This window comes from Chamaea fasciata, unplaced genomic scaffold (assembly GCF_029207755.1).
Source record: "Chamaea fasciata isolate MVZ Bird 193981 ecotype frontalis unplaced genomic scaffold, bChaFas1.0.hap1 SCAF_2, whole genome shotgun sequence".
Taxonomy (NCBI): Eukaryota; Metazoa; Chordata; class Aves; order Passeriformes; family Sylviidae; genus Chamaea; species Chamaea fasciata.
In genome coordinates, this window is record NW_027094087.1 from 82764457 (window position 1) to 83050480 (window position 286024).

Here is a 286024-nt window from a genome sequence, read left to right on the forward strand (position 1 = left end):
CAGCCCCATGGAAACCGTGTTTAACATTTCTGCACGGCTAACCACAGTTCCTCTGCTCCTCCCTGCATGGGTTATTGGGGGAGATGATCCTCATGAGGCATTGAGTACTTTCTCCCTACTTATAGTGTCTGAGGGCTTTGAATAGCAGGGGTGAAAAGGTCAAATACCTCAGAGGAAGACACTGAAACATCTGGTCTGGTAAATGATGCATATTATTGCCTTCTTTGCAACATTGCCAAGTGTCAGCATTAAAGATCTGAACATGTATTATATGCTGTGTATCTTTCCAGGCAGCAAAAAGACAGCCAACTCAATGCAAAAGGCTGGATTTCACTGTGGATCTGCCAGTCTCGAGCATTCTGAAATCCTGAAAGGATCACAGTGGTTCAGTGAGACTGGTGCTGGGTCGTTATTTAAACAGCCTCTAAAAATACACCCTGATGTTGAGCTTTCTGGAGGAGAAGGGAGGGAAGGATCTAAAGGGAAAAAGGAGGAAAATACTTGATATTAGAGTGGATGAGCACCAGAAGAAAGGGGAACAAGACAGTGAGGCCGTGCGCACATTAAGACGTGTAAAGCAAAGGGAAGTTCGTGTGTGGGGGTGTAAATATCACCCCTGAAAGGACAACTAGGACAACTCCATCAAGCATCCATGCTTGGTATCCCAGGCTGTCCTGGTTCACAGCCTGTGTGTGCACTGACTGTGTATGGTCAGTCAGTGTTTTCATGGTAACATCTGAATGCAGAGAAAAAACATCTATAAGCAGTTCTTTAAATATAGTTGCATAGTTTATTTTCAGCAGCCTAAGTGGTGTCCTAAAGACAGGACAGCCTGGAAAAAGGCTAATGAGGATGTAAAAATGGAACCTGGATACTACAAATAGGTCTGATCATCAAAAAAACAAAAAAAAACCCAAAAAACCAACCCCCAAAAAACAACCCAAAAACAAAAAAACAACAACAAAAAACCTCAGCAGAATCCTGCAGCAGAGGAACAGTCCAGTTCAAGACACCACTCTTAAAATGTTTATTAAAATCTGCCATATTGTTGCTGGTGCATCACTGTAACATGAGGAGTCAGATTCTGCTTTGGGAACTGCACACACTTGAAAATCCAGAGCTGGTCATCAGAAAGTTCAGCGAAACTACACTTGAGCATTTAGAGGTTTACTGAAGTCACAAAAGCTATCAAGGTGTGACACAGATTAACTTTACCTCTCTAACCTATTGCATCAAGCCACAGGCCCACAGAAGGAGAAATATCTTCAACTCCAAACAAGCACACTCACAAATGTGGGCTTAGAAATCTTCACACAAATAAATTGTGTAGCTCATTTGACTTCTTCCGGTCAGAGTTACCACAGTATGGAAGCATTTCTTCTTTGCTCTTTAGTGTCAAGGTTCAAGCAGCATAGAAGTTCTGTGGGATCCCTTTCACACCCAGACCTGTTATCTGTTTTGAAAAAATAAAAATTAAAAGATAAATGAAAGGAAACAGATAGATCTCCAACTGGGTATCATGAAAACATTCAAACATTGTAGAACGAATATCATAGCAACAGACTACTACGTGGAGGGTCCCCTGCTTCAAGAGGAGCCCAAAAAGAGTCATTACTTGGAGTTCTTTGACACTCTTTAGGATCACCAAGATTATCAAGCACTACTCAATAATTTTGCTAGTTTAAATGTTATCTGTGGCCTTTACATGTAGTCCTTATCTTCAAAACAATTCACTATCATTTTTAACATGCTTTGCTTGTGCAAGACAAATGTGAGTTTGGAAAACACCAATTCCCTTGTGGAACTGGAGAACGAAACCAAAAAAGACGCTTATTTAATCCTCCTGTGGGCTTCTAAACTGTGCTGCTTGAATATATCAGTTCTCAGCCGTGAGAAATCTGCTCTAAGCACTGCTTTCAACAGGAGTGTCCCAGATCCCAGAATAGATCTCCATTCCTCCTGTAACATGTCTTCATCCTGTGGCCAAACCAATAAAAGAGTTTGTTTTGTGTTGATGGCAATTGTTGAGTATAAACTGCATTTTATTCGCCTGATGTGCTTTTTGCTAATGGAGTAAAAAAAAATGAAGAGAGAAACAAGTTTCAGATTCAGGAGCCCTGGACAAAGATGGTTTTTTAAAAAGTAGCAATAATTTTTATTGGACAAAAAAAATCGTAAAAGTTTTCAGATTGAGATGCAAAATTTTGCCCGGGTAAATTTAAACATTTAATTTTTTAAAGAGAAATATGTTCTCTAAGCATTTCGATTTCCTGGCACAATTAAAAACTGAGAAGTAATAAAATTGAATTTTCCAAAAGTGATTAAAATATAGTAAGAGATAAAAGCATTCCTTGCAGTATATTATAGAATAATACACTTTTCATACAGCAGGTCCATACCCACTCACTGCCTTCAGATCCTGACCAGTCAGCTTTGGCCAACCCAGCTATCAACACTATTACTTGTAATTTCTACAAATGTTCCTTCCAAGTGCCTGAGCAGCTCTGCAAAAGCAGCTGGGCCTAGCTGGGGGACAAGCAATGTACCTGGAGCAGCTCCTAAGGTGAGTGGGATGAGCAAGGCCAGTGGGGGGCCACGCCACTCTCAGAACATGAGGCTTGGCAGGTCTGATGTACAGAAAGAAAGAAAGAAATTCTGCTCACCTTGAAAATCTCTCCTGCATGAGGTTCCTTGGCTAAGGTGGCCTCGTCCAGTCCATCGTATGCAGAAGTCACATACATTTCTGAGTAGTCTTTTCCACCGAAGCAGCAAGAGGTGATCCTTGGAGTAGGCAGCCTCACAGTTTGGATTCTTTTTCCTGGGAAAAATGTGCAATTGTTTTCTAATGTTCATTTTTTAGGAAGCATGTAATTATGAATGTACTAACAGTACACATGACACAGATGTGACATTTACTCAGAAGGCACCTCCCCTTCAGACAGAGACCATATCCTAAAGGACAGTTTGTGGGGAAATCAAATTATTTCATCTGCCTCTTCTCTAACTATTTTTCAGACTCTCCCCCACATCTGTGAGGCTTCATTTCCTTTTCTCAAAATGAAGCAGTATTGTGTGTGAAGTCAAGAAGGGCAGGAACACCTGGCCTGGGATGGATGTTGTTCCTTAAAACATTTTCCAGTACAACATTTCAACACTGAGGATTTTTATATGCAGCATTTTGTGGGATTTCTTTGATAGTGGTATTAAAAAGGGTGTGTAGTTCATCAGCCAACAAGGGGAGCAGGGGTACCTGACAATGGGAGGCAGCACAGGGAGCTGCACTCTGCACGATCAGAGTCTGAGCCAGCGATGTTCTTGGCAACCCATGGGGCAGAAATGGGCAACAAATTTCACCTTATCTCAGATTCAAACCATTCCTCCTGCTGCCATTCCCCTCACATTGACATGCACAAACTGGTGGAGGCCTTACCTGTCTCTGGGTCAATGCGAATGACTCTGCCACCATCAATACAGGCCACCCAGAGCTTCCCTTCTGCATCTATGCACATCCCGTCAGGCATTTGCTCCTCCTTTTCCAGATGGTACAAAAGCTTGGGGCAGGCTGCAGGAAGAGTTACAAAGCTGATATTATGTGGGCAGCTACCTATTCTGTATCAGATCCCAGTCCAACAACTTCCACGCTCTTGCAAACAGCTAAGTTCATTTTCTGTGAGAAAGGCATGCTGCAAAATGTACATCACACCTGCATTTTGCAGATGTGTTAAAAGCCTAATTCACCCTGGCAGAGACAAGTCCCCAGCGCAGCCATTTCAGTCTGGGATTGTGCTGATAGTGTTCCTGTAATTTTACCAAGAAAAGAGAACAAAATGCCCCATCTCTCTTGTTAACCCACCTGCTGCCTGCCATAACACAACAGCTGCAAGTGCAAGAACTTTTCCTGGACTTTCATTGGTCATGGCAGCTTGGATATGTTACATAAATAATTACCTGGGTTTAAACGTTGGTGATAAGCAATCTCTCCTAGCTAAAGATCAAAACCCTTACTTCTTAATGGCCAACAAAGCAACCAGTTTTGATTAAGCCTGGACACCATGGATGCAGTGCAGATACGTTGGTGAGCATGTCTGGTCCATGAAGCAGGGCCCATGGGCTGTGGACCACCTGCTCTGACCCACCCAGCACCTTCTGGTCGTTACACTGCCCATGATTAGACAGCTGTGGGTATAAAGCCAAGCCTAGGAAGCTCAAACATATTACAGTTTTATATTTGCAGGAGGGAAATTGCATTATATCTTCTTTTGAAATCTTATATCCTAAAATCTATAGAAGGAGATGGTCTCAACAAAATGAAATCTGAGTGAATGTAATTACTTTGTGTGATTTTTATCTGTGATCACCCAAAGTCTGCACTCTTTTAAGTACAAAGGCACTTCAGGCATTTAAATTCCTGTGGAGGATATCAGGCTGATACAGCATGAAAATATCTCAAAGAGTTTTAAAATGGGGTTAGATCCATTTTGCTTACACTTAAATTTTCTTCCTTGCAGATATAATAAAAAAATGTTTATCCATAAAATGAATTTAAGTTAAATTTGAAAACATCTTAATTTTAGAAATTTGGCTGGGAAACTTCCATCACAATGACAGCTTGATGCTCCGAATATCTTTCTGTGAAATATATACATGCACGTTCTCCACGTGTATTTATGGAGCCTAGTACAGTCAAAGTAATTCCAGTAGATGGCACTCAAGAATAAATACCGTCCTAAAAGCTCTTTCTCATTATGCAGTGTAAATAGCTTCTTCCTGCAACTCCCTGAACAAGTCCAAGTATGAGGCATCTCTCCAGATGCAAGTAAGCTGAAAGACTGTCAAAAGTTTGTTCACCAAATACACCTGGTGTTTATCAGCCAACTGACAAGTTGTAGCCAGAAGATATGAGACCTGTCAAATAAATCACTGCGTCTGTCAAATAAATCACTGCATGTCACAGGCCTAGGTCTTGCTGCAAGACAGAGCAGTAGCACTACTTGTTGCCAAATTTAAAAGCATGCGTACCAATCTTTCCAGTGTGGACATCATAGCTGAAGGCATGGACAGCGTATGACAGGCTGTCAATGTGAAAGAAGGTCCTGTGGTCCAGGGACCAATCCAGACCATTGGAGATGTCCAACTGGTCTAACTGTTTTATTACTGAATGGTCAGGAAAGAGGGTGTAGAGAGCTCCTTGCCGCCTCGCTCGGACCCCTGGTGCTGTCTCTTCAGCCATCGTACCTGAAATGGAAGTGGGAGCACTGGTTAGAAAGTAGAAGCTTGCTCCTCATGTTTGATCAAAAACCTCCTTTAAGTGTTAGCAAGATGTAGCAGGGAGAGTCACAGAATGGTGAAATTTTTTTCTTTTCTTCCTAAAAAGATTTTTAGGAAGAAATTCCTTGCTGTGAGGGTGGTGAGGCACAGGATCAGGTTGCCCAGAGAAGCCATGGATGCCCCATGCTTGGAAATGTTGAAGGCCAGGCTGGATGGAGCTTTGAGTGACCTGGTCTAGTGGAAGGTGCCTCTGCCCACAGCTGGGAGGTTGGAACCAGATGGTTTTAAGGGTCCCTTCCAACCCAAACCATTCTGTGATTCTACAATTCTACAATCCTGTGGTGAAAGGGAATAACAGGTCCTGTCAGATTGATGAGAAAGAGCAAAAGGAGCAGATCAGGAGCAGCTGCCTCCCACAGAGCTGATCCTGGCCAATGAAAGGATGTTTCTGCATTGCCATGAGGTTTAAGTCATGGACATCAAAGACCCAAAGGATCATCAGGACACGCCAGGGGGTTGAGGTTTTGCTCACTGTGAAAGTCGAGATGCAGGCAGGCACCATATGCTGTTTTTGTTGTTGCTCTTTGTGGGCTACTTTCATGATTTAAATGGGCTGTGACCTTAAAATACAGGTGCACACCATGTGCCTGAGAGCATTGTCCAAACAGTTCTTGAGCTCTGTCAGGCTTGGTGCCATCACCGCTTCCTTGAGGAGCCTGTTTCAGTGCCTGACCACCCTGTGAGTGAAGACCTTTCACATAATATACAACCTAAACCTCCTTTTTGACTTCAGGAGGCCAAGGATCTGCCCCCACATCTTTGTTTCTCATAGGCTAACCAAGAGATGCTGCATAGAAAGAGTGCAAGCTGCAGCTCATGTTCTGCTCTAGAAGCTGCTGCATCCTTCTCTACATCTCCAGAAAAAAAATCCACCTACATGAGCCTTTCACTGACTTTTCCATGAAGGCAGCTGTTGGAAAAACACCATCCACCATGTAGGAGAGCCTTCCTGTCAGATGGCCCTTGTCAACAGCATCTGACCTCATCTAGGTCAGATGTGGAGTCCCCTGTCCTCCACTGGGCAGTAACCAAGCAGAGCATTCACAGGACAGGGAATGAAATGCCTTATGTAAAATACACTGTAATTAGTCTCCCTTTGCTCCAGGGGAAATTTCTGCCAGGAACTTACCAGCAAAAAACCTCCCCTTTGGATCCACTTTCCCATCATTGAACCTGTTGTTGGGTTTATCCTGCTCGAGCTCGAGGATGGTGGTGACTGCCTGGGTGTCCCAGTCCAGGAAGGCAAACCTGGTCCCCAGGGCAATGACATAGCCCCCACATTGCCGCAGAGCCACTGAGCCAACACGGGCATCTGTGGGTGAGAGAGAGCAGAAGATGAAGGGTAGCTCTGGGGCCATCACCCAGCCCTCGCCGAGGCTGGGACATCCCTGGTCAGGAAAGGCTGAGCTGAATTGTTAGCACATCTCACTGGTTCTATGTTCCATGGATCTTTCCACCTTCTAGGATTGCACAGCCATTAGGACTGTACCTTTTCCTCTGCAGGTCCCAAACGAAACATGCATTCCCATTTAGGCTTATCAGGGGCGACATGTGCATGGTCCTCTCTGCTCAGCTGGCTTAGGCCACACTGTGCTCAGCAACACATTGCAGGAAGACAGGGGATGTGGTCCCATAGAAAGTAAGAGAGTCCCCCAACCTGCAGGACTCCTACTAGGAGGGGTGGATGGGACAGACAGAGAAGACTCCCGGGATGAAGCAGTGAGTACAGACTCTTACCCACAGACACGCTCTGCACCTCATTGGTGACTGGGCTCCAGCGGCAAACTTTCTGTGAGTTGATGTCTACGTAGACAAGTGCATTCTCCCTTTCTTCCCAGACTGGGCACTCTCCCATCCGGTTCTTCTCCTTCACAACAGACTCGATTTTGATGGAGGAAGACATGGTCTGAGGGGATGTTAATAATGAATGTAATTAAAAGCCCTCATGTGATTTTTTTTCATGCATGCAATGTTTAAAAGCAGAGATTGTAAATAGCAAGGCACTCCAAATCCCACATGACAAAGCAATTCAGGAGCTTCTTAGGACATTTCCATGGCCTAATGGCTGGAACTGAGCTTGAGGTGCCAAAGCTTCCCCCTACCAAAACTTTCCTAAACCACAGCTGCTGACGGAGCACAGGAGTGCTGGGGCTATGGCCCTGAGCTGGAGCCGAGCTGCTATCTGGGGATCCATGATCCTAAGGGTCCCCCAGACCACAGGGAGGGATCAGAAGGCACCAGCACCTATGAGTCAGAAATCTTGTTGTGGAAAAACAAGGCTCTGCCCTATTTACACAGATGCATTGACTTCCTCCATAGGAAGACATTTACACACCCACAGCACGGACTCCACTTCGCCACAGAAGCCACTGCACAACAAAAGCCTGTTCCCACACCAAGTCAGTGAGAATATGCAAATACTGAGGAAGCCTCCTGCCTTTGAAATTCTACTGCTTTGTTTTCCCTCTAAGCATTTTGCTCTTCATCAGCCCCCTCCCTGCCCCGGCTTCATCTGCAACCCCTGCTGCACACTTCAAATTTTGCCCAATACCAGGCTGTGGGGTGCAACTACCCCAGCTGCTGCTTGGGGGGCCAAAGCCACCAGTGAAGCTCCCATTCCATATGTCTGCTTCCAGCAGTTGTTCATGCCCTGGCTGCCCTGTCCCCATTGCAGCAGGGTGCATGAAGGGATATCAGTCTACCGGCCACAGCTGATTGACACCCACACAGGGTGCACAATCCATGAGGTTTGTGTCGAGTACCCACTGATGTCCTCCAAAACAGGGATGCTGAGCCTGCTCTGACCTTGCTGTGGGGTGGGATGTGAGCAATAACCTCCACCATTCAGCTCTTACAAAAGAAAGAGACCCACTCACTGCCTTGGTCACCCCTAATGGAGCCGCCCCCACTGCTGCACCCATTGGCCTCAGCACAATTTTCCACAGATTGGGAGATAATTCTTGGGAGGCAGCCAATCCCTGACACAACATCAGTCCTAGAGGGATTACCGTCTTCAAGTGGGTATTGTTTCCTAGTAGGTGAGCTGGTGATAAGGTTTACAGATCATTAATTAGCATTAATGCACTTCAAAATCCGTGGGAAGAGCCAGTCAATCACTGTGAGAGGAAATGCCGGGGCTGAGGGATGTGGGATCTTTCCTGCAATGAGTCACACCACCAAGGTAAGTTTCAAACAATCCATCTATCAAATACATCCTTCTCTCTTCCAAAAAACACTGGCCACAAGAGGCTGGGCAGCAAGATGTTCCACACAGGCCAATAGCGTCTAAAGCATAAGTGAGGATATACAGCAAGATGCCAAGTTTTAACGTCCAGAAACCTGTTAAACAGTGCTTGAGCTGGAGGAGTGAGTTTCTTGTGGGTTAAAGCTTTGTGTCATGTGGCTGCCATATGTGGGACCCGAGGCTTGGAGACACAATGATGACTTTATTGTATCATTGTCTGGAAAGCACAGAGCTGTTCTCACCCCTGTGGAAAAACAAGAGTTAGGCAGCGGCCCGGCAGCAGTGCGGTTCCTGCAGAGGCAGAAAGCCTCCAGACCTGCAGCAGCCAGCGTGTATTTGTCTTGTCAGGTCTTTCATTGACCCAACCAAGCCTTATTAAACCTTTCTTTTCCCACCAGCTGCTGCTGCATTTACATCCCCCTTGTCCAACTTCTGCAACACCAAAACAGCGGCCTGGCAGATAAACTGTGGTGAAATACTGGCTCACAGACCCACCCTACATGATGCATGAGGAGTACACAATCACGCTACTGCCAGCTGTTTCACAAGGCATAGGCAGGGGAGAAACCATCCTGCCTGCACCAGCTGCCTGCTTCCCCCTCTCCTGTTCCCCCAGCGATGCTGCAGAGACCTGCCCTGTCCCATGGCTCCTCAGTGCACATCCGCCTTCCCTGACTGCATATTCAGCCACAGCATCCATCCCCTCAGCCAAAGGAATAACACCTGTGTGTCACTCCAGCTGTGGAGGTTTCCATACTGGTGAATATTGTGGCTCAAATCATCATCACCCCTCCCTGTTTTAAGAAGAGGGCAATTAAGAAGGGAAGGTCTGTGTTTTGCGAGCTGAGGTTTCACTAATTTTTACAAGCAGCTGAAAATGGAGGCTTTTAACAGGAAGGACCATCCAACCCTAAGCGGCAGCATTGCCCTCCGAAAGAGTCTCCAGAAGCTGTGAGGGACTCAGCACTGGTCTTGTCCAGTCCATGCCCCCCCCTCTGCTCAGTGCTCTGCTCATTTCCTGCCATGCTCTCCCTGCTGACACCCCATGGAACTATGCAGCAGTAACATTTCACCAAATACAGCGTCTCAGAGAGAAAAATGAGGAAATGACCCCCAAAAAGCTGGTTCAAAATATCCCAGCATAATCAGTCCCCAGGCATCCTGCCACCTGGGCACCTTTTTCTGTGCCACCTCGCACCCTGCTTGGTGCACAGCACTGACCCATCAGAGATGAGCATGCAAGGAAAGATGAGAACTTTCAAGCAAAAATCACCAAATACTTCTGTATTCTCCCAAAGCAAAATCCTTGCAGAAAAAATCATCACATCCACCCTGCCTATATCCTCTTCCCAACATTTTGTCGGCTTTGTGGCCTCCTGGACTCATGGTCAAACCCCTTATGGAGACAAAGGGATGGGCAGGTGTCACTGAAACATTTTCCAAGTTAAACTGTTAAACTGTTTAACTGGGAAAAGTTACCAGAATTTGGAGACAATAAGAAAAATTTCCTGTTAGGAATAAAATAGTAAAGTAAAAACATGCAGTCTGCTCTAGAAACTAAACCCTCTCTCTGGTGACTATTTGAAAATAGCCTTTCTAGACCTCTGTCCACATTCCTTCTGAAAACATCTGGACAAAAGTTGGTCCTTTCAGAACCCCTAAAAAGATACAGGTAAAATACAAATGAATGACTGGCCTTAAAAGTTTTTTTGCTGTTTTGCTCTCTCTCTCTCTCTCCCCTTCCCCTGCAAACACACATAATTTCATTTTTAATATCAAACTGAACCTTCAAATAAGCAGGCAGAAAGCTAAAACTTTTAATGTACAGCCAAGCAACCATCTGCACAAACCAAAGAATTTTAAGAACCCTTTTCCCCTCAGTCAAACAGCGGAATATCTTTACCAAGCTGGAGGACACCTTTGCGAAACTCTGCAGTTCATCACATCAACGCACCTGCTGAGGAAAATATTGCAAGACCTGGGTTGGTGACTCTTTTCCAGCACTGGTCCAATGAAACTGGCTGCTGTTTTCAGCGACGGTTAAAAACGTGCACCCGTTGATGTTATCTGCATGGAGCAGGTAACCTTTTACATTTTGTATTCAGTCAGCAGTCACATGAATGATGAGGCAGGGACCAAAGCCTTTCTGAATGGTCTGGTTTGCAGTGCCAGCAGCGGGACATGTGATAGGGAAAAATCCTTGCTCAGTATTTTTCTCATGTCAGGAGAGCACGAGAGGGAGACTGAGGCGTTGCACCATTCAGTTGCCCCAAGGGTTAGCCCAGTCTTCCAAAATTTAGGGTGTTGAAAAGGGAAGGTTAATGAAAGATGCAAGGGAGGGTTTTGTAGTATTCTGATAAGGAAAAAAATATTGCTGTGATTAAGGCCTATTATCATCTTTAAGGCTTGGCTCCTACTCCCAGCTGTGACACAGCCTTCTTGTGTGTGAAGTCACAGGGCTCCTCACCCTGAGCATGGAAATCCTGATCCCACTTTGGCAAAGAGCTCCAAGCTGCTGCCTGCAGCACACACAGGGAAGGACTTTTACCAGGGAGTCTCAGCAATTACCATGGATGCTGCAGGATGGCAATGTCTTGCCTGGCTTTTATTTTCTTCCTTCTTTGTCTTTTGCCTTCTTTTTTGTCTGTGGGAGGCAAAGGTGGAAGACACCAAGTGCCTTCTCCCACCCAGCCCTGCTAAGCAGAGGTAGGTGACGGCAGGGCCGGCAAGGTGGGGACAAGGCAGTGTGCCATGGGGACAGAGTCCAAGCTGGGCAGTGAGCCAGAGTGACCACCAGAGTTTTGGTGACAGGGCCACAGTCAGGGAGGGCAGAAGCCACTTGGGAGAAATTGGCCCCAGTCCAGCATGCAGGAACAATGCATTTCTTTACTCATGAAAGACTTTAATGAGCTTTTTCATTTGGTGTTCAAATGATTCACAGGATGAACATGCTTCTCTGATAAGCAGGTAGACAAGATAGACGTATTATTCTATCATAGTCACCATCAATCCACATTCAGAGATTAAAAAATTACAGCCCTAAGACAGAGACAAATTCAAATATTTCTCGGCAGAAAGCCAGTGATATTTCCAAGTCAAACTCCTTCCAAAATCACTGTATTACAGACAAAGTGATTCTGGGTGCCTTGAGGACGCTTCTGAGGTTTCCTTGGCCTCTAATGGCTCATCCCATCAGCGCAAACCCTCAGTCTCTGCTTGCTCTCAGAAAAAATATCATGTTACTCTCTGCTTTCTTTTTTATAACCTAGATGATAACTTCGAAGGGAGGTTCAAGTAGAACAATATGCGGGTTTTTTTCACATCATTTTCAGCTGAAAGATATATTCAAAGGAAAATTTTGGCTTATTATAATTTTCACTGAAAATTAATTTTCAGCTAAGAAAAAAAAAGACTGCAAAATATGAGTTATCTTGTTTTCTGCAAAATATTTCCCAAAGCATTTTCTCTAAATGGATTTTGGAGGAGAAAACCACATTTTCCACATAGCTCTTCACTTCTGGTGACCTGACTAACTTTCCCATCACAGGCTGTAGCAAAGTAAAACCAAGTCAGGCAGAGGGACAGAGAATTCACCTTGCCACAACTGCAAACACCAAACGTGCAGCTTTCTGGGTGAGCAGCACAGATGCTGGATCATCAGTGGCACAGGAAAGACAGCAGCTGGGAAAATTATACCAGAACACATCTCTCGAATTTATTCATGTGGCTGCAAATGCTCTGGGGATGCCCCTACCACATTTTGCACCATCTCTTATTTCTACCCTGACCACTTCTAGGCTACCAACACAAACACCACACCTCCCACTCTGTCATTTCAACGTCCCCCATGCCTGCCTTTTCAGAAGTCAGTCACTTTAGGAAGGGACACATCTCAAAGGTTTTGTGGGTGTTGTTGATGAGTGGTGCAACTCTGCAGTAGCAGGTGCATGTATTTGCTAGCCAGCCAGCTATTCTTTTAATTGTTTCCACAACATAAAGAGCCTGGCTCTGCCATGCACTTTGCTTGTTTCTGATGTTGCCGGGTTTCAAAGCAGAAGTTTCTAGTGGAGTTGGCCAAAGGCAGCCATGCACCTGTGTACCTCTGGCTGACACCCAACCACTTGTCTCCTTCTGGTGTGGCTTCCTCTCTCCTTTCCCACTGCTTTGGTGTCCTCTGATGCATCTCTTATGGCTTCTTTTTATAGTTCCTAGTTTTTACCAACATAGAGTAGTCAGGAGAGTATCAAGGCATTATCGCACCACATAACGTGGTATTTAAATAATTGTCCTTGTCCTCTGCTCCCCACAGGCATGTGCTCAGACAATAACTTGGGATCTGTTCTTGTGGCTTTGCAAATATTTAGTAAATCCATTGCTTCCCTTTTTTGTCCCATAATTCCCCAAAACATATTTGTGTTACTTATTCCCCTTGAGGGTCCATCCCCTCATTCATTGCTCTAGAAACTCAACTTTGCTTGTTATTTGGTTGTCCTGATCTCTTAAAATTTTTTATGTACCTCTACAGCTGTCTTCCTCTTGGAGGGAGAGCCCTCCCTGGATATACAGGCATGGAAAGACATAACAAAGACACAGGTATTAAAACCCCCAGGCAGATACAGGTACAGTTACTCACCCCAGCGATATTCCACTTGACAGTGTCGTCCAAAAGTGAAGCCAAAGCTTATCTTTTCGTGGCTTCACCCTTTTGTAGGAAGAACCTGGTCCCTCCCTTGTGCTCGAGATGAGAAGAACTGGAGTTCCCCAGGCAGTCAGTGCCGCCTGCTTTTATTTCAGCAGAGCTACTTTGCCAGCAAAGGATTACAAGAGCTTTCTCCAGCTTGGTTAGGAAGCACTAGGCTTCACCTATGACTATAGATTTTGGTCATAAGGGTGAAGAAACCCTTCAGGGCACAGCAGCTGCTCCTCCTGATACAGCCTTTCCTGTCACTGAATTCTTGCTCAACCCTAATTGAAATCAGTGCTGGTCTTTGATCAAAGAGGTGAGCGCCATTAATAAGCGAGGGATTAAACAAAAGTCAGGAAGACTTCCTAACTGAGGGAACCAGCAACAGCTCAGCTCCAGTTTGCCAGATCCCACTCTCTGTCATGGGACTCCAGTCAAAATACGCCAGCAGCACCATTTAGGTCTCCTCGGGGCTGGGGCACGGGAAGCAGCTACAGCCTCTGCACCGGAGGCTGCCTGAGACGCGCTCCCAGGGCATTTCGGCAACATTAGAAATGCAACTCTCCTGGCAGAGTTGGCTATTCCTGCTCATGTGAGGCCCACGAAACCTGCGTAGCAAAGCCGAGAAGGTGCTTTTACATGAGGGGGAGGTGGCATTCATTTGTGAAATGTCTGCAGCAGCTTATTGTACCTGCCTCTGCTCTCACACAAGCAAGCACAAAGAAGTTATTAATAACAAGGTGTTATTTAGACATTTGCCCAGTGCCACCCATGCACAGCATGGAGGAAGAGGGGCTCCAACTGCCATGTCCTCCTCCCTGTGTCTCATGGCTGCCTCCTGGCCAGCTCTGATAAACAAATCTTTTACCCAATTTTTCATGCCTGTACAAGCATTGCTCTTACTTTTCCAATGCAGCAACAACATAAAAGAGATTGGCTTGGTTTTTTGCGTTGTGCTGGCAGTCACCCTACTGCCAGTGCGGTGGTGTGAGGGTTAGCACAGGTACAAATCCTCAACAGCAGAGGCAGAGGGAGCTTATTGGTGTTTATGCCCACTTTTCTGCTGCATCTCTGGGTCTTCCACTAGCGATCAACCACACCAGGCCAACAGCATGGCTCCTGAGCTGCAGGTATCACCAGCCTTATGACTTCAGTGAGATCAGAGCCCTAAACTTGCCACATTCACCATCTGCCTCAAATCAAGCTTTCTCAATATTGTGCCTTGAGTAGATTTTAGGTTGTGCCTTTAGATTGCCTTGTAGCACAAAAAAAATGAAGGATATGGACACTCCAAAGAACAAGGCGCAGAGTTTGCTTCACTGCCGCATGCTCAGCTACACTGAAGTGGGGCTGCTTAAATCTTTTTTTTTTTCCCCAGCTGCCAAGACAGAACCCTGCATGACTGAAAGAGGGGAAATAGTAATGTGCACAAAATAATCTTTCAACCCTAGGACCAAAGCAGTACTGAGGCCTTGGTGGGCAGCTGAGTCAGACACTGCACACTGGAGGGCACAGCCAACACAAGATGATACATCAGAAACTAACTGCAACAGGCCTGCAGAAATGGCAAACCATTACGTGCTGATTCTTGGAGCTACCTGGAGAGAAAACACCCTGCCACAGACTCGCTTGGCAGCCACTTGGGTACCCTCACACAGCAGGATGGGGACACACAGCTATACCACCTGCAGATGGAGGTGCACTGACATGTAACGTTCCAAGAGCAAAAATCTGCAGTGTAAAATCCAACTGAGATACATCAAAGTTGTCGCAGCACATACAGGCCTGAAGTTAAAAGCAAAAATGCAAGCCAGTGTGTAAGTTTTGATTTACAATAGGTGGTGTGAAGAAATTGCAACAGATCTTCCTTTTCCTTCACATTTGTAAAAGCAGTGGCTTTTGGGGCACGTGGGCCTGCCTTGCTCTCTGTACTCTGGGGGAGGTTGGTTTTGGAGGAGGTGTGTGCAGGTTGTGCTTTATGCACAAACGGCCAAGAATGCCCAACGTTTTCCTGCCATCGTGGATGTCCCCAGAACAGGCCAAGATCTTCAAAGGATATAGAGAGATACGGTTCTTGACTCTAACATTTTGAGCTTATGTTTAACAAAATGAGCAACATGGCAACAGGCACCGGGGAGAGAGGGTGATCAGTTCCAGCCAGAGTTAATTCAAGGACAGCCACAGCTGAGGCCTGTCAGAAGGAAGCTGCAGGTGCACAGTGAGAGGTACTAACGTTTCAGATGTTGAGAACATCAAAGGACAAACCAAGTTACAGTTCAAACAGTGGTAAGACCACCAAAGGGCGTTTTATGAGGAACTCTGAAAATACGTAAAAGAGACAGTACAAGTAGTTTAATCAGTAAAGCAATATAACCTAAGTTGCAAATGAGACAGAAGGATACTCAAAAAAAACATATTAAAATATTATTTAATCATACAATAGAGTTACAACAGTAGTTTATTAGGACGAGAATCTTTTTAGCACAACAGAAAAGGTACCATCATATATTTAAAGTAAGTTTAAAGGGAGAAAAAAAATCCATTTTAAAATATTCCATGTATTTCAGTAGTTTTTTATCCTTTCCTGATGAAATATTATAATGGTGTTATGGTTTCCAAGAAAAAGATGCTGAACACCAGAATAAGACCTTCAGACTTGTCTTGCTTATGTCAGCTCTCTCTAATCCATTCTGAAGAGTGTATTTAACCTGCAAATGCATATGGTGGAACTCCTTTCACCCCCAGTCCTGTTATCTGTTAAAACACAGAGAAAAAAAAAATAGAGTGATAATTCACCATTATCAGACACTGGGTTTCCTACACAACCAGACATGCTTTAATTTAGAAAAGGATTGTGTCCTACAACTTGACATCCTACTGTATTTCGCACACATCAGCTCATCACAGCATGGAATTTCAATGCATGCTCTTTCTCTAAAGCTCAGTAAGCACAGGCCAGAGTCCATTCCCCAAAAGCCTCTTCTCTTAGATACTAAGCCTTAATTCTGCAGTTCACAATGTAACCTTCAGCATGCACACACAAAGAGAAGGGCTTTAAAGCAAATCCCAGTGGAACCATTTTTTAAACAGATAACTTTGTGATGATTAACCAGAAAGTAAATAAAAGCAGATGCTTTTATCTGCCACTGATTAAGACATTTATCTGCCACTAATTGAGACATGTAACTATTTACCCATCTTTTCCATAAATAGAAAATGCAAATAGTGTTGGGAAAGGGAGAAGTATAAAGAGATGATTGCATAGAAAATTTCCACTATCAGCACTGGTACAAAGTTTAAACCCCAAAGTATCTTCAAATCTCTAAATGCATTTAACTTTCTGCAACAGGAACAAAAAATACAAACAACAGTTTAACATATATGACCAATGTTCTAACAACTGTCTTTTTCCAGCTTCTCATCATTGCCAACCGGAGTTTTGCTACCTGAAAAAAATCAGGAGTGAAAAAATGGCCTTCTAAAATGAAAGGAGAAAATATCATTCACCTTGAAAATCCCACCAGCCTGCGGTTGCCGTGAAAGCCACTCTTTATCCATCCCATCGCTGGCAGAAGTCACATACATCTCTGAATAATCCTTTCCTCCAAAACAGCAGGAAGTTGTTTTGTCTACGGGAAGTTTCACAGTCTGGATTCTTTTTCCTGGAGGAAAATATGCATGAAGTTTCCTGTTTGTCTACTTAGAACCAGAAATTTAAACAAATTACCACAAATAACTGTTGTGGAGCCAGGTGTTCTGTAAAAGTGGGAACCAGGGCTGGGGGAGGTCTCATCCTAAATGACGAGCACCATAACAGGGTGAAACCAGACTTCTGCGAACCTTGTTGTTGATGATGTATCCTTTGACAAGTTTCAGTTTCAGGTATCACCAACAAATCCCACTTCAATCCCAGTTTGTCCTCTAATTAAGTGCTAACATCAACAGGACAAACACATATCTGAGCTCATCATCTAGTCTGTCCATGGAGTCAATGGATATGGGATAGAATTCCTCTCTAAAACAGGTCACATGAATCACGCCCTAGATCTGCTGACTTTTCTCCTTTTAACTACAAAGGCAGCCTGGAGCGAGCAGACCTCAGGCAGCGTTGCAGAGGCGTACCTCCTGCTACACCTCTACTGCCTGCGGTTAAGGAAGATTAATTCCTACGAGTTTTTCAATTTCAATTGTCTTTCAAATCAAGCTTGAATATAATAGGGATCACGGGACATGTCTGATGAATATAAAAAACTAGCGCTACCATAAATAATACTAGGCATTTATTATGCCAACAAATAACTGCAGTCTTCATGATGGTAGTGAACAAACAGATCGCCTCTAGTCCTAACCACAAGGCTGTCGAGACATCTTGCAGCAGATTTTCCCAAAATGTCTGCTAATCCTGGGCAACAACAGCCTATTCCCATTATGCCTATTTTATGTACCTACAAGCGACTTTCTTTTTCTAGAAATATGCTAAAGCACATGAATTTCCTTAAAAAGTGTGTAACTTCTCTGTCCTCCCAACCGCATGCGTAAAGGGCTTGGTCCCCTTACAGCAACTAACTTCAGTGCTGTGTTGAAATAGCAGGAAAGTAACTTTGATGTTGGGAACCCTAGAAACCGACTGACACAAAGTCTGGGAGACAGTGAGTGGGAAGGCCATTCAAAAGGAAAAAACACGAACTGTAGGAAAAAAGGCATGAGCCCTGAAGAGAAGGGGATAGACCCTGGTTGCAGCTGTAGAGTGCTCTCAGTGGATAACAGTCTAGGAGACTGTTAATTTACAAAGCTCTGAGGTGTCTCCCTGGAGTTTCAAGAAAATCTGTGCTCAGTCTTTATAGAAGAGACAAATATAGCAAATCTTTTTGGCACTATAAAAGTCCAAGTATATTTAAAAAATCATTAGGAAGAACTATAAAATATTTAACTGCGGTTTATGTTGGGCATTAGGAAAAATTTCTTCACTGAAAGGGTTGTCAAGCATTGGAACAGGCTGTCCAAGGAAGTGGTGGAATCATCATCCCTGACAGTATTTAAAAACCACACAGATGTGGTACTTTAAAGACCTGGTTTACAGGTCAGCTTGGCAGTGCTGGTTGATGGTCTGACTCAATGATCCTGGAGGTCTTTTCCAGCCTTAATGGTTCTAGGACTCCAATTTCAAGAATAAAACTAGCAGGTCACTAAGTGACCAGAAGCTATGACAAGACTTGTTAACATGTAAGTTAGACATCCCTTGAGTCCTTTGCGAACCCCGTGGGATCAGCCATCAGCCTCTCCCTGTGGCACATCCTCAATCTAAAGGCAGCAGCCATCTCTGCTAAAAAAGCCTAGACCTGAAAAGCTGCTTCACCCTGAACCTCAAAACCTTCCCTCTAGGAAAGACGCCAAACAAACAAGTTTCCTCATCCCACTGCCCCAAAAACAAAGTCCAGGCTTTGTTATCATTGCAACCTGAAAATCCCTCACGTGCTTTAGATGAGCTCTTTATCAGTGGATGTATCTGCAACTGGCTGACAGCCATTCAAGCCACACTTAATGGCTATTGTGTATTAAAAGAGCCTTTCATAGAATTCTCTTCCAACCTGACTGGGTTATCTCCCTAAATAATTACAATTCATTCAGAATTCAGAAAATTGCAGATTTTAGATATTACTTTAAAATGATAGCCTGAGAGGGGAGGTAAGTATGAGATATTCACAAAAAAGATGGCTCTTTTTGACGTGGATGAGGGGGAGACAGAACAGGTTCATGGAAGATAAATACACTGAGAAATACACTACCAACACATCAGTACTTCTTCCATCTGTGAGCGTAGTTAAAGACTGGGAATGCATTAGGGATAAGTACTCTGCCATCAATATTCTAACTATCCCTATGTATCTGCTTACAGGCGCTATTCCTTCTAGCTCTCCCATATGAAAACACTCCCAAAAGGGAGAAGGAAAAGGAAAATGAGCGAAAAAAGGAAGAAAAAAAACAGGTCAGAGAGAAAAAAAAAAAAAAAGCCAGGCAGGAAAAAGGTAGAAACAGTGAACCAGAGAGGAAATATTATTGAATCTATTACCCCAGGAGGGTATTTAGAGGGCTGGTGGATGTCACCAAGGAGTGCTCTGCCCACCGGAGTGAGAGGATGTGGGTCCAGAAACAAGTCCCAGCACTGCTGGCATCTCCCAAGTGGAGCATCCTTCTCCTTGGGCTGGGGTGCAAACTCTGCAGAACAGGAGAAGTCCCACAAGTTGACAAGACTTTGGATGGGTACAGAACAAAAGGTGAGGGGGAAAGCACAGCCTGAGCCTCAAGCAAAGGTTTCCAGCAGAGTCAGAAGCAAGGCTGGCGCACGTGTGCCAGGGTCTGCTGTGTGATGCAGACAAGGCATTGTGGATTCAGGGATACTGGCATCCCTGAATCCACAGTCCCACAAAACCCCTTAGGCTCCAAATGTATCCCAGTGCAGTTGCTCTCCTGCTGCATGATGCAAACTTGTGCTGTCTGGGATGTGACAAAAATCATGCTCCCATTCTCACCCAACAGCCCCTTACAGCCAGTATGGTTCAGTTTCCCTTTAGTGCTTCACAAGTGTTTTCTACCCAGAGTAATCTGGCACATCACTAGAGTCCAAACGACAGCAGCAATGAACAACAGACTCTGACAACAGGCACATCCAAGACATTATTGTGGGAATGATAAAATGCTGTGGAATTCATAAAAACATTTTTAAATTATTTCATTGCAAAAGTGATCGTGCAAATAACTTCCAACAACAAAAAAGATGCTGCTGGTATCAGTGTCCTGTGGGACTTGTAATAAAATCCAGTAGGCTGCCCAAAATAATACACTAAGCTGAAAAAACAAGACTCAAAAATTGTTTAAATCATCTTTCCCATTTATCAATGAGATAAACACTGGTCTTAATTTTGGAGGATGCAAGAGGAAACTAACTCAAACAATTCACAAGTAGAATGATGGTCACCTTAGCAACTTTATCTTTTCCAACACAACAGATGCTGGGAACAAAGGAGACTTATTTACAAAGGTAGTTTTTGAGAGCAGGGACATAAAATTGTTTTAAATAATAAGGAAAAAGCAAAAAAAGCAGTTTTTGAAAAAGAGCAGATACACCATTTCTGTGAGGTGAAAAAAACCACACCTCTCACTCTTTGGTTTTGTTTCTTTTTTTTTTGTTTGGTTTTTGTTTGTTTGTGTTTTGTTTTGTGTAACACAAAATTCCAGTCCATCTTTTGCAAGGACTTACCTGTCTCGGGGTCAAGGCGAATCACTCTCCCACCATCGTAACAAGCCACCCAGAGCTTGCCTTCTGTGTCAATGCACATCCCATCAGGAATGCTCTCCTCTTTTTCCAGTTTGTATATACTCCTACGGTTGCCTGCAGGGTGAAAAAAGCACAGAACTGAGTGAGAAAATTGTTCAAATTTTTATCAGTCACAGCCCAGCACAGTTATTTGTACTATTATTTTCAAAAGCTGTGCTGAGGCCCTGACTTTTTTTCCCATGAAAGAAATAGATTGTGCCTGCTGCCCTGTTTGTTTCCTGAGACAGTTGTTTCTCAGCATGAAAGCCTGTGGATCAGTTCCTATCCACTGGAAGTACAATCCTTCTTTCTGGCATTCATTTCTAGCACACTACTCATGTTCCCTACTTACAATATTAAATGAATAACTGAATAAATTAATGTTAGATATATTCATATAATTAATAACTTGTTCTAAAAGCACTTTGCATCATTTCCAGTATGGGTTGCTCCAGCTGGAGAGTTTTCAAACAGTTTGCTGGAATGTGCCAATAATCACTGTTCCAACACACAGCTGACTTTCAGATCTATAAAACTGAGAGCTTACATAAAAACGGAGTTTGGAAAAGCATCGATTTCAAAGGCATACTGTTGACCTAAAAACAAACAACCCTATCTGAATTTCTATCCACTGTTATTAAAGAAAATTAAACCCAACTTTCCAACATTGTTTATTTTATGCTCTGACAACTTCAATGTTTCTCATATGCAGCAATATTTTTAATGAGTTTCCTTTTTGCTCCTGGGGATTGACAGACTGCCCACAGAAAGAGCGAGCGAGAACGAGTGAGAGAGAGAAGTACCTTATTTCCTAAGGAAAAATTCAGTTGTAAGCCACAGCAGAGAGACATTAGGACAAGGTGCTACATCCAAAATTACTTTAAATTCAGAGTTTTAAAACTAAACATTAGATTGGCTGAATTCTTTCAAAACAAAATACTGCAGCACATGTACTCAAAAGCAAATTACTAGTCCAAGTCACTGGAATTTTCCTTTTGCCCAAGCTTGTAGAAGCCCTTAAGGCATTGTTTTGTTTTAAATTAACGAAGGAAGCTTTGAGTTACTGCTACCATTGTTGCCTTGTTCTTTCTGCAGAATCTTCACTTAGTAGCTTGTATTAAAAAAAAAAAAAAAAACAGGGTGAAGAGTGAAAAAATATCTAGAGAAGCTGGCAGAGGTTTTGTGCAAGACTACAAGTTTGCTGTCACTTTGCCTGTGCTGCCAGTAGCAAGAAACAGGAGCCACAGGAACAGACAGATGAGATACACTTCGTCCTTTTTACTGTAAGATCAGATATGCCTTGTGTTTAGTAACAGTAGTACAGATTACTACTCAAACTGCCATGCAATTCAAACACTTTATAGTATTACCAAACAACCCTGACTGGTTTGAGCCAGGAGCCTGCGCAGGCGCAGAGAGATGTTAATGTGGCTTCTGTTGTTTGGCTCAAAAGAGGTTTCTGGATAAGTGCTCCCAAAGCTTTGATTGTGTCTGTGTAATAACCAGAGCAGAAGGAAACATCACAATCTTCAGGCACAAACAATTATTTTAGAATACAACCATTCATACCAATTTTTCCAGTTTGGAGGTCATAATCAAAGGCATCCACCGAGTAGGACAAGCTGTCAATGTAAAAGAAGATTCTGTGATCCAGTGACCAGTCCAGCCCGTTAGAAATGTCCACCTGGTCAAAGTGCTTCACCACTGAGAGATCAGGGAAGAGCGTGTACAGAGAGCCCTGGTGTCTCTCCAGCACAGCAGGACGAATCTCCTCTGCCATTGTACCTGTGCAGAGCCAAAGAGGAGAAAGAAGGTTCTGAGTAAATGGACCCTCCTCCAGGTTTGGGCCTGGAGGAGCCTCTCAAGAGGCATCATAGCATCCCCTCGCTATGATGGTGATCACACTGCCAACACAGAAGGGAGCAGTGCAAATTCCTCAAATTCTGAAATTTGAGGAACAAACTGAGTAAAAAGCAAAAGAAAAAGGTGAACTTCCAAAGTGCTTGCTTTTAGCAGAAGGCGGCAAAACACAGTCTTTGTTCTTTTGTTGAATGTTTCCGTGGCAGAAATGGTGTGCAGCATGATTCCTGCAAAATGTTTTATTCAGTCATTCACATATTAAGACAGGTGTGGCTGGTATTTAACTTACAATGTATCTTAATGTCTGTAGAGCTGAGAGAGAGGAAAAAAATTACCTCCTCCCTCAGAATGAGTCTTACATTAAAGCCTCTTTTAAAGCAAATCTCATCTTTGCAGGTTGAAGTTGGCAGCCGAGACCAGCCCTTGAGAGGCTGGGTAAATGCAGGTTAAGGTAGGCCTCGGGACTGAACAACACAGCAGAAGCACAGAATAGTGTTTTAAAAAACAGGAGGACAGGATCACAGCTGAGGCTGGAGGGCACCTCTGGACATCATCCAGGATCATGCCCTGCTCAGAGCAGGGTCAGACACCACAGGTTCCTCCCACCAGTGTTGGGTGTTGAAGATCTCCATGGATGAAGACTCCATACTCTCTCTGGACAACCTGTTCCTACTGTTTGATCATCCTCAGTAAAAGAGTTTTCTTACATTCATACAGACTTGGCTGAGTTTGAGTTTGTGCCCATTCCTTCTGGTCTTTCAGTGGGCATCACTGAGCAGAGCCTGGCCTCCACCTCTTTTACTCCCTCCCCAGTCAGGTACTTATACATACAAGTGGGATCCCCTGAGCCTTCTCATCTTCAGGATGAATAGTCCCTTAGTTTTTAGAAATAATATTCTGAGTTACAGAGTACAAACCAATAATATAATAAATTTCTCACTGGAAAAGTATTTTCTATTGGCACCCTTCCAGTATTCAAAACATGCAGCTGACAGGGAAGAGGCAAGGCCAGTATCTTAAACTAGATTAGACAGTGCCCAGGTGATATAAAGAGATGTGCAAATGGGTTTAAACTCTGTTTGAAGACAACAAAAAAACCCCCACTTAACTAGGAAGGAAAACTTGCTGCATCTACAACTAATCATTCATTGCATCTTATCACCAACACCCAGCAAGCACCAGAGGGAAGAAAGAGACTGCAGCATACCTGCGAAATACCTCCCTGCAGGATCTACCTTCCCATCATTGAATCGGGTATTTGCTTTATCCTTGTCCACTTGAGTAATGGTGGTTACCAGCTCCTCTTTCCACTTGAAAGCAGCAAACCTGGTTCCTAGGGTGATGACATAATCCCCAGACTTCCGGAGAGCCACGGAGCTCACAGGGGCATCTGGAAACGGGGTGAAATTGAAAAGTGAGATGTGCTATGAAGAGACATTTCTTTTCCTTAGAAATGCCCACTTTGGACACGCCAACTGAACTCAGTGAAACCACAGGCAAGAGAAACAACCTACTTTTCTACCAGCAATAAACAGATTATGTCACATGAATTTGAGTATTACCACTGCAACCAGGAGCTATAATCATTCCCAGCACCTAGTTGTGCTAGGTGCTTTATTAAAAAAAAGAAGTATAAAAAGGGGACAGGAACATATGCTTTTTACCATAGCTTACTGTGTGGGTTCCCCTCTCTTCAAGGGAAAAATCAACTGCCACAACAGCTCTAGAACAACCATGTTTATTTAGCACAGCTCCTCTGTTAAGTGAGCCCTGCAGCGACGGAGGCAGAGTATCTCTGCACTGGGACAGGTCACACCACACTCTGCTGAGCCACTCAAACAAACCTCCAGCAGCACCAAAAACACACCAAGGAGTGGCAGAGCTTCCCAAGAGCTAAAACAAAACAGAAAACTAGTAAATGATCCATGATTAGTTTACACTCGCTTGAGCTATTACACATAAAACCTCCGTTGCAGGTTATTATAAAGGAATTAGTAAAAAAAAACAGTGAGTGCAAAGACAACATTTCTGTAAAAGCCTACAATCAGATGCAATCTAAGGAATAATAACTTTAGGCAGGCCAGCCAAGTCTAGCATAATATTTTCTATAAATGAGACTAATTACTAATTTTCTAATTTAAACTGAAACATTTCTTGTATTTATACCTTTGCAGGGGTATCATTGGGTAATACTTTCACAAACACTTGTAACTACCACCAGCCACCACTGGGTGACAAGAGGAACAGCTCCTTTCCAGCAGTTTGCTCATGGCTCAGGATGCCCCTTGCCTTTGGAGCCCTGGCAGCAGTACCACCATGACAGAAATCGGAATGCTATTTGCCCCCAGCACTGGAGATGAACACCTGACTGCAAGCTCAGCTCTAGCAGCTGAGGCTGCTGGTGGCCTGGGCTCATTTACACTGGGGTGCCACTCCTTCCTCTGCCAGCACAGACGACAGCAGAGTCCCCTCAGCCATGTGTGGCACCTCCCACATGGAGTATTTTTGCTGCTCTTCGGATTGCCAGTAACCACACTAAGAAAAGTGGGTTTCTGCCTGTATCAGCAGCAGGAGCTTCCCTAGCAGAGCATGGGATTGCAAGTCTACTTCTACTCTCCCAGGAAAACGCCTGGGGCCATGGCTTAGGGAGTCCTTCCTCCAGCGTTCCTCCCACCCTGGGGGAAGCAGCCCCCAAGCACAGCTGTCCACTGGACGTGCTGGACATCCAGGTGCCTCTACGGCCACAAGAACAGCTCCATACCTTCCTGAAAAATCACTCCAGAGGAAAGGGGTGCATGAGGACACAGCCACCCTACTGTTCACTACACAAACCCAGAGCAAGGAGTGCCTCAGCCCATGCACCCAGCTCAGTCTGCTGCGGCATCGGAGGGCTTTGTTAAAGCAGCATCTGCAGGAACTGATTGATTTGCAGCACCATCTTATGCCCAAGAGAAAATTGACCATAAGGTCTCCCCTCCAGGCCCAGCTATGCAGCTATGGTGTTTCCCCCGTGGAGTTATAAAGGGCATTTGAAGTGGCTTCTAGGCATACGGTTGTTGTAATTCTCTTATTAAAAACTTTAATAATGTGTAATTTCTCTTAGTTTCCACTTTGGAAACCCTCTACTACAATCACATGGCCTTCTTTGGTTGTTTGGGGGTTGGGTTTTTTTCTTTTAATCATGGCGTTCCCAAAGGCACAGCCATTAATCATAACGATTTTATTACTAAAGAGAGGAAACAATAAAAATAAAAATAATTTTTTTAAAAAAAGGAGCTACTTCAGCTGCTCTCCCTTCTACATCTCCAGAGAGGCCACAAGTAAAAGACTACGCCTTTGAAAGTAGACCAATTTGAGGGGAAAGGCAGGGAGAAGCACACTCCCTCAGCTAAGCTACAACGAAGTAAGTTTGGGAAGCAACACTTCCAAAATTAGTACCAGGCCTTCTCTCATCTTGAAATTGGCAACTACAGTAATTTGAAAGGCAGATAAGCCCAGATCAGTTAATAGTGAATAATGCAAACAGCTTATAGGTAGGCAAAATTGATTTTCACCAAGGGTTATTGAACATGAGAAAACAGTAAGTTGGACTGAAACTACTGTCTCCCAACACAAATATTTACTCTATCTCATCCAGCAGTAAATCTGCAATCCTTTTTTAATGCAAGTTAGCATATCGTTTCCTTTCTGGAAAAAATACTTGAATATTGAGACTCTAGCTGGTGACACCGCTACCTTCAAAAAGGATCGGCTTCTTATATTGTTATTGGAAATCTTTCAATAGAGAAAATGTTGTGAGCATTGATCATTCACATCAGAACTACACCAACAGAAGAACTTTACCTCTGGGACAAAGTGCAAACAAAAGAGAGTGAGCTGTGGACGACTTACAGGGCAAAGAAACAGATCAAATGTTACCCAGCAGCAAAAAGTCCCAGGGGAAGTCCCCAGGACTAGGTCTGGTCTGTATCTAGTGTCTCGCAGTGTGCTAGCCGCCGAGGAAACCCAGGCTGTAGGGAAAGGTCTCCAGATCTGAGCACCGTGCAGCTGCCGAGGGACACAGCCCGAGTCCCAACACGCAGCTCCGGCACACAGAAGGGTTTTCCAGCGGCTCCTTACCCACAGGAACGGCCTGCGCCTGCCTGGTGACCGGGCTCCAGCGGCACACCTTCCTGCCCGTGATGTCCACGTACAGCAGCGCGCCCTCCTTCTCGTCCCACACGGGCGACTCCCCGATCCTGCAGCCCTCCGGGGCCACGCACTCGATCCTGACGGACGACATGGGCTGCGGAGGGAACCGTCACCGCCTCTTACACTCCGGCCCCGCCACGGCCTGCGGGGGAAGAAAGAAAAAAGAGGAGGAATACTGAAAGGGAGAGAAAAAATTCAATCGGAGGGTGCCGGCGGGCGCAGGGAGGCAAAGGCCGCTATGCCGGCGGGCCCGCCCCGGCATGCCCGGCTGCTGGGGCACACCGTGCGTGCCGCCGTGTCACACACACACACAGGCGTGTGGATGTACCTGCCTGTGAACACGGGAGAGAAGAGCAGCAACAATAAATATTAACAACGAGAACAACGAAGCGCTCCGCCGAGCACGCCCCGGCCGTACCTATCGGCAGCCTCGCAGGAGCGCTCCGCCGCCGCTCTTATAGCGGCTTGGAGACGGGAGGCGGCCGCGCCTTGGGTCCCCCCGCCCGGGGCGGGCCCCCTGTCCTGCCGGGCTGTCCTGCCGGGCTGTCCTGCCGGGCTGTCCTGCCGGGCCCTGCGGGATCCTCCTCTCCGTGCTAAGCCAGCCCCAGGAGCCAGCGGTGGCGGCTGTCCAAGCAGCCGAGGCTCGGCACCCCCCCCCCCTTTCAAGCGCTGCAGGGAGGGAAAAGAGGGAGAAGAGCTTTCCCACCGCGGTGGGCAGGTTTCTCAGCGCCCGGAGAGGCTGATTCCCGAAAGGCTTCGTTTCTCCCTACCTCCTTGCTCTGGTGTAGGTGGCCACAGAGACTTGGCCCTGACTTCCAGCACTAGGAATCCTTCACAGCTCCTGCAGCAGCACCTTGGTTATCCAGAAACCCGGGGCCTTCAGCATGCCCTTTTACTCCCCGTTCTCTGTAGTCTCAAAAACTTCCAAAAGCACAAGGCAAACAGCTGGCACCAGAATTTGCAGATACAGTTGCCTGCTGCACTTGCTTTTATCTCTGTGCTGTGGCCACTACAGCCCCCAGACCTCAAGTCTCAAAGCAGTGGGTACTTTTTGTATCCCAGGTCTCCTCTTGAGCATCCCATGACATACTGCCTTTTGACTTGGAGTTGGTGACCCCCAGAGGGATCAGTGACATCAAGTGGCTTCAGTCGCACTGCTCCATGCCTTGTGTGTCTCCTCCTGGAAACTCAGGAGCACAAGGCAGGCACAGGCTGGCTTGCTGCAGTGTCCCCACAAACCGGAATTAACTCGGCTGCTCCAAAACTCGCCTCTTCCCCATCCAGACTCTGGTTTCCAGCTGGCTGGTGTAGCAGCCCTATTATTCAAGGGGCACTGCACACCAGTGATCACACAGCACACAGCAGCGTCTTTTAGGAGGTAGTCCCCACTCAGCTTCTCTTAGGGATTTTATCTGTTCCTTATCATACACCCTCCTCTTGGCAATTATCTCCTGTTGAATATTTTTATTTGGTTGCCTTTATTCATAAAGCAGGTGGCCACAGCCCGAGCCTCACTTGGTCACATTTTTTTCTGTCAGTGATATATTTGGAAAGTTCAGGGGTTACATGACCTTACCAACGTGTGTTTCATGTAGGCTTCTTCTGATCGAGTACTGATGTGATATTCATTAACTTACTGTTGCCTTATCTGAGCAGTCAGGCTTCTATTTTATAGGCTTCCATGGTATTCCTTCAGTGCTTAGCTTTGAATTTCTCTTTCTGTCCTACTGCTGCATGTACAACAAATAGCAGGATTTCATCTCAGACCTAAGGCAAGCAAATTAGTAGCAGCAACCATCACAGAGAAACATCCAGAAAAAAAGCACCACATCTCTCTCATTTTTCCAAACATTTTACAACACAGAAAGAAGATACAAATATTAAAAAAAACCACAACAAACAAACAACAAAAAAACCCACCCACAACACATGCAAAGAATTCATTAAGTACAATGAAGGACAATTATTTCTTCTTACAAAGCTGTGCCACATTTACTGCTCTCCCATTGTCTTTGCACACTACAAGGCCATTTGGGATACAAAGCAAGAGCTTACCGAATCCAGCAGCAACTGGAGATACACCCTCAACCCACCTCACCAGTCTCTGTTTTCCTTGCTGACTTAAGCATTTGCCAGCATGGTTTAGAGGCACCAAAACAAGCTGTGTGCTGGCACACACCTTGGGAGAAAATTAACAGCTTCTGTAAGCACCAAGTTACAACACAAACTGTGCCATGTATTTGGAGCTTGGATCTCTAGTTACATGGGACAGCACCCCTGCTTTGTCTTCCCTGTAATGGCTAATCCAAGCTTGTTGTAAAGTAAGAGCAGGAAGGAATCGATGGTGGCGTGCCTTCACAGAGAGCATCAGGTGAGGTCTTCTGCCAATACAAGTTCACTGTAGGAGAGAAGAGCACAGAAGAGGTGGCTGCCAAAGCTTGTGCTGCCTTGTGCCTTCCCCACTGGGAAATTCCCACTGTTGCACCACAGCCAGAGAGTCTACTGTGTGGCCTCCAAATCTGACTGATAGTGAGCTTACACAGCACCTCTGTGGCTTCCAAAGGACACGCTGGTAGCTTAGCATTTATTCCACATGGTAGGAGGGAGCAGGGAAGTGGAATTCTTCTCTACAACCGTTAAGAACACAAAGAGGAGATCTGTGATGTGGGAGGCCTTGTAGGGTCAAGTCACAGCCCTCCCCCAGCCTGCAGGTTCCCTCAGCCTGCCAGAAGCCATTACCCTTCTTGCAAGTCAGAAAACACTCAGCAGTTCTGGAGAACAGCCCAGAGCACCACATAGCTGGAAAAATCCCCCCACACTCATCAACGGTAGGCAAGAAGAGGTGATAGACTATTTCAGGCGCTAGAGTCTGGGTTTTACTTCTGCTCATTCCTAGAAAGTTGCAGTTGTTGTTCTCTCCTTTTATGAGCCTGATGCTGCTATTTCTTCATCTTTAGAGCAATCCTTGTATTTTTTCATTCAGCTGTAGTCTTTACTACTGTTAATCCTCCTTCCTGCTTGAAGGTGGGAGGGTTCCAGGCCTTATCCATGGCTGGTACAAAGTGCAAATGCTGTGTATCAGCTGTCTGTAGCCCAAGAGCTGCTTCTGAGTGTGGAGTCTGTCAGGCCTCTGCGGCAGATGAGCAAGGTGCAGCTGAGAGTAGGGACTGTGCCAAGGGCAGTGGAGCCCAAGAAGCCACAACCTCAGTGCAAGCCTGTTAAATCTTTTAGGGCGAGCAGAGCGGGCACATGGGAATTCTCCACTACAGATAATACTGCATTTGGGAGTGCACAGACGGAGGGGGACAAGCAAAAAACACTGAGCAAGAGCAGAGGTAGAACCATGAAATCAGTCACTGCAACGAGTTGGCTGGAAAGCAAGAGTTGGCATTGCCATGCACTTGTTTGCAGCCAAGTATAGTTCTTGGAACTGGCTTGTGTATCCAGATCGAGTTTTATTTGTTAGTAAGCAACAAGTAACTCCAGGAGAGATCAAACTGCTGAGAAGTTTCAATTGTTTACTAGTGTGGATGATCACAGCTGTGTGTTTAAACATAATAAAGCGTTTGCCAAAGTACTCCATTTTCTTGTTTGCAAATGTCTGCTTGGGAGAAGGTGGCACCAACAGATTTGTGCCCATTGACTAACTTATGTGTCTAACACCACTGTCACACAAGTTAATGCAGAATGGATTAAGAATCTCAGACAGGGAATCTTTTCTACAAAGGATTGCATCAAATCACCATGAAGTCATATTGAAGTATTTAGCCTTTAAAGACCAGTTTTCACAAACATGACAATTGTACCCTGTACTTATTACAGTTTATTACGTAGGCTTCTTTCAGCACAATTCCTTCTGTACTGGCAACAGGCTCATGAAAAAGCATCTCTCACTTAATAATACAATGTTTAAGCAAATGGGTGACCCTTTCCACTGCAGCCAGTCTTCCCAGTGCTTTGTGAACACCCTCACACTGTCACACATACACCTCCAACTTCCTTGTCATGGGAGCACCAACAAGTGCAAGTTTCTACTGCCTTAAGCTGCCTCACAAATCTGGAGTTCCCAGCCTGTGCCTCTCCAGACCTCCGCTCTGTACTGGGAGCAGTTAGGCAACAGGGTGCTTCAGAAAGCATTCTTCAGTGGAGGACAGCCAAGACATTTTTCATTCATGCCTTACTCTTCTGGTCTTTGTACCCCATGTGACCTGGATTTGCATTTTGCTTGCCTCAGGATAAAAAAAAAAAAAAGAGCATTGATATGTGCTACAGGAGATGCAAAATTATAGTCACAGCAGAGGTCATGCAACAGAGCCAGGACTTCAAGGAAAGGCAGCATCTTTCTTTCAAGTAACTGATTTAGCAAGTGTTTGCAGCTTACAGGCATGCAAATCCTTCTGGCCAAATCAAAACTGAATTTCAAATTAACTGCAGATTTAGGGTGACTTCACAGAGCTTTAATTTAAGGTGTTCAACCAGACAATTTGAGGAGTCTGGTTTATGTACTAGCCATTTGTAACGAGTGTAATCTACAACTTGCTCATTAATATCTGCATCACTTGGCTCATCCAGCTTTTAGGCCTCTGTGCGTCCTTTAACCAGGAGAGATGTCTGGCTTGTTGTAAAATGAATAATGCGGAAAAGGACAAAACAATGCCCCTACTTCATTTTAGAGGAGACAACAGAACAATAGCTGAGCCAGTATTAAGGAGGGAAAGCGCTTTGGTCAGGTTCCATTCAACCAGATGCAAATGGAGCCTAAAATACCAGTGAGAGGGGTTCCCACACTACTCAGCACCACCCTTCTGAGATAAGGAACTACAAAGGAATGCAACCACACACATCGGTTTCAGGTGAAGTGGGTGGGCTAGTTCAGAGGTGTTTTTCCCCCTCAGCTGATTCATTCCCTCACTAGGGCCTGCACTTCCCGAGGTATAACCGGAGCCATTCTCCCAAACAACACATAACGCTTTTTCTTTTTATAGGTACTACTCTTGAAGTCTCAAGAGCTCTCAGATGACCCAGGAGATTTCTTGATGGCACCTTCCTTTTATGTTGCTGTTGTGCTTAGTTTTCAGTTCTTCCCCAGGACACTGGCCGACCGATTTCCTGAGCAGAACAACTCTGGAACTGTTACGGAATTGTCAAAATACAACTTGTGTCCTGCTCCCCAGTGCTCTTTCCTCAGGTTAGGGTGGGTGGGGCAGCATCTGAGGAAAAACAACAGACACCGGAAAAAATGTCTTCAGGACGTTTAAGCCAAAAGAAACCATAAAGGTGTCATTATGGAGCCTACCCAGAGATTTAAAACAATGTACATCAGATAAGGCAGCCAAGGCGAGGCAGATACCCAGCTGCAAGGCTGCTGAGAAAGCAATGGAAGGCGCAGGGAGCGTCTGCCCAGCCTGAAACAAAAGAAGAATCCCAGAGAAAGGGCAGGGCAAGGTGGATCCAGGAGGTTGTCCCAGACAAAAGAAGCCTACTGGAAAAAGAAAGATTATCTGGAAGCTGCATACAGAGGCAGGGAAACTAATGAGCAAATACCCGAGGCTGCTTCACCTTCTACAACCACATGGTCACACGAATTTATCCAAGCTCTCTGCAGAGGGGTGAACTTGAGGAACAGAAACAGGCATGCACATCCACTATTTTCAAACAACTCACCCAATTGCTATGCAATATGTTCTTTCCGAAGTCTGTGCTTGCAGTCACTTTAATCCACCTGTCACACCCCGCTAGATGTACTGACTTGGTTAGGAGCAGAGCCTGGCAGCAGTTATCCCAGAATTATCTCTGCAAGAGGGACATTATCGCGGAGTTTCACCTCAGGACTGGCAAAAGTGTTCAGCCGTGAAGCTGGTGTAAAAGGAAGGTTCAGAAGTAGCAGTAGCAGGGCATCTCTCATGAAACCAGAGCCCAGAAGTATGTGTGTCTTCACTTCTTCCTAAGGACGCCGCATTGAGGCATTCCATTGCTCTCTATCTCTGCCCTTCCCGGTATTTTTCCCTTGCATGCCAAGCTCCCCGGTTGTGCAAGCAGCTTTTGTTTCTTAATTCGCATCAAAAGCATATTTTCCTAATAGATGTGTCAATTCCCTGCAGTGCTAAACCTTTACAAGTACTGGGATCATCCAAATTCCCAACGATCAAAATGAGTGGTTTCGCTGGATTATCTTCCCAGCTCACAGAGGTAGGCTTTGAACACTGGGTCCCTCCCAGGTATCAGATCCACATCACGTGTCTGCAGTACAGCTTGTACATCCAGGCCAGGTCACCAGAGGTGCCACATCAAAATCAAGGTAATGATTCAGGCTTACATTTAATAGCCAAACATTTGTAATTTCTCCTTCAATCGTTTGGGATTCATGGTGCAAAGAAAACATTCCACAAGCAATATACACAAGAGAAACATTTCTTTTAGGGCAGCAATATAAATGCAGAAATGATGGTGCTCAGAGCCACTGTGTAGCCCCTTTAGTCCTCGGCCCATGTGACCACCAAGTAAGCACACTTAGTTATTTGAAAAGACTCTACACACCAATAATAGCTGTTTCCAAATTAATGGGGACACCAATCTCCTTCCTTGGCCCTGTCTTTCCCATATCCCAGCCACAAGCAGACTGTATGTGGAGAGGGAATTAGAAGCCACCAGTCAGAAAGTCACAAGGAAGTCTGTTGCTGACATCTGTTGCAAGATGCCTTTAGGGAAGAAGAAATCCTGGTCCTGAGAAACAACTAACAGTCCAATGCTTCCTGCTTCTTCCTAGTGCTGGTTTATCTTCCCTTCTGTCTGCATCTTTACTGCCTTTTCGCCGTTTTTTACCTCCTGTTGGCTTTTCAGCTGAGGGATTTGGGCTCCATTTCACCCAAGCTTTCTCCAGCTGCAGTTCCAGCCTGCCTGGGGCCACCTGCTCAGTCACTCCAATCCTTAAGCAAGTCGGCAAGTGTGTCACTGGCTGCTCAGTTCTGACTCATTCTGCTGCTGCCAGACCCACCACAGGCAGGAGGGTCACTGCTGCCTGCAACACCCACATTGCAAATCCCATCCATCCTTCTTGAAGGCTGCCAGCTGCAGAGCCAGTCAGAGCTGGAGGGATGCTATGGCATCAGTTGTGCAGCCAGCCCAGCACCTTTCCCTCCACCTTCTCATTTTGCCTTCCTCCCTGCTCTAGCCGAGGGAGCAGCTCCTCTGTGCCAGCAAGGCACCTCACAGCACCAGCCTGTGGGAGCAGGGCGAACTACAGCAAAAGGTCGGGTAAAACCGACGTGCAGACGACACGAGCCCAGGAACCTGCCTGCCCCACTCTGTCCTTTGCATGCAGACTGGTGAGTGTTCAGCTGGGCACGTCTGCGGGGGTACAAGAAGAGGGATCAGACAGAAGGCCTGGCTATGGTTCTTCCTCTGTAACTCACTTTGTCCGACCAGGGAAAACCAGCCATACTACAGCATAAGCAAATACATTGAAAAGGGAGGCCAGGGCAGCAAATGGTCTGTTAGATTTGCTCAGCTAGGCAGAAACAAAAGCCAGGCTTGCACTATTTGCTATACACAGCAAATTAGTGCTCAGCGACTCTTTTTTGGGTGGCTGAAGGGAAAGGGTTTTCCTGGATACTTAACTTGTTAAAGTATTGCCAAATTTGCAGAAATCATTTACTCCTGATGGACACAGTACTGATGAGTTTTACAACCTGCCAGACACAGAGGGTAAAGCCCTGAATAAATCACAACAAATGGAAATATGGTTAGCAGTTTCATAATTTAATGAAAAAGTACTTGTAAAAAGGGGACATCTGAAAAAGACTGAGTCCATCTTGGAAAATTGAATATATATATATTTATATATATAAAACAAAATGCAAAAACACAACAAAAAATTGACAAATAAGGTTAAGAGGTAATACTTCAAACAGTTAGCCACCGAATGCACAATAAAAACTAGCAAATGCACTTTGGGGACAATACTTGAGAACTACATAACCAAGGGCTCCTTCATATGTCTATTAAAATCAGGTAAAAATTAGCAAAACCATTGCCCAGACTGGAAACAACTGAATTGATAACCCCAGAAGAGCAGAAATGCTGAGTTTTGCTGAAGCACCATTTTTTCCCTCTCTTCTGTCCTATGCTTCCAGCCACAAAATAACATGAACACTTTGCTGACCTCCCAGATAAGTGTTCCAAATAAAAGCTTCATAAAATTTCATGGCCAGTGAGAGAGGATTACTAATAAATACTGAAGGAGAACTAAGAGAATCAGAACTGGAATACAAATGAACAGACATTTGTTTACTTATTCTGAATGACCCATGGCTTAGAACACAAAGCATTTCCCATAAAAATAAAATATGTGGAAACCTAAATTGCTACTGCATATTTACACCAAAAGAAATAATTTTGAAGATACAGCTCTAGAAAGATCAATTACACAAATATACATAAAATCAAGAAGTTAAAAAAAAAAAAAAAAGAAAGAAAATTTAAGATGCATGAAGCAAACAGAGCAGATTGGCCAAGTATATTTTTTTTATTATTTCACTACTGAAGAGTCCTCCAGCCCCTGACCTGCTAGTCCTATTGCAACTAGGGAGATTTCAAAGTTAAAAACAAATCAGAAAATATCGTTGCTATTTCCCAGCCTAAAAACAGTAAGTTAAAACTAAATTAAAATTCCATTTTGCTAAAGGAAGCAAAATGAGTTGCTGTTCAGATCCTGCATAGTCATCTTTACGCTGTGGGGGGAACACCTTTTTGTTTGGAGACAAAACTGAACCTTTAACAGAGGCGTACAACATGCCCTACACAACCTATGGGTCATTTCAGTCATTTCAGCCAAGTGATGTGGGGACAGAGGATGTTGCCTGTTTATGAAATGTACAGCATTTCAGACAAAAACAGTGCAGTTGCTTCATTGATCAGCACAACACCATCTGTAAACCAAGAAGTTAGTTCACATTCAAACAAAAATCCCCTGTCTTTGAAACAAACAGAAAGGGATTCATTCCCTTCTTGACTCCTTACTCTGTACTGGCTGAAATTTAATCACTATTTAACAACAGCTGATTTTAGAGGACATAAAAAAATGTGTTAGACTGGGAAACAGCAACTGATCCAGAGGTTGAAAAGCAGCGTAATAAAATAGTAGATTTTCAGCAATTAAAAAACCATTTTTAATTAAACCATCATCCTGTAAATGATTACTGGCTAAAATTTTACAGACCTAGATGCCAGAAGACTCCTATGCCTGTGTTCAGGCAACTAGGGTTGAAAATTTGCACCTGAAAAAAAATTCAGCTAAAATTATTTCTAATTTAGCTGACTTTAAAAATACCAGGTAAAAAACACCTCTGGATATGAAATCTCAGTTTCAAGAGGAACCTGGCATCACCGGTGATTGCCTAAATGTGTCAAATAGCATTTTTCTTTGAAGTAGTACATCTACTTTTGTAAACACTATCCACAAAATTAGCCATCTGTACTTGTTAGCTGGGTAAAATATTTACAAGTGCATCCCACAACAAGCATCTATGTACAGAGATTAAAAAAAACCCAAGTACTAGAAGTTGTATATTTACAAAATAAGCGAATTATTGTGAAGAGAAACACAACCTTCAGCAAAAGCAGGGAATGGGGGCACGTCTAGAGGTCAGCGAGTTTGGCAGCACCAGCGACGCCTGCTTCCGCCCTCCGCAGGGAGCCTGCAAACGCCACTGCAGTTCAAAGCCTCCTGAAGGGGATCATCACTTAGTAGTCACATTGGGCCTGATCCAGCAGAGCACACCGGCGTGTACTTGCATATCTGAGCACAAACGTTCCCGGGGGAAACCAGCAGGACTTTTCATGTGCCTAACGTCCTCACACATCCGCAAGTGCACTGCTGGATCAAAGCCATACTGCAGGTGCCGTAACAACGCAGTTTCAGTGTCTCCGTTTGCAGTCTCTTGCAACATGTCAGAGCAATGCAAGGACTTCTTTAAAACCTGTCCACCACCACGAGACTGCCTCCACATGAACACGGTGCCTCGCACTCAAGCTGGCAAGGTGGAAGCAGTTTCCTGAAGTTTTGCACAATTAACCGCTTTGTGCTCTCCCAGATGTTACCTTCTGATAAAACACACGATTTCCACATGGTTTTGTGGAAAACGGAGCTACCCTTGCAAAGACTGCAAACCAATTCACAGTTGAACAAAAAACTACTCTGATTTCTCTCCCCTCCCCCATCCCCTACTGCAGCTCTTCCTAAATAGGTCCTAGACTATTTTCTGGAACCTTTTGATGCTGAGCTTTGCACTGGTACACTGGAATACATAAAGGCTGAATTACCCCGTGGGGGCTTCTAATCACCTTTGTACGGAACTGTGAGATATCATATTCTTTTTGTTTCTATTGTGACAGTCTCTTCCAAAGTCTTTACTTGGGCTTTCTCTGTCTGAGCTACTTCGTCTTAACCTCACTTGCTCTTTATTTTCATCACTTTCTGCTTCAGAGTCACTCAGCTCTAAGTCGGGACAGTACCCATCATTGTCCTGGTATGGAGCACCTTCAAGTGTCTGCTTGCTCCACAAGCGATCTTTTGTTGCAAGTCTTCTTGTTGGCTTTTCACAGCACCGAAGATCCTCCGTGGTCCTCACCAGACTGTTGGTAGCCTCTTTAAAGGACCGGCTGAAATGTTCTATGGTGGATTTTCGGAATCCACTCTGGCTGGCCAAGTGAGCCGTGAGCACAGACTCTTGTTCGTAGGACGTCTGACTGGAGCTGTCTCTCTGGCTCACATCTCCAGCCCTGCCCATCAGACCATTAGATTTGGACACCAGCCTTGAGTTCTCCTGCTGCACCCGCCCGTTCCCAATGGAAGACTGTCCATGCAAAGCAGCCTGGAGTGCTAAAGGCTTCCCGGATGGCTGGCCCCGGTGAAACTCCATCAGCTGTGTGGAGCCAGAATCCTTTGCCTCGCTCCGAGGCTTGCCAATCCCTGCCAGCAACCCGTTACTTCTGCTGTCGTGCTGATACCTGGCGTAAGATTTTGCTTTAATTTCAAACGATTCCTTTGACATTGGCACACTCCGTTTGCTGTAAACAGTGCTGTTGTTGTCAGGAGAAAGCGGTCTGTTGCCAGGCTTCAGTGAGTTATTTTTGCAGTCTCCTAATGCTAATTTGGGCATTTTTAACTTCAGGGTGATCCTGGGAGGTGGGTAGAACAGTGTGTTCTCTAGTGCACTTGTCAGAGTATGGCCTACAGGAGAAAGAGGCGAGGAAGCAGAAGAAAAAGAGAAAAGGCTTTTTTAAAAAGGGTAATTTCTTTTGTCATCCATAACAAGTTTTATAGTCCATTATATGGTCACACAACAGTAAGGAATTTGCAAATAATTAGCGTGAAATTATTTTAGGACACTAAAGAGAAATTGGGATAACCAAACTGTTCCAAATTATCCACCGCTTTGGAATTCAGGTAAGCATTTAAATATTTCCATTAAAAACAACAGTGTGCCCTTTTTACGGGGCTTTAAGCCAGTGAATTGACCCAGTTTTGAGATATGACTGAAGTTGTTCCAACAAAGCTGTAAAAAAGGTTCATATTCAGTTTTGGATAAAGAAAAAACAATGCTTCAAACTGAGTTTCAATTTGGACTTAGTTCAACTCTCTGCTTTGTATTATAAAATTCTCTAAGCTTTAAAAGCTTTTTACCTCAACATATGAGTTGTTTATGGTAATACAGGCATACAGCACCCACTGCAAGCTATCAAAGCAAGTATTAAAAAAAGCACTTGTATTTGTAAAGACATGAAATAAGCTTAGTAGACAGTTCTAATAAAATGCATTTACACAAAAGCAAGGAGCTTCAGAGTGCCGCTGCTTCCACGAAGTACTAGTCTGATCTAAAACAGTTTTAAAAAAAGAACCTTATCAGCACTAATGAAACCTATCCGTGTTTCAGGGGCAGAGAATAAAACCACAAAGTCTTCAACCTAAACTGGTGAAGTATGTATCTTGAAAGACCAGAGAGATCTTAATTTCACGAATCCCATTAACTACACCGGTATGCATATGCTCGTCCTCTTTCCAAATACTGTGTTACTTATTTTAAAAAGTTGCTGTAAATGTGAAGGGTAGAGTGGGGTTTGGCACCTCAGCGTTCCTAAACAGTTACTTGTCCCTATTAATAACCAGGGTACTCAAACGCTTTTTGAAGGAAGGAGAGCAACTGCAGATGGCAAACTAAGAAATCTGTGCCGCTCATGACATGCACAAGGCACATGAGAACAGCAGCAATTCCCATCAGTCACTCTTTCTCTTGCCTGAAGGAACCAACTACTGACAGCAAGCAAAAAAGCCTTCTCAGCTGGAGAACCAACCAGCGGCGTAGAGCTTGCTGTGGAGAACCAGTGCCACAGACCAGCAACCCAACGCTGCAAAAACCTAGAGATGATTTCTTCTATCTGGATGCCACAGTGATAAGCAATAGGCATATACCAGAAACAGCCATAAAATAAAGAAATATTCAAGTAAATATTTTAAGTGATTATAGAGTTCTTTCTCTGTTGCTCCTTTGATTGACTATGTACTTGAAAATTCTTAAAGGCATTTTTACATGTTAAAAGCACTAACCAGGAACAAAAGGAGAATACACTGCTTTAGTTTAAATACAGGCAGGATTTATCGATATTTTACAGTTCTATGATTACCTGCAGCAATTTCCTGATTGATGAGTTGGACTTGTAAGTTGAAGACCTGTTCATGTACTTTACTGTGGGACAACTTCAGTTTCTCTCTCCTGCTTACCATGTAGCAGAGATTTCTTACCTGTGGAAGAGTAACAGGAGACTTAACAGGCAATAGGAAAATAAATCCAGACATAGTTTAAAAAGTGTATCAACAACAGAATCAAAACAACATTACATACAAAATCCCTTGGTAAAGTTCTTGCAAATATTACTGAACATACCTAACTATGCATTTAAAAAAATGTTCAGCCTTGAGAAGGCTTTGGAGAGACCTCTCTGCAGTTTTTCCTTATATGAAAAGGGATTATGAGAAAGACAGAGAGACCAGAGCCTGTAGTGACAGAAAAACAGGCAATGTTTTTGAACTGAAGGAGGGTAAGTTTACATTGGGCATAAGGAAGACATTGTTAACAGTGAGACACTGCAACAGGTTGCCCAGAGAAGTTGTGGAGGCCCCATCCCTGAAGTGTTGGAGGCCAGGTGGGATGGAGCTTTGAGCAACCTGGTCTCATGGAAGGTGTCCATGGCAGGAGCATTGGAACTAGATGGTCTTTAAGGTCCCTTCCAACCCAAACCATTCTGATTGAGTTCCACATAATTCTACTTTTACTACTTGTTTGAGTTAATAGCAACATTTCCACCTAAGGCAACAAAATAAGAAGAGACACAAAGTTCTTGATAAACACCTAAAAGTGATTTTAAAACAACACAGAAACAGCGTAGGGGCTGGCTGAAAGGCATCTGCCAAACATACTTTCTCCAGCACTCAGTTCCATCTGTTCAGAACTGGAATCTCTTTACCTAGAAACAAAATTCCAAGATTCTCGAATTTATATTTATCCCAAGATATAACAGAGTAGAAAATCCTGTGGCATAAGAAGTTCAGAATCTTTGGCATTTCAAATTATGAATCACCTCCACTCAGAATAAGTACATCAATTTCAACAAAACGTGGTGCAAACCAAATATTTATCATACAAAAGCCTTGACATGGTCCCTTGAAAAATAAAAAGCAACCCACCCCCAAATATCAACCCTGCATCTAAGGCATGTTATGGGTTTTAAATCTTTCTTAAAGTAAGCTTCCATATCAAAAGCAGCCCTGGAAAAGATCTGAGATTGATTATGATAGATTCAAGACAACAGTTACACTGAGAAGTGCAAATCTTGGCTGCAACAATCTTCCTGTGTTTTCATGTTGTTCTCTTCCCAATATTATTTCCCCTTTTCTTACAACACTATTACGTCTCTTCTGTTTTTACTTCCCCTCTCCTCATCACATCTATTTTATTTTATTACCTTTTTTACATTCACTACCTACTGCTAGGCACTTGAAAATTGCAGATCCAACCCCTACCCAAACAGGCCAACCTAATGGGCAGCCTCCAAATGGTAACAAGCCTTACTCCTATTTTTTGTTTAATAAAAGTAACATTCTTTTTCCTCATTTAATCTGTTTCACTAACTACAAACTACAGTGGGTCAAATAAATTTCCTCATTTTTTTTAACATTTACTCAACTGAAGCTGAAGTCATAGAATCAATTACCAAATTTGTCCATTGTGCATAAAAATATGCATCATAAACACATAAAGGAATAACCTTTAAGCAAGTCAGGAAGCACTGCTTTCACATCAGATCTTTCACTGGACTAAGAGAGGCAGCTCCTGAAAGTTTCTGCAGCAGGCAGTGCAGCATATCCAAAGACTGCAGTTGAAGGCCTTACCTTTTTGACTATTATTTTTGAAATCATCTCACTTTGCTTTCCCCATTCTCTCTTTTATCCACAAAAAAAGACCTTGCTCACCTGCAAATAGGTTTTCAAAACTTTACAAGGTAATTCTTACCCTCTCTAGGTCCTGCCTTAAATGCATGAACATCCTCATGCGAGTGTGAATGCTATCTTCTTTTGGCTGCACCAAGCCATTTTCTTCATCCTCCTTGGGAGGAAACAATGGTTTGTTAAAGTTACTTTTTCGCTTTAATTTCCAGTAATTGTAGATGAAGTCTACAGCAAGTTTAGGAAGGCCCAGCTCTGCTGCAACATCCTCCACTTTTACTAGTGAGTAAAACTCTTCTTCCAGCTCTCGGAGTTTTTGGGCTCGCAGGCTCGTTTTCTCACTCTCTGTTTGCTTCTGCTCTGACACGCTCTTGGGGTGCTCCTCAACATCAGGCAACGAATTCTGTTTGTTCTTGCTGTGCTTTAGACAATAAGACTTGAACTTGACCTCATCCCCATCGTCCAGGATAGTCTTCATCTCTAAGCTATGCTCAAAGGCACAGGTGACATGAAAGGCAGTGATGCAGCTTTTCACGGAGCACTGCACACAAAATAAAACAAAAAGCCCCAATTACTAACAGTAGCAACAAACCAGAAAAAAGGGACATAGCTACCTCAATTACATGAAAAGCCATCCCTACCAAAACCAGTTTCCTGCACATTCCTAAAAATATTGATCCATTTGAAGTTGGTATTACCCAATATAGTATTTTCTTGTTTGCAAAGAGAGTTCAGTGGAAGGCGTTTTCTGACCATCTTTGATACACATAGTAGTGGCTCTTAAACACCTCAGCCTTATTCAAAAGGCAGCAACCCAGACTAATTCTTAAACCTCTGTCCAGTCAACTCATTTGATAGCAAATGGCTACGAAGAAGCAGACATCTATCCAACAGTCATCTGCATTCATCTCTGAACACAGAAAGAACAAAATGCAAAACCAAAGTTGCCCTTCTGACAGATTCACCCCTGCAGAGTGACAGTGGGACAAGCACATACCTGAATGCAAGCACCAGTTTTCAGTTTGCATAAACTACACACTAGAGCCCATCGACTTGGTGGAATGTGAGACACCTTTGTGATTGGCTCCATCCTTTCTGGGCAAGCAATACTAACCTGTAAAAAAAAAAAAAAAAAGCAGTGTAGAAAACAGTTATCAAAGCAGAAAAAAAACCAAAAACCCAAGCTCTCCATTTCAACCAGAAGAAGAAAGCCATCCATTCATTTCTCTTCCTACAAGACCTCCATGTGCTCATACTTCTCAGAAAGGGACCACAAAAGATCCCACATGCAGACAATAGTGTGGAATACTATCAGTTTAACCTGGTGATTCAGAGTTGCAATTACTCAAAACATCTGACGCACCTACAACATGCCCTCGTAATAATCCAGTGGCCTGGTTCCAGCCAGGAGAGGGTTAATTTTTGCAGTAGCCAGGAGGGAGCATGGCTAGGACCCAGAGGTTATTCTATACCAGCTCACATCATTTTCTGAGAGTGGTAGGAAGGGCTCTCTTCTGGTCAGGTAAGCATGGTGTGAAGCCAGGGGTCAGGTGGCGCTGGCTCCTTCTGTTACTGATATTGTAGCTCTTACTGTTTTTCTTTGTTTTCCTTATTTCACTGCTGCTTCCAGTAAATTGTTCTTATCTTGATCCATGATCCTTACCATTTGTGCCTCCAGATCCCCTCTCCAGTCTGCTGCAAGGGAGGGGGGAGTGATGCATGCTTTGAAGTGCTTCAGTGAGAACATGAAATTGGGGAATATCATTCCTGAACCACTATCACTTGAGAGACTGCAGCAAGAGATACTGAAATTTATTTCCATTCCTTTGTGGTTTTGTTGGGTTTTTTTGGTTTTTGGTTTTTTTTTGGGTTTTGTTGGGTTTTTTTTTGGTTTTTTTTTTTGGGTTTTTTTTTTTTTTGGTTTTTTTTTGGTTTTTTTTGTTTTGTTTTTGTTTTTGTTTTTTTTTCCCTCTGTGCTGCTTTCACAGGTCTAACTTTAAAAGTGCCAAAATACAAGCCCCTCAGAACAAAACAGAAACACTTTCCTGAAAAGTTCCTTTTATAAAATCCCTAGATCTGCTCCAGTGTCTGCATCTGTCAACTCAAGATTTGGGACAGAACCAGGTCCATCAGTGAGCAGCCAGGAAAAGCCTTGCTTCCCAGCTCTGCCTCTCCACTGAGCACTCCCACTGCAAGAGACAATCGTAATGGACTATGGACTATATCAAATATAATTTGAGAAAAAATACAACAAATTTCTCTTATTGCAAAGCAGGATATATTGTCTTGTGCTAGTTTTCACAGACTTAGTCTAGATGATCAATTTGTCTCTGGGAGATCAGATTATTGATATTACTAAAAGAAAGGAGAAAAACCCAGATACAGACAGAATAGCTTTTCCTATTCTTTGTTGTATTAACTTCCACATATCCACTGTGATAGAAGTTTCTCAGTTGCCTGTTGTCTATACAGGGAAATGAGCACTTTCCTCTGATTTGGAAACCAAAACAGATATGTATCTGTAGGCATCCCTGAGCCACTCCTGACAGGATTTATCCAAGCACAGAAACAAACACTTGGCCAGCTCTGAATGACTAACATGCAGAACTGGGCCAGTATGAGAATGCCACATGGCAGAAGATTTCAGTAGGATAACTGGCCCAAAAACACCAGTCTCCAAAAGCTCGGATTTTGATACCTCTACAACACTCTTTGAATTCAGCACTTGTGTGCCTTAGAGGGCTACCTGGTTGGATCAAAACCACAATGCTGATACTAGTTAGGAAGCTCTCCACACTTTCTAAAAACAATTCATCTGAATAGAGCAGACTTGCATTTCCTGTGGTGGGAATATGAGCTTCTTCTCAAAGGGGTCAAACCTAAGAATTCAAAGAAAGGAGGTTCCTAGGTCATGCTCTGTGGCACTGCAAGGCCTCAAGAAAGCTGATGGCTTAAAAAAGCAGTTAAGAACAAGATTTGAACAACAATTATTCTGTTTTTCTAGAAAATTTAAAGAGCATTATGTTACAGTCATTTTAATAGATTACCTCCACAGTAAGAGACACCCAGGAAAACCTGGTTGTATGAATTAGTATAACATGTGATAATTAAACGGGCAACTTTACAAGAGCCCGAAGACAAAGCTGAATTTCCTAGCTTCCCTTTGGGGGTACATCAATATTCATTTTAAAACCTGTTTAATCCCTAAGGAGGAAAAGTTTTGTTTCAGCAGACCTCCTCAGTGGGGTAGACTCACCCAAAGATAGCAGTGCGAAGTAGTCACAGTTGCTATGCTCAGATATTTCTGCTACTCTCTCCTTATCATGCATTGCTTTAAGGATCACTTAAGTAGGTGGAAACAACAGCTTTGCAAGAGATTACAGGGTTCATTATTTCCACATTAGAAAAAAGAAAAATCATTGACCAACGATTCATTAATTAGTGACATAAATTGACTCAAATAAGATAATGTTTGTTATAGTACTTCCCTCTCTGATCTGCCAAGTACAAGGCCACATCTTCTGGAATATACTGAGGCCAACCAGCTGCATGGCATTTCCAAAAGTCCTCATTAGGAAGACACTGAGATGCTTCAGAAGGTTCAGGTTTTAAAGAAGAACAGTCAGGCAATACATGATGTGCTCATGAGAAAGACCAGACTAACAATTTAACCCTCTTGTGGCCTTCCTATAAACTGGTGGAAAAGTGACGAGACTGTCCCTGGAATGCCCGAGTAGTTCAACAAAATCATGGTCAGCACTCTTCGGTATCATCAAACGTAACTTTTTTGCTTGCAAAAGGGGAGAGCCTTTCATGAACCTAACTTGACCATGCTCAAGACAGCTGGTTACAAGTGGCACAGGTATTTCTGAAACAATATTGTACAAAGATTGACTGTTACCACTACACTGAGAGACAAGACTTCCCTTAGGAATTAAGGGATTGTATCAATGTGTCAGGTTGTCTATATTCTTTTCAAAAAGAAACCAGAATCTCCAATGACTTTTTTTCCGGAGACTGAGTAATATCAGCTTTCCACTGGGCTTCCCAGCAGGAGCTGGGAATTGACAGAGACTTTTCCCCCGTCCCTCTCTGCCCCCTTAAATATTCTCTCTGCCCGTCCCCAAGAGGAGACTCCTAAGGTCAGGAAACGTTTCTATAGGAAATAACGTTCATTCAACTTGTAATGCTACCTGTTGATATTACCCCACTTTGTAAAAGCACAAAGAGGCACTTACAGAGTCAGGTGCAATTTATTTATACTGGCCTTGTGCCACCTGCATGTTTCTGCAGAGAGGAGTCAAGGCAAAGTCCGTTTGAACTTTGCTGCTCACAAGGGATCCAGAGAGCAGAGGCCAACCTTTTCATCCCCCAAGAACTCCCATTCCAAGGCAGAAATGATCCCTCTGCCATAACATGTAGTCATTTTCTCCATTTCTTCACCTTGCATCAGGTTACATCTTGACTGCTATACTCTGAAGAAGTTCTAAGAGTGGGAGAGAGTGAAGACAGTGGGTTGTTGAAGCCTATTATCTGCAACTGTTACGCACATGATCAATCACCCTGCTGTCCTCTGCTTCCCTGCTAACTGTGCCACCTGCACCAGTACACAAGGATCTGCATCGGTGGTTGGGAAGGGCAGCCCAGTGGCTTGAGCACAGCCACTCACAACAGCTGCTCAGGACAGTCAATTTTACCTTTCCTCTACAGTTGGGGCAGGGTTATTGCTTTCTGCTTCAGCTAACACCACACTGACTTGCAGAGGACAAACCTGTAATAGGTTATCTAAGGCAGAGAAACACCTTGCATTTCAGAACACTCAATACAGTTGAGGTTTTCTGGTATCAGTGTTTCCTTTTTGATTTTTAAATTTAGAAGAACATCTTTTAAAAAAAACCATGAAATAGACCACATGTTTACACTAAAGCAAAGCAAAGGCAGAAGAAAATGAGGATATAAACCAACAAGTACACTTTGCAAAGTAAAAACCTTCAATTGTCCCAGTCAGTCGAGGGAGCAAAAAGAAAGCCTTTAAATAGCATTAACTCACAGGGAAGGCAGGGAAGAAAAAAGATTTCAAGACAGTGCTGAATGAATTAATGCAGGAGAATACCTGGTACAATTGACTGCAACAATGCTAGACTACACTTGGTGACTCATGAAGCCTCTTTGAACCTTTTGCCACAAGACACAGACATGTTTATAGCCCCTTCCTTCCTGCTTTCTGCCTTGCTCCACTTTGTTAGGGCCACAAGAGGATATACCAATGACTTTATAACTAATGTTTCTTTTAGGGAGTTCCAGCATCCTAGTACCTTGGAAGAAAAAAAAATAGATATATGAGAATACACATTCTCCCCTAAAGCATCCATCCTTGGGTCTTCAAACTCTGTCTTTCTTGCTCCCAGACAGCACATAAGGCCACTCCACACAGGAAATGACCTGCCATTTTAATAGATATTTACAAAGGGTTTTCCTGGCTTCTCTGGTAACAGAATTGTTTTACAAGTGACTACACACAAGCCCAAGAGAATGGATCCAAGAGGCATTTCCCATGCCTGCAGGCATGTGCCACCTCTTCACTGTGCCTGACACACTGGTGTGGAGAGGAGCAGGTGTCCAAAACCTGGAATCACTGAATGGGCTGTGAAAACAGCTGGATTCAAGCTCTCCCACTCTGGGTATCTCCCAGCAGCTTCTCTTCCTCAGCCAGAGGGAGATAGACAGGCAGGAAGCCAGGGTGTGCTTCCTGCCTGGTCATCAACTCCTTCCCAAACCTCACTGTTCCTTTTCTGCTGATGAGAACAGCAAGGCAACCACAGGCAGAAAGGACCTCTTAGAAAAACCAGTCAGCCCAGAGGCAGGAGAGCTTCCAGTCAAGATACTTCATAAGCACAAGAGGAAAAGTGATTTTTTTAAAATACATATTTTTGGGTTTTTTCTTAACTCCTCTCTCCTTGAAGGTGAAAAAGATGACAGTGACTACAAGTAGTCCTGAAAGGAAAAGTGCAACTGCAAAGATAATCTCCTTAAGAAGCAGATACATATGCCTGAGACAACAAAGAAGTCCATGTTATATCTGGTTGCTAAGTAAAAAAAAAAAAACAAAAAAAAAAACCAAAAAAAAAAAAACCAAAAAAAAAAAAAAAAAAAAAAAAAACCCACCAAAAAAACCCCCAAAAAACCCCCCAAAATCTTAACCAACATCTTCCTCAAAGCTGTGCACACATCAGGCCTGTCTGCACTTGGGAGCAGAAGAGCAGAAGATTCAGAAAATACCGTATCCTTGATTCCATGGTGCTGACAGATCTGGCTACTGTCTCACATTAAACCACCCACCATAAGATTTGTGAATCTTACCAGAAATAAAACATAAATATTCCAAGTGCAAAATTAAACACGAACTCCATCTATACCTAAGTGAACTTTCTGTTTTACAGAACTACACCGTGATGCTAAACTTGATTCAAAATGCAGGAGGAAGTGTAAAACTTCCTTATGAATCTCTCCATATATGTTATGCACAGATATATCAAAAAAGCCTTTATTTATAAAGTGTATATAACATGGAGATAAAAATTCTCATACCCCCCCCGATTCAGAAAAAAATAAATTCAAAGAAACTTTAACTGCAAATCTCGGCATACTCTCTTTTATCCTATAGAAATAACGTCGTGCAGGCGACCTTTAAACAAACAACCATAACTCTGAAAAAAGTGGAGGTATTAATGCAAATTACACATGTATTTGAGCAAACAAATTCATCAAAATCTGTGAGAGACAATGAAGCTGCAGATGTAAGATACAGTTTATATCAGTCACCCTTTCTAACAGGTCACAGATACCATAATGACACCAAGAAGTGACTGCTGAGTAAATGGAGGTGATGAAGTGACTCATTAATAGAATACAAGCTGGACATTCTCCCAGACTGAGCACGCCAATCAGAATAAAGCCCAGTATTATGTCATTAAATCATGAGAATGGAAAAAGGCAGAGGATGGAACAAGAAGGAACAGGACAGGAGAGAAATTAGGGTTTTACCTCTGGAATCCAAAGAGCACAGCTCACATGTGCCCACTTGGTCCCTGTCCTGGTAGCTTTCATGGCACCTCCTCTTTTGGGACAGAGAAGGCACTGAGGATGTATTCCCAGGACACAGGTACGACACAGCCAGCTCCCTTCAGGTACTTTTAAGATTCCATAGCAAGCCTTGGAGAAAAACAGATATTGGAATCATTGTGCTGAAATTATTTCACACACAAGCATTCATATTCATGCATAGCTAAGCTTTCAAAAAGTAAAGGCACAACCTGGTCTTCACTTAGTCTTTCTGTGATTTCTCTACCTTAAAATGAATCAAGTAATCCAAGAGAGAAACAGCCTTAAAAGCAATAGGTTTTACACCTGTTTATAGAACATATCAATTGTGACTGCACGACAGCACTGGTGTTACAAATCTTCACCTTTGCTTTTAGTGACTTTTAAATTTCTGACATAAACAACATGGATATTCCTTTAAATTAGCTTCTGTATCTAATACTTTCTAAAATCACAGTTTCCTACTGCTGAAAACATAACGCTCTAACATCATTCTATTTAGATGTGAAAGGATATGAGCTGTTTGACTGAAAATCATTTCCTGCAATGTTTGTAGTTACAGTTCCATGTACTTCTTTTTCTTTAAATATTTATATGATATTGCAACAAAAATTACAGCATATACTGGAATTATAAGATGCTGGCTTTTATGCCCATTTCCCAAGTATTGCACTTAACCACATGGAAAATGAAAGATTTCTTACCTTTTGCTAGGTTTGAGAATCAAAAGGAAAAAAGGAAATAAATAGTTTGATTTCAAATTCCTCGTGGTTCTTAATGGAACCAATGGTGGATCCTGCTGTACATACATGTCCCCCCTACCTCCATGAAGCTGAGTGTATCAGAAATCACTGGCTGCCACTGAAGTCTAATTTCACTCAACCACTCCAAATAAATGTCTTATCAAGAGGGTGGATATCACAGGAAAGCTCATAATTTCTAACACTATCTCTGGGAATGACAACATTAAAAGACTCAAAATAACAGGATCATTAGTTGTAACCATCCTTTCAGATTAAATCTATTATAAAATTCCCATACTTGCCTTCCCAGCCTTCTGGTTAGAAGATCTCAGTATTTAGTATTAAACAGTATCAGAAAACACTGCATATTTACGTCACGCTCATAGGAAGGGGGATTTCCTGAATTAAATGCAGCGAGACTGACTAACCCAAATGTTTTTTTGATGTGACAACTCCTGCAAAAGCCCAACAGGGGGAGCTGCAACCCAAATTTTACAAGCGTTCTTTTCCTCCTTGGTGGCATTTTCCCACCAGAATTCTTTCAGTTACTACAGCATTACATCTAGGATCACATCTAGGGTGTTGAAAATGGACTGACACTATTTTCTAATTTTAACTGATAAGCAAAGGATGCCTAGACTACTAAAACATTAATTTCACAACGTGTTTGAGCCAGCACAACAGAGTACTACGAAGGAGGAATTTTCTCACACTCCCCCCTCCCCCCTCCACCTCCAAACGGTGTGATGACAAACAGACCTGAAGCTACCTGTTGAATCAAAGCTGATCCAGATTAAAAATGAAACAAGTTGTTGTTATAGTTAGGATTAGCTCTAGCCCAGACACGTTCTCCAGTTTGTTTCAGGCAGATCCAGCATAGGGAAGAGTGAGGAGCAAGGAGGCAGCAGACAATCAACTCAAGCTCAGCTGTCAGCAGACAACCATGAGCCTTTGACTGCAAATCCATCATTACTCCTTAACAGGCACAAGCAAGGACTGAAGCAGGCAGTCCAGCTGCCAGCCATATTCCTGTCACTGGCCACCTTACTGCCAACTCAGGCTCACAGGCTGCTTCGCAGGGGGACTCAGGTCAGGAAAGCAGCCAGGCTGGAAGCCGGCCCACTGTGAGCAGGGAGGTGACAGGTTTTTTTTCAGCCAGATATGTTTTCCAAATATTACTTGCAGTCAGTACAAAAATACACTAAAAAATAAAAGAACTTTCTTGGTCTCTTTTCAATTTATAGCAAAACTCCCTTCCAGAATAGCATGCACAGAAACCACAGGATTCATACCCCTTTTTCTGATTATAAGGACACCTTTACCTGACTATGCTGAGCTCAGGCAGTGAAAAGTCTTGGCTACATCTGAAACACTATAAACATGAGCACCATTCAGACTGAGACCATGGTTTTTGCAGGTGTGGATGGCTTTTGAAGATCACTTTGTTAAAGTGCCTACATGTGGTTCCAGATGGCTAAATTTGGACAGTCTGTGTCTGACTAAACAACTAGTCAGTAAAGAAAAAGACAAAATCGTTCTGAAACAAATGATCTTTAGATTTCTCACAAACAGGCAAGTCAGTATTTCCTGTCCTGCTCATCTTCAAAAGCAGAATTAGTAATAAGGGAAAAAATTATTTACAGTCACAGAGGAAAATACCTGCATGTCCCAAAATCCCATTTTGCATTCCTGTTAGACTGTAGCTGTCCACTTACTAACTATGCTAGGCCACTTAACCTATTGTAATTGTTAGAGTCCAAAAATTCACCTCAGTATCGCACCACCCTTCATATGAAGAAAACCACAAAGTCCTCCAGTTGACATTTAATACCCATTCAAATTCCACACTTGCCTGGGTAAACTCAGACCACAGCGTAGTGTCAACATTTCTGCAGGCACTAACCTGATGGACACAAATATTACACTTATCACAGAACACCATGTCATTCCCATCTTCACTGTCTGGGGACCGGCACACATCACAGATGACGTCCTCATCATATTCAATACCCAACCCTTCTTCAGTCTCGATGGCGTGATTCATATTCTCATGACAGTGCCTCTCCAGCACTTCAATTGTCTTTTCCATTGTGTTCTCATCCAGGAGCCCACAGCCTACAACAGAGAAAGGAAAGGGCAATTAGAGGACAGTCAGAGGGGAGACTGAGTCAGAGAAGCAGCAAGAGAAAAAAGACAACTTCTAGCATCTAATGCAGTAGACACAGCCTCTATAAATAAAAATAAACTACATTTTTCACTCACAGACTAATTATTACATTGTTTTATAAATACAAGCAGAACTCCTACTTGATAAAAATTTTACACAAACCACAGGGTTGTGCCTGGAAAAAAGCACTGCACATAAAAGACAGCAATTGCTGTAACTGCTGGCTGCTCTCATACAACCCTTCCTGCACCTCTGTAATTTTACAAAACACTGGTGAAATCCAAAAATCATACACACTGTTCTTCTGAAGACTAATGCCCTAGGAAATAAAACTTACCAAGCATACTTCATATCAGAAGTTGTACCACCCAGTACCTCTAAGTCCATTGTGATGTAGTGCTCAAAGCATGAGGATTATGAAAAGTGCTTTTATTTTTCTGATTTTTTTAAATAAAATAGTAGATAATATACTGTTGCAATCCATACTGTCTGTTCCCTTGAACTCTACACACACTATATATACCCACCACTAATCCAACTTAGCATAAGCAGGACCACTTAAAAGTATTGCTACAAGACTGGCCCTCAGTTTGCAGCTTCAGGACACGCACCGCGTAAGAAATCCTCTGATGTTCACAGCTACAAGACATCTCCAAACTGCATCTCATCAAAATCCTCGCTCAAAAATGATCATGATGGTCACAGCTTACGATTTACTCTGGCCTTCAAATGCTGGGATATTCATGTAACATTAATTGCAGAGGCTAATATTTTAACTAAGGCTATTAATTGTGATTCCTTGTTACAAATAATAAACAGGGAGAGTTAAAGTGTTCTCTCCCATGCCCTAATACTTTCTCGTTGCCTGAATTAAAAGAATTACTGACTCATTGAGGTGTGAAGGGTCCTACAGAGTTCTTCACAGCCTCTGCCTGGGCTCCAAGCAGAGTCAACAGGAAATCCAAGAAAGGCTGTTGTTCAAGAGATACATGCAGTCATCTTGAAAATCATCTCCATGGATAGAGATCTGCCTTCTTGAAAAAGCTAACAGCTTTTGCTAACAGCATTCCTGTGTACCTGAGAAGTTATTGTCCTTGCTTCTACTTATGCGCATCCTTTGGCACTGGAGCTCAGTCATGAAGTCCATACTTCACCAAACCAGTCTCCCAACACATCTACTCATATTCCTGAATGTAACTGGAACTTTCCTGTGCTTGGAGGACAGAGTTCTTGAAGTCCTGCTAGCTCTCTTCAGTCATTCCACCCTCCAGAGGTGCCTCCCTCCTAAGTAGAAATGTGCTGTCCCGAAGTCCAGGACCACTGAAACCCCAGATCTCAGTCACCACTATTTCACTGCTGTTACAGACAAATGCTGCCATTGACTGGCACTTCTCTACAGGTCCTTCCTATTTTATTAACAGCAAATCCAGGAGATGCCAACCCGTCCTTCCTAAAGGACCTGCAATCACTCATGGAAGAATACTAGCCAGACAGGCTATTCCACCACAATTCAGTTATTCCAGTGATAATTCCAATATTATTTTCCATGGCTCACTCCCACTCAAAAACTTCTATACCCACAACTTGCATGGCAAAAGAAAGTTTACTTAGCTGATTTTGAATGGGCTAACATGTGTGAAACTTAATTACTCTCTTGAGAACCCAGCATGCAAACCCCTCAGAACTCTGAATTTGTAGATACGTTCCAAGTTCAAGAAACGGAAACATCTGCTTTCCCAACATAAACTCTTTAGGTTATAAAGTCCTAAAATTAATTCCACCTAATGTGGGTTTTTCTCTCCTGCCTCAGTCTGCAGAAGATGCAGATGATTTTGGATGTCAAGAAATTTTTTAGGCCTAACAGGTAAAACATAAAACATTAACAGATCAAGAAAGTAATTACTCTTTTAGCTCCTGTTTATCTTAGCATTTCCATTCAATTCTCATTCAGCAATCTTTAAGAGATCTTACACAGCAGACTGCAATTCAAACAGCAGAAATTAAGTGCAGCTTTTAAAATGGAACATGTTGTAGAATTACCCATTTCTGTAAGCTCTTCATTTAGTTCCTGGAGCCAAAAGATGTCCATGTCATCCAAGTCATAGCGACACACAGATTCTGCTAGTTCCAAAATGTTGATGTAACCTGGTTCTGTGGGTTCTTGGCTGGAACAGTGGATGTATTTCCTGGGTCGTGTATACAGTACTTCTTTTACTTTTTCTGCTACAACCCTGTGAGTGAAAAGAAAAAAAAAATAAATACTTACAGCTTTTTAAGACCTATCCTTGAAAGACATAAAATATTTGCTGTAAGTGCAAAGAAAGCTGGGGTTTCACATATTTTAAACTAGCCAGTAAGTATAGTCAGGGAGATAGGATTCTGTAAATGTCATTTTTTCACCCAAAACGTTCCAAGGCTTACTACATATACAGAACCCTTTTTAAAATGTAAGCCTGTCCATATGATTTCAATTTAACAAATGCTACTAGTACGACAAAGCAACTGTTTTCTGAAACCCACAGAAAGTATTATGCACAAAACCAATACAATCTTTGTCCTATATTCTTCCTAAATGATATAAGGAAATCTTGCCAACCAATCTCTTGAAAATACCAGTTTTTTCACGAAAGCTTAATTTATTCTACTGTGGTGTCTGTATGTGTGTGGGAAAAATCCTTGCTCTCTATTTGGGATATTCAGTCTTACCCTTATTTTGTAAATGACACCTTATCCACATTACAAATACATTATTTTTGTTATGCAAGAAACATTGTGATGCCAAGCAAAAATGTAAAGGGGAACAGTCATCCAAGAAGCAACGGAGAAAAAGACTTGTGTTCTCAACCTTTCAAGTGTTTTTTGGAGATAAAACTCAGTGTTTGATTGGTTTGATTTTGGAATGGAAACAAAAATCTTAACTAGATAAAGTTCAGTCTTTCTATGAATTCAATGCAAAAAGCCCTACATGTGGAAGGAAGCCAGAGATACAAAATGGAATAGTGCCATGCATGAGCAGCTCTACATGCTCTCTGGAGCTGACCCTCCACAGGACAAGGAAAAAATAAAAACTCTGGAAAATTAGGCAGCAAAGAAAGAGGAGGCAGCTGTCAAGCTCTATCCTATGTAATTCTGACTGGACAGTGTGGATTATCAATGTTAGGACAAACAATGTCCTTCTGCCATTCTACATCCCCCTTCACCCTACTCCTTTTTTCCTCTAATTCCCTTGTGAGCTTTTCTTTTCTCTGGTCCAGCCAAATCTATAGCAATTTTTTTCCCTCTAATATAATACTGCTGGTATGAACTGCAATATACTTATTTTTAATAAGTTGGTATGACAATAGCCTCAGTGGAAATTAAATCATGCTGGCTCAGCACTTTCACCAGACAATTCATTTATCTTTGTCTTGAAGACCATGCTGGCATTAACCTTTCTGTGTTGAAACATGCTTTGTTTCCACCAGGAAGGGTTGCAGGACTACAGCGCTATATTTCCCCAGTCTAAACACAGTGTGAGAGAACGTAAGAATCTGAGATCACCGAACTTCTATAATGTTAAGCCGTCAGCTGTGGTGAGGAGAAGTAGAACAGGTTAAAACATTGAGAATAACCAAAATTAGATTATATAAACAAACGAGTAATTTTACCAGGTATCAGTGATTACTGCATGTCTAGTGCTCTATATCATCATGCTGTGCAGGGAAACCTTTCAAGTAATATGCATAAGAAAAGGGTTTATTTTTAATATCTTCAACTCCCCATACTCAAATAAAAAACAGCTTTTAATCCATAGCACCATGTGACTGAGGAAAAAAGATTTTTTTACACTCACAATGTAGATACTGTAACAGCATGCAGACAGAATGAGATCTGAAGCGCCACAGAAATGTTTTCCAAATAGGCACTTGAGTGGTTTAAGAACATGTCTGAAGGCTGCTACACTGAAGATTTAAACATACCAATAGAGAAAAGCTGACTGCACTTAGACAACTTGGCTTTGAGAGACCATTTTCCCTGAGTTGTCATTTTGTGCACATGATCTGCGTCTGATCACCAATACCTGAGAGAAGGCTGTGGAATAGTTTCTGGACTGGCTGGAACCTGAACCCCTTTCTCCCATTCTTGTTTCCACGTGTCCGCAAAGACGTAATATTCATCAGGGTTGACATGGTGAGAATCTGGGAGTTTCATGGCACTAATGAGATCCTTGCGGAACACCTGCAGGAAACACAGAGTGTAAAGATGGATTTGAGAAAGAGCATTGCATTAAAGAATGTGATGGGTATTTTTTCTTATCTACAATGAAACAATGCATATACATCGATAACTTTTTAAAAAGAGTATCAACACAAAAAAATCACTTTGAAACTACTTAGATTATTAATTTTTAGTGTATTAGGTACAGCATGATAAGAAGTTTACACTAATTCAAAACCATGTTGCTGCCCAAAGGCTAACCAGAAGGAAGAAGGTTTTTGCAGGTAACCAGAGAGGAGGAAAGGAAGCCTGCATCTAATTCAAGAGTCCTCACCACATTTTCAGTCAGCTTACTGCCAGTCTGTAGGCTGTACCCTAACTTAGATGCAAGGTAGGATATCCTTTTCTTTCACTCAGTTAGCTACTTTAAACTGTCATATTCATCATGGGCTACAAACAGTTGCCATGGCAAAACTGATGGATAGGCACTTGCTTATTTATTAAAACCACTTCAAGTTTTATTGGTTGAGATCTCTGAGATCGAAGATGAACAGCTTCCTTTGCTGGAACACAAGACCTGTGTTGCTCTAAGCAGTGATGGACAAAATCCAGCCTCAGCATCTTTTAGCAAACCTATACAATGAAACACCACCCTCATACAATGCAAACCATAGCAGCAAATCTCCAGCCAGAACACTTGGCTCTAGAGAGTTAAGTTTTTACAAGCATGTAAACAAGATTATAAATCATCTCAAAGTTTACTTAATGTCAATATCTGTCAACTACAGGTGCTTACAATTTAAATAAGGGGCATCTGTGTCCTCTGTGGGTTTTTTCCTCCACTACATCAGCCTAATGTTCTGCAAAGCAAAACAGGGCTGTGACTTGGTTTAAGGAAGACATTGCAACTAATTAACTGTATTATTGGAATGAGAAATCAAATCCTCAAAGAGCAATAAAATGAAATGGAAAATATCCCTGCAATAAGTTGTGACAGGTTGAACTCTCTTCTTACTAATTCAGTTTTATAACCAGAAAAGTAATGAACTGTTGCAGAGCCCAGTATCTTCGTGTACCCTTTTCAATTTGACAGTACCAGACCGGTTATGCCTACTGCAAAAATTCTCAGCTGTTCTTGGAAATCATTAAGTAAACATTATTAAAAAAGTCTCTGTGCTAAAAAGGTATTGAAAATAGCTGCTGTTGACCCAGAACATTAGCTTTCCCTCATTATGTTCTACAACTGCATCTCATATGGGTGGCCAGGAGACCAAGCTGACCGAGCGTACTCAAACCCAAAGACTCAACGGTCTTGTATTTGCTATTAATGTGTTATCTGCCTTGGTTTGGAACAGACTGTTCACTGCTGCCTTCTGTATAAAACTCCTCAGGTACCTAACAGGCCTATATTAAAATCTGAATGTCAAGAGTGGAAGCATTGAGACTGCAAGCATCCATTTTTTTTTTCAAGCAGTATATGTACACACCAAAAAATAAAATGTAAAATGGTTTATGCCACTTAAAAGATATTTTAGTTTTCTGTGTTATAGACACAGAGCCAGGATTATGAGATACACTAAGAGGGCACAATTCCAAAGAACACCAGAAGGAAAAAGTATGATACAGGAGAAGTGCAATGACTGCTTTAATTACCAGAAAATACATTTCTCAAATCTCATCTGAGGTAAGTGCTTTACAAACTACCTTTTAAGCCACTGACAGAATATAAAAGTGAAGTACTTTATATCAAACCTACTATTTCTTAACCACTAGATGAAAAATGCTATTAAAGCCATCAGTATTCTAACTACATTGCTTAGCAGCAAATCTTCTGATCATCCATTATGTATGCAAACTCTATCTCTATTTTTAGAGCACAAAGCCCCTGGAGCATGAACTTCTGGGTTTCTTTTGACTGTTGTAAGTACTGGCCACACCATTGCCACACCACAACATTAAGTTCTCGGCTTCAGATTTCTACAATTTACAGAACAGGTACCACTGAAGGTCAAAGATTTAATCAATAAAAAGATAACTCTTGAAACCTTAAGGGACTCCAAAACTCAGCTAAGACTTCCTAAGAATTGCCTGTTCACATTTGTGATTAACAGTGCAACTGAGGATTTCCTGCAGACACTTGGAATCATTACAGTCTTAAGCTCTAGTCATTCTTCATTTCTTCATGTGTGGCAAAGCAGGGTCTTCCAACAGTAAAATACTCTCAGAGGGCAAGGTATGGGAATACTCAGTCTGTATTTCCTTTGTTGTGGAAGTAAACCAAAACACTCAGGGGACCCAAAAAGTTTTCTGACAAATCAAGTAAATTCTACTTCAGCAGTCAGCCTCAAGACTATGAACTAAGCCACCTACACAAACAGCAGCATACACACCTTCAGGATTTAGATAGCCAGCTTCTCCTCATGGCTGTTTCTTTTCCAATCTTTATTTAAAAAACAATGTTGCTCCTTTACTGTGTCCATAGAACAACAGCTAGTCTGCTCCACTCTCCCCTCCTGGCAAGAAGTTCCTGCACTTCCAGTTAGCCCATGAAGCACAGTGGTCATCTTTCAATCACCCCAAAGTAGTTCTACTCCTTACCTCATATAAAGCACAACCCCTCAACTTTATTTTAACATCACCTGTAATATCATACATATTGAATAGACCTGAAAAATGAGCATGCCAAGGCTAGGTTAACAAGGTATTCCCATCCAGAAATATCACTCCTCACAACCAGACTCAGCTGGTGCTGAGTGTCTTTAGCATACAACAAGGCCTTACAGAGCTGAGCTATAATCGAGTGCAGCTCCCAGAGCCAGCTGCATACACACACAAGTGGGAAAAGTCCCCACCACTCGGAGCATTCCACAGTAGTTACTGTGTGACTGCGGGACTTTTTAAAAATAATTTTTAGCAAAGAGAGCATGAAAGTACAAATGAGTTTTAGCCTTACCATGCAAGACCGCTCGGTCTGAACTTAAAATTTCATTTTGCTGCCAGGAATTTTTAGCTTCAACCACAAACAGCACAGCACTTTGAGTAAATTACATCAATGAAATGTGTCTGCATATGTCATCATTGTCTCATAATCTAATCATTACCACTTCATTGAGAACTTCTATACATATTTCATGCTTTAGAACTGGGGCTTTAATCTAGAACAAAAGACCTAGTTCTTTAGTCACGTTGTAGTTTAAAACCCAGCTGGAAATGAAACACTACTCAACTGCTCCCTCAACCCCTTCCCTGTCCTCCCCCCTCAAACCTGATGGAATGGGGAGGAGAATCAAAGTAAAACTTGTATGTTGAGATAAGAACAGTTTAATAACTAAAAATAAAGTAAAATACAATAATAATGGTAAATAATAGTAACAATCATGATAATAAAAAGGAAAAAAACCCAAATAAGCGATGCATAATACAGTTGCACACCACCCACTGACCAATGGCAGAGCCCACTTCCCAAACCCAAACCAGCTCCCCTTCTGGTAACTCCCTCAGTTCATATAACAATTCTGTGGTGTGAAATATCCCTTTGGTCAGTTTGGGTCACCTGCCCCAGTTATGCTCCCCCCCCCAGTCGTTTTGGTTTTGTGGTTTAATTTTTATGGCATACCTCCTCACTGAAAGATCATGAGACATGTAAACAAAGAAAAGTCCTTGACTTGGGAAAAACACAAATTACCAAATAACCAAAGCATCAGTGTGTTATCAATACCATATTGATTCCAAATCCAAAACATAGCACTGCAACAGCTATGGAGAAGGAATTAGCTCTACCCTAGCTGAAACCAGGAGAGGTCAATATTAGTGTTTTGCTCTGCATAGACATCTGCCTGCTTTTGCTGAGGAAATGAGAACCTCCTAGTCAGCTCTGCAGACACACTGCCATCTATAAAGCCTTTAAAACCTAAATTCTACAAAAAGTCTAGAGAAATATGGGTGCCCTGCTCTCCCAAAGCACTAATACACCAAGAAACAATTATATCAAAGATATGGTTCCTGTATTATATTTGCTTTTCAGACATCTGAGTACTATTTGGAAATTATGTGAGAAGAGTATGTCCAAGGAAAACTAACTTCTCAGAATTTATTTTAAAATGCTCCACTGAAAGTCATCTATGATTTGAACCCAAACTCCTTCTGGAAGCACTCTGTGGAAATGCAATATATAATCTTCCTCACTGGACACTACTGTGGTTATTCTGAATAAATCAGGCTCTGAAACAAAGAATATGATTTGCAGGAAGTATGCTTACCCATTAAAGATATCGGGGAGAACAGAAGTAATGTTACAGAGAGTTACAATACTAGCATTGAAAACAGAGAATGGTCTTGACAATAAAATGGCCTTCTACGAACCCCATGTTGGATGAACAATTCAAACATCAGATCTGAACAGACTGTCAGGCACCTTCTGTTCATGACCATTGCAAACTTAAAACCACATTAAGAAAAGAAAAAAATGAGCGCAATTCCCTTTCCAATATCCCTCTGCAAGCTGCTACCAAAGCTGACTGGTGTCGCTGCTCATTCACCATGTCTCGCCCAAATGCATGTGTGAGGAAAAATAAATGGATTGTGTCATCTCTTAAAAATTAAATGGAAACCCATACTTCTTCTTGTGACACTCTCGGTGCTTTCAGGTACTTTGATCAAATGCTTACAAACTCCCAACACGGGTTAGTCACTTGTTACAGGCATCTAGGCCATGACTGGGAACCACACCTCCAAGGCTTAAGTAAATCATGGGTTAACTGCTCTTGAAGCCCATTTTATGCTGGATTGCACAAAATTGCTTCAGTTGTGAGGCTTCCCCTGCACCCAGCAGAACTCAGCAACAGGCTTTTCAGTTCACACCCATCACTTAGGGAGTCAGAAGACCCACTGCTCAGAAACACAGAGCTATGATTTTTTAAAAACCAGGAGGGAACTACTGTGCCCTGTCTTCCCTGCAAAAGTACATTAAATCTTTTACAGCAAACAGCATGGAACGAGGGCCAGCATCCCCTCTAACCAGACAACAGCTAGCGTTTTCCTAGATTTTTGGTGTCCCTCCCAACCCATCTCAGAGGCCAAGTTTGAAATTCCATTGTCTAACACTTGAGTTTATGTGAATTGTAAATTATGCAAGAGTTTTTCCATCATGTTGAGGGTCAAATCATCTTTCTTTACTCTCTTTTGAAAGGATCTAGTAAATTCTATTCCCAGAAGCACCCCCAAGCATTAAGGCTTACTCTACCATTGTAGCTCTCATGGACAGGCCTTCAGCAAACACACTTACAAAGCAGCAGGTTTGCACCTAAAATCACCTCATAAATAATAAAAATTTAAATTCGAATGTGACCTATTACAAGTGTAATACAGCCACATAGTATCTGAGCATAGTTTATCTTTGTATGGATGTTTGACAGTATGTGCAAAAGACTGCCCATTTACAGGGGATGAAGCTCCAGGAACAGAATTTGGTGAGCTCATCCTGGAAAGACAGAATTTTTCTTGTTAATACATTGCAACCTGGGCATGAAGTTTCTGAACTAAGAAACTTACCTTATAGTCAAGTGTAGAAACTTAAGGCAGGTTTTCTTTGGGTTCTGGTTGGTTGAGGGATTTTTGGCAGCAAAGTAAATAAAAGGCAACATAAATTTCAAATGGAAATGAAACTACAGTTCCAGGCACATATACCAACTGGACTGAGAAACTTAAAATGTTAAAATGCTGTGATAGTCAGGAATATGTGTAGAACTAAATTTGTAGTTCTCAAACATCCACACAATTTGGACAAGCAATGCAGTAAATCCTAATGTTAAAATCCCCTACTCCCCTGAAATTATTTTAATGAATTATCCAGGACTCAAGCAAATTAAATGTACATTTCGTTTAGGTAGCCATGAATCTTCCTAGCCTCCTTTTACAAGCATGTATAAGAAAATCCAGGAAATTGGATACTAAATCAACGCTACCTAACATCATGCCTCTGACAGTATCTCATGAGCCAGAAGAATGTGCAAGAACATGTCAAGCTTCCTTCTGGTTGCTAATCAGACATAAGCTTTGGATTTTGGGGTTAATCCTAACAATCAATTTTTAAAGTGGCATTAATTTATACAGATATTTTTAAAAATCTGTACTTGCTATCATCTGTCCAATTCCTTTTTTAATCTTGTTTAATTCTCAGTCTCAACAACTTCCTGTAGCAGATGAGCTTCACAGCCTAATTGCATGAAAAGGATATCCTTTTAATTGCTACAGATTTTCTAACTTTTGGCCTCATTTATCAATGCCCATGGCTGCCTTTTCTCTCCAGTTCTTCCATCACAAGGACAGGCAGGACTGAAGCAGTCTAGCTCTGCTGTTTCCAACCCACTCATACTTTACTGTTATGCCTGCTCATTCACTTCAAAGGTGAAATAAGCTCAGTCTTTTCACAAGTAAGCTCTTCCACACCTTTCTGCATTTGGGTCACCTCTTCCTGAAGAGTTCAAATAGCCTGACACAGTATCTCAAAGGAAAAAAAAACAGCATAGAAGTAACTGATGAGTTTGCACCTCCCACCTTACGTATCTTTTTTAAATAAACTAACCCAAGCCGGCTAAAAAGTAGCTCATGGATAACCCCTTTGCCAGAGGTCTTGGGAAGCCTGTACACGTCCCAGATAATTCAGAATTTTCTAAGGTAAGCATGCACATAAAAGTGACATCTCTTATTACAGACGGTACGCGGAAAGCAGTATAATTTAACCACGTTGCCCATTCATTCACAGAACAAATTCAAGCACTTTCAACCTGCAAAAACAGTCCATTTGCCGCCAAGAGTCTAGTCTTACAGGGTGCTTCTCAGGATCAAGACCGACAATTTATGTGGCAGTTAAATGCCACTAAAAAGTTTCACGTACCCAAGCAATGAATGCAGACCATTTACTTCCAGAAGACAAGCTGCATTTCACATGATAATACAGCTGTCACAATCAGCAATGAAGAATTAAAAACTACTCTTGCTGTGAGATTCAAAACTCCATTTGCAAAGAGAAGTAAAATATTGCCATGTTATATGGAAAGGGTTGAAAAAAAAGCACAAAGCTAACTTAACTTCTTTGCAGTTTCAAGAGGGAGACAGGATTGAAAAAAAGATATACGTAAAATTGAGTGTCATAAAGATCTTAGGTTCTTTTGTGACCCCACAAGCATAAGGGAAAAGACGCAGTCAGTCATTCAGAACAGTCCAGCTAATGGGTTTTCCTTGCAAAAATGATTCCCACTACTCTGCCATCATTTTCTGCCACAGCTTTCTTGGAGACAGGAAGCTGCCAAGTACAGGCTTCATGCTGAGCCAGACATCCAAATGCCTCCTACCCTGCTGCTCCCACACAGCCTACTGCAGAGAGCTGTGAGTCCCTCCTGTCTAAGTTTAAATCCACTGAGAGGAACACCACAAATGGTATGTGGCCAACATCATCATAAGTCTCCAAAGCAGCTATGACTTTGTATTACAGGTGTGCCTCTAACTCCAGCACCGTTAATTTATTCATACTAAATGCTAAAGCTAATTGGATAACAAGATTTTTAAATCACCATTGCAGTAGTTTGTGATAGATTGTAATCCAGAAGCAGAGCAGCGAGAAAGAGACACAGCCTTGCTTTTGACATTACCTACAGAGGCACCATGGTCTGAAGAAGCCTCATTACAGGCTTCCCTTGTTGTCACCTTCTTCTCCAAGGAGGAGTCTGGAGTAAGTTTAAACCAGGTCCAAGCCAGTAACATCTCTTCTGGATTGATACAGGCTCTGGAAATGGGCTTGGACATTTGCACTGTAACATGACACCTCTTGGCCTGGCAGTAACACCAGAAGACCTCGCTCCACTGAGGCCATTCCCAAACCCACCTGGATTCTTGAAGCACCTGGAAGGCAATTCAAGGCAGAGCAGTCCTTAGGTGCAGACACTCATCACTTTTTACAGGCAACCTCAGAGGACACCAGCATATTTAGGTAAGTCCTGAACTGGCATATGCACTCACTACTTGCTTGCTGGAGTACCAAACCCAAGCTTTTATTTGGGGAGAACCCAGGTACTCAGGTTGGGCTGATGATGGTAGAGGAAGGAGAAGAAAGCCTATGTATTCACGTCCAATTTATTTGAAAAACCAAGGCTTATTAGCATGAAAGAAAAATAAATGCATGAAGACCATGAACAAAAATATTTCCAAATAGCTATTTATAGCTTTGACCTTCTAGATTTTCTGCATCACTAACTCAAGAAACAGGCCGCTGCCTGGCAAGCAGAGGTGAATGAAAGGAGAGCAATGCCAACTTGTTACAGAGGGGCCTTGCTAAAGAGATGCTGTCAACCTGAAAATTTAAATTTCTAATAGATATTAGACAACTACTACAAAAAGCTTGTGAGATTACAACAAGATTTTTGGAAGGGTGTGTAGTGGGGTCCCTTTTATGCATTTGCTTTGCACACTTGTCACCACTTGATGCATAAATAATCAATTTCAATGCTCTGCTGACAAAAGCATTTCATGTAATACACTTCCCAGCATATGCTTTTCAAGGGGTTGGAGGGAGTGCTTGCTCTTAGCAGAACAAAAGCAAAAATGTAAAGAAGAGCCAGAAGTCTTATGTACAAGAGGTACAGTACTACTGTCACCTTCCCTTCCATTCCCCTTCCAGAACTGAATTTGTTTCAGGGATCTTTTAAACATTGTACTCAGGAGACTCTTTCCAAAGAGGATATACACTAAAGTTCGGGATTTCTTTCCCTTTTTTTTTTTTTTCCTTCTTTTTTCCTCCCCAGGAGGAGAATTTTAAACCAAATACGACAAAGAGATTTCAGTATTACTAGAAGAATTACATTATTAACAGACTTTTTCAATTTCAAGTGTATATTCCAGATTTTGTTCTTCAAAGTTTCATATTTTCAAGCATTAAAGGAATCAAGATTTTGCCTTGGAACTGGTAAAGGGCAGCAAAGATGATCTCAAAATGAGGAACTGAAAACACTGCACACTTTAATTCCTAGAAGTTATGTAAACAGAACACTTGCATGCTACATAGCTGGACCACATCTTCATAATTATTTTAATGTATATATGCACCTAGAGAAAGAATGGAGCAAACTGAAAGAAAGCTAATAATAATAATAATAGGGCAATCCATAAGATGAAGAGTTGCAAGAAGAAACTGGATGGCTGGGCAGAAAGAAGGGATTGGTAAGGGACTAGCACTGTGGTGTATCTCAAACAGCAACAAGCCTGGCAATATATTTGCTTCAGCTCCCATTTGCACAGCTTGACTGGTAACAAGGCTACTGCCTGGGCACATATGAGCAACACTTACAAGACCTCAGTAGCCACAAGCTGTTTTAAGATTTAAATTCTTACAGAACCATAATCCCCATAACAACATCTTAAAAAAAAAAAAAAAAAAAAAAAAAAAAAAAAAAAAAAAAAAAGCAGCTTAGTGGATTTTTCTTAACCTTCTTGGTGGTGGCAAATAAAACACTATGTAGCTAGTTTTAGCCAACTTTACTTTTTAGAACTTTTTTTGCATTTTCTTTTAGAAATAAGTGAGGTTTCTTGAATTGCCTTGCAATAAGAACTAAGCTTCCAAAAAAATGACATGTTCTGTATCATTTACCTTGTTCTTACGACACCAAACCCACCTAGTTAGCAGCACTTATAAAAGAAGCATGAAGCATGCTTGCTGAATAGCTTAAGCTATAAGAGCACAATCTACATATTTCACACAACCTTGTACAGCAGTAACCACTCAGATAAAAAGCTGTTGGTATAGTAAACAACTTCTGGGACATAACTTTAAATTCTATAAAAATAAAGTGGGGTTTTCCAGTCTTTTTTCAGCAGTCATACTAAAATTCTGAAGGACTCATTCAGAGGCAATGAGATAACAAGTAAGGGGAATTAGCTACAAGAAATATTTCTCCAATTTGCAGTTAGTATCTGACTTCAGCCCTTAAGAAAGCAAGCATAAAATCTGAAGAAGGCAGACAACAAATCTCCCACTAAGAGGGGCTATCAATGGAATGGTCGACAGGATTGTGCATAAATGTCAATTTAGTAAATGGGTTGGTACAGGTCCAGTGACAGTGGTGTTAAGTGTTGAGGTTCTAACAGGTGGAGATGGCAGAGTAAACAAAAAAAGCTACATGGACAGTAAAAAGCCAAGAGTAACAAAGCAGCAGAATCAACACTGCAGATGCATATGCTACCCACTGAAGTGTGCCACTGTTTCATCCTGAAGCAGAAAGACAGTACCCTTCCCAAACACATACATATGAACCACTTTTCTGTGCTATGCTCTCAAGGGGTAAGACCATACCAGCTTTTGCCACTTTCAAAATGGTATTAAAATTCCAGGGAAAGAACAAACTACATGTTACTACCTGCAAATCCTGTAAGTCATTTTGGTCAATCAAACACCAGAGTTCCTGTAACACTCACACAAGTGAGGAAAGTGCAGGTTCAGAGAATTTGACAGGCGACAAAAGGACTCATCAGCACGAATTTCATAGCTCTCTTCTTCAAGGCTTAGAAACATGAAAACTCTGTGAAAGAAAACTAGCTGTGACCAACCCAGTTCTTACCTCAGCAGGCTTCTTTTGCTCATTTGCTGGTGTTTTTGACTTGCTCCTGTATTTAGAACAAGAAGAAAAGGAAGTGGAAGGACCTGTTAAAAAAATAAAAAAAGAAGAAATAAAAAAGGATCATTATAGCTCGGTTCAATTCATCTAATTTCTCCAGTAAAACACAAGGCACTCCAATCCCTTGAATTATAATTTTTTGACAAGATGTGGGCAAAAAAAAACCTGTTAGGCAGTCTGTAGGCTTAATTTCAGCTCCTCCTGCTCCACTCGTTCTTTATAAAACCACAGCACACCAAGTTTATGGGTACATTCTGCTCTGCCCAATACAAGCATGAGTAAACAGAAACAAGCAGACAGACTGCTTTCCTTCATTAAGTTCCCTTCTAACAAAGTGAAAGGAAGAGTAAAATAGAGTTTGAACATGCTCAAAAAAAATCCCGAAGAACAAAGCAATGATACTAAAATGTGCTAATGAGAGTTGCAAAAAGCCACAGTGTGGTATCTTACATGTTTGTGGCAAAATGTTACTTCAGCAGAGGATACATCAATGACTTGCAATGAGTATGACAATGAATCATTATCTATAGAGCTTTTAGACAGGCACAGGCTTATAAGAAACAAACAAGACCCTGCCACACAGGGTTGTTCTGTTTTGGGTTTCTTGCAGATAAAATGGGAAGATATTCAGGTAGATGTCTGCCAATAACACTTAAAATGTAACTTTAGTGAATTGTTGAATAAATTGAAGTGGAGTTGATCAAGAACCAGCAAGAGATAACAATCAATATACTGATTATAATTCTAACACATTAATGCTCGAGTAACTTGCCACCCAACTATTCTAACGTTGAAGTTCTGCATACCATGAGACAACAGGATTCTTTTTTAAAATATAATCACAGAATAGAATCCTGGGCAGTAAAATTTCCCTTGATTTACAAATTGCTTCTTGGCAACTATGAATGAGAAAGATACAAAAGTTTCTCTTGAAATTCAAAATATACTCAAAGCTCCCCTTAAAAGAGCCTTTGCCTTATTTTCCTCCTGTAACATGATTTAGAGCACCAAAGACCACAAATGCAAAAAGAAATCAATCAAGAAATATATTTTTTTGGAATTTTAAGAGGTGAAGCGGTTTGCCCTCAAACCACAGAAGGAAACCACAAGGGGGTGACAGACCAAAGAAAAACTGGCAGGTATTACTTACTCTCATTGTCTGAACTGTCACTGGTGCTTAGATGCCTGTGGCGTTTCATCCTGACGCATCCTAAAGACAGAAAAAAAAGTTGATGGCAACCATTCTACCAGAAAATCTCAGGGGCTGCTGGCTGATGCCAAGTTCTTCATACTAAAGGCAAAGCTCCTCTGAAGAGGTCTCAGGCACAGAAATAATCCCAGTTCAGTCACTATGTTCTATTTCTGCAAGCAACTATTAGACCACAGTACTATTTGTGAAACTGAGCACCCTCAAAACCAGCATGCCTCTGCTGGGCAGAGCTTGCTTTTCATTTTGCAGAAAGAAGCGCAACCCGCCAGCTGATTCCCGGCAGGGCATGAGCGGTGCACTGCTCGACTCAATGTCCCATCTGTTCAGCTGGAGGAAGAGTTGCCATGGTGGCAGTAGCTAGCTGAGAGACGGGTGGAGGCCAGGAAATAAGGTGGATGCACAGCAAGGCAAGGATTTAGAAATATGACACACCTTAAAAAACCTAAACAAACAAACAAAAAAGCACAAAGAAATCATAAGGCATCCATGCAAAGCAAAAGGCGGATTTTAAATAGCGACTATCATAGAAAGCAGTACTGATGCCATTTGTCTTCTGATCACCATTTATTTCACAAGCAATGTGGTTTTCAGAAGTTTGAGAAGTGATCAAGAGTATCACTGACAAATACTTTAGTGGCACCACACCAGTTGCATTAGAAAAAGGTACTGAACTTTTCAAAATTCATTTTTGAACATGTAATGCTACAGAGAGAGGGGAAGAACTTTCTGCATCTCTACTTAAAAAAAATCAAAACGGTTATCAGCTATATACTCTAAACAAGTGCCAAGAAAAATCCATATACATTCTTATTAGTCCTACCACTTTGTAATATTCAATGTTACGTTTGTTAACTAAGGTTCAATAACAGTTTACAATTATTAGCAGTAAATAAAAATCACCGCTTTGTTCATAATGGATTGAATGAGAAAATCAATAGAGAAAAAGAAGTTAAAAGTAATTCTGCAGGAATATACAAGAACTCTATTTTTTCTGCTTGTTTTTAAGCAGAAGATACGCTCAAGTAGGTTCAAGACAGCTGAATGAAATGTCTGTAGTACTCTTAAGCGCCAGCTTGGCTACACCTGAAATGCAAGCAGCTTCATTGCTTAAACATAACCACATGCCATTAAAAAAAGCAACACAGCTGAATATCCCATTTGATAAGCACTCACATTAGTTACTGTACAATGGGTCTTGAGATTATCCAAATACCATGGGATAAACAAGATCTCCAGATAAGAGAAGCCTGCCCAGAGGCTTTGAAGAGGTTGAAATTGAACTGTTTGCAGCACGAGTGTTTAATTTAGTGGAAAATTTCAGCGGTCTTTGTATTTAAGAGAGTGAGTTTACTGAATCTAAATGCAGTGATCACTCAAAGTTTAAATCAATCCTTTCAACCTGTTATAAAAAAAGACATTGTCCACACTCCTGAAAGCTGACAAAGGAAGTGATGCTTCCAGTTTTCAAGAAAGCAGATACAGAACTTTGAGTCAGGTATTTAACCTGGGGGGGAAGACAGAAAGACACAAGACAAAGGTCATTCGCATCATCACTTAAGCAAGGTATAAAATTCCATTACATAACAAATAATTTCACATGAATTCAACTTCTCACAGCTCAGGCAACATAAGGGAGATAAGGCAGCCATGCTACATGTGCAGACAAGTGTCCAAGAAAATGAGCGACATCAAAAATGAAATACCCAAAACACCACAGGGCTCTGCTTCCAGCAAGCCAACGTGAGGTAGCTTGTACAGATGAAGAAACTTCCAGGGAGCTCTTGGACAAAAGCTGTTTGACATGTAGAAGGCACTCGGGTCAGAAGGACGTGTTTTTGTACATGTTTTGGGGGTACCAGACTTGAAGTTGGCTGCAGGGTACTGAAGGCAGGTCTAGAAGACTACTTTCATGTTGCCAGCTTGTGAAATTTAAAGGCACGGATTTGAATCAAGAGCAAATAAGATAGATAAAATTGTACTGCCCATTTGAAAGCTTGCACTCCAGGCCAAACCCAGCCCCTCGGAGCATGTAAGTCGCCCTAAAAAATGCAGGTTCTGCCTATGACAACTTATCTGCTGGCAGGCTTCACTTCCAAACAACCTGGCTTAAAGACCATTAGGTACATTTTAAGACCTTGGGAGACAACAAAAAGAAGCATCTACATGAGCCAAGCAGTATTTCCACTTCCATTTCTTAGCAAATAGCAAGCACTTCCATTTCTTAGCAAGAAATGGAATTGCTTGCTACTTGCTTTTGTTTTATATTCAGGTGAATTTTTGAGCAATTGTTAAAAGGTGCTGAAAGCTTACGGCAGGTGATTCCCATCTCTGAGAGTCTATATAAACATGCAGCTATAAAACTTTTTCACTCTGTACTAAGGACAGCTATCTGCAGAGCATAACAGGAACATTCAATTACAGTAGGGTCAGACATGAGGTTGAGAAAAAGAGCTACAGGACAAAACACCCAGGAAGCCTGGACTTCTGCCTGGGCAATCGAGAAAGAAGAGCAAGAGATGCCTACACTTCAAAGACAGCTTACATAGGAATGGCAAGCGTAACAAACTTTAGAAGAGAAAACACACCTCTGCCAACAACTTCAAGAGAGTAGAAAAACAAACAAACACACACTAAACAAAAGTAACAAGCTGTTATTTGAGAACTGGGTTTGTAGCAGCTCAGGCAAGAGATTTACACCTCCACAATGGCAGACAAAACCAGAAAAAGTAGTCACTGAGGGCAAAAAGCCCTCAAGAGTAATAGTACTGAATTCCAGCCTGATTTTTGCAGCAATATTAACCACATCAACAGTGTATAAAAATCCACAGAGTTACAAAAAATTAGAGGTGTGCTGTGTTCAGTAAGTCAGGTTATTTAAGTGCCTAACAGGCTACAAGTTCACCCTATGTCCCCATACAATGCAGGAGGACCCAGAGCCTCAACACCATTCAGCAGAGACCACTTCTACAGGGGATTTCACTTTTCTTTTTAACAGAGAACCCCTTTGCTGTACCCTTGTGTACACCGGGACTGCCACACAACTTCCAGCTCATTTCCACCCCAAAGCAAAAGAGCTCATGAGAAAGGCTCCATGACAACGATGCTACCATTCCCTAGACACTAGAGAGGGATCCCAAAGTAACATCCATTCAGTGGGAAAGATCCTGCCTCACTTCACCTGAGTTTGAAGAATAGAAAAGAATCAGAAGCTGCTCAATTCAGAAAAACAGGGGACACCCCCTCCTCCCCTGAAAAATTAATGTCAACCTTTCCCAGCTTCAGTCCAAAATCCCCAAAGCAGACTGGCATCCTTCAGTTTGTCCAGGCATTTTGCAAATGGGCATGCTGAACTTCTTGATTGACTAGACTTAAGTTTTAACATTTATACTTTCTAGCAGTTCCAATGTACAAGCTAAGGGAGCGTACAGCAACTGAAGACTGAAACGTTGTAGAGCAAAAGATGTGCCCCGTGCTCCCTCCCCCCAAAATGCCTGCAGAAAATCCTTGTTTCTCAGTCACTGGATCATGATTCTCACTACCTTAGGAGGTAAGTAGGGGTGCTTTGGCTGTGGACTCCAAGAGTGCACAGGCATTACAGGCAAGCACAGATTACCTCAAAAATTATCATTAAAAATACAAACATAATATACTAAGTGGTTTTTGCCCCTCTTTTTTTTTTTTAATCCACAGAATCCACAGAGGGACTAACATCTTATTAATCTCTTGTATCACAACATATACAAATTCTAAAGACCATACCAGCTATCCACTTCAGGGATCTTCTAAGTAAAAACTGAAAAACAGAAGCAGCAGTAAGAAATTATCATGTCGCTAGGAAAAAGATGTTCAACTCTCCAGGAAACTGCTGCAATGAAACATTTGCTGGCATCATTTTTAATATGAATTACTGGAGTTATTCCTAAACTTGAACCATCTTCTGCACCTGTTGCACTTCTGACTTGTCAAGCCATGGCTGCACATTTATACCCAATCTGCTTGAAACAGCTTTAGACATGAACTGCAACTTTAAAAAAGAGAAATCAGCCTCATTCCCTGCTGTCAACTTAACAACTGAATGCAGGTCAAGATGCCCTGAACCTATCTGTGTGTTTAAGCAGAAAACAACCCCAGGAAAACCTCAGCCACAGACAGCAACATTGTGCTGCCAGCTTTCCTTGGCTTCCAGAAGGCTGCTGTACATATTGGGAATTTTGCCCTGGAGACAGAACTGATGCTTGTATCCAACACATCACTGCACTTTCAAGGAAAGCCAGGAAAAAGCCACCCTGCACTCCTCACCTGACTGAAATCAAAACATGGATCGCAAGCTAAGAAGAATCAACACCTCAGCCGGCACATGCAAGAATCTTAAGACAGTAACACTGACATTTCCAAAAATCTAAGGGATATGTTTTGTAATTAATGATTTTTAAGTTACATTTCCTCCTTTTTGCTTATTCTGCACTGATAAGCGAACAAGAAGCAGCCACTTGCCTCTACTACCATTCTCTCCTGCCCCTGAGGAAAAGCAGTGTTGTACAGAGTTAAGGCACTTCCCACTTTCAAAAAGCTAGTTACCATGGATTGCTCAAAAAAAAAAAAAAAAAAATCACTCAAGCAGCACATGTAAGTAGCAGACAGGTAACAAAATTTCAGAGCCTTATCCAAAAGAAAAACCCATTTCAAATACCAGCAGAAACAAGACGAACAAATATTTTTTTCATTTTCAATTTGCACCAGAGCAAACAACTAAATTTACAAAATAAGCTATTACATTTAGCCTCTTTTTCTAATGCATTCCTCTGGATAGTTCATCAGTAACAGCAGACACAAGGATGAGATATCACAGAGTCTGAATTTGTGCAGCATATTAGGCAAGACATCAGTGACAAGCGCACAAAATGAATCCTTAAATCCAGCCAAAATCTCTGAACAAATCAGTATCTCCAAGGAATAGCAGTGCTTCCTGGCTTCAGTTTGTTGCAGACAAAGGTTAAACACATCCATACGCTACTGAGTACCTGTTAGGACCTATAGAGATGGAAAAAATAGAACCAGAAAATTCAAGAAGCTGTTAAGTAAATATATCTTAGACCTATGAGATTTTATTTCTTCGTATCTTAAAATAGCCTGACAAAAATGGAATTGGCCACAACACTATGGAAATTTTCAAGTGGGACAAAAAATAACCTACTTTATTTTATTAAAAAGAAAAACAGCATCTATCTATGAAGACCAAATGACATGCAACATGCAAATTTCAGATTAAAATTCTGTACTTACATTTTTACAATATGGCTTGTCTACAAAAAAAAAAAAAAAAAAACAAAAAAAAAAAAAAAAAAAAAAAAAACAAAAAAAAAAAAAAAGGCAGAGGCAGTAGGTAGCAATTTCCAAGTCTCCAAAATGTGGTTTATGTAACTGTTAAATTTAGATTAGGAAGCAAATTATCTTGAAAGGTCTCCAGGAAATGTAGTACAGTAAAACCATTTAAATAGGTCAGATTTCATAGTCAACTGCCAGGGAAATTACGAAATATGAATAGAGTTAATACAACCTTTCAAATAACTAGAGGAAGAGAGATCACTTGTGTTTAGGGTTTTTATTATTATTTTTAATATCCTATCCAATCTCACAAAAAGGCTATACAAACTGGAAAAAATACTCACTTAGAACCTGGTGTAGCAATATTTGCTACACTGAAAAGGTTTGAAAGGTTAAACTATTCACAGAAGAGGATGTTCAGCAAACAAAGTAACAACCTTAACAATTCTGTGATTGCTTTTTTATTTCACTCTAACCAGAAAATTCTTAAAAATTTGTAGGATATTCCTATTCCACTCAAGAAGTCCATAATAGAGTGACCACATCTATCTTAGTCTCTCCTAACTCCCAAAATAAAATAATTCATTATTTTGTGAAGATTGTTCTGTGCCCACCAGAAAACAAAATTTTTCTTGCTACTTGATTAACATAATAATCTCTAATTCAACAAAGGAGGAATGCACCAGTTTCTAGAAGCAGCAGTACCAGCAACAGCCAATTCCTTTGTCATCAGGCAATAAATAAGTGTACCAAGCAAGGAAGTGCACATTACAGGAATCTGGCTAATAACATGGGTCTATATGAAATGCAGTAGCAATAAGACATAGTCTCAAACTCTGTCTTCCTTGTATGTTACCTCTTTATATAAAACAATTTGGCAGCTGCCTCAAAGGTGAGAAGAAAAAAATAGTAAGAAAAAAGAAGTCCAAAATATCACTTTCCAAGATGACTTATCCCCTGAAATTGTTAAATTCTGGACTGAAGTCATCTGATGGATCATAAAACCAGGATGAAGAAACCCCAAATATAATCACACATGCACATTCACTGTGGATTATGGGCCAAAAGGGAACCTTGACAACATTTCATGTGCCCTTCTATCATGATGATCCATCATTTAGTCTAGTGCAAAGTACTTTAAGACCATCACTTTGCCTTCCAAGTATAAAAAGAGGGTAAGTGATGCTACTTCATATTAATGACATGCTTAGACGCCAAGATAAAATACAGCGCATCCCAAGTACCTTTCCTACCTTGAAAACAGAAGTACAGATTTTAATTTCTGGTACCACATCCATGCATTGACCCACTGTGAGGGCAGGGGAGCAGATTTAGACCAGAGGCCTTCTAAACTGCCTCACGCCAAGCAGCTTGTTAGAAACCAGAAATCCTCAGAAGAACAAATTACCAGCAACATGTGCAGTGCCACCACTACCTCAGCAGAAACTTTCCAAGAGGCTACAAAGAAATTAAATGGCACTGTCTTCCCAGTGCTTTCCTGACACCCAGCAGTGACTGAGCAGCCTTATCTTCATCTTTGAGGCAAGCTACACGTTGGCCTGTACACAGAACAGCCAGCTGGGCCAGGCTGACATGGAAATACTTCTGTCCATTAAACACGAAATTTTAGCATTAGCATCCTGAAGACAATACTGATCTGGGCAGAGTCAAAACAAAAATAAACAACATCGGACTGTCATTAACTCAAGCAAATACACCACTGTGTACGTGGTTCTGAACTACACTCTGCTTCAGTCCTCATCATCAATTTTGTGCTCCTGAACAGAACAAGGTTTTATACCAGCTGTTTATTAACAGGAATATCATTTTCCTAAAACAGCAGCAGAGATTTGGACACACAAAATTATTTCCTTCAAAACACCATATTGTATTTGAATGCAAGTCTGGCTTAAAGATAAAATAAAAAAGAAACAAATCACTTCCTTCCCTAGAACCACAACCAGTCTGGTGCTGCCTGGCATCGCCATGCTTACACACCTGAAGTGTGTCTGCCTGGCTGCAGCCTGGTGAACACTCCTCAAACCCACCTCTCAGCTCCTCTCACTCTCCTCCTGGCATCACCCCCAGGCAGGGAAGGCTAAAATGAGGGTACATCCCTCAGGAAAGGGAGTCATGGCCCTCAGCAGGGTACTGTGCCTGCCCACCCCAGCCAGGTCCATCTCGCTGCTGTAGGCTCCTCCCTGGGGGAGCAAGGAAGTCCCCAGCATGATGAAATGAGGAACAGGCTCCCAGTGGGAAAGTCACAGTGATACTGAACACAAGCAACACCTGCTGAGGTGGCCAGCAGGACACTATCACCAGAGGGATGCCACTACAGCTCTCACTTCCTCTTCGCAGCATCACATAAACTGCCTCTTGTCAGGCTGTTGGAAACAACACAGCAGCTAATTGATCCCTGAAGGAAATGCCCAGGAGAGGCAGGGGCCAGCTCACATACAGCCCTCTAACTGCACCTGCACCAAGTGCCATGGAAAAGCACCTACCCCAGTTACTCACACTCGGGAAGCTCATCCGCTCGGAAGAGCTGGGGAGATGCAGTTATTGATTGTGATCTGTCTGCTTTACAGGGCTTCCTCGAAAGAAAACACATACCTGACTTAACACTAAGACATTCAAGAACCAAGGGACAAAAGAAGAAAAGAAAAGCCCACAAAGCCCATTTACTAAATGAAGCTAAGGACAACGTCTGCTTTGAAGAAAGACTGATGTGGACGCACAGCTACTAAAAATGGACCACAACAGTTCATCATACCTTATGCCAAGCCAGGCAAACACGGGGCTAGCTGCCCAGGAGGTTCAACACCCAAAGACAGCCACGTGCCCTGTATCTGCAAGGAGACTGCAGTCACGGGCTTGCCAAGCACTGGCGAGAAACAGGAGCAGCACACGCTTCACCAATATGACTGAGCAGAAAAACCTCTGAGCGCTTAGCTGGGCTTTCTATTTTAAGAACTGGGATGATTCACGTTACCTTGGCTCTAAGTGTTTTTCAGTCTTCACCATATCTACCCTCATGATAAGCTCATATTAAGCAAGCACTGAAAGCCCTGACATTTCAGAGCTGCAGCACAGAGCAGCCATAGATCACGCCGGAGCCTCGGGCATCAGCAGGCAGCTGCATCCAGGTCTCCCAAGTGCATATTCTGTGACCTTGCCACTCACTGCCCTTCCTGCTGATGCACATGTGGAAACAAACAAAAATCAGAAAAATCCCTGTGATGCACTAAGTATTGTTCTGCTGTTGCACAGGGATGAAACTTGCGGGGGGGGGGGGGGGGGGGCAGACAGAAAAACCCCCACGGAAGTGTCACTACTTAAATTGAAAATTAAGCAGTAACCAGTATTAGACTAGCTCAAGTGAAGCCTCACTTTGCCCCATCTGCCTGATGCTGCCAGCAGTTGCCCACTCGTATCTTTATCTGTTCTTCAGCTGTACTAATGCACACTTTCATGACAAAATACAGGTGGAACTAGAATTGCAGCTAGGATCACAGGCAGGAAATACTACCAAAGAAGGAAGGATCTAGAAATGTATGAGCTATTTGGGATTATGAAAAATAACTTTTCTGTTAATAGCATAGGCAGAAGTTCTTATATCCTAAAAACACTTGCTTAAAATAATAATTTAATTTTTTGTACTAGCTAATAAATATTTTAAAGTAGGTTTCACTGTTCTTGTTTTGTTCTTTTCAAATCTCAAATAAAATAATCAACAACAGCAGCCTGCATTAAATATTTTATGTGTTTTGACTCATTTTTTTCTGACTTATAATGCTTTGAAGAGGCTAACCACTTCATTGCAAAATTTTGCATCACCAATGAAATCTGAAGGATTGTAAAAGGCAGAAAACATTGATATGCATCTTTATACCCTACTCAAAGAATGTGAGAAGACAAATATTTTCCAGCAGGAAACATTAGGTTGATAATTTCTTGCCTTGTCTGACAAGAAATGGCTGTCATTTACAAGTCGAAATAAACAATCTGGATGCTAAAGTTTTCCTGAAGTAAGAAGAGGGCACTGAGAGGATCATTGGATAGGAAAAATTAAAGGGAAGTACTTTCACAGCCAGAACTCTACATAGCATTTGGTACATTTCAAATCTCTGGTTGAATACTAACATTCTACTACATTTTCTACCATTTCACACAACATGTATATGTGCAATTGCATTATTATTTTGGCTCTACATGTCAAAACATCACAGCATGAGAAAACATTTACTGTAAGGTTTCTTAAAATACATTTTAGTTTAAAAAACCCTTTTGAACAGACAAAAAAAATCTGTCTCAATAACTAGAGATTTAAAATTAATTTTAATGTCTGGTCAAATAAAATAATGTTATTTACTACAATCTGTAATATACAACACATCAAAGGACACAGAGGGTCTTTTAGTCAGAGAGATTTAAAATAGAGATATAAAAATAAATACCATTCCAGGTTTCTCTATATCACCAAACTGAGGTGGGGAAAAAACATTATGAAAGAGATACTGTGGTCAAGTGATATTTGTCTATTTTAATGTACAAAGTAGAGGCAAAAAAAGTATTTTTCTCTGTCATAACATGAGCTGCAGCGACAACTAAATAAATAACAGACTTGTCCACTGGGGCTGATGCTACCCTTAAAAGGGGAAAGGATGCGTCTATTTGCCCAAGGTTTCAAAAATGTCGCATCTTGTTTGAGAAAGCAGTCAAGAGATGCATCCTGAAAACCACATAAGGTTTAATTTCTCCTCAAATGGCCAAGTTGAAGCCAAAGTACTTTTATATTTTTTAATGAGGGGACACACTGATGAGGACTGACCATTAACAGTCCCCTAAATTCCTCCTTCCTCTTCTGTCCTGTGGAAATAAGGAAGATTTAAATGAGTAAGATTACACCACCACTATCCTACTGTTCCTAGAAGAAAATATCTCCTTCTCCAGCTGTGCTGAAGCTGAGCTGATGCAGGTGGCTTTTCTGGCACAGGAGAAAAGGTGCCAACCCATAGGGTGGACCACAAAGAAAATGGGGACTTGAAGGGGTGGACTCAAAGTAGAGGAGGACACCCTCCATCCCCTGAGGATAAGGAGAATGACCTTATCACAACTGACCCTCCAAAGCTGCCAAAGTGTGAGGTAATGCAGGTCTCTTGTCCACTCTTGTCTTGTACTCCTGTGCTGGCAAGAACGGAAATGCCTACAAGCCATGGCAGCAGGAAGGTGTTTCACCACATGTTTATTCAAATGGTAAGAGCTACAAGATGCTGCAGCTGCTGCAATTGAATCCCATGCTGTCAAGAGCAGTACTAAAATCTCTGCTGAGAAACAGCAAAAGAGGTTCCAACTGAAAGTACAACTATGAAACTGAACAAAACAAACAAAACCACCCTTACAGCAGCATCACTCTCAAGACTCCATGATGCAATGCAAAACCTGCAGCTGATGTTTTGTACATGCAACTCCACCTGGTCAGGGAGGTTTTCATAAACCTGTAAAGAAGCTGCCTTCTCTGCAGGCTCTTACCTCACCCAGCTGCAGGAAATGGGGCAGACTGCAGCTGTACCAGTTACCAGGGGCTCTGCAAAGGAGAGAAGGCACAATCAAGCCTGCACTTGGACTGGGGCAGAATAAAGCAACCCCAGACTTCAGCCATCCACCTCCCCAGCTCTGCAACACCTAACGTGACTTGGCTGTTCACACAGAAGCTGTGAGCCCAGAGCAGATCACAGATCATGTGATCTGTGCTGCATGTGCAGCTGCTCCCTCAGACATCCCTGTTGGTGAGGCAGAGGGCGGTTGGCCTATCCCAACATCGACTATGGTTTCCAGTTAATACACACACAGCCACACCACAGCACCTGTGAGACACTTCTAGGCCTGAAGAAGATGAAAACACACACATTAACTGAATGTCTTAAAAAATACGGTACTTAGACATTCCCAAAACACCTGTAGCAAACTACTGCAGGAGGAGTACAGCACATTGATGCAAGAGAGGCAGACACCCCTCTGGGAAGGCCCAAGAGCAGCAGCAACAAGCACCGACAGAGCCTGTCCGGTTTCATTTGCTACACCCACTCAGCGACACAGAAAGCTTTATGGATGAGCGTGAGTGGATCACTCATTCAGGCTCAGTGCAAGGCAGTATCTTCTAGCTCCCTTAACACCACTGGAGAAGTACTTGCAGAATGTGAACCCCCAACTATGGCTCTGAGGAAAGTTTGCCATAGCTTTAGGGTAAGAGATGAAACAGACAGACTATCTGTGAAAGGAGGACACAGAAGAGGGGATTTCTGTTTTAAGTGACAGAGAAGCAACAGAATGAAGAGACTACTCGCAGCTTCTCATGGCCCAGGAGGAGACAAGGAAAACAAAAAGTTACAGAAGAAACTTCAAGGGAAAGTAATTAAGTGAAGAAAAAATGAAGTCATTATCTACAAAATGACTTTGAGAAACTCCATGCTATGGCTTATTGCAGAGATTAAAAAGCAAACAGCTTGAAGAAAATTAGGCAAAATGGAGAACAACGGCTATTAAACACAATGTCATGCCAATCTGCTGGAAATCCCAAAATCAAAATTTTACAAGAAACAGTCAACAGAGTTTAAAATGCTTTTTTCCCCTAGGTGTCCACTGTCGACCATTATCTGAGACAGCAACTGGCCTAATTGAGTAAGGTAAGTCATCTGAAACCACACATGCTCATAACCCATTCATTCCTCTCTGTGCTATGGATTTCATGGTTTTTAATTCATTGCTTCCTAAGCTGACCTCTGTGGACTACAGATCAGATGGATATCTATAGGGCCGTGATAAATACTGAAATGAGTATGTTTATCAAATAAGATTTTGATTATGATGAGCACAACCAGCAGAGATTCTGACACTTGACATACTGTTGCCCTTAAAGTTTGTTGATTGCTGTTCATGGAACCATTCTGGCCAAAATTATTAAGTAGAAGATTAGATCATTCCCCGTGTACTTGAGTTGTTGGTTTTTAATCTTTGTTTTTTAAGGATAAATCAAATAAATAGTTGTACAAATACAGCCTACATCCACCTTAGGGCCCTATCCACTTGGGATTTTCTTTTGGGTTCTCTTCTGTTCTGCAGAGATTCAATCCCTTTAATAACTAGACTTCCAATTCTATGCTTTAAGAATCCACTTCACTTTCATTTTCTTACGGTTTTCCAAATCTGGATAACAAACAGTGTTCTCATGTGATTCTTACAGGTTTATTATCTCAAACCTTTCCAAGATACACATCTGAAGTTATTTTGTCTCTCTCCTCCCTCATAAGGAAATAACCCAGCATTATATTGCTGCACGCTTGAATTCTACAAGCTAAACGTTTAAAAACCTACTGAAACTATTTAGAAAAATGTCACCATGCTTTAACTTTTTCCTGTAAAGCCCAAACATGGTAGTGATCGATCCCATCTGAGCCATTCATTTCATTGGTGAAATCTGTCTGAGGTTGTCTTTTCCAACTGCAATGGCAAAGCACAATGCATCGTAGCCCTGCTAACAGTACAGAATCAGGTGGGAGGAGAGGCTAATGCTGGTTTTGTGTCGAAAAGAATTGCTAAGCCCTGACCCCTCGAAGACAAAGCCATGGTGCAAGAGTAGTCAAGGCCAAAGCTCTATTTGCAGAAAATCAATGGGTTATGCACAATAGCAGCTGCACTCAGATGTTCACAGCTCAGCTGGAGTCTGTAGATCTGGTCTCTAAATTCAGAGTATTTGATGTTAAAAACTAGAAAAAAAAACCCCAAAAAACAGTCCTCCCCTCCCCCCACTTTTTAAAAAAATTTAAACGGTCAAAACAGAAGAAGCTTTGAACTAAAATTCTTGAAATTGAGATGAGTGAATCCCTTCTCTTTGCCACTCCTTATGATCTTTGGTACCCAGCCAAATGGCTCAGCTTAGCTTCACTTTCCACATCAGTCCAAAAGTTGAATAAGTAATAAAACTTGCATGAGGAGAGGGCTTTATAATCACATTAGAGACATGCAAGGCAGACCGGTTACCTCGGTTCACCGGACAGCTTGAACAAGGCTTCATAATGAGGGACAGGTGTTGGCACCAATTAGGAACACTCAGCTCACCACTGACATTGGCCCCTCAAAGCACTGACTGCACTTTAATCCTCTAAGCCACATAAAAGAAAAGCGAGTGGGCAGACAAAAAAAAAATCTAAAAATGCCTCTGCAGAGGATTGAAATATTTTTGCTTACTTAAGGGAATAAAACAGAAGTGTCACAAAGCCGCAGAAAGTCCACTATGAAGAATCTCGAGTGTACCAATAATCTGAATCTTCTGCACAAGCACAGTATTTAATTTTAGGAAGGGTATCACCCTGTATAGTAGGCATTCATCACAATTATCAGAATTTATATCCAGAAAAGCACAAAATAAAAGGGAGTAGAAGCAGCACATGTAAATACTGAGGTAGGATAAAATTATTCCATTTACGTCAACCAGCATTTCAAACATTACGGGATATGCAAGATAGATTTTAACTGAGATTATTAAGGAGTCCTGCAGGCTGAAATGTTACTGTTAACAGCTTCTTTTATGACTTCCTCTCCTTTAAAAGACTTTATATTCCTTTAAAATTCAGAAAGCTTTCATTTAAAAGGTGATATCTGAAAGTTCAAGGTATATAGATTCAATTTACACATTGTAAACACCAACACACACATTTATTTATTTTTAAGTACCAGCTCCTCCTTCACTTACATGCCAGGTCATGAGGTAGATGTTTTCACTTCAGCTGATGACATCACAAGCTCCTAAAAAAATGAAAGGAGTGCTTTTAGGTAGTAGGAGTGACATCAGGCATTTTACGTTTGAGCTACAATTTAATTTTTGGCAAGTAAGTGAAGGTTGTATTATATTTTTATTGCAACTTCCCAAGCAAATGATATGCCCAGAATATAAAGCCTTAAATTCCACAATTCTCATTTGATATGTGGAAAAATGAAATGTATCAGCTATATGTGCACATACTGTGATAGAAATGCAGTAAGTACTACAGCTAAAAACAAATTTATAAGAACATTCTCGAAGTTGATTTTGCTATCCTCTTAACATGAATGGGAACCAACTTTACTAATACCAACAAAATGAAATCGTAATTAGTATCTTCTCTATCCTGTTTTGGGAATAAAAACACTTCAACAAACACGTTCAGATAGATGCACACTTATTCAGCTGGCTTAAGGTGTTGATTTCTCCTTATACACTGATGCTTTCCTCATTCAAGAGGGTCTTCTATGAACCACGCATGCTTAGAAATTCATAGGAGGGCAAACAAAATAAGCATAGAGGCAAAGCTCCATGTGGCTCCTGATTTAATTCCTCATGACATTCCTCCATCCTCTCCTTGACGATCCCGAATAGCTTTGCTATCCTGGCAGGGATTCTGCTTACTCGCCCTTTTTAATCTAGTCCTGGGCCTCGAGCAATATTAAATATGGGAATAGTGGAATTTCTCCCTCCACCAACTGCCCACATTCCCCTCCTGCAGGATCATGCACATGTATGTTTTGTGCCCTATTCTAATGCACATGGCGGAGGCATTAAAGCCGTCACACCCAACAGATGAGCTGCAGCACTCCTCAGAGATGTCAGCAGCCCAAGCAGGGCTGTCCTGGCAGGCAGTCCACCCCATGCCTCGGAGCAAAAAGTTAACAAAAACAGGACCAGCTATGAGCTGTGGAAGAAAGTATTAGAGAGCAAAAATGCAAGTAAAAACCGAGGAAGCGATAACTGCATGCCCCGCCAGAAGAAAAAGAATTAAAAAAGGGGATATGACAGTGTTTTTCTAACTGAAATAAGGCAGTTTATGGCCAAAGTGTCAGCACCATACTCTAACATCTGCGCTCCTCCACCCATCTGGAATACAAGAAAAAGATACAACCACCCATCCACTGAGGAGTGGCACAGATCCCATTACTTATTACAACTATTGTTGCTCAACTTAGGCTGTGGCATCAAAGGAAAACAGTTCCTTACAATCTGGGGGGTGGGGAAGAGAAGGGGAACACTGCAGCTCCTGTATGCTGACTATGCAAAATTTTCAAGTTTTGTCTCTACTAATTCTCTTTGATTTAAAGTTTCACTTTTGGGCCTTTTTTGTGTTTGTGTGTTTGGTGGATTTTTTGGGTTGGTTGGTTTTTTTTGGGGGGGGGCGGTGTAGCAGCAGAGGTGCTTGGTTGCTTTGGGGGTTTGTTTTGCCTTTTTGTTTTATTCTTCTTCTTCCCATCTTCCTGCCATTCTCTGGCTATACCCCACATTAAGCAATTAACTTTGAACAAAGCAAGAAGATCTGTAGATCAAAGCAGTACCAGAGCCAAGGTTGCTGAAACATGAATCACACTACGTGGGTCGGGTTTTTAACTTGAGATAAGCAGACACACTCTGCCGCCGCTGCCACCACCACCACCACCACCACCACACAGATGGCCCCAAGCAATCCACAGGGTCTGTGCAGGAGCCTCCAGACACCATCCAGAGGGACCCAGCTCAGGAGCAGCAGAAGCACCTGGCACGCAGGGAGTGGGGGCAACCAGAGGGGCTGGCTGCAGCCCACTGCTGCTCTGCCTGGTACTACTCCTCCTGGTACTCTGCCTCTACCCTCCAGCTAAGAAATGCCAAGAGCCTCATCCAAAAAACACACTGGAGGAGGGCAGGCAAGTGAAGAAAATAAATAATAAATAAATATATGGCTGGCTAAGTTTTCCAAACATGACTGAATGATTTTTTCCTATGACACATTTCATTATGGGATAATTCTTTAATGTCCCAATTGAACTCATTTAATGTAAGTTTTCCATAGAAACACAAGCAAAGCCCTGGTGGTGGCAGCTCAAATGGCATCATTAAAATGCAACACAGCCTACAACTTTTAAGTGTGAACAAAACCACAGCTTTTGCCTCCCAGCTGAACCACAAAACTAATATATTTTTGAACTCTTCATTAAAAACACATTTATTTGCTCAGTCAAATGCCAAGATGAACTCTGAAGTACTGGAAGATTCAACTAAAATTTTTTTCTTTCTCTAATCCTTACAGTATACAGTCATAATCTTCAGTCCCAACTTTACTTATTTCACAACCATGAACAAATATACAAAATGGAACGAAAATTACAGTTTCCCCCACAAAATACTATTTCCCCCTCCTTGTTTTAAAAGCTGTCTTAAAATATTGATTGAGAAATACTAAATTAAGTCACCTCAAAGTAATGATCAGGGGGTTCTTCCCCAATATATTTAAAAGAAATGGAAGAATGCCAACCTCCCGTGAGCAGCAAGTTCAAGAGCAGGGTAAAGAATGCACACAAGTTGTTCACCCTCCCCTCCAGACTGCCAACAGACTTAACCCCTACTTTCCAGGTGCATTTGAAAAAGTAATGGGGCAGAAACAAACTGTGGCATGAAGAAACAGGAAAAAAAATTATAGGAACTAAAGGACAGTGTAGACACAGAAAACAAACTTAGAAATGCACAGTAGTTTTTCATAAATACTGCCTGAAAACTAAGCGTCACCAAGGAAAAAAAGCATCAGCAAGATTTATTTCTTAAAATACAACTTAAAACAACAGAAGGCCACTTGGAACACGGATCTATTTTGGTAGTTATCACTACTGTTATACTATCTCTCTCTGTAATTTACCACAGTGCTTACCAACAGCCAAGCCACCAAAACAAGAATTGGACTGGTTGAAAATAGAGCTTCGTGCTTTTCTTGTCAACCATCCCACACGCTGCACTGCCATTTGCAAAAACAGAGATGGTCACAGAAAAAAGACCTGCCAGGGTGCTGAAAAAGGACAGCCAGGTAGGACCGAGAACTCACACTCTACATAACAGAGGCTCCTCAGCCTCTCCAGGGGAGTCCTTTCCATGCTGCGTGACCCTTGGTGCCAGCAAGTTTGTCCCAGCACACCTTTCCCCATGCTGCTCAAGCCTTTACCAGGTCTCTCCCAGCACTGGACCCTGATGATTTCATCTCTTTCTTCATTACACAGTTTGAACACCAACTTAACTCTCTTGTGAGTAGGTCCTTGTCTTTTCTCCAGACTAAATAAATTCTTTCACCCTCTGCTTATAGGACACCATCTACATTTCTGATTCTTCTAGTTGCTGCTGTCCACCACCTTTCCCAGGGTACAGGCACACAAAACCAGGATGAAGTTGTGATGTCCTGGACAATTCTCCTATCTGAATCCTTCCCTACAGAGAGAACACTATTCTTTTTTGACAGAAAAATATCCTTTACTGTCACGAGTTGCAGATAACAATCCTACATATAAACTCCAGTGCATTTGCTTTTGCAACAGCATGACTGTTGTCTCAAGTCCTGGCTGTGAGCAGTTATTGCTGCTGGGGCCCACTGCTCCCAGCCTGCAGGCATGCAGCCAAACCTTTATGCCACAGAGCTGCCCCTCCATGCCCTGCTCAGCCCCATCCAACCCCTCCTTCCAGACTCCTTTTCCAATCTGTCAAAGTAAGTCTGAGTACAAAGCACCTTCTCAAGTAGACATACAGCTCCACCCAGCTTGATTCAGGTATTGAAAGAACAGAGTACTCATTCCTTCACCCACATCATTAATTGCAAATATTAATTCACCTGTCTTATTTGAAACTAATTAGCAATTATCCTCTCAGTTTTCTCAGGAGCTACAAACATTCCTGTGAGCATTTCAGCTAATCCATGCTTCCTTAGCTAGCTTCTGGTAATATGGACTGCCTGATAACTTGCATCATCCACTGTACATTTCCTACCTCACAAGTTCAAACTTTCAAAACTAAATTAGAAAGCTGGTCTTGTGTTGCTTCACATATCCTCCATAAATAATCCCAGGGGTATAACACAGCTTAGGTGGGAAAGGTATTAGAAAATAATTTTATAATTTCCTGGGGTTTTTTTTCAGACTGTTTTAGATATCTAGCACATACAGACAGTTCTTCATGGACTACCAGTAAACGTCACACAGACCTCTTACAAAAGGCAGATCAAAAATTTAATACTACCAAGACAGCAAAAGAAATAAAGCTGATAGTTTTTGAGATTATAAATATAGTATGAAGCAGGAAGGTAATGGTACTGTTTCCCTTACAGTTCTGAAAAATCATAACAGAATAAGTATCCAAATACCAAAACAGTATCCATCATATTTAACTGAGGCGCTATTTCCAGGCAATACTTATCCTAGAGGGATTAGAGGTAGAAAATAGTCAGTAAGCTTTAAGGAAAGTCTTGTTAAATACCTACAAAATCTTCGTAGCAAACAGTGTTGGGTTTTTGCTTGTAATAAACTGACTTGTTGTTTATTCTTCTTCTTCACAAGGTTCTAAACAGTCCTGACTACAGTGAGTACTCCGCAGCTTCTCGATTTTTATTTCTCTTCCACATTGGCTTAGCCAACAAAGTAATTCAGTATAAATTCACAATTTCCTTGTAAAAATCTAAAGATAGCCCATCTCACCTTAAGGTAGATCAGAGACACTGAAAGCATTTAGTAAAGTCCACAACTCTCTAGCACCTTCATTTCTTTCCAGTGTCACAAAACTATTTCATGACACCTTTATGCAGCAACAAGCCCATTCTTATTAACAGCCAGTGATTTAGTAATTCCCAGCAACCAATTAAAATTTGCTGGAAAAACAATTTCCCACAGTAGCTTACCCCACTTTCAGACAAACAATGCAGCAGGATGTCTAGAAGGATAGGTTTCATAAAGCAAGTAACAAGTAACATCAAGACATTTTATGAAACGCTCTGAAGTCCTGGGCCCCAGGCACTCAGATGGTGACCCAACACAGCAGGTATTTAGCTTGTGTGTAGTGCCAATCATTCTGCAAAACACTCAAAACATCTCAGCCATTGCTTGAAAGTAATTGTTACATAACATAACATATACATGCAAAAAAACTGAGTCAGGCTGAAAAAACTGCCCTTACAGGGAAAAACTACTAAGACCAACATAAACACCTACTTTAAGATGCAAAGTTGTTCACATCCCTCATACACAGGTAGGAGATTAGAATTAGTCAAACAAAAGCCTGGATCTGTAAGAGATGAAATGTAATGAAATGAATTTTTAAGAAATTCATTTAAATGAAATTTAAGAAAAGAACCCAAAAAAGCTTAGGCTTAGCATTAAGGAAACATCCTGAGAGTCAGAACTGCTGACCCATGTCCCCAGGGGAGGACTGGAGGCTGCAGCTCTTGACGTTTAAACAAAGATTGGACAAGAGTCCTGGTTGCTGTGCTGCCAACACAACATGCTCCGCAGAGCTCAGCTCTTTTCAACCCAGCCGGAGGGCAAGGCAACAATAAACGGGACTTGAGTATAAAGAGCACTGCACAAAGTGGTTTGTTGGGACTGTCTGTGCTGAGGACTGCACCTCACCATGCGGACACGGTGCTGTGGAGCGGCAAGTACTGGGCTACTACTACGTCAGCTGCTCCACAGAACTCATCGCTGCACGCTAGTGAGAGCAAAGCAATCCCAGGTAGCTATTCCACCAATCCAACTCTCTTCCCTACACCAGAAACTGAGGAACATACATACAGATAGATGGATATCCCTGACAGATGCTATGGTGCACAGCTGCATGCAAGGACAAATAGTGCACAGCAGCTCAGATCCCTGCTCCTCTTTTGCAGGATGAAATATCATGGAGATGTGTTACTTCAGCCTGGTGCAGGATGCATCTCTCTCTGAAGAGAGGGTATTCCCTGCAGCAGGACACACCTCAAGACAGAGGAATGTAGCAGAAAGACAATACAAATGCATGAGGCAGAAGGCTGCAGTAAAAGATCTAAACTGAGCTAAAAACATCGAAAACTGGCAGGAGGCTTCCTGATCCACAAAGTCTGGAATGGGGTACAGGCAGAAACAACAAAAGTATTTTGGCACTACCTACTACCCGGAACTTGCAAACAGGTCTGTGAGCCACAGAGCAGCAAAAGCAAGCTATTTATGAGGATCTGGAGCAAAACAAAATAGATGCAGTTCTTGAGGAGGGAGAACATGACATGTCCTGCTGTTAGCCACAGCCACATGCTGGCCAGTTGGATTTTAAGCACCAATCCACCTCATTTGACTTGTACCTCCTGTACTAAACAGATGTGCTTGTGTGCATTTCCTGTAGCTGAGTGATGGCAGTACTGTTCCATGCTATTTTCTGAAGAGAGGTTCAAACAAACATTTCAGAAGCAAGAATCTAGATGACCTAGAAGCATCTTTTTCCTTAGCTACATTCTATTATTATTTAATGCAACTATATTTGTACAAAGTTAGGGACCTTTGGTGGAGATCTTAAAATAAAACGATTAAAGTGTGAGAACTTCTAAAGTATGGTAAAATAACAGATACTATGTTTCTGATGGCACAGCTATGCCACTTTCATATTCTACACAGTAAGTCCCCTGACCCCACCACACACACAAGAGTCACAAATGCTAAAAGTAGTGTGTGGATCCTCCACACAATGACAATGTAAAATACGAAGGGACATATTTAAACTTTAAATACCAAAGTAACACCAAACTATACACCTCAATGCATTCAAGCTAGAGCTCTGGAACAAGAAACAACAAACCTCCACAAGGTTTTAACTCCCCATGCAGCAAATGGAAAGGTCTTTACAGTGGGATTCAAAGCACCCAGCATGTTCAGAACAACCAGCTCACACACCAAGTAGGGACTGATGCCAGAAATCTCTCTTCTCACAGATTCAACTACTGATTTGCAGTCCTGTAAATGGATACCTTCAGGAATCAGATATATGCTTGGACTTTTCTTCCTCCTCTCCTCACACGCATTCTTCAGGCATCAAATTCGGCATCACGTAAGGCATCAGCAGTTGTCACATCTGCAAAGGCTGCCCTTAGTTTTTACCCCATCTTCCCAGCCCTCCCCTCCTGTCCACCAAGAGTCTGCCCCAGTGCTTTCCCCCTTTTCCTCAAACCCTTTCCATTGCACAACTGCTGCTGCCTACCTACAGCACTTAAGCATCTATTGTCATTCCCATCACTTCGAAGGAAGACCACTCTGTGAAAGCATGTCTTATCTATGTTGTCATATCTTGCTTCAACCATTTACTTTCAGAATGACCAATTACCGGTTGCTGGGGAGCGTCAGGAGGAGCTCCTGGCTCAAACCACCAACTACTTTTACACAACAAATGATCCTGGTGAGCCTCTGTTTCAATCCTAGTCAATGCCAATAGGAAAAAAAAGGAAACTACAAACGATTGAGAATAATTTATATCTGGATTACAGGAGGAAAGTTATCTCACAACTGGATGATAGCAAGAAAAGATTTTGTCTCCTTTTCTGGATACATTACGTCGTGATGCTCACCAGTGTACAACACAGGGATTCAGAAAGGCTACAGAGCACACTCTTTCGAGTTTCTTCAACTGCTCAGGCTATGTGGAATTTGAGTTAAGAATAGTGTAGATATACTGAATATTCCTGGCCCTTACAGGGGTCTCAGTGGCCACAGAAAAATAACCCTCATAAACAGCTCAGTACTAAGAATACTCACATAAAACCATTTAGTCAGTATTTAACTGAATTACAGCTCCCAGAGAAATTAAAAAAAAAGGGGGCAAGAAAAAGGTAAGATTGTTAACTTCACTTGCTTATCACAGTGATTTAAAGTACTTTTGACATCCTTTATGAAACCTGGGACATTGGTATTTGTGATTTTTCATAAGGAAAGCTTCTCTGTCCTTTCATGGTCAAACATCGCACCAGCACCCAAACTGTCACCTTCCCCTGCAAAGAAACTGCACAAATAAATAAAGCACCCAAGCTTTGCACTTAGACCACAAAAACACAAGGCCTGGAGCACAATCAAATGATGATTAATGACAGAGCAGACACTAAAACACAGTAAACAAGACTTCATCAACTTCAGCCTCTGTGGCTGCAAATCCCATAGCAGCAACCAAACATGCCTTCTTCCTTGAAGATGATCTTAAATGGTTTGAAAGGCTTGTGCTGGATTTTTTTTTACTGCTATGAAGGAGAAATTTGTGTCAATCCTTTTCCAAAGTCATTCCCACTCAGACAAAACACATGACAAGCTCTGAGAAACAAGCAGGGAAACTTTGGTCTTGGTGGAGTCAATGGGAATTAAAGCCAGCGCCAAAATAAAGCCAGAAATTAGCAAAAAATTTATCTGATGAATTCGTGAGCAGAATTCCTAAATGACAAAACTGAGTTTATTTCTTCTTAAAATTTCCGATGCAAATATATTGGGGAAGGGTGGGGGATTGCAAGACCAAATTGTAATGCAAGAAAACTATTTTTTTAAAGCACCCACTGTCAGAAAAAAATACTGCCAAAAGGAAAAACCTTTAATCGAAGTGTCTAAAATATTTAGACCTTTCTGATTCCTTGTAGTTTATTAAAATAAGACTTCCACTAGACAAAGCTGTTACCTTTATGGAGGCAAAACTTCTGATATTGTTCAACAAGGGATAAAACTAGACTTGGATAGTCTCCCACCCACATCATTATGGATGGGCTTCCACCAGTTCCAAGAAGGACAGCAGGTAACACTGCCCTTCACAATACACTGGCATTAAAAAAAAAAAAATAAAAGAGAAAGCTTGCCTTAATAGGCAAGCCTTAATTTGCTCCCTTAAGAGTTTTACATTACTTCTGCTTACCTGAAGCACAAAAACCTCTATAATCCTGCTAGACCTGGAAAGCTCAAAAGCAGAAGTAAACAAAGGAGCTGAGCTTCTTCTCCTTTGAGAGTTGCCATCATGCCGCTAAATCCACAGTTCTGACTGATTAAATCCCTGTGAACCTAGAAGAGACCACAAACAGGCAGAGGTGCCATAGAGTACCCTACTGTGACATTAAAACCTTTAAAAGATGGATCTAAAGACACTTTGTTATGGGCAAAGGAATCTGGTACAGGAGTGAAGCTGGCTCAGCTTGTACAGCCCTTGTGCAAAGGCTGACACTAATGGCACTTCAGAATTAGGTGCACACGACCAGTTGGATCATTGTAAGAGTTACACCAGAGCAACACCTTCAAAGCATTAGGAAAGCTGACTTATTTGATAGAATGATCTTAGGACAGATTCTCTAAAATTATTTAAAGGGAGAAAGAAAAAAAAGCATTTTGACAAAAAAAATGTCATAGGGCAGCAAATGGTTAAAAAGGGTTTGATACAAGTAACCAGGACATATTTAAATGTTTTGAAAGTTACTCCACTAAACCAACCCTTTTCCACTGTCGCTCTTTTTCTAGCAGTTTCTCCCTATATAAAAGCAAGTTTGTTTTGAAACACTTCTATTATCTGTACCAAAGTAAATACAATTGCTGATGTGTGTTTAAGTCAAACATACAGATTAACTTCCTTAACCAAGCAAAATTTACCTATGTACTGGCATAACACAGAAGGGGTTTTTGTTAAACACTAGCTAAATAGCCATCACACCAATACCAGCATTCACCAGGAAAAAGGTTTTATATCACAAACGCTTCTTTTAATGAATTTAAAATATAACTTGAATTTGCAGTACATGATGCTTTTGTATGTACACATATGAAAACCCCCATAAATGTACCAGCCATGAAAAATAAAACCTCACAAAAAAAACCACTGATGAAGGAAAAGGCCCCCTTTATCAGACTGAGCAAACTTACACCAAAAAAAACCAAACCAACAAGTCTTCCAAAATACTTTCAGGTTGACTGCAAATAATCTGGAAGTCCATACTGTCTGTAGTCTGGTACAGGAGACAAATTTAATTTTACCTAGATGATTTATAGGGTCCCAAGAAGACTGTGAGATATTCACTGGAAACACTGTTTTCTCCAATAAAAAAGGAAAAAGTTGGAAAGTTAAGCCAAAAAGAAGAGGGGACAGTCAAAGGGAGACTACAAAAGCTTCAAAGACATGGATGGCTGAGAGAGATAAGTAAGAACTACAAATCACGTTCAAGTTCTCATCTGCAATTGAGGCAATACTTCTTTCCTTTTCTAAGTCTCTTCAGACTTTTCTTCCAACTCTTAACCCATTCATACTTCTATATTTGAATCAAAAATGGATTGATTCAAATATAGAAGTCAAGCACACAGAAAGGAACACAGGAAAAAAAAGCAGTTCAATAATCTTAGAGAACGGCACCTGCAATTTAGATTTCAGTAACCTAAATTAATGCACATCACTGTTCGCTGCTACATGTAGAGGCTTCTGCAAATCTAGAACAAGTACATAGAAGATGCCAAACAAAGGATCTAAGAGAGCACTTAAGCCAGATTAATCCATGTAATGGGAATCACACGGCTCTGACTGATAATGAGCTGACTGGCAGGAGTGTAAGCTTTCTAATAACTTATGTTCCACCTTCTGAAGTTTTACGGCATTTACAGAGGAAGAAAAATGAAAACATCATGCATCAGATCCATATGCATTCAGTTTTAAGCAACAGAGGAAAGACTAAGAATACTAAGTACTGAAACAAAGTTCTTAGTATTAGTACTTAGCTCCTCTTTCATGGAGCTCAGTGCAGAGTCCCATTTTCTACAGTATTTTACCACAGATATTCTGTCTCTGTATAGGTGTGTACAACCAAATAAGGCAAGTCAGATCTCCATCAAAACTGCAGAAACACACAAGAATGTAACCTGCCAGTCACTGACAAAATCTCATTCAGTTGCCATTTTAAGTAAACTCTCTGTACACTAGCTGTATACCTAAGTATTTGGATGAAAAATGTTTACCACTAACTTCAGCAAACTTAGGCATCTGAAAAATACCTGCATAAAGAACAGCTTCCACAATTTTCATAAAATATCACTAGAAATTAAAGTATGATACATTAAAAAGTACAAAATTACAAGACTCAAAATGAAACCACCTGAATTTATGGATACCAGTTGCAAAGGGCATACAAAATTACATTGTATCATTTCTATTAATATAAAAATATGGAATTATTTCATCCCACAGGTTTTTTTCATCTTTTTTTTTTGGCCCAAAAAAGTGAACAAGCACTAACCAAAAAAAGAAAATCAGTATCTGTTATACTTCCTAGGTATGCCAACAGCCATTACAATATTGTTGCTCATAAACATGAGCCTTATATTAAGATCAACTTTTTGGTTCCTCCCTCACTCTTAGCACATTCTGTTGCAGAGCTGCAAGTTCAAATTTGTCAAGCAAAATGCTTCACTTACTTCCTAAGATTGTTAATTTCATGCTACAATGGAAATGATTACATTGTAAACGTAAGGAAGACTGCAACTTCATTATCAGGTTTAAGTATCTCCCTTTCAATTACTTAAATGACAGGCAATTTGATTTTTGTAAAAGAACACAACTGCTCTTGAATTAGGCCCAAGCCTAAGAGTTGCTAGAACTCCCCCAAACAAGGTTAACGATGTCAAAGCACTGACAACCCGTACCCCTTCTTTTTCAGAGCTCCAGTCAGCAGTTCAGGAAAAAAAAAAATACAAACAGAATGCTAACATAAAAAGCTGTTATCTGTGCTTGAAATGAGCAGGTTTTCCCTCCCTCCTATCAAACAACATCTAACAAGTTTACATTGCACTGCAGAGTAATCACTCGTTATCACTATTTCAGTCAGTACTCTCCTGCTGGGAAAAGAGTCAATTAGTATGAAAGCAGGAAGAGGAGCACCACTTTACTACTGCTCTTTCTATCCAAGTATTAATAAAAGTGGGAGAGGTATTAGTCCTACCTCTCTGCTGAGGCTCCTCCTGGCCAGATAACTGCTGAGCCTACCATTTTCCTGCATGTCTCTAACGCGCTCGCATACTGAGTATTTCAGCTCCACAAGGTCTTTGGTTGGCTTGTTTTTTCGTTAAAGCCAAAACCTGGGCAGGACACAGGCACTGCTTTCAATGATGAGTCCTCTACAGCCACTGTGATATCAAAGCCTGCAGATTAACACTGAGAGAATATTCAGTTAAGCAATTAAAAGCAAAACAAAAGTAGAGAATTAACACATGGAGTCCCACTAGGGACATTTGTATCCTCCCTTGACAGGGTACACATTTCTCCTATACACTTGTACATCCAGTGGTTCAAGATATCAGGTGTTCTGACATGTCAGCAGATAGAAAATACTACCATTTTATTTTGCTATACTTGATACGAATGGGAAGATTTAAATATTTGCACACTAAAAATAATAACTTTCTCAATACCACCACAGTCTATAGAGGAAGCATTATTCAGAAACTGTCTGATCTGTTAAACCAAGACTTACATTTTTAAGTGGTATGAATGAAAAGATCATAGTTTAGTTATGGCTTCCAAGGGCTTGTGAACAGCCATGTTACTGTAACCCTTGTCTAACACTTCTAGTAAATCCATCATTTATCCACAGATTTAAAGAATTTCAGTCATTCAATATTACACGATAAACTATACAGCGCAATTAAAGGCACAACTTCTCCTATGCAGTTCTCCTCTCACATTCTATCATCAACCCAACAGCATATTACAAAACAAGAACTACCTGAAAATATAAAACACAGCTTGGAAAGCTCTTCACAACACAGTCACACAAAATTAACTACTTCCAATAAATGTTCCTGGTCAGTTGTTTCACTTTGCAGCACCTTGTGTGTAGGGTATCACCTCTCCCTTTGGAGGACCTCAGGCACCCCAGCCTCTGCTCACCCACCACACTGTGTTAACCCTCGGAAGCTGCTGGACTTGCTGTGCACCAAACCACTTGTGCAAGCATGAAACTGCTCTCTAGGACATGAGCAAGAGCCCGGGCCTTTCACCAGCAAAGGCTATCAACAGTCAGGAGCTTTGTGCAGATAAGACAGACCCTCAGCAAATATTCAAGGAAGAACTTTTTAGAGCAAGGTGGGAAAAAAGGAAAAAGGAAAGAAAGAGGGCTGGGGGAAGCCTAGAACAGTAGATTAGCCAAACAATACATAAATCCCTCAAGACCGTGTGACAAGCATACTCAATTTAGCAACCAGTCAGGCATGTGTATAAACCTGTTTTTTAGCATCTCCTAGAGCTCTAATTAAAACACAAAGAGGCATTAACGACGTGATACGTTCACCATTCAATTCAATAATCAAGAAACACAGCTCTTTAATCTAATGCTGTAACAGGTGTACTTTAAAGAAGAAAAGCACTCCAAAGTTTTCAAAGTTTAACAGGCTAAGGCAAGCATCCCAGTATTTAATCCAGGAGAAAGTTATGACAAACAGCATCAGCAGTCATGAGTTTATCCTCCCACCTTCTCCTGCTTCTCTGAAGAGGGCGACTAAGCAAGTGCCAGTGGAGCCTCCGCAGTCATGCTCACAGCTCGGGGTCTCTTCCATTCTTTAAATCCGAGCAAAGCCTGCATTATAGCTCGACAAATGCAGGAGCTTTCCTTAGGTCCAAGATCACGCATCCCAGACTGCTCTAATCCCCAAATTCTTGATCTCCTACACACTGAAATAAGATATTAAATGTTGGAAAAGTTCAGGCGTCACCTGGAAAAGGCTAACTTGGAAGCAAACGAATACGAAAGAGTGAACAGCCCAGGGAAACAGGGAGGTGCTCGGTAATTACATCGGCATCTTTCTACAGAAGGCAACACCCGATTCGTCACATAACATTTCTGAAATTTATTTGCCAGACACCTTTTTGTAGTCAAAGTAAGTTGAAGTATCAATAAAAAACGTATCTATATACACAATTTTTAGGGGTTCTGAACATCAGACGTGCAGTTGCAGCTAGAAAATAGCATAAAGAAAAGTACTTTTAAAGTGACAGGCGTAATTGATCATTTAACATGAATAAATTTAAAAGAAATCAATTCTCAGATCAAATCTCTGCTCTTTTTATTAGCAGCATTAGATTAAAACAAGCTATGTGCTAAAATGCAAAATTTCATACAGTTATCTCACTTTTCAGAGCTGCCATAAAGTCCTCCAGATCTCCAGCATCTCTCACTCCCACCTGACCCAGCCTCCGCCAGCACAAAACCTGCCAGGGCCTTGACATAACATTTTGTACATCAGCTCTTCAAGATGCAAATAGCATCTGTTGGCTTCCATTACATAAATACCCCCGATAAGAGCTATTATTAACTTGTTAGTTTCCATTTTAAGTAAAGTATGTAAAAATTGTATTTATGTCTCCAATTACATGAAGCCCCGAGCATTACAGGCACTTGAAATCTTCAGAAAAGAGAAACACCACACAATTTCAGAGATTCCCTTCTCCGTAAAATTCAAAAACCCCGGAGTCCCCTTAGCTATAGCTCCCACAAAAATTGTGGGAGTGGCAAGATTAAGTAGCACATGCGAGTGGCAAGTTTTGGCTCAGTCCATTTCTGTCCATAATGAAAGAAGTCAGCAACCAAAACACAACACTGCTGCAATGCTGCACGACACTGATCAAGACAAAACAGTAAATTTTTGGTTACAAAATGCATTGAGAGAATGATACCTATACTTAATAGAATACTAACTTGTAAATTTCCGTTGAATACAACATTCTTTCCTATAAAACTGCCTGGTATTTTCTGAAGAGTGGGCATAACACTGCACCATCAAACTCATTCAAGTAACAGCCCCCCAAAGCACATACCAACTTCAGAATGAGACTTCTAGGGACTAAAGGAGAAAGACAAACCACAGAAACAGATGATTACATGACATTTCCATCCATAGATGATAAAAGATGCACTACAGAAATGGGTGCACATTCCTTCTCCAAATGCATCCCATGTCTTGCCAAGCTAACCAAAAATATGCAGGCACTATGCCCTGCTTCTCACCCACTGGGGCACGATGGTCAGAAATTAATTAAAAAGATTGAAACAAGCTACCTAAATAGACCACAGGGAACATTGTAGGAGTGTTTCAAACTACAGTCATCTTGTACAGGGTTTAGCTTCACTTCTCCCCATCAGGTCTAACAAATCCAGCCATTTTCACCATAGCCTTAGACATGCCAACACACTAGCCAGGAGCTGAGGTCACCAGTCAAGACATCTCCCAGACCAGCTGCAGCAAGCTGTTGGGGAAAATGCTCTACAGCATTCAGCAGGTGGTAGATACTACAGTGACCATGCACACGTGTCTCTGCCCATGTGTATATACATATAAAACTGTACAGGTAAAAATAATTCTCAATTGTAGATAAGAAGACATCATATAAATTCTTCTCCATAAGCGAACTATCCAGGTCTATGAAACGTATGTATATCCTAAAAATCAAAACAAAAAGCGCACAACAATCCCAGGTATCCCAATAAATCCCAAACACAAACTTCCTGATTTTCTGCCACTGAGAGGAAGTCCACAGAAAAGCAGAGAAGAAAACAGTGGGGTTTATTCTAACACTACACTGAAATCTCTCTATCTATCTGAGGCTCTTACATTTACAGTGGAATTTCATGGTTTTAATGAGATCCCAAATGAACATGCATCCTTGCCAATAAATGCCACTGCATATGTTCCTAGATCAGTTCTCTAGCAAACCTCTGCAGATATCTGCATGTACGTAACGCAAAATATAACAAAAAAAAGACCTACAGTCGGGCCCAACTCAGGAATTCTTCCCACTGGGGCAGGGAGGCTTGTTTTGTAAAAGGAACCTAGAAAGAGGAAACATCAAAGCAGGGACAGGTAACAGAAACAGTTCAGCTATTTTGATTACTTTTACTGCATCTAAAGTCCGAGTTTTGCAAATAAAGCTTTCTTCTCCTCTCTGCAATAAAAACAGGGCATGTCATGTCTAGTCTGAAAAGAGGTCAGAAGTTCAGTTGAAAAAGAAAAACAAAACAACAACTTTAGATCCTAAAAGTACTAATTTACTTTTACTTTGAAAAGGTACATCCTTAACTAAAGAGACTTCAAAATGCATTTTCTCCCATTGGTAAGCGCAGGTAAAGATTTTTCTGATGTCTCCTTCAGGAACTCTGTGGCAAGCTTGAAAGTTATGCAAACGTGCCGACCTTTCCGGCCTAAGGCTCTCACATTCTCAAGCCAGCTCTCTAACCATCACTAAGATGCGGTCTCACTGAGTAGGGATGAGCAGGCGTGCTCAAGATGCTCTACAGAACAGCCCACAACAAGCATCAACCTGATGTAAAAAATCGGCTGCTGATTAAGCATCTTGCAAGCATCAGGACAAAACACATTTCTCTAAATCTTTCCGTTTTAGTGCAAAGGCTCTTTTACATTAACAGAGAGGCACAACAGCTTTGAAGTATCTGGTGTGTAGTAATTGAAGGTTTTCTAATCACACGATAATGTTGTCTTCAGCATCCCTTTTCTCCTGAACATGAAAAAAAAAAAAACAACGTAGGGCTTTGAAGTAGAGTACAAATTTAGTGATACTTTAATAAAAATACATAGCTATTCATTGTAACAATTTGCAAACAATAGCTGAACTCCTCAAGTAACGAAAAATGCTTTTTATAAAATAACTCTAGTTAAAAGACAGAAAAAAGTGGCATTTATTTTCCTGTTAAGATGTATTTTGGGGTGCCCTGTACCAAATTCTCCCATTAATCATCTCATTATTATTTGCAAGTGATACTTTTTCTACATCTCCAGCCGCTAACCATACCGGTCGCGGAAGCCATGCCTTTACAGCAAAATGAACAGCATTAAGGAAAACACCATGCAAGGGAGGAAGGCTTCATCTGCAGAAGTGAAGTCGGGACCTTGCCGCTCCTCTGCCTACAGGCACAGGGGGCACTGAGGCGCCATCCGCCCCCGCCGCTCAGGAAAAAACTTACCTTGGCGGCGCGGCCGGGCAGGCGGGAGGGCTGCGCTAGCGCTTCATTGTCAAACTCAGTTCTAGCAAGTTCCTCGACATACCGGCGGAGCGGTGCTCGGCGGCGGACGAGCGCCCGGCTGTCTGTCTGTCTGTCTGTCTGCCCGCCCGCCAGCCACGCCCAGCCGCGCTCCGCAGGGCCCCGCCGGCTCGGGCACCGCCGGGTCGCCGCCTCTCCGGGCTGCGGCGAACAAAAGGGCGCTCGGCCGGGGGTCGCCCGGCTCCTGCCGGTCCCCGCGGGCGCAGCGCCCGCCCGGCTCCGGAGCCGCCGCAACTTTTCCCTCCGGACGCGGCCGGGGCCGCAGCGCCCACACCGGACGGGCTGCCCGACGGGCTGCCCGCCCGCCCGCCCGCCCGCCGCCCCCGGCGCGCTCTCCGCCGGTGCCCCACGTACCCGCGGCGCCCGCCGCCTCCCCGCGCTCGCCGCCGCTTCCTCCTCCTCCTCCCTCCTGCCCGGCCTTGGCGCCAAACGCCGCCGCCGCAGGCCCGGCGCCTCCCCCGCACAGGCCCGGCGCGGCGGCCCCGGCGCCCGCCCCCCGCCCCGCCTCCATGCGGGCAGCCCGGGCCGCGCTCACCTCCCGCCGCCGGCCCGGCCCGGCGCGCCGCCGCCTCCTCCTCCGGCCCCGCTCGCTGCCGTGGGCGGCCGCGGCCGTCAGGGCTGGCGCTCCCGCCGCGGCGGCGGCTCCTGCTGCGGGTGCTGCTGGTGCCGTCCCGCGCCGGCGCGCATCGCCCCCGCCCGCCCGCCCGGGCCCGTGGCCGGCGGCGGCTCCCGCCCTGCGTGCCGGCTGCTCGGCGCGCCCGCAGCCCGGCCCGCTCCTCCTCCGGCGGCGGCGGCCGCACAAGAGCCCTATTGTATTATTGACACTGCTGGGCTCCAGGCCCCGCCTCTTCCCCTTCCCTCCCTGCCCGCGCCGGGCCTTCCTGCCAGCTGCGCCGGCAGAGCCGCCCCCCGCCCGGAGCGCGAGCGGGAAGCGGACGGCGGGGAAGGAAGAAGGGCAGCGTATCTGGAGAAGGTGTGGAGCGCATGTCCTGTGAGGAGCGGCTGAGGGAGCTGGGGTTGTTCAGCCTGGAGAAGAGGAGGCTCAAGGGTGACCTTATCACTTTCTACAACCACCAAAGGAGGCTGTAGCCAGGTGGGGGGTCCACCTCTTCTCCCAGGCAACCAGCGACAGGACAAGACGGCATTATCTAAAACTATGACGGGAGGTTCAGGTCGGACATGAGGAAGAATTTTTCCACAGAAAGGGCGGTTAGATATTGGAATGGGCTGCCCAGGGAGGCGGTGCAGTCACGGTCCCTGGAGGTGCTTAAGACTGGACGTGGCATTCAGTGCCATGGTCTAGTTGACACAGCGGTGTTTGGTCATGGCTTGGACTCGATGCTCCCAAGGGTCTTTCCAGCCTGTGATTCTGTGAAGGGGCTGGAAGGGAAGGTCACAATCTCAGCCCTTCCAGTGGGTGTCAGGGCCTGAGCGGAGAGAACCATACCTGAACCCAGGTGAGAGACTGAGCTGGCTCCCGCTGCTCCCATGTGTTACTTTTCCCTTTGCCAGTTCAGAAGATGAGTCAAGGGGCAATGCCTGGTCTGCATCCCTGAATCCACTGGCTACCGAGATTCAACTTTGAACTGGGTAGCTGGTGGCAGGGACAGAGGTGGCCAGGCTCCCCACCACATCCCTCTTACCTTCCAGCAGCTTCTGAGGACACAGTGCACCCATCTCAGCCCAGTCCAGCATTAAACTGAGAACATACTGCCTAAGTGGCACAATTTGTAAAATAATGAGTATAAAGTTTACCTTATGGCAGCTTTTAGCCAGCTATCAGTGTTAATCATTCAGCCCATGACATTGAAACAACATTAGATAGAAAGCACAGTAGGAAGCATCAGAATAAAGGAAACAGTGGCAAAAATTCAGCAAACCTCCTCCGTTGTTAGGCCCCACACCCACACTCATTTCCCATACTGCTATTATCAAGTATTGTTTGCATCAAACCCTCTGGAAACCCCTTTTGCCTTCCTTACCAGAAGGACTGCTGCAAAGAGCCTTAGCTGGGGATCATCCTTCAGCTGCTGCAGCCCCGTTTCTCCATGCACACAGTAACAGGCATGGAAGGGCTATGGAAACTCGGCAGAGAAAGAATTGGAACCTGGGGACTCTGGGGTCCAAGCCTTCTCTCAATGCCAGGCACAGAGAAGAAACAGCAAGATTATAGTAAGTACAAAGGAGAAAAAGGAAGAGATAAGCAGCAAGCATGGAAAGGATAGTTTGGCATGCCTGAGCTGCATTTCTGCAGTGTTTCCTGACAGCAGCTGAAAGATGAAGAGAAACAGATCATAAGAAAGGAGGCACTGTTTCAGCCAAATGTTCCATCTAGCTCAGCCTAGCCTCCCACCTGCTCTACCAAGTCACGGGCACCTTGCACTGACTTCCTCTTGGCCCATGTGGGTATCCACAGTAAGATACTTCCCCTGAGTACCATCCAAGCCTCTAAGTACTTAATCACATTTCACAAGCAGTATGTGAAGCGTCTGTTTAGTAACCCTCAACAAATCGCTTCTCCAAGTACTTGTCCAAGTCAGCTCTCAGTGAATTCTTGTAGGCTTCTGACTGTAAATCACTGCTGGCAAGGACTTCCATGCATCTACTACCTGCTTCAAAACAAAAACAAATAGTCTTTTTTCTTTGGAATAATTGGTTCATATTCCTGAGTGTAATATGAGGCTTTCTACAAATGCAGTTAGACCACAACTAAACAGCAGTGCTGACACATATGACTTCCTTCACACACCAGCAATCACCTCATTTGCCTTCAGTTCATTTACCTGCCAGAAAAGCACTCTGAGCAGCTTCAGGAAACCACAATATGAAGTAAAACACCAAGAATGCTGCCCCTACCATTGCCTCTTGTGGAATCCTCTATATCAAACCAAGTGGACCAGGCAGCAGGGCAGGTAATACTGAATTTAAGACAAGAGATTTGAAGACCCAGATGAAGGAATTGGGAGAGATAAAACCAAGTTCATGTACTACAGACCTGTTTTCTAATTGTAAAAGAAATAAAGTATGATTGAGTTAAACTAAACAAAAACCATTTTCAAGTACCAATATCCTCATTAGGATTTCAGAACAATTTATAATTTCTGTGTGTCCATGAAACCTATTTAGTAGAGTGTGTATATATATATATATATATATATATATACACACACATATATATATGTATATATACACAGAGTGTTTAAAGTAGCCATCATTCTGAAGGACAATAAAGAATGTATTCCCATCAGTGAAGAAAACATCCCTACAAGAAGTTTCCTGCCAGATTACTTTATATATTAATGACCTCATCAGGAACAGATGCAGCCCAGCTCAGGAAAGGTGTTTAGCAGCTATCTTCAGTTCCCGTGTCTGGAATCCCATACACCTCCCTACACTGGCTGTCACATGTCATGAGAAAATGACATACAAGCTTCTAATTCTATAGTTAATCCACAACTGTACATGGTGGGCTCATAACCAAAAGATAAATGACATAGGAAAACCAGCATCAGAAAGTCTGTGGGGCTACTAATTTCAATAAATGCTTTACATTCACTGTGTATTTCTATAGGAACACCAAGCAAGATGAATAAATAGGAAGTAGATTGTTCACTTTTATTCTTTTTAAAGACATGCAACACAGTTTCTACATTTGCTCTCAAAAAGATGAACTACAGATGTTCTTATGCACCTAGAGAATATAAGGAATTTACAAGGCCAGATGTTAACATGTTGATAAAATGTAGCGCAAACAGGAAGTCTTCCCAAGGGCAGAATGACCTGGAAACTAGAAGAAGTATGATCAGGGTAAAATAATGTATGCACATACACCGTACATGGTGAACAAAGTCCTAACTCAGCTGTACAAAAGCTGACTGTGGTACATTAGGATATTAAGAAAGTTGCACTGAAGTAGTGGTTAACGTTTGAGAAGATGGTCATGCAGAGTTTAACATGGATTTGAGCCACAAAAGCAGCACCTCTAACTGAAATACCTAGAAGTACTCCAGTGAATTTCAACAACAACAAGTATTTTTTATACTGCATCTGCTTTTGTTGATCAGATGCCAGAGAAGAAAAAGACAAAAAATACATCACAGAGGAGTAGTTGGGGGAAATAAGCATTGGAAAGGCCTGGTAAGTTAATTCAAACCCCTGACATCCAAGTCTTTGTGGCATTCCCAGCCTGCACATAGAAGCCTCCATGGCCAGTGATTCTAGTTGACTCTGATAAAAGAAATACACAAAGGCTGGTGGTATACCACTTTTCTTTGAATTCTGTAGGTACTGCATAAAACTCCCTTCATCAGCAGAGCAGATACCGTTGATGAAACCTTGATAAAATGTCGTTGAAACCAGAGCAAGCATCGGCAGTCCTAAAGCTTTGGTCCTTTATTTTCCTTTCACAGTGAGCAGTCCTAAAGCTTAGGTCCTTTATTTTCCTTTCACAGTAAGCAAAATTATTGAATTGTTACCATAAAGTACAAACACGCACCTACAAACAAGAGCATTTATTATGACTGTGGAGAAATTTTCATTCTTCTGTGGAAAAAAAATGCAAAGCAGAATCTCAAATAAGGATGGCTAGCCATCTTTAAACCCTTGTGACTAAAAATGTTTCTGATACTCACTAGTAGAAATAGAAGCAAAGAACACTCAGAGCTTCAAAAGATAGTCTTTAAACACTGAATCCAACCCTTTAGCATTTGTTGTGGCAGCTATCAAAAGATGCCCTCAGGTCGTAGTACAGCCCTTCCATTTTATCTCCAGGACCCTATAAAAAAGGCCCCTGAAGTGTTTTGGGTTTTGGTTTTGGTTTGGGTTTTTTTGTTTTGGTTTGGTTTTTTTGGGTTTTTTTTGTTTTTTTGTGTAGGGACTTCAGAATTGGGGGGGAGGATCTCTCTTCATAAAAAGATCAGCACATTCAGACGAAAAAAAAAAAATACTGCTTTCACAATCATGAACCATTTACTCTCTCAAGAGCAAAATGAGCCAGCTTCGCTTCCCAGGATCTGACAAGTTCAAAGTTCTGTGCTTAGGGAGATCTTTGATTTATCTTTCTCCTTCTAAGACAGTAGCACAGAATGGAGAGGGCTACCAGTAGCTTTCAAAACTGGTTAGTATTACAGCTCTGTACCTTAAATGCACAGAAGTAAGTACCTAACAAAAAAAGAATCAAAGAATACATCTTATGCTTGTATTAGTGAGGAAAAAAAAATGCCTAAAAGACCTGGAAAGTTAGCTGCCTCTCTGGTGATGTACATCAGTTTGGGGGAAATCTCAGCACAGCAGACAGCATCCATGCAAGTAGGGGGGAGTAGGGCTGCTGCTCCCTTCAGTGCTCAGAAATCAGCGCTCTGCAGTCACCTCACCTTTCCATATCCCCCAAAGGGTTTAATTTTTTTTTATTTTTGAGACACATGAGTTTAATGGCTGAAACAGGGAAAAAAAAAAAAAAAAGACAATCCAAAATAAACAAACCCAAGCTTTCCAAGTTTTCTTCCCTATGTCAAAAGGTTCCTAAAAATAAAAGTGTAGACTCTCGCATGATTCTATGAACTGTGACTTCACAACAATAGTTGTGACTTTACCACAATACTTGTGCTAAAATGAAGTTGGAAAAGCAGAGATAGATACCACTGTCATCTAGACCCAGTCCTTTGAGCTCCCAATACTGCAGAGCTGCTTTCCCTTAAATTTAGCCTCATCATTTGGGTAGAACCTATAATAGCACATTGCTTTCAAACTTTGCAGTTTGGGAACATCAGACAAACACTCACTGAAACACTGTTCAAGAGCTATTTAACATCATTGTAATTTCCTATCTATCAACTTTACCTGTTTGAAGAACTTTCTACAGCTGTTTTAGCAAAAGGATACTAGCAAAATCCACACATATTTGAAAGATCTAGACCCTTGCAGCACAGGCAATTTTAAAGCCTTGAGCAATTGGAAAGAGGATAACTTGTACTTGACAGATGCTGGTCACATTGCTTAATATACATTCTGGGAAAGTACCCAGATACTTTGGCCATGAAATTGTACATAGCTGGGGATTATCACTAAATGCATTAAAAAAAAAAAAAAAAAAAAAAAAAAAAAAAAGAGCAGTTGCACATTTTTCTTTATGTACTCAGAAAACTTCAGAGCTCTTTCAAAAGCTTCTCTCACTTCCCCCTCTTTTTCTTCTCTCTTACTCAGAAGCAGTGATGACCACGTGTGCCTCAGGAAGACTCTGACCACAAACATTACCAGCAACAGTCTTACAGTAACTGGGCATCCTGAAGAGATCAGAGCAGTAAAAAGCATTTTTTTATCAACGTGGACACCAAGACATTAATGTCTGGACTGTTAACGCCCCACGACTCCCAGGCATTCAGTTAATCCTCCTGCACATCCTGTTTCAACCAGGTTTGATGTTTGCAAAGTTTTGCCATATGTAGATGGTTGTGTTGAGAGACAGAACTCAGAAGAGACTGCTTTATGAAAAACCTCCAGGATGGCAATACGGCAAATTATTACTTTCCAGAAATTGTTGTCCTCAGCAAATTACTACAGCTCTTACTGCAAGCTCTGCAGTCAATGCCCAGGGAATGGGGTGGACTCCCAGAGCTAGCTGTCTTCCAACATATACTGCAGCAAAAACCCAGTACTTCAGCACACAGCTCCAGGAAGTGCACCATCCCACTCAAATCCACGGATGCTAGAGACAATACTTGCAATCGGCTCTTATTCATAGCTTTTGAAACTGTTGGACTAGAATTTACACGTTTTAGATCAGATTTAAACATGCCTTGGGAAGAGCTGTTCCTGCAGACCTCCAAAGACCTGTGTCACCCTTGTGGATTCAGGAGGCTTACACATTAATTCAGAAAAGAAATGGCACAAAGGTCCCAATGAGTCAACAAGGAACTTGACAGCAAAAGACCTAGAGTTTAGGAACTAATCAGGCAGGCAACTGGGCTGCTCCTAGGTGTTAAAAAATTTATTTCACTATGCCCTGCATTAAATTTTTAGGAAAACAGTATCTTCTAAAAGATTTCACAGGCTATTATCAATGGTGAATTAAATTTGTGCAGAATGCTGAATTCTGTATTAATAAAACCTAAACACTTAAAAGCCAGCATTTAAACAAGAAAATATTCAGCTAGAGTTTTATTCATGCTTAAGTCAGTAAAACTTTTTTCCCCCTTATTAGTGAGAGTGACTTAAGCATATATTTTGTAATAAAAGGTTAAGGCTGCCTTATGGAATTGAAAAAAAAAATCTGTCCAAGTTATGTAAGTGCAGCCTGGTATGTGGATTAAAGTCATGTAAAAATTGCATGTATATTAGATAGGACAAAAGAAAGTGGGTGATCTTCTAGCAGCTCGGGCACAGATACTTCTTCATGTTCATATTTGAAGATGTGATTGGTAAAAATGGTGAAAATATTTAATGGCAGCTTTGCTGACTCAGACACTACATAAAAAAATTATTAGGCAACTTGGATCCAACTGGGGTAACAAGATAGTTTAAAAATTGTAAAATTGTACAATAATAGCTAAAGCTAAACCAAAAGCTTTGATACTTTAAAGCTTCACAATTTTACTCAATATCTTCAAAAGACAATTGTATTGATAGAGTACTTAATATTCCTTCCAAACATTTATGCTTACTGAGAGTTACCCTAGACCACCTCTGCTTCGAAGTCATATTTCTGACCAGTTTAAAGACATGTTTGGAAATCTATTAAATGTTTACCTATTTTCAGGAGGATTTTACTGGTTTTCAGATATTAAATGGACCTGCTTTCCAAATTAACAGTTTTACTACTATAAGCACCACCATCTCTGACTGAGGAAAAATCCCTGCTGTCAAAAAAAAATCACCTTTTCCAGAGGATGAATGCCCAGAGAGTTAATGCTTATTTTTGACTAGCTGTGAGTATCTATTTCAAAGTTATATCCCTGTTTAAACATGGAAATCAGTTTTTATACCTACTATAATGTAATTGTTTTTCAATATACTATAATTTTAAAAAGTCTTCAGAATCCAGAGTTCAAATGTTTCAAATGTTTATTATGAATCACATTCACAGTGTAATACAAATTACATTAAAAGTTACACAAGAAATGTACAAAGAATACATGAAACACATACCATTCTATAATGCAAAGAATTCCTGACCCTTAAGCTAGAAGTGTTCTTAACACCTGTTGGCAAGAAATGGAAAGCAAAAGATAGAAAAATAATTTGATTAGGAAACTCCTTCATTATTTAGGGATTGTTTATTAAAAATTCTTAATGTCAGTAAACAGACCATCCATGTTTAAAAAAAGCAACACTGCTCTTTCCCAGCATGTAGAAATGTTATTTCACTCTTTCAAGCCTAGATTATTTTTTAATTAATCATCCTGTCCTCCAGCAAAAGGAGCCACTAAAGTTCATTTAGCACTTTATTTCCAGAGCAGGTTGATGATAAAAAAATAAGCTATAAACATACACATAATCATGTGTCAGCATGTAACTTTGGAAATTTTATATGCAAAAGTTTAGAGACCAAGGTAGTCTGGTATATGTACTGCTGATATAAATCACACAATGACAGCCCTGAAGTACATTATACAATTTCAATGTACTGCCCATACCAAAATAATACATTTACTGTACATATCTAGATTAATTCCTATAAATGTTGACTGATGAGTTGTGCTAGTACTTTGGAGAGCAAGATAAAACTTTTAGATCCTTTTACAGCCTCTCCTCACACTTACCAAAAAAAAAAAAAAATCTTGGCTGGCTAAGTGCAAGTAAGTGGTAATTTCTGCTACCAGTTGGATTCTGATGGTGGCTTGATTTTCTTTCACTTTGTCAAATAAAAACATTTCAAAGAAGTGGCAGTTTTCTTACCTCCAGTACACCAATGGATTAGTTTATTCAGGAGATATTCTTCCTTATTTAATCTACGTACAACTATAAACAAGAGGTCCTAAGGACATATTCTCTAGTTTAAACTAACGGCAAGCATTTGCCCAGTAGCAACAAAATGACAGCTCAGAACCTCTCTTGGGCATTACAGAATTATGAATTTCAGGAGAAGCGATTCTTTCATGTGCTAATTCAAAAAATATTAGAGATGTGTTTTTAACCACCCACTTTGGAGCTCCAGAGCTGTGAAACTGATGAGTCAAAACTCATTTTCAGTTAAGATTTGCAAGATCTTCCCTTTTGATGGATGACCATAACAAGGAAATTTCTTTAGCACCTCAATACAGACCCAATCCATTCAGTGAATTGTAAAGGGTATGCAAACTGGCAAGCTATGTTTTAATGATGAAATTCAGTTTTGTGTGTCTGCATGTGCAACTGATTCAAGTATTACAGCAGGCTTGGAAACCTGGACTAAAGCTTTAAGTTCATGTAGAAAAATCAGTAAGGATGTGATATGCAAAAATAAATCAATCATGTATTTAATACCCATATAGATTTGCATTCTAATATGCATTATTTAGCAATAAGCATTACTATTGAACACTATTAAAGTGCATCTCACAAAATGCTGGTAGCACTTCTTCAGTCTGTCTTTAGAATTAGTACAAAATAAATCCTATGGCAGTGTGTAGCCCTTTCCAGCACTTTCTATATTACTTCTGCATGTAAAAGCCTTCCCCTGGGGTCTAGCAAGGAAGAAGGGGTTTTTAATGCCATCAAAGTCATTCTTGACTACTGGCTACGTCCATTCTAGCAAACAACAATATGCCAGAGGTTTATTGCTCCAAGTGCAAAGAAACCTTATGTATATCCCATGTGTGAGCTGGCAATGCCAGAGGCAGCTGTTTAGCCAAAGAACCTGAGCAGACCTTAAAGTAGCTTCAGCAGAGCACTCATGCTCAGGATTCACCTCAAAGCAGAAAAACCTGGCAAGTGCTCACTTACCAGAATGCTGTTGTGACAACTCTCACCATAAATGGTGCTGCAAACAACTTCATTCAAAAAGTGTGCTGAAGCAGAGTGAGCCAAAGTTACAAACTGCTTTTGAAAGCATGCTACAAGGACAATTCATTTCAGACTAAGTTTCAGAAAAAGTCAACGACTACAGCTTCCTTCCTGGACCCCAGTGAAGACAAATTTGCATGTGGGAAAATTTTGAAGGGCAAGTTTCACGTAAATACACTTTCTAAACAATGTGTCTGAGTGAAAGAATTACTACTGCATCGAACTTGGATCAGCATTGCACTTTTAAAATATGTATAACCATTAGATATCAAGAAACATTCAAGTGTCGATAGATGTTTAGAAATCACTGTAAAAAAGTTAGTAGAAAAGCTCAATTATTTTTGAAGTTAAACTTAACTTTCAAACACAATGCACATGGCTAGCTATGCAGTTTACTCCAGTTCAGATAATACGATATCAAAAACCACCAGTGGCTTTATAAAAGGGATGTATGAGAAATACAAAACCAAATGACAAAACTACCGAGATATTCAAGCCAAGTGACATCCAAGTGCTGAGATAAACCACATGTGCGCACCTTCATGCTAAACTTTACATTCCCATCTGCATGTCAGCAAAGTTGTAGAAATTGTCTACATCCTGAGATGCTGATGCTTTGCTTTCCGACACAAAAACCTGTTTTGTTAAACAAGAAAATAGTTATGCATCAGTAAAAGCAGTCATGCTCATTTGGAATCAGTAATGCTTATTTTTAGTCTTGCATTTCATGAGAGACACCACTGTGCCGGTTCCCACTACATGACAGAACAAGTCTAGTATTCTCTCAGCCCTGATGCATCCACCATTTGTTGTCATCACCCTTTCCTGGCACACATGCTGGCTGCATTAACCCTTGCCTCCAGGACCTGGAGTTCGGGGGTTCATTATTCAGGGGTCACAGCTTCAGGTAGTACCTATTTAGATGTATTTTGATTGGTAAAGTCAACTCTCTCCAGGAGAGCAGGGGAAAAATAAATACACAAAATCCTTAGACTACTACTTTTCTTTAACAGAGAGTTTGTAAGAAAGACTTCCTTTTGCAATATTAGCCTCAAAAACACTTTGCTGCTTCTCCAGCAGATGACTGTTTTTTAAAAAGTAACTTCAATTACTTTTGCATTTTTCAAGCTTTATCAATGTATGTGAAAGTCCAAGCTCCAGGACAGTCACATTTGAAAGCTTTCAGCAGATCAACAATAGTTGTCTTAGGCAATACCCAAACAGTTGAGTGTAACAGAGATCACTGTGGCTGTTCACCCATCTCAACATGCACTGAATAGCCTCAATCAAATAATTAAATGAGATTACTTATTACAAGATGACTGTTTTCCAGAAACTGGGCAGCCTATCTCCAAGTAAGTCTTTTGAAAGGAACTGAAAGACAGCAAGGAGCTTCATGGATGCTATGCCTCAAAGGCATTCTAGTCTCCTTTGAACAGCTGCCTGAAAGCAAAGGGGTTGTCACGCTCCTGTTATCACAAGTCTTCTAAATGTTTCCATAAACTTTCTCAAAACCATTGCCATTTAGAGAAAGAGAACAGCAAGGAAAGAGGAGGTGTGGTGTAAGGAAGCTAAAGTGAAAGAGGCTGACAGAAGGAATAAGAACACTGTCTTTGAAGGAAGGCCTTGTGTGGTTTCCTACACAGCAAAAGTGAACATGGAAAATGGTTGAAATCCCATCACGTTATCTCTGTCATGGTTTAATAGACAGGACACCACAAAGTTAAGTGACTAAGTCCAAGACTTGAAGTGGAACTTTTTTGTACTACAATTACAGAACTTGATTTTGCTATTATGTGAAATAACAGTTTTAAGAGGAAATCTTGTATTCTTCAGTGGATATGGGAATTCAGAACTCGCTTTCCTAGGGCAATTTCCTTGTCACCAACAAGTAACTTGTGTTTTGAAGACAAAAAACCAGAACTAACACAAAAGGTTATTCCAATTTTTACTACCCCTGAACCTAAAAAGATTGTATAGTATGTCAACACTATATCTTGACCACGAAATAGCTCAGACATTCTGTAATACATTCTGTGAATAAAGCAATACACCAGCTTACCTTGGTCCCACTAAAAACTTCATTTACAGTGCTTTGACACTGTTCCACGGCACCATCTCCATTGAATTCCAAAGCAACCACTGGACCTAGAAAATAGTTTCATCCAAAATCAATAGTACTTTCAAGCTTGGCATTGAAACAGTAGATTTCTCAACCCATAGGGAATTGTGAAGCTTGCAAGAAGCATTTTATTTTTTTGCTTGAGCAGCCCCATAAGAGCAGATAAAGAATTAAAAAGACTTAAACACATTACAAAAAAAAAAAAAAAAAAATCTACAGTGTTATATGCAATTCCATGCCTTTTTTTTTTAGAGATTTGGGCAGGATTCCAGTTTTACTTCTTGAAAGGCAGCAATAGCACAAAAATGCTAAGGAATGCAAGGCATCATGGAAGTGAGTCAGACTATGCTGCTCAAATGGTGAGCCATTTCACAGACATCTGGAGTGGGATTGAGTCATTCAAGCATTTTTGCCTAAGCCCCAAGATAGAGAATTGCCTGATTTTTAGACTTGTTCTCACCCACTATTTGCAGATCTGCTTTCTCTGGTTTCATTCTGAACATGGCATTTCTTCGCACATGACTGCAATATAGCCCATAAGCCAGACTATCATCTTGTAAGTGCAATGACTTTTGTCCTATTCTTGCAATGAGCATCACAGACCTCTCATGTCACCATGAAAAAACCTTCAAGTTGCTACCAGGTTTGGGAATGTGTAGTCAGCTTTAGCATATAACAGATAACAATATGTCAGTACTTCTGCAAGAAGAGACAAAACCCAACTGCAGCCATACCAATAGAAAGGCTTTTGAAATACTCTGACAGTACACCGGTTATAAACAAGAATTTTAAACACATGTACACCCATACTGATTTGCTTAAAGAATTTATACAGAAACACTGAACAGCCCAGTGGTTGAGCAGCACAGGTGACAAGTTAAAAACAGTCTAAAAGCATGAGCTTTTTTTGACCACTACAGGCAGAACTGCATGTGCCGCTGCTCCTGAACTATGTGGTTGGACCACTAGAGGGGGAGCAGAAACACAAAATACATGTGAAATAACTAATTTCTGATGCCTTCAGGAGTTTTGGCTGGTTTAGGGCCCCACTGAGGCTTCCAAAACTCATCTCAACAAGGTTTTACAGTATGTCCTTGAAATACAAGTTTGTCCTTCATTTCTCTTTTTTTCTCCAGAACTCTCTAGTGACAGATTTCTATATCAAGAGGAGAAAGACAACACAAACTGACCTTTTTCCAACAGTGGAATGAATTCTAATGCACTCTGCTGGAAAACTCTGTGAGCATCCTCTGCCTTCATTAAGACTTCTTTAGTCTGTACCAGTTGAAAGCCTTTACTAGTCATCTGTTAACAGAGAAAGAAATGTTAAAAATGCTTTTAAGGCAGAGTTCAACTAGAGTATCCAGATTACACTGTAATAGACTCATTTTCCCCATACACATTAAGTCTCAGAGCAAAGGGACCCTTTTTGCTCTTTTCAGAGACCATTTGCTTCTTCTACACTTCTGTTTATTTTCATTCCATTCATCCAGATTTTCTCCTCTGCCCTAGTGCACCTAGAGGAATAAATGTGAATATTTTTGTTTTATACATTAGGACCCAGGGTTATGTGTTTTTCTCCACAATCCCTCACAAGCAGAAACTAACGGGAGTTAAAGGCATTCAGCATTTGGAAACAAGCAGTAAGTACTCTTTGGTCTGCAATCATTCAGTTCAAGCATTAGCTCAAACTCTCATCTATCCACTGCTGATGTTTTCAGTTTTGGAACAATAGTTAACAATGTTTGAAAACACATATGCATATCCCACCCCCTCATTTTCACTCCAAATCTAATATGAAAGTAAAAGCATGTGGGAAAGGAGCAAATACATTTTTACTTCCACAACATCCATTAATCTACAGAGCAGTTAAGATTTCCACAGAAACTCACTAACTAGTCCTCCATCAACTTCTTAACTCTAACTTCTAAATAACTACTAACAGAGGAGAACACATCTATTACTCTCCTCCTGTAGCTATTCCTTCACCAGAAAAGACACCACTCTTAAGTATTATCTCCCTTCACCCAAGGAACTCAGTAGCTCAATCCCATAAAAGTCCAGCTGGGCAGTGGAGAGACAAGGAGACACCCTGCAGCTTTCTTTCCTTGTAGATAAAAACCCAAGGGAAAGAGCTCCACCAGATGTTTAGTTGATCACACAACACTGTGATCAGCAGCTTTTGCAGATATCACTCTCACATGCTGTAGCCCATGGTTAGTGGCTCTGCTCTGTGACACCCTTGGCACTTGAGGATGGTGAAAGCGGCCAGCCACTCCCAGATTTTAACCCCAGGAAAGTACAAACTCAGCCAAGCTTGGAAGCTGCTGTCTCACAGGAGGGGAAGAAAAAAAAAGAAAAAAAAAAAAAGAAAAAAAAAAAAAAAAAAGAAAGGAAAAAAAGACCAATAAAAAAGCTATTTAAGTCACTGAAGACAGTTGACCAGCCATGGCAAACACTCACTGCCCCTTTCAGAAAAAGAAGTTCCAACAATGGATAACATGGGGGATACATTTTAACAATTTTTTATTTTAGACTCTCTGGTAGTACTGGAAAAACTTTCAGGACAAACTTTTGTTAGCTGAGATTTTCAGTACAATAAGCTAACAAGATAATTGGTTACATCTCTTTCACAAGCATTGTCAATCACTTACCCTGTATTTGACCAAGTTCATCAAATCAACCACACATTTTTTTCAGAGCATCACTTTGCAGTCCCATGATGGAAAAGTACACCAGAACTGCTAGAGGACAGATGTGCTACTCACAGGATGTCAACTGTAAAGCAACTGACTGATCAAATGAGATTCAGTCTCTCATCTTGCTTAAAGGTTTTAAACACTGCAGTTGAATTGTTTAAATACATACAATCAGTATGGTCAGTAGACAAACAGCGCCTCTATATTTCCCCTTCAGGGAGAATCAGAGGCTGTCTAGAGGAAAGTTTAATTAGGAATTGAAAAACCTGAATGAAGACAAAGGTTGCTTACCTCATCAATTAACTTCCTGGCATTTGCAGTTGTGTAGTCACCAGCAAAAAACACGGTCAAACACGATTCATCACTGTTTTTCTGTCTCCGCCCTCGAGTTACGGGTATTATGCTCTTTGCAGCATCAGTAGAAACCCTGACGGCTTTCAACTCCTCAGAGCTGGGCAGAGGAACGTAATCTTGGACTACAGCAGTTTCAGGCAAAAGGCCCCAGTTATTTTCTCCAGACACAGGAGTAAAGTCATGGATGTTGCTCCAGGTATTATTGAAGATACTCAGACCAGCATCTTTAAATTGTAAAGCAAGCTCGGGATAATAGTACTGGAAACATCCAAATTTCATCCCTGTGGAGGACTCGATAATGGGCTGGGTGGCACAGCACAAGAACACCTCCAGCTTAGTGCAGTCCCGCGTGCGGAACTGCTGGCAGGCAACCACACATTTACAATCCTTGCAGTCACGGAAAAACACGCTCCCTTTTACTGGTCCTAAAAAGATTTGGCAATTTACACAGTCATCGATAGTGATTGTGGCAGAATGGTCAAATATGTAGATTTTAGAGTTCTCGCAGTCCTGTATGACAAATTGTTGTCCTGCTACTTTTCCAGGCAGTCGACCAACAGTTTCGTTTTTAAGTCCGGAAAAAATGTAATCTTTGGGATCAACCTGAAGGAGGAATAAAAAAAAAGAGGTTAAATTCTTCAAATGAAGAGAATATTATAATGCTAAATGCCCACTGACTTGCACTCATTGAAGTACCACTGAATTGCACGGATAAACTGCCACAAGGGTCTTCAATGAGTGATGAAAGATCAGAAGCAACTCTTCTAGCTAAACTACTGGAATACACAGTATTGAGATACAACTAAGAAATGAAACTACACTTCTGAGATGCTCCAGGGGAATTAAAAAAAAAAAAAACAGAACTCAGTTTGTCCTTTAATAAAGAAAGGGGCAAGGGGAGCTAGTTTTAACTGTGGACTCTAAACTGTTTCAACAAGGATGATGGTTCTGAGTAGAGTAGTAACTGTAATAAATAAATTGTCCGACATACTTACAGATTCATAAAGCTGGAGATACACAGTATTTCCTTTTTGAGTAGCTTTCTTGGTCATATTTTACCGGACCTCAATATATTGCACGGAAACCTTGTTGCTGTCAAGCAGTATCTTCTCTATTATGTTTGCAAACTACAGAGAGCTCTTTAATCTGCGCCACAGCTTTATCTTGTGCTAACAATGACAAGATTTTTGTGCAGACAAAACATACAAGATTGCTTTAGCTATATCCAAGAAGCAAAAACTGGCAGTGGTGGTACAGGGGGCATGTTTGCAGATCTCCTCCACACTCAAGCATCCCTCTCACAGGGGCAGAACACTTGAGAGAGGGTGTGGCCTTCCCTGGGACTCTCCTTTAGGGAGCAGCAACTCATGAGCCACACAGCACCAAGGATGGATGCAACACAGGCGGAAAGCATGAATTGTACAGCCCATGCTGTCCTAGAACCAAAGGAATCTGAACTGGCTTGTTTCTAGATATAAGTCTCAAACCAACTACAATTTCTGGAGCAAATTCTACTCTGACCTCTTGTGAAAGCTCATTAAAACAGCACTTGGAAGTGCACAAGTGAATGATTAACACAAGACCACTTCACCAGCCTGCTATTTGACTATCTGCCTTGAGGCTCCTAAAATTTGCTGTACCATAATCAGTTATCATGCATTACCCCAGCTTTGGTGTAGTGCAATTTCTAAAATATTTCTTCCTAGCATGTCAAACATTGACACAATATTTAGAGACCAGCAAAAGGCATAAACTAGAATGGGCTAGCACCAGACATTCATTAAACCATCCTAGGTAGCTTTTGACTGGAACAGCCAAAGGAAGCTAAAAATCTCTACCAGCTGACAAAATGTATTTCGTTCTGTGCAACAGGTATGACCTTCAGACAGGAAAGGAGGTTTGCAGCTGATGAATCTTCCAAATAAAATGCAAGCTGAGGCGATGAAGATGGCTTCCAGAATTCTCTCCTCTATCATATTTAATACCATTAGTATACATCCAGGAAAGTTAGCTGGAAGTGCTACAATAAAATTGGCAGACTCAAAAGATAAGGGACACCTCATGGAGACTCAGTCACACAGCATGCTTTGGATTCAAACTCTCTTTAAGTCTTTAGCTCAAGTAATGTTAACATATTTGATCCATATACAAGTTATTTACCCTCACATTCTCTCTTACTTGAGAATATAAATATTAAAATTGCTTTTGGACATATTCTTCCCAGGCATCTCCTAGAACATCTGCATATGTTTGTGTATATCTGTTTGTTGGGTGTTGGGTTTTTCCTAAATAACCACAGGAGACAGACTTACTGCTTTCAAAAGAGGCAGAGAGGAACATTTACTTCTCTTAGGAATGAGAAGTTCAGCATTTCCAGAACTTACAACTTTTTTGAAACTTGGAATCTAAGCATATCTTTCTGAATTGCTCTGCTCTACAAAGCCTCTGAAGCACCACTAGCTCATCCTGCCCAGTGCCCTTTGCAAGGACGTGTGAAACTTCACGCTGCAATTTTATTTAGGCCTAGGTGAAAAACCTTGGTTAGTCAGCAAACTCACAGCTTATAAACAGTTTAGTAGTCAAGTTAAGGATAAATTTTCAGCTTATTATCAGATTCAGGGGCTTCTCTTTATTTGCCTATTTTTCAGAACTACGAGTTCCACCCTGACACAGCTCTTACTTCTCAGTTTGTTGACCATGCCAGGGAATTTGCGCATTTCCTTTAATTTTGCTTTGCAGTTATCCTTTTAAAGACTAAGGGAATTTATTGATTAACACTGTAGTACAGACTGGAGGGACTGCATGAAATAGATTTGACACTCTCTCCCCCACACTGGGTTATTGTCCCTGAGAGGAGGGGATATAAGACTATGGCAAGTATAAAGATTTCACTTCTCCTGGGTAAAAGAAACATGCCAGAGAAACAGGCCTGAAGGCAGAACCATGATTTTCAGGATGCATCCAACAGCTCCTTACATGCTCATAGGATTATAGAATAGTTTAAACTGGAAAAGACCTCTAAGTCCATCAAGTGCAACCACTAACGTGACACTGCCAGGTCCACCACTAAACCATGTCCCCAGCTGCCACATTTGCACGTCTTTTAAATACCTCCAGGGATGGTAACTCGACCACTTCCCTGGGACACCTGTTCCAACTTTTTCCATTAAGCAATTTTTCCTAATGTCCAATCTAAGCCTCCCCTGGAACAACTTGAGGCCTTTTCATCTTGTCCTACCACTAGTTACTTGTGAGAAGAGACCAACTCTGACCTCCTGCAGCCACCTTTCAGGTGGTTGTAGGGAGCAATAAGGTCTCCCCTGAGCCTCCTTTTCTTCCAACTAAACAGTCCCAGCTCCCTCAGCTGCTTCTCATCAGACTTGTGCTCCAGGGCCTTCATCAGCTCTGTTGCCCTTCTCTGGACATGCTCCAGCACTTCAGTGTCTTTCCTGAAGTAAGGAATCCAGAATTCAACACAGGATTTGAGGTACAACCTCAACAGTGCCAAGTATAGGTCATGGCCCTAGTCCTGCTGGCCACACTACTTTTGATACAAGCCAGGATGCCATCTTGGTTCACATTCACCATCTCTGAAGTCTTCAGGTATCATCAAGAGATTAATGTTAAATCACTGCAACCACCTTCCTTCCCATGACAGTGGAAACCAACTGTTTCTTAAGCTCTGTCTTGGCAACATAGCAAAAAAAGCAGGCTAGGAAAGCGAAAAGAAACTGAAGTCTCATACAACCACAACCAGGGCTATGTACACTTCTCTGCCGATTCACTTGGTGCTCCATTGGCTATAAAATCTTAAGCACGTGGCAGGTGAGGAACACTCAACTATTTGATAACTCATCTACTTATCCTTTGTATTTGGATAAAGTTTCAAAATCCAAATGGATAAAGTGTCCAAAACCACCCACCTCACTCAGACAGACGGTTTACTCTACAGCCCTTAACAGGTTTTTTTAATGTCTTTTTTTCCCCAGGCTGCTATAAGTTCAAAAGGTGACAGTATTCATAGCAGTAAATTTTAATATTTTCAGCTGAATTTAAAGACTTCTTAGAGTAGATAAGAGTCATACATTAATAGATATTGGCACAGCTCGAGCTGAAACCTTCTAACTGAAGTGGCTATGCACAGCTTCAGGAATTACTCCATGGAATGACCTAAAACAATCAGATGTGATGATGAAAAAGTTAGCCCTTCTTACAGGGCTAATATTTTTCCTCCTCAAAACAGGCACAGAAGCCTAATCTTTGGTTATTAGGCATTAGAGTGGCGAGAAGTCTGTTACAAAGGGCTAGAGGACAAATTGTAAGGAGCAAGGATTTTAAAGAACAAACAAAAGGAGAGAAGTGAATGTAAACGAGTTTGTCATGGCTGCTTACAGCCCTAGGACATCCTGTTACAAGTGCAAGGTGCATTAAGCTGCTTTCCTTCCTGCAAACAGTTGTCCTGCAGGAAGGTCAGAGGCTATGTGAAAGCGGCACGTGACGTACATCTCTTCAGCCACCATTATCCGGTTTACTGGCACCAAAACTGGGTAGCTCCCATCTGGAAGAAGACTTGGAAGTACTAGACCTTCACAGTTGTTAGTGGTAACTGTAGCTAGAATCATAAAGGATCCCACCATCTTGAAGTGTTTCTGGTGTGAGTTCATGTCTTAGTAAGACTTTTCCACAGGGTCCACCAGGGAGGGAGTTTCAGTCAACGCTGATATGCCCCTACAAATACGAGCAGGTACTGCTGCTCTTAACACGTTACAGTTCTCCTCTAGTTACCCATGTATAGGCTGCTGAGCAAACAGTTTGTGAAGTATTTCTAAACCACTACACTAAAGTCTTCTCTGTTAAATATAATTCTCAAGAAATCATCCCCTCTCTCTCTAAGTCACTACAGACGGCAGTCCAGAAATGAACTTATATACACCTGATGACATACAAAAGTTGGCTGCTGATCCAGTGACATTAAAAGCTGCACCTGTAGGGTAAGTACACCAACTTAAGAAGCTTTAAGCACTATTTTTGTCAGCAGGGGAATTAACATAAGGGAAATAAGAAAGAAAAGTGCATTCCCAGGCCTAGACACTTCTGCATATTCATACTTGCATGGGTTTGGTGCCCTCAAGTAGTGAGTTGCAACATCCTCTGGAGATTGCTTGTTGAAGTTACTCACCCACCGGCAGATTTCAAGACTCTTGCACAACAAGAAAAGGTGGAAAGAGTAGTGCAGGTTCCTGTCACTAGCAAACAGCTTTTCATTTTGGAGCATCTCCTGCACACCCTGACTTTAAAAGTGGCCAATACAACAGTCTGAATGCTCATTTCATTCTGTTCTTGGGAATCTTCATGCTTTTCCATAATGCCCATAACAGCATAAAATGGTCATTGACATTCAGCAAACCACGGCCAAATACTGCATACAGAAAAAGTGAAAGAAGAAAGGAAGCTACCACAGGCCTGCATTTGATCTAACTGGAGATATTGCTTATTATGAACCTTCTGACTGTTTCTCAGTTGATCTGACCACATTTTGAGAAATACAGCAGTAGTTCTTCTGGTGCACCAGGAAGCATAAGGGAGATACGGTGGATTTAAGGACAAAATAACTCATTGTTTAGAGGGAAAAAAAAGTTATTTTATTAATATTCCAAAATAAAATACAAAGTGGCTGCCTAAACAAGATCTAGACAATCCAAGATACCCAAGTCAGCTCAGACCGTTCATGAAGAATCCTCAAACATAAGGTAACTAACAAAAGACTATCTATGATTTAGGCAAAAAAGTTTAACCTCTTGAGGTTTTTTAACTGTTTAAATACAGCTACACAGCACAATAATAATGATAGCTGCATGTTTCCTATCAACTAAACCAGATAAGTTGCAAGTCAGTTGACATAAAACAAAACTTTACTGGTTCCTCCTAAAACTAAAAAAAAAAAAAAAATTTAAAAAAAAAAAAAAAAATCTGGGAAGGAAAGTTCCTCTAAGCTCTAAATGCCACTGTGATCATAATTAATCTAATCCTACTTCTTTGAACATGAGACGACAGCAAAAAAGATGACGCAGCTACTGTGTTTCTCCTCCTGTGGAGGTCATGAGTGTATCTGCCATCACAAGACACAAAAACCCCAGTTCCTGTCTGTACATACCCCCATTCAGTTACTGCTGCTTGTCATACAGTGGAAAAGGAAAACAATCCAGGTGGAAAGCTAGCTGAAGAAGGCTGAGAAGGGCTGAGCATCACCACACTTGGTCAGAAATAGACTCTCATGACAGCCCAAAGACATCAAGAGACATAATAAGTCCTCAGGATGCAATGCAGTAATAACAGACTCTGGACTAAACTGTGCTCTACTTACACTCATGGACTGAGAATCCCAGAGCAGCAAGAAACTGAATGCTCATCCTTCTCCTTTCTATTTTCAAGATAATCTGATCCTTTGGTTCTTCTACTGTGCCATAAGTAATCTTCACACAGTTCTCTGAACCCAAGGCTCGGTAAGCATTACAGGGACTCCAGCAGATTTACAAAGCAATCTAAACTTGATTAAATTTTGCACACCTTAAAACTTCTGCCCCCACTTAATAAAGACACACAGAAATCTGAAAAGACTCCTCAACGTCATATACTTTCCTTAATTTCAATTCAACTATCAGCATCTTATAATATTTTCTATTTAGAATTTTCTACCACATGGTCCATTTCTGGGACGATTATACAGGAGTTACATGGTCACTGGGATATCATCACATTACTCTTTGTCTAGGGCGACACTAGCAGGCAGTATCAATACTAATCGTCTTTTGCCATCAGAACATGATTAAAATAGGCTCAACTAGCAATTATGTCCTTCAGAAGCAGAAGAAATAGTTTTGTTGGAGGACCCCCTCAGGTTCAGTCACCCCTCTACACATCGCTAATCACACAAATATGCACACAAGTGTGCCTAGATTTTTCTGCCATGTTAGCATGGCATTAGTTTACAGGAAGACAGCTGGAGCGTCTGAGAAGCAAGACATACTGACCTGCAAGAACATACAGAGTATAGTTTACAAAAACTACAGACAATTGCCAAACCTGATTGTAAAACTGCACTGTATAACCACAACTGCACCACTGAGTGGGATAAAATTAGAAACACATCCCCAATCCAAATGTTGGAAATAAACATCAAAAGACAGCTTAGTACATCTGCTGACAGAGTTGAGGTTTCCAGGGTTTAGAATACAATTCAATGCACTTGATGAACAAAAAAGAGTCTTGATTTCACAAGTTTTCCAATTGACTTCAATTTAACTTTGTGTACAAACACAAACTTGTGAAATAAATAAGTATATGTGAAGCATCAGAAATGAGGAAGCAATAGACAATAGGACAAGGCATCACAGACAACATTTAAAGCTACTACCTTAACACTGACAGGGTATCACTTAATACAAACTGGGATCAACATGTTTAGTGCACCAAGTGCTCAGTGCTCCTTCACCTAAGATAAGGGGACTCCAGGTGCTTTCCTGGTTTAATGTATTAATCTTACACACAAAAATCCCAATGAAAAACGAGGATGCAAAGAGCAAGAGAAATGAACTTAGACATTAAATAGCCAGTACAAAATTAGCCACCTAATTTGATGGTTTACACAGTTCACTAGCACAGCCCAAACTCACTGATTCTTCTGGTTTCTAAGAGTCTTCTATAAAAAATGGAGGAAGTTTTACATGCAATACATGACCACAGTTTTTTTTACTCCACAGAGATCATTGTTGGTGCTGTAACAATTTCATATGTCAGCTTGAGCCTACTTCCACAAAGTTAACAACAATCATCTCCTTAGCAACAAGGCCGGCTGTTCCCTGAATCAAGTCTTTCTATAGCCTGACTTTCCTTCTTTTAGTTTTCAAAGTTAGCTGTTTATAAGTAGATGGATTCTCATACCTGTTGAGCTTTAGCTGGTGAATTCGCTCTAAAATTAAAAAAATAATATCCCAAAGGCTGATTTAGTAATTTACTTTTAGACAGACTAAGTTTTGCTCCGTCACATTAATGTCACACTAATATGGCTTCACTACAGCCCCTCCCGCTGTGAGAATAGTCTCTGTACAAGTGACAGGCTGTTATCCTCCCCTGCTCTTGGCTGCTCCCTAAATATCCTCTATCCATTCAAAGCAACAAGCCCGACACAGATTGCTCATCTTTATCCTCGAGGAACCCATTCCTCCAGGCCACGCGCACACTCTCTAGCTCATCTCCATCTAAGCTTGTCTTAGTCTACTTGGAAGACTTAAGGGACACCCTAGAGCACCTGGCCGAGTTAAAAAAAACAAGCAAGCTAAACATTCAAATAAGTTCACACATTTTCTTTCCCATACTTGTAAAATATGGCCTAAAGGTTTGAGGATTTTGTTTGTTGAAACCACATCAATTAAGTTTATCACCTGCCCCAGTTTCCGCTTCCCCCACCCGAAGGCAGCTGGAGAGGCAAGGAAGGGAGGCCTAGTAGGGCTACAATGACATTATATATTTAGGAAGTGAAACTTGAAATAAGGCTAGGAAGAAACACATTTGATCCAGCATCTAAATGCTTTCCCGCTTGAGTCTTCATGGCTGCCTCCAGGAGCTCTGGAAACAGCACGGGAAAGGATCTATCTTCTTCATCTGTCATTTTAGGGGCGAATAAGCTAATTCTACTTCCTCTTAAAAAAAACCAAACCTTTAAAAAAATTTTTTTAAAAGAAACCAAGCAAACCAACAGCGCAAACACCCAAGCAGGAAGAATCAATACAGACAGTCAGGACATACGATGCGAGTTTTATGCCTCCGCTGCAATGCCAGGGGGGACTCTCCCGGGCACAAGCAGCTTCCCAGCCATTACCCCCGGTTTGCTCGAGTGAAGCACGCACCCAGGGGACCCCGCGCTGTATCAGGAATCCCGGCGGCAGGCAGACACCCATGGGGACTGTCACAGCCAAGCTGCCTGCCCACAGGGCGCTGTCCCACCGAGAGGCAGCGCCAGCCCCCTCCGGAGCAGCCCCGCACCGGGGACCGATGCTCGCACCGCCGGCAGTCGCGGCATCCAGCTTGCACAATTTGAGACTGCCTGGTAAAATCCTTAGGCTAAACACTTTTTAATTGTTCAGATAAACGCACTGAACTGCGCGGACCGAGCCGTAACAGCGGGGCCGGGGAAGGCGTGCTCCCTGCTGGAGCACACACGCCGCCGCAAACCCCGGGCGGCAGGAGAGGGCGAGACGCTGCCCACTGAGAGAGGTGATACCCCCAGACCCAGCCCAGCCCAGCCCAGCCCGCAGCCGGGGCGGTACCTTGGCTCGCAGTTCCCAGCTGTACTGCGGCGCCTTCTGCTCGCCGGTCGCCGCGGCCTGCCCGGATCCCTCTTGCTGCTGCTGTGGCAGCTGGCCGCCCTGGGCCGGCTTCCTGCGACGGGAGAAGAAACACCCCATGGCGCTGCTGCTGCTGTCGCCGCCGCCCGGCGGGGAGAGGCTGGGAGCAGGGAAAGGCTCGCCAGCGCCGCGCCGCCCCGCCCCGGCGGCTTCCGGTTTTCCCCCGTCTCCCGTAGCAACCGCAACGGTTCCCCCCGCCTTCCCCCGCCCCGCCCCGCCCCGTCCCGCTCCAACCGTCGGCTCCGGCCCGCGGAGACGCCTGGGCGGGGCGGGCCCTGACAGCGGGCGAGGCGCGGCCGGAGGAAGCGCGCCCGCGGGGCCGGGGACGGGAGGGACCGTGCGGCTTGTCGGTGGAGTTTGTCAGTGAGGTTTGTCAGCGATCGCCATCGCTCCCTCGCCCCGGGAAGGTGTAAGAGACGGTCTGAAGATCCCTCATCTGCCTCACGACCATCGTAAAGGACAGAGACTGAAACCCCTGAAAGGGACTTCAGAATCTAAACACAGGAGTTCTGGCCTGGCTGAGGTGGGATGTTGGCCAAGTGCTGCCTGCAGGTGTGTTTGATGGAAAACACCCAGCACGCATATCGGAACATCAGAACCTGAGCAGAAACAATGAGTAAGTCACGGCGAAGTGACTGCGCCTGCTGACTTGTACTGGTTGACGCTGTACCTGCTGACGACCGACTTGTTCTGAGTTCACTAAATGAACACACTGCAATGATTTCCCCCACCTATTTGGCCAACTGCCTGTCGCTTCGGAGAAGACTATAAGAACCCCTGAGTTAACCACAGACTTTGTGATCACCCCACTGGAGAAACTCGCGTCTATAGGCATCTTCAAAAGCCTCGAGGACTCGACCCTCCATGTTGGTAGCTATAATCCCCTTCCCCTCCTTTTCTGTCTTTCTTACTATTTTCTCTCCCCACTATCGCATTTGTTGGCACTAAATAAAGGTGCATTTGTGATTGAATAAACTGAGTTTGTCCCCCGCTGTGTCTTTTGCGCTCTGAGATGCCTAAAACGAACCATCACGAACCCCGCTTGTGTGAGCGGATCGTGACAGAAGGGTTCCCTCTCCCGTCCCGCGGGAGCGGCTCGGAGGAGGCGGCGGCCGCTCGTGTACCCAGCGCAGTACCGAGGTGAAACCTGTGTCCCGCCCGGAGCCGGGTGCGGGCTCAGCTGTGGAAGTGGGGGGCAAAACGCCCGGTGCGGTTCAAACCGACTGATCCTGCATCACGTCGTTTTCTCATGGATACGCCGGCGCGGTCCCCTCGGGACCATGCCACCGCCGTGCTCGCCTCCCTGAAAGGGCTGCCCCGGCAGACCCGGCTTCTTGCAAGTGTTTCAGAGCAGCAGAAGCAGCAAGTGGCGGCATGAGAACCCCCAGCGTTCGGCTGCTTTGTGCCTCCCTTTGCAAATAGTCGGGCTTCCTATGTTGGGTTGCGGTTTGTGAGTTTGTTGTTTGGCTTGGTTTTCTTTGGCTAGTTTTTTTTCCCCAGAGGAAAAACCCACCTTTTTTTGTTGTTGTTTTTGTTGTTGTTGTTTTGGGGTTTTTTTGTTTGTGTGTTTGCTTTTTTTGTGGGGTTTTTTTTAATCAGACTGTCCAACCAATCAAAAGCATTTTGCCCCAGTTTTTACAGATTTGATTTCTGTGGTTGAGGCAAAGTACTTCAAAATTGTCACTGATGCTTTGTTCAGTTCCTTCAGAAAGTATCCACCTGTTCTGTTGTGGGGTTCCTCATGGGCTGCACTGCAGATATTTCCAACCACTTTACATGGTCCTTTACATGAACTACAGGGAAATCCTTGCTCCAGCACCTGCAGCACCTCCATCCCCTCCTTCTTTTTTGACCCTGCTGTTCGCAGTGGTATTCCCCACTTTTTTTCTCCTCATTCCTCTCTCTGTGACTGGTACTTAGTGGTTTTGCCTTTCCTTAAATGTTTTCCCAGAGGTGCCACTGGTGTTACCGGTGGGGCTCAGCCACTCCCCATCTGTTGGAGCTGTCTGGAAGTGGCTGTGTCCAGCATGGGACAGCCCTGTTTCCTTTACAGAGACCACCCGTGCTGCCAGCACCTGACCTACACCCGGTCCATACCCACCAACAAAACTTCAGAGACATTTTGTGTTAAACAAACAATGACGTCCCTGCTGTAGGAACAGAAGAGAAGAGAAGCCAGGAAATGTGGTAGAGCAGTGCTCTGCCAGCTGAGCACGCTGAAAGGCTTGTCCAGCTCAGGGCCAAGAACAGCAGAAAGGAGGAAGTGAAACCAATTGCTCATAAATGGCTGCTAAGGAGGAGGGGTGGCTGACACCCTTTTTGGCACCATCTGTACTGCAAAACCGTATGCCTGGGCAGTAGTGAAGCCTGCTCTGAGCTTTTGAAGCTACAGCTCAAGTCGATAGATAACCTCAACACCACCAAGCACAGGTTTTCGTCTCATTTGAAAAGTGGAATTGCTCTGTGAGCTATTTTCCTGGATTTCTTGGGCACTGGATTGCTGATCTTCGTCTAATCCCCCGTGCACCAGCTCTTTCCTCCCAAATTTTGTCTCAAACCAGGACACACGGTGTGTCCAGCTGGGAGAGTTTGAGACTGTTTGTGAATGCAGGAGTCTGATACACCCTCACCTCTTCTAGCTCACTCTCAGGAAGCCTAACAGTCCTCCCTGACCCCTGTATTTCATACAGATCAGCAAAGTTCTGGAGCCTTTGGGCAACCAGGCCCCTCTTTCTGTGCAAACATTAAAAAAAAAAAATAAATGGAAAGAATAAAAAGCAACATTTGATACATTTTTGTTAAAAACTAAAATCCCGTTTAATTAATCTAAAACTAACACAACCTAAAACTATGTTACCAGAACACTGTTATCTACATCAATTTTTGGAATACCTGTTGTAACAGAAAACTTTATAGTCTGTGTGTGTGAAGAGACTTCTTTTCCTGCTGAGATGCACTCAGCTCCATAATGGAAATATCTCACCATTGCTATAGTAATGTTTCAGAAAGGTATTCAAATGCAACAAAAATAAAGTTACTTTTACATTACTAATGAGAAGATGCAAGGCAAATGCAAGTTTCTGAGTTGGGATTTTCCCATGTTGCCATGACCAATATATTTGTGTAGCAAAATGATCAGTCCCATAAGAACACAGGGGTTTTGTATGACTACAGCTGGCCAGGGGAGGCCATAAGTTTTATTTCTCTGACATAACACAACCTCTCAAGCTCTAGGGTGTTTCCTGACACCAAAGCCTCAGAGTACTTATTCCTGAGCAAATTCATATGACTTGTGATTTATGAGCACATAACTTCTTAAGAAATTGCAAATGCGTAGTTCAGTTCTTCATTCTCTATTCAACTGCCCGCCAGACCCAACCCTCTTGGCTTCTGAGATCTGATACAATCATAGCCTGAAGTGCAGTAATACAAGATTGCAATAGTATCATAGTCACTACCAACAGTGACTACACTCGCCTTAACTTCAACAAACTGCTGTAATTAGTGATTTCTCTCATAGGGATGTTGTGAAATATATCCAACTACAGTCTAACACAAGGTTTTGTGATCTCCAGAAGTGGTATCTAGGTAACTGAAAAGTAAAACATTTTCTTTGTAAAGGTTATGTTCTAAGGTATTTGGTGAAAGAGACTTGCAGTATTGATAACTTCTGGGCACACACAGCTCTCAAGGAGCCTTTCAGATCCCTGCTGTCCTTCCCAGGGGGGCAGTGATGCCATTCTCAGGCAGATGGGCAAAACACGTGCATGGGCTGTGTCTCTGTATGGACTGGCTCTATCCCCACATCACTTGGTAGTGCTTGCATGCACACAGATAAGATTCTAACTCCTTTTGTTTGACACTCTTCTGCATTGCCCCAAAAGCACAGAGAGGAAGTTCTCAGTAAACATCAGGACCTGGAAACCTGCCCAGGTCTTGAGCAGGTATCTTAAGGAAGCAAGAGCTCCTCACTGTGTGCACATCTGCATTTCTCCTATCATGGGTTAAAATCTGTTTGCCTTGGGGGTGTTGGAAGCTTGACTAAGTCCACAAAGCCAAACTCTCACAGCCTTCTTCTTAATGAGATTCAGTGTGTTCTGTGTGTGTCTTAAAGCTCTTGTAATCATACCTTTGTGACAAAATTGAAGTGTGTCTTGTTTCAAGCTGGTTTTTAATCCTGTTGGTTACAGAGAACGCCTTGAAAATATCATTTCTAAGACATGAAAATAAAGAAAACAAAAGAGCTTAAATACCATTACTTTCCAAAAGCTCCTTTCATGTTTTCTATCAGGAAAGATTATGAATCCTGTGTTAGCAACTTATATAAAATTGGTATAAAGCTTTGGAAAGAGTTCCTAGTTAAGATTAGATTAATTTCTACAAAATTGTGAGTTACAGATGAATACTTCCACAATATTCAATTCTTTGTATAGAATTCAACAGAAAGGAAGGGAAGGATACTTTACTGCTGGGTTCACTCTCTGAGACTATGTTTTCATGCATACTTTAGAACTGCCACAGAAAGCATCCCTTTCCTCCAGCAGCTTATTTAAACCCCCAACCACCTATGCAGTGGGACAGCACAAATGTTTTCACAGGCTTGGTAAACTGTGTCGGGAAACAGATGAATGTGTAAAACAACCATTTCAACCAGACATCTGTGCATTTCAGTCTCATGTACTTTTTCCCCCCTTTTTTTTCCTTTTATTTCTTTTTCAGAAGCAGATGATGAATATACAGTCTATGATTTTCACACAGAGTCATAACATACTGTGATATCATATTGGCCTTTTTTGGTCTCTTTAGCAGATTCTCTACTGGTGGAGATTCTTGCCAGACTGAACACCGAGAGAAGCTAGTCTGCAACTTGAGACTGGGTAGAAGAAATATTATGGCTGATTTTGTGGCAAGATGTACTAGAATCTGTTTTGCATTGTTAATGGTAATTCTGGACTAATGTCCTCCCTATTTTCAAGCAATATATGGCTTTTCAGCATCTCCTTGCATACAGAAATCAGCCCTGGTCACCAGTAACTTTGCTGAATCACATTACTGCTGGTCAACAAGGAAATGCACTCTTTTATTGTAGTTTTTTTTTTGGGGGGGTGGCTGTCCCTAGCATAGAATCCATGATAAGCAGCTTTAATGCTGGGGTTCTCTAAGTGGGAACAATGAATAAGTGTGCTTCTGTCCCGGGTTACTGTGAACTTACCTGATAGGACAAGGAAAAGCACAAACAGCCAAACTAAATAGTTCATGCTTGCTAAGTTGTTTGTTCAAAAATTACTTTCCACATACTTCCAACAAAAATTACCCTCCCTGTAAGAAATTACATCTTGTCTACTGATCTTTGCCTGTCACTGGTGCTTAGAACCAAAGTGAACAGTGTTCTATTTAAATACTGTGTTCAGCACAGTATTTAAAATCATTCTTAAAAGGCACCACAGAGAACTACAAGTCATTTTAGAAGTGTTTTTTACAGAGGATCCAAATAGTCAATGATTTTTAAAAGGCATAAATTAAATATTGTTGTCTGAAGGAATGAAAGATAATTTCCTAATATTAGCATAAAGGACAGCATAATGCACAATACAAACCCCACACTAATTCTGAACTTGGCCTCAAGCTGTCTCTGAGACAGAAATTCTGCAGCTGGAAAGGTCACAATTGGCTTAAGGGCTGCTAATGTAGTGGGTGCAGTTACTCAAACAGAGCGCAATTAAGTTTTCAGCTATAAAGCATATTCTTACGCAACACTTACAGGTTGATAGATCTCACTCAAAAGTCTATATTTGAGATCCAGTTTTGTAATATGAAGAGAGCTGCACTAATGGGGGTATTACCCAACATTCAGGTTGCCAGAAAGCCTTGTGTTCCATCTGAGCCTCTAGCTGAAGCAGACAGACCCTTCAGCTTAATGTTAAATGAAAATGCAATGTAGTTACATTAAAGTTCATGAAGTGTATCTCTAGTTCATGTTTAATAGGGCAACAATTCAGATAAAAAGTTGGAGTGCTGATTCAGCAAGGCATGTGTGCACATGCTAAAACCTACAGATTTCAGTGGGATTTGAGGGAGTGTGAAGAGTTTGGCACATAGTTAAAATTAAGATGTGTTTTAACAGCTTGCTGCATCATAGCCCAGCAGACCTTAAATGTTTCCCAAGCTCAGAGTTATTTCTTTTTGTGGTAAAAGTGAGAAGGGCTTTGATTCCCCATGTATCTGAGTTAAAATTGACAAAATCATCGGCCAGATCTGTCTCCAGTTATGTCTTTTTATACTTTATCCAGGTCTCTAACATCTGTCAGTGGAGCATTGTTGCAAAGGTAAGGTCATAGAAAGTTTCTCTCTGTCACAGTCTTAATGCAGAACAGTCCAGAAAACACTTGGTAAAGGTGGCTTGCTCTTATCATAAGCACTTTTGGATGGTAGCTAACCAGACCTATCTCAACTTCCAATTTTTCTTTCTTAGTAAAGCAAACAAAGAGTGATGAACACAGACAGAGACACCAAAACTTTAGGCAGGGCTGTTTTAGGTTAATCACACTTCTTATGTTCATTGTTTGTCATTGATTATTTCCAGGACTTCTCTCTAAGTTATGTAAGTTATATAAGTTATATATAAGAAATTAATTCACACACACATTAAAGAAGTGCCTGCTGTAACAACTCAGCTTCAAACAACTTGTTAAATTATACTCACTTGTTATTTATGAAGGTGACATATCTAGTGAGATAAATATAGTGAGTAAATAACCCTGGATCATATCCTGAAGCAAATCCATTTAAGATCTTATTCAGGCATACAAAAAGATGTTAGAATTTAAATGAGTTATGAGTTAAACACAATATTAATTTTCTGGATTAAACTGGCTTGAGGCCAATTTTTTGCATTGCCTATTTAAAATTATTTCTTTTTAAAATAATTTGCTTTGAAGTCCCTCTCTCTATTTACACACCAAAGGACTAAAGACTAAATAATAGAAAGCAATAAGAATATAATTAGAAAACATCAAAATAGCCGTGTGCCATAAATGTAAAAGAAGTGCACTAGAGAAAACCCCACACACCAGAATGTGAGTGAAACCAAACTTCAGAGCAAATGAAACAAAATATATCTTTCATAATGAGCAATTGCACTTTATCAAAATGTGAGTGCATCTCTCAGTTGTGGCTGAGCACTAAAATACTTTCCATGGATGGGCTGTTGGGGGGTGACTTATTGTACACTCTGCATATCTCAGGGGCCACAGAATATGATGTTTGAGAAGGGAAACCATGGGAACAGGCTCCATAGCTTTAAAGAACCTATCTTGTCAGTCTCAAGGTGTCCAGTAACTTCCTGTTTGTTGCACCCAGAGGCTGCATCAGCAATTCATAAGAGAAGGCTTCTCCAACCTGTCCTATGGGAAAGCTTGGCTTCCTAATCACATGGTTGATTAGGTGTTCAGTGTCTTCTGTTGCCACATTCGTTGCCAGTTCCACCTCATCTTCATGTCAGTGGTTTCTTCCTGGCAGACCTGGTCCTGCTTTTCCCTGCTGCCAAGGTTGATATCCCAGGCAGCAGATCATTTCTGGCTTCTTTTTCAAGCTGTGGGCATTCCAGACCCTCTGAGAGGATGTCTGCAATGATGGCTGCGCCTCTTCAATGAAATAGGACCCACAAAAACAGGGAATCAGAACATTATTCTTCTGCTGATGGTAACAAGAATCCTTATTCCTCTTTGTCTTTCAGAGTTACTGAAGAGAAAGCACTGCCAATTTTACCTCCTGGCTCTCATTGTCGTTCCTTCTTGCACCGGTGTTTCCATGTTCCTTATTTCTCTGCATGAGGATAATAGCAGGTGGGCTGGTTTTGGCCAGGATAGAGTTAATTTTTTTCACAGTATCTCGTGTGGGGCTGTTTTTTGCATTTGTGCTGAAAACAGTGTTGATAGCACAGGGATATTCTCCTTATTGCTCAGCAGTGCTTGCACAGAGTCAAGGCCTTTTCTGCCCCTCACCCCACCAGGGAGGAGGTGGGGGTGCACAAGGAGTTGGGAGGGGTCACAGCTGGGACAGCTGGCCCCAGCTGGCCACAGGGATATGCCACACCATATGGTTTCATGCTCAGGATGTAAAGCTGGGCAGAACTTAAAAAAGAGGGGAGACATTCAGAGCGGTAGCATTTTTCTTCCCAAGTCATTGTTGTGGATGTGATGGAGCCCAACTTCCCTGGAGATGACTGAACACCTGTCTCTCCATGGGAAGCAGTGAATTAACTCTTTGTTTCATTTTGCATGGCCTTTGCTTTCCCTATTAAACTATCTTTGTCTCAACCCCAGAGTTTTTTCACTTTTACCCTTCTGGTTCTCTTCTCTGTCCCACTGTGGAAGAGGGAGCAAGTGGCTGGGTCAGGCTGAGCTTCTGGCTGGGGTTAAACCATGACACCAGGAAAGATTAATGATGATGTGTTATTAGCTGACAATGAAAACATTGCTGCAAAACATTCAGTCTGCTGAGTGTTTGGAATTTTTGCTGAATTAAAAACTTTTCTCAGTCTTACCCTGGCAATGGGACAAAATTGAGGCTGGCATAAATCTGGCAGTAAGGTGGGGTACAGCAGCACAGAACCATCACATATGTGATAATTCCTCTGTGACCTTGGCTTTTCCCCAGCAGCATGAAACTGCTGTGAGCGTCTGGGGCTTAATACCACTAGAGGTCATGAGATGTACTTATTATCTAAGCTGCTTTTGAAAAATGCTCTAATACCCACATCTAGTAGATATATTTGTACTGACAGTATCTGCAGACACTGCTCTAGCCTCTAGATGTCCCAGCTTTGTATGCAAGAACTAACTACACCCCAATAGATCCCCCCACCTATTCTACTGCCCAAACCTGCAATTTATCTCGACTAGCACACAACAGGGGAAGCATAAGGAACTGGGAATATGCAAATAATATTAACATGAAAAACCTTCCTTATAGAATGAAGTACCCTATTTACTAAAATCAGGAATAAACAGGTGAAGACAGTGCAGTGTAACATCAAATCCTTCCTTACAATACTGTAGGTGTCGTCTGTTCCCACAGTACCCGTTGTGTCTGACCTGACTATTGTGGTGCTGATTCCACTAACACATCTAGCACATCTGGATGTTTCCTATCTTGTGGTTACAGCTTGCAATTATATTGATTGCACCTCGAAGCAGCTGGCAACTACTCTGTCTGTTGATTCAGTCCTTTGTATCTTTCTCCTCTTTGCCTTTGGCCAGCAGCCTAGCAATCAACCAAATAAAAACCACCCCTATCTGCATGATCCACATGAAAGCTCCATGTCCAATGAGCATGTTTTAGGGAGCTGTTAGACTTCTCATTCTGTCACAACTAGGCCCAGACCTATTATCCTAATTTTTCCAAGAGATGAAAGATCTGAGATGAGAGCCAGCATGTTTCCCTTTAGAGCTGTCCATTGGTATTAGCCAGGGTCCACCAGAAGCTAAAACTTGCCCAACAGCACTGCCTGCACCAGCCCAAATTTGCTTATTCTTGGAAAAGAACAAGCAGCTCCCAGTACTGGCATCACCTGGTCTTGTTTTGGACTTGTGTCTAATCCTCATCTTTCAGCTAGGAAGCCACTTCTGCCTCCCTGACTCAGGGTTCTCCCAAATTGTGTGGAACTCAAAATGGACTGGTATTAGTCAATCAGCATTTTAGTCCCTATAGTAGTGGAAGTTTACAATTAAATTTGGTTTTGAAACACTTGCAGACTTTTGCCAGTATGGAAAGCTCTGGAGATAAATATTGTTCCTAAATTAGATAATATATTCACAATCTCATAATTGATAATCTAATCTCATTTTATCATCTACTGACAATTTCATCAATGTCTATAAACATCTGAAGGGAAATTGCAAGGAAAATGGAGCCAGGCTGTGCTCAGTAGCAGGACTAGAGGATATGGACACAAACTGAAACACAGAACGTTCCCTCTGACCATCAGAACAGTTTTTACTCTGAAGGTGACTGAGCACTGGCACAAGCTGCCCAGAGAGGTGGTGGAATCTCCATCTCTGGAATTGTTTAAAGGCTTTGTGGCCCACCAGCTCTAAGTGTTTCTATTTAAGCAGGGGGGTTAGGCAAGATGGACTACAGGGATCCCTTCCAACCTCAGCCATCCTACGCTTTCTGGTCAGTTAGCTGACATTCTGTCTCTCCCTTAGTAAGTAATTTCTAATTTGTGCAAAAACTTGCTTCGATTATATGAATTGACTGTATTAGTATACTGTTAATAATTCAGCTCTTTCAGCAGAAATAGAGCCTATGCCAGCCAAGCTATACCTTCTAACCTCTAGTTATATCTCAAACCTCTAGACTTCTTTCAAAACTGCAGAGCAGTTGTTGTCCAGCATGATGGGAGTCATTTATCTATGGTTGTTTTAGGATCCCATATTTTAGGACAACTTGTTTTCCTGTAGGAGAAACTAGAAGTTTCCTGCTTGATCACTTCTTTCCAGAACAAGAGCAAAAATAAACACCTTCAGACATAACTTCTCAAGACAGATCTAACCTTTTTCTGGCCAATGTCTCACCATGCCTCTGGGCTGCCTAATTCAGATGAAACCAAGATACTTAGCATAACTTTACTGACTAAGATTCATTTTCTAGCCTGTGCAGTGCCTACAGGCATACATGTTGAGCATAGTCAAGATTTAGTGAAACATGATTTTGACTTTTTCTTTATCAAGAAGAGAACAGAGGATGGTTGTTTTGGTTTTTTTTTCTTTATAATTGTTTCATATAATTGTGTAAATATGGAATAGAAATATTTTACAAGAAATTTGAATGCCACAACACTGTACCCACATTTTTTCCCAATCTTTCCTCCTTTACAATTCAGAACTGCATTCAGGGAAACTTCTCACAGACACTGTTTCTGGTAGCAGTCAACTGACAGCTGTCACTAACAGAGCATCTATGTGCATGCTTGCAGTTTCAAATGATGTTCACATAGCCCCTTCTTTTGTCCACAAGGTCAAATCATACTGCACATGCCTCAACTGGGGCTCACTTACTCTTTTCCAGAATGTTTTTTCAGACTCTTCTGGCACAGGTTGAGTTGTGGCACTTGTTGAGCTGTGATAGTCACTTGTTTTAATATTTATGGGGAACATGGTGGGAAGTGATGAGTGATGAGACGAATGATTGCTTAGCTTCTTCTTTGAGTGATTACAGCTTTGAAAGTCATAACCACGATGTGCACCTGCAAAGGGTAATGAACTGCCTTCTTCTGATGAATAAGAGATATCTTGCTTTGCCCCTAGTAAAATGACACTTGCTGATATCACATACAGCTAGAAGGGGAAGTAAATCTCTTTGAGTATAAGGGAGATGACAGAGGACTCTTACATAGATAAAATTTCTAGTCATATCCCTCTCAGACACTTTGAAAGTTTACCATGACTCAAAAGCTGTGAAATGTGGCTGCACAATGAGTGACTCTTGCAAGTAACACAAAGCAGCTTTTACTCTAGCTAGACCTTTGTCAACTGGAAAAGCTAATTGTGATTTCTGCACTTGCATTGATAGAAAATGGCAGTTCTGACATTTTATCAGCTATATGACACTTCTGCAGAACTGGTACAAGCAGAGAAATGTGTCACAATTGTTAGCGCTTCCAACAAGCTGGAGATTTAAAAAGAAACTGTTTTCATTTCATCATAAAAAAACATGATAGAATTGAATTCTTTAGAATTCAATTGCAGAACACTTAGCTGTCTTTAACCTCACATCTCAATAGAATGTGTTTTATGGGATGCTGGGGTATGTGGATATCTTACATGGACAAAGGACAGCTGCCCACAAGATGATGCCACTGGTGCCAGAAGTTAGCTATAGGTTCAAAATAGGTTGCCATTTTAAAGCACAGTGATGCAAAGGTTTGGCTTACAAAGGAAGAAAGGAGGAAAAAAAGGGGGAGAAGAAAGAGTGTGGCTGACATGGCAGCTGCTCTACAAGGCTGACCTGACAGCTAATCAACTTGCTACTGCATTCTGGATTAATGTGCTAGAAAACGTGAGTGTGCAAAGGCAGTTTCACAAACATGCCATATATTAAGATAAGGATTTGTTTGATTTTCCATTCTTTATAAGCCCAAGCAACAGTGAGACTTTACCAGCATCAGTCCTACAACAGCATGTTAGATCAGTGAAAATCTCAAAACTGCTGCTTTCAGCAGCACAAAGGGCCAGTCTCAACAGACGTGCATAATACAGCAAAGGTCTCAACAGAGTGCCAGTTCTCCAGTGTGATTGACAAGGAGTGGATGATGTTACCACCAACAGTTGGAGAGAGAGATAGAAAATAGGACCTTGCATTTCCCTTACATTCAACTCTGGGAATAAGAATAAACCCAAAGTGTGTATCAGTTCATGTGATAACAATGACTTTCTTGACAAACAAAGCTATAAAAAATGCTGAATGAACTCTTTGATGGTGCTTCTGGCAGAATGAATATTTTAATTAGACAAGACTGTATGCAAAGGGCAAGCTGAACCATATCGGTCTCTGTGGTGTTTTGGCTCATGTGACTCAATCCTGCGAGTCAATTGCTGGCTATGTGCAAGTGTAAATATTTATTAGCATTTAATACAAAAATCCTCCTTCATCCCTCCAAGTATGGCTGAATGCTGTTGAATGGCTATATTTTGTCCTCTGACCTATTTCATTGCCATCTTACAGCTTTGTTCAAAGCTTTTTATACCTCTGTTTTTATTCATTTGGCCTTCCATCTCCCAAAGCACACCTCATTGTTTCTGCCTCAAGAAGGGCCTGTCAAACAGCAGGCAGATCAAAGACCTCTGCCTGGGTCCAGATCAAAATTAACAAATGGAAAGAAAGCAGGAATAGAATCAAATGACAGTTTTGCTAAGCAGGCAGGCTGACTTCTGCAACATATGTGGTGGCTGTCAGGCGGAGGCCCCACCTGTAGAGTACATGAAGTTTCAGTGAAGAACAGCTTGGGAAGGCAGATGGAGGCCTGCCAAAAAAAGTCGGGAAAAAAACCTGTAACTGCAGGGCTTTTACAATGGTGGAGCTACCCCTTGAGGTGAGACTACCGATGTTCCTAATGGACTGAAAACAGCATGGAGACCTGGGAGTTACACCACTGCCAGGACCTGAACTGTGTCAACATGGCTCTCTCACACGGGTGCAGCCTGGTTTACGGAGATGTATAAAGAAGCTCAACTTGATACCTTTCTTCCTTAGTTGACAGCATACACTCTAGATGATATCCTTTGAATCAGTTTAAGTATTTATGCACCGTGATACCAAACCATGAGTGTAAGGAGACAGCAAGTTTTGGCCTGTACGAACCGAATAAGCACTGCATATCGAGTTTCCTGGCAACAACTTGTTAGATGGAACACTGAGTTGAAGAGAAGTCAATTACATCAGTATTAAACTTTGATGCTCTACACAGACAGAAACAATCATGCTCCCATCACCATTTCACATACAGGGTTTCGTTACATCCACACAGTCCAGTGAAAGAATAAGCTGTACTCACTTTCACACACGTCAGTAGTGAACATTATAATTTTAATTTGATAAAAATAATTGGGGAAGGATTCCTAGGAGAAGGTGATACCTCTACAAGGCTACAGGGGCAGGACAGCAGTGAAAAAGCCAGGTAAATGTGAATGTGGGAGTTCAAGATTTGAGCTGGTGGTAGCACTGACACATCAAACCATGGATGAATGCTTTCCTCCATAAACAACAAAGTTCAGCTGGGAAAAAAAAATTGTCTATTATCTTTAAGTATTTTTTTAAAAAGCCAGGATATTTCTCATTGTTGCATGGAGAGGCAGAGTATGTAGTGAACTGTAGAAAAATAAAACACAGCTTACTGGTGGAAGACTTGGAAGGAAGTAACTTAACACCCTGACTGCAGCTTAGCTGAGAGCTGGATAAAATTACAATATACATGGAAATTGTCTCCTTAAAAAGAGCATCACATAGTGACAAACTTTACCCAGCACTATGCAGCACATAGAAACTAAACCCACAGAGGAGAGCCTGTTATTGCTATCCAGTTTTTTATTTTACAACTTTATTAGCATTACACATACTTAGCACTGTGGTGCATAACGCCATTCTGTTTGGAGACCTGTGGGTTGTTATATCCTAAAGATATATGTTACATTGTATGTAAATTGTACATCCTAAAGATACACAGTAAAGATTTAGTGGTTATAATGCTCTCATTATAGCAAAAACGTTAAATTTGAATGTGAGATTTAACAGAAATCAGTCTTGAGGCAGCAATTTTTAATGATTCACATAGGTTTAAGAGCTAGGTCTTCAAGGCAAATTACTTCTTTTCATCTCTAAGAGGTTTACAAATGATGGCACTATCAAAGTAAGCTTTCAGCCCTTCACAATCAAATATTTAAATATAATTGCACCTAATTACTCTGGATTTTTAAGGTTGTTAAGGAGAGTTTGCATAAATACTGTCTTTAAAAGGACTACATATAAATAGAAGTGTAGATTTACATAGCTGTCATCTTGAAATATTTATAAAAGGGAATTTCTGAAAAATAGCATATGACACAAAGACAATTCCAGATTCATGAGCAGGAGAAAAAAAGTTTCTTAAAATTAGAGCATCCCGATAAATATCCTCAGAAACATGGCAACAATGTTAAGAAGGAGCACAACACTAAAGGAGATAAGAACTGGCGTGAAACGAATTAAAGATGTGGCCAAAGTTATTGTGCTTTCTTTTTATGCAAAATAACGCCTAAAAATACGTGTTAGATGTTGTGATTGAAAGTAACTGTGGGAGAAAGGCTCCAGGGGCAGAAATGCCAGCACTGCTCACACCACCACTGGAAGCTGGGGGTATTCCTTTGGTAGCCAAAGGCAAAATAGTCTCCTGCTGTAGCTGATAAAACAAAAAACCAAAACCAACCAAACAAGAAAACCCCAAAAGAAAACACAAACTAAGTTTTACAGCTGTTAGTATTTCTTTAAACCTAAACTATTTCACTGCTCAGTATTTAATCTTTTAAAGGGATTGTGATTCATTTAAGCAAAAGAAAAAAAAAGCTAAAGGAAAAGTGCTGATTTTGGGTTGCTTGCAAAAAGTGACTTTTCTTTCCTTCCTCTAACTCGAGGTGATTTTCAAACAGTAAACATATGGTCTTTTTCTTTTCAGAAAAAAAATTCAAATGAAAATTGCTGACTAGCTCTCTCTTCATTTCCTACAATTGTCTTGCTTCCTAGAAACAAATGTCCAGGAGGATGGACCTGGTTGAAAACCTCCAAGTTAGCAATTTGCATTTAGTAAGTTCTCCTATGTCTTTATTTAAAAAAAAAAAAAAAAAAAAAGAAAAAGGCTTATGCCCTGGGCCGTCTGCTCTTGGCCCAGCTCGGGCCCGGCCATGGGCAGGGCGGGCTCTGGGCTGATGATTCCCAATACCGCCCCGGTGTAAGAGCCGCTCTCAGGTTGGCTCCGCACCGCGGGGAAGGGGAGGGAGAGCGGCAGCGGCACCGCACCTCTGCCCGCGCCACCTGGAGCTCCCGGAGCACAGCCAGCCCCGCGGGGGCAGCCAGAAATCTCAGCCACCCCTACACCTCCACCGAGCGGGGCACGGGGAAAGCAGCGACACCGCGTCCTCCCGGCGGACCGGCACTCGCTGCCCGGCCGAGGCAGCGCCGGCGGGGCTGCGCCTTTAAGGGGCCGGGGGAGGCGGCGGCGGGCGGGCTCCTGTGCGCCGGGGCCGCTCCCTCCCGCCGTCCTTCTTTCCCTCCCCCGCTCCCTCCCCCGCCGGCCGGGCGGGCGGGCTATGGGCAGTGCCCGTGGGCCGCCGCCGCGGGTGTGGGACGGGGCGCCGCGGCATCCCGGCTCCCGCAGCCATGGCCGAGCCCCTGCGCCGCCGGCTCCCGCTGCTCCCGCTGCTCCTGCTGGCAGCCGGGGGGCTGCGAGCGGCGGAGCGGAGCGGCGGCAGCAGCAGCGCCATGGAGGAGCTCGCCACCGAGAAGGAGGCGGAGGAGAGCCACCGGCAGGACAGCGTGAGCCTGCTCACCTTCATCCTGCTCCTCACCCTCACCATCCTCACCATCTGGCTCTTCAAGCACCGGCGCGTCCGATTCCTCCACGAGACCGGCCTGGCCATGATCTACGGTGAGTCCCGCCGGGGCCGCGGCACCGCCCGCGCCTCAGCCCCCGGTGTCAGCCCCGGCAGGTGCCGGGAGGGGCGGGGGGCGACGGCGGGCCCGGTACCGGCCGCGCCCCTCCGTGCCGCCGGGGGAGCGCCGAGCCGCTGCGGCTGGCGGGCGGCAGCGCCCGGGTAGGCCAAGCCCCGGGCAGGGGGAGCCCCTCGCCGCAGAGCCCGACCGTCTTTGCAGGTGCTCCTGGATCGCCTCCCCTCGCCGGCGTCTTTTCTGGGGTTGGGGACAGAAGGACACTGAGAGGGGACGCGCGGTCCGTAGCCTCCTGTGCGGCAGCGGAGCGGTGTCCTGCGGGAAGGTGCGCTCCGCTGCTGTGGCCGTGCTGCCGGTGACAGCGCTCCGGTGACCCTCGCCGCCGCAGAAAGGCAGCTGGCCGGCCGTCCTTCCTGCAGCATGGAGCGCCGAGCCGTGCAGGTCATCGCAGTGATGACTTTGGAAAGCGCCATCGCGCTGCCCTCGCCGTGCCGTGGCCGCAGCACGCGGAAAGGAGCGTGTTTAGCCTCCGTCCGGGTTTGCTCCCTGGCTGTCGGCGCGCTGCTGTCACCGGCGGCCCGCGTTTGCGGATCCCGACTGACCGCAGTGACGCTGACCAGACACTCTGGCACTGTCCGCGGCTCGTCCCGAGCCCTCCTGGTGGAAGGAGGGCTCTACTGATTGAACTTCGCCCACTCCAGGCCCCTCTTCTCGGTGGATGTGAGTAAAGGGAAAGTAAATCCCTCAGGAGAAACTGTGTGTCTCCCCTGCGTTTGTGGGGCTAATGGTCCAGAGGAGCTGGGCTTTGCTGGACAGTGTTAATGGTGCTGGTCTGCTCTTCCTGGTGCTGTCAGTGCCTGGCGCAGAGGGCAGAAGGTGAGCCTGAACTGGGGACGCAGAGCCCTCACTCCACGGGGAACTCCAGGGTTGTATTCAGCGTGCAGTTTGCTACACGGAGCATAGTGGGTTGTGGTGAAGAGCAGCCATCCATTTGAAAAATTATTTGTCTGCTGGTGATTGGCTACTGCCGTAAGTGCCAGGGGCACTTCTTCTCCGCCAGCAGAATCTGTTCCTGCTGAACCGTGTGAAACACCTGCCCGATGTTGGTCGGGATAAACATATTGAGGGTAACCACACATGAGAAATTCAGCACTCGAGGGGAGGGGGAAAGTGAAGCATTTCCTCCCCAATGAGTACTACTGCTCTTGAGAGCTATGTGATTGCTTGCAAAGCAGTGGAATTTTCCTCTGCTGATGCTTCTCTTAAACCATCCCAATTTGCTCTTAGTCACTGATCTCTTTGCTGCATTGCTGTGTACTTCATGTTTGCTCATTGCTGAAAACCAGCATGAAAAACAACTGGGCATATAAGTAAGTTATGCACTGGCATGATAATGCTTAGCAGCTGAAGAGTGCCCAGGAGACAGTAGATTAACTGTCTGTATTGATTGGAAAAGAAACAGGGTAAGATGGTATTGAAGATGTTTAGATATTACACTACCGTTGTCACCTTTGGAAAGTTCATTTATGATGTTTTATGATCATTTCAGTGGTTTAGTTTATGCTGAAAATCTTGTGCATGTGGGTGTGCTAATGCATGCAGTACAAGTGTCAGGGCATCAAGGGCATTTGGGTATGTGTTTTGATGAGCTGCGTGGGAAATGAGAAATTGTTCAGCTGAAGAGATTCTGCCTCTCATTAAACTCAAATTAGTTTGCTCTAACACTCAGTTCCTGATCTGCGAAAGGGGTGTTAGGTTCTCAATTTGATGTGCAAATGCTGAAATTTTGTCTTAGGAAAGGCAGTATGCTGTATCTCTTTCAGCCTCACTGGCAGCATCCAAAAGAAAGAGTAATTGGCTCAAACTATTACATGTTCTAGATGTGCCCTCACTTTAATAATTTTGCTTTCATAGATTGTTCCTCAGTATAGTTGCCTTCTAAATGAGTCCCGTTATTATATCAAAATACATGCTGTTCTCCCTCCCAAGCAAATGGACTCTTGCCTTTTCACGGCAAACACCCTAGGAAACGTGTTTAGTGAGTTTAGTTCCTACCTAATGTAGTTAACCTCCATGCTGGTAAAGCTCTGCTGAGACCTGGCTTCACTTTAACATTCCACAGGCTTTCTACAGAGCAAAAAGAACAAAACAGCAAGTGCTGTAGGAACTTTCTGTTATACTTCTGATAACTGGGCTTAAGTCTCCTCTTCCTTCCTTGTTGTTTAAAAGACAGCTGATAGATGGGTTTCTATTTTGCTGATAACTGGCTATCTGAGAAATGCACTTTTAAAAAAGCTGCATATATATTTAAAGTGCATATGTTTGATCACTCTGCCTTAAACACAAAATCATAGGCCAATATGTCAAAGAAAGAGTTTGTAGTTCTAAAAGCACAAGTATCTTTTAGTGCTAAACAGAATTTAATTGTAGTGTTGAAACTGTGACAAGAGTGTTACTCTGTGGAAGTTAAGCACTACCCAATGTCAGCTGCTCCAGCGACAGTATTGCTAATATTGCTAATGCAAGGCATTATGGAGCAATTATGGAGCAAAAAAAATCCAACACAACCTGAGCAAACAGCAATCCACAACAGAGAAATAAGGGAATTGAAACTTTGCTGACACATGTGTTTCAGCTTGTGATAATGATCATGTTGCTTGCTCGTAGTGTTGGTCTGAGTTGGAGGATAAAGTGTTCTGAGACACATTTTTCCTGAAGAGGTTTGGCGGTGACTTTGTTTTGCAGGTCTCTTGGTTCTCTGCCGAGAGGCATCACCATGTGGTAGGAGCAACAGGACAAAGACCATGCACCTGGACAGCTCAGGGTGGATTTAAGGGTGGGAAGTGATGCTGGACCCCTAGTACTCTGCTCCTTAGGAGGCAGCCACCTGGATAAGTAGATGTTTCTCAGCAGATCCAGCGGTATCACTGCCACTTTGTCCCTTTTCATAAGTGGTAATTCAGGCAACTGGCCACCATGAATCAGCACAGGTGTCAGTCCTACCAGGTACCTTCTTGTGTGTGGGGTTGTTCTGGAATGTCTGGAGGCCACGCATGCTACTGCTGCAGATAAAAGGAAAAGCAAACTGGATGTGGGTACAGTGAAAGAAAAATAGTATATGAGGAGGAATATAATGCTTCCGTTGCCCCTTGTGGAACACAAATGAGAGAGAAGCTGTAAATCTTCAGGACAAAAACATTATATCTGTTCTGGAATGCTCTGTATCAGACTTAGTTTCTGTATCTACAGAGTAGATACAGAAAAGGTCTATTTTTAGCTCATCTGGCTGCAGTGCTCTCTGTTAGAATTGTACTATCTATCTACACATGCTAGAGATGACCTAACTCATCTCTACTGCCAGAAAAATAATGTCAGTCTTGGTTTTTAATAAGCCACTTTGACATAAGCCTCCTATTACTAGATTTAGGATCATAAATGAGCACCCAGTTTTGAGAACATTATCCTTTCTCTGACAACCTGCTTGTTCTTCCTGAATATTATTTTAAATCGCTTCATTACAGGCTTTTAAAGAAAGTCTTGCTCAATTTTTTTGGCTGCTCAGTATATTTTAATTGTAATACAAATCTTTTCTGTAGGCTTGCTTTATGACCTGTGGCTGAGTGGAAAAATTATAAATTTTTCTTGTGAGAGAAATTTATAAGAAATGCTGTATAGCTTTTATTAACCTGCATGTATTTCAGATCTGCTCTTCAGGCAGGGGTAGTTGGATAGCTTATAATTGCTTGTGTTTCTGAACTATCTTTGGAGTACATTTCATCTTTAGTCCTCAGGGCAGTGATTTTGGGTTCCTTGCTTTGTTTCTGTGGGTTAGGGTTTTGTTGTTTCTGTGGTTTTGGGGAGTTTGTTCATTTGTTTCCATGAGGTTAGTGTGTTTAATTAAGATAAATTAGTCTATTAACTTCATCTTCGTGAGAAGTTCTGTCAAATCAGCACCAGAATCCTCTGATCATGGCATAAGCCAAAGAAGAGAGAAATGGCATCTTGGATTTCTTTTGCATGAGGAAGCCTTTGGTGACACACCTGGCTGTTCAAGTTGGTACTGCTCTGCAGCGCTGTGTGATTGTAGGAGCCACACAGAGGCTGAAGGGGGAAGGTGTTCCTCTGCATGTACTGCAATTCTCATCTGAATTAGAAAGTTGTCACAAACAGATGCCAGATCTGTAATACTGCAGAGCTCACACGCCTGCCTGCCTTCTGCTCCTATGTGAGTGCTCTGGTGTTGGCTGGAGTGTGCTGAGCTGAGGGGAGGTAACCTGATGTCTGGTGCACAGGCTCGTTGTCAGAGTGAGGTGATTCCATGAGAGATTAATGTTGCCCATGCCTGGGCCCTGTCGGAGCTTGAGGTTTTCCTTCGTCCACTTCAGAAAATTTCTTTTGAAACAACTTTCAGTTTTTCTTTACTACTTTGCAATAGAAATACGTCTCTAAACAGGTCTGCCTATGATTCTCCCTGAAAGAACACAACGACTGAACTGCTCTGTAGATGCAAAGCATCTGCAGCCACTCTAGTAACTTCTGCTCTTGGTGCAGATGAGAAAACAGAAAAGGAGATGGTGAGGGAGCATATGAAAGCTATCAAGTCCAACAGGATGCCCAGAATTATCTGTCAGGTGCTGATGGTGTCCCCATCTCAGTGCTTCTTTACTTAGTCTTTGGGGGTCTATGTTTTTGGCAAGAGGCTGATGGGAGAGAGGCCTGGGTTCTCACCTGTCTCCTTTGTGTTTGGTAAAGTATGCCTTTGTTTTAAAGACGGTCATAGAAAGGTGATAGTGCAAGTTTCCTTGGCTGTGTTGACAAAAATCTGTGTGGCAACTAGTGTGTAATCTTATCTCTGGATTTCACAATACTGCATTGTAAATTTTCTGTAATGAACTGTAAATGGTGATTCAAGCAGAATGAACAATTCAGATACTGTTCCTTCAGAAATTTAATTTATAAATGTGCTGAACAGAAGTGGTTATAGCCGTGTATTCCTTTGCAGTGTATCTTTAACAAACCTTTCTCCATTCCTGTGAGAATAAACCTTCCTCAATTCCAAACACTAAAATTGCCTTCACCTGAAGCAATTATCCACAGAGCAGGAAGTGCTTCTGGGTCACCTGTACAGGCAGTCCTGGGCGCCATTTAGGAGTATCTGTGCAACCTGTGAAAACAGTTTCATGAAGTATGGTGTACCCTGGGCTCACTAACAGAGTGACTGGAGAGAACTCTGGACTTCTGCTCTGTGTGCTCCCAGCACAACTGGAAGCAGATGTAAGCCTTGCCTCTGACTTACCCAAACTCTCCCTTCTGCAGGGATTGGCCTTGACTCCAAGCTGGGGTGGTTTCCTGCAGCACACTCTGGAAGATAGCTCTGGAAGCAGTGATGGGAAGACTTGATTCCCTGTGACAGAAAATTATCATGGTTCAGCTAGCTATGATCCTCTTATATCTTCAGTCCCCCAACCTTGCTTTGTGGGTGCATAGCAGCCCTTTCCCCCACTCCTTCCTTCTGAAAGTTGGGCTCCCCTTGGCAGTTGGCTCTGCAGAGTAGTTCAAAACATCTTAGAGAGTTGGGTGAAACTCTCTTCTGGTAGGGAGCTTTTTCCACCCCCATCTGCTGCTATCTGACCAGCCCTTATCTCCATTAGGCAGAGGCGGCAGCTTTACCCTCAACTGATTTAGAAACCAGATATCTCAAGCAGGAACCTCAGCTCCACCATTATTAAAGGAAAAAAAAAAAAGTTAGAGGATGCAGTTTGCACTCCAGAACTATGTATCTTGGCCTGTTAGGGGCCAGAAGTAAAAATATTTTGTAGTTCCTCTCTAGGCCTTAAACAGGTTTTGTGTGCCATGGATGCTCTCTCCTTGCTTACATGCTGAATGCTGTGAGTCCAGCCGCACTGGGCTGCTGAACTATCCCCGTGTGTTCAAGAGAAAGCCTCAGTATCTAACTCAAGTCTGTTGTTTCCATGCTGACAGCCAGAAATACCAGCTTGTAGACTTTTTTTTTTTCCCCCAACACAGAGTACTTATCTGTGACTCAGGATTAAAGCTTTATCCCCGTTAAATACTGAATGTAGCCTTTCTCGCCCTGCTTTAGACTAAGTGGTGTCTACAATGAAAGAATGTGATACAAGCAATTTTTTTAGAAGAGTATTTATGTTGAAGGGTTTTTTACTAGTGTTGTAGAGAATACACAGTCATTCTCAGCAGTTCAGATCTTTTCCGTCTACCAGAGATAGATAATTTAACTAAAATGCACTGCTTTTTTCTCCCCTATTAAAAACCACTTCAGCCTGCAATTAACTGAGTGTGAAGGGAGAAAAGCAAAATTGTGGGAAACTGTTGGTTTCGGGTTTTTTCCATGTCCTGAAATCAGACGAATCACTTTTCTTTATAAGTACCTAAACAGCCTTGAGAGCTATGGTGGAAGAAACTGTTGGGTTTTTATTTTTCCTTTCGCTGGGGGGTAAGAGCTGAAGGTTCCCTCTAAATTAAAGTTGAGGAGATGAACTCTGCTCTTAGCCCGAGGAGATGTGTGCTTTCCCTTGCTTTCTTTGTGGCTTTGGTATTCCATGTTGCTTTTCAAAGGCTGGGTGGAAGCTCCTCATTTCTCTTGATTGCAGATGTAGGTATGAGTGATACATGGAGAAAGATCACAGCCTCTCCTGGCAGAGCTCCTGTGGGTGCAGCCCTGCTGCCAGGGGTGTCTGTGAGCTTGGCTACATTGCTACCCTTGATGGCTCACAGTGGGGTAGGTCTGCTGCCACAGGAGGGTCCTGTCCCTAATGCCTCCCTGGTGGGACATGCAGGTTTGCTGTAGCCTGGGTCACTTCTCCACAGCTGCCACTTTCTCTGTTTGTAGCTTTTTTCAGAATGCCTCTTCCTGATTGAAATAGATCTGAAGTAGATGGTTTTAAAGGCAGCTGAAGCCACCAGAATACCTGATGCATATTTTAAGTGTATTTGAGTGTATTACTGGTTCCTCCTCTGTTACCGTGTAAGCTCCTTGGAGGAGGGGAGTTTGAACAGCAAAGCTGTGGGTCTTGGTGTACTGGATTTGTGGAAATGTTTGAATAAAGTGGTCTGCTTATTTAGAATGCCATACCTCTTCATAGCTCTCTTCACTTCTCACTTAGACCTAAAAAAATAAGTTAGGATTGAGGAGATTTTTTTTAAGTTTGGCATGTTCACTTTCTCTTTTATTATGAAATTGGGCGACTATTCTTTACCAAAAAAAAAAGGGATGGAAACAACGGAACACGCTACACATGTATTCCTAAATGCAATTAACTTGTCTGTGCATAAGATGACAGTCTTTATTGTGCTGACTGTTTATGGAAGTGGGTTGTGTGCTCCTGCATCTCTTGCCATCAGCAGGTAGGTGAAGAGAAAGCTGCCTGTGTGGCTTGGTGTCACCTACGTGTGAGACTTCCCTCTGTCAGCTCTGCAGCAGGGCACGCCATGTCCATGAGTGGTGCCAACACACTGAGAATGAAGTTATTGCTTCTGAAGCTCAGAGGCTGTTCCATTAATTCAGGAACTGGATTAAATATGAAAACTGCTGTTAACCTTTGCCATTGCTTTGAATAAGAGATACTAACAGAAAGATGTTGTAACTGATGATAGTTTAAAAATAGGAAGTGTCCCACATGGATATGACTATCTTTTGGTTTTTACTCAGAATCCATTAGAATGAGTGCTATCTGCTTCCACACTAAGAAATTATTTCCCCCAGACATACACTTCTTACCTATCAAGTCCTTCAGTAGTGAAAGGGGACCTGCGTTTTAAGTTCCATATGCCTCTCTGCTGTTGTTTTACTGCTGCTTCCTATTTTTCATTCCTTTGTGACAGTCTTCCTTGTACTTACTGATTGTGCAATGGCCTTTCTCCTGAAAAGATTTTCCTTATCCACGAGAAAACTTGACTGTTCTTCTTAAAATGCCTTTTTAGTGAGTGAATACCAACTTATTTTAATTGGCTTTTAGCCTTGCTGTGTAATTGATGCTTTCAAAGTAGCCATTAGAAGTTAGGCTCCCTAGAAGAGTTCCAAGTGGCAAACACAGAGGGCTCCCTGGCTAGCTGGGAGGAAAGAGTGCTCGCAGGAGAATTGGAGCAGCGAGTGGAGTTGACATCACTGGCTACACTGCAGTTTTTCACTGTCTGGAAAGCACGGGAATAATATGGAAGAAGAAAACTGGTGTAAAGGCTTATTTCTGTTGGTGAAGTGCCACTTGATTGTTTCCTCTGGGTTATCTTTGATATTCTAGTTGATTATTATGTAATGCTAATATATTAAGAGAAGAGGAGGCTGACTGTAAGTGACCTTCCACAGACATGCCTGGCACGGTTAGCTGTAGCATCCTCTCCTGGCTCACAGAATTCAAATGGGCACTTCTTGTTTGGTTTGTCCTGAAGATTTATACTTTGAGAGTCATCTTTTTACTCTGTACAGCATAAAGTGTGTGGCTTTGTCATACCTATCTGCAATACTAGGATCTTACAGGGAACATATTCCCACCAGACATGGGTTATGGTGAATCTTTCTTGGAAGAAGATGAGTATTTTGAAGATGTGTTGGTGTGTGTGAAATAACCTTAATGCTGGAACAGACTTTTATGTAGGCAACTGAGTGTCAGGGCATTGTTTCAGGCTAACCTTTATTGCTTTTGATCTCTGCACAGCAGTATGTCTGACTTGGCAAAAATTTGTTTATGAAGCTGATTTTTATATCTAGAGACTTTTAACCTCCTTTCAACCACGTTCATTTGTGTTAAAGCAATGTGTATACACACACACAATCTCTTTCTGATTATCTTTTACAGAGATACATAGATATAAAATTAATCTTTTCCTCAGCACTACATGACTGAATAGTTAGTGAGTGATTTCCTAATGATGATCTGCTTGTTAAGCTGCAGTAACAAAATATGATTGCAGCATAGTCTGATTATACATGTGCCTGCATGAAACAGAGAAATGTCAACATAGATATCTTGGTGATACTTAGTTCTTGATTATGTCCCCTATTTCCTCAGGGAGCCATAAAAACGGTTTATTGCTTTTGCTGGCAAATGCTTGAGTCTACTTATTTCAGCATTTTCATTTTTTGATCCTAATGGTTTTGGGATCTCTTCCAAAGTATAAAAGATGGGACAGTTACATTTATTTTTTGTTCTCTGTACTTCAAACACAAATATCTAATCTCATTGTGCCAGGTTCTTATGATGTTAGTGTTTTGTCGACCCTAATTACAGGATAGGGGAAAATTTACGTTTTTCTTTTTTTCGTACATATGATATAGCCCCTCTTCTAAAGACTGAAAGGTTGAGGCAGGAGGTGTAAGCACAATCTGCCCTGCATTTATGATCACTTTGTCATTAGCCTGTGAAAGCTAAGGCTAAGGATCAGGATCTCAGTCTTCTAGGTACTGCTTAAACTTATAGTTATATCCTTGAAACAAAAACCAGACCAACAACCCTAAAATCTACCTCTGAAGCATTTGGTTTGCTAAGCTTACTAGCCAAAGCCAGAGGTTGTCTTTACTTCTCTGTTTCCAGGCCAGAAGTTGTTTTTCTGCATTAGGTGCTACCTTTACCACAGCTCTAAGAGAAATTTGAGACTCCCACAATTTTTGGAGCATGATGTCTATAAAATTTTTAGCCTCCTTTTGCTCTTCTTTCTTCATTCACATGATGACGACGACACATAAGCCTTGCTCTCCAACGGTTCCTGTGGGTACTATTGTTGTCATCTATTTTAGCTCTCCTAGAAATTGTATTATGCTGACTGCTTGCTTTTTTTTGTGGGAATCTTCTAACACTCTTTTCTTGTTATTTCATTTCTCTCCACGGTGCATCCAATAGCTTATTTAAAGCTGACAGCCTGGATTCCTCTCCATACATCAGACCTACTTTTTTTCCCTAGTCTAAACTGAAAACCTTTGCTCTCTCCCCTGCCTCATGGGAATATGAGGATTGGCTCAAAATCAAAATGGCTGAAATAGCTTGTCATTTTTTATCTTCCTCCTGCTACCACAGTCTTCATCACTGGGACTGATTCCCCTGAATGAAACTATGTGTGCCTTGTCTTCACCTGTAAGCTGTTTAAGCTGTGGGAGTTATTTCTAGGTAACATATGAGTAAGGCATGAATTCCTATGTCTCTCTACACATCTACAGTCCAGGCTTTCATTTCAACATTGGCTCCTTTGCTGTTCTGGTTCTCAAGGAGAATTTTGTTCAGATTAAACTTTTGCTGTCTGTGTTACAATAAATGTTTTTCCCTGACCCTCTCTTGCTTTGTTTCTGTGTTCTCAGCTGTCCTCAGTAAAGTGAAAGATAAAGATACGACTGTCTTTAGAACCGTTTAATCATAACAAGAATCAAACTAACATTCTTTAACTTGCTAATAGACTGTGTCAAGAGCAAGACTTAGTTTTTAGCTCTTATACTTTGAAAAAAAGGCTTAAAGTTTGACTCATGAGCAATGTATGAATTTCACAGCTTTGAGAAGAAGACTTGGATCATTGAGACTATTTATCACCAGGGTTTTGTTATAGAATTTTCCTTGAACAGTCAGCAAGGAAATTTGAGTTAATTTTTTGTAACATTTATATTAAGTAATAAATTTATAACAAGTTTGTAAAGAAACCAATCTTTCAGTAAGTTAAAGCTTCCAAGGTCTTCAGAACACTTAAATGCAGAAAAGGGCAATGCATAAGAACAATAATTGGAACTTTTGTAATTATGTCAAGGTGCCAGAATCTAAATGATGCAATACGTGCATGGCATTTTTGATCCTTGAACAGATCACATTTGACCCATGTGTGCACCCACACACAGCATGCACACCTCAAAGCTGAATTGCTCACTTTCCAGAATAGCCTGTTCTTGTGTAATACTCTGTCTGAGCACAGAGACAGATTTCTGATGCTTCACTTGATTAGAAACAGTATTTCTTTGCATTTGACTTAGCATAGAAAATATATACCATTTTACATGTGGATATGGTATTTTTTTATTGACTCCAGAAAAACTTGTCAACTAAAACATAGGTTCTTCTTTCTATTGTCCTGATACATAAGCCGAGTGTATGTTGTGTGGAGATTATGAAAGGTTTGTGAATCATACTCTGAGATAAATATATGACTGGTGGAAAGCTGATACACCTCAAGTTAATAGTTAGGTATACTCCTAAATTTAACTGCTCTTACTGTAGGTGGTTTTCCTGTTACATTGTATTTGCCTTACTGGTTGAGAGGCTTGAAACAGCTGCTTGTTGACAGCCAGAGATTTATGGGAAGTTCCTGCTCAAACAGGGGCTTTCCGAGGTTTGGAGGCAGTGGGCTGGTGCAACCAGGAAGGTGTTGTAGAGCTGTTAAAAAGGTTTGGGAAGACATTACTTATTTTTGTTAGCAGTGGTTTGCCAGAGGTCCATTCCATAATGCCGGGCTTCAAAGTTAAGCAAAGTTAATTTTAAAACAGCATCATATTTTTAAAATGTCTGTAATGTCTGGAACAGAGCTCTTTTTCATACTGTAACTTGAACTGACCAAGTTCCTTGGACTAGGAGTTGCTACTGGGATGTCACATTTGCAGATTTCCTGGTTGTATAGGCCAGGAAAATTTATCTATGACTTAGGATTTGATGGGCTTGAGAACCAAGCAGTCTTGCTGTAAGCTTCAGTGAGCAGGAGGTCAGCCAGTACTGAAGAAGTCACCTAATCTGGCCAGAAGAAGTTGCAGAGCAGATTCCTGCAGCAATTGGTACCCCAAGGAGAAATGCTTGGCTAGACTGTGTCTGCAGAGAGATAAAGGCAGAGGACTCAGTCAGGCTTATTGAGATTTTCCTCCCAAATATTTCCGTTCTCATAACAGAATTTGCACTTGAAACATTTTCAATTGAAATGGATTGAGATGTAGACTATGGAAGAATGGAAATATCTGGGTGGGGATATGAATTTTTTTGGGGGGGTGGCAAATCAATGGCTGAAAAACTAGAAGTTTTCTTTCTGCAAAGAAGAAAAATATTCTGATTTACTAGTCTAGTTTTCCTTGCTGTATTCCTTTGCTATTTGTTTGACCTTTCTACTTGGTCTGTGGGTCACAGTCCAGTAACCTCAAATCTTTGAGATAATAAATAGGAAATCCTGAAAAAGAACATTTTCTCTTAGGAACATAACAAAGGGGGGGGGGGGGGTGGTCCTGGCTGTGACTAGGGTTGTTGATGTATATAATAAGAAAGGTTTTCAGAAGTCAATTTCAGTTACACCATCTCTGAACCAACACAAGTAAATTGCTCAGCCCTTAAAAATGTTTTCAGTCACCTGTTTATACTGCTGCTTTTTTTTTTCTCCCTTTTATTCCTCTTTGCTTGGTACACCTACAGGAATTGTATGATAGCAGGGAGTAGGGGAATAGTTGGGTTAATGCTGCTCATCAACCTGAAGCTAGAACCCAGTTTTTATCACTGCCTGTTTATATGGGATGGAAATAAAAATGTGTGTGTGTGTATTTACAGCTCCATGAAATACCAAGTATCCAAGAACTGTAAAACTGTTCAATTTCCATTTTTGCCTCTTCAAGATGGAAAATAATACTAGGTCTGAAGTGCAACAGGGAAGGTTTGCTCAAGATTGCTTGGGAAACTCACTGCTGAATCAGATCACGAGCTGTGATTGTGTCCTTACTCAGTGATTTCCATCAGCGTTGTCTTTGCAGTTCCAGGAAAAGCGGAACCTTTACTTTGAAGCAGTTGATGCTGTGTAGGCTCTTTGTGTGATCTTGTAATGATCATACAGGGCCCCAGCTAAACACAATCTGACTTTGCATATCTACCTGTGCCTATAACAGATCTGTACTTGTTTCTTTATAACAGCCATGCAAAGCAGGCAGCTGCCACGACTCTTACAGGAGAAGTGCAAGTTAGAGAGTGTGGGCTGCTGCAGTGCCCTTTCCCGTGGCTGACTCTTAACCTGGCACAGAGGAGTGGAGTCACTTCTTGTGGCCCTTTTTTTCTAGTCAACAATTATAAAAAGAGGTGACTAATTTTTTTTAAGGGTGTCTGAGTATTGGTAAAACAATTAACGGGGGATTTCCTGCCTTGTGGGGTTTTGGTGTTTGCCACAAGTGTCTTAATATTGGGTATTGTGTGCATGATTCATGTGACAAGATCCTCTCAGTCCTTTATTTCCATTTGATTTGGTGCAAATTTTTAGTTATTGTTGTGGCAGAAGGTTTGTGGCATACCTTGTTAACTTTCAGTAGAATTTAATGGTAAGTTTTCCAGTTAGACTGCTGGAAAATAAAATCTGTTACTCAGAGAGTAATCAAAACTAAATCCAGTCCTCAAAGCAAATACTTTAGTATTGACCAGTCATTATGCAGGAAAATGGATATGTGAATTTATATATGTAATTATATTGTCTGCCAAGTTTTTTTTTTTTAATTGTTGTTAAAAAAAAACAATTGGCAGCCTGACACTGAGTGTTTTCCCAATGATCTGGCAGTTCAGTCTGTCAGCATTTAGCATGAGCAATTGAGCACACCTTTTGTCAGTGCTTTGCTATTATAACAAATATGACACTTTCCCTGCACCCATCTGGATCTCATAGTCTGAAACACTGTGGTAGCAATGATAATGCTGTGCTCATCCCCAGAGTCCTGTTGTTCCTTTTGAAATATTACAGCTATTTATTACAGAAGAATATGGTAGGCTGAAGAGTCTATTTGCTTTCTCAGCAAATAGAATGCCATAATTAGTTCCAATCCCCAAATTGGTTCTCTCTACCTGAGTCTAACAGCTAGGCAACACTTCACTGTAAGGAGCTGTTATCCAATTTGATCTCCTATTTATTGTTGCTTAACCTGCTCATATTTCGTAACAATTCCTCGTGCTTAAATTGATACAGCTTGTTAAAAGCAAAAACAAACAAACAAAAAAAATCATTTTCTGGGTTGCATTTGCAATTGTGTGATTTATTTTTAGAATTTGGGAGGATTTTTTTTTTTGTGTTGGGCTCTAGCAAAAGCACTGTTGAGCTGGTTTGCCTCCTACTGAGGAAAGGCTCACCGAAGCAGTAATTCTCTTGAGGTCCTTGGCATGAATAGGCATTGCAGCAATAATTTTTCTTTTCTCAAGAACTGTTGTAATTGCTGCAGCTTCAGAACACATCATTGTCAGGACCTGACATGAACATATTTTTGTACAGAAGCAGCAGAAATCTCCACAATACCTGCAACAATGTTTCAGCGTATCTGTAACCTCTCTTTAATTTTGTCATTCCTTCTTTCTGTGAGTTACTGATCCCTAAATAAAAAGGAATGGGGAAAGGTAGCCCTTCTGTGTATTTGGGAGGGAAGGTACCGTGAAAAAACTTTATTTGTACAGAAGTGCATGTGGTTTTTGAAATACAACATTTAAATGATACAGTGCTTCATAAGCTGTTTTTACTCTATATCAACCATTTTCCTGTTTTGTTTGTAATGTGTATGTTTTCTAGCTGACCGTTGTACAGATCAGCAAATCTTCAGTGCATGCTCTGAAAGCTTGGATTTTCTTTGGATTGATTTTCATTATGGCCCTATTGCCTTTCTTTACGATCTGAAGAAAGCCTGCATTCATAAGGATTACTGCATCTGCAAAGGATGAAGAATAAGTAGGAATGATGAACTCCAGTGGTCATGAATGGGCAGATTGTCCCGGGCATTTATTCAGTTGTCAGTATATTGTGGAGTATTTGGGCTGAAAAAAAAATGTTAGCATTGGGTAACATACTCTTTTTATTAAAGCACAGTAGAGTACTCAGAGAGGGTGTATAGTCCAAGACACACTAGTACAGCTCATGCTGTCTCTCTTCCTAAGTGTGATTGATTTGTTTATTTCCCGTTGAAAGCTTGTATTTTTAGATTTTAATTCTACTTTCCATTGCTAGCTGTGCTTATCTTATCAGACAAGACTTATCAAAAAGGTGCTTGCAATTCTGAGTGGGATGCTGTACTGTGTTATGCCAGGAGCACTGAACAAGGAACACTCTGCTGTGCTGGCTGAAGATCAGAGTTGATTATGGAGTCTGAAATGTTGCCTGTGTCTGTCAAATAAAATTAGTACTGTGACCAAGAGTTGTGTGCCTTCAGGTTCCAATTTGCCTTTGATGGGGTAGGTGTTGGTAAATGCAGATTTTTTTCGATAATGTTTGGATAAAGCACTTTAGCAGTTCTATCCTCAGTGGTAACAGTCTTTTCTGCATAAGATGTTAATCAGCAGTAAATGACCACTGGGAAGTTGCTGTACTTCCAGGTGGCATGCAGCACTTCCTTGTGCTCTATTACTGGAGCAATTTAGGAATATCTCGTGTTAACCATCTGGTTCAACTACAACCAACATTTCAAACAGATAAAATATAGGAAGCTAGTACAATATCATTTAAAGTAGAGAATTAGAGTGAAATTGTTTGGTGAGTGTTTTGGAGGGTATGTGTGAGAAGTGTGTCTGGTGCAGACTTGTCTTGACTGCCTGGGGGTTCTGATTCTATTGGCAGTAGCTGGTTTAGCAACTGCACAAACCAAATATATGCAGTAAAATTACAGCATTTAAGTGAGTGCCATTTATTGCACACAGTAATAATATTCTGGCCTGAAGAAGGTTTTCTTGCCTTTGAGATTTCACTATGGAATCTCTTCGGGTTGAGTCAATGAGCAAATATAGCCAGACTTTGATGCAGCTACTGAAGTGGTGAATGTTAGTGATGCTTTTTGAAAACAGTCTTCTCTGAACAGTATTTTGCTATGGGTAGTTTGTTACTGACAACTCTTGCATGAAGGCCTTTGAAGAGCAAACTAAGAGCTTGAAAATAGCAGCTGTTTCAGAGAGAATGAGAGGGAAGGAAGGAAGCAAGCAATGGGGAAAAGATTTTCTCTTGATGAAGACACAGTGCTATATAAGCCACTTAGGTGCATATTTTGAACACTGTTTTCTTCAGCTTTTCAGAGAAATTATTTTGTATGTACTTGCCATCTTTAGGATCTTTGCTAGTGCTAGACTTGAGCACACAGTGGTGTGTTTTTTTGCAGTGCTCTGCTGATGTACCTGTGTTCCCTAGTTTGACAGGAGTTGGTGTGACTGCATTTCCTGATATCAGGGTATCTGTGATTATTGCTCAGAGATGTTGTTAATTGAATATTTGCACTTCTGTAGACATCAGTTGCCCAGCTGTTATCTGTCAGGCTGGATTTGTATTACTAACAGCCATGTCACAGATAATTTTTTTTTTTTTTCATGTTCCTACTTGATGATTTTGAAAGGTCACACTGTAAGAACTGGACTGTGTAGCGTGCTTGCATGAACCAGCTTCCGTGCGACTTCTGGCACAGAAAATTGAATAACAATGTCCAATATTACTATACCCCATGTTCATGTGGACTCTTAGGATATTTCACCAGGTCTCTGGATACTGCAAAAATAATGACTGTCATACTCATACTCTGAAAGTATACCAGATCAGCCTGTGCACTGCTTCTGTCCATTCTAAGAAAATGCATCATTGTGTTTGTGCCACTGTGCCTCACCTGTGCTTCAGCTGCACTAGTCCAACTTGTCCTTTATCTTAGAGTCAAAGATACTGTGTTTCCAGCAGCAGTGAGGAACAGCTCCTAGTTAGTGTTGGAGATAGTGTATCCAAAATAGGAAATCACCTGGAACACTTGACTTGAAAGGCCTACTTTACTCATGGTGGTGTCTGTTAGCTTCTAGCAGAGAGCTTGCATATGGTATATCAAGCTGTTACCATGTAACATGTTTCTGTAAAGTTTTCTTCCTTCCTTCTATTCTTTGGGAATGTGATGGCTGCTCCCGATGTCCACATGATCATTGAACCCTGAGATGGGTTTGCAGAGCTTCATCTTGCAGGTGAGGAGTTGTGGCAAGGAGCAAGATCTAAACCATTCACTGCAGCTTTCAGCTGTTCCTTTCTGATGCCTGCAACTGTGGTTTGATTTTCTTATGCTCCCACATATACTCTCATGTATCACTGAAACTTGGAAGGCCCACTAGTCTTCTCAACCAAACCCCTAAATACTTACTTGTTCAAGAATGCCGGGTCATGTCCCCTGGTGAAAAGGGACTTGTGGTTGTTGGCATCACCTGGTAGCTCTTACAGGCTCAAACCTGGAATCTAACTCTGCAGCCATGCTGTCTGCTTGAAGGCTTTGTCACTAATGAAAGAGAGACCCACCTTGCTGATATCCTTAACGAATTTCAACAAACTGGACATGGTTCTAGTTCATAGCCACTTTCTGTGAGGTGTAGCAAGGCTAATCTCAGAGTAAATCCAAGGCATGTGTTGGAATGAGGCTGGGCTTTGTGTTTGAGCTGTCTAACCCAGCACAGTGTTCTCATGTTCTGCCTGCTGATTTCTGGGAGTGGAGAGCAATTTTCTAAAGCAAAGTGAAATTAAGTTTATTGTGCTGCTTGTGCAGAGTGGAACACTTCAGTCTGCTTTAGAAAATTGCATTCTGCACAGAAACATGCTATTGGAGTTAAGGTGAAGCAATGATACCAGTGACAGAGGGAACAGAAAAGCCAGGAGATGCAGCTCTGTGCAGTTTTGGTTACAGCTTCTTTGCACTTTGCTTCTTGGGAAGTGTTTTTGTCCTTTCTCTGTTGTCAGTCAGTTTGCCATCACCCAGCCCTTTTCTGTGCGATGTCACAGTGCCTTCCCTGCCCCAGCATCCATGGGTTTTCTGGTGGCTCCTGAGTCAGTAGTTTTGATCAAGGTAAATGTGGAAGCCTAGCTAAATACACAGAACTGTTTCTAATCTTTCAGAATTAATGGCAGAATTGTGATGGAAGCCTCTTTGGAAATATTCATAACTTTATTTGAATTTTTTCTTCCTAGTGTAGTAAGTGATTCTTTTGACAGCTATAATAATACACAGATTAAAAGTATTTGTCATTACATTGGTGCATACCAAGGCAGTCCATGCTATAGGTAATAACAGTTTGAATTACTTTTGTGTAAGAAGCTGCATAGCAGAAATTGAAAAGCTCTATTATGTGGTTTGGGAGTTTTATAAAACTCTTCCAAAACATTTCAGTCTTTAAACCCATGGAAGTGGCTTTTTTTAGGTCTCAGAAGTGGTTTTAGCAAGTAACATTCAGCTGACCGCCAAGGTTAAAAAAAGTAATTTTTTTTTTTTTCCCTGGAGGCTTGAGTAAATTTTTGGTCATTTCTTTTTCTCTGTAGTTTTGACAGTTGCAAGTTGCAAATGCTTTGTCCTAATAGGTCTTTAAATTTTGAATCTGAGCTTGAACTTTTAAATTTGTTTGTCAGACTTAAGTCAGTTCTTACTCTTCAACACTTAGTTTTGCTTGCAGCTGTACTTTTCATTTTTCCCCATCCATTGTGATGAACAGCCTGAAAGATGAATGTGTGGGAAGCTGCTGCAAACTGCCAATGGCTTTTAAAAGGCAAATCGTTATATCAGAGCTCTCTTCAAGTGCACTGGGGACTTTGTGTCTGAAAAAAATGAACTTCATTTAAAGCACATCTGTGGCTTTTTTAACATGAATTGCACAAAAGACATTCAGTGTCTGCCTATGAGGTGTATATGAAGTCAACCATAGTATTTCAAGACATATTAAAACATGTTTTCTGAGGTGTAAAAAGTATCATGTTATGCTGAAATTGCTCTGTTGAATTGGAAGCCTCAAGCAGTGGGTTGAAAGGAAAAGTTATTTATCTTCTGACCTGGTGCTTTGAGCAACAAGGGGAGAAATGGGAAATTCTAGGCTGATTTCTCTTTGTTTTAGAGCTTGGAAGAGGAAGAGATGTCAGCTGTGTTTCCTGCTGGCTCTGGGCGAGTGCCATCCACCACTTCCCTAAATGTCAAGGTATACAGGGTGCTGGTACCAAGCCAAAGCTTGGTGGAGGCAAAATAGGAGTTGCAGTGAGCTGCCCTGTATACTTTACCTCCATTGAAGTGAATCTGAGCTCTTTATGTGTTAGCTACTGGTCAAGTTTTTGTGTTGTGAGGTTATTAATAAGTGCACATACACTGCCATTTAACCTGCAAATTCACATAGTAGAAAATCTTGGAATAAGTACTTTTCAAAGTTTCAAGAGGAGTTTCTCCAAGTGTCTAATTAGTCATCTGTCTCTTAACCATGTTGTCTGAAGGCAGCAGTACTAGCACGTAATTTTTAAAAACAAAAATCCCATTGAGTGCTCTCCGAGGCAGCTCTCTCCATGAGCAGTGTTTGTTGGTGGATATAGATTGTCTCAGCACTTAGGGCAGGGTAGAGTAACCTTTTATTTACACATACCATTGTTTGCTGGGGTTTTTTGTTCTTCTGTTAGTTTCAACTACTTATCTGATACCAGGGCCCTAACAGGCACATTGCTATTAAATGAGGTGCTTTTTCTGTGGTTTGGGATGGCCGTTGCAAACTGGACAAAATGCATTTTAATATATTGCGTATTCCTGTCACTGGCACTTTTATTATTCTGTCATGCAATTTTCTTAGTCTTTGGAGAAGTGAAATTGAATAGAAGCCAGAATTAGCTGATACTGTATTTTACTTGAAAAGTCCAAATTGGAAAGGGGAAAGAAAAGGCTGTGAAGGTTACATCTGAGCAGTGATGTGGCAGGTTACTTAAACTCATGTAGGCAAAAAGGGTGAAGGATGTGCATGGTGAGCAGCAGTACTTGTTTTCATAGCCTGCTACTCTGTACTTTGTCGTGAACATGGGTGTGGGTCCATCCCATGCTCTGGCTTTATGTCAAGGGGGAGTTGTACATATTTCTGGTGGCAAATGTATAAATTTGTGGGTTTTTATAGGTATCATGTGCAGTTAATTATCTAAAGAGCAAGTTGACTTAAGCAATTTTTCAACTGAACTGGTTAGACATAGTTTTATTGATGAAAATGGATATTTTTGAATTCCTATAAATTGTGTCAAAGAAAATAATTTTGGAGGGTATTCTGGTGATGCTTATCTGAAACAACCCTGAAAGTGCCGTGGTATGGGAAAAGTGAAATGGAGCTCCTTCTTCTGGCTTGGTATGTTCCTGGCAGGGTATTCATTACCTTGGCATGCAAGAATTGCTATATAGTGATTGTTTTGCACATGTCCAAACCCAAAATTTTAGTGTAGGGCTGAGAGCTGTTGTGTTGAAACTGTGTGGGAAAACCTGCTGTCTAAACCTGTGAATTTCTTATGTTTGTTCTTGAGGTTGCATTTGTTCAAGAGAATATGCAGGGGAGAGGAATGAATGGCCTAAAAGACAGCATAAATAAAAAATATGGTTTACACACTTAAAATGGGTTGTTTAAGAGGAAGCTCATGGGGTGCACAATGGTTCTGCTGGTGTAGGTGGGATCAACCTTTGGTAGGGAGTTTTACTCATTACCTTTTTCTGTCCAGCTGGGGAGTCTTGCACCAAACCCCTATGGTGTCAGTAGCTGTCCTGGATGTCAGTGAGTCAGATTATTCCATATAGCAGCAATTGGCTGCTCTTCATCTCCAGGAAATCTGATTTTATTAGCCCTTGTAGGAGGAAACATGAAATCAGAAGTTCCCATCTACTTCTGTGCCTCTAATGAGACATGCTGAGGTTAGAGTTGAGATGGCATGCAGAGGAGAGATGAAATGGATGTGATTGCTGGGGCACCTTGTTGACACCACTGATGCTAAAAAGGACAAGGGGTGGCAGAAAGGTTAGGCTGCAGCAGCATCTGAGATCTGTTGGGGGCAGGCAAGGAGACATCAGTGTGTAGCGGGAGAAGAGCAAGAAGTTAGTGGCTAGGAGCTGTAGGGTGAGCTTGGCTGGAAAAAGGTAAAGCTTGTGCCAATTTAGGAGGAAAGAAGGAGGGTGGTAACAGGCTGAGTAGGGGGTCAGAAACTGCAGCTGTGGGACCTCTGGATAATGTGCTGTTTGTAAGCAGGCTGAGCTTTTGGATGGCTTTTTTTGTGACTACTCAAAGTGCATTCTTTCCTCTTCTCCAGCTCATGGGAATCAGTCAGGAAGGCAGAAGTGTCGTGAAACTGTTCATGCACTGCAGGCTGTGGCAGAAGTCATTTGCTGGCTTCTGCAGCTAGTACTAAAAGAACTGCCTAAATTTTGAGATACATATGAAAACACGTCCATAAAGTCCTAGAAGAGCATTTGCTGTCTTTTTTTTTTGGTTCAGAGCACATATAGTGGGATGGATGTTAGAACAGCTGTACAGTGGGATTGACAGTGGTACAGTGTACAGTGGTTGTGAGCAGGCCATGGTCAACGAAGTGCCTGTGCTCAGAGCAGTCACCCAGAAAGGAGAGAAGGGAAAGGTGTGGCTTCTGCTTTGGGACATGTCTGTAAGGGGCAGGTTGCTTCTTATGGGATAGATCTTCTGTTGGACGGTGTGTGTTTGGATGCTGTAGTAACAAGGCCTCTATGGTCAGACATAATGGTCATGAAAAGCCAGAGTAGTCATCTTGCTGCTATTTCTGTCTTTTGGGTCAGTGCATTTCTCTGTAAGCCACAAGCCATTTTATCTACAAGTGCTGGTTGGTTTTCTGCCCACAGCTACAGAACATGGGGCTTGCCTCAGCAAAAAAATTATTTTCTTGAAAATTCATTCAACTTGAACCCTTTGTCTCTTCTACATGTAGAAGATTATGTTGTTAGTAACTGGAAAGGGCTTGGTGCAAAAAATCTTTGGGAAGAGAGAAGTACTGGAATGTTTTCAGTTGTCTTCAGAAGAACATCTCTGGTACAGGTTTTACTTCATTCGCCTTGCTCAAATTTCTTCATGTCCTTTCCTCCTAAGAATTTGTTTTGGCCCCCATCCTAAGCAGAAGTTCCCAGAAATGTTTTTTAGGATGAAGGCCTCCACATATATCTATTACTTTCTACAAATGAGCGAAGGCCTGAGGCTGGGATGTCAAAATGTTCCTACTAAGAAAACAGACCTAGCTACACTCCTTGTAGCTATTGTGGGATCTCTGAACCCAAAACGGTACCAAGATGGATGTATTTCTTGCCCCTTCCCCCTTCCTCCTCTCCTTAAGTCAAACCTTCAAAATTAAATGACAGTGTCAGCAAAGAGATTGTTGCTGCTTAATGAATTTCAATTGGGTTACAGATTGAAGCCCAACTCCTTGCCATGACAGATTAATAACTCCTTCTGCTGAAGCTTTAGTGGGGGGGATAATTATTTTCTGTGCCTTTTTTTTTTTTTTTTTTTAACTGGAAAGCTCATTTCTTGCTAGTGCTTGAGCCAGGTGCCATTACTGTAAATCTTTTTGTAACAAAAGACGTGCCTGAGCCAGGTGCCATTACTGTAAATCTTTTTGTAACAAAAGACTTGACATTATTATTTTTCAGACTCTGAGGCACTTGTGGCCTCCCATTTGAGCTATGCTGAATGTTCTAACATGCAAATGGGAGAAAAAGCAATAACAGAACAGAAGGATTCAATAGGAAGCTTTCTTATACACCATATACACCATAAACACTGCTGCTAGTCCTGTTGTTCTTCTTGGTGCCTGCCAGCATGGTCACTGACGTGCTTGGGGGAAAGGATCTCGGTGTTTGGGGTTTTACTCATCTGGCTTAGAAGTCTGCATTGAAAGAAATGCTTCAGCTCTGCTGCTGCTGCAGGGGAGCTGTTGCAGCTGACACTCTGTTAGGGAGTCACTCCTGTGTGAGGGAAGGAAGGGGAGCCACAGTGGGGCAGAGGTTGGTGTCTTTGTGATGGCCCATTGCTGCTCGCACCTCTAGGAACATATCTGGTATTAGTACGTGTATGGCTTTCACTGCTTGGGTTTTATAAATAAGGAGGAAAACTGATATTTTGAGAAGTGTAAAGGAGCTTTTAAAACGTTATTTTTAAAGTATTTAACAACCAATGCTTTGTTAAATACGTTGCATAAAACAATGATTAGGCAGTAACTAAACTTGAAAACACTTGAGATTAGTTGCGGACTCTAATTTCTGAGAAATACCTGTGCTCTTTGTAACTGTGGTATTTTATTTTGAAGTTGAGCTTGTCTCCTTAAATTGTCTTCTGTGGTTTGTCCAAGGTCTTTCATTGAGGTCATTACCAAGGCTGGGGTTGGCTCAGGAGCCTTGACTCATAGTCTTGTGCTTGGACCAGAGGCCACATGTGATTACCACAGAACAGCAGCTTCTTCCAGGGCTGCCTGTCAGTTCAGGCTGGTTGACAGATGCTGTCAGTTTGTTAGGGTTTATTTTAATGCTTCTAAACTTTTTTTTCTTTTATGGATTTTAGATTCTAAGCGAGAATAAGAAGAGATATTTTTTCTTACTGGCTATCATTTTATTTATTGTCACATGTTTATTGTCATCTTTCTGTGGTAGCTCTCTTACTAATAGGGGCTACTCATCCCTCCAAATTATTTGGAACAAACTAGTTTTTCTGGTGTTATAGCTCTCCTGTGCAAATGTAAAGCTGTATGTGAAACTTAATCATTCTTCAGAAACTAGCTTTTGAAATTCCAAAGCTTTCTTCTGTTTCAATCTCTTGATAGCTGTATTTTTAAGTCACTCTTCTACCTTGAATCTGTTCTTTACCCCACCGTCATTAACAATGTGCATTACAGACTTAAGCATACCTGCCTGCCCCTGTAGTTAATTTTTTTTTTTTTTTTTACCATTTTGCTATACTTGTAAGCATGTATATCACACAACATGACAGAACATGAAAAATACCTAGATCCCTACACTCCTGTGAGTTTTTTGGAACCAAAGGCTGGTGAGAAGGCATGAGTGCACAGTGCACACGTCTGCCAGCACAAAGCCAGCAAGTTAATTTGACATTTGGTTCTGCACAGTGTGCCAATAACTTTTTTTGTGTAATCTGTTTATTTAAATTCAAAACTATGGTTAGTTTGGCTTATTTTAAAATGAATCAAACGCTTATTACAAAGATGCCCTTGTTAGCATACTGCTATGTCTGCCCACAAGGAGGAAGAACTGCTCGCTTGTTTACTGTCTTTTAACTTCCTTATCTAAAATAGTCCTAAGGCAAAGACAGAGCATGACCTGGAATCTGTTATTCAGAATTTTAGGGTTTAGATATCCTCAAAATTTCTTCCAAACTTCAAGAATTGGCATCCTCTGCCTTCCTTTCCTGTTGAAACAGGCTGGTTTTAATAATTTTATTTATTCATTTTTTTACTGAAATGTAGTGAGGATCTATCATGTGCTTACACTGCTGAATGTAAAATGCTTCCCATTTTTCAAGGTTTGCGTCTTCTGCAGTCACGTGGCGAGCTGGTGAATGCCACACAGGCAACATTGCACCATTGAGAAAGCAGTTAATAGATTAGCCATGCTTGAGTGCAAGACAGAATCACAGAATCACAATTAGGTTGGAAAAGACCTCTGAGATCGAATCCAGTTTGGGACCAAACGCCATCACGTCAATAGACCATGGCACTGGCTGGCACATGCAGTTGTTTCTTAAACACCTCCAGGGATGGTGACTCCACCACCTCCCTGGGCATTCTGTTCCAATGTCTAATCAGCCTTTCTGTGAAGAAATTCCTCCTAATGTCCAGCTTCAACCTTCCCTGGCACAGCTTGAGGCCATTTCCTCTTGTCCTGTCTCTGGCTACCTGGGAATAGAGGCTGACCCCCACCTGGCTACAGCCTCCTTTCAGGTGGCTCTAGAGACTGACAAGGTCACCCCTGAGCCTCCTTTTTTCCAGGCCAAACAACCCCAGCTCCCTCAGCTACACCTCACAGGACGTGTTGCAGACCCTTCACCAGCTTCTTTTCCCTTATCTGGATCCACTCCAACCCCCCAATGTCCTTCCTGGATAGAGGGGCACAGGACTGGACACAGGACTCGAAGTGTGACCTCACCAGTGCTGAGGAAACAGGGGAAATACAGATTCTCTCAGAGGCCTGGGGTTCTGCAGACATTCGCTTAACCCTTCTTTAGTGGCTTTTATAGTGGTGTTCCTCTGCCCTCCTGTGCAGGGTAGTACAGTGAAAGGCAAACAAATTGTATAGGGAATGGTAGAGTGCTTCTGGAGATGGTATGGCACATGTGATCTGATATTTTTTTTTTAATATGCAGTGTTATTGGCTCAGTTCTGGATCGGAAAAAATGCTTGAATTATTTTGTACAAGTGTTGAAACTTCCTCAAAAATCACTGTGAAATGTGAAGGTGTGGGCTGTGAGGTTCAAAGGCTGACACTGCAATAGGAAAAATACTTTATCTGTTGCTATTTAGGCTATTTAAAGTAAAACTTTCCAAGTGCAGCAATATCTTGATGCACACAAACATCCAGAATAGAAATGATCTATGTGATAAACACTGTGTATTATTACTAGTCTTTCACCTTGAAAGTACAAACAGGGCTTTCTTTTATGCTACTTGCCAAGCTTTTTCAGCTTTGTTTCTTTGCCCTCAAGGTGGTAGAAAGTTCAGTTTGGAAGTAGGGAAGAAAAATCTTGACTTTTAAACATAAGAAATGCCTTTTTCCCCCCCTGTATCTTCTGTGAGTATTTTCAAAAGGAAAGAGTATTTTACTCTCTACCACCAAAGAAACTGGTGGCCAGGTACATAAAGGGTGCTATTCTGCCTCTCTGTGGGCTGCACTAAGGGATGACAAACTGCCAAGCCAAGGCTGGCTCTCACCACTGACAGTGTTGCCCAGTTTCACAAGCTTATCAGTGGCTTGCTGTAGTGTCACTTCCAAAATAAACTACTGTTGCATCAAAAAAAAAAAAAAAAGAAAAAAAAGTACTAGTAACAAGTGCTTTGTGTGATGTGTCACGTTACCTGCTTTCCTCTGCTTATGTGGAATTAGCTGGATATCTCCTGGTCACCCCTTTTGCCTGCTTTTGGAAGGGTCAGTTGAGGCCCAAGGCAAGTGGCAAGTCAGGGTGGACTGAGGCGGTAAAAGCAGCCCCTTCCTTGTCTGCTGGATCTTTTTGACTTTTATGATGAGACCCATTGCTATTTCTTTTGCTCTGATTTACTGAGTTAGGTGTGCAGTCTGTCATTTAAACAAAATTAAAACCCAGCTCCAAAGCAACAGAAAGCCCCAAGACCTGATCCAGAAAGCAATTAAAAAGATTTTAAAGAAATTTTTGCAGTATGAAGACCCCTCTGTCTGAGGGGTCCAAATGTTCATGGGAAAGACCTTGGGAGGTAGTCTTATCCAGCCCTTTGCTCACAGCAGGCCCTCACAGCTTGGGTTGCCCAATGCCGTACTCAAGTGAGTTTTGGCTATACACAAGGAAGGAGATTATGCAGCCTTTGTGACAGCCTGTTCTGGTGCTTAGCCACTTTATCGTTTTAAAAAACAAACCTTGCTTGACTTTTTTTGACTGCATTGCAACAAGTCTGTTGCCTTTAGTCTTAATCATCGTGCGCTTTCCAAAAGATTCTGTCCCTCTCTTCTCTGTCTCCCCAGAGAATAGCTGCAAGCAGTAAAATCTCTACCAAATCTTCCTCAGTTTGAAGGTTGGGAGGGAAGGACCCTCAGTTTTCAGTACCTGACTCTTTACCAGGAATGTATGGAAGAAACTGTGTCTAAACAGGTTTGAGCCCACAGATTGATCCACTCCACTGATTCACGGATCAGGCTTGAATTCCCTGATCAAACTGAGTGATGTGGAGTGTGAATGCCTCTGGTTCCTGCAGTCAGCTGCCAGCTGGCGCTCCCTGAACCCTCGGGGCTGCTTCAGCTGAGAACTGGGCTGGAAATCACACAGACCACAGCTCTTACCAGATGAAGGTACTCGTGGTTATGTGTGTCTTTCTGAATCTGTGTTCTCACTTCAGTGATTTCTGTAGTCAAAGAAAACAAAAAGTAGAGATGACATTTTAAGTGGTGTATTGTTAGATTGGTGTTGACCAATCCAGTTGCGTCAAAGGAGGTTTAGATTGGATATTAGGATTTTTTTATTCACTGAAATGGTGGCCAAGGATTGGAATTGCCCTGGAAGGTGGATGAGTAACCATCCCTGGAGATGTTTAAAAGATGTGTGGGCGTGGCATTTAGGAACATGGTTTAGTGGTGGACTTGGCAGTGCCAGTTTAAGAGTTGGACTTGGTGATCTTAGGTATTTTCCAGCCTAAATGATTCTATGACTATGTCTGAAATCTAATATTTTTCATTATCAAATTTTCAAATCAAATTATAGTGATTTATTTCAGAAGGGACAAAATATTCCCGGGTTTTAATGCTTCGTTTCTAATAAGATGTTCTTTGTGTACAACCTGCATGATCAGCATTTTACAGGCAAGCTGCCACCATCAATGCTCTCTCTGTTGAAAGTGAGGATACAAGTCATGCATGCAGGTTATTAAGTGTTAGTTTTTGAGATAATCCTTCATAAGAGTCCTTGAGCAATGATGTAAACTTACCCTTGCAGTAGCTACCACAACCCAAAACTTTGAAAGTAAGGCCTTTTTCAAATTTTGAAGTATTTGTACCCATTTTTAGCCTTTTCTCTCTTGTGGCAGTCTTGCAATAAAAGGCAGTGCTGTATTTATTTGGCCTAGAGGTTCTCTTTTTGAAGAGGTAGAGTGTTCTTAAGCAGTCAGAAAAAAACATTTGCTTTTGTTCCATGTTCTCCATAAACTCTCCAGCAGTAACACCTTGGGTAAGAATAACACAGAGTTTATGGACTGATTTTTCTGTATCTGTTCCTAGATTCCAGCAACCATTCCTTGCTTCCAAATAAACAACAGAGCTATACTGAATTTATGCTTATGTTAACAGCCCATAAGTAAGTCTTAGTCTAGGCTTGTCCATTGAAAAATTCCAGCTATCTCTATCTCTATTCTACTTTTCTTCTCTAGCTGCAGCTCTGAGGTTTCAGAATGGTTGAAGTCAAGTAAGCAGAGAGAATTACAGTGGATGACCTGGTCTTCTGTGTAACACCTAATGGCAGACAGCTTAGAAGGGCATCCTTCCTGAGGCTATAAATTAGGCCATTTCTTCTGCCTGTAAAGCATTTGGGGTTTTAGGTTTTTTGTGATCTTGGGGGCCGACTGAGCTGTCTGAGCTTTGTTAATGTTGTTTTATCAAGTGAGATGGGATGTAGAAATCACATAACAAGTCCAGCGACTTTTTAGTGTGTAAAAAGATGTAATGTTCACGGGGGAATGGCAAATTCTTCCATATAGTTTTCTGTCAAGACTTCAAATGTTTTTAGGAAAAGCACTAATGACTTCTGTCAAATGTGTGCTTTAATGTTTCACTTGAATGTTCAAAACTTGTTGGTTTGGGACTATATGATATATATGGCAGTACGCCTGTACCTTTGTAAAGCCAAGGAGCTTTCTAGTCTTCTAATTAATCTTTTGAACTAACAAACGTCTGGTGTTTTGCTAACGAAACTAGCTGTGGAATTTGTGTGTCTTCCTAGGGCCCCTTTTGTTTCCATACATGTTTCCTTTAATGACTGAGCTGTGGGTAGTTTACCCACTTGTCCGCTTCAGACAGTTTTTTGCCTCAGCAAAGGCACCTGGTCCAGGTGCATCCTGCTGCAAGACAGCACTCTGACAGCAGAGAACATGTGTTCCTAAACTGCACGGTGCTCAGTGTAAAAAAACTCATCCACTTTGCTGTTTTATCAATAGGAGTTGTATGAAAATTCCCTGTAGCTGTGCTACTGGGCCATAGGAGAGGGAGGATATGGGACAGAATGTTTCACTTCAAATAAGTACTAGTCATGAATATAATTTTCAGATAACTGGTATATTTTATTATGGAGGAAAATGTACAAGGGGATTATATCCAGTTTTATGGTGCAATCACCTCCTGCTCTCAGGTTCCTGTTCCTAATGCAATAGTAATGGGGTTTCCCATCTGCTTTTGCAATGCATTGGGTAAGGACAGTCTCTGACCCTTAGAAGCTACCCATGTCCTCCTCTCTATTCTCAGCTGAGTAGCAATATAGAATTTGCTTTATGCCACAGCTATGAATAAGTTCATCTGTACATTTTTCATTTTTGCATTCTGATTTACTGCAGGATTTCTGCCTGCTGTTGGTTAGATCAATTTTTACCACTCAGTCTTCCTGATGTATTCTGTGACCATAGCTCTCCCTGGCTGTGAGTAGGGCGAGAGCAGCAGAAAGCTTAGGCTGCTGGCCTGGCTGGTTTGGTGAAGGTGTCTGTAGCCATGACTGGTAGTGCAAGTGGCTTGGAGGTGACTGATTGTAACCTGTCACTTTGTGCAGAGCTGTGTTTCTGCCTCATCCATCATATATAGGTTTAAAATGCTCTGGTGGTGTTAGGAGATGCTTGCATAAGTTTGTGTATTTAAATTGTTAGCATTTGAAATTTCAGCAAGTAGATTTATCTTGCTTAGGGGATCTCTTCCCATGTTCTCTCTGAGTATGTACTTCCCTTTTCTAAATAAAATGTATCTTAATATTCTGGTTATTTTGGAATGATCATGTTGCTGCTCTGTTCTTAGAAAAGGAAGTCTAGAGATGAGCCTCCCACTAGTGTCACTGCTGCTACCTGCTGTATCTTCTTGCCTTAAAACAGTTTTGTCACAATGGACTTTAGGAGAATGAGGTGTGTTCCTTTGATTGGCTTTTTGGGGACACAGTTTGGTTACTCTTTGCGCTATGTCATAGCTGTAAGTCTATTTGGGTTTTTGTTGTGTGGTAGATTTTTTTGTTTGTTTTACCTCTTTTTTTTTTTTTTTTGATTATTACCTGTCAGCTTCATTTACTATCTGGGGAAACTATGGATGCAGAGGAAGGGTCACAGGGAGCAAACCCAACATTGACTACTGACTTGTCAACAAAAGCATCAAACATCCATCTTCATCTTGCAGTTGTCTGGAACAAGGATTAAATTGCAGATCATCCTAAGGCATCGGGGAGCCTTTAGTGAGTGGGTATCAATTTGTTTACTGATCAGACCAAAACCACTTTGACTGTTCTTAAATATTCTCTCTGCAGATGTTCTTTTCTTAGTACGTTGTAACAGGAGTGGTACTCAGTTAGAACTTTGTGCTTCTCCAGCCCCCTGGCGTTAAGTTACAAATTATTTTTGTCACTGCGTTGGATGCATTTGTTATTGATAGTGTTTTCTGGTTGGATTTTCTCTACTGCTTAAGCAATTTGTCCTATATTCCCAAATCCTGGATTTCTTATGATTTACACCTTATTTTATTTTTGTTTATATGAAATCTGGAAAATGCTTGCAAATTACATGTAGAGGCTTCTTTGTGCATGTCATCTGTCTTCTAGTCTTAAAGTTCGTGGAGTACACAGAAGATTGTGCAATGGGCATTCTTTACTTGCCCAGAATTGTAAGACTAAAAACTGCATCCTTGCTATAGCCATAAAATAATACGGCAAACATAACCATTCCCGATCAGTTATGGTCATGTGTTTCCAGCAGTTGTTGTTTTCTGACAATAGTGTGTTTGCTCAGTTCTGTCCTAAGGCAGGTGAAATGTACCTGATGTGTCCTAATGTTTGGTCTCTCATGTGACTGGGGGTTTACACTTTCGAGGTGTGAGTGAGGGTGAGGAAGACAAAAACTGAAATGGAGCCTTTTGTTTGTCACTTCAGTCAGGTACCAGATTCTTCAGATTCATTGGTAGTTTTGATGCGTTCAGGGCCTCTCTTCCTCTGCCAAAAACTGATAGTAACAATTCACTTCAACATGTTTATGATGCTCATGCGCTTGCAAAGTTCATGCACGATCCCTTGGATGATGTCTGAAACTCATAAAAGTGCAGGGGTAGCAAATCAGCTTCATGGGTTTTTACCTCTCTTCCAGGACTCATAGTTGGGGTGATCCTGAGGTATGGGACTCCCTCCACGAGTGGCCATGACAAACCATTCAGCTGCTCGCAGGAGGACCGGCCCTTCACCACCCTGCTGGTCAACGTCAGCGGCAAGTTCTTCGAGTACACGCTCAAAGGGGAGATCAGCCCTGGGAAGATCCACAACGTGGAGCAAAATGACATGTTGAGAAAGGTGAGGCCACACCATTTTGCATGCTTGCCTAAGTGTTTCTCCTTCATCTATGCTTCCCTCCCTTCCCCCCCCCCCCCCATCCCATTTGAACCTTAGGCAGTGTCAAGTGTCAGTATTCCTGATAGTAACAGCACTTTACTGCTAAATTTAAAAGCACCTTCTGTATTATATCACTGCTGGAGAAACTGTGCTCTGTTACATGTATGTGGTGCTTTCCTAAAGGCCTGGGTTTGAAGACTTAATGTATGTTTTTAACATCTGTAGAATTCACAGAGACCAGCTGAACCGAAAAAAAGCGCCTTTTGCTGCCTTGTATAAATGCAGTATGAGGAAAATTATTTCTTAGTGAAAAGTGATTGTTTCTTCTTGTGGTTTTGGTGGGGTTTTTCTTATTTTTGTGGGGGTTTTTTTGTTTGTTTGTTTGCTTTGGGGTTTTTTAAAATTTTATTTATATACTTATTTATTTTTTCCTAGGGTTTTAAAGTCTGTTTATTGTCAGGAAATAGTTACTGCTTCCACCCTGTAAACCACTAAATGAGGCAGCCTGGTGTTGGAAGTGGAATTCACCTATCAACAGTTATTCATGTGTGTTATTTGTCTTTTTATTCAGTGTCAGGAATTAATCACCTTTTGTGTGTATCCAAGCTAGACTTTGAAGCACAGGATTGTGATCTAGAAATACTTCTTTCTGCAGATCATGAGAGAGCTTAGCTGTCTATGTGTGTCTGTCTGCTGTAGGTATCTCAAGTTAGCTGAAATGAGTCCTACTCTGGGAGGGCACAGTTGTGGAGTTTGTCTTCTAACCTGTGCTTAGGCAGTGGGTGAAGAGAACCTAGTTAGCCTCATATGTGTGAAGGCCTTCTGTTTGCATTTTAACTGTTGTTTTTTGTTCTTTAGTGTAGTGTAGTCCTTCATGGATATCTGCAACTCCTACTGAAATACATGGAAGACGTGTATGATCGAAATTTCTGAAAAACAGTCTTGGATCAGACTTGATTGGCTTACCATAATTATTTAGTGGCTAAACTTGCACCAAAAAGTAAGCTAAAATAGCATTTCACATGCAGCTATACCAGTATCAGGTATCACAACAGGAGAGATCTTCTCCAGTGTAATTTCTACTAGCAATTTTTAATTTAAAATAGGGGACTGTGTTTGGGACTGCTTTCAGATCACAAGTAACCAGTGTAATGCCTGTTCTTTCTAGATGCTATTTACCAACAAGAGCTGCAGCTTTTTGCTGCTATGTACAAATAGAGCTGGGCAATATTTTAGAGGCTCGACTTATCTATTTCAGCAAGCAAAAATAGTGGTTATCAGAAAATGAATGAGGAAAACGTCCTAAGGGTTTGTATATGTCTGTTTGTAATTGAAATTTCATATTTTATTTTTTAGGTAACATTTGACCCAGAAGTTTTTTTCAACATTCTATTGCCTCCTATTATTTTTCATGCTGGTTATAGCTTGAAGAAGGTAAGCGCAATAACTTCTGAGCAGGATAGATCCTCTTTTTTTAATGTGAGATTGCTGATTTGTTCAAGACTGTAGTCTCCTTTCAGGCATTTACTTACAGTAAGAAAAATCTCATTTCCTCCAGACATGGTTAGGTCATACTGTTTTAAGAGAAAATACATGTATTTTTGAGTATAAATGTATTAAACCCTACTTAATTTTGCTGATTTGTTTTCCTTTGAACTTAGCCAGACATTAATGTCAGTTTAAGTCATTTAAAGTAAAAGATGTTCTGTTATGAATTGTTTTGGTCCTTCTCAAATGTCCAAAATGCAGTAAATTATGCTGAGAGGCAGACTAACCCTGAATCCCAGTGGAGATGTGCCAGACCCTTAATGGCAGAAGGGCCCAGATTCTGATCTTGCTTGAAGACACCATGGAGTGGTGCTGGTTTCTGTCAATAGGCTTTCTGTCAGTAAGCTACATGTAGACTCTAATGCGTGGCACAGATCTGATTTATTCAATTTATTGAAGTTGGATTGAATTTACAAAGCGGTAATTGAAATGTTTCTCTGAAATAGAGGTGTGTTTCCATGTATTGATGGAAGTGAAGTAGTGTGCTACATGGCTGTGAATGGGCAATATGATTTTTCCAAAGTACTTACATAAACCTCTTTATCCTATGCAGAGACACTTCTTCAGGAATTTAGGGTCCATTTTGGCTTATGCCTTTTTAGGAACAGCAGTGTCTTGCTTTATTATTGGGTAAGTGAACTCCAATATCAGTTCCCCTCTACACTAGAGTTTAAGCTGATAAAGCACACTCTCTCTCTTTGCCTGCTTATATATATTTAATGTATGCATATACACACGCATTTAGTTTAAGATAGCTGGTCATGTTGGTTTGCCTGCCTACAATCTCTTATGCTACTCATATTACTCTGTCCTGTATATGGATATTCTGAATAACAAAAATCCTGAATTGTATTGGTGACCATGGCTTGTCTCTCAAAGGATTTCACTAGAGAAATAATCTATATTATTATAGGCTATTCTTACCTCAGAGTTTTTGGCCAATATGTTGTGTTGGGAGAAATAATACCGAGGGGAATTTTGAGCGGGGAGAATTTGGTGAAAAACGGAAGAAACATGTAGACTCTGTGCTAATTGTGCAAAGATTTCAGAGTTTGCTAACTGGTTTAGATGATGTCTTCTGGGTCTTCTGGATCATGTATTGCTTGGTTTGCTTCACAAGCAAAAGAGGAAAGTTTACTCTGAGAGCTTTGTGCTACTCTGTGGCAGTGTCCCACTGGGCTTAAATAAGCCTGTCTGAAATACTGTTGCTTGTGCTTTCCCCTGGCCTGTTTGAAATGCACCAGCTTGTTTGACTTGGAATGTTTTATCTTCTTTCTCTTCAGGAATCTCATGTACGGGGTTGTGAAACTAATGAAGTTGGTGGGTCAGCTGTCTGATAAATTCTATTATACAGACTGCCTCCTCTTTGGAGCGATAATATCTGCCACTGATCCAGGTAGCTTGATGAACATTTTTTAATAACCTTCCAAAATAACCCCACTGTTAGGATTTTCAGCTGCATATGAACAGGACTCTATTTTCAGTTTTATCATATTAGTATCTCTGAACCTCTTTTCTGAAATACATGCGAATTCTGAGCATTTTGAAAGCTGCTCTCTGCTGATTTGTGACTGAACTGGTATGACATCATGATATGCTTGGAGAAAAGTCTAACTCTACTGTTCAAATACTTAAATATGTTTTTTGTTAAGTGCTTTCTTGCTAAGTGTGCGTCAAGTTTAAGGCTGCAAATAGATGAAATTATTGCATTTTCTGGATAGCAGGACTTCCTTACTCAGCTGCATTGCTTGGGGCTGGGTAATTTAAGAGCAATATTTGAAGCTTTTAGGTTCAGGGTTTTCTTTTCTTCTTTCAAATAAACTTCATGTTTTACAAGTTAAGGCAGAAGAATGCTTTTCTGGCCAAGTACTTTCAGCTTTTGCTCAAATAACATGGACATCCTTCAGAGTCAAGCAGGCTCACGTTGAAATCTCTGCTTGACAGACCAGTTTGTAGGGCTGGCAAAGGTCATGGACAAGGGTGGGGAGTGCTGAAGTATGAAGCTTGACATTTAAAGCAGTTTATTTGAGGTGCTTAGTGGTGATTAGTGTGAAAATGGGAAGTAGCTCCTGTGATTGAGCTGAGCTCTGAACAGCTGGTGGTTGCATACAATTTTTGCAAAAAATCACCATGTGATTTTTGAAGCGCGTATATGGGAACATCTAGATCGTGGTCTTTCATCTCAGAATTTTCTTGAAAGAATGATTATAAATATTTAGCACTCTTGTCCTTTTTAAACTATGTGAAAATTCACACCTGTGGCATAGCATATACTTAGGGGAACACTTAGGATTATTTGTACTATTTTACGATGGCTGAAATCACAAAGCTGTGTCAACAACCCATACAGATTTTAAAAGCAGGAAGAGCTGCACAACATTTTGCTTACTGTTTTATATGGAACACGTTCTAAAATAATATCAGGCCTTTGGTAGAAGAAGTTTGTCTGCCCCATGCCCCTTGATCATGGAGGCCTTGCTCTGAACACTGTGCAGATGGGAGGACAAAAGAGCCACCTCCTAATGGAGCTGCCCTAAAACTGATGGAGGAATTGCTTACTTGTAGGTAAACATGACTATGGTTTCCCATTTTAGTTTTGATTCTGTACTTCAGTTCCTGGGTTTTGTTGCTTTAGCCAAAATGAAAAGTCTGCTCCACAGCTCATGCGTTCGTTCCAGTGTTGTTTTCCTCTTTTCTTTCTGCAGTTACCGTGCTAGCAATATTTAATGAGCTGCATGCTGATGTCGATCTCTATGCCCTTCTGTTTGGAGAGAGCGTGTTGAATGATGCTGTTGCCATTGTATTATCCTCGTAAGTAACTGTGCGAATTTCTACTCTGAAATTACTAAATTGCTTTTGGCATTTGTTTAAAATAAATGCCTTTTCTGAGAAACATTATTTCAAGTTCAGATGCATTGCCTTTAACCGGATTGATAACCATTGCAACATTTGCCAAGGCCCCTAATGCACACATAGGCCAGAATGACAAATGCCTTCAGCGTGGGACTGTCTCCCTATAGCTTGGGTAGTGTTGTTACAGAAAAAATTTTTACTGATACCACTTCTAACTTGTCACTGTGTTCTCTCTTTCTAGATCTATAGTTGCCTACCAGCCAACAGGTGAAAATACCCATGCTTTTGATGCTGCAGCGTTTTTCAAGTCTGTTGGTGTTTTCCTGGGAATATTCAGTGGTTCTTTCATGATGGGAGCAGTGACAGGGGTTGTGACAGCTCTGATATCCTTCTTCATGTTTGGTTATTCCAGCTGAGATGGCACATGTGGATATTATCAGGGCTTTCCTGTTTCCCATTATAGCAGAATTGACTCTAGCTTGTTTAATTCTGAGTGTGAAGATGTGATCAGTATTCATGTGACTTCTTTTCTATAGAAAGACATAACAGGTACCCACAGAAATCAACACTTTCCAATAAAATTGAGGCCACAGTAGAAGTTTTGGTGATGTTGCTGCAACAAATCAAGGGAGGGCCTTAGACAGGCATGTCCTAAGAATGTTTAGTTTCTTTTTATGGAGTTAGAAAACCTAGCTTTTATTATTAGTCTTGAAAGACATCTCCTATGATGATTATTTGATTTGGTATTTGGTATATGATTTGATTTGATTTGGTATTTGATTCTGTCTTCAGCAAAATCTCAGTTATTTCTGACCCCCACAGCATTCTTTGAGTCCTGCATTTAAACTTTTTTGCCAGAAATCTGATGTCATGCATCTTGGATAAGATTGTATCTCTATGAGAGTTTAACTTAATAACATGATGTGCCTTGCATCATCCATTCTGTTCCCTTAATGCTGGTTGCTGCTATTTGGTTAGATCTCTGAGGTGCTTAGCAAGCAATTTGTGTGGGTTTTAATTTAGGTTCAGGCAGTAGACCTTCAGCCTGACCTGCTCCAGGAGTCATGATGCTTCTTCAGGAACAAAATTAAGTCTTTGCTTTCTGACTGGCTAGTATAACCATATCTGTACGTATCCCAGGCTGCTCTGATGTACCTAGACTTCTGAACACTGACCTGAAAGGGGTAAAATGTGATGTTTTGTACAATGATCGTGAACCTGTGACTCTGAAGCAGTAATGTCTGAGCTGTATCTTATATACACACTGTGCAGATTTTCTTGCCATGTCTGCAAAATGGAAACCCTTTAAGTATAATGGGGAAGATGTGCTGTTGATGCTTTAATGTTCAGTCTCAGTTCCACTGATCTGCAATCAGAGTGTCTCAGAACCACGATTCCTCCTCTGGCTTTTAGGCAACCAACCATCCATAGCTCTCGCTGCTCAAATGCAGTTGTTGTGGGTTTTGGCTTGCTCGTTGGCTACTAATTAAGGCTGAAATGCAATCAGATCCACTTCGTAAAATTATGTTTCTGAAGCAGCAACCAATCCTTGCTTTTTCTAATGGTTGTGCTCAGGAAGGTGATGTGAGGGTGCTCAGAAAAAAGCCTCTGTGGCAATGTTTTGTGTGTGTGGTGGGGATATTTTTCTTTTTGTTCTGTTTGGGTTTTGTTTTTTTCTTTTTCTTTGGTTGTTTAATTATATGACTATTTTCTTTTGGAAACATCCTTAATGTCATGCAATGCTGTAGAAGTAAAAAAATTTGCATTTTACTATTCATAGCTGATTAGAACCCACAAATTATGGATTAAGTTAATATTCCTATAGCATGAAGTACCTATACCTGTGCCTCTCTGGTTAAGGTGTTTTATGCAATCATGCACTGTCCTTTGAGAGTAGATAAAATACTTGGTTTCCAAATGATGCAGATAATATACAAGGATTTGTTCTGGCTTTCAGCAAGCTGTGTTTTGTTTGTTTGTTTTTAATAGTTAAGTTATAATACCACATTGTATATATTTACTAAATTGCAGCATCTGACAGATTGAAAAGATGTGAAATACAAGGCCATGTCTAACAAATAAAGAAAAGAGATAAGAAAAAAAAATCATTTCAGTTAATATTTCAATTTGATCAGTTATATGAAATAATAAAATGTTATTCTTTTCTTGCCTTTCTCCCACCTTGATCTTCCTCCAAAATGATGAGTATAGGTTTTAATTTCAGATTTAATAAAATATTTTGGTATGGTTACTTACAGTAACAGCAAGGGGAATAAACAGTTTGATTCACAAAACTGCCATAAAGACTGGAAATAAGGAAATGGTTCTGACAGGCCCCTTGCCTAAGTTCAGGGGAACAAGGTTCAACCTCTTCCTCTCCCATGGAGTGACTGTGGCTAGCCAATTTCCTTAGGCATCCATGAATGTCCCCTGAGCCAGGCACTGGGATTATCTGAGTACTCTGTGAGGAAATGGGTTCCAATTTTTGTTCTGGTGGATGTTGCTGCTTCAGAAGCATGATTTTAGAAAATAGATCTGTTTGGGGGAAGTGGTGGGGGGGAATTCAGCGAAGCTCAAAAGTTTCAGAGGTGGTTTCTGTGCAGAATCAACAGCTGTTTAAAAAGTATGCTGTGTTTTATATTTGGTGGACTGCCAACACGGAGAATTTTTTTTTTTTTTTAAATGGTGCTCTGGGCTTTGTTTTGAGTGCAACCTTCTGACAGAGTAAGGTCATGGCTGAAGGTGTGTCTGAAGTATATGTTTGCCCTAGACCAAGTCAGCAGAGCATGTCAGCAAGAAATAGGTGTGAGTGGAGAGTTGGTACTGATTGCCTTCATATGAACTGTGCATAGCTGTTTGCACCTCAGATACAGTGTGCTGTTCAGTGTTTACCTGCTGCCAGAGTAGTGCTTAGGAAAAAAAAAAAAACCAACACGAAAAGGATTCTATAAATAGGAGAACAACTATTTTTTGTCGTGTGTGAAGAGCTAAATTTAACACTACTGAAACCTATTCTGCTTCTCCAGTAGCTGTATGAATTGTTAACTCAGTGTGTGCTTTGATGTTACTCAGGTTTTGCTCTCCTCTGCAAGACGAACTTGTTTTTTCTTTCCTTTGAAAGACTGAGCTGCTCCCAGTTGGCTTTTTCTCTAAAACGCATCAGCACAAGGAAAGGAGATACATTTTGTAGGCAGCAATTGTTTTGCCTTAAAAGTACTGAAGTAGCCATGCTTGCTGGAGAAGACTTATTAGCAAATCTGGGAAGGACAATTCTTGTAAATCTTACTGATCTTAGGGTTGCTGTAGTCAAGAACAGCTCTGTAAATTAAATGCTCTTGAATGCACTTTATGCTTTATTTGAAGGTGGGAGTGGGACTCAGTTGAGGTTGGCAGGGGGAAAAAAAATATCATTTCCCCACCAATCCCCTGAAAAGCCAAGGCACACACAGTCTAAAAGGAGCTTGCTAGCACTTCAAAGGGAACCATAGAATAAGACAGTATTACCTCTAAGAGGTGGACCCACACTTTATGCCATGGATAGACAACAAAAATATCCAAAACTGATTGTTGCAAGTTGAGTCTGAAGTTTGCCTTGATGTGTTGGAATTTGCATTTCTCAGCATCAGAAGTGTTTTGTTTTCCAACAAGCATGGGCTGTCAGTACATAAAAGTGTTTTTCATAAATACTGGGAGCTAAAGGGAAGTCAAAGGATTTATTTTTGATCCCTTAACAAGTGACTTAACGTGACGAAGTTTACCAAGTTGCACTGCTTCCCCCTGCTGGAAACGGCTCTCTTCTTCTTGATGTCCTGGAGCACTTTCTTGCTTGCAGAAGCTTGTGGATTTACTGGTGAGTGGCTTGGATTCAAGCACATGCAGACAGAAGTCCGTCTCAGCAGCAGCTCACTAAAGCTTTTCAATGAGAAATATGTTTGTGCTTAAAGCTGGGTTGTTGTTTTCTTTGCATTCTGTTCAGTGTTGAAGCTGCAGCTCACCGTGTAACAAAGGCAATGGTTTGGTTCAGGCACCATCTCCCAAACCTCACTCTTTTGAATGGAAGAGTCATAAAATCTCAAGGTTAAGAATGTGTATGAATTAAAAGGAGCACATGAAGGGGAAGTGTGGTGAGCTGACAGTAAACAGGCTGATTTTTACGTGTGGTTCTGTTCACAGGTGTGGTGGCTGTCCTCTTCTGTGGAATTACCCAGGCACATTATACATACAATAACTTGTCAGTTGAGTCAAGGAGTCGCACTAAGCAGGCAAGGATGTCTTTTACCTTTTTTTACAGTGCATTGCTGTAGTAATCCATGAATTTTTGTTTTTACAGGATCTTTTTTACTTGGCCCTTAACATGTGATGATTTTCTCTCTAGCTCTTTGAGGTGTTGCACTTCCTGGCTGAGAACTTCATCTTTTCTTATATGGGCTTGGCACTGTTTACTTTCCAGAAGCACATATTCAGCCCAGTTTTCATTATTGGAGCTTTTGTATCCTTTTCCACATTGTGTGATGTTTCTCTATTGTCTTATATGCCCAAAAACTTGTGATGTCTGTTGGCTTTACCAAACAGAGGATGGTGGCCTGCCTAAGTTTCCCTAATGTCTTGTAGGCACAATAATTTTGAGAAAAATCTTTGGTTACACCTTACATCAAAGCCCTAAAGCCTCTGTGCCACACAGTTGTTGGCTCTGTACCTGGAGGTTAGAAGCCATCTAATTTCACTAGATAAATAAATGAATATGCTTTACTGCATGCTTTGGCCGTTGACAGCCAACACTGCTTGTGTTGTTCTTGTATTTGAACTTTGGAGACCTAGAAAAGGATTAATTTTCTCTCCACTTCCAGTGGCCCCTTGAGAAAGTAAGGGGCAAACTTCAAATACATAAAAAGGAATGTGGGTGAATAGATCATCTTTGACAAATGAGCAGAGGTCAGCATCTCAGGCAATGGGAGGGGAAAGGAACTGAGTTGGGGTGCAGACCATGACATGACGGGTGCACAATTAAAACTGAACGTTCCGCCATTGTCTCTATTTGACTTGGTACCTGACTCTCAAATTCCCCAGAACTGAACACTTTGTAGTAGTCACACTCATGTAAGCTCTGCATCCTGCCCCTGTTGAAATAGATTATGTAACTCTTTCCTCACTATATTCCTGGGTGCTTGAAAATTCAGCAGAATTATAAGTATCCATGAAGAAATGGGAGCTAATCTTCCAGTCTTCATTTCCCTCTGCCTGCTGTAGGAGTAGGGCTATTGGCAATGGAGGTGAAAACCTTTAAAAGGACATAAAAGATGGCCATGCATGAGATGTACTTATTTTCTCTTCTTTCTGTTTTCTGTACTACTTCTCAAGATTTATCACATTTGTCTTTATTTTCCTTCGACCATTTACATTTTTCTGGAACAGTAATAAATTTTCTCCTGTGTCACCTCACATCCACTTTTCTGATCTAAGAAATGCTCCAGAACCCTGCAGGCATTGGATAAAGATATGAACAGAATAGTTGCATCTGGTATACTAAGCAATACAATTTTTCGTGCTTAGTGTGGCCTTCCATCTTCTCTCAAGTCATGCTGTCTGCTCTGGGTTTGTTTTCAGTAGTTGTTCTCTACCTACTCACCTTTTAATACATTTTCCACATCTTTTTCTACCACTACACTTAACCTCTGTTGCCTCTTGAATGCTTTTCTACCTTTGTGAGGAGGGCAACTAGTACTAGCACCTATTGTGGTCACCATTGGGTTAACAACCTGCAGGGGGGAAATGTAAAGACATTACCAGCTGTTGAAAGTGAAAGGCTGGACTGTAAAGGCAGAGCTAGAGCCTCAGCATCCTTGGCAAAATCTTAGCTATTATTCTTACATACATTAGTCTTGATGGCTTCTGATGTCTGATTTCTGCAGTCCTCCAAAGGACTGGTGTAAAAGTTGCTTGGAATAGTTATGTGAGGGTTATTATACAAAGCAATAATCAAAGTCTGATTTTCCTAGAGATATTCCCTGCTGACAGTATTGCTTTACTTTAGCTATGGCAACAACCCAGTGGTGTCTAGAGCTCTTTATTCTCTTTATTTCTTTTCCATGGGAGAGGTATTATTCTTCTAATGTTCCCATCCCAGCAGCAAATGAACAGTGTTTGTTTGGCTTCTGCCCATGTTGGCATTTTATAGGATTTCAGCCCACAAGTCTAGTTTTTTCCCAAAGTGCTCCTTATATAGTGGAGAATGTTTTCAGCTTTCTGCTTCTTCACTGGAGCCACTGGATGTTTTGCACCACAGTGGGGGTACTTGCCACCTACTGTCATGAATTGATGCAATACTCTTTCACTATTCTTTTTCAACTTCATTCTAGTGCTGACAAATGGCTTTTGGTTTTATATTCGTAGTAACTCTGTACCGGTAAGTGTTTGCTGGCCAACAGGAGATTTTGCCTCTGCAGGAGTCATAATGGAGTGGCCACTTGCTGGTCTTAAGTTGGTCTCCCCACTGTATACAGGGCTGCATTTCTGTTGATCCAAAACTCCAAATTGAATGGTGGTGGTGATAATTGTTTAAAGTGTGAATTTTCAAAGGAAAGACTTCATTTGTACAACTGGTCATTTTAATACCAGGTATAATTTCACTGTGCATCTAAGAACTTAGTTATATTAGTAAAAATTTGCACTTTGTGCAATCACTTTTGAATGCACAAGTTACATAAAATAGGGGAAAGTCTGCTTTAGATACACAGCTATAGGAAGAACACTTGATATCGTGATGTAAATCTCTCACTAAAGCAAAAGCTTCATGTTAAAGCCAGGTACCAAAAACTGCATACCGTAGGAAAAAAGAAATCCTTAACCCTCAGCTGCAAACAGGTTGCAATCTTTTTGGGCAGAGCTGCACATATCTACCCCCTCTCCTTCTTGTTGAATTTGGGCAGAAGGCATAAGATCAGCTGGAGCTTTCAGCACATGATGATGTTTTCAGGTAAGAGCGAAAATTCTGGGCAATGCAAGAGGTCTTAGTTTTAACTCATAAGCAATCGACTTTGCTACCTTCTGTTTTTATGATCCATATTGATGCATCCTAAAGGGAAGGCTTACTGATTATTGCAGCATGCCATCATGTATTTTTCAGAAAGTGTGCCATGTCTGGGGTGGGTGACATCTTGAAATGCTACCTGCTCACAGCAGGCACCAGCTCATGTTGGGAATAGAGCATTTTCATTTGAAGTGCTTGTGAAGAATATGGGAGAATTGAGATGTATCTCTTCCAAAAGGTTATTTCTAGCTGAGATGATGTTCATGTTGTGCAGAAACAGGTAACTGCTGAGAAAATTGAGGTGTATTTATGGGTCTCCTTTCCCGCTTAGTTGGACGAAGGTATTTGACTTAAATTGCCTTATAATTTCTGTCACACAGATGACTATTTAAGTTTGTAATTTAAGGCAAATTATGTACTGTGTGTCTAAACATGTGCATTCTCAAGAAGTTCCAGGAAATCCTCTGTACACAAGAGGATATAAAGAGGATAGAGCCAGGCTATTTTCAGTCATGCTCTGTGCCAGGCCCAGAGGTAATGGGCACAAACTGGAGCACATGAGGTTTTCTGTTTGAATATCAGGAAACCTTTTCTACTATGTCCAAGCATTGTACAAATTGCCCAGAGAGGTTGTGGCATCGCCATCCATGGAGATATTCAAAAGCCATCTGGATGTGGTCCTGTGCAACCTACTGCAGGTTGAGCAGGGGTTGTTCAAACAGGGGAATTGGACTAAATGAACTCCAGGGGCTCCTTAAAACCTTAACCATCCTGTGACTCCTCTACATAAGAAGTCTGCACAAGGCCCAGTGCCATGGCTTGCTCTTGCTAGTGAAGTTTCATAACTGGGAGCAGAAGAGAGGAGGAAAGGTTTAGTCTGCCTGTGACCATGTAATTAACTGGAATATTTTTCTAGCTGATAAAAATGTCATGTCAAGAACTCATATTTCAATTATGGATTCAATTGGAAAAATCTGAATTTTCATCTGGATTCAGAGAGCTGCTTGACTTACACAATTATTTGCTGTTATGCACAACTTGTTTGTTTCTGTCTTCCTTTCCTGTTAATTTCTGGAAGTATTTACACCTTTTCACAGCACTTGTGGATTCTATAAGTCATAGAAAACCAGGACAGTTACAACATTCTGTTGTAAATTATCCCAGGGCATAATTTAGCAGGGAATCTAAGGAAATGAAAACCTGCTGGAGCCCAGTGCTTTCTGCCTGGCACTTTGTGGGAGAGAGCAAGGAAAGGTGCTGTGGTCTCCACAGTCACAGCTGCACTTCTGAAGCTGTGTTATTTCATTCTTTCTGGTAGGTCTCAGGGGAGCCATGGCATTTGCTCTGGCTATACGAGATACTGCTACCTACTCCCACCAAATGATGTTCTCAACAACTCTGCTCATCGTGTTCTTCACTGTGTGGATTGTTGGTGGAGGTACAACCCCCATGCTGTCATGGCTGAACATCAGGTCAGTATGCAGCTGTGTGCTGGGGAAACTTCACTTTTCAACAGGCAGCTGTGCTAATTTGGCACAGTTCCACAGAACTTGCTTGATGCTTGCTAGGAACATGTAGAACACATTATTTTTATATATATATATATATATATATATATATGTAAGTATTTTAGAATACAGTATTTATATATATATGTAGGTATTTAGAACATGATATTTTATAGAGGAAGGTGCTAGTGCAATCTGGTGAAGAAAGTGTACTGGTGCTGCTGGGATTCAGCCTAAAGGTGCTCTGGAAGTAGGTATCTAGGTCTTTGTCAGTCCAGCAGGATATGCAATAGTGTTGCCTGATAAAGCAGCTCTAAACTGAAAAGAAAGAGTTCATCTAGTCCTATATAAATTTCATATTATATTAAGACTGTTCCCTTTCTTTTGGCTCTTTGTAATGGGCCTGTTAAGGTTTTGAAGTTCAGTGGATTCTTTACTTTATTGGGCAGTGCTAAGCTGAGTGCACTTTAAACAAAACCTGATGTTATCTAAGCAACTGGGATAAATGGGATCCTGCTGGTCTTCAGGGTGTGTTTCCTCCTGCTTTGAGGAAATCTGTGAAAATGGTCAATTGCGCGATTATAGATGTCTGACTGTAAATCCTGGCTAATACTTAGTGCTTTTGACTGCATGTACTTTCATGTTTGAGAATATTTATCAAGAGATGTAGCTAGAGAATGTATTTAGCTAGAGAATCACAAATCAATTATTGTTAAAGAGGTATATATTATAATTTTTGAAGTTTTAGGAGTTTGGGAGACAAAGATAAATAGAGGGGAATTGAAACAATACAAGCTGTACAAGCCCTGAGTGCAATCAGCCATTACCTTTACCACAGGGCTCCTTCAGTCATCAGCAGTAGGACAGGACTGAATTCTTCCATGTGGCCAAGCCCTTGCTCAGCTGCAAAATCATTCTGAGGTAGCAGCTTTTTTCCTCCCATCCTCCTCCATCGAAACCAGGAAGCATCCAAGGTTATGTGCTTCCTCCTTTAGCTAATCTAGTTCAGTTGTGAGACTCCATGAGCCTGGCTGATGAGCTGGTCCTGCAGGCAGAGAGGACTAACCCCGGATCCATTCCAGGCTCATCCCTCAAGGTGGCTAGACTTGCAGAAGTCATTAATGTGACCAACAAGACAGAACAGCTGTAAAGGCTATGGTACCACTCCTAGAGAAGTAACTACCAAAAGGTAGCTGACTGAAGCATAGTTTTGAGTGTTTAGCTGTAGTTTTAGGGGGAGATTTACCTATCCTTGCGAGTAAGCAGTAATTTTAACTGTCACTTTTATGGCATGGTTGACAGAAAATAAAGGGTTAACTTTCCTGTCAAAGGAAGGATAACACATATAACAAAGCAGCAGCATTTTGGAGAACTGCATGGGTCTGTCCACTGACCTGCCAGAGATGGAGTGTGCACCCTCTGGGAGCAAAGGAAATCAGATTTGTGCCAGGAGGTGGCAGCTGTGTGCAGCTGATAGAGTTAGACTCTCAGTGCCGATGAGGTACCCTCAGTGTCAGAACACTTTCTGCTGGGGGGGGGGGGGGGGGGAAAAAGGACGAATTATTTTCCAGCTGAATTTTAAAATTATACCAGTTATCTCTTTTCCATCCCCTTCTACTCAGTGGAAGAGGTAAACAGGAGGAGATGAAGCTGAGGTGCTGTCCCAGTGCCTCGCTCAGCAGCAGTGTGTAGTGCTGATGCAGTTCTGAGGCTGTACAGTAAGTAACTTGTCCCTAGGATACTTTCTGAGCCTTGGTACTTGCCCCTTAAATTCGATTGCCAGAGGCTGGAAATAAGTAGTGGTTGCATACAGGATTGTTTAGCAGAAAAGCGGTTATAAAATAAAAGGTGGTTTTCTTCCTAGATGAAGTGAAAGTATGTAGGAAATTAATGCCATATGTAAGTTGGACTTAAATGTCAGTATCTCTGGGGACAACTAGGAGTCCAGTTCTGATGTGAAGGTCACACCAGTTGCATCAGGAAGGAAGGAAGGCAGGCTAGTCAGCCCTTACCAAGTCCTCGTGAAGTAGTTGGCCTTTCTTCAGTGTGGATGTAAATCGAAGACCCGTGTCTGGGCAAGTCAGAGGAGCCAAGACAGGCACCAGAACCAAAGAGTGTGTTATTTATTATTCTTATTTAAGGTGGTGCCTGCATGATTTAGGTAGATCTGTACCAGGGAGCTGACTCCAGCCAGGAGTGTCAGCCTGGCCCGATACCACAGAGTTCCTGGGGAAGCAGCTGTGTGCATGCAAGGGGCAACGCCTACACAGGGATCCAGAATTGCTTTGCTGTGGCTTAGAGGAAGAGGCACATGCCTTCCATGCCTTCTGGCCACACAGTTAGTTGTGTAGCATTTGGAATGCTTGCTTGGTTCTTCACTTACTGTTGGTCCCTTCCCTCCCATGATATGAAATATTAAAAGTAGGTAAAGGGTAGAGAAGCTAACATGAAAATGAGGTTTTGGTAAAGTAAAAAGCAGTATATAGAGGAAAATAGGCAAAAATACTCTGTCTCCTCTTGCTGTTCTGAAAATTTCAAATATTTGGGTGAGCAGGTGTCTTTTCAGATAGGGTAGGTTACCAGGGACCACTGACCAGGCTTTTGTATGCAGCTAAGCAAAGGACCTCCAGTTTGTAGCAGAGGCATAATTTCTGTTTACTGCTTAACTGATTGGAAAAGTGAGGTCACAGCTTCAAAATCTGAGTAAAAAGAAATAACAGGATTTTTAGATGCTTTTGATTTCTGCTACTTGACGCCGAGGAAATGAAAAACTAACACCAGAAACTGGAGTTCAAGCCATGATATCATGTGTTAGAGTTCCTTGGCTCTCAGTGAGACACATCCAAGCATTTGAGTGGTAAAGTTATATTTTCTTAGTACTAGTTTTTTTTTCTTAGAAACTAAACCATGACCTGGATATTAAAAGTATAGCCTCATTCTTTAAGACCTAAACAAAGAAACAATTTCCTGGCTGAAGCTTCAACAGTTTCAGCAAACTTGAGAGCTATGTAAATCAAAACCGCTGGCAACATTCCTCTTTTCAAAAAAATAGCTGACTTCTTGTTTCATTTATCTGTCACAGGAAAAAAAAAAAAGGGAACTCCTAGCGTTTGTATTGCAGAACAATGTGTTTTCCATTTTTGATGAGAGGTTAGTGACCTGGTTCTTTTCATGTTGAGTGAAGGAACACATGGATCAGTGCCTTCCTCTCCTTCATAACCTGCCGCAAATGTGGCAGTTGTTTCTTATTTTAATGAAGTAATTTCAGTTATACTTAGAAACCTTTTTATAAATCTCAAAGCATTATACCTTACACTTTAAAATAATTTAGGTTTCTTTTTACCATAAAAGCTAAAGGTTGCACAGACAATGTCAGCTTAGATATTCAGTGCCTTACGTCTGACTTTGCGTATACAGTCTTTAAAGAGCTTTCTATTTAGTGATCTTTCTTTTTCCGTAAAAGAGCAAACTGAAAAAGAAATGTGGCAACGTTAACTCTCATCCAGCTGCTATGCGAACTATCTGGGATGGTGGTAAAAGTGCTGGCTTGATGGTTTTACTCCATTCTCTTAGCCAGGGTGGTGCAATGATAAAATGTGCATTACAGACCACACCTTGCTGTGCTGGGATGGCAGGAGGCAAGTGCTGATGCTGGGATCCAGCCTCATGCTCTGTTCCATGGGTTGGGGGATGTCTGATAGGAGGTTACTGTTTGTAACAAATCCTCCTGTTTTGCAGTCTGTTTCCATTCTTGTATTATTTAGATCCTTCACAGTCACACTCTCCTGCCCTTGAAGGCAGATGCACAGACACAGGGGTTGTCCCTTGCCCTCTGTTGTGGCCTTTTTCCTTGCTCATCTCTTTCTTTACTGTTTCTTCTAGTTGTCTTTCCCTCTTTTTTTTTGTTCTTCCTCCTTCTTTCCCAATCCCTAGTTTTTTGTCATTGGTCTTGAATCTCCCTTAACAGTGAGGCAGTGCAGCTTCCAGCCTCACCCCTCTGGGCTTTTCCTTTAGTAGGAAAGAGATTAACCTCTTCCTCTGGAAGTAAGCATGGGAGATGTTTTCTCTCTTCTTGTTCTCTGAAACACAGCAATTCACACCACAGAGGAAAAAGTGTGGGGAAGACACTGTAGGAGTTGGGTAGAGACACATCTAGAGCGCACAGATGAGATGAACTGCCAAGCTCTGGCAAGCCTTGGCCAGCAGTTTCAGGAATCAGTGTCTTGGTTAGGTGAAGTAAACAAATACCCAAAGGCATCCTAAAAACAATCTGAGACAACTTCTCCTAATTCCAGAGATTTTTAGGGATTGGTTTTTAATTTTTTTAAAAATATGGTGGTGGGAGTTCTCTTCTTTCTCAGCCATCTTCTGAGAAACTCTGTAGAACTCTTCCAAAATAGCTAAAATTTTCCAAAAATGCTGCACTCATTACAGACATCTGGGAAAACTTTAGTATACTAACTTGGCAAAGATACAGGAAAGAGAAGGATGTCATAGAAGGGAAGTTATTGGGCAGTTTTTAATTTTAGTTTTTGCTGTACATGCAGAACCAACTCAGTGATGGCCTTAGGGAGCAGAGTACTCTGACCTGGAGTGTATGTTGGCATGGGAAAAGAGCTATTGAACGTGGAATCCAAAACAAAGCTATCCAAAGTCTGGTATTTGCCTTGATATTCAAGGATTAGATGAGTACATGCTCTTCGTATCACAAGCTATGGCCTTAAATATTTGGTTAGTCCAGATGTCAGGCTGCAACCAGGGTGTGTACACCTGCTTTTTCTAAAGTGAGGTCATTGTGGATTTCTGATCATCTGGGTTTTTGTTTCACATAAGCAATGTACAGTTCTTGACACATGCCTTTGTGGAAAAATATGGGGGAAAAAACCCCACAGGCTGCTAAGGAATGTATGTAAAAAACACTGGAAGCCAAAAATGCTTTCATTTGCACCCAAAAAAATCCCCCACAAGCACAAGTGAAAAAGGGAAAGCAGAGAGTAAAACCAGACTCTGCTATGACTGGAGATTAAATCAAAAACTGATAGTCAAGTTTTAGTGAAGCAATGGTGTGATTTAGTGCTTGTTACTAGTTGGTGTGGAGTGCTCTGAAACCAGGCAGTATTGGTGATGCCTCTCACACATGTACAGCTTCCCATGAGTACTTCCTGTGATCTCTCTCTCTCTTTCAGGCCATGTGCAGGTCTGAAGTGGTAGGAATTGTCTTAGATTGGCTCTGTCTGCAGCACCAAAGAGAGCTACTGAAGCTGGTTCTCTGGGGGATGTATTCTGTCATTAATACAGATGTGTTGCCAGCTGGGATCTGAATGAATGAAGAATATTACTGGATATGTCAATCATAAATTGCTGCTGTTGCTAATTTTGGATTTTTGGTCACTTTGTTCTTGCTCTGCCATTGTTGTTCGTGTATGTTTTGTCTTTTTTTGATTGAGTACGAATTTTTTTTTTTTTTTTTTTTTTTGCTGTTGGTTTGCTTTATGTTGCTGAAGAGCTCTGTAGAGCCCCCATCTCATGAGCATTTTGTTACTCACATTGCATTCTTGTACTGTACCAGAGTTGGTGACCATGTTCCATCGGTGGAAGAGATGAGTGAAAGCCACTGGCTGTATTTCAGGTGACCCTGTGCTTTCCTTGATGCCACATTAACCTGGTGCTTGGCTTTTTTCATCTTTGTAACACTGAGTGTGTGCTCTTTTTCTATACTGTGGCATGCTGCTGCTGCTTCTTTTCTGAGAGTGCTGTAGATGTTCCTCAACTCTGAGTCCATTCACTTATTCTGAGCTGTGAGAGTGTGGATCACACATCATGTCTAAAAAAAATAAAACTATAAAACACATTCTTTCACTCTGTGTATAGATATTTAATAAAGCAAAACTTGAATCTCTGGCCTTGGAAGACTTGAGAGCTGAAAACCATGGATTTGATCTTATGATCTTTAATCACAAAGATGTTCTTAAGCATTGCTTGAGGTTATTTTGTGTAACTCTTCAGGTTGGAAGAAGCCTCATAGATAATTTAACCTAGACTCTTTGGGGATTTATTTTTAAAAACTGATATCAACCAGAGAAGAGTAGGGATTCTGGTGTGGTGCTTTTGGAACAGATAAATGATTAGAGAGAGAATTTAAAACAAGATAAATCTCCAACTGACATCTGTAGGGGATGTGTATGTTTGTGTGTGTGTATGTATATAAAAACATACAGAATATTTATGTAAAGAAAGCTCTTTGGGATGGGGCAATGAAAAGTTTTCATGTACCTTGTCACACTTGAAGGTTTCCAGCAAACTACTAGATTTGCCATAGATGCAATATGTTAGTTTGTAAAGACAATCTGAGAACTATTATCTATTACAGTCATTTGTGGCTGTTGCCATAGTAATTACACATGCTAAATCTAATAATGCCTGGTATTTTGGTAACTTATCATCCATGTGTTGTAGGGCCCTGGAAAAGTTTCTGAAGTATCAGAAGAAATCATTCCACCCATTTTAAAATGATGTAGTAGAGAACCTGATGTAGTTCTATATGCCTTTTTACCATTCATTTCCATCCACTTAGTTCAGTTATGTGTGTGAGCTACTTTCTCCCACACTGTTTAAATTACTGAATTATACATAAGCTTAATGTTTTGAGAGATCAAATCTGAGTAGCTCCTCTCCTACATGTGATGCTGGAGTTGTAGATGTAGAATAAAGACCAAGAAGTCCAGGTGTCAGTTAAGGCCAGAAATGGTGTGTTTTAGTGTTGGGCATTAGGAGCTCAAGACTAGTCCCTCTGCTATTACAGAGATCTTAAAGCATGAAAAGCCTTTTTTGCCTTGAAAAACAAGTTTTCATTAGGGAGGAGTGAAGAAATACACTTAAATTGGATTAATTTTTATACTATACAACATACTCTTGTCTACAGATTCCAATGACCTTCCCAAGGCTGAAATAAAGGTGTCTGGATTTTATGTACTAGTAATTGTCTGTACTGAAGGAATAAGGTGTCTATCAGATACCAACGTGATTCCAGTGGGGGAAATCAATTGATTTTTCACCAATTTTGAAACAGATATACATTGTTACAGCTAAAAGACTGCTCATATTTTTCATCTGAAATCTTTTTAAGAGTTACTTACATGCACAGCCTTGGGAAATCCCCACACAACTGCTGCATAGGACTCTCAGAAAGAGTGGAGGGGAAAAGAAAGATGCTTGCTGGCATCTGCACTACCTTGGCCTTGGTTGTGCCCCTCAGTCCCCATCACAGAGGTGTCTCTTCAATAAAACACTGCTTTCACCTTGCCTTTCTGCTGTGGGATTTGGGCAAAACAGCCCAAGCCTGTAGCAAGGCTGCCCTCTCTGTGCCACTGGGAGGGGATCTGTGTAAATTCATCCAGTAACAGTTTAATTTATAAAACAGGCTAAATAAATGAGAGCTGATATTGACCTTTACAGCATATTTAAATTACAGGAAGCTTTAAAAATATATTAAGTATATGAAAGGGATTTTTTTGTCTTCAGCATAAGAAGAAAATCAATGTTGAAAACATACATGCATCAGCTTGCCTCATACTTTTAATTATTGAAGTAGTTAAGCAAAGATGAAGGAACTAAGTGTTTTCAGTGCTTCTTTTCACTGTAAAGGAGGTTGAGACAGACTTCACTTGTTTTTGGTTTTGTTTTTTTTCAGGTGATAATGGTGACACTTCCTTATAATTCTAGGGGCTGGGCCTGCCAAAAAAAAAAAGTGATGCTTGTCATGAGATCAGGGTATTTAAGCTTGAAACTTAGACAGGCTTGCCACCAAAAAGTAAAGCTTCCTACATATAAAACTGGAAAAACTTCAAAACACACCACTACATCTTCCTATACAATTGATGCTAGAGTAGAAGATGAGAGCATATTGTTTGAAAGATATAAAATGTAGTTGTGAGAATTTGAAATGAAAATGTGTTTGGTGTTAATCTCTGAACTGTGGAAGAGACTTTGAGAGTGATTTTATTTTAATGTGTTTTATGGAAAGAATTAATTATAAATATTCAAAATATAAATTCATTTGATGAATAACTTTGAAAAAAATTAGATGGACAACTCTGTGTGGATGTACTATTTAAATATTGAAAGGAACATCTGTAGTATGATTTTTTTTTTCCTAAATGTTGAACCATTCTAATATAGAAAAATTTTCTTTGCCTCTTCAGCACAACAGTGAACCCAAATTCCTGGTCTGTGATATACTATGACTTTACACTGAGCAATGTGGTTATCCTGCTTTGGTCTTCCATTCCCCTGCCCGCAGGCAGTTAAAATCCTCAAAACAAATGCACAACCTTGTAAGTCAAGTAAAAGCTGAGACAGTGAATTGTTTGGTTTTCTTATGTGCTGTGAAGTGAATAGGTAGCCCAGGGAGTAAAAACTATTTGGGGAATGCAAGCTATGTTCATCTGTTGGAAAGAGCTTCTTGAACTCCCCATTCACACTGTCAGCTACACAGCCAACATGACCCTGGTTGCTGTGCATAGCACATTGAACCTTCCCCCATGTGCAGTTTGGAAAGCCACAAATATTTTTCTTTTATTTTCATGTGTACTTATAAAGGAATGCATACTCTTATGTATATACCTACATTACTGTACTGAGTCTGTTTCCTGATGTTGCTTGTCAGCTTTCTGCTGCAGGTAATGGGTTTCCCTGCCAAAACCTGTTCTTATGTAGTGATAGCCAAAGCAGTAACATCTCAGCCCTTGTAAGGTCTCAGAGCTCTTGTGTGTGCTGTTTTATTTCAGCATGTGTCACAATCCAGTACTCAATATGTCTATCCAGTGTTCCCTTAAATTGGTGAAGATTTTCAGTTCTGAGGCTGGTCAGTGCCAAGGAGTTTCCAGGCTAGATGTGCCTAAAGTTTGAGATGACTCTATATGTCAAAAAGGAAGTGATGACGAAAGAACAAGAGACTCAGAAAAAGAGAAAATAACCATGCAAAGGGCTGGGTCAGCACTAGTTGTATAGTTGCAGGGCAGCCTTCTGGATTTTCCCTGAACTACATTAACTCATGTGAGGCCTTGAGCTGGTTGTGAGTCCACAAGGATGACTTAAAACTTTTCTTCTTCTATTGTTCTATCAAAAAAATGCTGCCCTGGAAGCTACTTGGAAGTGTTCTTTTTTTATTCGATCCAAGCATGGTGTCCCTGGGACAAACCAAGGATATGGTCCGACCAGCAAGGTTCTTTTCTAGTGATTTTTAGGGCTGTTGCATAAACACCATGGCTATAAATAACTGACAAAAAATTTTAAGTAACCAGGAAATTGCACCAAACCAGCTCAGTCCCTTCTAAGAGAGTAGAAGTGACGACGTTAACAAAATCTTATTGTCTGAAATGGCTGTTGCATGTGTTTTCTCACACTTATTATGCAACATGGTGGAACTGAAACACAACACATTTGAGACTGAGAATCTTATTTAACTTTGGTTGAAGGTTTAGGTTCTACAAGAGATGACAGAGATCAGGACATGGATAGGATATAAAATAGACAAATCCAGTCTACCCCCAAACCCGACCAGAAAAACCTGAATATAATTACAAGGATTAAATGCCAATCTTGGATGGAAGCCCTGTGTGCATGGATGGCTCAGTAATAAGATGCTTTCTAACTATACAAAAGTCAGAAGACAGTTTCTTCTTAACATGTTATTCTGTCAACACCCACCATCTCTTTACGCAAACCCTGCCTCACTCAGATGGGAGGCTGGACTACAGGCCACTTGTTAATCCACTGTGGCTGTGTTGTGTTAGGTGAATGAAACTTGCAGCAAATTAATGTTGTGACACTTTATAAAATATTTTTTGTGCTTCCCATAGTGCATTAAAACATGGAGTGTGTGTGTCTTTTTAAAATCGTGTATTTCAGACATTCTCAGGTTTATCTGACAGTTATTTGCTGTGGGAAATATTTAGGCTGGGCTTTATCCTTAGTTTCTGGTTTTTTTCGTGCTGGATATGAGGGATACTTTCCACTGAAGAGGATGCCATCCACTTTTTAAGGCAAAAATAGTATTTCCCAGTGTTCTAAAAAAATTGGCAACAAAGGTAAGCAGTTAAAGTTGATGACAACACAGAGTTAAAGCACTTACTTGAGTGAAAAAGTATCTTGTTTATAGCTGTGTAACTGCAGGGGAGTAATGGACAACTCTTCCTCAATCTATTCTTATAACCTCTCTGATGCAGCTTTGCTGGGTGCCTAAAGTGCTTTTTTAAATGCATTCTGCCAAACTTACAGCATTTGCAACCCTTAGTAATAACACCACTTGCTTTGTTTTCCTAATGTTTCTGTAGGGTTGGGGTTGACCCAGATCAGGATCCTCCACCTACTAATGACAGCTTCCAAGTCTTACAAGGAGTAAGTAATCACATAACTTCTCTATTAGGCTGCTCTTATTTTATAACTCAGACAATAGAAAACTGCAGAAGTTGTATGCATGGATAAAACCTTTCTCTCCTAGCTGGCAAGTCGGTAGGGGATTTTGCTTTGTAATATTCAAGTAATGCCCACTGAAAAACATTCAGTGATTTTGGGCGTAGCGCTGTTGTGGTCACGTTTTTGGGTATATGTAAGGCATCACAAGCCTTCCCAAATCTACTAGTACACTCTATATAACAATCCTCTTCCCCCACTTACCCAACATCCTTGCTGTTAGCATGCTGCTGCATTAATAGTTCTCCTCAGTTCAGAGGTAATACTTTTGGCTCCTCTTTCTTAACCGATACCAAATTTTGGCACTTGGACTTGTTTAGAATCCAAGATTAAGTTTGCTAATCTGATCTTGACTCTTGTATACCAAACCACATGCCAGTTGGATCCTGCCAGGACTACCTATCACCTGGTTGAAGCAGAAGGAGCACAAGAAAATTGCCATTTGTATTCAGCAAACTGTGAATCTTTAGTGGAGCTTTCCATTCATCAGTAACAACCCGAGAGTTGACTTTTTTCCCCCTGAGATATGCTATTGGCAAACAAGATCGTTGGAAGAAAGTTGTTCATAGCAGAATTTTCAGTTTTGCTCATCTATAAACTTGAGTTGATTCACAGGAGGAGTGAAAGGTCTAGAAAAAACCAAAACAACTCAAAAATTCCTCAGGCTTAAATGGGAGTTTCCTCTGTCCAGACCTTGGTTTGCACTCTTCCAGAGTTCTGCTTGACACTGATTGTTCAGCAGCACAGCTGGCTGCTTATGTAGGAACCTACCTGAGGAAGTTGAATGACAGGTAACTTTGGATTTACAGGATACTTAGGGGAGTGTTGTATGATGATGCTGGTGTTCAGGCTGGTCAGAGATAGATGAGTGTATTTGGGATTAGCTTTTTTCAGAGTGGTTTCTTCTGCCTTGATCTTTTTTTTTGTTTCATTTTGGTTTGGATTTTTTTTTTTTTTTTTGGTTGGTTGGTTGTTGTTTTTTTTTTGGTTTTTTTTTTTTTTTTTTTTTTTTTTTTTTTTTTTGTTGGTTGTGGGGTTTTTGGGTTTTTTCTCAATCCTTTATTTTTCTTTTCCTGTTACATGTTGTACAGGTAAGAGATACTTGCTCAGGAAGCATCTCTTTTATTTCAGAAACTGCACTTGGCATCTCTGTGTTCTTTGTAAAAGCCTGTGTCCAGCACACAAAATAAATACTGAAATGGTGGAGCTGGCTACCAGTAAGGGTGAACTTTGTTTTGTAACTATCTGGAAGCAACCAGAAGTCCAGGCCTCAAAACACCTTTTATGGTGGAGGCCACAATTATAGCATATAACCATATAGGAAGTGGTATCGTGGAAAGATGGCTTGGCCAGTTCAGATTGAACTTGTCAGTAACTGAGGAATTGCTTTAACAGGAAACAGAGCATGGGTATTCTGTTCTCATTCAGTGTCTGCTGTGGAAATATCATGTTTGCTTTTTCCCATGTAAACATAAAGAACTTACCCATTTGTTTCCCTCTTTAGCTGTGCATTGCATTGCTAATGCAGTCCATTAGTCAGTTCCCTTTGGATTAATTTTTCTTTCATGAAGCCAAGATTAACAGTATGTCACACTTAAAGAAAATATATCATTTGGGATGGGGAGGGAGTGAAAATGTATTACGTTTAACTCTTGGTGGATCATGGATTTTTTGCAGGTCAGAAGTACACAGTGTAATCCTGTCTTGTTCTTTCCCAGTAGTTTGGAAGATGATTCATACAAGGCATTCATTTGTTTTCCTGTGTTTAAGTCTGGCCTCTGGCCATAAACAAACCCCCCCCCCCCCATCTGAACAACAAACAACAAAACAAAAACACAAAGGAAAACACTCAAACCATGAACAGTAACAAAAGTAAAAATAAATGCAGCTGCAGACCAGCTGGTGTGATGATTTGCAGCACAGCTAGTTAAGAGATTATATTTAATGCAGTTAGCCCTTTCAAGGTTGATCCAGCATTTCGGAGATTTGCATGACCTCCCTCAATTGTGATCTTTATATGGATTCTCTGTTCAGCACATTTCTTTTAAATGTGATATATTTCATCAGGTTTCTGAGAATTTATCAGATGTGGTAATTTCCCCTTGTTCTTCCAAGGAAGCAACATGCTTAGGAAAAAAACATCAAAAAAAACCCCATCTAGAGTTAGACCTAGAGTTAAGGAAGCCAACCAAGCAATGAATAGGATTCAGTCTTGGAATATCAATTAGGCTTATTTTTCAGTTTGGAAATTACTTCTATATCTGTTACTATACTAACAGTGAGATAAGGTTTTAGGCTTCAGGGAACTTGGTGGTAGAGGATTTGATAAGGTATCTTGAGAGCAATGAAGACAGCCTGGCTCTCTGCAGTCATTTCTGGTCTTTCTAGGGAAAGTAAACGCAGTATAAGCAAGTCTCTAAACAGCTTTCTTCTGCATTTCAAGTACAGTATTGAAGTAATTTGGCTCTTTTTTTTTTTTTTTTGACAAGACATTATATTATGACTTATTGGAATGTATAGTTCTGCGTTTTTCTGCCTGAAGTAATTGAATATGTTTTTATCTTACTTTTAGGATGGCCAAGATTCTGCACGAAGGAACAGGACGAAGCAGGAAAGTGCTTGGCTCTTCAGGCTGTGGTACAGCTTTGATCATAAGTATCCTTTTGAAAACACAGCTTAGTTTCAAGGCATGAAATGTTCACTTACTTCCTTTCCAAGTACCCATATGTAGCCCTAAGCACCTGATCTTTTTCCTGTTTGATTCTCTCAAGTATTTGACAGGCTCAAGGCACAGAATTGAAGCTTGAACTCGCTGGCTCAGCAGTCAGACCCTTCCTTTCCCTAGTGCAGGGTGTGTGACACTTGCTGGAGGACAGAACCCAGTCATAGATGAAGTACCTCCCTAAACAGTAAGACAGGCAATTAACTATTTCAGGTCCTCTGATTTGTTCTGTTAATCTGTTCTTATTTTCAGTGATCCTCATAGCACAAACTAGGTTTCCAGTTCATTGTACATGTCTAAGCCTCGACTCATTGCTCTGCAGAGCCATCTGCTTTTGTGAAGTCCCAAAATCTGTGGTTGATTTCTAAAGTGGGAGTTTTGGAACTAACAATCTACATGAGATCCAGCTTATTCCCTTACGTATATCCAGGAGGTACTATGGGTGTTAAAGCAGAGTGTCTCTGAGTGTATGTAGTACTTTACAACCTTTCTGAAGCTATTATTATACTATTTAGATAACCTTAAGATTGTGAGCAACTTTTGCGTATTGTTGTGCTGTCCTGTATTTCATTCGTATGGGTTTGGGTTTTTTCTAATCTCCTTAACTTAATCAGTATGTCATTAATTATGACACATTAAGTATGTCACAGCTGCTCCTCCTCAACAGCTTACAGTCACTTAGCAGAAAATGGCAAAGATAATCTTTGTGGCCATGGCAAGTCACTTACACTTAGAAACCAAAAGAAATTTCAATACTGAACTCCTAGTAATTTCTGGGGCAGCTAAATATACACAGTGACTAGTGATAGGGCCCTAATGTTCTTGCAGCTTGCATATGAGTCTTTTCACTGGGGTCTTGGCCTTTGATTGATGAGAGATTGCTGGGCTGGTTGGAGCACAGTAGTTTCCTTCCATACCTTATGCATGAGACTTTCACACCCAGGCAAACCCAGCTAACACGTTGAAAATGTTTGGATCCTAAGAGCATCTTTGGGATAAAATCTGTGACCAATGCTTTCAGATGCAGTAGCACTGACCCAAAGCACAGAAGGGAGTTTATGTGCTCTTTTAAATATTCATAAATGTTCATAATTCCAAGTTAACTCTTCGAATTCTAGTGACTAGCCTCGAAGTGCCTCAAGGTCAAATTTAATTATTCAAAAAAAAAGAAGAGAGATTTTGGTGTTAAATTGTGAAAGGATCTGGCTGTGGCTGACTGCTTCTTTTTTGTCATTTTAAGAAGGAAGCAGAGCTGTCCTCTTCCCCTGCCTTTCCAAAAGGGATGTGCCCGATGAAAGGAGCAGTTGGTAATGCTGATTTCCCTCAGCTGATGCTTGCAGTGAACAGTCCCTCCCTAGCAGCTGCAGCAAGGGTGGGGGGAGTCCCTAGAGAAAATTACAGCCTAACTACCTATTTCACAGAAACTTAAAGGATCCTGAGAGTGCATTCCTTTTTTTTTTTTTTTTTTTGTTTTCTCCAGTGGTGACTAGCAGTGTTTAGGAAAAGTTTCTGTAAGTTTGTGCCAAGGAAACTGACATTGAGGGGCTGAAATGTCTTACTTATGTAGAGGTAAAAATCTGTTCCTTCTGTTGGAAGAGGGCATGCAGATAAGCAGTGGCTGGGTGAGCTTAAATTGTACAGATGGGAAGATCTTTAGAATTGCCACCTCTATATCTATGGCTAAATGTTTTGTGGGTTTGTTTGTTTTGGTTTGGTTTGTTTTTTTTTGCTGAGAGTTAAGAGAACTTAACTTGAAAAAGATGCAAGTAAGTGATGGAAAAGTGTGCTCCAAAACTCACTATGGCCTGCAGAGCTCACTATGGCATGGATAAGTGGGAACTTCATTCCTGCGGAATGCAGAGTTCACTTAATGCTGTGGGCTGTTCCCTGGGTTCACCCACAACTGTTAAACGTGGGGAAAACTGCAACTTTGATGAAGCAGCAGATGTCTTTAACTGGGTTTGTTTTTTCAGGGCTGAGTTCCTGCCTGTCTGGCACAGGGCAGCGTGGGGCCTGGGTTGGTGCAAGGGTGAAGAGCTCGTTTCTTTCCAGGAATGGGTGTAACCACACTTTCAGTGAAGGAGGAGAGGAGGAAACATAACTCTGCTGGAGTAAACAGCTATGCTAGGCTCTGCTAAAGGGAAGGGATAGCTCTCTGCTAAAGCAGCCCCCTTTTAACCCCTTCTTTGCCCTAAGATTCTTAATGGGTTTAAGATGAATTAATGAATTGTTATATTTACAATGGACTGATTCTCTCCGTGCTTAGAGGTCTAAGAAAGTAAGTAGAATGCCTGCAACTTAAATATTTGTATTTAAAATAAAATTGATTGATTCATGTTCTAGTCAAGATCAACATGCTGCTCTTTAACAGAGACAGGTATTTTGACTCTTGGGTATTTTTTCAGGCATATCATCAGTGTGGAGTACTCATGTGAAAAGTGTGGATTTACCTGGGCACCGATTTGTAAAACAGGGGTAAAGACACTTTCCCACACCCACATCCCCTCAGTGTCATCTAGGTAGCACTGCTTTCCTCCAACACTGTGGTACATGATTCTTGCATGCAGTTTTCCCTTTGCCTTTCTGAGGCTCCATGTGGTAAACATAGGTGCAGTAATGTCTGTGAGCATTACCAGACTAATATCTCTGGTTGCACCTCTGTGGCTCAGTAACCAGAAGATCAAATGGCTGTATAGCTTTGAGGATGTTCAATGAACAGAATTTTTGTATTTCCCTATACTGAGCCACACAGAATGTCACCTTGCTACCTATGGCTCACAACCTTGACACCATACTCCCGTCTTCAGAGCAGAAACACTCTTGGTCCTTTCAACACTAAAGCATCTTTGCTTTCTCCTTTTAACTTGAAAGCACAGAAGCTGGAGACATTGCAACTCTTTGAGACTTGTCAGAAGAAAGTTAGCTAGTGGTCCTTGCAGAAGATTAGTGAGTGAAGAAACAAGGGGAAAATGTTGGGAGAGTATTTTGTGTACAATTATTGCATATCACAGTTCAAAGGCAGAACTACATTTATGTACAATTGTCTCTTTATTTTCAGTAGTGTTTTTTGAGCACTGGTGTGTTTTCCTTAACTACTTTAGTTATTTAAAGCCAATTCTCACTCACAGTGGCCCTCCGCTGACCACAACGCTGCCCAGCTGGTGTGGCCTGATAGCTCGCTGTCTGACAAGTCCCCAGGTTTATGATGTAAGTAAAACAATTCTATACCTCTTGGTTTCGTTTTTTATTTATTAAACTTCAGCAAATTGCTGTTTTTTCCTTTTAGGTAATGTCCTGGTTTCAGCTGGTCTGATAGACATACTGCAAGAAAGTGCTGGTTTTCCTAGGCAAGAAAAGATTTAAAATACTCTCCCCTTAGGCAAAAGCTTCTGTTGTTTGAGATCAGGAATTATTGTACTGTTCAAATACTACATTAGAAAAATAACATTTAAGGATATGGGGAAATTACATGCCTAGTCAATAACTCAGTTCAGTGAATCATTTTAAAATATTCAGTCCCTTCTCAAGACTTTTGGACAAGATTCTTTGCCTGTTACTGCTAAACTTCGAGGTCTCCTTAGAGATGTCATTGACACACTTACCCAGCTGGAAAAAAACCTGGTAGCACTTCCCTTCATTGTTTCCACTGTGAAATTTGAGATCAGATTTCAGAAACTGTTAATCAGCTACTTATCTCAGTCTAGGAGGTCACTACACTGTCTAAACAGCCTTGTCTTGCAATAATTAATGCTCTATTTTATTATCCTTGCAGGATCCCGATACTTGTCATTCTTATCTGTACAGTGCTTCTGAAATCTACAACTCTTTCATGAGCTGCTTGTAAATAAAACCATAGCACTATGTGGGACTTCTCAAATTTGCAGGTTCTCTGGGATATTAATATCTCTGTGCTCAAGTAGTCTTGGACAAGTTGTCTATTAATCCTTCCCTAGAGAATTATGAACTCTAATTGCAGCTTTGAAATCTTTCCCTACATTTCTTTCTGGGTACCATTAGCATCTTACTTGTACCTGATAGAAAAATTTCATACCTGTTGCCCTTTTGGAACTATAGTAATGCAAGAAATTGGCCTAGTTCCCATCTTTACAATGGCACTGGAGGTCTTAAAACATGTCTAGATTGGAAGGCATCCATCAGACCAGTTAGCCCACCTGTGCATTACCCATATGTCTGTCTATGTATGATCCTGTGACAGTAAATGCCCAGTGACTGAGGATCTAACCAAAATGAACATGCAAGCTTTGACTCTCATTTTCTCTTATAGTTGGCTTGTCTTCTTTTTTTTTTTTTTTTTCCTCCCTCCTTACTCATCGTTGTTGACTACTACCAGATGTGGAAACTTACTATTTAATGGATTGGCTCAGTGATACACACAAGACAATAACTTCATTAAAAATGCTGGGTTGTATACTTCGTTAAGGTGTATAATGTGGAACTTTCCTATTGTATTCTCTTTCCGGTTCCTATTTCTTTGCAGTGCTGCGTTTGTCTTAGGAAAGGATGTAATTTTGAAGTTTCATTTCTAGCTTCTTTTCAAGATTTCTGAACCCTGCAGTTGCCTTGTGTCTTCTTTGTTTCTTTACACGGCTGACTTTGCTACAGCACACGGCTATGACATTTCATTACTGGTTAATAAGCTGTGGAATCTTTTTGCCTTTCTATTAAGTGCAGGTGAAAAACAGAGACAGCCGTGTCTTTGTGGGGAAAGAAATTGCTTGTAATAGTGCTTTTGTGAGGTATTTCCAGGAAAATTAAATGGTACACATGTGAGAATTAAATACTGAAGATTTTTCAGTTAAACAAGGGAAAAAATAGTCTGTAAATACTTAATAAAGTGTAACATGGCTGTAAAATATGTTTCCCAAACAAGTATGAAATCCTGGATCTCAGTCCAGGTGCGTGTCTGAGTTATGATATCTTTACAGAGAAGAAAGCAGTAAGTATGTGGCTATGCTGACTGTATATTTGTAGATGGGTTTTATCTTTTGTTGTTTCAGGGGGTTTTTTTCTTCTCTGACTTTATCACAACCTTACTTAGAATTCACTCTCACTTCCACAAGTGGGAGTAGGTCTTTTTAATTAAATGCCAAAGGGGAGTTTGAAAGTGTGAAAGTCAAATAATCCTACAATGCAGCCCACCCACAACTTATTCCTCAGCATGAGATCGTGTCCTCTAAGCCTCAATTTGCATGAAGTATGTGTAGGGCTCTGAGTCAGCCCAAAGGGTGAGGTACAGTGGATTTTTTCCAGAGATGATGTTACTGTTCCTTGTTGACATTCACCCACTGCTTTAAGGCTGTGCCACTAGGCTGTTTCCAACCCAGACAGACAAGTTGGAATTTAAAGCATGAAAAGTTGCTGCAGTTAGCAGTCAAATTTTGAAAATTATAGTTTTAATCACTATTTTCCTCTTCTGGTGTTATCTTCTGTGCATGACCAGTTGGCAGAGCTTTCCAGCTTATCCCAAACTAATGTTGGTCAGTTATTTTGCTTTTCCTTTTCAAATGTCCTTTGAAACTTCTAGTAATTTTCTGTTCTATCAGTCATTTATTCCAACTGAAAGAAGCACTCCTAGGGATACTTTTTTGTTGTTTGTTTGCTTGTGGGCTGTTCCACACTTTAAAAAAAGTATATTTCTTGCACATACACAGTATGACAACTTGGTATGAAACTAGAAGGAATTGAAATAATTTATAAATATGCAAGCCCAGTGAAGAAACTTGATTTGCAAGCTTTGGAGGAGTTAACTCTCAAAATGGATAAGAAAACTGTTCAGCCAGGCTTCCTCCTTCCCACTCCTTACTGGCTCTAGCTTCATAGCAAAAATTACTTCGTTTCCTTGGTGAATTTAAATTCAGCTGAGAAAGAGAAACTAAATGGAGCATCAGGTTAAGCTGGAATATATTTTGCATGCATGGTACTTACGCTTTCATTTTGGAGCCACAAGATAAGTAACTTCCGATGCAAGTTTTGTTATCTGTGGTACCTGTGCTGCGTTCAGCACCAGCATTTGTGACGACTGCCAGCACTTTGCACGTGCATCGTACTTTGCTTGTGCTTTTTTTTCACCGTCTTAGGAGGCAATAAGGATTGGCTTTCTAAGCAGTAACTCATTTTTATAACAAAAAACATCTCCAGCATGCATTCTAAGGAACTGTTCAGCTTTTACCACTAAGAGGAGGGAGGTCCCTCTAGGTTATGATCAGCACATGAAAGCAGAATTCAGGCTTTTGCAGAGTTTTGGATTCAGGTCTTTAGCCATTCTAGTGTGTCTCTTTATGTAGTGTTGTTCAGACCTGTGTTTTCTGAGTGAATTGAAGCTTTTCCTACAGAACCGTAGGGGATTGCAGAGGCCTGTTTAGGGTTATTCTTGGGAGTATTTCAAGTCTCTGTGGATCTATTTGGATACATTTCCTGTCTTTCTTGAAAGAATTGTTCATGCTGCATGAAGCACGATAGGTTTATTCACCCATCCTCTTTGTTTGCAAACATAGTGAATCTGTATAGTATATGAGATTTTTCGTGGGTGTTCTCTGGGGAAATGTATGAAATAAAATCCATGCTGCTTGCAGTACTATTCAGATTGGAAACAAATAAGTGAACCTTGGCTTGTAGGAGGCAATGTTTGTTCACTACTTTGAGAGAAAGCTCAGTGTTTTCATTGGAACTGATCATGTTTAGGTTACATGTAAGTGTAGCCTGGGACAAACCAAGACAATCCGGACTTGCCCTATGGTATAAAGGCTGTGACCCTCTTTTTCAGTATCATGCTTCCAAGAGCTCCTCAGCCCTTTGGGGAGCTCAGGTGTAGGGTGTTCTTACCAGTTTCTTATCTGAGAGGTGGCTGCAAGGGTTCACTGTTCAATAGCATTGTGGAGACAGGAGGTGCTTTGGGAGCTTGTTGCAGCCACTTCACACATGGCCCTGGTACAGCAATACCTTCTCGTGCTCTGTTGGCTCTGCCTTCCCCTCCTTGGTGCGTCTCCAAGGGCAAACACCGTGAAGGGGAGCGTGTGATAGACCTTCACAGCTTCTTCAATTTTTTAAAGCATAATCAGTCAAGAGTCACAAGCTGCCTGCTTCTTGAATCGTTTTTCTGATTTTTATCCTTATTTGAATGCCTTTTCTTTAAAACAGAAGAAGAATATAATCTGCTATAATCCAGATAGCAGATTTTCTTAAACTGATTATTTTGTGACCCTTTTAATAATTTTCATCTCAGACTTTTTTTTTTTTTTGCAACAGAAAGATTGCAAAGGCTGTTTCTGCTGATTGTAGCTGAATCCTTTAATTTCTGCCATTTCTTTTTTATTTAAGATGGTGCCAGTAATTCAGTGGTTCCTTTGCAAACAAAAAAAGCAGGTGTCCTAACCTGTATTTGCTCTTTGAGAACAGTGCTCTCTATCAGACTAACCCTATCACAAAAAAAGCAATGATAAATTTGGATGCCATGAAGGTTCTAATAATTAGCATTCCTTCAAAGTAGAGCTTGTCTTGCACCCAACCCTGAACTGCACCATTTCTTTTGTGGATTTTGGCAAACTCCTGCCACCTGTTCTAGTCCTCATTAGTTATAAATTCTGTATCATCTAGAGGCTTCTGCTGCTTTATTTTGTCTGACTTTCTGACATAATGACAGGAAGCTTTCCCAGGAAGTTTTATTTAGCCAGGAGCTGCATTTTTCATCATGGACAGGTTAATCAGCTTTTTCAATCTCCAGTGCCCTGAACCTCTGTTCTGCAGTAGAGGCAGAGCTTTCTGTTCACGTTGATCACAGACATCCCATCTCACATGGCCTTTGCCGCAGTGGAAGAAAATAATGTATTTTGCGAATGCAGCCTGATCTGTGTCCAGCCTACTGAGGGAACAGCAATACACATTTCAGCTCCTGCTAAGCAGTACAGAGCCATTCATGTGGGGAAATAATTGCTTTCAGTTGCAAGAAAGCAAGTTTATAGTACAGATTAGAATTTTCTTCAAATATGAAGGAAGCCCACTTTCTGACCAGGTCAGCTATTTTGCCTTTTACCATGTTGAACAGGAGTGGAACACGACACAGTTGCTTGTTGTTGTATTATGCTGAGATACAGAAATTAAGTGCTTTATTGCACTTTAGCAATTTCTATTCTCTTAACTATATATTTCATTCTATCTCTGCCAAAATAAATTCATAGAGTTTTGTGATCTACTTTCTGATGATTGAAATTGATGATTTTGAGAAGAAAACACATCAGAAACAGTTACAAAACTATGAAGCAAGGACTTTGTAGTATCCATCCTTTATGGCTCAGGAGCATTCTGAAGAACTAGGTCAAGTAATCCTTTATTTAGTAACAGGTAAAAGTAAGGAGATAGTTTGAAAGAATATTGTTAGTTCTTGATGTATAACAAAAAAAGTGTTGAGGAATCCTTGTATATAGAGAATATAGAGATCTTGGGCTTTTTTCATGCAAGTTCTTATTGACTTGCATGAAAAATTTACTAATGAATTTGAATAATTAGGAACATATGCAACTTTGTATCTGGAGTGGCTCAACTGTGCTTGATCTCTGCTGCCTTTTAAATTGTCATGCAAAACCCAGTGTGTACCACTCATCTCTTGTACTTCTGGTGTACTTCCAGTGCTACTAAATCCCTGGTTACCCGTTCCATAACCTAGTTCTTGGCTTCAGCTCCCTCTCATCTCTCCTCAGTAGCAGTAGTTATACAGGGAACAGTAAGCTGATTTGCAAACACTGGGTTGAAGGTTATTTTTAACAATTCTTAAGGTGCAGCCTTATGTCTTCTGCATTGACATGTAGGTAAATTCTTCAGTTATGTTCTGGGCAAAGAAAGGTGCTGTGCACTGTATGAAGATTTTTCTTTTTTTTTTCTTTTCTTTTTTTTTTCTTTTTTTCAGAATCAGGAACAGCTTCGAGAAGAGGATTCTGATTTTATTCTGAATGATGGTGACCTTACTGTGACATATGGTGATACAACAATAACTGCAAATGGTTCTTCTGGCCCCCACACAGCTACCACTAACCTTGACAGCAGGAGAACAAAAAGTAGTTCAGAGGAAGCACTGGAACGTGATTTGGGAGCAGCAGATCATGAAGTTACAAGCAGGGGTACCCGGCTAGTATTTCCTCTGGAATACAATGCATGATTACTGACTCAGTAAAAATAACTCTTGCTCTGTGAATGGATCAAGGAAGACTGCAGGCCACTGTGTCACTTGAGGTGGGGGTGTTTATTTAAACAAGTTAACACGCATAAGTGGTTTTACTAGGGTCTGAAGATGTCACCTATTTTTTACTCAAGATGCTGACAGTGGGGTTTTCTGTATGTCTGAAAATAGACAAATGAGAAAACTGGTTATTCTCCTCTTTCCAACTGCTTATCAAATCCAAGTATAACTAGCATGCTGCAATTGTCTTGTTCAGCTGCAGCAGCTCTCTCTCTGAAGAGAGGTACATGAAAATGTTGTCATAGAACTGAGCTTGTCTTGGCTTAGCTTGAGAATGTGAAAGGACAACTATAAACTTGATAATTATAAAGAGACAAAAAAGATTGTGTTTGTATCTGAATGTGGAGAGATCCCTTGTTAACTTCATTCACGAGGTTGAGGAAACTCAAGTGAAATGGGACAGTAAACATTAGGGTTACAGATGTATGAATGAAAGACTGGGGAATCTGTTACTGGAAAATGTACTTAATCTATTTCAGGGAAAAAAAAGGGAAAATCACTGGCCAGCTGTTTAAATGGGAAGGCAATGAGAGCTACTTGTCCCTTTGGCTTTGGGCAACTTGACTATTACTCTTAGCCTAACTTCTAGTGCCTCAAAAGAAAAACATCCAGCTTCCTGTGGTCTAAGGTGCACCTGAAGCCAACATGAGCCTGGAGCCAGGCTCTCTCGGGTAGCAGTCACAAAGTAAAACTTTCTTTCATATGAAGGTAGTTGGAAACTTGGGCTGGGGAAAACAGCAGATAGGAGGAGGAGGAGGAGAGAAAAGAGAGAGAGAGAGAGGCAGTATTGAATTTGCATGGAACCAGGAGGTTTCATATTGCTCAGAAGAATCCATGGACTCTGCTTACAGTTCTTGTGTGTGATAAACAGCAAACATCTAATTAAACAGACAAATGAATACTACTGTTTTTACCATTTGTGACTATCCTAAAAGAAAGCTGTTTACCCTTGTTCTCTTTTGCAGAGTAGATGTGAAACTTCAGTGGGGCATTGCACAACAGCATATAAGCTACAGAAGTGATGAACTGTAGTATTATCTTAAATGTGAAAAGGGAAAAATCTCTGACTAGTGTTTAGCCCACTTACATGTAGGCTAGCTTTAACTTATTGCTAAATGCTTTTTAATTTCCAGATGAGGAGATGATCATTGTCTTTATCAATAGCTGAAAATGTATGCTTTGAAGAGCCTTTCAGCTATTTAAAGCATGCTAAAATGTGATTTCATTCTCATGTCTCAAAAGATTTATTTTTTTAAAGAGTTTGTGGCCCACTAATGTGATGTAATATCAGTTTGTCCAAAAAAAGTGTGTTTTTCTTGCTGCCATTTCAGTTGTTCTTCTCATAAAATTGTGTGTGAGTAAATATCCACTCTGTTTTTCCTTAACTATTAAACTTATTGGGCTAACCTCAGTATGTGAACTTCCTGCTGCAGAGAAACTTTGCAGTTGTGTTGTCTAGTCTGCTTTCTTTTAAATGTGTTCTCTAATGAGTGATCTACCTCCCTGGCTGCCCCTCCAAGGTACACTTATAAAGGGTATTGACCTATAATGATTGTCTCACATGATTAAGAAAAGAGACTAGGAAATCAGGAGTCTTTTTGTGGAAAAATTATAAGACTAATAGAGAATCACAGAATATTCCCAGTTGGAGGGGACACACAAGGATCATCGAAGTCCAACTCCTGGTCCTGCATAGCACCATCCCCGAAGGTCACCCTGTGTTCCTGAGAGTGTTGTCCAAATGCTTCTTGATCTCTGTCAGGTTTGGTGCTGTGACCACTTCCCTAATAAGCCTATTCCAGTGCCCAACCACCCTTTGGATGAACAGCCTTTTTCTAATATCCAATCTAAACCTCCCCTGTCACAGCTTAAGGCCATTCCCTGGGTCCTGTCACTGGTCACCTGAGAGATCAGTGCCTGCCCCTCCTCTTCCGCTCATGAGGAAGTTGTAGACTGCAATGAGGGAGCTTTGTTCTTAAATGGTGCAGAGTAACAAACCCTGATGAAGATCGCTGAGCAGAACAACTCCTTTTCAGGCCTGCATGTGTTTTGCAAAAAAAAAAAAAAAAAAAAAAAAAAAAAAAAAGAGCTAATTCCCTTCCCTGGGAGCACAGGCAGTTTATCAGTTAAAGCTGAGGAGCCAGGAGCAGATCCTGTGACTGCCAAGAGCACTGGACAAGGGGCGCAACACTGGAATTTTCAGGGTGCTTTCCATGAGAGGTGTTCCAAGCACTGCTGACACTGGCTCCAGGAGCAGCTCTGATCCTCTATCTGCAGTTATCAGAAAGGAGGAACACTATGACAAGTGTGTTTACACTGTGTTACATGTCTACTATGCAATGTAAGCTGGCTTCTCTGATAAGCCTCAACAAGGGTGAAGTATCACATACTTGGTACTTGACTAAGTTTAGCCCTTTTCCAAGGATGCATGTTTTCTGGCCTATGAAAAGACAAAAAAAAAATTTATTTACTTTTACAATGAAGGAATTGCCTTTGGGGAAAGGACTGCAGGAATTTTAACTGGAGGAGAGAAAAAAAAATTCATTTTTGGCTGAACTTCCAAAGAGCTGATCTGAAGCAAGTAAATAGCAAAGGTTAAAATGATGTCTCTTATTAATGAAATGATGGCTACTATGTTTTACTCCTGGGGGGAGGGAAAGTTCTCACAGTAAGATTTCTAGCAACCTTAACAGATATTATGAGCTGCTCATGCCACTTAGGAGGCCAGATTCTGTGATTTTCATCTTTATAATAAGATTGGCATGGTCCTTCTTGTATAATATCAATTTAACTCCAGTTGCAGTCTCTCTTTAGACAGTATTGGTCAGAAGAATGTCTTTTAGTCTTATTCTGGACAGTAAAACCCTAAGAACTAATATGCTTCACATGCCTTGCAAAGAAAGGTTCAATGTTTCTTTTAACTCTGATGGAGCTCCCTGGAATAACATGCTTGACCTCAGCCTTGGCAGACATGGTGTCTGCTTCTGCACAAGTGTGGGAATGGAATTTGGATACTCTCAAGCCTAAACTTCATATGCTTTTCTTTAACATTTGGGGGAGGACCTTTTTGGGGGAGAAACCAGAGAAGTTACTGATGCATCAGCAGGGAGTATTCCTCTCCAAAATTACTGAACTCATGACCCACTGAAACTTTAGAAGAAAGGGAAGACAACCCATGACTAGGAGACACAGACCATCCAGGAGAAAAGCAGCCAGGAAATACCCTGGACTGGCTGTGAACAATCCTGGTCATAATCAGACAAGAAAATAAAAAGATCAGAAAGCAGTACAAATGAATAGGTTGGAATCATGTAGATTAACAAGTTCAAATATCCCTATAGTGGAAAACAGTGTTTGTAAGAAGCAGCCCATGCAAACCTTATTTTCAGTGCAGAAGCAACGTCTTGCTTCCCAAGGTTTAGGGGAGAGTTTAATAGGGTGCAGTGAAAAACCACAGATACTTCTTGGTCTGGAATTTTTGGGAGTGCCATTCTGAAAAATAACTTCCAGTAGAAATAAGCCTGCAAAGTGAAAGAGGAGAAAAGTGTGGAGGAAACAGTGAATTACAAAGCCAGGAAATGGTTTAAACAGGCAGCTCTACTGTGGGAACAGCACCGTAAACAATTGCTATTCTTAATCTTGCAGTCCTAAATGCTGAGAAGTTATGTTGGCTTCTGCACACCTTATCTAAAACAAGGGCAGTGGGATAATGCAAGAGTAATAAAACCACCGCATCCTAACTGTTCACAAAATCAAAGGCTTTTACAGGGCAGCACTGACTTGCTTCTACTCCAGAGCAAGGAAATTAACTTTGAACAAAATTTTTAAAGTAACCTCACATCATTACTGTTTTCTTGATTCTAAAATGCTTACAGTAATCTTGAGAGCAGTTCTGTGGTAACATTAGTGTGATAAATATGGAGGTGCCTTATGAAACATGCACACATACAAACAGGATGCAAATGCTTATGTAATATTTGAATCTGTGTTGCCGACTCAAATGACATTGCATATCTTCATTTGATACTTGCAATTTATAGGAGTTCTTGTTATGGAAATCAAACAGTTACAACAAAGCAATTCAATATTAGTTCAGATTTTCAGGTAATAAAATGATCTATCTGGTTTCGCCGCTTTATTCACTCTTCCTCTGGTACTTTCTTGATAATAATTTATTTTGCACTGCCCCACGTGGACTTGCTGACATCCAAAATGCCAGTGGGTTTGAAGATTTATCTAGGGACTGAATGTTAACTGGGCAACAGCTCATTATAATTGATGCTGGAATAAAAGACTTTATTAATTGCCTGCACTGTCTCTGTCAGGCAAGTTGCTGGTGGAGAAAGATATCTGCAGGGATGGAGAGAAGCCCTGGCGTATTGAACACCTGCTAAGCTGTCATGGCTAAAGCCAGTGCTTCCCTCAGGTTCTTGTGCAGTAGTACAGAGCCAGAAAGGATTTCTCTTGGTGCATGCAAGGGAGCAGCAATCTTTGTCCCAGGAAAATGAAAAAGATTTGGGTTAGAAAATGAAAAAGATTTGGGTTAGTTCTAGCTTTTATTAACACAATAATTTAAATTTAATTTTCTGAAGCCCCATTTCCTGCAGTTTTTTAACCTTTTGGAGCTTGAAAATGTCATCTAAACACATTAGATATGGATTTTAAAAAAGGAGAGAGGGAGGCAGAATAGTTCACTTTGGTGCCTGAGTACAATTTCAAAGCTATGCTACACTGCTAACTTAGGCAAATTTGATTAATTAAATGGCAATAATTTGAAATGCTGCAATGAAAGGTTACTTTCCTGCTTCTAATTGAAAAAAACCCTCCAGATTTGCATTCCCTCAGAGAAAGTGAATGCCCAACTTAAAAGGTTTTCGCTGCAATGTTAAAATACTTAACTTCAGGCTATGAGAAATGAATTGGATTTATTTTTTAACTACTAAAATCTCGGAAGTTGTTATTATTGAGGCAGGGAGAAGTAGGTCATGCGGTTCCGTGTTGTAATATATTTATGACTTTTGTTTCCAGACTTTAGTTTAATCAGGGAGGTTATCCTCCACTGCCTGATTTTGAATTTCAGTCCTAAATTGCTTGGCTTGAATGTCTTGATGTTGACACAGATTAATACCAGAAAGCAGAACACCAGAAGGCATTCTTCTGGATCACATCAGCCGATTAGTAATAGCTGTTGTGAAATAACAACTTCCAGCACACGGGGTCACTTGAGGTAAGTTTGTCTGATTTGAATTTGGGATATCAGAAGTAAAGAAAGAGAAGTAAAATCACATGACCCATAGCTGGTTCTGGTGGAGCAAGGAGAATGTAAGCCATCTAAGGACGTCCCAAATTTGTGTCCTTCCTTTAAGGGAGACAGGCTGCTATGCCTTGCCTTTGCAGTTACAGGCTGGCTGCTACAGGTTGCCTGTTAATTAGTTTTGATCTGTTCATAATGCTCAACATCAGAAGCAGCATTTAACCTGAATTTTCAGTTTACCATTCTTGTAGCTCTTACCCTCTTGTCACTTAAGATTTAAACGTATCAGTAAAGTTTCAGGAGGTGTCTTAGGGTTACTTCAAACATAAAAATGCACTAGGTATCTAAAGCAGATCATGTTGTCCTGACTAAGGCTGCTGTGGTAGATTGTCCAAAATGTTTGGTGCTTCAGTTCCCTTGAGGCACCTAAAGCCTGCATGGTAGGATAGGTTCAAGCTGGGAGTGGTCCAACTGCTGTCAGGGAGGGCTGTAAAATATCTCAAGTCCTATCCTTCCAAGAGATAAACACAGTTTCTTTGTGTGCAAGAAACTGGGTGCTGCTGCACCAAATGTCTTTAACATCGCTGAAGTAATTGCTGTAAGCAGAGGTTAATAGAACTGGAGTATAGTACTGTATCCCCTGACATATCCTCTTTGTTTTGTTGACAGCTACAGGACAACTGTCCTTTCAATACTTCCACTTGAAGCAGTGAGGATGTGAAGGAGAACAGCAAGTCTCTGCAGTACCAGAGCTTGGTTTCTTGGTCTTCAGCACACCAATGGTGTGCAGGTCTCTGGGTCCTAGTTTGGGAGCTCAGTATCCTAAAGAGGTTAAATGGCAAGGAATTATCATTTGAATACAACAGTGGGTGGGGAGGAGAGAGAAAGCAAAATATTGTGAAAGCTCTCCATGTTATGGGAATAGTTAGCAGTGGAGGATGGGGAATAAACACCTGCTAGGCTTTCTGCCATTGCTTGGCTTGTGTACAAGCTTGGCTAAACTTTCATTCATGTGGACAAGATACTGCACTTCACTTTGAGTCTCCTGATTGAGGTTTCATCCAAGCATTCTTTTCTCAAGAGAGGAAATGTTAGTGCTTCTTGGAACTCCTCCTCTGCCAACAAGTTTCAGGTTAGGTATGAAAATGGTGTTACTGTTCTAGGTTAGCGTCATCTTTCCATTTCTTATTACTTCCTTACTTCAAATAGACCTTGGAGTCACTGGAAAGTAGCAGGTACGAGCTGGTGGTGGTTTTTGTAGAGTTCATTGTTTCACACTGAGTTACATCGTTGGCTGCACTAGAACAAATAATCATAGTTGTCATTTGTAGTTAAGTCAGAAATATGTCTTCCCTTCTTATTTGGCTGATAGTAATGCAGAATTTACTGTGTGATACACATGAACTTTGTATTTCATCTCGGAAGTGAAAAAGGCTGATACTGTCAGGTCTTTCCTCAAGGCAAAGCCAGCAACTCAGCTCTCTTCTCACAGTACAGAACTGATTTAGAGATCCCTTCCTTAAAACCTAATTAATGGTTTTCACCTTGGTGCACCCACCAGTTGCTTTGATACCCTTTCCTTTTAGGAAGGGTTGCAAGGTACAACAAAAACATTATTATGTCGAGAAATAAAATACAGATTTACATCAACATGGCTGGGATAGAGAGGTGTTGTAACTTCTAAATCTGTTGTTAGAAAGAGTGAATGATCATACAGACAAAGGAGGTCTGGATGATATACTTCACTTTATAAGATATTTGGAAAGTCGTTTCTCAAGAAACCTTGGCTCATGCCGTCTTAGTCACCGAATGAAGATGAATCTATGAGGATTAATAACTGACTATTTATTCTCTGTTCTGTTTCTTATCTTTTCACCAGTTTTCACAATGGAAAGAAGTTACTAGCACTGTCATCAGAGTTGTAGGGCTGGATCTGGAGAAGGGAATCACAGGAAAGTGAAAAACGTGGGGGATGTTCAGGTAATTTTGGAAGCCAAGGTTGATCGTAAAATGGGGTGTTGCACTTAGTGAAAAGCATCTCCAGTGCGTGTGCACCTACATGTGCAACGACCTATAAAATAGCTGCTTGTCTGTCAGAAAGAGCTTGGAATCATCCTGGTTAGTGCTCAGAAGACAGCAGGAGTGATTAAAAAGACAATGCTGAGAGCTGGAGCCAAACTCACAAACCATCTGTTGCACTGTAAATCCCAGTGCAGGCACTGCTTGCCAGTGCTGTCCAGAGCAGCGATGTGTGGGTGGCTTTGCCAGTCCTCTGAGAGGATGTGAGGTGGAGCCTTGGCAGAGATATCAGAGTCTGCTTTGTCCTGCATTATCCTATCATATATAGTCAGTAATTTTTCAGTATGCTAACATCAGCTGAATATTTGAACTGGATCAAACAAAGGCGCAGTGGAAATAATGAAAAGAGATGGTGTTCAGAATTTCACTCTATGTGAAGAGCTATAGATGTTCTGCACACTGAATTTCTTTCCCCAGCCATTCTGTCTGTATTTTCTTAAACATACTTAATAAAGGCCATTTGTCAATCTAACATTGCTTCTGTTCTGAGACTAGGGCACCTCTGCCACGATTGAGTTCAATATTCTCAAAGCAACTTAATTTTGTTAATCCAGGTATCTATTATTTTTCCTAACCAAGAGTGAGTTCACCAAATAAAAACTATTCCTGCTAAATTAATCCACAGTCCAAGACAAAGTGATTTTTTTAGAAGCACTTAAAGTAAAACAAGCCATGTGCGTTTTGAAGATAGGAGCTGTTTTCTTTTTCTTTTAAGAAGAATTGTAAGAAGAATAAAAAGTGACAGCTTACATTCGGTTTTTCTGTAGGGTAACACTTGAAAATGTGATTATTTCTATATATACTATGTGTCCTGAGACCTTTATCAATGAAATAAAATTATCAAATCCATCCCTATTAAAAATCGTAAACAAAACCACGTCTGCTCTCTTGTTATGGGACAAGAAATCCAATTTAAATACTAAATGATTACATACAATCTGAAAAAGGGAATTATAACCTGAGGTAAATGTACAGCTATCTTGAAAGCACCCTTTGTTCGAGAAAGGATGAGTAATTAAACACATGCTGCAGCTATAGAGAGAAACTTGGTTTATGGCATGAAATTTTCTCTAACAATTGCACTACTGAAATGCACCTGTCTTGCTGGAACTGCCAGCCTTGTCTGCTCAGCAGGGCTTTTACTTTTTACACTACAATGAGGAGAAAGTGCCTCTCAATGGTTTGCTATGCCCCACTTCTCTTTGTACATTGGTCATCCTGTGCAGAAAATTGTTTCTGTGCTATTACAGCAGTGGTAGGTTTTAAAACAGCAAACAGAAGTTGCACTCAGTAGGAAGCAGAGCTTTCCCGGTGCCCTGCACTGTGTGGGAGGCAGCCAGCTCCCAGACATTGGACCAGATGCTGTGGGGTTGGATGCTGCTCTGGAGCTCCCGCCACCTGCTCCCACCCAGGTCTCTTGGTACTGAGACCTTGATAGAATAAGTGCCAGCTGGGTGAAGTGAAGAGTGGGATTTGAACTGTGTGTATCCATGGTCAGTGGTGTGGTTTAACCCCAGCCAGCAACTAAGGCCACGCAGCCACCTGCTCACTCACCACCAGTGGGGATGGGAGATGGAATCACAAGGGCAAAAGGGAGGAAACTCATGGGTTGAGATAAAGATAGTTTAATAGAGAAAGCAAAAGCTGAACAAGGAATTCGTTCGCTATTTCCCACAGACAGGCAGGTGTTCAGCCACTTCCAGGAGAGCAGGGCCCCATCTCACACAACAGTGACTTGGGAAGTCAAACACCATCACTCCAAACATCTGTTTCCTTCTTCTGCCCCCAGCTTTACATGCTGAGCATAAGGCCACATCTTCTGGGATACCTCTGTGGCCAGCTGAGGTCAGCTGTCCTGGCTGTGTCACCTGCCAACTCCTTGTTCAACCCCAGTCTCCTCACTGTTGGGTGAGGAGCAGAAAAGGTCTTGATTCTGTGCAAGCACTGCTCAGCAATAAGGAAAATATACCTGTGTTATCGACACTGTCCGCAGCACAAATCCAAAACACAGCACCACACTAGCTGTTCTGAAAAAACTTAACTTCCCCAGCCAAAACCAGCTCAGTTGGGCTTTTCAGCCAACAGCAGGAATTTGGGGTTAGACCTCAGAGAGGCAGTGGTGTTGAGCAGCTTCAGGCAGTGAAAGAGAGGGGACCCCAAGGTGCATAGTGCACTTTCATCGAACAGATCATGGGAGAAAGTCTCTTCAAGCACAAGAAACACCCACGTTGGTAAAGCCCTACTGGAAAAACAAACAGGGCAAGATGTGGTGTAGCCTGGACATTGGTATTTAGAAGGGAAGGAGAAGGGAATTGCAGCAAATTTCCACAGATTTCCCTTCACTAGGAAGGAATTAACTGTTACAACACTATGGTCAAATGTAAACGGAACTACCCTCAGGTTACTATAAGCTATCCATAGCTGCATGCTTCAGTACAGATGCTGTATCTGCATGGGGCAGGGCAGCAGTAAGTTTAAAAAAAAATTTAAAAAAAAAATCCAAAAAGCTTCAAAAAAGGAAGGTGGTCCATACTGGGCCTTTAGCCGACAAAATCTGCAAAGATGGATGTGCAACTTTTCCGGTAGAATTTCACACTTCATTTGGAGAATAATACTGCGCTTGTATGAAAGCACTTGGTTACAAAAATCAACCTGATTTTACCTTTTAGCAGTTATTCCAAAGCTTGACTGTCAAGTCAGGATGTAAAGGATTTCAAAGGATGCAAATGTCACTCTGTATTAATTGTACTTATGATATTACAGTATTCAAATTACTGCTTACAGTTAGATATGTCTAATACTACAGTTGGTTTAGAATAAGGAGTAACTATCACCTTCCCTGCATGTTTTTTACCTTCAATAGTTTAAAACCTCTCAATATTGGAATGAATTTCTCATGGGTAGAGCAGTGATGAAGCCCTGCAGGCATTCAGAAGTAAGTCCCAGGAAGTATTCTGTAGGGCCCTAGACTACTTGTGCATTCCCCAGATCAAAGCATCATTAGAAGATGAAAAAGTTTCATTAATTAAATGTCTAGCTCAAAATTATTCTAGTTATTCTGTAACAGATCACAAGAGACTTCTATCCCACTTATCTTTGGACCTCTTCTTTCATGCAATAGTAAAGATTTTAAAAATAATGTTTATTAAAGGCACAGCCTAATTCTTCTGAAGGACAGGATTTTTGCTCTGAGGACTGGGGCATCACTCACCTGCTCAGCAGCCAGTAAAGGAGTTTTACTCTCTGCATACTGAGGAGTGTTCCAAGGCCAGCCCTCAGGAGCTCAGCGTCTCAGAACTGGAATCCCTCCCGGCAGGAATCTGTGAAGCTGTAAGTACAGGCATGATGAGACACACTTCGACAGCTCCAAGCAACCTGAAACTCAGTTTAGAAATAAGCTAAGTTTATGCAGTCTTAAAATTGCTGACTAGCTGCTTTCTTGAGGGGTAGCATTACCAATTTACAAGCAACATGTTAACTTACAGTAGAGAGCTAAAAGCAGCAGGAGGGCCACTTTCCAGGGCAGAACTATCAAGGCATATCAACACATATCCTATACTGCTTGTCAAGATTTAACTCCTTTCCTATTGAGGAACAAAGTTTTAGAAACATCAGCTAGTTAATATTATTATTATTATTATTATTATTATTATTATTATTATTATTATTATTAATAATAATAATAATAATATTATTATTATTATTATCATCCAATCTGAATGCAACTGCTTTGATTGTAAGTTCTTAGAAGAGTCAACTAGCAAATATTTTAGTAAGAATTTACAGAGTCAATAAGAAGATATGGTTTCCAATTTACAATTTAAGGATGTAAAATTAAATTCATGCTAAAGCAACTCCTCATTTGCTGCAGCAGCTTGAGGCTGGGTCCTGCTTTCTATCAGTTTCTACATTTTAGACATTAAAAACCTTGTGAACAGACAAAACCACTTTTCAGGTGAGCAAAAGCACCTCTTTTCACACAAGAAACTGATGTTATATAAATGACTGAAACATTTATCTGGTTATCTACTTTGGGGGCATGAAGGCAGAACTGGGACTTGAGTATGGAAGCTGATCAATAGGCAAGGATGAACAAATCAAGGTTCTGTATTGAAACAAAAACTGTAAAATGGAGACCTGAAGTGGAAATGAATAAGCTTGAAAGCTGAGTATTTGGGGGAGGGTTGTTGTTGTGTAAAAAAATAATTCTATAGCTACATGCTTATGACAAGAACAAGTTAGTACAGAGCAATGGCAGCAAGCTGTTTTCTGCATCCAGTAAGAGAATTAACAGGCTTAAAGTGAATCAAGAATGAATCAAACAGATGACTGAGAGCAGTTTTTAACAGTGGGCATACAGACATAACGGAGTAAATGACTGCCAGATGAAGTCTTTGTCCTTAATGCTTTTAAAACCAGCTTGGAACAGGTAACAAGTGTCCCACCCTCTCATCTCTAAATCTATTTGAGACAGAGTGAAGTATCACTAAATGTTCTTAAACTGGTTATATTAAAAAAGGGAAAAAATAACAAAGGGGGGTGTATACTCACAACAATTCAGTCGAGTCACCCCTGTTCAAGCAGCAGCTGAAACGACTGTGAAAAGCCAAGGAAAGGTTTTCAAATCTTCCATCAGAGGCCTCTGCTGTACTTGGATTGATCTCCCACAGCCTTTTCCGATTATTTTAACAAGTGTCGCACTTCAGATCCTGTCCAGAGCCCACCTGAAACTAGTTTCATGCCTGTGCATAAATATACAAGGGACTAATCATTTCACAGCTGTATGGCAAAGCATTAAAGACAGCTCAGCTACAGTGAGGGCAGTGCTAGGGCTGGGTGGTCCCACATCCTGCACTTGCTGGCATAGCTGGGATTTCTACCCATGGAAAGTGAACAACCATGCAGCCTTTGCTTACACAAACACACTCCACCTTTCCTTCCCTTCAGCCCCTCTCATCTCAAGAAAAAAAGGGCAAAAACTACTGGGTTAATGGTGAGGGCTTTGTGCTTCACTTGATTGACAAGTCCAATATATTGGAGAATATATTGGCAGATACTGGCAGAGGCACCATTACCAGATTTCCTCATAGGAAATGTTATGAGACGTTAACCTACTGCAGAGTACTCCAGAACAAACTGGAGTCTGGAGTTAACAACATTTCCATGAAAGTTGGCATTCCCTCCTTTTCACAGAGCCCAAACAAAATGTACAAAGCATCTTTAAACTAAGGCTCTGGTCTTTTTGTGCATTAAAGCTGATTTTTCAGAAGACTTCAGCACTCTATACAGCACTTCCTATGGATCACAGGACTTCTGGATCACCAGCCTCATATCCAGTCATAACATGGTACTCTACCATATCAGTTCCTTTCTATTTCTAAGTTATAGGAGTTGTCTTTTAGAATGAGTTGTCTCTTCCATTCCTTCCTGCTATGCTGTTCTCATGGTTAAAAAAACCTTCCACCACCTTCTCCAACTTCCAGGTTGAAATGATTCATTGCTGATGTGTAAAAATCTGTTCTTATGCCAGTATTGTTCATAGCTTGATTTACCTCTCTTCCACACTGCTGTTCATGCTGCTGTGCACTGCTGTCCTCTTTCAACCTTGACTTTGAGACCAAATAAACCACACAGCTTGGTCCTCTACAAGAAGTTATTTCACCTGACATTTCTCTGTATCTATTAAAAATATTAATTCACGCCCTTGGGGCTTGGGTGCCTAGACAACATGTTAATACCACCATACATTTGCCCTTTTCATGACTAGCTCACTCAGGGGTTCAGAGTCACCCCCTGAGCCACCAGTGCCCCCTGCTCAGGCACATCTGAACACTGACTGCTGCTACAGGAGTTCTGCAAAGTCAGCTCCAGCATACCAAAGGCATCACAGCTTCTGCTTGATTTGGACTTGGCCACTTCAGAAAATCTAACTCACTTGTCTAACATCTCACAGACACTGTGGCACCAGGGACTGAGTCCAGATCCTCTGAGAGCTTTTAAATACCTCAGCCATGAGATACTGCCTCCTTCAGTCTCCTACCAGATTCCTGCACACCCTCTAACCTCTGGGACAGACCAGGCTCATGGTGCTAGGCATGCTGCACAATCCATTCCTGCCCCAGGTGTGTCCAACCTTGCGTGTTGATCAAGTGCTGCACTGGAGAAAGAACAACCACTTGTGATACATGACTGATAGGGAGCATGAAAGGAGAGGCAGCAGACACTGAACCTGGCTCCTTCAGTGCTTGACTTTGCAGCACAGACATCGAACGCCTCTGTAACAGTGTGCATAGTCAAGAGGTTTCCTGGCATTTTTTAAAAAGCTTATACTGAAAACAATAGATATCAGTGATATGCACGTGAGTCACTGCTAGAACTGGGACTTTTAAATCCAGTGCACAAACATCTGTCACTTGAACCATGCACACGGACAAGGACCTTCCTCAGACTCCTCTGTTTTGGTGGCTGGTGGTAAAGCCCACAGCAGAAGTGACTGCGAAGGCACTCCCAAATGGAGCTCAGACAAAGGCAGCTGGGTGAGACAGCTCTCACAACACCTCTTGTAGGCACAGACTGAGCCCAACAGTAGCAGAAGGTGGGCAAAGACTTTTACAAATTTGAGCTTCAAAACTTCAGTTTTGCAGGAGAGCACTTCTTCCTATGCATTTCACCCCAATGCTGCTGGGGGGGGGGGGGGCAGTTAATAAATTCCTTATACAGATGGAAAGAGGGGACTCTGGTTTGCAGGAGAAATGTGTTTATGTGGGCTGGGAAAGGTCTTGGGGAAGGCAAGTCACCACTGCCCTGTGGACCAGCTCTCCACCCACAGGCTGGTCCACTGCCAGTTGTCTGCGCAGCCATTTAAACTGAGACATGGCAAGAGTTGCTGTTGAAAAGTTACCAGTTTCCCCCCGCAATCTGGACTCAGACTCACCCTGCTCTCCATCTTCCCCCAACCCTGCTCTCCATCTTCCCCCACTTCCTGCCCTGAGCTTTCCTCCTCTATCTCCTCCAAACAATACACTCAGGGCAATTCCCAGTTCTTGGTCTCTACTCCTAGCTGGCTCTCTCCATGTTCCTTCTTTCCCTCACACACTCCTAGCCAACTTTTCCAATTAAAGCAGTCACAACTTCCTGCCTCTCCTCATCAAATCCCAGTCCCTCTTTCTTCTCACACCCAAGTCCTTTGCCCAATAAATCCCACTATCCTCAACTAAAAGGGAATTCCTTTCCCCATTCCCTCATGTTTACCACATCTGTCATCAATGTCTTCTCCCTCTCACCTATAGTCCTTTCCATTACTAACCACTGGAAAGCTGAACACTAGATTTGGGGGTCTTCCTTAGGAACAACTGCAATAGGGAAAGAAGGAATAGGGAAGAAGGCATCAGTGGGAACCAGAAATGGCAGACTCCTCCCTGCTCAGCCCAGTGATGCAGCCCCTGCTATAGTCACATGGTTTTGATTCCCACTGTACCACACTGCATTTTCCACGGGAAAGAAAGAGCTTTGCACATGCTCACTGAAGATAAGACCAATGCAGATTTTATTTGGTATAAAATAAAGATACACACACATACCAAAACCACTTTTACTGAGCACGTGCTATCCATTTTATACAAACATTAATATATTTGGCCAAATCAGAATAGAAAGCAGAGGTAAGAATAAAAACACAGGGGACATCCTCTACAAAGAGGTAATTTCCCCCACGCAAACTGGAGTTCCTGTCCCAAAACACTGAAGTGACAAATGATTTCAAAGAAATATCTTTGAGAATATTTGAACACAGGCAAAAGACCACCACATCCTAAGTTAAAAAGATGCAATTGTTTTGACTGAAATTCCAAGAGCCTTAAACCTTATGCCCATGACAAAAAGCTTCAGTCTATAGTCTATACACAGTTGAAGTTTGGCAAAGCTGGACCTTTAGAAACAGGGCAACAAGTTTGGAAGCTCCAGGGAAGGACTGGATTCCCACATAACAGCAACAACAAATGGCACTGCAGGTCCCCCAGGTTAGCAGCAGAGCTTAACATCTAAGTTCTGGAAGCAAGAATTTCACAGTACTCAATATGCAGACTGCAAGTCCTAAAACTTTAATCAGCTTCCAGCCTGTTGTTCAGAGCCGAGATACACGTCTCACCAACAAACAACAGGCCCCTTCACCATTGAAACCCACTGCCTCAATGTGTTTGCATCCAGCATTCATCTCTTTGAAACACAGGGAAGAGAAGGACAGTCTGGACCTGGCCCCTCGTTCACACACACTCGCACACACACTGTCAGCAGGGTGTTGAAAACTGCTACTGCAAGGTTTGACCAATTGTGTTTCTCCCAAGTCATTCTGCATAGTGGTAGGTGTCACGGCAAGTTAAAGAGGAAAGGCAAAACAACATCTCAGGTAGTCCCAGTGCATCACGGGTTGCATGGTGACTCTGAGAAATTACATGCACCATCAGAGAGTCCCAGTGACAGCTCTCTGGGTTCAAGAAAGGAACAGAACATGCTGTCAGGCTTGTTGGCTCTCAGGGTTTCAGTTGTTTAATTGTGTTACCATAACAAACCCAGAAACTCTGCAGAATTTTTATTGTTGAGCTTTACAGAAAGTGGTGAGCCTGAGAACTTAATGCAGAAATTCAGGACTTTTCTTGATGCCCAGACTGATGGGGGAGGAGGGAGTTAAAATGACTCGTGCAATACTGAAGTTGTTAGATAAGTAACTCCACAACCATTCTAACACTTCTGTTAGATACTGCAACTGATACCAAACTATTTCTATCGTCCCTGCAGTATGCAAGTACATACTGTGGATATCTTCAAGGACTCCATCAGTAATATCCTAAGGAGTAGAAATAAGGTGGGGCCCAAGTATTTCTTGGCCCTGGATTTTCATCATTTCCCACAAGTATGCCATTAATTTGCCTCCTGGAAAGAAACAATTTAAATACAGATATGATGTTGTAAAAGAGCAGTTAACAATTATGACATGGAAATATCCCAGCCTTTTATGAATAATTACAGTACTCAAGTTTCCACCTCCCTTAACTCGGACGTGTGACAATCAGAAGTAAAGTAAAAACAGACAAGAGAAATGTCTGTGAGCTTTTGTAAGTTTTGTACCCATTTCCCACTACGACTTTTCAATAAATTAAAATTGTAAATTCATTGTATGTAATGTAGCACAAGTAGGTAATTTTCACCAGTCTCAGCCTGAAATATTAAAACTTTATGGCTGAGTCCTGCACTCTGATCCTAAGCCTTCCAAGTTCAGGTTGGCTATAAAAATGTGTTTACTGTTCTCTTGCTTCTCATGCCATGCTCTGCTCTAAATGAGCAGTTACGGTTCAATTTTCTACACCATCCAGTAGAACTGTGACTTCACCTCAAACTGCCCAAGCCATAAATGTCCAGCTGCCCTTAAAATGCAGTCTAACTATGGGTGTCCTGCTTTCAGCAAGTTCTGGTTGCTTCCGAAGATCTCTGCCACTGAAACTCCATGCTGGTTGTCCTAATCAGGCCTGTTTCTGTCTTTTCAGGTAAACGCCAACACTGACATTTGACAGTACATTTGCTTTTCCTACAAGGCCTGAGTTTCAAGACCAAGCACATGCTGCAAACACCCTGAATGATGCTATCCAGTGCCATCAAAACACCCTGAAGAGAAAAATGAGGTGCATTTGTTGGTGAGCCTTAGTTGTCCTCCTTTGGCAGGAGAATTTTACAAAACCTTCTAGTGACTGAAGCGCACATGTCACACCACCAGCCATTAAGCAATTGTCATCCATATACTGTTCTAAGATGTCACTCTGGCCTACTTGCTCCTTTCTCAGCTTTGGATATTACCTATGGATTTTTAGATGAGTTTTCTAATGAATTCAGGTGCACTGAATACAAACCAAAAATTGCACTTGCTAGATTTTGTACACATTGCCCAATGGAGCCCTTTTCACATTATACAAGAATTAAAAAAATAATCAGTCACGGAGAGCAACCAGGCTAGTGAACAACTTTTGCTGACAAAAATCATTATTGACACAGAAAAAATACATCTATCATAGAATATCCTGACTTGGAAGAGACCCACTAGGATGAGCAAAGTCCAACTCCTGACCTTACATAGGACAGCCCCAACAGTCACATCATGTGCCTGGAGCGTTGTCCAAATGCTTCTTGAGCTCTGTCAGGCTTGGTGCCGTGATCACTTCCGCAGGGAGGCTGTTCTAGTACCCAACCACTCTCTGGGTGAGGAACATTTTCCTAATATCCAACTTAAACCTCCCCTGACACAGCTTCAGGCCATTCCCTGGGTCCTATCACTGGTCACCAAAGAGATCACTGCCTGCCCCTCCACTCCCCCTCATGAGGAAGCTGTGGACTACAATGAGGTCTCAGTCTCCTCCAGGCTGAACAGACCAAGTGACCTCTGATGCTCCTCACATGGCTTCCCCTCAAGGCCCTTCACCACCTCTGCAGCTCAAACATGGAAAGAGTTTCAGAAAACACCAAATGATTTCCAATAAGTGAATTTCCTCCCAGCAATAAGAATCAAGTTAAGCTAGATAATAACACTTTTTTGCTCATCACGATGAACCATTTTTAGTGAAATTAAGTGTGAATTTTGAAAGACGAAAGATATTTACCACCTGAAGCAGCATGATGAGATTCCCTGTCAAGGTGAGAAGAATGCTTAACTGTTGCATCACACAATTCTGCGACTGCAACTTGCTAAGAACCAATCAACAGGATGTACTGGAATTTAATCTCCCATCCAATTTAAGAAAACAAGTACCGTATCATCTTTTGGTATGCACAAAAATATTAGTTTCTTTCCAAACCTGTCAGTACAAGCCAGGCTGGGTGTAGCCCCAGAAAAGCCTTCCAAAATAAGTTACCTGACACAGGTTATCATGGCATTGTACAGGTATTGTCTGTCTACATAAATGCCATTATTAAAAGCCACTGGAACAACCAGAGACAAATGTTGGTGTCACAGGCACAGTGAGAGAATGCAGAAACATCCCTTAGACAATACACAAGGTTTTCCAGCACAAAATGAGACCCTGTAATTCTTATTTCAAGCAGAAGCCCAGGGTTGCAAAACTGTATGAAGTATGCTACAGGGAAATGGATACATTTGTTCAAAAACATTTTTATGACTACATTTTCCTGTCAGATAATGAAAGAAACCTGCTTCTTGTGCCAACGTACTCTCAGATGGGAAGATCAAGGGAAAAAAGAGCTAAAGTAAATGAAGGTTCATCCTAACTTAGTGACATGCCATACAGCTTAACACTCAGAGCATAAAAATGTACAGTGCAATTCAAACACCTCCTCCATGATAACATAACATCTTTGAACTGCCTTAATTTTCAGCCCTTTATATAAATACTGCTTTCTTCCTGATCCCGGATTATCCTCAATTTGAAACTCATATTCTGGGTTTGTATTTGAGAACCGCATGTAAACATCCCTATAATCCTGTACGCTCTTGTGGGGCCATTTAAAGACTGCCAGACTGTAATAGATTCAAAAGCAGTCTCCATGAGGTCTTTATGGAATTTATCCCTAAATTACAACTGAACCTTCTATCCCCACATCAAGAAATTAAGAAACAAAGGTATACACCTTTTATTGCAGATACATTTAAATTGCAGATACACACACCCTCTTCTCGCACAAGATATCTGCAGAAACATGTAATTTTAAAATCCAAAATAAAACTTCAGGATTTTTTTGTTAGTCTGTTCCATTTGTTTGTTTGTTTGTATTTTTAATGTAAGATTTTATTTGGGAACTTCATGATTAATTTGTCTTAGCCTCTTAGGAAACATTTGCTTTTGTCCAGGAGTTGCCAGCTGAGAGGATGTTATTGTTTGGAAGGGATGTGATCAGGAGGACCCTGAGCAGGGCACAATGTGTCAGCCCGGAAGCAAGGGAAGAAAAGTGATTCTCTCATCTGACAGAGAAAAAAAAACGGAAATGTCGAGCATTTGCCTTCCAGTCTCATTCACCCTTACACGCGTTCCAAAGAAACATGTTAGTCACCTGTATCCCACATGAGTATCACCAAACTATATCAATATATGTATATTAAAAAAAAAAATCCTACTTCCAAAACAATTACAGATTTCTTTAGAAAAGCAAAGACTTCTGCCACAAACATCTTCAAAACACATAAGCAGGCGAATGCCTACCCTCTCTGCACGACCGCTTACCCTGCTGCTCAGAATGATGAACAGAGTTGGACACGGCTCCCCTTGCCTCAGCCCCCTCCCTACAGCACCAGCAATGTACAAAGGCAGAGACCATCCCTGCAGAGCAGGTTTGGAGCAGGAGAGCTGAGTCCTATGCTGCAGCAGGCTCTCTCCTGGCTGCCCAGGCCCCTGCTGACCTCTGCAGCGACTTCACAGAAGCCTCTTGTGTTTCAGCAGCAGTAGGGCCGAGGTCAGTATGATTCAAAGCTCCAGAAGGTCAGTGCTCTCACAGAAGCACCTTCCAGGCCCTCTAGTTCCCTGCTGAGTCTTCACCTGGGGGATTTTTAAATTTTCATGCAGTTTGTTTGCAGCATACCTGTGCTTTGTACACGATCACGGTTTCACGCTAAAAGGCTCCAAGAGCGATGCTGTACTCGGAGGACGCCTCTTACCAAACCCTTCCCGTAAACAAAACACCCCCCTGCCCTCTCCACGCAGCCCACAAGTAACACAGCCACAGTGAAGCCACAGTGCTACGGGGGCCCTGGACACCGCAGCGCCGCCCGTACCCGAGGCGAGGCAGGCGTCCCTCAGCCGGGGCTGCCCCCGAGGGAGCGCCCGGCCCGCCAAGTGGGCGCCTACCATGTCAGCGGTGACCCCCGCGCACAGCTCTGCCCGACGGCGCCTGTCCGTCCGCCCGTCCGCCCGCCCTCGGGCCCGTCCGGGACGTGGGGCTCGGGCGCTACCGGGCGTCGCCGGCGCTGAGGGGGTAGGCGAGGATGCTCATGGCCTCTCCGCACGCCGCCTCCACCTGCCGCACCTGCTGGCGGCTGAGGCGCTCCCGCCAGGCGTGCACGGCCTCCCGCGCGTCGCGGGCGGAGATGAGGAAGGGCCGGTCGGAGGAGTAGGCGGCGCCGCGGGTCATGTTGAGCACGAAGTCCTCCAGGGCCGGCGGCACCGTCAGCCCGGCGAAGCGCAGCAGGCGGCGCAGCTCGGCGCGGGGCTCCCGCACCAGGTCCTCGTAGCGGAGCTGCGTGTAGCGGCGGCGGAGCCAGTCCGGGGCGCGCCGGGCCAGGAGGAGATCGCGGAGCCAAGACTGGCAGATCACCTCCAGCGCGCCGCCGAGGAAGAACTCGGCGCGGTGCTGCGGCTGCGGCGGCCGCCCGCCGCCCAGCAGCCCGGGCGGCAGCAGGAGATGCTGCTGCTGGTGGCGGGCCGGGCCCCGCGGCTCGGCGCGGTGGCGGCTGCGCAGCACCTGGACGCTCTCCCGCAGCAGCGCCTGCCGCGCCTTCAGGCGGGAGTTGTGGACGGCGCGGGGGTCGCGGAAGAGCTGCACCACCCGCAGGTTGAGGCCGGGCTCCCGCAGCAGCGGCAGCAGCGCACCCAGCTCCAGCAGCCGCACGTCCTTGATGACCACCACCGGGTACTTGCGGCACTCGGCCTCCAGCTCCCGCAGCGCCCGGGGCGGACACGTCTCCTCGCAGGTGGCGCCGTCGACGAGGCCGATCTCCTCGCGGGGCCGCGGGGCGGCGGGGCAGAGCGGCGGCGAGCAGATCACCTTGTTGGTCCGCCAGCCGAAGATGCTGGCCGTGGTGAGGTTGTCGGCGGCGGGCGGGGCGGGGGCCAGCGGGTCGCGGGGGCCAGACGGGGCGGTGTAGAGGCGCAGGACGGAGAAGTCGCAGCGGAAGAGGGCGCGCAGCATGTCGCGGAGGGCTCCCTGCAGGCTCAGCGCGTCCCCCGGGTAGAGCGCCTGCCAAAGGTGCCACATGGGCTCGTACAGGTAGAAGACGTCGGGGTGCTGGTTGAAGAGCTCCCCGAGGAAAGAGGATCCCGTTCGCCAGGTAGCGTGCAGGTAGATGTGCCGCTTCCCCGCGCTGCCGTTACCCGCCGCCCCGGCCGTGCCCGCCTCATCCTCCTCCTCTTCTTCGTCCAGCGGCGGCCGCTGCTCCCAGCCCCACTCACTCAGCGCCTCCTCCAGGCTTGGGCAGCGCCGCAGCAGCGGCTCCTCGTCCGCTCGCCCGCGCCTGGCCCCGTAGTCCAGCGCGTAGGGCACCAGCAGGAGCAGCAGCAGCGTGTACAGCACCAGCACCGCGGCGAAGCGGCGATGTTCGCCTCGCCACCGTCGCCGGCCCTTCATCGCTGGGGCCGGCTCGGACCCCGGCTCCGCCGACCCTCTGTTTGCCGGAGGGCGGCTCTTTGCGGAGAAGCAAAGTTAGCGGCGGCGGCGGCGGGGATGTGGGCGGCGGGCGGTCCTCCCCGCCGGGGAGCACGCCCACGGGCACGCCGGCCCGGCTCCGGGCCGCTGGCCGCGCCGCCCGCCGCTCTCGCCGCCGTCTCCTCCTTCTCGTCCTGCTCCTCCTCGCAGCGCGACGCGGAAGCGCCCGCACCTGCCCCCGCTGCCGCCTGAGAAACCGCCGCCGGCGGCGGGGCGCGGGCTGCTGCTGCTCCCGGTGCCGCTGCTACTCCCGGTGCCGCTGCGCCGGGCTCCGGGCCGCCCCTCGCCCGGCCTCCCTCCCTCTCTCCCTCCCTCCCCCCGGGCAGGGCCGGAGGGGCGGGCTCGGCACGGCGGGACTCACCCCCGCCCGGGAAGGGGCGCACCGAATAGGAGGTGTGTTTGCCAGGACAGGTACCGAGCAGCCGAGGGTGTCCCGAGGAGGAGTGGTTGGTCCTGCTATTCACCAGAGCTCCGGAGAAAGAACACGCAAGACGCTACGGGAAGGAGAAGAGGTGCAAATGTATTTTTAGGGTAGACGACAGCTATTAAAATCTGCAGTGAGTTTCAGAAATGCTGCAGTTCGGCGCTGTAGAGAGCTGCGCGGTTTCTCAGCCACACTTTTGTCTACGTGTGTGTGCTGACGGGATGCGGACATCTCGATCATGAGTCACTGCTCCAGTTTTTGCACCTTTAAGTTCCACTGCTGTCTGAGCGGGTCACCCTTTGCAGCTGGAAGGGAGAAATGAGCACCCACAGAGGGACATTCAACCTATTGTGGATGTCTTCCTAAAAGCCCTCTTTATTAACTACAGTAGGAGCATAAAGTTACCAGTTCAAATGTAGACGTCTAGTTTTTTAGGCATCTAAGATTAGTTGAAATCTCCTGGGTGATGGGAAGTCAACAAGATGTTGACTTGAGGTGTTTAAATTAAGATGTATATTCTCAGAATCTCCAGCCCCTGCCTGACCTTGGAGGATGCTCATGTAAGGAGATGGACCATGATCCCATGTTCCTGGTTAAGGCATCCAGCTGTCAGGAAAGTGAGGTCCCTGTCCTGCTGATGGTATAATGGGAGCTGCTGACGGTTCTGACCTCTAGGCAATAGGTGGCATCCTCTGTAAAACACTACTAATATTTAAGTATGGTGTGCAGGGTGAAATTCAGAGAGGATAACACAGTTCTTCCCCTCGGTGTAGATGCTTTGACTCCCAGAAGAGTCTTTGTGGTGTATAAGCACCTGTGGTTAGACACATGACATGGCCCTTGTCAATGACACCACATGCAACAGAGATCAGAAACAACCCCTCAGTTTCATGGGTTCTAAAAATGCTCCATTTGTAGTACAGATATATAGATATACAGTCTGAAGATGCTGGATATAGTATGAATGTCTAGTTATTAAGTAATAATCTACTTTTGAATTTATCAGGCAAAGCACAAGGACCAGAAATCAATGCAAGGGAGAAAAAGTGTGCTTCTCTTCTGTCCAGGTGGTGAGCCAGAGTAGTCTGCCTGCTAATGCTTTACTTGCCCCATGTTAATAAGTGTTAAAGACTGGGCTTCCTGCCCTTTATAGCGTGCTGAGTGAGTAGATGGTGCCAAACAAGATTTGTGAGCTCCTTAGCAGAAGAATGTCAAAATTATAGCATTGGAAAGGAAATTCTGCCTCAACATACATTTCACTGTTTATATCTTTAACACCAAGATACACCAGTATCTTACACTTTACAGTGTGGGTTTCACCTCTGACTCAATTACTAGGATTTCATCCAGACTCTCAAACAACTAAAGGAGGACGAAAGAATAAAAACACGTTTGCCAAAATTAGGTTACGGTCTTGCCAAATAAAACCCTTCCCCATCCAAAACCCATGCATACTTAGTATTTTGAGAGTCTCCAGAGTAGCTGACTTGTGTGGCATCATGCAAAATAGTAATTTGGATAGATTTACCAAGATGGGATCCTGAGAAGTGCCAATGAGGATGGGTAACTCTGAGATGCCAGGATTTCCCCTTTGTGAGACAACATACTGGGTTGGCAGTAGCATCAGCACCACTGATGGCCAATGAGCCATGCTGCCAGACATGTTACTTTAAACTAATTCTGTATGGGTTTCTATGACAAATACTTAGGCCTAAGAACTAAAATCAAGGTCTTAAACCTGCCTAACTGAAGTAAAACTGTCTTGCAAAGAATCAAACGTCTCACAGAGTAGGACAACCCATCAGAAAAATGTGAAACCATAGAAATAAAACTATGTATGTCTTATGCTGATTTTTTTTTTTTTTGAGACAGTGGAGTTACAAACTTCTGTGGCAACTGATCTAGAAAAAACAAAATATACAAATAACTTTACCACAAGCTACATCTATTAGTAAAGATAAAACCATAGTTGTTAAAAAATTACCAGGTCAAAAAAGAATGAGAGTAAGTGTTTTGTTCTGCACCTTCACAACAGTTCCTCTGCTGCAAGAGGATTAGGCTGTAAGTGTTTACTTCAGTTGTTTTGGGTTAGAGCTTTTTTCAGCATAGGGAAGTTCCAGCAAAGCCAGTATTTCTTTTGCCACCCAGCAGGTGCCTGAGCTAGGCTTGTAATCCTTGAGCTCCAGCCTTCCTGAAGAAAGTGCCTACTTCACAAGAAGTACCTAATTTGAGCACTGCGGTGTGGACTGCTGGTCTGAATAGAGTGGGAAGAGATCAGCTTTCTCTTTTCTCCATTTTCAGTTCCGTACTGTGTTCTCTCTTCAGCACAGATAAGAGAGATGATTTTCCCTATTTAGGCTTTTTCTGTAAACCACAAAGACACCATTTACATATACAAATGATCTGCATCTCCTTCTAAGATCAGAACAGTTCTGTACCCAAGGGAGACACCCGGCTTCTTCTTCACTGATCTGTGAAGTAGTCTGCCCATTTGGCATCTAGCTCCTGCCATTTTTTGGTGATAATTCTGTGCTTAATAGTATTTTGTAAAGAGGGGGAGAAAGAATATAGGCATAACATGTTCTGCATACTTTAGTATTGCAGTATTTCCTTTCTAGTTTCCAAGCTTGTCACTGTAAGTACTGGCTGTTTTTAATATAACATAACATTGGCTTCCTGTGTATTATCTCTCTAACTTAATTTTTGTTCTTCTGTCTCCCACAGTGCTTCTACTGTCAAGAGAGACAGTAAATGCCGGAATGCAGCATTTCAGCCTCAATAATTTTTATCTTCTCAGCAGAGGCTTCAAAATAGGAATAGTTGCCTCTATATCTCACAATCTTTCAGCTCTCCCATGCTCTTGTCATTTTCACAGAGTACTTTGTGAGTAAAAATAGCTTGATTTGCTGATAAAATTAAACATGCTTTGCACACGGAGCACCGCCCTCAAACATCCTGACTGTTAATGAGCTCTTTGCTTGCACATGTTGTCACTCACAGGCTTCAGCCAAGAGGAAGTCCGTGGTTAGTAGCAGCTTAAAAACCTTCAAAAAGCCAACAAGCTAGGACAAATGTCCTTGTTTTTGAAGTTACTTTGTCATCAGATGTTCCAACATGTGCAATACCACATGTTTCGCATACGGAACCAGACTTAGTACCTCACATTTTAGAAAGGACATGTTGAGAATAGTGGGAAGGAGAAGCTGGTCCAGGCAAGATGGTTGGTGCAGAAGGGACTTTTTGCAGTGTGGTTTTCCACAAAAGTGGAACAGAGATTGAGGACCTGCAAAAGGTCAAAAATGTCACAGAAATTCTGAGAGACTCAATGGAAATTTAGAGGATCTGAAGAAAGTGGAAAGTAAGACAAAAGCAGAGTAGACTTCTAATTTGGGGCTGATAAGCAGTTGGGTGGAAGCGGCTTCAGATGCAAAGCCACATTCAGAAGGTAGAAATTCAGCTTTTTGCAGGTACACCTGATGTCACTCTTGAGCATCTGGAAGGAAGACAAGGGAATGATGCAGGAAAACTGTAGCATTCTTAACTACCTCGGTCTTGTGTTCTCCTGATCATTACACTGGCACAAGTCCAGACCTCTGAGTTTCTCTGTGGGCTGATTTGAGAGAAGCCAGGTGTACAGTTACTGGTCACAGCCAGCATGCCTTCATGAGAGGAAAGTCCTGCTTATCAAACCTGATTTCCTTTTATGACAAAGTAACCCACCCAGGTGATCAAGGGCTTGGATTTCAGTAAAGCTTTTGATACTGTTTTTCACAGTATCCTTCTAGACAAAATGTCCAGCACACAGCTGGATAATCACATGTGTAAGCAACTGGCTCACAGGTCAGGCATAAAGGATTACAGTGAATACAGACATCAGACTGGTGACCTGTCACTAGTGGGGCTCCATAGGGCTCTATAATAGGTCTTGTGCTCTTACACATCTTCATAAAGGGCTTGGATGCAGGACTGGAAGGGATACTAAGCAGGTCTGCCAACAATTCAAAACTGGAAGGAGCTGTTGCCTCCCTCAAAGGCAAGGAGGCCCTGCAGAGAGACTTCAACAAATCAGAGGGCTGGGCAATCACCAACAGTATGAAGTTCAACAAAGGAAAGAGCCGGATTCTGCACTTGGGCAGAATGCATGGACAGACTGGGAAATGAGATCGGGAAAGCAGCACCATGGAAAGGAACATAGGGATTCTGATCAAGTTGAACATGAGTCACCAGTGTGCCCTGGCAGCCAGGATGGCCAACTCTGTCCTGGGGGGCATCAGGCACAGCATCACCAACCGGGAAAGGGAGGGGATTGTCCCGCTGTGCTCTGCACTGGGGCAACCTCACCTTGAATATTGTGTGCAGTTTTGGGTGCTGCAATATAACGAAGGAAACCCCCAAACTATTAGAGAGTGTCCAAAGGAGAGCAACAAAGATGGTGAAGGGCCTTGAGGAGGTGCTCTTTGAGGAGTGTCTGAGGGCATTTATTCTGTTCAGACCCCCTCATGAGGAAGTTGTAGACTGCAATGATGAGAAGAGGAGGGGCAGGGACAGATCTCTTCTCTGTGGTGAACAGTCACAGGACCTGAAGGAATGGCCTGAAGCTGTGCCAGGGGAGGTTTAATTTAGATATTAGAAAAAAGGTTCTTCACCCAGAGGGTGGCTGGGCACTGGAACAGGCTCCCCAGGGAAGCGGTCACAGCACCAAATCTAACAGTTTAGGAAGCATTTGGACTACACTCAGGCACATGATGGGACTCTTGGGGATGGTTTTGTGCAGGGCCAAGAGTTGGACTTCAATGATCCTTGAGGGTTCCTTCCAACACAGCATATTCTGTGACTGTACAGCTTCAGGTTTTGGTTAATACAACCACATAGCCACCATGCAACTCATACCACCCAGTGGCTCTGCAAAAGAGCAGGGGCAGCAGAAAGGCACCAGACTCCTCTGTACCCCTCAGGCTGAGGGAAGCTGTCAGTTGAGTTTTGGGGCCAACAGCATGTGTGGTGTTGGAAAGGAGGGGATGCATTGCTCCCTTCTCTCCCAGATTTCTCCAGTTATTCCTAAAAACGGTTAAAAGTTGTAAAGTTAGGCCTGCTGCTGCTCTCTGCTTCCTGACATAAGGGCTGGCTACAGAGGGTGAGATGAGGTGTTCAGATTAAGCCAAATTCAGCACTGCAGCCTGTGTTTGGGCTAAGAGATGCTTGATAGCCCAGTACAGCATCGCTGGACCAGCTGCAGCAGCCTGCTGGGTACCTAGCTAGGGGAGCTCTTCTATGCCCAAGAGAAACAGAGACTTTTATTTCTGCTTTTGACTTATTTAAAAATAAGGATATAACTAATACACTACACTGTAATTGTCAGAGTAGAGATTGTCTGTGTCTCACATTCCAAGAATGTGAGATCTGAATATTGAAATGGCAAAAAACAAAATTAAAGGAAGCAGGAAAGTTTGAGGTTTTTAAACTTAAAACATGGTTATGCTGCCAGTGGTCTTGTGAGCTCCTCTAACTTCCTCTAAGAAAGGAAGCTAATGCCATCACTGAAGATGATAGAAAATGCAACTAGGAAATATAATAAGAAAATGCAGGAGGTAGAAGGCAGAGCAAAGCAAGCTTATATATTTGTTGAGGTTCAAAAGGAAACTCAGAAGGAAGTCTGTTAGTATTTATAACAGTGTAAATTCAGATAAATCAGCAGCAATGAAAGAAAAAAGCATCTATTCTGTAATGCAACTCAATGCTAATGTAATTTGAGTTCTCCTAAATTCTGCCAAGGATGACTCTAATCTGAAAGCTTTAAACCTCTTTCCTGTAGAGTGGGCTCTGTTGTCCCATTAGCAAAAGGGCAGTTCTCTCACAGCCCAGAAACACCAATAGCCAGCACCTCCATCACAATGCCTGGCAATTAAAATTAGCCGCCACAGTAAAATTATTCCCATGGTAATGTGTTTGGGGTCTCACAGCTTTGAGTACAAGAACTGCCTCTAAACTAAAGTGTGTGGGAAATAATAGTTTTTAATGGCAGAAACTATGAATCTTTTTCTGCTTTCTCTCATTGTCACAGGCTTACTATTACTGAATTAGAGATGCTGATTACCAGCAAGCTTTCGCAACTCAACAAGTTAAGCCATTGTGTTGGCATAATTAGGGAACTAATTCTTTCACAGTTCACTCAAGCGAAGAAATGAACTAGAAAATTTAAGACCTATTTTTAATGGGGGATTTTTTTTTCCCTCCCAAAGTAGCCCCTCTGACAGCTATTGTTACAAAATACTTGCAATTCTCCTGTACTTTCCTAAGGCAACACTTTCATGCACAGAATATAGTTTTTGGACTAAGCATCTATGTGCCTTTTTATTCACTTCAGTCATATGTGCAAATCTGTACTGGCAAATGCAAATGAAAATGCTGAGTGCTCAATCACTGCACCTACTTTATAAATATGTCCCATCAAATTTTCTAAAGATAATTTTGCAAATTCAGAATTTTTGAATAATTTCTGCAAATTATTCCAATGAGATATGCCTGCATGGAAGAAAGACAAATTCCAGAATGTATAATTCACTTGAAAATTAATCTTGTATATGCTTGTGCCAGATCATTTAACTTTCATGAGGAAAATGTTAGCAGGCAAAAAGATACTGATTCTGGGAAATTCCTGGGTTCCTGGAACCTCTGGGAACCAGTTTAACTCCCTGCCTGTCATTTCTAGTTATTAATGAGGAAATCTTCTCTGGGCTTGTTCTGCTGTTAATTGGGGGTTTCCGACTGGAATGGTAGTCAGCAGTCCACAATTCCTTTTTTCAGCTGTCTACCGAGTGCAGCAGGTTTGAAAATTGGTGTTAGTCTCTTGCTTTGGGCCTTCACTACAAGCTTTGCAAAATTTGTCCAAAGCAATCATAGCACAACTACGCACCTGCAGCACACCATTTATTTTGTGAGGCAACCCTATGTCTGTATTCTTTAAACATGGGATGGAAACCATTTTGGTTTTACTGTAAACAAAGACCTTTCTTTCTTTCTGTAAAGAGACTGCTAAAGTTTTCTCTGGGCAGTTTTTGGTATGCAAATGTTAATTGTCAGGCTTTGTTACTTTAGCTACATAGACAATTTAACGCAGTTTCATGTTTTATATGAGTGTGAAAATTACCTCACAAAATTTACTAAAGCTTTAGCACAGAAATCATCTTGTCTTCAGTAGCTTCACTCTCATTATACCCATTAGAAAAATGAAGAGAAAGCACACAAGCCTAGCTCATGAAACAAGCTGGTGAACAGGAAAAAAAACACTGAGTAAAAGGTCATTACAGGATATAGAGCCTGATTTTCTAAGGAGAGATAACTGTTGTTCTAGCTGAACAACAGTTAAAAAAGTTACATGCAATTGCTGAGATGCTGCAAAAATATATTTCAACCATGCAGCTCAAAGAGAAAATACATCCTGAAAACTTCAGGCTGATCTCAGCACAGTTTCTGCAATACTCCTCAGCTTCTCTTTGAAGAATTGGGCTGACTATGGAAATGTTCTGGGAAAACCTGATCCTCTGTCCAGGCAGATTTCACACATTATTTATTAGCTGCTGGACTTTGTTGTATGCAGAAGAGCATGTAGGCATTGCTGGTGTTCAAATCAGGCTGCTCCAGCTTGCTGGCCATGAGGAGTGGCTGAGGCTGGAGCATGTATTTGAACTCCCTCTACCTCTGCTCTGTTTATGGGAGAATTTATTCTTGTTTCTTTTTGCTGTATTTCTTGTCAGTCGTAGTTGATTTTTCCTTTGTCCTTCCTTCACTGTCTTCAGTCCTCTTACCTATGGGCTTTTTTTATGGTTATACTCTGCTGGATGGTCCTGTCACTCAGCCTCCAAGGAAAAGCATTGATCCATTTGAAGCTGAAGCAGCTGCCCAGGCAGGAGCTACAGAGGATTGTTCACGTTTGTTTTGCTGTCATGGTGAAATGCCCCTACTTTACATCTTGTTTCGAGGAATAGTCATACTTTGTGGTTTTACTGGGTGGAGATTTTTATTTATGATTTCTCCTCCAACCTACCACTGGGAAATACCCCCTGAAAACATTGCAAGACTACTGGCAAAGCAGGAAGGAAGTTTTACTAAATTTTCTAATATTTTAAGTATTTCAAATTGTCGTCACAGCTGCCTCCATTTGAGTTCTGAGGAAGGTAAGTTACCTCAACCAAGGTAACTCTTACGGGGACCTTACCTGACTGATGGGTCCAGGCTGGGCTGAAATGGGATCCTTGACCATGGGAGGGTGGGGGACCCCTATGGGATTTGGCAGGGACAGTGGGTGCCCTCAGGGGCTCAGCATTTTGTAACTGACAATTCTGTGCACCTTTGGCTTTCATTTCTGCTGAGAGTCACTTTGCTGACACCCACCTATATCTGAGCTGAGCTGCTGCTGAAAGGGACCAGGCTTGCCCACTTGTACTCACTCAGAGTTGCTAAAAAACTACTAGTGTGTTATTGTTTGTATATCCCCTTGAAAACACAAACATGGCAAGGGTCTGTCTTCTCTGAGCCTCCTTAATGCACACACAGCTATTTTGCAAAGGGGGTGGGATGTCCTCTTGAGTACGGGGATTGAGTCAAATAATTTCACCATGAAGAGTCATGCCTTCTTCCAAACTTAGCCAAAGTAGGGAGCTAAACAGTTGCTTTACACTTTAGTTATTTGGGGGTTTTATCTACTTGGTCTTGGTGATGAGCTTCCAAACAGGTTTCACCCAATTTCATGGTCTATAGAATGACTTGAAATAGAGACATTTCTTAGTAGTGGTATGACCTTGTCTCTTGAGTAACTCAGCCATAGCAGACTTTCATCTGCAGAACACTGAGGACCTTCCTTGAGGCTCTGGTTTAAGTCATATCCTGAGGGACACCTCCTAAAAACACAGACTTGGTCAGGAGTACATGGCTGTCATCCAGCTCTCCTGGACCCTGACATTGTGACTTACTGATAGTTACTGAGGATATGAGTCAATTTAGCCATGCCTGGTACTTTGAAAAACTCTTTAAAGTCAGTTCCTTTATTCTTGATCCATTTTGTTTCTTGCTCTTATAGACCTGGGGTTTGTTTTTTCTTTTCAGTATGAACTGCCTTTATTCAAGAGTATCTTAGGCTTTGATGTATTGCTCCTTACAGTACCAACAAAAGGGTTTTGCAGGGAAATCTAAATCACCACTTTTCACAGTAGGTTGACTTTACTGACCTGAAGGGTTCAGATGAAGCTTAGGGATTTCTCAGTGCCATCCCTCTTCCTCTGGGGAATGCTGACAGTTGTTCTGCAAGGAAGTCAAATAGATCAGTTTGCTTAAATGTTTTGTCTAGGATCTACGATGTTCTGTGTCTATTTACTTCGTTAACTTACCTTTATCCTGTGGGAGTCCTAAAAAATTGAGTTTCTCTTTAAAAGGCTCCTGCAAAAACAATTAAAGTAATTTAAATTATCTCTGTTTGTGTTAAGAGACCTGTTTTTCCTTCCCTACATGGCCCAAATAAGAGCTTCCTGTGATCTGAGTTCCAGCCAGGCATGTTGTAGGATGGAGTTTTACTGCCTCAGCCACAATTCCTTCTGTCCAACAACATGTAAAAAGCATTTAATGTCTTTTCTGATTTAATTAGTGATGCCTCCAAATGTCTCCTGATGAAAGTAAAACTGATGTCAACACCAAAGTTGTGGCCTTGCTGAATGCTGTCTCAATTTCTGCTGCCATTGAATGGGAAGACTGTCAAGAAATTTAAAATAACTTAATGTGTTTAGTAATTATAGTGACAAATTCTCAAATGATGGATATGTGTCAGTCATCAGTACCCTCAGCAGTCAGTAGGTATCTTCTCAGCTGCAAAAATACATAGGTTTTCACTGTAATCCAAAACACCTTGAACAGTATTTATAGGAAATGAAAAGAAGAAAAGGATTGTAAAATTACAAATATGTTTATCTATTTCCATTTGGAAAAGAAAAAAAAACCAGTCCAAATGAAAGTGCACATGGCTAATATTGCAATCCTAGTTAATTTCCAAACAAACTGAACTGGTGTCTTTCTATTATCATTTTAAGATGCATATTTTTTAAGTTCAGGAATCAAAAAGAATTCATTTTCTCTGTGTCTCTTTGAACAATATAAGTTTTATAACAAACTGAACCACATTACTTAGAACCAGAAAGTGTATTCCCTGTCTGCACCTTGCAGTTCTCCTGCTTGTATTAACTCTGTCTGCTCTTTTCCCTTTCTGTGTCAGCCTGCATCAGTCCAGAAGGAACATCTTTGGAAGGATGTGCTTCTGGATCCAAAGTCTGGATGTAGCTGCAAGAGTCATAAGCTTAATAACAGGAAATGGCAGAAGTTTCATTTTGATAGAGTGGTATACTCATCTGTGTTACCTATTGACAGAAATGCAATTTTTTATGTATTTCTGATGTAAAAAGATGTATTTCATGGTTGAAATGCAATAAAATTAAATCAGTTACAGATCTCCCTTTAGCTTTTGTTATGCAGATGGGATTCTTCCTGTTGGTCTCACATTATTCTCACAGAGCCTTTATAATATGAACATGAGAAAAATAGTTTCTGTAGGTCTTGTAACAAACCTTAATTAAACAAGAGCAGGCAACAGTCTCAATTCTCTATGGTATTTTAGAGGCAAAGAGTTGTTCACAGATTCTCTTGATGAAAATATTTAGGATCTTGTTAAATCTGGGGAAAATTTTCACACCTACACTCTCCTGCCTTACTGACAGCTTCTTTTCCCTCCCCCAGTCATACAGCATTCAACTCTAAAAATCACTCAGTGCAGCTGGGGACCTCCCTGCACCTCTGGCTGGAGTGCTGCTGATACACTCTAAGCTTCTGCAGTCTTGGAACTTCTGGTGGCCAACACTGTTGCCATTCCAGCCATCCTGGACAAATGTAACATGGTTAGTTGGACATACTCAGACCAATTGCAGGAGCCCAGCTGATCAGCATATTCACAGCAAATTTGACATGTTTGAAAGAAGCTGAGACTTTGGGACTGATCTTTTTGGCTATGTCTTTTTGGCTGTTGATGTTGGCTGGCCTGTGTAATAGACATGGGCCTCTTAGACCTGGCATGTGCAAAGCTGTCAGTGCCCTTGTTGCAACGAAAAAAAGAACATGGCTATGGATGTCCCTTTGGCAATGATAATAAATGACTGAAAATGAAATGTGGGAAAAGCTGGGCTCACTGACTCTTTCCCCAGTGCCTGAGATTCTGGAAGGGCAGAGTCTGGCACTGCAGGCAATGAGCTCATCACATAAAATGATGTTTTCTCGCTGCTTCAAGGTGAACTACAGAGCATCTGGGAGGCTTAGATGTTGACATTGGGATGTTTTCCCACGATTTTCCATTTTGAGGAGTCTGGAAAGTCAGTCTCTCCTCAAATATCAGATGTCTCAGACTCACTCTATTATTTTTTAGGGGTTTTGCACAATCCAAACTGCCAGATTTACAGATCGATCAGGTAACAGAATTGTGGCAACTTGAATTTGAAGCAGAGCACTAAAAATGCAGTCATTTTTATGCAAGCAACTGAAAAAGCACTCAGAATTTTCAACATTTTGACTGCTGTTCTGATTTATTTCTTCAAAAAAGCAGCATGACACACAAACAAGTTCTTAATTTTTCAGCACAGCCTTATCACACTGAATGGTTTTAAAACCACATTGCCTTTGCTTTAGAAGTCACTACAGAAATTACTGTTAGGAAAAAAAAACTTCTAACACCACAAAGCTTGCTGCTCAAACATCAATTCATTGAAAACTTACAACAAAGAGCTAATGATTTATTTAATCAACTCTTCCTTTCTTTAGATGTCCTTAAAATCAGAGGACTACACATGCTCAGAGTAGCATAGCACACTGGGGTAACCTTCCTGTTCAAAATTGGGTCATTTATCACCTGACTCATTTCTGAAATCTGGATAGAGGAAAACTACACGAAACCTTACCAAAAGGAAACAAAATCACAGGTAAACCTATTCCTAGGATAGCTTTTCTCTTGACATGAGCCTGTGCCTCAGCAGCTGCAGGTGACATACCACCATCCTGCAGTGGTATTCACTAGCCCACAGCTTTTTACAGCTGGTGCAGGCTGATTGTCATTGGGATTTTGTACCTGAGGGAAGTCTGACTTGGCCATGTAGCTTATAAGTCCACATAGGGGTTTAAGGGTGTTATGTTTAAGAGAATTATGAAATTAAAATCCCACTGCTCAATTTGAAAAATCCCCTGTGCCAGCAGGTTTCTAATTTGTCCAGGCACTTCGGTAGAAAACATCTGCTGGAAGTAGCTGGCATGGTTGAAGGAGGGTATCAGAGAAGACTGCAAAATGCCACCCGCTACAGCACGGTAGTCTTTTTCATATTTAAAAATACATGAATATGCCAGTGCCTCTCATTGCTATTCTGATATGTCCCTATATTTAAGTGAGTTTCAGCTATGAAATGCAAATGATGACAACGATTTTCTGGTTATTTAAGTGCCAGAGGCTTTGCAGTGGTATTTCTGGCCCTGGTGCCTGTAGTATTTCTAATATTCTATCATTCTGTTATTTCTAATTGAGACCTGAGCGTGGTCACAATGTGTGCCTGATTCTCTTGTCCTCAGTGCTATGCACAGCATTTGTAATATTGCAGATGGTCTCATCCTGCACAAGGCTGAGCCCTCCCACCTCTCTGTTTCTGCTGAAAGTGAAACATGGTCCTGCCATGCCATAAGAATTTAAATTATATTCTGTTGTATTGAGCTTTATATCAATCTACTTTAGTTACTTTTATTTTAAGTGCAGTGGTGTAGTCATACAGCTATGCAACCTTATGAAAAAAATAAAAGTAGGCCCCATTTAAGAGAATAAAAGCTTGGAATGCTGGCTTTGTTAATTAATTGAAGCTCATTGTGAGGAATACTTAGGATTTAAATGTCCTAATATAAAGTGCTAATTTAAAGGATGGTAAGTGACATCCACATAGCAGATAGTGTGTTGTTACAGATAAGGCATGAAGGTAGGTTTTGGGCTATATGGATGCCATTGCCTTTTCTTTTATACTGAATTACTGCATGGCTCGGGATCAATTTGAGCCTCTCAGCATTCTTGACTGGGAATATTACTGCAATGAGTGAAATACAGACAAATACATAGCTCTTCGCAAGAATTGAAAACACTATTATCATTAAAAGGACACAACACAAATATCCAGGTTTCAGGGTAAATTGGAAATTCAGTGCTCCTTTAGCCACACCATCTGCTCAGGCCTACAGGCAGAGCAGACTGGTGTAGTATCTAGAGATAAAACAATTTGTATCACAGGGGAATAAAAGTATCTCTGCAGTGAACGTATTAAGCTGCTTTTTTTTTGCATTCTAATCTGTTAATCATGCACAGGGCTTAAGTATAGCTCGAGGCTGGCCAGACCTTGAATGATTTAACTTTGTGCTATTTATTGAACTGGATTTAATTTGAAGATATGTTGTTACCCACTGCTCAGCAGTTCTTAAAAAAAATGAATGTCCATAATGAGATTTCTGCCATGAATCAGGGATTGTGTGTTTAAAATGGGTCACAGGGGCTGGTCTTTCCAGGCTCCTGCCACAGCAGCTGCCCTTATAACAGTCATGCAGGTTAACCTTTGCAGGATTCACTTGAGGGGCAGATTTGAGGGCACTCCTTTTAAAGCAGCACCTACCACCCTTGTGGTTTTTTTTTTTCATTTTTCATCTGCTTAAAGCAACTGCAGCCAGCAGAGAAAGCAGAGAATAAAAATTAAAAGAGAGAGTCGTGTTTGGAGGTGAGGGCATGGAGTAGTAAATTTAAACTAGGCCACTGAAGATGGAAGCTGGTAGCTCTGCCAGACCAGGACTGAGTCCACAGAAATTTCTGATAAGAAGGGGTAGGTCCCAATTTCAGAAGCTGAAAAGAGTTAAATGTGGTCTAGCATTTGTAATGTTTTTTTGGCTGAGCATTTGTAACTGCTGATGGCATCACAGCAAATCTGAGAGGAAAAGAAACAATCAAATGTTTACATATGCTTTGGGATGAGATGAAAAACCAGCAAAATAATGGAGACTATTAAAGTGTGCTGAAAAGAAGTATCTATTAATTTAAAATTTTTTGCTTTTCTAGTTTCTGGAGGGCTGTGAGCTCCTCCAGCAATGCTTTTACCAGAAAAGCATTACTTGATGATTTTCTCCCCACTGTGTATTTGTGTGAATGACTTTACAGTTGAATGCATCAAATGCCAGAAAATTCACTGGCCAGGCCTGGAGATGCTGTGCTAGTTCAAGGTAGAGTCAGATAGACTGGAGGCATTGCAATATCTGGGACAAAGTGATTTCAAAGTGTTTGGTGTCCACACCACATCCTTGCTGATGTAGTGCACAGGAGTTATGTTTATAAGATTTACTCCTAGTTTGCATCAATTGTTCTGTGACATCTGCTGCTGTTCCTTAACTCATCTCATACATGGGACTTGGAGGTGCTGACCAGCAGCAAAGCCTGTCTGCTCCTTCAGGACAGCAAGTGTTGACAGTTGTGAGCATGGCACGTTCCTTTGGCTAGGAAGATGAGGAAATACTTCTGTAAGGAACTAAAAAACTAAGCAGCACTATACTAAAATATTAAATACACCTGTTAGATCATCTCCTTCCTTGCCACATAAGCCAGTTTGCTTCATTTAGCACAGTAAAAGACACAGGTATTACCTTTCAGGATTACCTGATTTCAAACTGGATAGCAAAGTGAGGAATTAGATCCCTCATGAACTAACTGTATCAGGAAAGTAATAAAGAGGTTGAATATAAAATTGCCAATGACAACCTAATGCATTTTTTTTTCTCTATCTGTTTCGGAGTTACACAAGGAATAGTTTCAGCAGCCACCAAGAATTCTGACATTTAGTTTTTCTTTCTTCTCCTCTCTTCTCCTTAATTTTCTCCTTGTCATGATCCTGGCTTGCTTAACAAAATGTATTTGTCTAGTAAGTGTACATTTTTGATATTGTCACTGTACACCCAAGTATTTTCCTTGGATTTATTAATAAAATCCTCAAGGCTGAAAATGCTGAAAAGAGAAAGGTGACATAAAGTAAAATAAACATTTTCTTCTGAGCAGCAACTGGTCCAACACAGGTGCCATGGAAGTCTACCTGTCCAAGCTACCTGCTATTACTCAGTAATGTTTTGGGCAAGTGAGAAAGGTTACTTCTGTTTCTTGTTTCGGTTTTTGGTTGGATTTGGTGGGGTTTTTTGGGGTTTTTTTGGGGGGTTTTTTTGTTTGTTTTGTTTTGGTTTGGTTTTTTTAATGTTTGTTTGTGGTTTGGGGGGGGTGTTTTGTTTTGTTTTTGTTTTGGGGTGGGTTTTTTTGGGGGGTTATTTGGGTTTTCTTTCCCAAATTCATTAAAAGTATGGAGGAATTTTTAAGGGGTTTTTTGCAGGGGCGAATTATGGCCATTACAGGTCAAGATGCTCCTGGAGGGCATAGACAATTGCATTAAAACACAAATCTAAAGAATACTGAAAAACAAATCCTGTGATGATTACAAAATGTATTATGTTTTGTCAGTAATGCAATCAGCCTATGGGCAGTTGGATGCTGTATCTGACAACAGTTGCAGAGGATCATTTTCTTTTCCTCACACCTCCATATTTCTTCACACCCCACCAGCCCACTTTAATCTCAGACTCATAAATGGCTTGGAGATGATTATACTTACTCCTCTGAGTTTATCTATTTCCGGAAACTAGTGGCAGAATGAGGCTTTCAGGCACATAAGGTGATCTTTTCCTAGTTAGTTACTTCTTTGGACATCACAGTCTCCTCAAAAAATTCCATTTTTGTTGCCTTTTTCCTATGGCAGCTGCACATTTATTCCCTCCAGTCTGAGGCACTTTATATTCCTCAGTGGCTTGGACATCAGTTCAGCACATGTTTCTCTGTCCACAAGGGATAAAAACCATTATTTCGTAGTTGGTTAAGTCTCAGAATATAAAAAGTTGTATATTTGGTTCCCAAGAGTCACAGTTTCAGTGGATCTCTTCTTAAAAATAGCAAATGGTACACAGCTCAATATCTTAACAAAATTAAGGCTGGCAGTAACAAGACAGACAATTCAATAAGTTTTCTTTTGCTCTTTTGACAATCACTTAATGATCCTCTGCACATACTTGTCTTGGTTTAGGAAGACAGGTATCTGCTAGGTAAAATTACAATCAGAGGCTCTTTGGCAAAGATTTGGGAAATAGGAATAGCAGTTCTTTACTAGTATGTAATACAAAGCAAACAAACACAAAAAAACTCCCCCCCCCACCAAACAACTACAGCATTAATGACAAACGACAACAGTACCAAGAACCTTGAGGGCTTTGTTTCACAAAACCCAGGGCAGTTTGGTTTCGGTGTCCCTGCAGGATCCTCAGAGCACCAAGCTGGAACAGTGGAAAAGTCCCGGGCTGGTAGCTGGGATGGCAGGGTGTCCCGGCAGGCAGGGGCAGGATGTCCCAGCAGCGCAGGGGGTGCAGGGTCACGCTGCAGCAAGAGGAGCAGCGCTGAAGAAACCGAAGGCGAGGCAGAAAAAAGCGGCCCAGCTTCCGCGAGTGGCAGAGAAAAACTCAGGATTCAGGTCGAACCGGTGATAGTAGATTTCCCAGGACTGGATCCCTTTGGCCACAGTGAAACTCCTCCAGCCAGCAACAGCCGTTCTCCGCTCGGCGTGCCTTGCGGCGGCTGAGCTCCTCGAGGAGCGGCAGACACGCGTCTCCCCGAACGCCGGAAGCAGAAAAGCACGCAGCTGCCTCAAGCTTTGTCTTTTACCTGCGTTATCTCCCCCTTCCACCTTTTGTCCACCTCTTTGTTTCGGTTAAGTACTCTCCAGTATCCAACACTTGGTCTCCTTGGTAACTTGTGGGGAAAAAATTCTTTAGAGAAAAAAAAGGAACAAACCTAACCCCCAACAATACTCTATTGTCAAAATTTGCATTTTTTCACCCAGATTACTAAATTAAGGGATAATATCACTGACCCCTCATGCCCATCCTGCTTTTATTTAAAATGCTGTGAAAAACTGGACTCATAGCTAGTTTGGGTGACTGAGGGGCAGCTGCCTTGGCTGCTCCAATTTTACTTGTTGGCACTTGGCCTGAACTTCACAGAATGGTTGAGGCTGGAATGGACCTCTGTAAGTCTTTTGGCCCAACACTCACTTGACCTTCTGACTTGTTTTTGTGCATCTATGTAGGAAACATTTGCAGCTCAGCTCATCACCCTGTCTACCCTCCTCAGTCACTGGAGAGAGAGTGGCAATCTCAAGGTGCACTTTGTTTGCACAAGTACCGGGTTTCAAATGGGAGGAGTCATGCCCAGAAACATCTGTTGCTCTCAGTTGACCTCAGAGAGAGCCCAATGCCAAAACCGATATCTGCACTGGGAATGTCAGAGCAGATTTATTCTCTCTCGTCTTTGTTTTTACCTTTTAAATTCTCCTGACACAGCTTTTTGAACCCTTTGTGTTCAGCTTACTGCTGAACTAGAACTTTCACCCATGAAGATGAGGTTGAATCTGCATTGCCCTATCTGAACTAGTTCACATTTTATAAATGTTTCGAAATTCCAGCTAAGTGGTGATGGCAGACTTTGGCAATGCATCTTCAGATCTGGTGCTTTCTTACTAGGAGTCCTTAATGAAATCAAAAAGGCTTCTGTGTATTGTCCATATTTGTCAGAGAGGACAATTACAGCCCAAGAAATCTCTTGGTGGGTAAAGTGGAAATGGCATACTATCACACTTTAGGTATGTCCACTCCTGCTTACACTCAGGCATACCTTCAGTAATTTACTTGCCTCTTTCAGCCAAGTTATTTTTTTCTGACTTATGAGAGACAGAGTCCAGTGCTTCTTCCTTTTTCACCACCCTTTAAATAAAAGCAATGTGTTTCTATTTGTATTACCTTGAAATAACTTAATTTGCTAAATACACTGAGCAATATCCCCATCCCAGACATAGCTTGTGCACTTAACCTGAGTAATTGCTTTCTGGCAGCCTTCTCTAAGAATCTGGTCTCTCTTTGCCAAAGAGAGAGCGTATTTCCTGTTCATGTAAGGAAGTTACCAGTATTTTTAACTAAAAGTGTCCTACAGGGTTCATACCCTTAGGCTGAAGGAGGCAAGATCCTCTTCCTGCCTCCAGGCAGGCTCTCTCTGATTCCTGCCCACAAGCAGATCAGATTCAAAATATGAGAGGTGCATGTCCCAGCCTGTGCACTGTGAGCTGGGCTGCTGCTGGTTTATGCTGGAAACCCACTTCCAGCAAAGCAAAGCACTACCTGGCCTCTCCGTGCTTTTTCCACCCTCTTCTGTTGTTGGAGTATCAACTGCATGGTGTTTTGTATGCAAGAATTCAATTTCTGCATTTGTTTAAATGACCAACTTGAGCTTGTTCCATAAGAATTTCTTTCAAGTACCTGAATATCTGCCTGCCCTCGTGTATCAGGTCATCATATTTCACAGTGCTGAACTTCCTTACCTTAGTTCTAGGATTCTCAGAAGGTGCCCCAATTTATTGCCATCTGCTTCTTGGTCAACAACTTCATTGCACTGTTGACTGAATTTCTTGCTCTGTGTTATAGTTTTTCTATTTCCATTTCTTTTTCACCTTTTTTTTTTGTTTTCATTGACATTTCATGTTTTATTTAGCCAGTATTAAGCTGGCTTCTCTCCTAGCCTGACTTGCTTAGAAGGCATCACTTCTGTCATAGCTTCTCCTTGCACAACTTCCTTTCAGAAGGTAGCAGGAGAGTCTAATTTAAGCATGTGTGGCTTAATGCCTAGGTGCAATCTAGTGGATGTTTGTTATATTGCTCTGCTTTGAAGTCAGGCCACCTGAACTATTGCCAGATTCTGCTGAAAGTATTTATCAAGCCAGGTGACAGGTGCCAGATGACCGGATGAAAAGCAAAATAAATTAAGAAACTAGAAAGTAGATACAGAAAACAAACAAAAGAAACAGAGCAACCACAAACTTTACTGGCTATCTGTGTTTAAGGAGATTCCCAAGGTCCTCTCCTTGTTTTGTTCAGCCAGGAGCTGCCAGGACACGTCTGCAGCTGGCTGGAGTCAGGAGCTGATTCCCTTGACAGGCGTGTGCTCTGGCATTATCATCCCCTGAGCTACAACCTGCTGTTTACAGCAAAGCTTGTCCAATGAATTTCTTTGGCACACTGGCGATTCAGCTGAATATAAACACACTTCTGGAGACATCCTGTATCCCACGGTCATGACACTTCAGTTCTAAACACAGACCTAATTTATGACCGCCCAATTTGTGAAACACTGTCTCAGCATTAGCTTGTGATTTGCCACTGTGCTTTGGATGGTCCAGGCTGGCCACCTGGCCTGCCCCCTGTTAGTATCAACTTACCAATAGAGGGGTCAATTACCTTGTGCAAATGTCTCCCTTTTGACAAAGAGGCTGAACAGGACCTGAATTTACGAGAATCTAGCACATAAATTATCAATATTGCAGGCCTCAACAGCTACTTATTTCACAGCAGTGTCAATGAGAACAAGGAATAGAGCTTGTAACTGGCTTTAGACAATGAGTAATTACCGTAAATTGGGGATTGTTACCACTACAGCTTGCAGGGTCTCTTTTTTGCTGACAGGAAGATGACAAGTTTGAAGGGGCTTGTGAATTTGAAAGTGATAAAATGAGGTGCTCTTCCTTAAAAGGATCAGAGCTCCGTCTTAGTGTTATAAAGAAGAACTAATTAATTTACCAATTAAACTACCCAGGTGTGCCAGCCTCAGAAGGAAATTCATGCATATACAACCAGGCAGGGCAGGAATGGCTTGTCTTCAGACAAGTTAAGTACTTGTGGGACCCACAGGAGTAGAAGTTACTAAAGGATACCTGATCATAAGAACAACATACAATATACTCTGGAACCCACAACCCTTCTACAGCTCTTCTGCTGCTTGTGGCAGTGAAAAATGAGTTTCAAAACTGTCAGGACACAATGATAGCAAATGATGGCAATTCCAGCCAGATTAAAATCTTTCTCTGAAACCTTACAGAACTAAGCATTTTCTCCCTCAAAGCCTTTAACTCTCACAACTTTTTCCACCCATAAGCATGCTGAGATTATGAGGATTTTTATTATATAAAAATAATTATAGCTAGGAACTTGCATAAAAAAACAGCAGAAAAAAATAGAGAATAACTTGACAGAAGCTCATCCATATCCAACTCCTTTTCTGTGTTTTCCAGATGGCATCCATATTATCACTTGTTATGGAAGTCATATCGATGATGTCCTAAATCTGTCTTTCAATTGTGTTGCTGTGCTTGATGCTGATGTGGGCTTGTCCTAGATAGAATTCTTGATATTGTAAGAAGAGTCTTCTCTGAGGATTTCCTAGGATCATTTACTTTGGAATAAATCAGTCTTTCTTTATAGATACCCTAGCAGTTTTCCATGTCCCATCACCAAAAAAGTATGAAGCCTGAACTGAAAGCATATATTTCTGAGAGAGACGATCTTAATTTATGAAAGTAATTTGTTGCTTAGACATTCATTGCTCATTGATTGCACTTACATAGATAAGTGAAAGTATTTTTTTCTTGCTGTTCCTGTAATGCTATGCATTCAGGTGTTTTGGAATGCACCTAGCAATATGTTTTGATTTCTTTTCTTGAAGTACATTTTTTTTTTTCACACTGAGTAATATTTTCAACAGATCAGGGCATTCATAATAATCAAGATAATCCCAAAGAATCCATCTGCTCACAACAGTCACCCTCTTCATGGCTGGCAGGGCAGAAACAATACTGCAGTTAGGGTGAGGTGCATCACACTTCTAATTCTGGAAAAGTTAGCACCAGCAGCTGCAATGCTCTGTGAGTACAACCTGTGCCCAAGCTAGTAAGGCCTACCAGCACCTAAACTGCACACAGAGCTCACTACCTTAGTCCATATGGAGGCAGTTCATAAGTGGAAGGGATCATGAAATCATGCATGCCATCTCTATGAAGAAGGACTTCAGTGTTGTATTTCTGGGCTCCCTACAGCCCTGTGCTCCTCAGTGCAGCTGGAGTTATGTGTAGAAACCTGTTTGAAATATTTGATGGGTTCCTGTCATTCACTTGGGTTCAGAGTCGTGGCAAAGTGTCTGTGTTGTCTCTGGACTTTGATTCCCAGAGCAATGTAGCTGCATTCCTGTCTGGTACCAACTTGTACGTCCTTGTTCCTGCAGAACTCTTCTGTGTCAGACCAGGAGAAAGTGGCAAGCAGACCACGGACCTTGCAGCCACTCCTGGTGGCCTGCTTAGCTGCTCTTTACAGAGCTCAGGACATTTTTAAGAAACTGCTTCTCTTCATTTGTTTTGCTTTTATGAAGCTTGCTTCAGATTTCTTTCTTCTGCTGCTTCCTGTTAAGCTGCTTTGGTCTTGCTTTTATTCTCCCAGCTTTATCAGTAGTTCTCTCATGTTTTTACATATTTTCATTTTCACAGCTGCTGTTATGAAACTGAAGCAGCCCTTCAGATGCTGAAACACTGAGTGTTTCTATCTTATATGCTGAAATATTGAGTGTTTCTTTCTTTTACTGGTGGGCTACTGAAGAGGTGTCTATTGGCCCTCTCTATTCCAGTGAGTTTCCACTGACATGGCAGCGCGGTGACTATGTTTGGCAGCCAGTAGGGCATGTACATTTGCCAGTAATTGTTAGATTTTCCTCAAGTGTCTTTTTGCAGCGCACTCTGGAGAGTTTCAAGGCATTTTATGTATCTGTAAGTAGAGCTCCATGAACCAACAATGTATTCATTCACACAGCAACATCTGACTTAATCATTCACCATTTTGATTAGACTCAGAACCAGTCCAAACGTGCCCAAGATTTTAACATCATTGTTATTTTACATTAGAACTGCTACCTAAGCACTATATGTCATCCCTAAAGACCTCAAGGAACACATGCTGTAGCAAGCTATAACAAGAACCATACTTTTACTACTTTTAAAATAAGTTTTAATTTCTGTATGCTTGCTTTCTACTTTTCTGGTGTAAAAATAAACTCTAGTAGTTCTTACACTGAGTGGTTTTCCCTGCATCAATTCTTCTTCTGTTTCCAACAGCACTGAGACAGCCCTGCCAGATTTCTGTCACAAAAATTTTGGAAGTTGATGACAGTAATTTTTGATATATAATTTGCTCAAACTGGGCCACCTGCTAACACTAATTTTAAAGATATTAAAATTTCTCTATTTTACCAGAAGTGTTGCCAGTTTCTCTCATTGTTCGATTCAATTTTCATTACTGGTGTGATCTATAAGACTTTTTAGGGCCCTGTTTTCTTCTGTATTTTGCAAGAGGCCATTGCATTCTCCAGATTAAGTTGACCTCTTGCTGAGGCCACCTTGGCTTCCAATAGCTTTTTCCTCAGTGAGACATGTTTTATTCAATAGGACATCCTCTGAACATAGAGCTGGTTGGGTGCAGATGAAAATATAATCCTCTCTAGCCCCAGAGCTACCTGGAGTTTATCTCTTGGGAATGATACGCTAAAAACCATTAGTTTCATTTCCCAAATCCTCCCTCATTGATTGTGTCTTTTTTGGGAATGCTGTAAGATGGGAATGCATGGTGGGCAAATTCTGGACACATAACTCCAGTCTCATAACTCTCATGGGAAAATGTTTAAGTAATGAATAAACATTCATCCCCTGCTGTTCCCCAAACTACATACTTTATATACTTTATAATCAGTCACAGATCAGCTGGACTGTGCTGGGTTTAGCTGGGACAGAGTTAATTTGCTTCAGAGCAGACAGCTTGGGACTGTGTTTTGGAATTGTACAGGAAACAGTGCTGATTACACAGGGATGTTTTCCTTATCTCCGAGCAGTGCTTACCCAGAGCCAAGGCCTTTTCTGCCTCTCATCCCACCCCATCAGTGAGGAGTTATGAGGGTGCAAAAGGAGTTGGGAGGGGACACCAGGACAGCTGACCCTAAGTGACCACAGGGATATCCCATATCATATGGAGACATGCTCAGCATATAAAGCTGGAGGAAGAAGAAGAACACGAAGTTGTTTGGAGTGACAGGGCTTGTTATCCCAAATCACTGTTATGTGTGATGGAGCCCAGCTTTCCTGGAGATGGCCGAACACCTGCCTGATGATGGGAAACAGTGAATTAATTCTTTGTATTACTTTGCTTGTGTGTGTGGCTTTTGCTCTCCCTAATAAGCTCTGTGCATCCCAACCTACACATTTTCTCACTTTTACACTTCCAATTCTCTCCTCCATCCCACCAGGTGAAAGTGAGCAAGCAGCTAAGTGGGGCTAAGCTGCTGGGTAGAATTAAACCAGGACATAGATGAAGATTCCTAGTTCCCTGATAATCTAGAAAAATGGGCTAGTAAAACCTTAATAATTTATAGATTTTATCTTAATTTAGTATCTCCAGAGGGATGTATTTGCTAAATTCAGCAAAAGGCACAAGGCAGCTGTACTGTAAGGCATAAAGCAAATGCTAATTAGTCTGTAAAACTGCAGTCATGATCTAATGCAAATACTGCTTTTTCTGTAGTGATGTGCTACCTGCACAAGTTGTGTGACTGAACTGCAAGCAGGCATCAATTTCATCCCCACTCTGGCAAAAGGTTTGGGCAATATCTGAGTGTGGGATTTGATGCAGATTATTTGATTTTAAAAGGAGAACTCAGGAAGGATCTCAGTCTTCAGCACTGTTCTTTGTATCAGAAACAAAGCTCAGAATTCCGCTTTCTTGAACATACAAAGAATCAGAAAAATTGACAATTTTCGTCACCAAGCTCCTTCTCAACAAGCACCCAACAAATATCTCTTCTCAGGGTTGTATTGTTAAGTCTGTTTAGACTGTTCTGAGGTCTGTCTACCTCTTTCATCACCTGGACTATCTCTCATCCTTCCAAATGTCACTGGATCAAAACAGTTCTTAGACACCCATGGTAATTCCTGAGAAACTTCTGAGCATTTGTCATTTTTCTTCCTTTTAGGCAGATATATTTACCAGAGGTAGAAAGCTGCCTTAATCCCTGCTGCCAGCACAGGTAAAGGAACTTGCAATTTTCTTGCAATTATCTCAAATGAAAAATGAAGGATTCTTTCAATTATTTCAACTTGTTTTCACAGAATCACAGGATATATTGAGCTGGAAAGGACCCACAAGGACCATCAAGTCCAACTCCTGGCCCTGTACAGAACCATCTCCAACAGTCACACCATGTGCCTGAGAGTGTTATCAAAATGCTTCTTTGGACTCTGTCAGGCTGGTGCTGTGACCACTGCCCTGGGGATTTGTTCCAGTGCCCAACCACCCTCCAGGTGAAGAACGTTTTTCTAATATCCAGCCTTAAGCTCCCTTGACACAATTTCAGGCCATCCCCTTGGGTCCTGTCACTGGGCACTTCTAATCGTATTAAATTACCAGGTTTCCAACAAGTTAGCCTATTATATAGCAATTACATCACTTGCTCTATGGTCATTAGAAATTTGCAGCTCAAGGACAAGCTAAATTAATCTCTTGTACTTCACTTCTTCTTCTTCTTTTTTTTTTTATGTCATCCCTACAGTTTTATGTTTCTATGTCTGCATATCAGTGCAGCTGACAAAACCAAGCAACCATACCACTACACAAGTCATAACATTTCTGCAAATAGGAATAGAATAACAACACACTTCCAGTATGATCTGTCATGGGTGGAAACTTAAGCCAGTGCAATTATAATGAAAGGAAAAATCAAGACAGTTCTAGAAGAGCAACTTTTTTTTAGTTAGAAAGGGAACAATGAAAGAAGAAAGCATCCACTCTTTCTCTGGTTTTGGAAAAAGAATAAAGCAGTGTATGGTAAAACTGGTAAAACTGTCAAGGGGAGTTAAATGGGTGGGGAAAATGAAGAAATCAGAATCAGTATATAAATGACTGTGACAAGCTCCACAAACTGAAACACTTGCTATCATTTGTAGAGGTCAAACTTGCTTCCCACAAGAGATTAAAAGAACCATTCCCCAGCCTAATTTATAAACAGGTAAGAAAACCTGGGACCAGGGCAACTCCACTCTCCTTTTGCAACAATTTTACTGAAGGAAAATGTACTATATCCAATTAAAAAGTCAGAGTAAAGCATCATCATTTCAGCAAAGAGGTGAAGATCCAGTTTCACTAAGCTACAGCCTGACATTTGAAGTGTAACTATTTAGTAACACTAGAGACCATAGAATATCTTGAGTTGGAAGGCACCCATAAGAATCATCAAAATCCAACTGTTGGCCCTGCACAGGACAGCCCCAGGAAGCAAATCATGTATCTGAGGGCATTGTCCAGTCGCTTCTTGAACTCTGGCAGAGATTTCAATAATAAGAACAATTTGCTGTTCAGGGGGAGATAGTGATAGTTGGGATACAACAGGATTTCTATGTCCTGTGACTGGGTCTTCCATGATACCAAACACAAGATTTTACAGCTACACCTACTGCCCTGATGAGATGGGTCACGTAAACCTGAGCTGAACCTTATACCAAATCTTTATCAGTCTCGCACAAAAATGTTTTGGATTTGCAATTAATAATACTCTGAACCGAGGCCCTGAAATGTCTATTTAAACACACATCCAACTAACAGGAAGTGCAAACCACCATAAAGTGCAGACAACATTAGTGTCAGCATCTTTTAAAATCTGTCCTACATTCAGTTGTGAAACTCCATCAGATGAAGAATTAAGAAGCTAGAGTGCATTTCAAAGATACTGTAGTAGAAAGTTATCAGATGCCCTCCTTCCTGTTAAGGATAAAGATCACGTACACCATTTTCCTGTTGCTTTTCAGAGGCAATTTTGTGCGAGTTTGAATGTAAACGACGAGCTACAGCCTCCTCTGGTATTCAGTCACTTGGATTGATTTTTGCATGACCATAAATGTGTGACCGTTTTTGCATGACCATGATGTGCAGCTCAGCACATCAGTCTCATATATCCTAAAGGTGGTGTTGGAGTGAAGCCACAACAGTGTTTGGTAGCCCTCCCTCCACAGCTAATTAATAAATGACTGTTTCTACAGATCTACTGAAAAACTACAACCCCCATCCTTAAAATCTTAAGTACTTCTTCAAACATAGAGTTTTAAATATACTGTCCATCTGTTCTGTGGAACTCACCCAAAGCTTTGTTGGTTACAGAAATGGGAACAGTGATGCATGAAGCATGAATTCCTGTGGCTGGCTTGTTGAACGATCTCCTGCAGCCTGATGTGTTTCAGCTCATGCATTCCTTCACCTACCTTAGAATGCTGCTTAGCAAATAGGCTCATCACTTGGGATTGAAAAGCAGAGGAGAGGTTGCCTGCTCAGAGCAATTTCTCTAAAGGACACAACTCACCAAAAGGTTTGCATTGTAATTCCTCCTCCAACATGTCACTAGGCACAGGTGACATTGCAATGTGACATTACAAAAAGAGACACATGTCCCAAATATAATCTAATCCTATGAGAAGGGAAGATTTTACTTGAAATACTTCTAACTCATAGCAGTGTGATGTGGAAGGACTGTTGGGTGGGAAGAGACAGTTACCACATGAAAATAAAGGAACAGCAAAGTAAACTATTAAGCTTCCTAGTATTAAACCTTTCTTAAAAACCTAGTTTAAATTTGATTCTAGAGCAGGTCATCATGCCTTCTCCCTTCCCAGTGCTCCCTCCCCCAGCTGAAATCAAATACCAAACCTTGCTACTGTAAATTGGTAAAACAAAAATAGAAATGAGGCTTGTCATGAGGGAAAAAAGGAGAAGATTTGTAGCATTAAAGCCTTTTATGACTGAGGCAGCGCAGATGTTATACATTTGCCCCAGCCCTGGTATCCTGTTTTGAAAACCAGCAACAGATTTCTGATTCACCAGTCACAAAGGGTGTGCTTTCATTGCCTGCAGGCTTTCCACTGCCTGGGAGTGTGCTTCTTCCCTCACTTCTTGACACCTCCAAAGGAATGGATCAGAGTTAAAACTCCTAGCAAAACAGAAACAAGACTATTCTTAACTTATTCCCTGTTTCATTTTACCATGCTGCTGCACAGACAGCACAGCTGAGGGTGTAGTGAGAGGGGAAATGGACTTGTACAAGACAGTTGGGAAGCAGGAAACCTTTCAGACATTGCTGTCAATAAAGTCCATGTTTCACGATACTCAGCTTGTGACAAGGCAGCTGCTATAAAATATCACTATTTCCTTTGTGATGGGGTGCTGAAATAGGTGGCTGCCACAATCCTCTCACCACACAGGGCACAGGTGACACACACATACTCTTGTTGTGCTGCAAAGCCTGGAACTTCCCCTCTGAATAGTGATTGCAGGGGTAGCACAGGTATGCTTAAATACATAGGAGCTAAGTGATAAGAAGTTAAGTTGTATAAAGAACACTTCAAGTCTTAGTATAGAAAAATTTTGTTGAAGAGCCAATCACAGTATTCAAATTATTGATTACTACTGGACCAACCATTGGAGTGTCTACTGACTGTGCAGACTGTTAGTTAACATATAGGACAACAAATTATGGCTGATGTTTGGCTACATCACCTAAAGGATAAAAAGAAAAGACTGCTGCTAATCTAATGTGGAAAACACAGGCAAAGTCAAGAGGAGATTGAGGAACACCAGTGAAGTTTCAGGGACTTTTCCTTTGAATGTTCATTACGTTAAGACTTAATAAGAAAGACCCTGGGCCAGAGATCCTCTGAGCTCATGTTCATGTGACCATTCTGCCTGCAAGTACTCTCAGGCCACTTTCTTGCAGTTCTGCATTTCAACCCTAAGGTAGGATGTAGCCTACCGAGATAAAAATATATTAGCGTTTCTTAATATGCCCTAACTTATAAGAATTTCAAAGTTATTTCATCTTAGCCACTACATTTTTACATGATTCTTCACATTATGTTGGTACATGAAATGTATTTTGACTTTATTAGGGCATTTCTAAGGCCTTCTTCCTACCACTCCTCCTGATCCACTACTGGCTACTCCTTTCATTGTGCCAATATATTTCTTAATAAGGAGGAGGAATAAAAAATTTTGGCGAGGTGGATTACAACCCAAGTATCGTTGATTAGATCAAGAGGGACAAAGCCCAACAGTGAAGAACAACTGCAGCAATGCCGGGATTGCTACAGGAATTGAACAACAATACCATTTCCCACCAATTTGGCTAGTTTCTTTCCAGAAGGAATTTCACAGACAGGCTGTTATCCTTGCAATCCTATAAAACCACATGAACAGACAAAAGCATTTTAAGCTGATCAGCAAAGGTTTGACATGGAGCAGGGACAAAGTGGTTTCTCACTGCACTCCTGATATCCCTGCTCAGGATCTGTGCACAGAACATCCACCAGCAGCGGTTTCTCCAGCTGTGCGAAATCCGGGAGTCAGTCAGGGAGGAACACACGGCTTCTTATTTGGACGACTAATCATCCTATAGACAGTATAGTCTTAATCTACACCAGGGGAAGTTTAGGTTGGACATAAGGAGGAATTTCTTCACAGAAAGGGTGATTAGATATTGAAATGGGCCGCTCACGGAGGTGGTGGAGTCACCGCCCTGGAGGCGTTTAAGGAAAGGCTGGACGTGGAACTTAGTGCCACGGTCTATGCGAGGACGGATCTCAGAAGGCTCTTCCAACCTTACTAATTTCTGTAATCAATCAGTAATTGCCAGTTACTGATCCCGGATGATTACAGGGGTGTTTCGGAAGACAGGTGCCATTTCCGTGACAGCGGGACGCTGAAGCAGCGGCGCTGGATGGGCAGCGCCTCTCCCGGCAAGGACCCGCCGGCTCCCCCCTTTCCCGCCCGCTCCCTCACGCCGGGCGGTGCCGAGCGCCCGCCCCCCGCCGCTGACAGCGCGGCCGCGCGGCGCATGCGCGGCGCAGGGAAGCCTCGCGAGAGGAGGGGCGGGCGGCGCTGTCCCCCCCGTGTCCCCCCGCCCGCCGCCGGCCATGGCGGCGCCGCCGGCCTCGCCCGGGCCCCGCGGCCGCTTCGAGCAGGAGCAGGACCGCGCCGTCCGCGCCCTGGTGCGCCGCGTGACCGGCCTGCCCGAGGAGGAGCTGGGCGGAGAGCGCTTCCAGGCGGCGCTTAATTTCGCCTGGTCCAACTTCAGGTCAGCGGGAGCATGGAGGGTCCCGGTGGCTGCCGCGGGGGTGTGGGACGGGGCCGCGGCCCGCCGTGCGCCGTGCCTGGGGAAGCGCCGGCGGCCGGGTACGAGTCTCTGCCGCAGGATCGGTGGCTGCTAATCCGTCACGGTTGACTCTCGATCTTACAGGGGTTTTCTCCTGCTCTGTTGAAAGGTGCCTTTCAGCGTGTTCATTTAGCCGCCCAAAACTTTGTTGGAGGGAGATACATTATGATTGTCTGTAAAGAGCAAGTGAGGAAGACTCTGCCAAATTGAGATAAACCTTCTGGCTAGGAGTGCTGTGCTGCTTGTGTGAGAGGTTATCAGTCTGCAGGGAGAGATCGTGTTTGGTGTTATTTGGGCTTGTCAGAAGCGTGGTCTTTATTAATTTGTAAGACATAGCAGCCCTTTATACTGCCGCCTAAAACGCCCTTAGTCAAGTTTCACACGCAGTTTTCAGTTATCGTAGTAATTGTTCCAGTCCGTTCTGCCAGCTTCAGTTGGACTCGATGATCCTTGTGGGTCTCTTCCAACTCAGAATATTCTGTGAAAGCTGTGAAACTCATACATGATGTATTGTCAATTACCCGTACTGTCACTAACTGCTGCCTCTTTGAAATCGTATGCAGCTAGTAGATAATCCATATAAAATCAATGCTACTTTACATTTTTCATGCTGATTAAATGCATTTTTGGGGGAGCAGTAGCATAACTCTCCTTAGTTTCAAGTTTGTGGAGCTTGTGATTTGTATTTTAGATTTGATGATGTTTCTGTGCTGTAGTTCTCGGATCCATCTATTTATTTCCATGCAGCATTCTAGTCCTCATCTATTCATGATGTTCCCAACTTGCCAGTAAAAAATGATTTTTTTTTTTTAATGTATGTTAGACATTAATTATGGCTTTGAGTAACAGACTGAAGAATTTTCACTAATAACTTCCCTTAATTTTTCTCTTCAGGACAGATTCTTGGTTTGATTTTTTACTTGTCTTTTCAGTGTGATATTCTAAATCTTTCAGTTCTTATACTTAACCACCATTTTGAATTCATGATTTCCCATGTAAGCTATTGTGCTGTAATAAATTAGATATTTTCTTAAACCTAAACGCCACCTACTTAGTCAGTGCTATATTTTGTGTTGCTCTTATTCCAAATCCTTATACACAGTTGAAATCAGACTAACGTGTCTGTAGTTAAAAAGTCTTTTCTTTAACATGGGACTATCTTCATCCTGCAGTGCTACTTACTAAAAATCCTTGCTAACTGCCTTACAGTTTCACTTTCTAGTTCATTACTTTGGCATTGAGGTGATTTCATGTTGTCTTTTGGCTTTCAGTCTATTTAGCTTAACTGTTGCTAATGACTGGGGTTCAGCAGTTTTCATTTCTGTCTGTGGTTGTGGGAATTTTGCCCCTGTCACCTGTTGCTGGAAACATTGATTTGGTTTTGAGGGCATATAGAGTGTCTTGACCTTGTGCTCGGTGTTGTCACATTTTATCCCCTGTTTTTTAATCTCTGTGTCTGAAGAACCTATTCATAGCCTCATTTAGTCTCCAATGTCCGTTGTGACTTTCACCAGTTCTTGTTTTGTCCCCCTTTTGTACATATATACACACACCAACCTTTGTTGGTGTATCTGTCTTTATTTTTGTCCAAGCTGTCTTTTCTCTTAGACACTCTCCCTTATCCTTTATAAAAAGGAGCCTCTTTTGGGTGTACAGGCCTTCCCATGTGGGTGTTTGTTTTGCCTGTGCCTGTAATGCAGGTCCCAGATAATTCTGTGCATTTGACACCAATGCCTTTGACAACACAGTTCTTGATCTCCTTGCTCTACTTGACTTAGCAGACAGCATACTTTAATTGCTTAGTTTGCTGGTACAGTAGTAATTTTCCATTCAGCTTAGAGTGCTGGTTAGATGTAACCTGCATTCAATTTTTTTATCTTCCAGGCCAATTATGTTTAACCCTTCTTGAGCTAAGAGATGCCAAGATTGAAGTTTGAGTTTTGTTGATGCATAATGCTGTTTCTGAATTAAGTGTGCATTATCAAGCTAGTAATGTTGTCTTCATATATGTAAATTAGCTTTATTTTCTTCCTTATTTCAGCTTCCTTTTAAACATATTCTAATGCAGATTTCTTACACAGATTTCACCGTTTTCTTGATGTGAACAGTCATAAAGTAGAGAGAACAATAGAAGGGTAAGTTTTATGTCTATATATTAAGAATGCATTGGTTATATATATGTATTTTAAAAGCCTTCTTAATACTATTTGTGTTACTAGAATACATGAAAAATTGGTAATTCATTCTGACCTTGGAAAAGCTGCAAGCTGGAAAAGACTAACAGAAAAATTTTTGAACTTGCCACTCCCAAGTACTGAAGAAACAAAGGTATGTATGTTGCAATTTCCTTGTTCTTTTTCTCCATCCCCCTTGCATTTGCACTGACAATGGGAGCTTCAGTTGAAAATTTCAGGTGACTTAGTAGTGGGCTTTGGAGCTGCTGTTCAGGTCATGGGTTTCCAGAAATGAAAATGCATTTATTGTCTTCTCAGGGTTTCCCCACATGGAGTTTCATGACTTAAAGTACACGATCTCATTGCAGAGCAGGTGTTTTAGGGTTAGCATTGTACAAATGCTGTGGCTGGAATCTAGATTCCTGTCTGTTCTAAAACAACAATGAACTGAGCATTTCTTATTCTTTGCCAATTTTTTTTTACCTTAAGTGATCCACCTGGGTGTGTTTTAGTTTTAGGGCTTCCAGCTGGAGTGCTCCTTTTCTGTAGCTTCCATACTGAGACTGTGGGTGTGTTTCACCCTTGATAACACTTTGTATCAAATCAGTTTAGAATGTGGAAGTGGATGAATATGGCAAAAATTGTCTCACTGAGTTTCCTTTCCAGTGTGGCAGTGTAATAACGAATTGGATCTAAGAAAGTTCCTGCTGTTGAGAGATTTAAGCTTCTGGTTTTAGAGGTGGTGCTCCATAGAATGGTGTTCTTTTATAGAGCTGTGTGTTCTGAGTTGCAGTCTGATTTTCTCATTGAACTGACATTTATATTTCTATGCATGTTCCAGGTTCCTTTTAATTTGTGGGGAAAGCCCAGGAGCCCTTAATAGCTTATACGTATTCAGTTACTATCCCGTCGACTCCCGATTTTTGAAAATGTACCTTTAGTAGTGCTTGTTTTGAGATTTGAATGAAATGAAAACTGACCAAACCAAACACCCAAGAAAGCACTTAATACCTAAATGTTGCAAGTATCTGAGAATTTTTAAATTTCCTTTCCTTTTTAAAAATGCAGCTGGGGTGTGGGTGGAGGTAGATTAATCTCCTATTTGTGAAGTTAAATGTCACTTAGTTTTTAGGAGTGACACGTAACTGGCAAGATTAAGTGTTCAATGGTTTTTATGACTGGTAAGTGGGACACCTGCTCACACATGTGATTCTGTCAACGACCTACTGGTTTTCTTTGACAAAATCAGTAATGTTCAGTAGGAACACATTATAATCCTTGTATAGTAGGTGAGTATCATGCTTCTTTATCAGAACTTTGAATTATTTTTTCTAAAATGCAAGTGGAACTCATTCCAAAAGAGCTTTGTGTGTTTATGAACGCATGAAAGTGTATAAAGTTTTAGACAGCAGAATCTCCATGTGTCTCAGTGTGAAATGGTTGGCTGAAGATCTTTGTAATGTCACAATGAGGCCAAAGAAAAACCTTTTTATAGTCAGAAATGGTTGTACATTGGTAAACAGATTTTAGGGAATAGACAAAATACAGACCTCTGGACCATGCCAGTGTTGGCACAGTATTCTTACCTGATTGAAGGCCTCTTGTTTCACAACTGCAATATTGAAGATTCATCCTTAATGATTTGTGTAGATTTTCAGATCTGAAAACATGATATTAATATGTAGTGATTTTAGCTAACTTCATGTTAGCCTCTCTTTGAAATAATTTGCCATCTGAAAAGGGAAGCTAAGACTTGGTTTCCTGAGGCAGTTGGAAATTCCTTTAAGGGCACTAGGGTCTCCACAGTTGCCTGCAGGCCGTTACCTGTGTCCTTCCAGTTCGTCCACCTTTGTGTGGCTATCCATTATCCCTTGTTCTGAGGTGAATTCTTACTTTCACAGTACTTGCATCTTTTTCATATTTTCTGATTATCAGCTCAGTAAGAGGCAGCATGTGCTGTGGCTGCTTTTGAAGGATTTGTATACTGACTGGCTAATTAATGGGCAGAAGAAAATGGATAACATTCAATATCGTGTTGCAGATGTTAGTTTTGTAATTTAGGACTGGGGAATGAGAACTAATGGGAAGCATTCCTGCAGATGATAAGCTGACTTGTTACTGAGCAAAATCTTGTAGACCACTTACAGACCTGCTTTTCTTCTAATGTGTTTTAAAGACAGATACACACTATTCCATACTGTCTCTTCTGTTGTGTTTGTCTGATTCGCCATCCAACACCACCTATGTGGAAAAACCAAGAGTCAAAGAAGTGGGTAAGTTTACAAGATGTTTGTGTGGCTAATGAAAGATATAATCCACAACGCAGTCTGATAAGAAGGACATTTTTCCTTTCCATTTTATTATCTCCTTCGCTTCACATTGCTTTATTGGTTGTCTTTATAATTTATACGTTTAAAATAGCTTGCAAGTCTTTCCTACCCCTGTTTATGTTGCATCACTTATTTAAGTTTTCCAGCCACTGAAGTACCTTGGGAACTCTCTTTGACTTGTACTACTATCCAAACAAACGTTCTCCACCTGTTCAGCAGTGCTTACACGCTCAAAGACAGACAGTGGATTTCTATCCTGAGTCTGTCTTGCACCTCAGTATTAGATCTCTTGAAAAAATTTTGGTGATGTAAATTCCTAGATTTCCTACATAATCAAGGAAAGGGAGATACATTTGAAGGTTTCCAGAGGGAGATCCCAGCTGCCTGCTTTCCAAAGTAGGACTTTTTCACTCAGTGCCTGAAAATGAGGCTTTTGCTTAAGTTTGAGTGGATACCATCCCCCATTTGTTTACAGTGTTGTATCATAGACTGAAAGAAGAATATTTCAGACTAACCTAAAGAAAATCTTGCATCTTAAGATTCCTTTTTGAATGATCTCTGCACATTCCCTCGGCGGTGTTTTGAATGCACTTTCAGCCCATTCCAGGAATGTGAATATGAAGAAGTTATCTCAAACAACACTAATTACAGTTGAGTAAGCTTCATGTTTAAGATATCATATGTTGTAAGTGTGATTGTTACTTTGAAGGTATCACACATCACATCATGGATATGTGGTGTCTTGTTTGGAGAGTAAGACAGTTCTTGGTTTATGTTGTTTACAGTCTGGGATCCTTGTACATATTTAAATTATACCTTTAGAATGTTTCCATTGAGCTAAATGGGACTTTTAATAATGTGACTATGATCACAATAATTGATGACTATACTAATGTGACTATACTCAAAATAATTAGCGTGTTGCATTCTTGCATGTTTTTCCAGGATTGAAGTGTAGGGTAGTGTAACATAATACAGTTAAATGTGCTGGTGGCACACTGTGTTGCATAGTTTGAGTGTATAAGCAATAAAGTTGAGAATTAATAAGGGATATACATGGTTGATACATCACATTTAATGTCATGTTGGAAGTGCATAACCTTGTTAATGGAACAGTGGTGTAACCTTAAGTGGAAGGGAATGTCTTTTGTTTTAGCTATAGAGTGTCAAGATAATTTTAACTTTGGAAGTGTCTTTAGAGGAAAAGAAAGTCCCAGTTATGTGATACTTACTATTTTTATGTTTATATTTCTCTTAGAAAAAGAAGAAGAATTTGATTGGGCAAAGTATTTGATGGAAGGAGAAGAATTTTACTTTGGCCCAGGCATAGATACACCAGTAAGTAATTTCTTAAGGGAAAAACCCCAACTGTATAAACTGGTTTGAGGTGTGTTAGAGACCTGATTGAGTTGTCCTAGTTTGTATGCTCTGCATGTTGATTCTTGCAGGATTCCCCAGTGCTTTGCACAATACCGTGAAATAACACAGATCCAAGCAGAATAACAGTAATACAAATACTTCTGTTTTTCACAATGTTTTGACTTAGTCCTGCAATTAAACTGCCTGCTTCTGCTGTCCCCTGCTTCCACCTAATGAGAACTTTCTGCAGTTCTATGATCTTTTCCAGATCTCTCATTTGCTGGTTATTAATGTTGCGTATAATTGAAATCATTCTCTGTTAGACAGTTATGTCAGTCCTAGTGTCCTGAATTTACTTTATAGTGTAAAAAAGAATAGTTAATGTTTGGCTTGAATAGGAGCTGAGTATAGATCTGTCTGCTGTGTTGTACTGAAGTGTCCTGGGGTTTGTTGCATTTCATAGGATTGGTCTGGAGAAAGTGACGAGGAAGAGGACACTCAGCCCTTGAGCAGGGAGGACTCGGGTATTCAAGTAGACAGGACACCTTTAGAAGACCAAGACCCAAATAAGAAGACAGTACCTAATGCTTCCTGGAAAGGTTAGAATAAGCTGTAATTCTTCTGGTAGACATACTAAAATTTAGCAAGGTAATGCAGCTTTTCTTATTATTCTTTAGTGAGGTATTGTGTTACAGATCTATAATTGTAGTATAAGATGTATGTTATTGTTCATTACTGATGAGGTTTTTTTTTTACAGTAAAGAAACAATATGGAAAGTTTGATCTGGTTTCTGTTACTGCTAACGGAGAAGAATTCTGTTCATTCCTGTGGAAATTTACATGCTTATTCCAATATAGAAATGAAAATTTACAGTAAATGCAGCACATAGTTGTATGGATATAATGTAAATTTTTGTTGCTAAGTATCAGAAGGCTGAAACAAAATTTATTTTCCAACAGAAAAAAGTTGGCTTGCTTGAAGGTATGAAATGTTTCTGATAAAAAAGGTTTATTTCATTAAAACATTAATAGCTTTTCCCTGAATAGCTTCAGGGAGTATTAAATGTAGCTGTATACTTTTTTGTAAAATATTGTGGGGTACAGTATACCTGGCACATGACAACTGCATGGTATATGTTATATAAGCAGTAGCCATCTAACTGGGACTGGGTAAAGTTCTGTTGACAATCACATATTAGAAAAAACTTTGAGGTAACATACTCAATGTATAACAAAAAGGAATGTAGTGATAAAGTTGATGACATTTGGCAGTTTATTTTTTAAGACAGCCTGTTTTTCTATATAGCATTTGAGAATTTCCTGAGGCAGAAGCACAGGTTTTGAGAAAAAATTGGAAACCGTGTAAATCTTCCAGCTCATAGAGTCATATATCCTGAGCTGGACAGGACCCTCAAGGATCATCAGAGTCCAGCTCCTGGTCCTGCACAGGATCATCCCCAAAAGTCACACCATGTGCTTAAGGGTGTTGTCCAAACTTTCCTTGAACTCTGTGTCAGGCTTGTGCTGTGACCACTTCTCTGGGGACCCTGTTCCAGTGTCCAACCACACTCTAGGAAAAGAACCACTTCTTAATATGCAACCCAAACACCCTCTGACACAGCTTCAGGCCATCACCTCAGACCCTGTCACTGGTCACCAGAGAGAACAGAGTCTGTTCCTGCGCTTCCTCTCTTGAGGAAACTGTGGACCATGGTGAGGTCTCCCCTCACTCTTCTCTTCTCCAGGCTGAACAGACCAACTGACCACAGCTGCTCCTCATACGGCTTCCCCTCTGGGGCTGTCACTGTCTTTAGAGCCCTCCTTTGACACTGTCTAATAGCAGTTTCTTTTATTGTGGCACCCAAAACAGCTTGCAGTACCCAGGTGAGGCCTCACCAGTGCTGAGCAGAGCTTATTTTTTAGGACTTCTGCAGCATTTGGGAAATGTGACATTTCTCTGTAAATTAAATTTGTGCACAGTAGTGGTAAATTCCCAGTGCAGTGAAGTGTAAGTGGTAGTAAATGGTAATTCATTTGAAAAGATCTGTGATTCTGTAGCTGAGTGAGTAGGCTTATTAATAACTTCTTCCTGTGTTTTGTAAGCATTTCCTGCATAAATAAAAACACCTTGCTGCCTGTCATGTGTTTCCACAGTCGGTGAGCCTGATGCCCGCAGCTGGCTGGAGCAGCACGTGGTTCCTCAGTACTGGACAGGAAGGGCTCCTCGCTTTTCACATAGTCTGCACTTGCATTCCAACCTGGCTGCAGTCTGGTGAGAAAACAATTATCACTTACTTATTCCTTCCTGGCATACAATGCTAAGTATTGACTTTTTTTAAGCCTCTTTACTGTTGAAGCATAAAGTTACTATAGCTATTACTATTCACTTAAGAACAGAATTAAAGGGGTACAAATGAATAAGGTGAACAAATGAGCTGCTTTTTCTATTAATAGAGTCTTACTCTTTTATTTAATTTTTATTAAGTTTCTCATGTCAGAGAGAGGTCTTTTTCATTTTCAAAGACATGAATCTTACTGATGAATTTTGTTTGGCTTCACCCTTATGAAGGTCTCTGAGAATCTAATACAGATAGGCTATAAGTGGTCCTGGAAGTGAGGAGTCCCCTAATGTTTAAATTTTTAAAATGTTTTTGGTGCCTTCCCTTACAGACTTAAATATAAATTTTGTGTGGGGAAGGAACTTGAAACAGTATATTGCCATAATCTGCCCTGGCCTTAGAAAGAAAATGAGAATTAAAAATAAAAGGGAGTCTGATTCTTTCCTGTCCCAAATTTTGATGTATCAGTAATGAAGTTCATTAGATTTGCCCTTCGTTTTCTTAATTTTATGAATTTCATCATCAAGGAGTTATTTTAGTATAAGGTGGTTGTCTATACAATTTTGAACCACAGTTTGCAATGAATATTAGAAAGTGGGAAACATGAATAAAGCAACGCTGCTTCTGCTGCAGTGTTGTTAGGAGATGTATGTTTTACATGTCTGTGTGATACCTGTCTAGTGTTACTTAATTTGGACTTTTTGATTTTGAATGTGATTGCATAACTTTTGCCACTGATGATATTAATGAGTAAAAAAATACTAAAAATGTAAATAATCATTCTATACTTCGCTAAAATATGAAAATGTACTGAGGAAGGTTTTACAAAGAATTGCGTAAGACGGGATCGTAACAGAAAATTCATAGGTGGCTATGAAAGTTCCACTTCTTAAGTAAACTTTTTAGCTAAAGAGAGAATCTTTTCATATGAGTTAGAGAAATTGGTATCTTACTTTTTAGCTTAGTATTTTTTTCTAGAAAGTAATGGTAAGTTTTCACAGCACTGAATAGAAATGAGTAGTTAAAAAAAAAACAAACCCAAGCCCACAACCTTCCTCCCCCTCCCACCCCTAAAATAGTGGAAATTCAGTACTTCAGGCGTTTGCTACTTAATTTCATGTCTTGTTGTGTAAGATGAGATGATATTTGGGTGTTTTCCACAGTATCCTGCTTAACAATATGAAAATAAACTGCGCTTTTTAAAATACACTTAATATGTCCCTGTGTGCATTGAATCTGCTCAGATGTGAGCAGAGCAAAGCTGAACCTGAAGATTATTGCTTCATTCTTACTCTCAGGTGATTCAGCTGTTATTTCAGCCATTAAATTGTTTTCATTTCCTTTTTTTCTTAAGGGACCACCATTTGTACACCAGTGATCCATTGTACGTGCCAGAAGAGAGGACACTGGTCACAGAAACTCAGGTTATACGAGAAACTCTTTGGTAAGTGCAGCATCACAAAGCTTGCACTTTAACTTTTAGTATTTCTCTCAAGGAAATGAGAGAAAGATGTCCAAAGAAGGAATTATTACTGAGCTTTTAATTTACACTGTTTCTTACAGTAAAGATGCTGCATATGTGTGATAACCATTCACATTTGAGGCACTGGAACAGGTTGCCCAGAGAAGTTGTGGATGCCCCATCCCTGGCAGGTTGGGTGGAGCTCTGAGCAACCTGGTCTGGTAAGAGGGGGGGTTCACTTCATGGTCTGCAGGCTGGAATTAGATGATCTTTAAGGTCCCTTCCATTCTGTGATTCACAAAGAAGAAGGTAGCTTACTAGTTCTTTTTGCATTGATTTTTCAAGTCTAAGTTAAAAAGAACCAGTTTGTTCTTATCTTGTCCCCATAGATTTATAAAATAGTGTCCATTTTTAGAAAGCAGGCTGATTCATCCTATAGCTGGAAATTATCTCAACTGTAAAGAAACTTTAGGAAATATTTACTTCATGCCAGTGTTTAATTGTTCTTGTTCTGGCAACAACTTACGGTACCAATAGCATTGTACTTGATCTGTAGTCTCCTGTAACCAAAGAAAATAAACTTTTAGGCAAGGGAGAGCTAGTTTTTTATTAATTATACATAATTATAAGTCCATTAAGAGGGAAATTACTACTCTTTTTGTTTCTTTTCAAGGCTACTTTCAGGAGTGAAAAAGCTTTTTATATTTCAGCTGAATGATGGAAAAGTGACTGTGCGGAATGATATTATTGTAACTCATTTAACCCATGTAAGTTGTTTCTGAATCTCAGAGGAATATGTCATTAGAAAGATGTAATTTGTGGGAATAGGAAATTAAGCTGCTTGTGGAAATTTCTGCAGTTTTTCTACAATTGTGTTTTATGTAAATAAGAGGATCTGGCTCAATAAAACTGTTCCTGTATCTGAGAATGTGATGAAGCAATAGCATTTGCAGAATTTTATAGTATTTTAATTCATAAAAATACTATTGCAGTTCAATTTTTAGGCTTTATGAAATACAGTTTTTGTTAGATGATTCTGAAAGGTTTCTCTTTTTTTTATTTAGAATTGCCTGAGATCTGTATTGGAGCAGATAGCAGCATATGGTCAAGTTGTGTTTCGACTACAGAAGTTTATTGATGAAGTGATGGGACACTGCCCAGAAAACATAATGCATGGAACAGTTTCCACTCCAAAGAAGACCACTGAAGCCCCATTCAGAACCTACCAAGCTTTTATGTGGGCTTTGTATAAATATTTCATTAGCTTTAAAGAAGAGCTTACTGAAATTGAAAAATGCATAATCAACAAAGGTACATTGCAAGGGAAGTTTTTCATGAGGGGGCCACAGAAATAATGAACACTGACAAAATTTGCTTTTCCCTTGGATGTTATTTTATGCATCTTGGGTGGTTTTTTTTTTATTTCCAGATAAAACAGTCACACTTTCAATAGTAATAGATAAGTTGTCTCCCAGACTGGCACAGCTGAAGGTACTTCACAAGGTATTCAGCACAGGAGTAGCAGAAGTGCCACCTGACACCAGAAATGTTGTACGAGCATCTCATCTCCTTAATACCCTCTACAAAGCTATTCTTGAATATGACAGTGTTGGAGAGGCATCTGAGCAAACGGTAGGGGAAATAATTCCTTCCTTAATAGAACAGCACACTAGAACTAACTAAATTAGTTACTATATTTAGAAACTAATGTATTATTATTTTTTGACATGAGTTCACTCATCCTGGATGGAAACGTATTTATGAGAGGATCAAGAGCAGTGTTTTTTGAGGACCGAGGGGAAGGACTGGGGAAAATCATAGGCCAGGAAGCTGTTTTGAAAGAGGGAACTTTGGAATAGCTTTCCCTCCTATTTCTACAATTGCATAATTCAGTTGGTGCTGAAATGTCGGGGTTTGGATTTTTACAGAAACTTGATTATATTATTGAAAATATAGTTGATGTCATTATATCCTTTTGTTTTCCTGATCCTGATGTTACGAAACTACGGTGTTTATCCCTTGCTGTTTCAGAGATGTTAGGGTGAAAAAGTGCTCTTTGGGTCTGTGATGACAATAGTAGCAAGGGGAATACAGGCTTCCATTAAAAAAAAAAAAAAAAAGCTGTAATTTTTAGTTTACCTTTTTTCTTTAAAATCCTTAAGTGTTGTGTATATATTACAAACAGATTGCACAATTAAGAGATTAGACTTCACCATAATGCTTTCAATGCTTGATATTAAAGCATTCAGCCAGTTTTTTTTTTTTTTCTTTTTTCCTTTAAATTCAGGTATCCCTTTTGTTCTCTCTCTGGGTCGAAACTGTGAGGCCATATTTACAGACAGTGGATGAGTGGATAGTCCATGGGAATTTGTTTGATCCTGCAAAGGAATTTATTATTCAGAGGTAGGGGTGCTTGATACTAGACACATGTAATGCTGTGTAGGCAAACCTGTTGTAGAACCTAGGGTAAAGAGTAACAGTAAAAGTAGATTTTCACATTTGTTATTTTGCTTAAGAAATAATTTCTTAATCACATTTCTGTAACTTGTCTCAGACTTCTCATTAGAGAAATTACATGAATATGTATCTTGACCACATGTTGTTCTAGAGTAGAAATCAATTATTTTGGTTTTTTTTTCATCTATATTAAATAATGAGCAGGCTGAGTCTGAGTGTACTGACTTTTTTAAAAAGGAATTAACCATTTTTCAAACCCAAGACCTTTGCAAAATTTACTTTAAAATTCTTCTAATCTTAAGTTGTTATGAATCAAATGCTATTTGGAATTAAAGTACTCACTGCTTCTGACTTGTAGTAAAGTTAATATGGTGTCTTGAATTACGTGTGCATACCCTAAACATTACTTGAGCTGTTAATTTTTGTTCTGTTGCTATGCTGCATTTTGTTAGTCCTTTTTTTCAACAGCTTGGGAGTGGAAAGTGAATATAGAAATTAAAGTTCTGGCTTGTAATTACAAATTCATTTTTCCCTATCTGCCAAACTTAATTGAACCTGTGTCTGTTAACATGTGTTGAGATGAGCATGGAGTAAAACAACAGCTCTTGTAGTACTACTGTTATAATTGCTTAGTAGCAGAGATCCTTAGCATCCTTATTATGTCCTCTTTTTCTGGTTCTATAATTGTGTTTTCAGTGCTACCAACAGGGCTGATCTCAACTTAGATTTATCCTTCATTTTAATTACCTAATTTTAATTATCTAATTTAGGTTTTTCCATCTGACTTCAGAGAACAAATGTGTACCTGATGTAAACAACAAGAAAATATCCGAAGTGAACTAGAAATTGAGTTTCACCTACTCTAGAATTTTTCAGCTTTTCTAGTAGTAGTTACTTCAGTTTGAGGTTTTAAATAAGTCTGCAAGTCAGTCACTCATCATTTTGAGACTATAGATGCATGCCGCTGTGAGTAGTTAGCATCCTGGGCAAATTTATTTATAATTGCTCTATTTGACCTGCTCTTGGGGTTTATTTGGTTGTACAGTTGTTTTATCTCCCATGAGCTAATTGCTCATTCTTCTCAGAGTGTCTAGATAGTTTGCAAATAGGGATGAGCTAATTTTATACCGTTTTGAAAATGCTTCATGACTGTTCTAAGAGAAAGGCCAAGCATAGAACAAGGAGGGTACATGTCCTCTAGTAATGGAGTTTCCCTTTGGAAAGGAAAATACTCAAGAGCTTTTTATTTCTTTGCAGAAACAAAAACGTTCCAGTTAATCACAGAGATTTTTGGTATGCTACCTACACATTATACAGTGTGTCAGAAAAGACAGAGAATGAGGAGAAGATGAGTGATAATGCCAGTGCCAGTTCTGGCAGTGATCAGGCCCCTTCAAGCAGACAGCACACAATGGTTTCTTTTCTGAAACCTGTGCTAAAGCAAATTATCATGGCTGGGAAATCCATGCAGCTGTTGAAGAACCTTCAGTGCACAGACGGCTCTCCACAGCAGGCTGCATCAAGAGGTGAGATGTCAGTTTGTACACCATTGTGCCTTAGGCTGTCTAACAGTATGGCTGTATTTTTGGTAATGGGCTTCCCCTTGCTTTAGAATCATATAACACTCTCTTGAATGCCAAAATTGTGTTTGGTAACTTCAGGTCGGATGGAAAACACTCTTCCAATGCAAACAAGTGAAAAGAGCAAAGTGAATGAAGTTGAGAGTTCCATGTTGTTCTATTGCTTTAAATGTTTCTCAAACTTCTTTTCGTGTGCTTACAAAATAATTTTTTTTGTTATGAGACAAAACCAGCTTGTATGTTCTAATAGTAGAACTGGTGTTTTTTTATAAATAATTGTTTTCCATTACTCAGTGGTTGAGTAATCTGAGATTGCATGTGGAACTTTTTTTTTTTTAAAGCTTGCTCATAAGTAGATCAAAGGTGTTTGGATATCTAGGATATTTATTTTGAGTGATTGTAAAACATAATACAACATTGTAACTAATATTGGGTTTGCGGGTTTTTTTTGCTTTTTTTTTTTAAGGAAACAAAATAATTTTTTTCATTTGTCTGCTTCTTCATGTTTAAAAGTAGAGATAGTTGAATTATTTTGGAGACACTTCAGTAAACACTGAAAGATTGTCAGGTGTTAAAAACTAATTGCCTTTGCACCTGGAGTAGGAAGTTCTTTAATAATCCCAAAAATATTTCATATTTCAGATATCCATTCTGCCGTGCATTTGAACATATGCCTGAGGTTAGGCATTGGGCTAGTCCTATAATTCTAAATATGTATTTGAGGGTATTTTGTTTCCTGAATAGTGGTCTAAATGTAGTATTTTAAAAGTTAGCACGTGAACATTGGACTGTGGAGCTCCTTGAGTTCAGATGATGTTTTCTGCGATGTGTTGCCCAATTCAGATGCTGAACGGAAGAGTTTATACACGCTGTTCTTGGAATCCGTGCAGTCTCGCCTGCGGCACGGGGAGGAGTCTGTTCCAGACATCATCACAGAACAGCAGGCCACAAAGCAGAGCCTGATAAAGATGCAGTCTATAGCAGAAAGACACTTGGAACTGGATGATGTCCATGACCCACTGCTAGCTATTAATTTTGCCAGGTAAATGAATGATCTTCCTGCTGTGTTGCTGAGAGCAATATTCAGCCTAGTGACATTTGGTAGATCACATTTTCATTGCTGCTGCTGCCACTGAAAACAAGCAAATTCAGGATAAAAACGAGCACCAAAAATCAGTGACAGAAGCTAAATAGACACTCCACTTGGGCATGGTTAAAGAAAACCAATTAAAATCAGTGAAGAATGTGCTACTTACAATTGGTAGCGTAGAAAATTGGAGTAGTCTTTATTATAGCAGGCTTTTAGCAAATAAGTGGCTTAATAGTGAATGCCATTGTAAAATCTGAACTTTACAAGTTTGCATGGTTTTTGTACACAGTGTTCTCGATTTGCACCAAGTATATTCTTCAAAGAAGGTGACTTCAGTTTTGCTGTACTTAAATCATTTAACTGTAAAAGCCTCCCAAAATTCCCGTTACATTATGAAATTCTTCATAGTGAGGGAAGTCCAATAGTGAGTATAAATCTCTTGGAAATTTGCGGGAAAGATAAACTCGGAAAATCTTATTATGTGATTACAAATAAGAGAACAGCTATTTATGTTTTTACTAAATACTAATTATGTATTCACATGTTTTAAAACTGACATCAAAAAAGGAGGAACTTGTTTTAAAGAAATAATAGATAGAACTTTGTTTCCCTTGTTTATTGGGACTGTTCTAGTTGTCAAAATTGCTACATTAATTCAATATCGAGCTCATTCAGTCTATCCAGGCAATAACTGCTATGAGCTGGACTTCCTCTTAGAGTGGTTACAACTGGCAACTGGCTTTTTACAAAGTATTATAATAATTTGATGCTTTCTGTGTAAAAACAGTTAAACTTATCAAATGTAGACCACATTCTCTTCCCATCATATGATATTATAGGTGATATGTAGGGACCCCATAATTAAGATGCCTCAAACCTGTTCTCCGTGTGTGGGGTGTTTGGTTGGATTTTATTTGGTGTTTTTTGTTTGGTTTGTGGTTGTTGGTTGAATTCGTACTTTATTTCTTTAATTTTATTTTTCTTTCCTGGGAAGCTCATGTGAGTGCTGTGTATGCACAACATAGTTCCTATCAACGTGAGTTTGTTTAGTAAGCTGTATAATATTTGAACTTGATGTTTTTCAGAAGAATGCGTTAAGCAGTTAGGTGATTGTAGAATGCTGTCCTCTGTGATACTCTTATGTCTGGTGGTACACAAACAGTGTGATGGATCACTTTATAGCCTGGATACATGCTATAATCAGCTTTTATTACCCCTGCACCATATATTTCAGAGCAGTGGACCCAAATTTGATTAAAATCTTTGAAGGTATGACATTGTTTTATACCTTGTATGAATAATGACCTTTCTTCCCTAAGTATCTTGTTTTGTTTTGAAGATTGTATTTGGAACAGAGTGACTTTCATGAGAAGTTTACTGGTGGAGATGTCTGTGTGGATAGATCCTCAGAATCTGTGACCTGCCAGACTTTTGAACTGACACTGAGGTCTTGTCTTTATCCTCACATAGACAAGCAATACTTGGAGTGCTGTGGTAATTTGATGCAAACTTTAAAGAAGGATTATAGGTAAGAAAGTAGGTTTCTTTTTCCTTAACTTTGTTTTTTTTATTATCAATAGTATGTCATCACTAGAAGAAGCAATTCTGTGTTGTGTTTCTACTCCAGTTTGGTAAACAGCTATAAAGTCATTAAGGAGAAAAGGGGGATATGACATTATAGACTCTTGGGTGAAAACCTGGTCTAGCTTGAATCAACAGCAAAGCTGTCATTTGTCGTCAATGGATGTTTGGTGGGGATATTGTTTCAAGCAGTATTTCTAAGTAGTGTTGTCATTTTATATTCATTTTAAGGAGAGGGACAGGATTTTCAAACTCCGCTATTTCTGAGAATTACTTAGCCTGTAGGATAGCTTCCAGTGAAGTTAGTGGAGCTCTTAAAGCTGACAGGGAAAAATGCCGTGTTTAAACAAAGGATTCAGTGGAGACTTTGTTATGTTTATATTCAATACTCAATTTTTGCTGTGAAGAGTTTTTAAGATTTTTGTTTCTCTAGCAGTTTTGTTTTGCATTCACTTGTATGGTGAGACTCAGGAAATGTTATATGTTTCTTCTGTTCAGGCTTGTAGAATATTTGCAGGCAATGAGAAATTTTTTCTTACTTGAAGCTGGAGATACTATGTATGACTTCTATACAACTATTTTTGACAAAATTAGAGAAAAAGAAACTTGGCAGAATGTTGCTTTCTTAAATGTTCACCTACAAGAAGCAGTTGGACAACGCTATCCAGAGGACAGTGCAAGGTAAAGTGCAAAACATGCTTTAGTTGTGTTTAATTTACATTCAGCTGTATTAATATACTTAACTTGCATAACACAATACTAATTATTGTGTACTCGTTAAAATAATGTGTTTTAATGAAGTTTTGAGCTGTTGTCCTCTTTCCTACCCAAATCCTCCAGATTAAATCAGACAGTTTGTGGTTAGCAGTGAGAAATAGAAACTAGTGAAACTACTCATTTAAAACAGATTTTCACCAATTACATCACTTGTTTCCTTGCATAGGTTGTCAATATCGTTTGAAAGCATTGATACAGCAAAGAAGAAACTCCCTGTCCACACCTTAGATGGTTTGACATTGAGTTACAAGGTAATGAGTTAAAATGGCTGCAGTTCTTATTCTAGAACAGATTTAAAATGTTGTATTAAAGTGACTTGTATTTTCTGTCTTTATTATCCTCTCTTCCTCCTAGGTTCCTTGGCCTGTGGATATAGTTATAAGCTTAGAATGTCAGAAAATTTACAATCAAGTTTTTCTGCTCTTACTGCAAATAAAGTGGGCCAAGTATAGTCTAGATGTTCTACGATTTGATGGTAAGATATACTTCTTCAGAAAAATACTGTTTTGTGGTCTAAGGATATGATTAGTCTTCTGCTTTCTGCAGTAAGTAGTATAAACTTGTTAGAATTTTGATTCATTCTATAAAATAATAATCTCTGTTAGTGTCGCAAATTATGTGTATTAAGCTGGGTGTGGTTTTCACTTCTTTCCAGCCTCAGGGACAGCTCCATTCATGCATTCCCTTTGTCTCTTTGATTCAAGTCTAGTTAGTTATACTGGAAACTTGTTACTTCATTCTACAGACTTTGCTGTTGAAAGAAAGTCTGTGTACCACGCCCTAATGGTTATGTGTAGTCTTTTTATGAGTAATACCTCACAGACAAGTTAAGAAAACAAGATGAAAAAAGTAGTCTATTTGAGAATGAAACCTTAAACTGCTGGGGGATTATAGAAAGAGATTTTTTTTTGTATTTCCTTCACCAAGTTAATGTATATACTCTTCCTCTCCCATGTAAAGTGGATATAGACTTCATGTCTTAGAAAACTAAATTAGAAAGTTGATGGGTTCATCTATATTTTGAACATCAGCTAAGTAATTATCTTCCTAAAAGTATGTGGTTTTTTACTGTTTAAACTTAGAGGTATGACTTTTTGGTTAAGTCTTTCCCAAAAAGCGCAACACTCTTGTTGTTTTTTTGTTTTGGTTTTTTTTTTTTAGAACTAGTCTCTGCTGCAGAAAACTCACAGGTTAAGGAAGGAACTTCATTAGAACAAGGAACACTTCCTGCATTTGGACCACAAAAAGAAAGTATAAAACAACAAATACATCGCATGTTCCTCTTAAGAGTGAAACTTATGCATTTTGTCAACAGCCTGCACAACTACATCATGACTAGGGTTTGTGTTATATCACAATTCCATTAATATTAGGAGCTTGTAACTGGAGATGCAGTATTCGTTTACCTTTAATACCTAAAAAACACCCCAAAACAAAAAGCAAAATGTAAATAAAATGTCCTTTCTGCACGTGTATCAGTTTCAGCTTGGCCATTTTAAATCAGTAATTCTAAAAATGGTTTAGAAGTTCTACATGCATGTTATTGATCTTTGGGTATTACTGATTCTTTTGTCTGTTTCTCCCAGTGCTAGATGACTTAAGGACAGTAATGTAAAAAGAGGTTTCTATAAGCTGTAACTTAAGAGCTATTATACTTATAAAAATGTTAAAACAGATATTTTAGTTAGATGGATTCTTCTCAAAAATCTCCAGTACACAGTGTATACATGACTTTTAGAATACAAAGGCAATGCCTGTCAATACATATCTGCTCTATTATTGCCTTTTTTTCTTTTATTAAAATTTGTATATGCTCCATTTCAGCCTCTCTGGGGATAGTCGTCGTGCTCTTGTGTAGTGGCAGTATATCTATTTATGTGAGGAATGTTTCTGTGTAGTTATGAAAAGAGCTTGAAATTTTTGCTATTGGTAATTTGGAGGCTAATCCTAAAATTTGAGAGTGAAGAGCAAATGAATCATGCAATTTCAGTCTCTTTAAAAATATATTGGAAGAGAGTCATAATCACTGGTGTGCAGCATTGAATTTAATAACTTTGGCCTTCTTTTTAAGATTCTCCACAGTACAGGCTTGGAGTTTCAGCATCAGGTAGAAGAAGCCAAAGATTTAGATCAATTGATAAAGATTCATTACAGATATCTATCTACAATTCATGATCGCTGCTTACTGAGAGAAAAGGTGGGTAAAAAATTAGTATATTTGATGTATTGAGGTATCAGGACAAGAAAGTAGTTTTGTACTAATGCTGTTTTGCAGCATACATACTAAGCAATGTGTAGGTACTCTTGAGGAAGTGGTAGCTTTTCACACTGAGATCCAGTTTCCCTTGCTGTTCTCAGCTCAGTTCTATCAAGGAAAGAGGATAAAATTAAATCTCTTATATTGGGTACTACATGACTTGTTTGTTTCTAGAAGGTGGGAGGTTTTGAACTAACCAAGGCTTGTAAATGTTAGGAAGATTACACATAGTGGTATGGTAGAAAATGGAGGTACCTGGATAGCTTTGTAACATCTTATCCCACATACTGTCTGTGCAAAGTCCACCTCCAAGTAGTCAGCTGGGAAATTAACTGGAGAACAAATACAAACATCTTCACTTTGGAAGAATCACATTGTACTTAGGAGATTGTTTTTACAGCTCAGATTAAATGGCATGTGAAACCTTTTTATTGCAGCATAATAATGAAAATTATTGTGCTTAACAAAGAACTTCTGACTTACTCCTTGTGTTTTAATTATTTTAGGTGAGCTTTGTGAAGGAAGCTATAATGAAAGTGTTAAATTTAGTACTGATGTTTGCAGACCGCTGGCAAGCTGGTTTAGGGGCTTGGAAGTAAGTACACATACCTAAAATCCTACATGGTAGAATAAAAATAATTTTGCAGCTCTGAGTATGATTTTGTGCCCAGAACTGCACCTCCAGGTGAAGTTGCACCAATGCTGAACAGAGTGGGACAGTCACCTCCTTTTTCCATCTGGCTGTGCTGTGTTTGATGCACCCCAGGATGGGGTTTGCCCTCCTGGCTGCCTGGGCATCCTCCCTGTTCATTCCTGTTGAGTTCTTGTTGACCAGCACCCCCTTTCCCCATTTGTACTTTTTTTTGTGTACCTGCTGCTTGAAGGATAAATGATACTGGGCAAGTCTCCAAGGCTTTGTCAAGCACTCAGAAGTTGATGTGTGGTCCTGAAGCCTGCTGGTGTGGGCTGGCTTACTTCATATTTTTCAGGACTAATTTTCTTTGGCACAGATGCTACCTAAAACTTAGATCTCACTCTCCTGTGACATTAGGAAATTGCTGTTTTTGGAGTGTTTTTCTCATCTAGAGTGTCAGAAATAATTTGTGAATGCAGTTGATAAAGACTGAAACTCAGGGCGTGTGGTTACATGCTCTTGGACGTGGCAGGAAAAAGTCATAGCTGGTGTCATCTCTATCTTCTTTGGAGGGGGGTAAAAGGAAAGGAGGGACTATTGTGAGCTATGTCTTCTCCCTTGACAGGTGAGTGCTAGCTGACAGAGGAATTCAAGAGATTGCCAGATAGTAAATCAGTGTGGGTGTGTCCCTGTTTTACTGGCGGTGTAGGTCCCCAAGGACCTCTAAAGCAGTACGGATCGGGAAAGGCTGTCTTGCTTACAAACCTGTGTAGGAATGATAGATGTCATGTAGAATCACACAGCTTCTCCAAGTCACTGCAGAGATTTCTAAAATAATGAAGAAATTATTAATGCCCCTTTGGTGCTCAGATGCTCCTGTCAAAATTGCCTTTGTTTTTTAGAAGTAGCATATGCAGGCATAACTGAAGCACGATTCTGCCACGTTCAAGCCAGAATTCTATCTAAAGAGTACTTTTGTCATTTACTTTGAAATTTTGGTCGTATTTTGAAGATAACATAGGGACTGGTCTGTTAAGCATTCCTCTGTTAAACTGTTTCGTAGGATGGAATCCATAGAGAAGATGGAATCTGATTTTAAAAACTGTCACATGTTTCTTGTAACTGTTCTCAACAAAGCTGTTTGTCGAGGCTCTTTTCCACATTGTAAGTACATGGGGCTTTTCACATATCTGCACTTACACTAAGTTTCTTAGGAATGTGTTTATGTTTTAATCTGTTCTAATGTTTGTTGGCACATTTTAAATAATCTCATTTTGTGAGTTATGCACAGAAGGACGCCAAGACTTACCTCCTACTAAGTTAAAGTCAGTATTTTTTTAGAGTATTTTGCCAAGCTTTTCTCGGATAGCTATCTTCAGTTTATCTGTTTACTTGATGAGGGGAAGGTGTGTAGCCAAGCAAGTGACAAGCAGTTTTCTAAACTAATGAAACTAGGTTCTAGGGGCATGGAAGAGTATTCTTTTTGTTGGTATTGGGAATGACAGCTGTGATATATCTTGAGCAGATAAGATTTTATTGTTATGGTGCCTCTGCTGCAACTGCACTGGGTTCTTGGCTCTGCCCATCTGTTGGAAGTTAACTTCCTTGGCAATAGAAACAGCAGAGGATGACATGTCTATGCTTCTACTTACAACCTGGTATGAGCTTAAATTTTTAATCAGTGCCAGTTTTGGTTACGAGGTAACTGCTCAGTGAGATTGTGGGGCATCAGGCTTAGTTGGGACACAGATGGGTGTTCTCACAGGTTTCCACACCATCTCTGGATGTGCCTAGGGGACATGACCTAGTGGTGGACTGGGCAGTCTTAGGGTTAATGTTTGGACTTGATTGTTTTAAAGGTCTTTCCCAGCCTAAAACCTGTGCCTAAAACAGGCGATATCTGCCATCACTGCTACTCACATCTACAAGAGCTTCTCTGCAGAACCATCCATGAGGAAGGCTTACTGTATATAAACCTCCACAACTTTTTTTTTTTTTTTTTTTTTTTTTTTTGTATAACAGTATTTCAAACAAAGGAGCCAGTTTCTCACCAGTTGTTATTATGTGAAATAACTAACGGGTAGCTGATGATGAATGTGGTGAAATACTATCTAAGGTGTCAGAGACTCACAAAATGTCTTACTGTCTGAAGTCCCAAAGTATTACAATTTGAAAAGTAAACTAGCATCTTCCTGTTAAAGGACAGAATTGAATATTGCCATAAACGTTTGCAGAATGCTGCAAATGCAAATATTAACTACATTTTTATGGTTTGTTTCACAGTGGAATCTTTAGCTTTGTCACTGATGGCTGGCATGGAACAAAGTTAACACCTACTTCCACTGAATTAAGGAAGAACTGATAGCAGGATTTATGTTGAAATTCCTGTGTTAAAGAACCGTAAGCATTTTGCACTCCACTTTAAAATGTGTATAGCTAAATGATGCTGGTGTTTTGGAGCTGTGTAAAATATTTTAAAATGTAAATAATGTATAGGTAAGTTTGTTGGTTGTGGCAGTGTGTGTATATGCTTCAACATCAAAAAACATGTATAGTGTAAAATTCATTCCATGTAAACAATCTTACTTGACAATACATTAAATATATTTCATGCTGGAAAAAGGAATTTTTTAAAATTTAATTATGAGTAATTGATGGCTTACTTTTTCCATTAATTTTTCAGCTGTGAATAGGTCACAGGGCAGTGTGGAGTGGTGTGACTCAAATTTTGGTGTTTAGAATGTTGGTTGAATTAATTTTTGGCCTTTGTTTCCTTTGCAAAAAGGTTAAGAAGCATTCATCTTCTTGCTTAGTGGGTCTTAAGAAAATTTTAAGAAGACTGTTACAAGACTGATGTAAAAAACACAAGATTAATTTATCAAAATGGATTATAGCAGAACATAAAAAACCAGTATTTTTTATGTTAAATGTTCAAATGCTTATTAATATTAGTGGTAACTTCGGTCAGTTTAAGTAGGATTAAGATGGCAGTGTGTAATGTACTAGTTTTAATGATTGGATTGTTGAGATGTTTCAAAGGTGGTCAGATATGACTTGACCTTTATCCTTCTTCTAAAGCTTTTGCAAGCAAACTTTCACATCTAATAGCTAATCTCCTGTAAAGATTGTGGTACAGAAGGGTACATTTCTGGACAAGTAAATGCACGAGATGTTCTGTACGAGATGACTTGCCCTGTCTCCTCCCCATCAAAGTTTCTCTGGAATTCTGACCTGAGTATACCTGCATTAAAAAAGATAAAATCAATCATAGATATTTACCTAATGATTTTTTGGAATAAATAAAAGATTTGATAATTCCACTGTTGTGTGTGTTTCTGTTGAAATTCAGTCAGTAACTTAATTTGAGAGGTGTTTCTTTAGGATACATGAAGTGTACTACTACTGAGACTATGCGGCTCATTATAAAACTGTTTTTTTCAGCTGTAAACTAATAATCATATGAAAGTGAATATTTGTGTTTGTGTTTGAACAGGAGATCTCAATGTTCTTCCAAGCTATGAAATGTTTTGAGGAATATTTTTTTTTTCAATTATGACACTGAGAAAGTTTCTGCTGCCCTGTAACGTGTTCATTTTTGTTTGACTGAGTGGAGGTTTTACTTTAGAGTACACCATGTTTGTATTATCCTTTGCTACCACATGACACACTTTACCAAGTGGATGTTTTTTGTGCTAGGTGAACACCTGTTAACAAAAGTAAGTTGGCTGTGACTGGTTCTCATTTAAGATTCCAGATTATTTATTTATTGCTAGCAGAGACAGTGCATTGTTTAGTAACTTTCTTACTCAGAGTAAAATAGAGTAGCATACTAAGAGTTTTAAAAGACATACTTGTGCTTGGAAGTTCAGCACTTCTGTGCACTGGTTCCTTGCTTTTTGAGTGTGTCTTGTACTCTGTGCTTTTGAACTGTCTAACGTGGTTGCTTTATTTCTGCTTCCTATACAGTGATTACCTTCAGTGAAATTCCTACTTTTCATAACCTTACCTTGGACAATATTAGCTAGATACGGGAGAAAAAAAAAATCTTTCAATCTTCATGTTTTTGAAACAATAATTCCTAGTAAATCCCTTTGCCAATTATACTTAATGTGAAAAACCCTGTGCAAGTGAAAGATTCTGCTGTTTCACCCCATTTCCTGCTTGGGAATTAATGTTGCGTTCTGCAGAGAGGCTTCTGTGCACTTTGTAGACAAGTGATGCCTGCATGCTGTTTATTCAGCCAGCTTCCAAGATTTGCTCATTTCTCATCACAAAAGCACAGTGGAAAGTCTTGCTCTGGAAACATTTACTGATTCTAGTCACGGGCATCCTCAGTGTTTAACTTCTTGTGTGTCAGTAGTGCTTGGCTGACAAATTCCCTTCCGTGAGTCAATCTTATGGCATTCCTTTTACTTCAGAGCCACAGAAAAAAACCCAAGTCCTGTTTCTTAGTGTGCATGCCCCGTGATGCCACCAGGACCTTTCCATCAGTCCCCTGGCAGTCATTAAAATGGTTATTTACCTGTTTGGAAAAAAAAAAAAAAAAAGTGTTTATGTGAGATATGGGGTATTTTAGCTATGTATTTACTCAGATTTCCTTGTCACATTTTCTTTACAGAGCAGTCCTGTTACTTGGATTATGTCCTGAATCCATTCCTTCTGAGCATTTTGACATTGTTTTCAAATTTCTGTTTGTCAGTTACTTCTGAATTGATTTGAATCTTTACTTTTGGATATTTTTCCTTTTTGTTAGAGGAGAACACAACATTTGAATATGCTTTACTTGCACCTCTGGAATTTCAAGTAAGCAATTTTGGAGATGTTAGGAGAGGTGTAATCTATTCCATGTGTGTATATATTGAAAAAACTTCTGTCATAGTCTGTTGTTTTGTAAATTGTCAAGTTTGGCTAAAGGAAAGCATAAAATACCCAGTAAAGCATGTAGAAACAGAACTTTCTAGATTCAGAGCTTCTGGGATGTAACATTCTTTGGAAAAGAACATCCTCTATTATTGGATGCTGTCACAATTCCATTTCTACCTTTATTTGTTCTCATTAACTTCTGGATGCAGTTTTATCAGAGTTGCAGCATAGAAGCCCTTATCAGACTTGTCACTTCTCTTTCTTCTCCTTTATTTTTTCCTGTGGGCTTCTGTTATCTCTTGGCCACATTTTAGCACTGATTTCTTAAATTCTCCAGTGCTTTTTTTGCTGTCAGGTTTTAATAATCCCTAATTAACCACTGGGTTCTTGAGGACCTTTGCTTGTGTCAAACTCTTGATACAAAAGAAAGTTAGCAACCAGTTGTTGATTGGATGTTTTCCATGGGAGCATGAATTAAAGTGAGCAATGCTAAATTATAGGCTGATAAAAAAAATCCTCTGATGTGCTATTTAATCTTACTAACTAAAGCTTTGCAAATTTGCAAATTCATCTTTCCTCTTGTACTACTTTGCAGACTTAAAGAAAAACCTTTCCTCACTGTTTGCATTGGTATTTGCTGACTGTTGTAGTGTCTTGTTGCGGCACTGTGCATTTATTGCTGGGAAGGTTGCACAGGATCACAGGTCTGAGGGCCTAGAGAGCTAATGAAGGTATCTTAGGGATAGAGGGGCAGGTCTGGGGTGAACAGTGAGGGGGCTGAATTGCCTAACATACATGCCCTGATTTCTGCACCGATGTCCTGCATGAGCAAAATGAATGTCATTTGTAATAGAATCAAGAAAGGATTTAACTTGTGTTGGTGTCTGTCAGGGAGTTGGGTGGGCTCTGGTCTGGTTTGGCAGCACAGCGTGCAGCAGGCTTGGAAAGCAGAGTGGTGGGATGTGGGCCCATTGTATGCACGAAAAGAGTTAAATCCCTCTGAGTTAACAATAGAGTCTTGGTTTAGTGTTTCAGGGAGCTGGAAAGCAGAATTAGGGAACCCTGCTTGCTCAGATCCATTTCTAGGAGAGGAATTGGAACCAGAGAGCTGCATGTGTCATCACGTGCTAATAAGTATTTATGAATGTGCAGCACACCTGATGTTGTCAGCTGTGCTCGTGGCAGGACCTGGGCACTTGGGTTGAGAATCTGGCTTTTCCTGGAACTAAAGGTAGGTATGAGTGACCAGATCATTGCACTTGTGTAAGGCCTTGTGGAGGGCTCCTAATAGGAGTTACGTGTTTAGGTAGCTGGTACAGGCTTCCTGCTGTGGGTCAGGTTGTTAACTTTGCTCATTGAGACCTCTGAGATGCTGCTTTTTATGCTTGTTCTGCTTAAGCTCTCCCAAGTGCTGTGTCCTCTTCATAGGTGCCTCTTGGGATGCAAATCCCTCTGGGCCCCATTCACACAGGCTCAGAAGTACTCAGAAATGTGAGGGCTGAATTAAAACCTTCAGAGAAACTAAAATACATAAATCCACGCAGACATAAGGTAGAAATGTAAGTTTAGTTTTAAACAAGTAAAGTATCTTTCAAATGCCTTAAGCAAAAAAAGAGACTATTAGTTAGTAGGAAAAGCCCTAAAGCCTAGTTTGAAGTTCAGTAGCATTACCTTCACAAAGTTAGCTAAGTCGTAGACATAACAAAAACATCATGTAGCATTACTAACATTCCTAGATAGAACAGACAGAACTATGTAAACAGAATTTGTGTGAGAAATTAGACCACTTTTGCACATCCGTGTTAGGCCTGGATAGGTCCAAGAAGACAGTAATAGAATCGTGTTTGTAGCAGATTGGGTAAAAAAAAGAATAAAAATGCACTGCTTTGAGGATGCTTGAGATCACGGATGGAGGCTGCTGCTGAGAAGGCTGCTGCTGCTGCTGCTGCTTGGGACATGGGGAATTTATGCCAAACAGCCTTGCATACGTAACAGCACAAACTGTTATTCTTTGAACTCTGCCTTGATGAGACTGATATAGCCATGCAATAAATGACTTTTACAACCCAGCCTCTTTGGTCTTCTCTGAAGACCCCCTCAGCTTGACAGGTGCCTATCTCCTGAGAGCTGAAACAATGCATTACTGTATGCAGTGCGGGACTATATATTTTTGTAGACTTGCTGAGCTTTAAACCTTTTGCCATGTAGAACACCCAAGTCTGTGCTGACTTCTGGTGTGAAAAATCTTGTCCAGCTCTTTAGAGCATGGACAGGAGATATGTTGCCAGAAGTTGGATTTGATTTTTAAAGTGATTTATAGACAATTACCTATTTTCTTGTATGATGTCTGGTTCTTGAGGTCGTCGGGACCATTGCCTGTCATGATTTCGTAAATACCTTTCTCTGTCAGATCATGACAATTTCCTGTATTCTTTATGAGGATGAAAAATCTCTCAACTCTGCAGGTAAGAAAAATTAAATGAATAGCTAGATATGTTGTTAAGCTTAAACACCAAAATATCTGCAAAACCAGAGAGTAACATCACCATCTTAGACATAGTAGACACCCAGTGGCAGAACCACAAGATTGCTGTTGAAGTTCTCAGGCTGCTGTGGAATGAAACTCTTCTGTGTAATCCTCTGTGCTTCTGGAAGAGATTATTTCATTGGAAAAATGCTTAAAAGCCCAAAGAAGAAAAGTAAAAATAAAGTGACATTAACTGGAATCAGGAAGTAGACCTGTGGCTGTCCTGTATCATAGTGCCTTGAACTTTATCAGGCTTTATCAAGTCTTGAGACAAGTGCATTAAGCTTGTTCCTGTGATATTATCTGATACTTGTGTGGTTTAGGTACAGGGTACATGAATTGCCAGAAGCATGATACATTACTGTTGCAGATCTTCCTAAAGATTGTTGACAGGCATGGGTTAAAATCAGGTTAAAATAAATTCCACACAAGAAAGAATCTCAAACTACCTGGTTTGATAAAAACCACACCTAACTTCCAGAGGCTAGGATGTCAGTTAGGGGCTTGATTGGGAATATATAGATACATGTATCTTTAGCTACACCTAGAAGGTCTGTGTTCTAGGTGACAGGGATAATTGAGAAGGGTGAATACAGCAGAAGTCAAAGCAGGTTATGGAGACCTGCTGAACATCTTTTATCAAGTACTGTCATTGCACTAAAGTTCCACTAAAGTGGAAAGCAGGGAGTTGTGGGGGCATTACAGAATTAGATCAGGCATCTGGAATGGTATTAAGTGAGCTCACTTGATATGGTTGTGATAGGCATGCCACATGTTACGTGAGACCATAGACATTCAGATGGTAAAATGTGATTATCGTCTAATTCCTATATGAAATAATAAAACCCCACAAGTCTTGAGTAGCTGTGTACTATCATCTACTTTCTTACATGATCTTGTGAGTTGTTATAAACTGATGTATAGGAATGCTAATAAAAAGCAGATTGCAGCAGTGGGGAAGCAGCTCCTTTGCCCACTCAGTTACTTAGATGAAGATAACAAGATCTGGGGCATCAGCCAATCCTTAGGACAAGCTGTTGTTTCCTGGACAGCATGATGCTAGTTGGCAGTTCTTGCTTTCATGCAAAGCAGCTGCTCCTGGCACCAGCTGGCTTTCAGCAAGTGGGGGAGCCACATTTGTGGTCTTGCTTGGGACAGAGTGGCAGACTATGAAGTATTGCCCATGTGGGATCAAGCTACTGTTGATCAGATTTCATGGGGAGTGTTGGACTTTGCTGTCCTTGCTGCTCTGTTTTGGCTCTGTAACAAATGTCTCATTGCTGATGTAGGCCGAGTTGGTTGCATTAAGACTAGGCTGTTCTGAATTTGCACTTGCTCAGGACAAGGAAACAAAATTATTCCTGCTTTACAAAGGTCCTTGTCCCAAGCAGAATTTGCAGAAAAGGGGCATAGGATGGATAGCACTGGAGACAAATCAGGTATCACTTTAGAAACAGGAGCATCCAGCTCTGGTTGTACTTTACACTTTCACTTGAGCTGGGTTAGGAAGTTAGGCTGATAAGGAGCTGTGATGGTTGAAAGGAATTGAAATTAATTCATTTGGTATATGCGCTCAAAATGTTT

General features: G+C 41.4%; 7 protein-coding genes and 1 long non-coding RNA gene across 17 annotated transcripts; 3 read left to right on the forward strand and 5 right to left on the reverse strand.

The window, feature by feature from the left end:
* Positions 1 to 1003: 1003 nt before the first annotated feature.
* On the reverse strand, positions 1004 to 10563 carry LOC136286042 (regucalcin-like). Of its 2 annotated transcripts, none has more exons than XM_066177481.1 (7): positions 10527 to 10563; positions 7066 to 7234; positions 6458 to 6640; positions 5020 to 5235; positions 3431 to 3562; positions 2664 to 2818; positions 1004 to 1453 (listed from the first exon to the last, which is right to left on the reverse strand). In XM_066177481.1, exons 2-7 carry the CDS (start codon positions 7229 to 7231, stop codon positions 1403 to 1405), a joined length of 903 nt encoding a protein of 300 aa, XP_066033578.1. In that variant the 5' UTR covers positions 7232 to 7234; positions 10527 to 10563; the 3' UTR covers positions 1004 to 1402. The 2 variants fall into 2 exon arrangements, with proteins under 2 accessions (XP_066033578.1, XP_066033579.1); XM_066177482.1 differs by lacking the exon at positions 10527 to 10563 and adding an exon at positions 10476 to 10526.
* A 5090-nt stretch (positions 10564 to 15653) lies between these two features.
* LOC136286043 (regucalcin) lies at positions 15654 to 27522 on the reverse strand. Of its 4 annotated transcripts, none has more exons than XM_066177487.1 (7): positions 27393 to 27522; positions 26551 to 26764; positions 23639 to 23821; positions 22141 to 22356; positions 20515 to 20646; positions 16764 to 16918; positions 15654 to 16010 (listed from the first exon to the last, which is right to left on the reverse strand). In XM_066177487.1, exons 2-7 carry the CDS (start codon positions 26711 to 26713, stop codon positions 15960 to 15962), a joined length of 900 nt encoding a protein of 299 aa, XP_066033584.1. In that variant the 5' UTR covers positions 26714 to 26764; positions 27393 to 27522; the 3' UTR covers positions 15654 to 15959. The 4 variants fall into 4 exon arrangements, with proteins under 4 accessions (XP_066033584.1, XP_066033582.1, XP_066033581.1 ...); XM_066177485.1 differs by lacking the exon at positions 27393 to 27522 and adding an exon at positions 27041 to 27203; XM_066177484.1 differs by lacking the exon at positions 27393 to 27522 and adding an exon at positions 26955 to 27041.
* Positions 27523 to 34359: 6837 nt separating this feature from the next.
* On the reverse strand, positions 34360 to 98797 carry JADE3 (jade family PHD finger 3). Of its 2 annotated transcripts, none has more exons than XM_066176496.1 (11): positions 98758 to 98797; positions 67145 to 67204; positions 65938 to 66020; positions 55194 to 55351; positions 53174 to 53364; positions 50870 to 51081; positions 48167 to 48334; positions 42120 to 42236; positions 41190 to 41663; positions 39304 to 39421; positions 34360 to 37852 (listed from the first exon to the last, which is right to left on the reverse strand). In XM_066176496.1, exons 2-11 carry the CDS (start codon positions 67191 to 67193, stop codon positions 36960 to 36962), a joined length of 2463 nt encoding a protein of 820 aa, XP_066032593.1. In that variant the 5' UTR covers positions 67194 to 67204; positions 98758 to 98797; the 3' UTR covers positions 34360 to 36959. The 2 variants fall into 2 exon arrangements, with proteins under 2 accessions (XP_066032593.1, XP_066032592.1); XM_066176495.1 differs by lacking the exon at positions 98758 to 98797 and adding an exon at positions 81282 to 81315.
* Positions 98798 to 106471: 7674 nt separating this feature from the next.
* On the reverse strand, positions 106472 to 123054 carry RP2 (RP2 activator of ARL3 GTPase). The gene is made up of 6 exons (XM_066176498.1): positions 122883 to 123054; positions 113494 to 114159; positions 111694 to 111808; positions 110444 to 110529; positions 108920 to 109017; positions 106472 to 106598 (listed from the first exon to the last, which is right to left on the reverse strand). Exons 1-5 carry the CDS (start codon positions 123018 to 123020, stop codon positions 108934 to 108936), a joined length of 1089 nt encoding a protein of 362 aa, XP_066032595.1. The 5' UTR covers positions 123021 to 123054; the 3' UTR covers positions 106472 to 106598; positions 108920 to 108933.
* Positions 123055 to 138737: 15683 nt separating this feature from the next.
* SLC9A7 (solute carrier family 9 member A7) lies at positions 138738 to 206983 on the forward strand. 2 transcript variants are annotated; one of them, XM_066176502.1, is made up of 17 exons: positions 138738 to 139137; positions 169944 to 170143; positions 171539 to 171616; positions 172284 to 172360; positions 173014 to 173126; positions 174436 to 174541; positions 174825 to 174966; positions 178328 to 178433; positions 178757 to 178845; positions 178959 to 179072; positions 181445 to 181556; positions 182929 to 183082; positions 188688 to 188747; positions 193453 to 193516; positions 196164 to 196246; positions 199415 to 199520; positions 205234 to 206983. In XM_066176502.1, the coding sequence occupies exons 1-17, from the start codon at positions 138870 to 138872 to the stop codon at positions 205480 to 205482; spliced, it is 2121 nt and encodes a 706-aa protein (XP_066032599.1). In that variant the 5' UTR covers positions 138738 to 138869; the 3' UTR covers positions 205483 to 206983. The 2 variants fall into 2 exon arrangements, with proteins under 2 accessions (XP_066032599.1, XP_066032600.1); XM_066176503.1 differs by lacking the exon at positions 188688 to 188747.
* A 1876-nt stretch (positions 206984 to 208859) lies between these two features.
* On the reverse strand, positions 208860 to 227436 carry CHST7 (carbohydrate sulfotransferase 7). Of its 3 annotated transcripts, XM_066176500.1 has the most exons (5): positions 225736 to 227436; positions 217448 to 217638; positions 216108 to 216224; positions 212018 to 212116; positions 208860 to 209084 (listed from the first exon to the last, which is right to left on the reverse strand). In XM_066176500.1, the coding sequence occupies exon 1, from the start codon at positions 227228 to 227230 to the stop codon at positions 225836 to 225838; it is 1395 nt and encodes a 464-aa protein (XP_066032597.1). In that variant the 5' UTR covers positions 227231 to 227436; the 3' UTR covers positions 208860 to 209084; positions 212018 to 212116; positions 216108 to 216224; positions 217448 to 217638; positions 225736 to 225835. The 3 variants fall into 3 exon arrangements, with proteins under 3 accessions (XP_066032597.1, XP_066032598.1, XP_066032596.1); XM_066176501.1 differs by lacking the exons at positions 208860 to 209084; positions 212018 to 212116 and adding an exon at positions 214528 to 215135; XM_066176499.1 differs by lacking the exons at positions 208860 to 209084; positions 212018 to 212116 and adding an exon at positions 214528 to 215138.
* An 8107-nt stretch (positions 227437 to 235543) lies between these two features.
* On the forward strand, positions 235544 to 252030 carry LOC136286045 (uncharacterized). The gene is made up of 3 exons (XR_010719706.1): positions 235544 to 235906; positions 251794 to 251847; positions 251930 to 252030. It is a non-coding gene; the product is annotated as an uncharacterized lncRNA (long non-coding RNA).
* Positions 252031 to 256756: 4726 nt separating this feature from the next.
* On the forward strand, positions 256757 to 280363 carry TUBGCP5 (tubulin gamma complex component 5). Of its 2 annotated transcripts, XM_066176505.1 has the most exons (24): positions 256757 to 256932; positions 259092 to 259145; positions 259230 to 259338; positions 261361 to 261457; positions 262054 to 262164; positions 262773 to 262852; positions 263337 to 263472; positions 265028 to 265145; positions 266567 to 266656; positions 267348 to 267441; positions 267739 to 267985; positions 268104 to 268306; positions 268962 to 269077; positions 270389 to 270657; positions 271555 to 271753; positions 273141 to 273329; positions 273881 to 274063; positions 274326 to 274410; positions 274514 to 274634; positions 275321 to 275499; positions 276231 to 276356; positions 276923 to 277011; positions 278114 to 278214; positions 279334 to 280363. In XM_066176505.1, the coding sequence occupies exons 1-24, from the start codon at positions 256772 to 256774 to the stop codon at positions 279378 to 279380; spliced, it is 3204 nt and encodes a 1067-aa protein (XP_066032602.1). In that variant the 5' UTR covers positions 256757 to 256771; the 3' UTR covers positions 279381 to 280363. The 2 variants fall into 2 exon arrangements, with proteins under 2 accessions (XP_066032602.1, XP_066032601.1); XM_066176504.1 differs by lacking the exon at positions 262054 to 262164 and having other exon boundaries at positions 256758 to 256932.
* The last annotated feature ends 5661 nt before the right edge of the window (positions 280364 to 286024 follow it).

Bases quoted from the DNA above. Each gene is read 5' to 3' on its own strand.
- LOC136286042 (XM_066177481.1), bottom strand. From the start codon at position 7,231: ATGTCTTCCTCCATCAAAATCGAGTCTGTTGTGAAGGAGAAGAACCGG. The intron at 5,236-6,457 runs GTAAGTTCCTGG...CTTCCATTTCAG, and splicing joins AAAGGGGAGGTTTTTTGCTG to GTACGATGGCTGAAGAGACA. The intron at 3,563-5,019 runs GTACGCATGCTT...CTCTTCCTGCAG, and splicing joins TGTCCACACTGGAAAGATTG to CCTGCCCCAAGCTTTTGTAC.
- TUBGCP5 (XM_066176505.1), top strand. From the start codon at position 256,772: ATGGCGGCGCCGCCGGCCTCGCCCGGGCCCCGCGGCCGCTTCGAGCAG. The intron at 261,458-262,053 runs GTAAGTTTACAA...TTGCATCTTAAG, and splicing joins ACCAAGAGTCAAAGAAGTGG to ATTCCTTTTTGAATGATCTC. The intron at 276,357-276,922 runs GTGGGTAAAAAA...TAATTATTTTAG, and splicing joins GCTGCTTACTGAGAGAAAAG to GTGAGCTTTGTGAAGGAAGC.
- JADE3 (XM_066176496.1), bottom strand. From the start codon at position 67,193: ATGAAACGCCACAGGCATCTAAGCACCAGTGACAGTTCAGACAATGAG. The intron at 55,352-65,937 runs GTAAGAACTGGG...TGTTTCCTGCAG, and splicing joins AGCAAAAGAAGCCTGCTGAG to GTGTTCCGCAAGGATCTCAT. The intron at 37,853-39,303 runs GTAATCATAGAA...TTTCTCCTGTAG, and splicing joins CAATCAGGAAATTGCTGCAG to GCCATACTCTGACAAGTGCA.
- SLC9A7 (XM_066176502.1), top strand. From the start codon at position 138,870: ATGGCCGAGCCCCTGCGCCGCCGGCTCCCGCTGCTCCCGCTGCTCCTG. The intron at 174,967-178,327 runs ATATCCTTCTTC...AAGTGACTTAAC, and splicing joins CAGGGGTTGTGACAGCTCTG to GTGACGAAGTTTACCAAGTT. The intron at 193,517-196,163 runs GTAAGTAATCAC...TCTTACTTTTAG, and splicing joins GCTTCCAAGTCTTACAAGGA to GATGGCCAAGATTCTGCACG.
- RP2 (XM_066176498.1), bottom strand. From the start codon at position 123,020: ATGGGGTGTTTCTTCTCCCGTCGCAGGAAGCCGGCCCAGGGCGGCCAG. The intron at 111,809-113,493 runs GTAAGCAACCTT...CTCTGTTAACAG, and splicing joins CCAGGAAGTTAATTGATGAG to ATGACTAGTAAAGGCTTTCA. The intron at 110,530-111,693 runs GTCAGTTTGTGT...ACTATTTTCTAG, and splicing joins CATTCCACTGTTGGAAAAAG to GTCCAGTGGTTGCTTTGGAA.
- LOC136286043 (XM_066177487.1), bottom strand. From the start codon at position 26,713: ATGTCGTCCGTCAGGATCGAGTGCGTGGCCCCGGAGGGCTGCAGGATC. The intron at 20,647-22,140 runs GTATGAATGGTT...TTCACCCTGCAG, and splicing joins CCTCCAAACTGGAAAAATTG to GCAACCGTAGGAGTATATAC. The intron at 16,011-16,763 runs GTGAATGATATT...GTGTTTTAACAG, and splicing joins AGGCTGGTGGGATTTTCAAG to ATAACAGGACTGGGGGTGAA.
- CHST7 (XM_066176500.1), bottom strand. From the start codon at position 227,230: ATGAAGGGCCGGCGACGGTGGCGAGGCGAACATCGCCGCTTCGCCGCG.